Genomic DNA, 288,358 nt, shown 5'->3' on the forward strand with positions numbered 1-288,358 from the left:
CACACACACACACACACATACACACACATATTATTGGTGACCTAGAAAGAATACACAGGGTGAAGTTTTTAAAACTACATACTAAAAAAACCCAAAACTTAATTTACACTAACATTTAAAATTGTTTCTGTTTCTCCCTAATACAGAAAAATCTTGTTTATCCAACATTTGCATTATTATTCAATGCCTTGACACATCTGCAGTACTGTAAAACTGCATTTATAATAATAGTCCTAAGATACTTAAAGGTGATTTTATATCATCCCAAAAGGTCAATGGAATATAGCACTAGACACAATTACCCCTTTACCAGGTTATCCATGCAGATGATACAAAAGGGTACCTGATGAAATTAGAAATTCCACATCATATATCTTCAAGCTCACTCATAGTCAAAAGTAAGCATCAAAAATCTGCAAATGTCAAAATCAACTATACTGTTTCAGTTTCAGTGTATTTCACTGTGTTGTTATTCAGTTTGTCAAATAAGCACTCTACATTAAAGAGGCTATTTGTTTCACCAAAACTCAGTACGCTGAAGAGTTAATTGTGCTTGGAAAGAGGTGGAGAATAAGTCAGAAATCTATGACTGTTAATTACAGAATGGCTTTCACTGCCTGTAATTTTTTTTCTACTGTTCCTAACAAAGCTAAATTGCTTTATCGCCAATATCACAGTAATATCATTATAGTTAGAAATGAAATTAATAATATTCCTGAGAAATGGCTTTCTCTTGACCATAATAATAATGTTTTATATCTTTTTAAGCAAGAAAATGTCATCCTGTGACAAAAAAGTATTGTCTTGGGAGCAAATCTAGCTTCTCTCACTAGCTTCTCCATACCACCTCAGCTGTTTCTTAATTGCTTAAGTCTAATTTTCCTGTCTTTCAAATAAAAATAATGATTCTACTCATATTTATCTCATAAAGTTTCTATGAGAAAAAACGAGAAATTACTACAAAAATCTTTAACACATCAAAAGGAATTAGCCCTTAGAGATTCAATCAACCATTTCCACAATAAAAATATTATTGCTTAAAAATATTAACACGTGATTCATATGTAGCTTTGTGAAAACAGTTCTGCTGCCAATTTTCATGCAGTGGAAGACTTAGACTGATTATTAAAAGTATAATATAGGTTTGATTTTTTTTTAGCAGAAAATACATGGTCATAACATTCTAATTCCCTCTTGTCAAGAGGATTGTTGCATCTAGAAGTCTGAAAGAAAATGTACCTTAAACCCTGTCTTTACTTCTTTATTCCCTTGTTTTGGGCTTGATCACCTTGTATCATGTCTCTCCTCTGAATTCCCTTTCTTTCCGTAACTGCATTAGCATGTTTATATTAGCTGTCAGAGTAGAGTAAGGCCCAAAGCCACAAGCAGCCTGGCCAGCTCAAGGGGACCCTTGCAGGGCCCCATTACAAGGTTTTTATTGTTGGAGGGAGCAACTGCTCGCAATCACATTTTCAGATTCCCTGCAACCAAAGGGTTTGTTTGTGTTTGTATGTATTCCAGGCAGCCTCCTTATTATAGGAAGCATTACTCATCAGTGCATATGGCCCATTAACATTTGACCGCTGTCCATAGGGCAAAGCTGCATCCTCCCAAGGACCAGGCAAGAGGTTATACAAAGCCGGAGGGAGTTCTAGGGTCAATAGATCCTCCTAACTGATTTAATTATGTACTTATTAACCATTATGAATAAAAGTCTCATTCTGATCAACATTTACTCAACAATTTGGCTGGGTCAGTCTGGCTTTTGCATCAAGCCACTACAGCTATTTTTCTTGACACCAGATTATTCTCCCCCTAACCCTGCCTTTAAAAAAATAACCCTGGGATATTTCAGAGAACTACTTCCTAATTATCCTCATTCTTCCTGGCTATTCTCCCCATAGAAATCCTTCAAAATATTCAAACTGTTATCACTTAATACGTTCACTGCATGCATCTAAATGTATTTTTATACATCATATTATGCTTTGCTTACACCTTAAATCAGGTCAACAGATTTCTTAAAATGTTTGACATCTAATAACTCCTCATTCTTTTTTTTAATCTATGTTTCACTCTTTCCAATAAGTTATTAGAGATAGCAATTGCTGAAATCCACAGTATCTGAACAGAAACCTCAGAAGGTCCCTGTGCTGTGTTGTTTTAATTTTCAAAGCTTGGAAGCATCTAAAGTATTTTATCATTGCCACATCTCTGAACCTTCTATCAACTTATTTCAAGGAAATATTATTTAAAAATTTAAAAACATAATTGCTTAACAATCATTTAATCTTCTGTTAGCCTATTGTTTATAATTTATATCAGATTTTGATTAGTAATGTATCTAAATAAATTTGGAGATAAGCTTTTTTTTTTCTCATATAAGACAGGGTGGGGAGTTTCTGTTTAGTTATTATTTTGGTTTAAATACCCTTGTATTTGTGTTTATTGTGTAACAAATTACCACAAAACTGTACCTATTTATCATCTCAGAGGTCTGTAAGATGAAAGTATGACCATAGTCCAACTGTGTTCTCTGCTTGAGAGGTCTTAGAAAACTGAAATCAATGGGTGGGCTATGTTCTCACTAGGAGTCTTGACTAGGGAAGAAGTGCCTTTCCAAGCTCATTCAAGTTGTTGACAAAATTCATCTTCTTGTGGTTGTAGGACTGAGGTTCCTGTTTTCTTTCTGGCTGTTAGCCAGGGATTGCTCTCATCTCCTACAGGCCACCTTCATGTACAAAATGCACAAAAGGGAAAATTGCTTCTTCATGGCCAAGGAAAGCAGTTTCTTGGTCTGCAGCTGTTACTGAGTCTTTTTTTTTTTAAACATCTTTATTGGAGTATAATTGCTTTACAACAGTGTGTTAGTTTCTGCTTTATAACAAAGTGAATCAGCTATACATATACATATATCCCCATATCTCTTCCCTCTTGCGTCTCCCTCCCTCCCACCCTCCCTATCCCACCCCTCTAGGTGGTCACAAAGCACCGAGCTGATCAGCCATAAAAAGAAATGAAATTGAGCTATTTGTAGTGAGGTGGATGGACCAAGAGTCTGTCATACAGAGTGAAGTAAGTCAGAAAGAGAAAAACAAATACCATATGCTAACACATATATATGGAATCTAAAAAAAAAAAAAAAATGGTCATGAAGAACCTAGGGGCAGGATGGGAATAAAGACACAGAACGGCAAGAGAATGGACTTGAGGACATGGGGAGGGGGAAGGATAAGTTGGGACAAAGTGAGAGAGTGGCATGGACATATATACATTATCAAATAGTACTCTGAGTCCTTTAAAAAGAGCTTGCTTGAGACTCACCCAGAATTATCTTCCTTTTGATCATATTAACATCACCTGTTTACAGACTTAATTACATCTGCAAATCTTTTCACCTTTGCCTGCCAAGTTACATAACCTAATCACAGGGGTGATATCCATCATATTCACATACCCTGCCCACATTTAAGTGGAAGAGATTACACTGAAAGTGACTGTAGGCAGTAATTGTAGGGCCTTGGCAGCTTTCTGCCTGATACAACCCTAATCAAAAAGATCTTAATTAAGACAACAATGACATTTTTGTTGATGTTACTGTTGTTCTTTTATTGGAGTATACTTGACAATTACCTCAACTTTCTAGGGCATTGTAGAGAACTATAACCTGAAACTTTTTCTGACAAAATTTAATAGTCCTGATTGTAAACTAAGACATTCCTAAAGATTGCCTGATTGCTCTAAACATTCTAAATGTTATCCTGGGATGAAGCCAGACTTGCAGGGAGTTGAGACGCATGCAACATTTTTTGGTCCCTCAAAGACTAGAATTTACTAATCTTGGCTTTCCTATTATCTCTCAGCCTACACTTAAACTTAGAATAAACATCTCTAAGAATCTCATCATCATATTTACAATATGGTAGATGCTCACTATACAGCATGGCCTCATTTTTATGGAAGAAGTTTCCCTCAGGTTTTAATAGAAGGATTAATTATATGTCTTCAGGAAAATTAGTTTTGATTTTGTGGATGTTGATGCATATAACTGATCAAGATTACAGTTTTATCTTGGCTACTATAAAGCATGCAATCAAATGTATAACATAACCCTAGGAAATATACAAGAAATTTTGGGTACAATCTTTATCCTAATTTTAACTTAATTTTCTTGCCTGTGTTTTCTTTATCACGTTAAACTTCTTCACTTAATTTTTTTAATCTTGTGGTTCCACAAGTATATGTATAAATTGCCTTAAATCTTTTCTGAAATAAATCAGTTAATATATATTGATCATTGTCAAGGGAGCAGTTTTAAGTACTCTAGCAGGAACCTAAAACACACTCTTTTATTTTTCCTTCCTCTCAAAAAGGAGACTAGCTAATGGGTTCACAAAATAATTAAGAATGCACATAAAAAAGGATTAAACGTGTTAAAAGAAATATAGAAATGAGCATATATAGTCATTATAACATACAAAAATGTAACACTTTATTGTATAAATGTTCCTTTTTATGTAAACCAAATAATATCAGGCCTTACCTGTGGTTCAAATTAAATCATACTAATATTAAATCATGTTAATTCCCCAAACCACAAGTTTCTCATCTTGTGCCCATCTGCTCATGTAATGCTTTAATTCCATTGAAAATACATACTCCAACTATTTTGAGGAGATGCCCCAAAAATGTCTCACCCTCAATCCAGACTGTCAGCCAAGGTCACTGTGTGACATGTGTCTCTATGTCCTTCTACTTCTGATCTGGTTCCTATTCCTCAACATCTGTTGCTCCTTTTAATAGGGCCACACAGGAGGATTATACTTATCTATGATACTCCATCCTATACCCTTGCCCCCCATCTTTCCCTAAACCACCGACCCAGCAAAAATACTCATCCCTCTTCTTTAAAAAAAAAAAATCTAGTATCATCATCATCATCATCATCATCTTTATTATTGAGCGTACACAAAGTACTAGGCACAGAGTGCAGTGATTTACAGGGACTATTTCACTAAATGTCACAAATATTACTATCTTCATTATCTTTAGGGGATAATGAATGCACATGGAGATTAAGACACTTGCCCATGTTCATTCAACTAATAAGTGGAGAAGCTGAAACTCAAGCCTAGGTAGTCAAATCCTCATTCTTTAACTGATATACTATACGAATTCCCGATGTAAGTTAATAGATGCAAACAGAGGAGATGTGGTCAACTCTGAATCCCACCTCAGTATGTTGCTATGTCCAATTATATTCACATCTCTGATCAGTGATAACCCCATAAACCCTACTCTTGCCTTTTTTATAGGAAAATAAAATGAGATTCAGAAAAACAAAATGACTTTCGTAAGATTTCACAATTAATACCTGGTAAAGGTAGGACTCATAATTCTATTGGATCAGCACCTTGAAGTCAGGTACTCACCTATACAACTCTAGCACCTGGGAAAGTGCTTAGTATGCAGAATGCCTTCAACAAATGTTGGCTGGAGGAATGAATGAATGAGTGAATAATGAATAAAATCAAGAAAACTTGATTATTAATTCAATCCTTTTTTTCTTTATACCACAGGTGTCCCATTATGACAGTAGTCCTGAAGGAAAGATGCATTCCTGGTAAGTACTATTTATCCAGAAAGTGCATGATTAGTGTTTTAAAATCAAAGATCATAGTTTAAAGAGTGAAAAAGAAAGGAATTTTATATGAGTGCAATGTTATGTGATGGGGTAATAGAGAAACACATGTACCTGTACGTAAATGATGTTAAACATGTTTGCCTGGCTAAAGTCTAATCTGAGTTAACTTACTAAGAATTAACTGCTTAAGTGATGAAGGACCAGTTGATAGAAGCACAGCTTTTTTTTCTAGTTCTGTTTTTAAGCTTTAGCAAGTGTTGGGAAAATTTGAAAACAATATTACTTTTATTGAGTGCTTCTAGAAAACGTGTGCAGAAAATGTTACGAAGCCAAACAAAAAACAATGAGGTGTTAAAACTTGTAATAAACTGCAAATCTTTTATTAGGGAGTCATTGTACCTTTCTAAGCAGGGAAGACACATGATTTAAAAACTTAAAAAATAAAAGCCAGGGCTTCCCTGGTAGCGCAGTGGTTAAGAATCCTCCTGCTAATGCAGGGGACACAGGTTCGAGCCTGGTCTGGGAAGATCCCACATGCCGCGGAGCAACTAAGCCCATGCACCACAACTACTGAAGCCGGCACTCCTAGAGCCTGTGCTCCGCAACAAGAGAAGCCACCGCAATGAGAAGCCCGTGCAGTACAATGAAGAGTAGACCCGCTCTCCGCAACTAGAGAAAGCCCGTGCACAGCAACAAAGACCCAACGCAGCCAAAAATAAATAAAAATAAAATAAATTTATTAAATAAATAAATAAAAGCTAAATCTCTGCTTTACGTGTCTTGAGAAGGGGTCAGATTTTATTCAGGGGGATTAGCAATTTACTATTATTGATTTCACCTTATAAGACTAATGGTTCATAATTTTATGAGAAATCCTTAGTTTAGACTGGCTTAAACTTTATAGTTTGAAATCTATTGGCCCATTAATGTTTTCAACAGTCCCAGTTTTTCCAAAGTTCTTTTTCCACCTAATGTGCATACTAGTAGGTATTATAAGCCAAGTTTTTTTCCAGTGTATTCTCAGTAATATTTTAATAACATATTAAGTGATCAGTCAAAGTCATAAGCAAAAGAAACCAACTCTGGACATATTTGGCAGAAAATGATTTATGTTAAAAGAATTGGATAGTTCACAGAGTTTCCAAGATGACCAAAGAGAGGCCACACAGCCAGGAAAAACTCCAAGATAATGTTGCAGAACATATCGGTCCGGGAGGCGGTTGGCCGCGGATCTCCTCTGCTGTTGTTTCCAGCATAGATAGAAGTCAGCTCTACCCCAAAAAGGGACATACACGCTTGCCTCTGAAGAATGATGCTTGATTACTTTGCCTATGGAGATGGGGCAGAATTTCTATCATCATATCTACCCTCATCTTCAGAATGAATTTTGTTATATTCCTCTTTGGGGGTGTAATTAACTTTATATTCAAATCTACAGCATCTTTGGCAGAGGCTGGAGCATATCTCCATTAGGGGGTCTCCACTGAAGGTCCCTTATCAGGGTTTTCTGATGGCTCCGTATAGCATCCCACAAACATTTCATGAATCACTGGTTTCACTGGGTCTTAAGAGCCACATGGCAAGGGTCTTCTTTGGCCCCCACTTAAAGCTGTAAAACCTTTGGGTCTTACAATAAACAGATTTGTTTGTTGCCTCTAAATCCAGGAAGGCTCACCAAATACTATATCCCTACTTAGTGGGAGGGAACGCAGAGTTCAGCTATTGCTCTGCCATTTTGTAGGGAGTACATACCTCCACGTTATAATCCGTGGGTCTCTGGAAACTTCACCAAGATGTCAGGATAACATATTTTCATGAATTTATCTACTATCTTCTAGTAAAGCACCAACAAACTTCTACTCCCCTGTACTAACAGTGTGATTTTGTCAAAGTAGTGGGCCAAGATGATATTTAGAGGGATAGTCAGAAGATTAAATTCCCTGCAAATTAAATTGTGGTCTATAACTGGAGATAGCTCATGTCTTTTGCAAGACATTGAAGATGTACTTCTGTCCATGACAGGTAAAAATTACATATATATGTATAAAACTTCCAGATTATACTAGTTGCTAGGTTTGTATTGATAGGACCCAAGAAAGAAACCACATCTGGAACTGCAGTTGCAATCAGAATTACTGCTTAAACTAAAGATAATTCAACTGCTATTTTTAGTATCAGTCAAAGAGGAAAGTTCAATGTGGACACAGCAAAAATCATCACCTCTTAATCTTTTAAGTCTTTGATAGCAGGATCGATCTCTACTGTTCTCTCTGAGCTGCAGTATTGTTTTTGTTTTACTATTTTGGTATGGGATGGGGAGGTTCTGGGGTTTCCCTTTAGCATTTTCTATCACGATAATCCTTACTCTATGAGTAAAGGTGGGAATTCTGTCAGTTGTTTAGAATATTAATTCCATTTGGAAACTAGGGAATAAAATGTAGGTTAGGTTTGGGGCTTCACTGAGCCTAACATAAGATGGACTTGGGTCTTGACTCCCATAAACCCCTTTATGACAGGTACAGTGATATTCTGGCTTTATTCCAGGATCTACCTTGAACCAAGTGTCCAAGAACTCCTGAAAGTTATGGATAATTATCTTTTCCAAAGATGCAGTTATTCTAATAAATAGACACAATTCCCTTTGGGAAAACATTAAGAGGTAGAGTCAGGGTATGTACTTCTGATATAACAGATTCCAAACAAAATTATCTATCCCTCCCTTGGTTGAAGGATCATGAGATATATGTACTGACCCAGCTCTAAAAATCGGGTGAGGAAATGTTATAAATTGTGGTGGCTTAAGTAAGGCCTCTACTCATGAGGTCTAGGGTTTATGCAGTTCTGTGTTCATATCAAGGACCCTATGATCAATATGCCACCACAAAATGCCTTATGGAACACACCATTCTGTTCCCTTTGCTCATATTGCTGCTGTTTATAGTCACTATGACCTGATTAGTCTAACAGTGATGCACCATTTCTTACCTTCTGACATCCTGGGATCCAGTATCACACTGAAGTCAAGGAGCCCTTGACTGCAGTATCTTGCACAAGCATTACTTTTCTCCAGAGTGCAACCCCCTGCAGTACCTTTTAGAGATGTGGGGACTCCATTCCCTAGAATATTTCTCCAAAACTTGGAGTAGTGAATGTTTACTGGGCCCTTCAGAGAGCATAGTCAGGCAGCAGTTGAGCCGTTCAATGTGTTCAACCTTCTTTAACATTTGCTAATCCGTGAGCCTTTAGATTCTTTCGTCTACATTATGCCAAAGAATTTGAGTTCAGTGTAAAGTTAACCAAACTGAAAAAAAAAACCCCACACTCAACTGCTCAAGCTGGCACAGTGAACCAAGAATCAGCTTGGTAACTGAGTGTATATTGATTGATTTAACCCATTCTAAAATTATTCCTCTCCCTCTTAGATCTAGAATTTTCCATTCTTGCACATTTTCTCCACATCTATATCCATATAAATCATACAAATTATCAATATCTTATAAGCTTTCTATGCCAAGGGTGTGTGTGTGTGTGTGTGTGTGTGTGTGTGTGTGTGATTTCCCTACCCAAATATTCTTTTTTTTTTTAAACAATTTATTTTCTTTGCATATTTTGAACACAGTTTTTCTTTTTTTTAATTTATTTATTTATTTATTTTTGGCTGTGTTGGGTCTTCGTTTCTGTGCGAGGGCTTTCTCTAGTTGTGGCAAGCGGGGGCCACTCTTCATCGCGGTGCGCGGGCCTCTCACCATCGCGGCCCCTCCCGTTGCAGAGCACAGGCTCCAGACGCGCAGGCTCAGCAGTTGTGGCTCACGGGCCCAGTCGCTCCGTGGCATGTGGGATCCTCCCAGACCAGAGCTCGAACCCGTGTCCCCTGCATTAGCAGGCAGACTCTCAACCACTGCGCCACCAGGGAAGCCCCCCAAATATTCTTGACTCTGATTCTGGTTATAGGTCTGGGGACTACGTGAGGAGTCACGAGTACCTGGTATGATCCTTCCATCAGGGAAGTCAGTGCCCTCCAATAAGACCTAACTACAAGGAGGAGGACCCAATTCCAGTGTTTTCCTCCTATAAATTCCCATTCCAGTTTTCAGAATCCCAGTTTTCCCCCAGGTCAAAGACCTAGTGAATTCAATTAGTATGATAATCTGGCAACCTGAACAATCAAATTCTAAGTTTGGTTTTGGCAGTTGCAGCCCTGAGGACTCTAGACAAAAGATAATATTTTAGTATGCTTGTATAAAAACCCTGGTATTTGGACTGAAGTCAAGATTTTGAGACTTTTGTCCATCATTTTCTTCTCTTTAAGCCATGCATGTGATTAGAAGCAACTCCCCCCCTTCCCCACCCCCGATAGGCCTTGCACTCTTCAGGGCCATCATACTCTCTTATGTCAGCATCCACTTTGTCCCCCAAAGTCTCACCTAGTCTGAGGTCACTCCTTAGAAGTCAGGTTGTAAGAAACATACGAACTCTATATAATCAAGCAGGATGTAAGTTAATAAAAATATATTCAATAATTGTATTAGGATGTGTCATGGCAGGTTATATTGTTGTCAAAAAATATATAACCTCCAGAAGCTTAGTTGCTTATATAGAGAAAAGTATGTGTTACTTTCTCATGCTACATGTCTAACGCGGGTTGGTCAAGGACTTTCTTCGCTCACCACATCTACTCAAAGAATTGGACCACTGGAGTCATTTTTGACATGTGCTTTCAAAATCACTGAAGCAGTGGGAAGAAAATATGGCAAATTGCACATTGGCTTGAAAACTCCTGTCACATCACTTCTGGTCAAACTATTTTGGCCAAAACACATATTATGGCTGCACATACTTCAAAGCAAGTGGGACAGAGCAATTCTACTGTGTGCTCAGAAGAAAAGAGCAAAAATGTTTGTGAACATTTCTACTGTTCACTGCAGAACTCAGAGGATTTTCAGCAGGGCGGGAGATTTAGGCTTTTATTCCAACCAGCCTGAAACAGTTTAAAACCCCATTTTTTACCAAGGATGAACGTACATTGACACATCATAATCATCCAAAGTCCATAGTTTACCTTAAGGTTCATTTCTTGGTGTTGTATATTCTATGCATTTTGACAAATGTATAATAACATATGCCCGTTAATTTAATATCATAGGGAGTATTTTCACTGCCCTAAAAATCCTTCATGCTCTGCCTATTCATCTCTCTCTTTTTCCTCACCCTTGCCAACCACTGATCTTTTTATTGTCTCCATAGTTTTGCCTTTTCCAGAATGTAATATAGTTGAAATCACACAGTATGTAGCCTTTCAGATTGGCATCTTTTACTTAGTAATATGCATCTAAATTTCTTCCATATCTTTTCATGGCTTGATAGCTCATATCTTTTTTGCACTAAATAACATTCCATTGTCTGGATGTACCACCCACTGAAAGACCTCTTGGTTGCTTCCATGTTTGGGCAATTATGAATAACTTTGCTGTAAATATCTGTGTGCAGGCTTTTTGTGTAGACATGTTTTCAGCTCCTTTGGGTAAATACCAAAGAGGGTGATTGCTGGATCATATGGTAAGAGTAGGTTTAGTTCTGTAAGAAACCTCCAAACTGTGTTCCAAAGTGGCTGTATTATTTTGCATTCCTACCAGCAATGAACGAGAGTTTATGTTGCTCCAAATTTTTGCCAGCATTTGGTTTTGCCAGTGTTCTGAATTTTGGCCATTTTAATAGGTGCATAAATGCATATATATATACACATATATATTTTTCACACTCTTTTATGATCAGTTAATTATCTCACTCAGAAAATCTTATATATGAGTGTGTATACATGTATATGTATATGAAAATTCGCTGGTTTATGAGAACCCATTAAGGCATCAAAACTCTATCTCAATTCAAATAGTAGTTTTGTACAATATTACATGCCGTCTAGTTTACTACATGCTACAAAAAGAAAGTAAGGGAGATTGTAAAAGAAATATCTAATACAGGGTGCTCAGAAAAATAAATGTAAGCCCAAAAAGTTAAATGACACTTTTTAGGGACATCAAGAGTTGAGATGAGAGTTAAAGGAAGGAGTGGTAGAACTTTATTCTTTTATTAAGAACATTAAATTCACAAAATAAACTCATAAGAGAAATACAGGTATATCTAATACCATTATCCTAATAAGGATTACAAGAAAAAATTCAAGTTTATGTCAGTGCTAATGTTGAGTCTTTCAATTAACCTTCTCCAAAATACCTAATTATGACTAACTTAAGTGGTCCTAAGACTTGTGGCTAATTTTTAGCTACAGTTGAATAGAAACTGAGCCTCTGATATACATAAATAGAACAAGCCCAGGGAGAATTTGGCAACATGTTCTTTGCATCGAAAGAGTTGATTGATTAGGCTAAAATTGACAAATATTTATAAAGCAAATTTTAAGTAGAAAATGTTTAGTTTGAAAATTCTTTTAAACATTGTATCATTAGAATATGAAAGACAATTACTATCCTGTCACTGGAGAACTTTTTATTTAATTTTAAACTAAAAATGCTTAAGAAAAATAAAACATTTGATTCATTAGCTACAGGATCTAGAGTTTGATATTATATGAGGGGGTGTGTTCATACCAATTTTGATATCCCCCATTATCATGACTTACACACTTCATAGATACTTGTCAACTCATTTTAAAATGCCTTCAAAGGAAGAGAAGGAATTACAATGCCTAGCCAATCCTGCTTAGCAATCTTCAGATATGCCTTTACATACATGGACTCTAAAGGAGAAATACGTTTTAAGACTGTGACTGACAGCACAGCTGGGTTGTGCCGAACATGTTGTGGCATGACTCTGAAAGTATAAACTCTGGAACTGAGTCTCAAAGTTCTTTTTATTGTGGTTTGCATAAACAATCCACATCCGCATCATTGAAAACCTTTGCTTCAAATACACTAATTAAAGATTAACACATGGAAATGGGATGTATGAGAAATTATCTAATGCATGCCCTTACAATAAATTTTTAACTAATATAATTCCCCAGAGTAATACACTATAGTAGTACAGTCATGACTCAATGAAATACCTCACTATAACACATGTTATTCACTATAGTCTGATACTCAAGCACCGTGTTTAAAAATATTTCTCTCTGCAGAAGTTTCCGTATTCGTTTACTTAGGCAGCCATATTCTAATCTACAGTACTGAGTTTTTATTTCTACTTCAATATAAGATAAAAGAGTCAGCTGTGTCCGGAAACAGGATTTTTAAAAGTGACAATTCTCCAGCCTTCATCCCAAGAAGAAAACAAAAATAGCCCAAAATATGACAACGTGTCCTACAGGGTTATTAATGAAGTTTTGTCTGGAAGCCAATTGAGGTGATAAGGTATAGTCATGTGGACAAAAAAGTAGTAATTTTTAAACAAGGAAAACTAGTTAAGAAATAACTAGTCTTGTCTCTCTTAGTACAGTTGTAGATGAATTAGCGTAACTAAGAAAAACAGTATATCCAAGTTTTAAAAAATGTTCTCACTCTTTTAAATTAAGCCATTCTAATGAAGTAGACCAGACTATATAGTAAGGGAACCATAGCTAGGAATAGATGGAAAGATTACTCTTGTTGAGCAACTTAATAGGCATCAATATCCAAAAATATCAACTCTACTTAAGAAAATCTCATAGTTTCTTTTTTCCAGAGGTACAGTAGGATCATTTGAAATTTTGTACTTTCTTCTATGCTAAATTGAGTTTGTTTTTTTCATGTCAGGACTGACTATATGCCATAACATAAGTAATCATTTCCATAGATTCCTAGGGGATGAACATCTGGCCCATATTTGCTGATGATGATCATGTTTATATGTTGCCTCCAGACTGGACCTGGCATGCCTGTGTAGTAATTTTGGCTATTCTGATGGCTGCTACCACCAAATGGAATATATGCTGTTTCAGATCAATTGTTAAGACATCTGAAAGCATCAGATGAATGATAACCTGGTCCAATCTGTGATGCTTAGAAATATTCATTAATAACATTTCTTTGAGTCTATATTTAGAAACATTATACGTGGTATTTTCCATGAATACTAATCCTTAAATATCTAAGGTGGTTTAAAATAGAATGATTGAAAGGACTTTCTTGCACTTGCTGGTAGATGTTTATTTGGCTGTATTGAAGGGACCAATAGATTCCTCCAAATACTCTGAAACATTATTAGCCTAAAAGATAGATAATTGACCCTCAAGAGGTGGGGAGAAGAGCCACCTTATTTCCCTGACAATTTTATCCAAATGTAATGTTCTCCCTTGTTATGTAAAATGATTTCCTAGGACCCAAAACATATCAGATAACAGAACGTAATTTTTATTTATTGAATGTGTGCTATGTACCAGATGTAATATAAAGTATGAGAATTACTGGCATAAAGTAATGAAAATTACTTCCCAACTAGTGAAATATTGACTTTAAAAATTGTCTTAGAGATAAGAAGTAGGATTTTCAAAATTATTGTGCATTCATTGTATGGAAAGTAATACAATATCCTAATGCCACACATTTTTCAATCTTTAATTTCTGTAAAAATCATTTTATGAGGCATAAATTTTCAAACAGAACTAAAATAATTTTGCAGAAAATTTTAATCTGTTTAAAATGAAAATTACTATAAGCTCACTTGCAAAGGCAACAAATACTGGCAAAAAATAGTAAAGAAAAATGTCCAAAACAAAACAAAGACAAAATTGAATAAGTGACAAAAAGAGTATAAAGTATAAATTCCAATAACAAAACCTGAAGATAGTGGAAAGAAATGAAAAGGAGGCTTAAAATTAAAACTTAAAAGAAAGAAGGCTGGCAAAATAAGGTTACAATTCATGGGACGCAAAACCCACAAATAATTAAAAGAAGAAAATTGTGATGAATATAAGTAAAAATTATCCCATTTAACTAACATTTATAACATTATTACTCTTATGCATCTGGTATTGATTTTGACAAAAAGAAAATCACAGATTTGACAAAGGAGCAATGGGCATGTATTGATATATTTAAAGTCTCTAAGATTTCTTCTATTGCTTTATATGTTTGTCTTACTGCAAATTAGGAAATAATCTGCTTAGGAAAACTTTTAAAGTATTATTATATTACGCATAAATTCTCTTAAACATTTTATAGAAAAGAGTTCAAGTAGTTTCCACAAAACACATTCTCTCTGACAGCTCCAAATGGCCGCACATTACCCAGGGTTGGTTAACTCCCCTTTGTGCTTATTGAACTTGTTCCTATAAACTCTTCAATCCCTCCAACCCAATTAATGGGACGAAATGCCTAAATAAACAAGAAAGGGAAGACCTTTAAAAGTTCTACTACCCCTAATAAAAGGACTTCATTTTGAATGTTTGCAGCTTAGAGTTGACACTTTACTATGACTGACAGTATAGACATCCCCCCTGCATTTCTGTGCCCCCAGTAATGACACCCACCTCACCAAGCTTTGAGAGTTTTCATACATTGGCAGTTAAAGACATTTGGCCTTTGGCCTTGTGCCTTCAGGGGTTAGAGGCATTTATTTAAGAGGAAAGATTAAATTAACCATAGCTAGACCAAAGAATAACTAAAAGAAATAAAAAGCAAAAAAATAAAGGAATGAGGAAGCACATTAGATGGTAAAATGAGGAAGTCATTAAGCAAATGAAACCTTAGATTGAATAATTGGCAAAATTTCCTGGAACAAAAGAGCTCTTAACTCTGAAGTACTGTTGTTCTGTGACCAGAGTGACTGAGCTGCCCTTGGGTCGGGCAACACTAGATTGGCAGCCTGCGGCAAGCCTTGCTGGACTAACAATCCAAGTCAGACCAAGGAAATTCCTTTAATGTTTAACACCTAGCTGTGTTTGTGGGAACATGAAATCAGTATTATTTCTTTCTCACTCTCAAAAAGTGCAAAATACTCTGGGTAACTGTACCAACAATCAATCTTCATAGTCCGCTGGGTAGAAATTTTTGTTATACATTTCAGACTCATCTAGATCAAAGCATCTATAGGGCAGGAGTCTTCCTGTCCTTAATGCCTGTTATGGTGTCTGACACTGTGAATGTGCATGATGCATGAATATGTCTGGTAAGTTAGCCTAAAAATTATGTCAGGTCAAATTATTCTGAAGTAATCACTAGATATTTTCTAATTTCTGATTCTAGGTCCTTCTGATTTCATTGCCCATGTTTCTGAAAGAATGATTCAGAGGCAACTGTGATCATTCATAAATGTTTATTGCTCATTAGACACCAGCGTTTCACTGTATCTCACCATCCATAATTTTTTCCATGTCGTGCAAAATTTAATAAGATACAGAGATGTTCATTTTCATCTCCAAGCCCATTGAGATGCCACTTTTCAAGTTCTGTGTTGAACACTAAAGTGCCCTTAATAAATGAGTCCAGATGGCGTGTGTATGTGAGACAGGTTAGGTAAGTGCGTGAGATGTAGACCACAAATAGCTTTATACACAATCACTTCATAAGATGCCACATGGCCTGGGGTAATTTTCCGTAGCAGAATCTAAATAACATTGTTCATTTGCTAATGGTCTAAATATCATAATTAGGACATGTTGCTGCTATAGAACTCTAATTACTGATAAAAAGGAACTTTCATCATGACCCTCTCCCATTTAAAGAAAATGATCATTATACCTAACTCCAGCCTTTCAACCCCTTGATCATTCCAATAAAGCATTTTGGAAAATGCCAAACACATTGCCTGGTTTACAATTGCTGTTCTAACTGGGAACTAATGATCTATGTCTTTTTCAAATGTCATACATTTGGAATCATTACCAGGTGAGAATCAAAATAGCAAAAAGTGGATGTCTCGGAAACCATGAGACACATGCTTACTAAGGTTACAACTAGCCACTGTACCACTTCTCTCTTTCACTTCATCTCGTGCCAGAGGCATTACAAAGCAAGCCAAAAGTAAGTTTAATCTAGTCAAGTTCAATTGCAGCAGTATGGTTTCATGTACCTTAGCATTCATCAGACCCATTGGATCTCTCTGCAAACACACGTATCTGTACATCTCTACATAACACCAAGGCTGGACTAGCTTTATGATGTCAGCTGCCTACATGATGTGATATGGAGAGTCTCTCTGTTTAAAAAAATATATCCCTGATTGTCTATTACAATTACCAAAAGTCCATTACCAGAATTTTGTTATAGACTCTGATGTGTCCCCAATGAAAACTCAAATATCCTTAAAAGGAAAAGCATGGTAACCTATATTAGCTAAAATCTTGATTACCTTGAGAGCAAGGTGTGAGCAGGTCTTCTGGTTAGACAATAGAAATAGGGTCTTGGAACCATGAATGGTCATTCACTCCTTCACTTAGAAAATAAGCATTGACTGGGCACCTATTTTATTCTAAGAAATAATATAATTTAGGGCATAGAGATGCATGTGTATGATGTCTGTATTCAAAGAGCTTAGAGTTCACTGGAGGAGACAGTCAAGACATAAGGCAATCAAAGTAGGGAAAGTACCATGATAGAAAAAGGGAACTATGGAAGCACGTGGGAGGGGAATCTAAATTGGGCTGGGTTGAGAGGAGACAGTGTAGAAGCTTGCTTGAGAAGATCATATATAAGCTAAACTCTAAAGGTGTCACCCTTCAATAGGGCCTTACAGAGTTAACTATGTTTTCATATTCTATTAATGAAAAAACAGGGCAATTACCTTCTTTGACTCATAGTCAGTCAAGAATAATTTTTGTGACTTCTTGGCTGTAACAGTAGTTTTAGTATTAGAATTGCAACGTGCCCCATGAACTGAATATTAATCAGCAGAGTTGTACCATTTTCTTACTTGGTGTCTCTGGAAATTGAGCAAATACCTTGTCCTTTTTGTGTCTTAGTTGCCTCATATGTGAAATGTGCAGTTGGCATCCCCAATCCTAATTTGTTTAGGGCATCTTCCCTGCCCAGGTTGAGGCTGGGGTTGGTACTGTGTCCAAGGTTCTGAGACAACAGACAGGATCCCCTCCTTCCCACCTTCAAAAGAATAAGTAAAAGGTATGTGCGTGTTCCTGACAAATTTTGCTTATGTCACCATTTTGTACAGTAACAAACAAATCTCTGACCTTAGAAAATAGCTCTTTATATTTACCATCACATTTAAAGTTTTTCTCTAGAAACTTATTTTTCTTAGAACATTACCTAAAGGAAAAAGGAAAAAATACAGTAAACGTTATATTTGATTTTTGTAACAGAACACAATTTAGTTAAAATCATGAAATAGAATGTAGTTACCAAGCTTCTTTAATTTTTTTTCAGCAGGCTTTCATTAATTTAGGCAATTTTTTAATCTTTTGTTGAAGTATAGTTTTATTGAAGTATAGTTATTGATGTACAATATTACATAAGTTACAGGTGTACAACATAGTGAGTCACAATTTTTAAAGGTTATACTCCATTTATAGTTATTATAAAATATTGGCTATATTCCCTGTGTTGTACAATATATCCTTGTAGCTTATTTTGTACATAATAGTTTGTACCTCTTGCCCTACCCCTATGTTTCCCCTCCCCCCTTCCCTCTTCCCACTAGTTGGTAATCACTAGTTTGTTCTTTATATCTGTGAGTCTGGTTCTTTTTTTTATATTCACTAGTTGTGTTTTTTAGATTCCACATATAAGTGATGTCATATAGTATTTGTCTTTCTCTGTCTGATTTATTTCACTTAACATAATACCCTCCAAGTCTATCCATGTTGCTGCAAATGGCAAAATTCCATTCTTTTTTATTGCTGAGTAGTATTCCATTATATATATACAACATCTCCTTTATCCATTCATCTGTTGATGGACACGTAGGTTGCTTCCATATCTTGGCAATTGTAAATAATGCTGCTATGAACATTGGAGTGCATGTATCATTTCAAATTAGTGTTTTTGCTTTTTTTTGGGTATATACCCAGGAGTGGAATTGCTGCATCACAGGGTAGTTCTATATTTAGTTTTTCAAGAAACCTCCATACAGTTTTCCACAGTGGCTGCACCAATTTACATTCTCACCAACAGTGTACGAGGATTCCCTTTTCTCCACATCCTCACCAACATTTGTTATTTGTGTTCTTTTTGATGATACTTAGGTGATAGGTGTAGGCAAAGGCAGATTTTCTATAAGTTAATTAAGAAGGGCAAATTAAAATTATAACAGCCATAGTGTTCTTCATCAGTTGTTCTTTTTTAAAGCATAATATATATTTTACACCAATATAAAAATATGTTATTTAATAATTAAAATGATCACAAAATGATAAACAACACAATTTGTGAACTAATTTTCCAGATCACTGAATTTGGAAATAATATTCCTACAAAGAACTTTTTTTCATCATTAACTGTCACCTTACGATGCCTAATTCTATTCTGACTCTGGGAGAAAGGAATAAGACTTAGAATTAATGGTAGTAAGCTTGAATGAATTTTGTTATGGAGCCGTGGGGAAAAAGTCTGGGTGGTTCTCTAGGTTGCTTTCCTCCAGGTTTAGATTGCTGAAGCAATCTAAAATCTTTCAATAGAGGAAGAGCTAAGTAAATGATATATATACATACAATGAAACATTACTCAGTTCTTAAAAAGTGAGGCAGGTATATGTGTACAGCTAACGCAAAGCTATCTAAAAGTAAGAGTAAAATTATTTTTAAAAGGTCCAAAACATTGGTTAGAATATATGCATAATTATATAAATTTTTAAAGATTTAATTAGGAAATTTAATTGCGTGTGTGCATGTGTGTGTGTATGTGTGTGTATGTGTGCACTTCTGAGGGATATAACTGAATATCAGGATGGGAGGGAGGCTAACTTTATATTCTATCCATATTTTATGGTTTGACTACTAAAATTGTAAAATAATTTTGATAGTTTGATGATTTTTATCAAATACATAAATTATTTTTTAATAATTAAAATTGTATAATTGTATTACAATTAAAATTGTACAATAGTTATCTTGGAAATTAAGAAAATACTGATATATTTCATAATTTGGGGAACAAAAGTAAGGCAATTTTTTTCAAAGTATGTTTTATAGAAACAGTCTTGGAGATGCTGTTAATACAATGACAAAAACAGCCATAACGAAAACTACAACAGAAAAGTGCTGTTTAGTCAAAATAATCAGAACCACCTTGAACTCTACCTCAGACAACAATAATGAGTATTCACATATGCAAGCCTCTTAAAAATCTTGCAAACAAGAAATTTTACTGGTTTTAACCAAGCGTTTCCTTTTTTTTTTAATTTTTGTATTACCAGTCTCCTCAGATATAATCATATTTTGAAATAAAATGCAATGTTTTAATATATGGTACTAAGGAAAAAAATGTATGTGAACAGACAGAATAAACTCAAAAAACTTTGTGACTGTTTGCTTTATTTTTTTAATGTTTTTGCCAGTCTCTCTATATATATTTTTTTGAATTTTTGAATTTTATTTTATTTATATTTTTATACAGCAGGTTCTTATTAGTTATCCATTTTATATATATTGGTGTATACATGTCAATCCCAATCTCCCAATTCATCCCACCACCACCCCCCCACCACTTTCCCCCCTTGGCGTCCATACACTTGTTCTCTACATCTGTGTCTCAATTTCTGCCCTGCAAACCGGTTTAACCAAGCATTTTCCAAACACATTTATTCAGGTAATTTTTTTGTGTTTGACTTATCACCTATTAATATCTCACAAAACATACTTGTAGCATCCTTTTAGAACTGTACCAGAAACAATGTGATCATTTTAGCTGTTTGAGAATGGGACTGAAACAGTTGATCCAGACTCGCTTGGCTGCCAGCTGGAGAAATTCCAGGAGGCTGGCATCTTGGCCACACTCCTGGGTGCCATGGTCCTTCCCTCTGTCTCTGGGAAGTTACAAAATACTGAGAGGCATGCTGCCCTCATTTAGAGGGCACGCACACGGCTGGGATTTGTCTGAGATCCATGAGAAAGAGAGCAGCTCCAGAACTTTATTTTCTTTGGTACAAAGCCAAAGCCAAGAAACTCTTGGCAGAGAAGACCTTTTTCTCAGAAACTGGGCAAAATTCATATTTGAACACTTCAAGTGGCAGAATCCTGTTGATTCCTTTGCAGAGGGGCTACCCCTGGACTTGTTCTTGGTGCCATTGTTTGCTTATGCCGGTGCTATTAGAACTGGAGAGTCACCGTATTACTGGCCTGGGTTGTTCCTGCTCCAGCATTTGGGAGAGAAATGCAATTGGCATGCAGGGAGAACTTGGAGGATGGAAATGTCTTCCACATAGTTGCTAGAAGGGTAAGGGTTTGCCAATTCTTTTTGTTTGGCTGCTTCATTTTGGGGGCAAAAAACACTTGCATATTTTCTAATGATAATCTAATAAAACTAGAAATCACCAATAAAAGGTGAAGTATTAGAAATTAAGATACACTCAGGAGTAACCACTGAATCAAAGAGAAACTGAAAATAAAACTTACCTATGAGACATACAAAAGCTGCACTTATGAGAGAAGTTATAACCTAAATGCCTAAATTAATACAGAATTATGGGAAGTAAATTTGAACAGTAAATACATAAATGCCTGCATAAAAGGCAGGTGTGGTTTTTTTTATTGTTGTTCTATGAGGTTTTCCCTCTTAAGTGAATCATTGTATATTTGAGTTCTTATAAAACCTCTCAAATAATCTATCAGGCTCTCAGTAGTTTTGAAAATCAATGATCTATTTGAGGAAGACATATTAGCTTTAAATGACAGCCCTCAGTGCTATTTTGGGATGATTATAATACCTGACAGAATTTGTTAAAGAAGGTAGTAAGGAAATTGAAGGTGGATTTAGTGATTATCCCTGAGTAAATGATTTTATAGTTATATGTTTGGGATTTTATGAGAAACATGGATCTTAAAAATTATTTGGAATAAAAATATAGTGGTCACAGTTTAGAGATTATGCAAATTCATTTTGGAATAGATTGGAACGAATGAGAAAAACTGTCTTATGTCATGCAAATAAGATTGAAGTGTGTTAGGAAATTCAGCTGTGATTTCAAAAAATGCTACATCTTAAATAACTTAGACGATGTGAAGGTTATGTGCATTAGAAACAAGTACCCAATGACTCACAAAGTGGAACCAGTGGCAAAAATTACAATAATTTCGAAGATGCATTTAACAAGTTTGAATAAAATTGTTTCAAAAATGTGAGAGAAGTGTTTCCCACACCACATGTAAGAAGCTTGGAAATTGCTACTCCATCCTGATAACAAGTAAAAAGCTGAACAAACTGGAAAATCAACAACTTACTTAGATCTGTAAGGGAAGTGAGCTCACAAGGTAAACCGTGGTGCCCCAAATTGCAGAGGCAGACAGGTAAGCACAGAGATTCACAGCAGCAACCCCCATGGGTACCAGGGCTGAGGCAGGGAACCTGAACTGATGATTGATAATCACTGAACTGCTGTAACAGGATTAAGATTATTTGATGAAAAATAAATCAAGGAATTAAATATAAATTTTCATAGGTATAGGACACTGATAACACCAAGTAGGAGCAAGCAGTTATATAAAATATCCAAGTGGAAATACTGAGAATGAAAAATAAAATTGTTTAAATAAAGAGCTCATCAGAGAAGATGAATAGCCAAATAATGAATTAGTGGGTTAGAATTTCAGATTGAATAACTTTGCCAGAAAACAGCAAAATTAATAAAGATTTGAAAATGGTAAGTGCTAAAAAATTAAAGTGTCAATAACTTTAAAATAGAATTTCTGAAAAATAAGTATAAATAGAGAATATAGATTATTTAAATATAATCACCAAGAATTTCTTAAGTAAGGATATCTGAGAAATTAAAGGATGGTTCAATATTGGGTAATTTTTTTTTTTTTTTCAAACATCTTTATTGAAGTATAATTGCCCCACAATAGTGTGTTAGCTTCCGCTCTACAACAAAGTGAATCAGCTACAATATTGGGTAATTTTTAATGTTATTCATTATTTTCATGGGTCAAAAGGAAAGTAATGTTCTTTCAACTGATTTAGAGAAAGCAATAGAAATATTTTACTATTTATTTATTATTTGAAACACTTATAAAACTAGAAATAAAAACTTAGTAAAAGCCATATACACAAATCTCTATAATACTTAATGAATAAACTTAATAAAATCAAAAGCAGTATTCAGTCAAGGATGTTCAGTATCATTACTATTATTTACCACTATCCATAAGAAAATAAAAAAAGAGAGATGTAAGAATTAAAAGGTAAGAAATAAAACTATTATCGTTTGTAGATTATATAAACATCCACATAGAAAACGTCACAAAATCAACAGATACTCAAAACTTACGCAACTAATAATATAACATTTTTACAAAACAACAGAACTATATTATCTATTAAGAAGTCTTAAAATGCATAAGCCCTATATAGATAAAAAGTTTAAAAACTGTCTTGAAGAACATCATAAAAAGAGTTAAAATAAATAAATATACCCCTTTCACTGATGGACTGGCTTAACACTATCGATTCACAATCTTGTAAACTTACAAGTTATTGGTAGCTATAATATCCATAGAACTCCAGGAAATCATATAGAAAACTATTTTTAAAATAGCAAAATTAGTACAATCAAATTGATTATAAAACTAATATAATAAAAAAATACTATTACAGGAATGGACAAGTAAATAGTCAAACAGAATAGAGAAACCAGAAACCAGAATGGGATACAGATAGGTCATATAGATAGATAGATAGGTAGATAGATAGATAGATAGATAGATAGTGTTTGGTTTGGCAAAATTGGCATTCATTTAATTCTAAGACAAATGATGGTTTATGTAAAAAATGGCATTAACATAGTTCATTAACTATCTGGGGGGAAAAACTAGATTACATCATATATAAAAATAAATTCCAGGTTTTTAGTAATGGTGAAGTGTCATTTATACCAAGCCTTCCACTGAAAAAAAGAAACAAGAATAGCTAGACAAATAATAATTATAATCTGTTTACAAACATTAAAAAAATACCAAAGAAGAAAACTAGAGAATGCACCATTCCAAGAAAAAAACAAAAAAGCAATTGAAGGTACTCAATATTTTCCCTCTGTCCCCTCAATACTTCTCATTCCTGCTTCTTACTTAAGGAGAAAGACCTGCATGTACATTAATAGTTCTCTTGTGCTCTGAGAGAAGTTGACAGGTGTAAAATGCATATTGTAGAAAGGACGTTTTTAAAAGGAACCATAAATAAACCCCAGAAAAAATAAAAGAAAAATAATAAAAATTAATAGTAGAAATTCATAAAATAGCAAAAGCTATTTTAAACTAAAGAGAGTCAAGAAAACCAAGTTATTTTTCTTTGGAAAAACTTGTAAATTTCTTGCAGAATTAATCTAGAAAAAAGAGAGAAGGCACAAATAACAATACCAAGATTGAAAAAACAATTACTATATGTACATATTATTCATAGTATACATATTATGCTACAGACATTTAATAGTTCATAAGAGAATCTTATAAAAACTTTTTGCCAATAAATTTGCAAATGTAGATGATCTAGAAAGATACAACATATCAAAACTAAAATAAGAATAGAAAATGTTAATATTCTTTTATCCAATACAGAAATTGAATCTGTAAATAAAACCTCGTCTGTAGAAAACTACAGGTTCTGATGGATTCAATGGAGTATTCTAACAAGTGTTTAAGGAAGAAGAAAGCCAGTTTCACACAAACTTTTTAGAGATGAAAGTAACAGATAACACTTAAGGCATTAGGTATTGTTAAAACTTATTAAGAACACTAAAGCTATTACCAAAAAGAAAAAAAATATATATATATATATATATATATTTTTTCTCTTTCATGAAGAGAAAGGCAAAAAATCTTCACAAAAACATTAGCAAATTAAATCTAGTATTATATAAAAATGATAATTTATCTCAACACAGTTGAAAGTATCCCAGGGATAAAGGACTAAGTTAACACTTGAAAATTACTAAGTACTATTCATTACATTAATAGACTAAAGTAAATATAACATATGATCCTCTCTACCAATTTAGAAAATGCATTTGACATGATTTGACATTTCGTGTACGATTAAAAACAAAACCACTTTGTAAACTAGAAATAGAAAGGCACTTACTTAATAAAGTAATAAAAGGTATAACTTTTAAACTATTAAAAGGTATTGATAAAGTCTATAGCAAAAACCATACATGATGGCAGAACTGGAGGAATCAGACTCCCTGACTTCAGACTATACTACAAAGCTACAGTAATCAAGACAATATGGTACAGGTACAGAAACAGAAATATAGATCAATGGAACAGGATAGAAAGCCCAGAGATAAACCCATGCACCTATGGTCAACTAATCTATGACAAAGGAAGCAAGGATATACAATGGAGAAAAGACAGTCTCTTCAATAAGTGGTGCTGGGAAAACTGGACAGCTACATGCAAAAGAATGAAATTAGAACACTCCCTAACACCATACACAAAAATAAACTCAAAATGGATTAAACACCTAAATGTAAGACTGGACACTATAAAACTCTTAGAGGAAAACACAGGAAAAACACTCTTTGAAATAAATCACAGCAAGATCTTTTTTGACCCACCTCCTAGAGTAATGGAAATAAAAACATAAATGAACAAATGGGACCCAATGAAACTTAAAAGCTTTTGCACAGCAAAGGAAACTATAAACAAGATGAAAAGACAACCCTCCGAATAGGAGAAAATATTTGCAAACGAATCAATGGACAAAGGATTAATCTCCAAAATATATAAACAGCTCATGCAGCTCAATATTTAAAAAACAAACAACCCAATCCAAAAATGGGCAGAAGACCTAAATAGACATTTCTTCAAAGAAGACATACAGATGGCCAAGAGGCACATGAAAAGCTGCTCAACATCACTAATTATTAGAGAAATGCAAATCAAAACTACAATGAGGTATCACCTTACACCAGTTAGAATGGGCATCATCAGAAAATCTACAAACAACAAATGCTGGAGAGGGTGTGGAGAGAAGGGAACCCTCTTGCACTGTTGGTGGGAATGTAAATTGATACAGCCACTATGGAGAACAGTATGGAGGTTCCCTAAAAAACTAAAAATAGAATTACCATATGACCCAGCAATCCCACTACTGGGCATATACTCAGAGAGAGTCACAATTCAAAAAGACACATGCGGGCTTCCCTGGTGGCGCAGTGGCTGAGAATCTGCCTGCTAATGCAGGGGACGTGGGTTCAAGCCCTGGTCTGGGAGGATCCCACATGCTGCGGAGCAACTAGGCCCGTGAGCCACAACTACTGAGCCTGCGTGTCTGGAGCCTGTGCTCCGCAACAAGAGAGGCCACAACAGTGAGAGGCCCGCACACCACGATGAAGAGTGGCCCCCGCTTGCCGCAACTAGAGAAAGCCCTAGCACAGAAATGAAGACCCAACATAGCAATCAATCAATCAATCAATCAATCAATAAATCTTAAAAAAAAAAAAAGACACATGCACCCCAATGTTCATAGCAGCACTATTTACAATAGCCAAGACATGGGAGCAACCTAAATGCCCATGGACAGATGATTGGATTAAGAAGATGTGGTACATATATACAATGGAATATTACTCAGCCATAAAAAGGAATGAAATTGGGTCATTTGTAGAGATGTGAGTGGACCTAGAGACTGTCATACAGAGTGAAGTAAGTCAGAAAGAAAAACAAATATCACATATTAACGGATATATGTGGAATCTAGAAAAATGGTACAGATGAACTGGTTTGCAAGGCAGAAATAGAGACACAGATGTAGAGAACAAACGTATGGACACTAAAGGGGAAAGCAGGGGGGTGGGGTGGTGGTGGGATGAATTGGGAGATTGGGACTGACATATATACACTAATATGTATAAAATAGATAACTAATAAGAACCTGCTGTATAAAAAATAAATAAAATAAAATTCAAAAAAAATCATACATGATGGGATATTGAAAAGTTTCCCTTTTATATGTAGAATGGGCTTAGATAGCTCAAAAAAGCAGGAAAAAAATAAGATGCATGGCTTGGAAAGGAAGAAATAAAACTGTTATTATTAGTTGTAAAAATCCCTGTGAAGTCCAGAGATGAATTAGAAGGATTAAAACGTGAGTTCAGTTGCATTCCTGGAACAGTGTCAGTATTAAAATATCAATTATATTTCTATATGCCAGAAACAAATAACAATAAAAATTCTAAAACTATATTTTACTGTAGCAAAAAAAAAAAAAATCAATTACATAGAAATTGAGAGAATTTAAAGAAATAAATCATTGTACTGTCCTTCTGGATAGTGTCATATTTCCAAATTGATTTTTTTAAAGCAATTTTGCTAAAGTTTGAGAATTTTTTGGCATTGTGTGGAAACTGAGAAACTAATTTTATTTAAAATGTATATGGTCATGAAAAGTACTCGTAATAGCAAAGACAATATTAAGGAGCAAAAGAAGGAATATTAATTCTACCAGTTATTTAGACTAATAGGTAAAAGGCTACAGTTATTAAAACAGTGAGGTATTAGCACAGGATTGACAGATAGACCATGCAAAGAGATTCAAAATAGACCCACACCAAGGGGCTGCCCCACCATGTAGGGAGAACAAGATGGTCTTTCAGTAAATAGGCAATTTGGACAACCACATGGGGGAAAAAAACAAAGCTTTACTCTCATCTCTTACCATATGTACTATTAGCTCCAGACAGTTTGAAGATCTAAATGTGAAATGCCAGACAATAACATTTCTGGGAAATAATATAAGAGCCATCAGTGGAGTAGAGGAAGAATTCTTAAACATGACACACAAAAATACTAACCATAACTGAAAAGCATGATATAGTGGACAATATTAAAACTGAGTTATTTAATTTGCATCAAATGGCACTTTTAGAATAATAAAAAGTCAACAGAGTGGAAAAAGAGGATATTTTTGACATGTAACCAATCAAGACCTCATATCTAACATGTACCACAATGTTCACTGCAGCACTATTTACAGTAACCAGGACATGGAAACAACCTAAATGTCCATCGACAGACGAATGGATAAAGAAGATGTGGCACATATATACAATGGAATATTACTCAGACATAAAAAGGAACAAAACTGAGTTATTTGTAGTGAGGTGGATGGACCTAGAGTCTGTCATACAGAGTGAAGTAAGTCAGAAAGATAAAAACTAATACTGTATGCTAATGCATATATATGGAATCTAGAAAAATGGTACTGATGAACCTAGTGGTAGGGCAGGAATAAAGATGCAGATGTTGAGAACAGACTTGAGGACACAGCAGGGGAAGGGGAGGCTGGAACGTAGTGAGAGAGTAGCATTGACATACATACACTACCAAATATAAAATGGATGGCTGGTGGGAAGCTGCTGATAGCACAGGGAGATCAGCTCCGTGCTTTGTGACCACCTAGAGGGGTGGGATAGGAAGGGTGGGAGGGAGACTCAAGATGGAGGGGAATGGGGATATGTGTGTGCATATAGCTGATTCACTTTGTCATATGGCAGAAACTAACACGACATTGTGAAGCAAATATACTCCAATAAAGATGTATAAAAAATAAATAAAACTAAAAAAAAAAGACCTCATATGTAAATATTTAAAGAATGTTTACAACTCAATAAAAGACAACCCAATAGAACAATGTACAATTGGCTTCAAAATAAAGAAGAAAACCAATAACCGATAAACTTATGAAAAAGTGCTTGAAATCTTAAGGAATCTGAGAAATACATATTAAATTCAAAATGAGATATTACTACATGTCCTCCAGAATGTCTAAAATTGAAAGACAAACAATACCAAGTACTGGCTATCATAGATAATGACACTAATTTGTAAAAGAGATATTCCAAAAGGTCAGAAAAGCATAAAATATTTCTCAACTTTACTGATTGGAAGATGCAAATTGAATGATCCAAGTGTAAATTATAAGATCATTTTGGATATTATCACACACACATGATGGAATAACCATACTATAGATACTATGTAGCTATGAAAACAAATGTGTTAATACATCAACTATATTGATCTGAACGGTTGCTAGGGACACATAGTCCAATTAAAAAAGAAAATTGCAGAGTTATGGTTTTGGTTTAAAAAATATTCCAGTGCAACAAGAACAAAGCAATCAAAATGCATATACATATAAATATTCATAAGTATTTATGAGCAGGGGAAAATATGTGGATGAAAACACATCAGGCTGTTAGCATGTTTCCTAGGGCAACGGATGTAGAGATTTCAGAGAAGGAAGAAATAGTTAACCTGTTCTTTATATGTCTTATATTATTTCCCAAATTAATGAGTACGTAGTACTTCTGTATTTTTTTTTTTTTTAAAGGATTTTCTTATTTATTTATTTATTTATTTATTTATTTATTTTTGGCTGTGTTGGGTCTTCGGTTCGTGCGAGGGCTTTCTCCAGTTGCGGCAAGCGGGGGCCACTCTTCATCGCGGTGCGGGGACCGCTCTTCATCGCGGTGCGCGGGCCTTTCTCTATCGCGGCCCCTCCCGTCGCGGGGCACAGGCTCCAGACGCGCAGGCTCAGCAATTGTGGCTCACGGGCCCAGCCGCTCCGTGGCATGTGGGATCCTCCCAGACCAGGGCTCGAACCCGTGTCCCCCGCATTAGCAGGCAGATTCTCAACCACTGCGCCACCAGGGAAGCCCAGTACTTCTGTATTTTTAAAACAATGTAATAAAAGATAAATAAAACTAAAACATAGAATAATAAAAATTAAGATGACTAAAAAATTTAAGCTGAACAAAACAGCTACCATGTTCACGTTCTGGCAAAACATCTTATGACCAAAAAATTCACTGAGAACTAAAATTTCACTTAGAATTAAACTCTCAAGAAGCAGACTTTTTCTAGATTCCATGGCGGATGTGATAAAAAGCAAGGATGCCTTGCGATAGTTTTCTTTGTTTGTTTTCTGTGAATCACTGGGGCCTTTATACATGACTAAAGTAGACATTTGGAATTGATAGATTTTTGTTATCTAGAAAAAACATGGTATATTTTGAAGAACTCTTTTCATAGTTGTTGAGTCTTTTTGATGATGGTTTTATTCTATTTGGCATGCTCAGTGCTGTATCTCCTTCACATTTTTATAGTTACTTTTTAATAAACATCTTTAAACACTTTCTTAATCTTTCTCAATTCTTCCTGGCCTGACCAGAAAGATAGCACTATTTTTGAAAGTGTGAAATTAAGCACTTGCTTAAGGAGCTGCATTTTGATGATCATTTCTTTTTGTCACATCAAAACAGTGCTGGCCTGAGGAATCACATGAATGCTTTTGTCTTTCAATTTAAATAAAAGTAACCATTACAGATAGCATCAGTGGCATTTTCTCAGTTTTGAAAAAAGTGTATTCTGCACGTTATTTATACCTACTTAATGTAGCAAGACAATAAACCATAAATTAGATCCATATTATCGCTGGGTTTTTAAATATTTGTTTATTCTTTGGACCACTAAAAGACACACATACAGACCTAGGATGATGTTCAATTTCTTCATTTGGCCAACTATATGTAAAAGAAATTTCTAGGAAACAATATGAATTTGCATTTCTTGGATGACTTTTAATAAACTACTTTTTAACATCTGTATGTTAAGAGTTAGTACCTGTTATATGTTTCAGTGCTTTAACTCATCTAAACATGTGTTTCAGAAAGTGATCTGCATAATAACTTAATTGATATTCAGCAAATGAAGTATCCTTAGCTTTGTTTTCTTTTTGCTTGATTTTCATTATTACCGTTATTATTATTATTATTATCTCAAAGTTTGATGGCAAGAAGCAACTTTTCATTGGTTGAAATATTTATTAACAGTGGAGAAGTTACCTTAAAAATGTTATTTTACTTACGGTTTGCTCTCTTTTTTTAGAGTTAGTTAACAATCTTCAGAACTGTTAATATGTTTGACTTTTCCTTAGAGAGTTGATTTTAATAATCCATTGTCATTAATAGATTTTAAATAAATATACATATATATTTACTTGCTTCAAATTATTGACAGATTTGGACTCAACAATCAAACCCATTTGCAAAAGTGTTATTTAGGGTTAATAATTCACACTGTGGTAACAAAATAAAGCCAAAACTATATAGTAACTGTACAGTAAAAAAGCTCCTTGACATAGGTCCTGGCAGTGATTTTTCAGATTTGACACCAAAAGCAAACGCAACAGAAGCAAAAATAAAAAAGTGGCACTACATCAAACTAAAAAGCTTCTGCACAGCAAAAGAAACTATGAACAAAACGAAAAGGGGACCTACCAAATGGGAGAAAATATTTGCAAATCATGTATCTTCTGGTAAGGGATTAATAGCCAAAATATAGAAACATAATAGAAGAATGGTTCCCAGGCTGGGGCGAGTTGGGAAATAGGGAGAATTTGCTAAAACGGTACAAACTTTCAGTTACAAGACAAATAAGGTCTGAGGATCTAATGTAAAGCATGACTATAGGTGATAACACTGTATTATGTAATTGGAATTTGCTAAGAGAGTAGAACTTAACTGTTCTCACACTAAAAAGTTAAAAAAGACGAAACAAAAAAAAAAACTCACAAAGCTTCAAAAATTTTTTTAAAAAATTCACAAACCTTCCATTGACCTCATTGTCATTTTTCAATGTTTTTCTCTTATGTCTTTCTACAATTAGATCTATTTGTAACATATATTTGGTAGATGTTATTTTCCCCTATATGGACAAATTTTAGCTCTTTTTTATATTCAAATGCTGTGTTAATGGTTTTTACCTTAAATTTTATGTTCATCAAACTGTTAACTGGCATTTTTCCTCACAGGCTTTTTCAGATTGAAAATGCAGTTCTGTGTTCTGACTTTTTATTTGGTTCATTAGTGAACAGTGATGTTACATGGGTTATCATGGCTCAGGAGTTTAGGAGGGAGCGTGAAGCTTGGGAGTGTATTTAAGAAGTTTCTGCCGCGTGGATCTGTGCCTGTAGTGTCTTAGGAAAGCTTACCGTGAGAGTTCACCTCTCAGGGATTGAGCCACAGAACCCACTGGCAATTTGCATGTGCTCAAAAATTTATATTTATATATTATATATCAAGTCGAAATGCTAAAGTAAGCCTTTAGAGGGTAGCTTTTAAAAGTTTCTACAAAAAATCCATGGATTAAACATAATGCCAATAATGCAAGCACATGCGAGCAAAAAATGGCGGAGCTGACCTTATCCAACTTTGAAAAAGGCTTAACTAAGAATATTAAAATTATCTGAGGAAATCAGACAAAAAATTGAAATAATTAAGAAAACTATTTGAATGTGGATTTATAACAAAAGTCATTGACAATGAACTTTTCCTTAAGTATAAATTGTACTTTGAGATGTTAACTATTAATAGAAGTATATATAAAACCTTTATGAATAGAAATACATATATTGGGAATGCATGATTTAAAATTTTTTTGATGTGCTATATAAATGCAAACAGTTGGAAACTAGGTCATAATGAACTGTGACTCCTGGTTTACTATTCACTTTCCTTCCTGGGACCTTGAGCTCTCTAATGCCAAGAACTTCCCAGCCTGTGAACAATATCCACAACATAAGAGAAATTTATCAAAAATTTTTTGCAGATAATTTAATATTTTAGGTTATTCAAAGGATAAATAGACTTAGATCTTGCCATCAAGGAACTTATGATTTGTTGATAACTAATTATTATGACTAATGAAGATGTTTTATCCAGTGCGTATAATACTATCCCCTACAGAAAAGTTTGTCCTCAGTAAGGACTTAAAGTTGATCACTTCCCAGCATCCACTTTATGAAAATCAAGCGATAGTCCTGCTGAACCAAAACTAATTTCTCACATATACTTTTGTATTTTAATCTTATTTCTAGTTCCATGGATTCTAGTTCCATCTTTTGCTCACCTCTCTCTAATTCATTGTAGGTTGTCTGCAGTTGTGGTCTGCTCATGTTGCATGCTCTAGGCAGCCTCTCTTCAACATACCTGAACCGCCCCCTGCCCAAATATAGCATCACAATGAAGTATCAAAGCAGCAATGAAATGGATCAAAGGTGACAGGCTGTATATTCTGGAATACAGACTTTTCTGCAAAAAATTGCCATTAAAAAAAAAGAAACAAAGAAAAAACATAAAAACAAAGAAAGACCCCACCACCTTTGTTCATTGGTAGTATAAGTTCAATTAAATGTGTTATATAGCAGCATACAAAATTATTTTTTTCCCTTGTGATGAGAATTCTTAGGATCTACTCTCTTAGAAACTTTCAAATATACCATACAGCATTGTTAACTATAGTCATCATGTTGTACATTACATCCCTAGTACTTATTTATCTTATTTTAAAAATCAGGTATCTGGAAATATAAAGGGAAACTAGGTCACATCAAGGTAGGACTTTAGATTCTAAGACGTAATATTTTAAAGCATGCTGACCTCATATTCCAAAGAACATGAAAGAGACATTTAAAGAAAAAAGAAGTAAAAATGTCAAATCCCTTCACAAAGGGAAAAATGATATGTATCTAAACAGCAAGTTAAATGAAAACTCAAAAATATGCTATTTGTTTACCTCATGCCTTTTTTAATCCAAAAGGGATTTTGAAATCAGATGAATAAAGAAATTTATACTGTTCCATGGCAATATATATATTGTAGATGTTTTAACTACATGACAACAAAAGTTTAAAGGGTTAGGCAGGTCATGAACAGATAATATATTACTAGAATATTCACCTTAAAGACAAAGACATCATTGTTCATGGAGCTGATCTTCTGATTTTTGGTGACTGAAGAATTCTCTTAGTTCTCCAAATCATTTCTGTTATTCTTTTAGCTTCCAACAATAGCAGCTAACTTATTATGCTTCACTTTAATGGTGAGATAATTGCATTTTGGAATAATATTTAACTGCTATGTTTTAAGACCCATTGTGAAGTCATTTCCAGTCATTTCAAAAGCACAAACACTTGCTTACTTGTAAACGGTTTCCTTTCTTCGCCAAGGACACCAGGCATGTCAAAACTCTTGTTTCTTCCTATCTCTGACGCCAAAAAGATTAAGAAGGATAAGAATTAATACAATTTAGCATGACTAGAGGGATATTCATCCTCTGAATTTGTTTAGCTTCATTAGATTAAATTTACAATAATGCAGTAAGCATAAGAGTTTCATATCTTAACACAATAATTCTTAGTTACATCACAGTTAATAGTCTTGCTTCAGCTCTTCATACAACTATCTCATGTATAATCTTATATCTGTTTTCTAAACATATTTTCTGGCAACCCAGACCTCACTAAGGATCTTGTCTAAATAAATATATTCTCTATTTAGTGCATACCATGGGGAAATTATCTTTAATGGCAAAAGATCACAGACTGTACACAAAAACATTAATAAATACATAATAATAATAATATAACACTCATACCCCAGAAAGACAAACTCACCTGATTCAAGGACTATACATGGACTGTGGTATTACAAAATAATCATTACCACTCCGTGTAATTCTGGGGCAAGTAAATTTAGTGATTGTCTCAGTACAAAAGCTGGAAATTTAACAAGTTGAGAGATGGAATAGAGGTCACCAAAACCAGAGGAATGAACAGATCCCAGAAATGTGTGCAGAACCTAAGTCCAAGAAGCTTGGAAAGGGATGTTCACTAAAGCAAATGGGTAAGCAGCAGATGTAGAAATTGAACTGAGGCGCCAAAAATTCAGGAAATCAGAAGATGGGAGTAATTGCAAGCAAGTCCAGAGGGAAAACAGGTTTCTAGTGTAAAATGGCATATGGTTTGCAGCCCATGATCCAGCTGGTCTCAACTGTGCCCAAAAATATCCGTGAAGGCAGAGGAAAATCACAAAAGTCAGAACACTGTAAATCAGAATCGACAATAAACCCATTACCAGTATCTATAAAGAATGTTCATAAACTACAGAGCTAAGAAAATTGTCTTAAAAATTGTAATAGGTATTCCAACCTTATTTGCCCAATTAAAAGTAGATAAAATATTCCCTCTTTGCTATTTTTCCTGATTCAGAAATAAATCTTCATCGACCTGGAAACTAGGGAACTATCTATTATATGCATACCACATTTTGAGATTCCTCTTCCCTCTCCATAACCCAATGACTATTACTACCATGACTCTCTCTCTTTGTATGTCTATTTGGAGACTATAGAAAATAGAAGGAAAACAACTAGTCAGGAGTGTGTATGTGTGTGTATGTGTTTGTGTTGGGGAGAGGTTGTCTAGTGAGGTTGTACAACATCCTAGAAGGTATAATCTTTACAAACAAAGTGTTATATAGAAAAATATTAATGAGAAAGAACTCAGAGCAGTGAATACTGTTAAGTTTTGAAAGCATCATTTATTCAGAGTGCTGCAAAATTCGGCACTGAAGTACAGGCAATCCTGTCTCAGGTCAACAACACCTCACTGGCACTTAGTCAATAGATATTGGGCTAAGAATTATGTGCATCAACCTGCTTTCTGCTTGTAGCCCTGGGAGAGAATTCTGCCAGTGTGCAAGTGTATAGAGAAGCAATGGCAGTCCAATCAGTGGAATTTGGGACATCCAAGAGAAGATGGTGAAAAGTATATATTTTTTCAGCATAGCATTCACTGGGGTTACTTATATCGCATGAGTGAGGCACAGTCCCATATAAATGTTGGTAACTATTGGCAACATTCTAACTCCCTAACACTGAGAATGAAATATTCCATGCCTGGAATCCTGCACCCCTCTCACTAGGCTACTGAGAGTGACCTGAGGATGTAAATAAGTCAGGAGTTTCACATTTTTATTTTAAAATGTCTGATTGCCACAATAGGTAATAGCTAATTCATTCTTTTCATCTTTACTTGAAGTAATGGCGAATGTCAGGGTGAGATTTTGGAAACAGAGTGGCCAAGCATAAGCACAAGCATAAGGTCTGCTTGCCTTATCCATGAATAATATCAATGATCTCACTGTGTGGTTTTTAAGCGGGTTGTGAAAGCAATTTTAACATAGGAATTTCAAAACTGAGCTGTTAACAGCAGCTCAACGAATTAAGGATTAACTTTGGTGATTCATATGCATGACGACACACATCTGAATGTATATGCTTTAGTATGTTTGCTAAAACGCCAGACACACCTAAAATTCTTCTTAATATTTCATAGCCATTCCTTGAAAAAAGCTTTTGCAACACAGACACTGCTCTGCATCAGTTCACATTTTTTCTGGTCCCTCAAGGCTTTATGCCCAGATACCTTCTTGCTGCTCAGCTCTATTGATTTGGGTCTGAGCACCTAGCCTTGGTGCTCAAATCCAGTTGCCCAGTCTCCTTGTTGACCTTGCCCTACAGTATCTGCCACACTTTTTCTCTTAGTGGAACTTTTTGGATGAGACTTTGGACCCATATATTAGCCTCGTTTCCTATTTTATCAACTGTACTCCCCCCTACGCCCACCTGCCCTGTGGCTGCTCAAGCCCTGGCGTGATCCTTTTCACTCTCAATTCAAATGAGGATGTTGCTTGAATTTACAAATTTAGTTGGGATGTTATGTAGGCAAAGCCACAAAGACAAAACAAATTGATAAACATCATACCCTTTGCAGTTTTAATTTTGTGTCCATTGCTTGATTTCCACAGGGAGAAATCTGATGTCAGTGGGAACCGAGGCCAGAAAGTGAAGACAGCACTGAGCTTTCTTTTGGGACAGAGAAAAAATGTAAACAGATGTATTAAAACATTGCAAAATCTGTTAGATGTGTGAGCAGACGCTGGGTTATAAGAGTAATTATTATCAGGTTCTCCTATTGCCTGAAATATTCAAAGCTAATTTATTTGGGGGTACTTAAGATGGTTTTAAGAAAACTTTCTACTGCTGTATATTCTGGGAAATGTTGTGCATTTCTTCACTGCATATTGAGAAGATTTTCAACGGCCGTGTTGCTGCCTACGTCTGAGTTTAAATCTTTACAACTGGAGAAGTTAGGTTTAGAAAACCTGTCTTTTAACTGCTTTCCAACCAACTTCATTGCACATTGTCTATCACTCTCTTTGTGGCTTTTCTCTTTCCCCAACAATGTACGTGGCTCAGGTAAAGAATAGATGTGAAAACATATAAGTAGGCTCTGGAAGTTTCTTGATTCTTCAAATTATCTTAAAAGAAAATTACTAGGCTTAAGTTCACACTGAGTTTCAGAGCTTGTGTACCGTTAATTTACTGTTCTATCTGTCTTGCTGCTGAACTGATGTTTTTGTTTGTTTAATGTGAGTGGTCTTTCTAATCCCATTAAGTGGAAACAAAGTTTACAAATGTAAATCCATTTTACTTTGATTTAGTACTTTTGCAAGACCAGGCTTCACAAATCAAGGCATGAACTTTGACAGCAGGAGTAGTTTCAAAAGGTGTTTTTCCCCCACCTTTGAGAGAAGAGGACTAAGACCTTTTCTAAGGGATTCCTTTTTTTCTCTTCTAAAGATAAACACTGGGAGTGTGGGAGGTTGAGAGGATCAGGGACTTGGCAGACACTTTTTGTCCAGAACTAACTGGTGAGCCTAAAAGCCTGAGGTCCTGCAGGTGGAATACGATCTGTGGGATTACTCCTGTTGTTGTTCTATTGTTAAATCAATCCCCATTCTTTGAAGGGAAAAATTAGCTGAGAATCTCTGTGAGGCCCTGAGGATGAAACTTTGGACTATGAGTCAGAAGACCTGGGTGAGCCGTAATCACTTTGACCCTCACTTCTCATAGGCACCAAATAATAGCAGTGATGGCGACCATTTACTGAACAATTAGAATGTGTTAGCTCCTTCTCATTTCTATTTGTAGTTTCCACAGTAGCCCACACGAGTTTCTGAAAGAATTAATTTAGTGAAATGTACATGAAAACTCCTACCACGCTCTCTAATGTTCTTGTGAAAAATCAAATGGAGAAATTTATATAGAAACCATCTGAAAATTGAAGTTATTATTCCCACTGGAAAGGACTCTTGGCTACCCCTCTTGAAATCAATTTCATAGCTATTTCTTCATAATTCAGTTACTCTCAGAGGAAAAAGAAATTGTATAAAGATTGTAAGTCTTGATAAGCAATAAGTCAAACTAAGAACCTATAGATATCTATATTTTCCCCTGAGTAACAACTTGGAAAGAGTCAATGTAATACTTTGATGGATATTATTAACAGGAAATTATGGAATTAAGATACTTAAAGTCTAGTGAGAAAAATTTTACATTTGTTTCTGGGACTCAATAAATACATAACTATTTATAAAAATGAAAACAAAAATAACCTAATTGACATGATCATTAAAGAGTAACACTCAATGAGTGGGTGATAAATTGTTTTCTAGAGGTATGTTTATGCTCTTGTTCCAAGAAAAGTTTATGCACCAAAATTACAGTCCTTCCTTTTATATATACCTTGAAAGTAATGATAATTTGGCACATTGTTTAAACAATGTAAAAAATTATCATACACACACATACACATGAGAAAAAGAAAGAAGAAAGAGAAAGCAGAGATAAACTTTTGTCCTCAAACCTGGACATGCAGGAAATATTTTTATTTAAAAATTTTCTACAACTTCATTTCTGACCCTGAGACTCCATTTTATATCTACCTAAAAAATTCAATTGTCATCATTCTTGGGTGTCTTCCTTATTTCGACAGATTTTTTTTCCAGAGTGAAGGCCTTGGGGGACATTTATTGTCATTCTGTCATCTATTCCCTTGTTTGCAAAACTACTTCAGGTCTGTTACTTCTACGCCAGGCTTAAGAGAGGGCATGTTTTCTGACTTGCCCATGCACTTCATTTTCCTTTCATATCTGAAATCTTGTTGCTTCCCTGATGAGGTCAGAAAACAGCGTCCTTCTTTCTTTCCTCCTCCACAAGTTCAGGGGATCTCTATTCTTAAGGGAGGTTTGCCTATCCTTTATGGACCCTCTCATCCATATATTTCTCCAAAACACATTGTCTTAATCTGCAGATCTTCCTTTATATGCTTTAAATTCACTTAGGACATAGATTTTCAGAAAACAAAAGCCAGAAATATCCACAGTTTATTTCTGCTTTCTGTTCCTGCTATCATCTCTTAAGTTGTTCAAAACTTGACAATCTCCTTAAATTGAGCAAGGGAGAGAGAGAAAATGATAATGTAGTATAGTATGTATAATTTTAGTATAGTATGTATAATTTAATATCTCTGTGGTAGGATGACATAATAGTCCCCAAATATATCCCAATCCTGTTCCCCAGAATCTGTGAATGTTACCTTATACCGGAAAAAGCATTTTGCAGACGTGATTAAGTTAAGGATCTTAAGTTTGGGGACTGTTTGTTATGCAGCAGTGGATAACCAAGATAGAAGTTAATATCTAAAAAGGTAGATACTGCTATAAGAATAACCTAAATCATGGGCAGTGGCTTTGGGACTGGTCAGTAAGGACACTGTTGGTGGGGGCTTGAAGTGAAGGGAGAAGAGTGCTATTGCAAGCTGGAGGGATTTGTGTTATATATTTGGTGGAGCAATTGGTGAGACTGTCACTAGCTATAAGCTGGAAGATGTGAAAAGGACCTAATAAATCTGTGGTCTAGATAAGGTGATTTTCAGGCAGAAAAAAGTATAATGTACATTTTTAAGCTGTCTTTGATAAAGTATTTCAAAAGAGAGATGTACTAAGTAAGGAAGGAAATGTTCAACTTTTGAGCAGAATTTAGAAGAATTATTTACACAGCAGGATTTACTGGGTTGGAAAATAAAACTGTTTTTCACTCTCAGGATTTCCAGTTGGCAAAAGGTTTTCAAAGTTAGGAAAGGCCTCAGTGCAAATATCAAGTACAGAGTACTGACAATAAAATGTGACTTCAGGGTAATAAGTCAAGTCAAGCTATAAGATCCCTTTTTGAGGCTTGAGGAATATTTACGGTGGTGCTTTATAGTCCTCTCAGCTATACAAAAGACATATAAGAATCTTAATGTTATGCCTCTTACAGTCTCTATGTCAAACAAAAGGGCTCTTAAGACTTAAAGAAAAAAGAATAGACACATGAATATGTATAACTGAATCACTTTGCTGTATACCTGAAACTAACCCAGCATTGTTAATCAACTATACTCCAATATAAAATAAACATTAAAAAAAAAACGACTTAAGGGAATCATTCTATAGCACTCAGGGTAGACAGGGTCTTTTTCTAAGAGATTTATTAGCATGGCTTTTGTCTAATGGACTGGATTATAATTTGATAAACTGGAAACCCACGAAGCTTTTAAAGGAATTATATCAGCTTGGACTGAAAGAGACAGAGACATTCAAAGAAAAAAAAAATCTCTGAGCTCTTTTTCTTTTCTATAGGTCAGAAATATTGGCTGAGAAAACTATTCATGTGCTAACACTGGCCTTTCTTATGGAAAATGAAGGATGTCTCAGAAGACAGAGCCAGTACCCCAGAGGGTGAAACAAATAGCTGCAGAAAACCACTCCCAAAGAGCAGAACTTAGTCCTAATGAACATAATTCCTTTGTTTCCAGAACAATGAAAAGGGCTGGATTTCAGAATTTTTATGGATCAGTGACTGCTATGTGCCTCTCATCACCTCAGCCCTCATTTTTGAGTAAGATATTCTACCGTGGTTCATTTGTCCCTGTCCCACCCTCAGTATAGAATATGGGTGATAGGTAGCTTTAGTTCACAGGTCTTCATTAAGGGAGAGCTGCACCCGAAAAGTCTCATACATTACTGGAACCTGATTTCAGTTATGAGATTCTGGACCGTAAGCCTGAGCATAATGCCATTAAGGAATGAGGCTTTAGAGGTCTTACAGGAGAGGGAAGTTAAGTATATTTTACAATACACTTGTATTGTGTGGGAAAGACATGAAAATCACTGGAAACCAGAGGGTGAACTGTGATAGACTATTACCTTTTTTTAATTGAGACATAACTGACATATAACATTATATTAGTTTCAGGTGTACAACATAATGATTTGCTATTTGTATATATTGTGAAATGATCACCACAATAAGTGTGGTTAACATCTGTCACCACACATAGTTATAATTTTCTTCTTGTGATGAAAATTTTAAGATTTACTCTCAGCAAGTTTCAAATATACAATACAGTCTTATTAACTATAGTCACCATGCTGTACATTATACCACCCCCAAGGACTTATTTATTTTATAACTGGAAGTATGTACCTTTTGACCATCTTTACCCATTTCCCCCACCCTTCACTCCTGCCTTTGGCAACCACTGATCTGTTCTCTGTATCTATGAGTTAGTTCAGTTTTTTTGTTCATTGGTTTGTTTTAGATTTCACATATAAGTGAGATGTTATTTGTAGTTCTCTGCCTGACTTATTTAACTTAGCATAATGCCTTCAAGATCCATCCATGTTGTCACAAATGGCAGGATTTCCTTATTTTTTATGGCTGGATAATATTACACTATATATATATATATATATATATATATAGTATCTATCACATTTTCTTTTATCCCATTCATTTGTCAGTGGAACTTAGTTGTTTTCCTGTCTTGGCTATTGTGAATAATGCTGTAGTGAGCATGGGGGTGCATATATTTTTTTGAGTTGGTGTTTTTGTTTCCTTCAAATTAATATCCAGAAGTGGAGTTGCTGGATCATATAGTAGTTATTTTAAAATTTTTTTTGAGAAACCTCCATACTGTTTTCCATAAGGTCTGTACCAGTTTACATTCCCACCAACAGTGCCCAAGGGTTTTCTTTTCTCCACATTCCCTGGTATACATTCTTAAGTGTTCCTTATCAAGAACTGTGAAAAATATGAGACAAATTAGCCTGCCACAGTATCACTGATGCTGGTAGAGGCAGAAGAGTCCTGGATTAGAGCTAAAGGATAGGTTATTACTCTCAACAATAGTTTGTGGCCAGAGGATTATCATTTCTGTGCTAGTTGCACACATCTGAATTCTCACAAGATGACAGAGATCCATATTACACTTGCACATACAGCAGATTGTGTTACAAGAGAATGACTCCAAGCTAATGGAACCCAAATCTTTTATCATGGGCAGTAAACCTGCTTGCTGTTGCTCTGGAGAAAGACAGTGATTTCATTATACCGGCCTTTTGCTCAGAAGAAGACATATCTGTCTTCCAAGGCTATTCATTATACAGCTGTCTGTAAAAAGATAATTCAATACAAAGGCAGCTAGTTAGTGTCTCTGCTCAAAAGAAGTGCAGAAATGCAAGAGACCCATGGGGAATTGTCTCTCAGAAAATACTTCCAGTTATTAGCAGAGATTTCTGTTTGTTTCGGTACTGGATATATTCCTTTTCATTGTAAAGATTTAATGTCAATTCAGTTCAAGGACTGTGTCCTTCCCTGATGCACTGCAGGCTCAAATCTGGCCTCCTCCACTCTTGGAGTAAGGGGGCAGGTTCTGGCTCAAAGAAAGCTCATCTTTTTTCCTTCTATGCACTCACTCCCCACTTTTGGGGGCAAGGTGGAGAAATAGGGGACTTAGGTGTCAGTGAGAGAGAGATGCGTCTGGCTTCACTCTGGTATTGATTGGTCTCATTTTCTCCTAGTATTTTCTGTTGACATGATGTTTGAAGACATATGGGCGTATTTTTCTCAGCTTGCTCCAGACTCCTTTCCCTCTTCAAAGGATAGCCCTGACTCCCTTTGACAAGTCAAAGGTATAAAATCACCAATCTTTCTCTGGTATGAACATCTATTCACTTGACGTCTATGACCTCTTGAGCAGCAATGCAGCTCATGCCCACCACTAACCTTCAGGCACCTTTACATGTAGCATCAAGAACACTTGCTATCCTCTCCTGAACCCTTAAAGAACTGCAGAGAACTGGGTCAGGAGTAAGGGTGCCCCATCTTCTTCCCAGACATATTTCATCATGGCCCCTTGAAGACCTTAATGATATCAAGCTTTTCAACTCTCCTCAAATCCATCAACTCAAATTCAACATCGATCAAGTTGTTTCCTTCACTAATACCTTTATTCTTTGTTTTCAGTGTGAAAGAGGATCACCTATGACATTTGTTAAAATTCAGATTTCCAGCTCCCAAGCATAGAGATATTGTTTCAAGAGTTTGAATGTTTAACAAGCTTTTCACATGATTCTGATCATGATTTTGATACATTGGTTCCTCTGTTTCCCCTCCCTTATCAGAATAAGTAGCATTCTTCAAAACAGTGCAAATACTGTGGAAACAGTGTAATATATTGGAAAAAGCATTGGCTTTGCAGTCAGCCAGATGTGCATTCAGATCCTGGTTCTGTTAGTTATTAAAACTTTCTTCTTTTTGAAAGGAAATAGATCTTTGGTGACATCTAAGAGAAATTAATTGGTGCATGTGCCATAAAATATGATAAGCAGGAATGTCTAGTTTTCTGTAAAGGGTGAGGTAGTATTTTTAGCTTTTCAGTAGATATTTCAGCAGGCAATATGATCTCTGTCACAGCTACTCAACTCTGCTGCTGTAGCATAAAAACAGCCATAGAGGGGCTTCCCTGGTGGCGCAGTGGTTGAGAATCTGCCTGCCAATGTAGGGGACACGGGTTCGAGCCCTGGTCTGGGAAGATCCCACATGCCGCGGAACAGCTGGGCCCGTGAGCCACAATTACTGAGCCTACGCGTCTGGAGCCTGTGCTCCGCAACAAGAGAGGCCGCGATAGTGAGAGGCCCGCGCACCGCGATGAGGAGTGGCCCCCGCTCGCCGCAACTAGAGAAAGCCCTCGCACAGAAACGAAGACCCAACACAGCCACTAATTAATTAATTAATTAATTAATTAAAAAAAAAAAAACAACTAGCTGTTAAAAAAAAAACAGCCATAGACAAGAAGTGAGCAAATGAGAGGGGCTGTGTTCCAATGAAACTTTATTGACAAAATCAGAGGCTGGCCAGATTTGGCATGTGGGTTGTGGTTTATTGTCCCCTCTATAGAACATGAAAGTGATAAAATCAAATTTGTGAATGTGTAAATTATGAATCATAATTTGGTGATCAATTTTACAATTGTAAATAAGTTTTCCTAAAAGAAAGAAAATTTAAAAAGGACTTGATTCTGGGGTCACATTATGGAGAAATTAACCACCACTGGGCCGGATTTTGCATCTCTAATTGTTATTAATTGGAAGACCTTCTTTATGATGGAGTGTCACCTATCTTTCAGGGAAGATTTGTAGTAGAGTGGATTATTTGTCCATTCCTTACTTTATCCACATAATTAAATTATAAATCCATACTCTTTGGCATGTAACTTTCTTTGCTTTCCTATAGTTGGTAGAGCAGACTTACTCAGGGTTTTTTTTTAATGTCAGTCTTTGGTCAGTGGGGTATTAGCAACTGTGACATAAAGAGAAATTTGTAAAGTTGTAGCATAATTGGCCCTGTACTTTAGAACACACACACACGATGAGGACACACTTAGGCTAGCCTTCTGGTTCCATGAGGAGGATATCAAACATGTGAGGCAGAACCACCCTAGCTGAACCTAGCTGCCTTCAGAAGCATGAGTGAGTCCAGTTATGACCAGTAGAACCATCCAAACAAGCCCAGCTTAGACAACCTTCAACAACATGCAGCTAAGTGAGAATAAGTGATTCAGTGTTTCAAGCCAGTTTCATTTCAATAATTTGAATTTTTTTTGGTGCTTTCCTCTTTATTGATGTGCCTTCTACCTTCCCCCCACAATTTCAGTCCCTTCCATTTACCCCCCAAAAAGAAGGTAGTGAAAAGAAGGGATTGTTGGGGTTCTGAGCCCCTTGGGCAGTTAGAAAGGGAACAGAAACCAAAACAATCACTGGATGTGACAGAGATTGACAATCAAGAAGTCTAAAGCAGAATGGGAAAGGTGGTAGAGAAAGGGGAAGAAAGGAGAAAGGAAGGGTACGAGAGGACATCTCCCCCAGTAATCGTCATGTTAAGAGGGGCTGGAGGAGAGTCTCAAACATTATGAAGTGCAGGTCCTGAGGAAGAGAGTTGGTGTTTGAGCCTCAAGGAGGAGTAGGTCAAGGAAGGGGGCCCCCTTCTCTCTTTGTAGAATGGGACCCCCCACCTTAGCGGCAGCAGCTTCACAGGCTGTAGACACTTTCATCACCATAGGCAATGTACAGAAAGAAGTCTTCTTCATGGTGTTCCTGGTATAGCTGACCCATAGTGGCACTGGTGGGTGGAATGACATTGTTGACAAAGAAAAACAAGGCATCCTCAGCTCAGAGATGAACTTGCTTCCCGATCAAGAAGTAGAACTGACCAACTATAAGATCAGAAGGCATCAGGTATATCTTTTTGTCCAGGTCTCCTATCTGAACTTTGGGAGCCTTTTCTACTATCACCAGGACCCGGTCCGGGTATTTCTTTCAGATCTTCTCGCCCTCAGAACCACGCTTCTCTAACGGATACTCCTCTTTATACACGAAGTTCATCCTCCCAGGAACTGGGCTGGACCGGGCTGGGCTGAGAGAACCTGGGGTGGGGGCCGGGAAGAGGGGGCCGGTGGCAGCGACCTCAATAATTTGAATTTTTAACAAATTTTTAGATGATTCTGATATACGTTATATATTGGTTCCTCTATTTTTCCTCCCATTGAGTTTTGGGATGGTTTTTAACACAATGTTATTTTGATCAGAATTAACTGATAAAGGGTTAATGTCATATGTATTTCACAGTCAGACATAGACAGACAGTCAGACAGACACACACACACCCCCCCCCAATACAGGTCTACTGGCTTAGAACTTGCATGGAAATTTTCTTCTATTTCTTTAATATTTTTTTTCCAGTCTCCATTGCTGGTTTCAGAAAATGATGCTAGAGCCATAGGCAAGAACCAAATGAAATGGTACGTGCCAATGTATAACTTAGTAGCCATAAGAAGACACTAAAGGATTCTAAGCAAAGGTATCTCATGTTTATATTGTGCTTTAAATTTTTAATATTATCAATCATTTATACTGAAGTGCAATTTTATTTTCCATAAAATAATTATTTTTGATTTTAGCCCCAAATCTGCTAATAGAGAGAAAAATAAAAATAAAAATAAAAATAACTTACAAACTCAGCCCTGCCAAGCAACCTAGTTTCTTCTACTTTAGAACTTTGTCTCTTTCAGGTTAGCTAGGTAAATCAAAGGCTCTCCACCTACTCTATTTTTCCTATTCCCACATCACCCTTCTTTTTCACCTCTCTTTGGTGTATATCTGAGCATTTAAAAAAAACTTGTAAGAGTGGGATAAGAGGGGCCTCTGTTGCATGAGCTGCCCTCTCGATTCCTTCTGGTCTCCCTTACTGATGTACCCATTCCCTTCTGTCTGTAGCATCGGCTACTATGGCCCATGGTCATCCCACAGTCTCCAGTCAAAAGGGGACTAAATACTTTCCCAGTACGAATTACATGTGTCTTCAGATCTCCAGACCACTTATTATCACTTTAAAATGCAAACAGGAGCTTGTGAACCTATTCCATTTACATTCACACCATGGGGAACTAGAGTCAAAGGTTATCTTGGGTCCATTCTCTCTGATTAAATACACTGCGTGCTGGAGGTGCTCTTTGAGGTGATGTCTTTCCAAAGTTCAAACATAAAGGGAAATACAAACTTCTGCTTTCAGCTAAGTTTGAAAATTATTAAGAATGCAGAATCTAGGATAATGCTTCTCAAATTTCAATATGCATATGAATCACCTAGCAATCTCTTTAAACTGCAGATTCTTATATAGTAGGTCTGGATTGGAGCCCTCCAAATCTGTATATGAACAAGCTTCCAGGTAATGCCAGTGTTGCCAGCCCATGAACTGCACTGTGAGAAATGGAATCACATTAAATTCCAGAGCATTTGGAAACTGATTGGAAGGCAGAGTTAATGTCAAGGAAAAATTTTGAGATAGCTTACCATCCTTTAAACTGGCCTTGCCAACTGTTTAGAGTGTTATAACTTTCTTCCCCAGCAGTTCCAAAACCCTGCAAATTTATGTTCGATGTAACCTTCATCACCATGTATTGAAATTATTTTCTGTTCCCCTCAACTCTCTGAAACAACTCTCTGTGCCTAATTCTTTTGGCACTGCTTTTGCCCGATCCAGTGGGACACCGAATATTCTCAAGAAATGTATGATGAATGACCTGTGTTCTCAGTTTAGGTGTGCAAAATATGCCAATATCTTTACCAAACTTCTGAGTGTTATAAGTAAAAAAAAAAAATCTACATCAGTTTGTTTCCTTTCATTTGTAATGTAGAGGAACAGCCTAGCCAATTGCACTTTCTGGTTACTGGATTTTAAACCAATATAAAAGAAACGTATACATAATATGCAAAACTGAAAAGATTATTGCTATTTCACCTTCCTCCTCTCCACTCTCATCCTGTACCCCTTGCCTCAGAATATTCATTGGCTAAGTGCTGAAGAGCAAAAACTAAAATATTATCATCTATGATTGAATTTTGTTACAGCACATATTTATGAGAATGTAATTCATCTCAAAAGTCTACATAATTACTGTTCCTCTTAAATAATTTTAGAAAGTATAATATAATGGAAAATTTTGGAATCTACACTGGTCCTAGAAATACAGCCTTTTTCTAAATATAAAATTAATTATTACATTCTAAGCTTTCTGTGCAGCATTCAAACAACCAGTTGGTGAGGTACAAGTCAAATGAGAGAAGAGGAACTGGTCCGACTATCAAAAATGCATTTCTAAGGTAAAATTTGCAACAGAACATGTTTAGATCAGGGTTTTAATCTATCAATCATTATTATCATTAAACTATTATTTTCCAACTTTATATAAGCTCCCTTTGGTTCCCTGAATACTATAGTTGATTTTAAGCTCTAATCCAAAATGAAATGTAACATTCTTTTTGCTTTATGTAGAAACATCAGTGACTTTCAAATTATCCAAGAAAAGACAAATTACCAATAATCAAACTTGTTTGAATAATTTTTAAGTGATTCCAGGCAATATATATTTACTAATGTATAGAACATGGAAAGTTTTAGCTTCAAATTATGAACTTACAAAAAGTTTGTAAAGGACTGAATATAAGGGGGGATTTATGGAAAATATTTGGTCACCTTAATTATAGGTTTAAATGCCACAAATGCTATAATAATACTTTTTACTTTGTTTTAATTTATAAGCAACCAAACCACTTTATAAACATTAAGCCAAATATATCTTTAAAGTAAGACTTCTTTTTTTCTCCCTGAGTATCATTTATAGACTGATAAAAATGAAGTGAAAAGTAAATGTTTTCCTCTAGGCAGGAAAAGTACCTTCCATGCTAGAGCAGTTCTGAAAATGGTAACCACAATTCCTCCCAATTTTTTGCTTTTTCCTCTCTATAACTGTTAATTATAATAAAGCATACTGAAAAGTTTTTCTTGAATGATAGCTCTGGTCTATTATGTTTTTATTAATATTTTTACTTTATTTAATTTATTATTATGAGGATGAAACAATTTGGGGATTTCTTTTTCCACTACTCAATGTTTTTTTCAGCAACAGATTGTTTTCTCTTATTTGACAGTATTCTGAAAACCACCTACTCATTCATGTTTGATGTGGTCAGACCTCTGTGGTGAACTAAAGACCATCATTACTGTTTGTTTAGTGTTCACATTTTGTTTAGCAGGGGTTTCATATTAGTGGCTACTCTGGGAGATGTATCTCAGATAATTATGGCAGAAAAGCAGCAAAGGAAAGGCTGAATGAAGCAACCCTAGGCTGGAATTCTCAATCTTGCCTTCAAGTGAACAAATATGTTTTCATTAGACTCCCCTCTTTCTCCACAGTATCTCTTAAATAAAGAACTTTTTCTTTGTACAGTAGACCAAAAAATGTATGCATTTAGTCTTTATAGATTTTACTTTTATTGATTTTGCATGTTGTGAAAATAGTTTCACTGAATACTTAATTATTCTTAGATTCTACTTGTTTGCAGCTTCCCTTCATTTACTTATTTTAAAAAATATTTTATGTAGACAAAGGTGCTGTGGCTATGTCCTCAGATCCTCAGACAGTTCTCCCATTAAAGTTATCTATTCTGTTTGTGACATGATAGCTTAGCAGGACTCAGTAGGCCATTAGGAAAATAAGCAAATTCTTATCTGGAAGTCATTAACTAGAATCACTCATTCTCTTGCCTGGAAGTTGGTTCTTTTCACATCCTGGAAAAATATTTTGATAGAGAATTAAGTGCTGGTGAAAGGTGAGTATATGGCAGAGAGACTGGAATGGGTAGGGGACTAAAGCCACATTTGTCTGTGTGATCACTGAGGGGCATTAACAAAGGCAAGGTCAGTGACCAGCTGCTGGCATTGTCATAGTTCACTGCTTAAGTTCTGACATAGAAATAACAGATTCATAGCCAATCCATTCTACCTCACTGAAGGGTCTTCTCATCCATGTCAGTAATAGGTAGCTTTAGGTTACATAGTTTTAATCCACAGTTCTTGATGATGATCCGTGGAGATTATCTAGAACTGCAAATTAAAACTCTTAGCCATTCCGAATCCAGTGGGTCATCTAAACCCAAGACATTAGCTAGAGGTTACCTTCCCAGCTCCAACATCAATTTCAAGGAAATATCCTGATCCAAAATCATGAATAGATTCCCTCAGTCAGATTCCCCCACTGAAGTCCATAGTGAATAAATGAGCAGAGTTTGAGGGACTCTTCTTAGCAGGAGGTAAAATATGCTTTTCTTTAGAAAATCATGCCATTTTTGTAATATAGAAGCATTTGCCCATGAGAAAATTAATCTCATTTATAATTAAATTGTGATATAAATACCCATTCATACCCATATATCCAAGTGTGTGGTTCTTTTGTTTAGCTATCATACATAGAGTAAACATGAAGTAAAGCTAGATCTGTCTCTCAATTCTAAGTCAGCACATCACTCCTGGTATTTGCTGACCAACCTTAGAAACTGATTAACATCATAATATAAATTGTTTAGTGATTCATTGGGTTGCAAAGGCATTGTATTTTAGAACTATATTATTTCATTTATGTCAAGGAGGACTGATTAAGAGTCTGGGGCCATTTAGTCGATGGGTCCAGTGCTCTGTGATGGTTTCCTGGAACATGAATGATCTATGAGCACACTGTTGAGTGGTGAACTTCCGCCAGCCCCCCACAGAGATTCTGTCCCAGGGCCCAGATTGTGCTGAGCTCCAAGGGGAAGATACATAGAGTCAGAGCCAGCAATTTCGCTGGCTGATAGTTCCCCCCACATCTCCAAGATACGAAAAGACAAGTGAAAGGGGACAGTTTTAGAGGACCTTTCACTCCCCTTCCTGACAATGTCCTGGAACATGCATCATCACTGACCTTAACTATCCTCTTAGGGAAAAGGCCAGAGAGTAGGGGTTTACGGTAATTTGTGTTCAGTCTTGTGGATCAGAAAAATCAAGAATAATGTGTCGGGGCTTCCCTGGTGGCGCAGTGGTTGAGAGTCTGCCTGCCAATGCAGGGGACACGGGTTCGAGCCCTGGTCTGGGAGGATCCCACATGCCGCGGAGCAACTGGGCCCGTGAGCCACAACTACTGAGCCTGCGTGTCTGGAGCCTGTGCTCCGCAACAAGAGAGGCCGCGATGGTGAGAGGCCCGCGCACTGCGATGAAGAGTGGTCCCCACTTGCCACAATTAGAGAAAGCCCTCGCAGAGAGGCGAAGACCCAACACAGTCATAAATAAATAAATAAAAGAACGTGAATTTCTTTAAAAAAAAAAAAAAAAAAGAATAATGTGTCCTTCAGATAAAATCAATATCATTGAAATTAAATTACAGAAAACTTAATAAGATTGTGCTGGTTACTTATAAATGCACTCTAAATATTACTGCTAATGCACACATCATTAAAGGGAAAAATTAAAAGGGAAAAATTATTCTCACAGATCAGAACACAAGATTATAAATCTGAGTTCGAGATTCCCTAAGTTAAGAACATATCTTTGAGTGCACATTATCTATGCAAAAAATGTTCTGGCTTTATATATGATAAAACAAAGTTTTCTTATTGTTTTTTAAAGAGTAAGATCAAAAGAAAAGCAGAGAAAACCGTGTAGATATTGTAGATGTCTAGAGCAGGACTCTAGTCTGATGTCTGTATAAATAATCTGGCAATATACTTGTGAATATAGAACTTATTTAGTAAGCTGCCGAAAGAATCCATAAATTTTCTAAAATTGCTTAGTTTAAATTTGGTAGTGTCATAGAGCTTTTGAGTGAATATGGCTCAATCTGCTTTCCTGATAACTCAAAATATACACAATTCATAATAGTATGTCTATGTAGTAATGATGACATAGTTTAGTATCATCATTTTGACAAAGATCAGAGGGAACAAATCACTAAATTACCAATGAAGAGAAAATCATCACTGTGCTATAGCCAAATCGTGTTTGGGCAAAATATTGTAAGACCTGAGCCCAGATGATGAGTTTTGTGGAAAGACTGATAACTATGGATATTGGACTTGGGAGAAAAGTGAGCATATCTTTAGTTTATAACACAGTATTAAGAAATTTCTCATCTGACTTCTTGCCGAACTGAACTGGCTACTTAAATGCACCCATGGGATGGAATGAGGTAATGGTAAAAGCCTTTGAAATCGCCCAAACTGTCCTCACTTAAAGAAACAAATACAGAGACCCTGATTTCAACGTAACCATTTCTAAAATACTGGGGGAATAGGTGTGGTATGTTATATGGAGGTTTTTATTTTCCTGCAGCAAGTGTCAGGTTTTTGAGATCCCTAAGTTAAGAAAAAAAATCCAGAATTTAGCGTCAAGACATAGTGAGGGGTAGAAACAAAAGGTGACTTAGCCCCCCGCTCCCTCATAATCCTCTGCAGACTAAAATTTGGTGGTCAAACAAGCCAGAGCTGAACTCTATTATGGCCACACTAAAGACACAAGGAAAATCAGTTGGTTAGATTGCTGATGAAGATTTTGTTAGAAATCAATTCTCTGTGGGATAGTTCTGTTCCATCACACGAAACCAATTCTCTAAATCTTGACAGCTTTTTCATAAGCACTGACGGTGGATCACAGAAGGGGCCAGGTATTCTTGTATCACTGTAAATCCATCAATGTGTTTCTTTAAATATATGTCAATTCTATGTACACAGAAAGTACACACTTATTTGAGAACTGTTTGTTATTAATCATAATAGCTATATTTCACTGAGTGTGCCCTATGGACCAGGTGCTATGCTGAGAGCCTATATGCCTCATCTCAATTAACCCTTACACTAACACCAGGAGTAGATATCAAGCCAAATATGTGAGATGCCCAGAGTATCATAGCTAGTAAGTGGGAGACACAAGATTTGAAATCATTCCATCTGTTTCTTATTTTTACATTCTAAGCCACTTCATTATATTGTTATTCCATTGTTTTCTGTTTCTAAATAGTCATTCAAGACTAGGTGATATATTCCAAGAGTCTGTGAATTCATAGGTTAATTTAGGTTGTAAGTTTTTAATCTAGATGATAATTCAAACATTTAGGATTTCAAGTCCAGTATAGCCAGTCTGTCTTGGCTACATTATAACAAGAAATCCATTAGTAAATATGACTTTGCGTTTTCTGTGCTATTGATAATAATATGCACAGATTCCACAGGAATAAGAACTCATTGGATATATTTATATTTATATATGGTCATGTCTCAAACATACACATCTTGGCCTGTGTTATTAAAAGAAAAATGAAGTAGAAGAGGCAAACTCTTTTCTCTGCTTAATCAGCCATAGCCTAAATGTCAGAAGGATTAAGCTTCTGGATAAGCCTGGAGTGGTAGATAGGAGACACACACACACACACACACACACCTCACTCACCAGAACAGAAGGAACCTAGGTGGCAGTATTTCATTAGTAGAGGATTTACAAAGGGTTGATTAGTAAAGTGAGTAATGTCATTAAGCTACCAAAATAATTTTGGAAACCAATGGTCCCGATGTATTCTTGACTCCTCCAACTATATCTGATGGATTAACTTTTAGTTCTGGACATCATATTTTAGGAGGACTATTGTAAGTCTGTAATATCAGGAGAGAGTAGCAAGATGATGGGGACCTAAAAGTAGTACTGATATTAAAATGGTCAAAAAGTCTGGGTGAGGGCTTCCCTGGTGGCGCAGTGGTTGAGAATCTGCCTGCCAATGCAGGGCACGCGGGTTCGAGCCCTGGTCTGGGAAGATCCCACATGCCGCGGAGCAACTGGACCCATGAGCCACAACTACTGGGCCTGCGCGTCTGGAGCCTGTGCTCGGCAACAAGAGAGGCCGCGACGGTGAGAGGCCTGCGCACCGCAATGAAGAGTGGCCCCCGCTTGCCACAACTAGAGAAAGCCCTTGCACAGAAACGAAGACCCAACACAGCCAAAAATAAATAAATAAATTAATTAAAAAAAAAAAAAAGTCTGGGTGAGCTTAGGAGAATGAAAGAAAAGGTTGGAGAGTTAAATGACAGTGGTCACCCAGTATTTGAAAGGCTGTTATGTAGGAGCAGGAAAAAACTTAGCTTTACATGGTTTCCAAGGATAGAAGTAGGACCAATGGGTAAAAGCTATAAAGAAGTAGATACCTGGTTCAACTAGGAAGAACTTTCTAGTCATTATTACTATACAACAATGGAAGAGGCTGCCATAATATAAATTCACAAAGAATGGGAAAAAATTAAAGGTACTGTCAGAGGCAGAAGAAAAATGAGGGGGAAAGAAAAGGACTCTAAAGAAAGCAGAGAGTAAAACAGCAAAACCATAACAAAGTCAGAGTTACGGAGTCTGCTTTGGAAATCAAAACTGTTTTGTCCAGGAAGGTTTAATTGTAGATATGCTGGAAAATAGTGGATTAAAAATAGATTTCTTTCTACTTTACCTGCAGAATAATGTTGTAAATCACGTAGTAAAAAAGTAAGAGATACAAACTTAATACAACCATTTCTAAGCTATTTTTTGAGGCTAGAACCAATTCTAGTCACATAAAGCATCTTGCATGATGTTCTTTTTTTCATCTTCTATTAAATCTTTTCTGGAGGAAATGTTTGTTAGTTCAAATAAAGCTATTGTTATTGGTTAAAAGAATAATATAAAGTCAGAGTGTTTTTTGTGGATTTGTTTTCTATTTAAGAATAGAGCATTCAACTTCATTAGCAAACCATATTGTTTTAAATTAAATTTCCAAATAAATATACTTGGGTGTGAATTCAAGGGAAAATATTTTGCAAAACTCAAGGAAAAAAAATTAACATCCAAACTCAAAACATTCTAGTGGTTTTGTAAAACTGAAACATTTTTTGTCAAGGTTTTTAAAATAATGAATTCTAACCACATGTGCCCAGCAAAATCTATGTTCTTCAAGGCATCCTTCCTGCCCATACAAAAGTTAATAGTGACATCTTGTGGTTAGTTTTTACTCTTAAAAAAGCCTGTGTGTGTGTATGCAAAGTACAGAAATAATGCCCTTTTGTTTTACTGCAAAAATATCTAGTTTCTCCTTCCACTTCCAAATATTTTTGTGGTGCTTATCCCCTATGCAGATCTTTAATTGTTAAATTAGTTGTTTAAAATCACAAAAGCATAAGTCATGTTGATGGCATGTATTCTTGATATGATTTGATGAGAATGGCATTTTACCTCTGTGGACTTCCTTCTCAAAATCCATAACCCCAATCTAACCGTGAGGAAAATATCAAACAAACCCAACCTGAGAGGCAGTTTCCAAAAACTGACCAGTATTCCTCAAAACTGTCCAGGTCTTCAGAAACAAGGAAAATCTGGGAAGCTACTACAGACCAGGGGAGGCTAAGGAGACATGACAACTAAATGTAATGTGATATCTTGGATGGGATCTTGGAATAGAAAGAGGACATTATGGAAAAACTAGAGAAATCCAAATAAAGACTGGACCCTAATTAATAGAAATGCACCATTGCTGGTTTCTTAGTTGTGATATATGTGCCATGGTCACGTAAAATGTTAAAAATTAGGAGAAACTTGTTGAGGGGTATATGGAAATAGAATTCTATAACATCCTTGCAACTGTTCTGTAAATCTCAAACTATTCCCAAAATTTTTAAAGTTTATTTAAATTTAAAAATACTTTCACGCTATGAAAGGTCACTGGATTTACTGGGTGGGACATATTTACCTTTCCAAAAATAAGAAACCAAAAATAAAGATTTTGCAGTTTCTAAATGTTCCAGGTCTTATGTAGTGAACTTATATTGCTATGCAAATGCAATTAATAAAAACCTGATTTCTTTACAGAAAACCTTAGGGCTTAACCCCAGATACAACATTCCTGAATTCCTCTCTTTGGATCTTTCCCACACAAATAAGACAAATTTCATTATGAAATTATAAATACAGTGGAAGTAATTCCTGTTCCCTTTGATGTTATCTCCTATGTCTCATCCCCCTCCACCTCCTCTTCCTTCCTTCCCCCCTCTCCTCCTCACCTACAAACTTTTGCACTTGCTCTTCTGACTGACTGGAACTCCCTTTCCTCAGGTAACTTCATGGTTCACTCCTTGATTCCCTTCAGTTTTCTGTTCAAACATCCTTTGTCAACCAAGTCCTTCCTGATCAGCTTACACAAAAAGTCACCCTCCACCATCACTCTCTGTCCTCTTGCCCTACTTTATTATCCTCCAGAATGCTTATCCAGCATGTGAATATTACATATTTGTTTATTTTCTATCTCTCTGGGACAGCATGTAAGCTTCAGGAGACTAAGAACTTTACTTGTTTTGTTCACAGCTGAATCCCCAGTGCCCAGGGCAGCCCAGTGTCCAGTACATGATATGCACTCAACAGTATTTGTTCAATGAAGCTAAAATCTCCTCTAAAACTGGTGTCTACTGTTCCCGTTCTTCTCACTGGAGGAGAAAACTGATATCTCTCGCCCATTTCAGCCTACATTTATGATGCCCTCAGCTCCCATTTCTGTCTTCCTCTTCTCAGGCTCCACATGATATGCAATGTTTACTCTCTATCTGTAGCCAGCTCCCATATCTATTCTCTGCCATGCTTTGTGCCCTGGGAAGCTGAGCCCCGAGGACTGCCTCCCTTGGACTCCCTGACTGGCTGATTTCTATCTGGGTTCGAATAAAGGGCCTGAGAAGAGAGAAGTTGAGGTATTTCTTCTGTGTCCCCCCTGTTTTGTACCCAGATATCCCATGATGACAGGTACCATCAGGTGGTTCCTCCTTCAGGGGACAGGTCTCTCTGGGCTCAGGTAATGCGCTTTCCTCCTTTGCCTCTTCACAGCTTGAGGTAGGCATGTCTGTTTGCTGTTGCTGGTCTCTGAGTGTTTCATCATCCCTAGTGTGCTCTCTTAACCCTGCCCACACCTCTGTAAGTAGCCTGTTAATTAAAATCTCTTCATTTGTACCATGTGGGGTGCATTCTTTTTACCGCCATGACCCAGAGTGATAGCCTGGAGCAGTGGTTCTCAAAAATCAACATGCATCAGAATGACCTAGAAGATTTGCTAAAATATGGATTGCTGGGCACCACCCCCAGAGTTTCTGATTTAGTAGATCTGGGGTGAGTCCCCCAAATTTACATTTCTCACGAGTTCCCAGGCAATGCTGACACTGCTAGTCTGAGGATCACACAATGTTATCACTGCCCTACAGAGTATTCTCTTATGATCCTAAGTGATATATGTTGGGGGGTGTAGTAGTGAAAACTTCCCACAAACGTGAAATAGAGATTGTGAGTGCTGGAGGATGAGGGGTGAGAGCAGGCTCAGGAAAAATAGTGTTTTAATTTCATTAGGATGTGTGAACTACTTCATCTTCCTGGTCCCTACCACGAATATCAGAGTGCTGCATAACCATAATAACAGCTAAAATTTATTGAACATTCACGATGCTCCTGTCACTCTTCCAAGCACGTTGAAGTAGTATCATCTCATTTAAACATAACAATGGCTTTATCAGGTAGATATGTTATTATTTCCATTTTAAAGATGAATGAAGGGGACACAGAGAGGTTAAGTGGCTTGCCCAAGATGGCAAAGCTAAAATATAGTAGAACCATGACTTTTACCGAGGCAGTCTGACTCCAGTGGATATACTTATCCACTAATCTGAAAAAGAGGTGCTCCTGGGATCAGAGCACTTGGGTCATTGTCACCTTTCTAACCCACGTTATTGGATGAATAATCACCAGAGGTTTTATTCCTAATATTCTCTAATAACATAAAGGTCACAGTCATAAAAATTCTACCTCTCTCTTCACACAACAACACTGTAGTCATGATGATATTTCCTAATGAACTCAATAGCCAAATAATTCAAGTCCTTGAATGAAATATAATGGGCCTTGTAGTTCTCTAAGTGCTATGAATTCTAAAAATCTTTGTCACCCATTTTTTTGAACTAGAGATTGAAGTCTCTTCTCTTTCGTCATGATAAAAGTTCAAATTCATTGTAGAAAAGGCGATTGGGAGATATTAATATTTGCCAAATAATGCACAAAAACCAAATATGAGAAAGTTGAGGGTTACCTCTGTGTATACATACGTGTGTGTGCACATGTGTGCACATGTAAACATAGACTTTCCTCTTATCCAACCTAAACCCCATGGTGCATTATTCTAATAACTCAGTCTATAAACCTTAATGTTCCATCTTTGCTTAAATTTTTGCATAGCCTTCTGTGCAACTCCCAGCCGTCTTTTCTACTCCATTGCTGGAAAAAAAATTAGAATCATCTAGATTGCTGCCAGCAAATTTAAGTTTCTACACTTAATTAGTCTCTCAACAATATTGTAACAGTCAGAGTTCGGCCTAGATATTTAGACCAGAAAGAGTTTTGATGAAGGAAATTAGAGGCAGGAAGGTTTCTTTCAGAAAATCCAGAAATGCAACTATTACAGGAATGTCCCCACCATTGGTCTCAGCTGCTGTTGTACAGAAGGAAATGGTTTATTTGTCACAGGGAAAAACATGAATATTAACCCTTATCTCACACCGTACACAAAAATCAATTCCAGATGAATTAAAGACTAAAATGTGAAAAAATAAGTAATAAAATGTTTGGATGATAATATATCTGTAACATCAGGGTTGAGAAATGTTTCTTAAACCAGATTTAAAAATGAGCAAAACACAAATATGACCACACTGAGGTCAAGAAATGATGTTTATCAAATGATATAAAAAAGAAAGTGAAGAGTCAAGCTACAAACTGGAAAACATAATTTCAAGTCATTTAAAAAAAGATGAACAACTCCTGAAGAGGCATTTCATAGCACAGGAAATACAAATGATCAGCAAGCATATTTAAACATGGTAAAATTCATTAGTAGTCAGGGAAATGCAAATTAGAACCACAAAAATTCTATTTTACACACACCAAATGAGCAAAAATTTGTCTGACAGTATCAAGTGTTGCTGATGATAAATTAGTGGAAACAATTGCCTTGGAAAAATATTTGATGCCCTACTAAAGTTGAAGATGACCCCACCATTCCACTTTTAGCATATACTACAGAGAAGGTATGTTCGAGGAGGATTATTTGAAATAGCCAAAAATGAGAAACAATGCAAATGTTAAAAAACAGGAGGGTTACCCTACTGAAATCTATCCATAAAAAGTAATACTATGCAACACGAAAGTAAGCAAACCACAACTATAAAATTCAATATGGAGAAATCTTAGAATCTTAAAGTTGAATAATTAAGCCCATCACAGAAGAAAATACATAGCATGACTTCATTTAGTTCATTAAAGTTCAAAAACATGCAAAACTAAACAATATGTAGTCAGGACTGCCTTGAATGCTCACACAGGTTGTTCACTGCACAAATCCATGGCTGCCACTTAGAGGATAAATATTTAAGAATATCCACTTATGGTAATAATATCCATTACTGAGAACAATTATGTTCTCAGTAATGTAACTAGTAGCTTCCTTGTTATCAAATCAATACGAATTATCTGTTTCTATTTAAGTTCTCTTCAAGATTCAACACTATCTGGGATCCTCTATCATGATTTCTACAAAACTACACTCTTCTGGCCTTCTTTCTATCTCTGAGGATGTTTCTCCTCCTTTACCTTGGCAAAGATCCTTTAATCTGCCAACCTCTGAAATATTGGTGTCCACCAAAGTCCAAACTACTCTCTTCTCATTCTCAGTAATGTGTCAAGGCAATCTCACTTACGCTCATGGTTTCAACCTACCACACATTTATTGACCTCCACATCTGTATTTCCAGACTACATCTTGGTCCTGAGCTCCACTGTCATATGTCTAATAATTGGTAGAAGGATATCCAAAAATGGACTCATCATTTTCCCCGACTAAAACATACTTCCTTCCACATTTGAATAATGATGCCAACATCAGTATCATTTCCCTGAGGGTTATTCTAGGAGATTTTTCATGTTCCTTTATTTCCTATATAAGTTCAGTTAATTATACATCCAAAATTTCTCTCCTATATATCACCCTCTCCATCACCACTTCAGTTCAGACTCTCATCATTTTTCTCTTGACAATTGCAGTAGCTTTATTAATGTTTTGTACACCTCCATTCTTATCCCTCATATTTATTCTTTGCTGCCATCAGAATTATCTTTCCTATATGTAATAATTTCTCTGCCTATAGTTCTGCCATGATTGCCCATCCCCTAAAGGATCACAAGCAAAATTATTATGGCATACAAGACTCTACATAAAGATACAGTCATTACAACATAAAGGATAAACTCAGGTCCAAAATCTTCATCCTACATCAAGACTTCATGTTCCTATTACTGAGGGAACAAGCCAGCCCTAGTTGCTGGGCTCAGGGAATCATGGAGGTATAGCTATAAATGAAGAAGCTACTTTGTCAAAGATATCACTTTCTCTCTAGTTCAGAATGACACTTCTTGGGCACAAGTCTAAGATTCTGTTTATTCTCCCACCGATGTAGAGCAGACTAGCTGAACACGATGTTGTGCCTTTTATCCTGTTTCTCTTTCTGCCACCTGTCTTCCTGGGAAGGCTCTGCAACTGTGTTTTGTTGTCAGCTCAATGTGTAGGCCATGGAACCTGCACTTAAACAAGAGGTGAGCTTCTTCCAAGTTAGCTGTTGTCTGTTCTGATTCCACACTGGCTTCTTTCAGGTTATTCTCTGTTGACTTTTGACATTTCTTCAAGTGTCTGATAGTTTCTTCCAATTCCTAGCACTGAGTTTACTAGTTTATCCTCTCTAAATTTGAACTTGGGTGAGCAGACTATTAGACTTTGGCATGGAAGATCAGTACAATCTAACCCAGAATTCTACTTTGGGTTAGAATTTTACTATATGATCAAATTTATTCAACAAGGAATTGGCTATCTGATATAATAAGAAATGGTACATCTATTCAGATTCTGATTACCTGTTACTTTTTTTCCTAACTTTTAATTTCCAAGTTTTGTTCTGATTTGTAAAAGAAAGAAACAATCTGTATCCAATAAAGATAAATTAGAAATTATAGGGAGGAAAAATGCCAATAATTTCGTCACCAATTTTCAACATTTGTTAACATTTTATTGCACTTTTTTCCTGGGCTTTTCTGTGTGTCTTTGTGTACATATATTTCTTAATGAATCATGAAACTTATGCAGTTTTTTTTAGTCTTTTTAATTTGTATTTATTTCAAAAGCATTTCATACAGAGAAATAGGAAAATATATAACCCAATAATCAGTTTGGTAGGACACTAAGCCACATTAAAATCTGATCCTATATATAAAAATTATATTCAATTTCATTGGTATCTCCTTAATAAGTCTTTGTTGGGGAGGAAGGACCAGACCTATGTACAGATAGAGAATAGGATGAGGGGAAACTCACCAATCTAGTATTTAAGGAAGCATCAGATGCATGGCCTCTTAGGGGCTTCACTTCTAGACTGGGAATAGATTGTGAGTAGATCAGTGCTTCTGTTGATCCTGTCTTCATTTAAAATTTTGACATTTTGTTCACTATGAACTTTTTGGTATTAACTTTGATTTTTTAAAGATGTTTTATTAAAAATATCATTTATATAATATTTGATGTTTTTGCACCACTCAAAGTCTGCACTGGAGGTGAGTGAGACACTTGCCTTACTCCTGACTCAATGTGCCTGCCCCAACTACCCTTTTCTCCCCTTCTCTGCTCAGAAGTGTAGCATATTCATGTGGCCACCAAAAAAATCAGAAGTTTCTTCTGCATTCTCCAACCAGACCTTTCCTCCATGGGCTGTTTTTTCATGCTTCCAAAGCCTTTCATCTTTCTTACCTCACCAACCCCAAAATAAGTCTTAAATACATTCTATTCCTCAGTGTTCTTCTCTTACCTGGTTGTAGACAATAGATAATCTATATGGTACGTGAATGTTGAAGGATAATTATATTATTATTCTTAGGGTATATATATGTGTTTAAAAAGACTCTGCCCAGAGATAAAATCTCTTCTCATTAATTTAGTACAGAAATATATGTTTTTCTGCACTAGGAAGGTAGCTGTAAACAAGACAGACGAAACTCCTGCCCATGGAATTTACATTATGCCAGATATATAAAGATATGATCAAGAATGGTGACATCTCATACACCTTGGCAAATAGTAAGGAAGGAATGATAACAAAAATGCTGATAACAGAAACAGGACCTAAAAAAATCTTGAAAAGATAGAGTTGTCTGACTTGAATAAGATGACACTGAAGGGGGTAGATGTAAAATGTTGAATTTGAGATTCAGTGGTTATAACTACAGAGCAGGAGATGTAGCTTAGTCATAGCTCACGTGAGACATTAGGCTTAGCTTGACAGAAACTATGAATTGACAGAAATGTCTGCCGGGTCTCCCTTGGCCACACCATTAATTCAGGTAGTAAGTAATGTGAAGGGAGATGTTTCGGGCTTGTGTTGGGAGTCCCCAAGGCCACCCTTAAGTTTGATGATTTTCAAGAAGTACTCACAGAATGTAAATGCTTTTATGCTCATGGTTATGGCTCATTATAGTGAAAGGATAAAGATTAATATCAATAAAGGAAAAAAGGGTTATAGAGTAGAGGCCAGGAGAAAACAGGTGCAAGCTTCTAGTTGTCCTCTCTCACTGGTGTCATACAGACAATGTGTAATTCTCCCAGCAACAACATATGACATGTTGCCAACCAACAAAGCTTACCTGAACCTTGATGTCTAGGACTTTTACTGAGGGTCAGTCACATAGGCACAGAGTACTTGCTTGACTGACCTTATTTACACTCTAGCCTCTTCAGAGGTCAAATCGATACTGTATGGTCCAAGACCCCAGTTATACAAAAACACACTCATCTAGCAGGATATTCCAAGGGCTTAGAGGTTAAATCCCAGGACCCACCCCTACCCCCTCCTCTAGCCAGTCTTTGCTTTGGAACGTTCAGAGTTTGAACACTCCAAGCCTGGTCAGTTAATGCCTTACTACACAGTTGTTTAACTCAACAATATGAAAATATCATCAGGGAATTGGGACCATCTTTCCATTCTGTCATCTTTAGCATTTCTGTGATGTTTCCATTCATGGTTATAAATGGCTGAAGCAATTTCAAGCATCACATGGAGGTACTGGGTTGGCCAAAAAGTTCTTTGGGGTTTTTCCATAAGATGTTACAGGAAAACCCGAACGAACTTTTTGGCCAATACAATACAATAACTGCTGGGGAAGAAGATGGTGTCTCCTTTTATTGAAGAGAAAAACCTTTCTAGAAGCCTCACGGGGAATTCCCCTTCAGGCTTCATGGACCAGGATTGGGTCATATGCCCTTTTCTGAGCCATCATTGAAAATTGGCTAGAATTACCACAACTGGCTCAAGCTAATCATGATCCACCCCCATGGACTGAGGGAAGTGTTGGCTTTGCAGAGCGTATTGGATGATAAATGCCTGAACACGATTAAGGTTCTACCACTCAGGAAGAAGAAGAAGAGAGGGATGGTCACTGAATTCCAAAAACATGCCACAACCAGAAAACTGAATAGATGAGAAGATATAGGAATATCCATCTCAATTCAGTATAATGAAAAACACTGTTTTACACACTATTTTGTATGTGTGTAAAGTAACACCTATTATGTTGTATTCTAATTATTTCTTTATGAAAAGTAAAAATGTATGTGGGAGGAAAGACAAGTTCCTGGGGTATCTGTTCAGTTAGGAAATTAATTGATTATTGAGAAATTACACTTAGAGAAAAGGAATCTACACAAATTGAGAAAGACAGCCCTTGGGTGTTATCCCTTAAGTTTCCCTTTGTATAAGGTACTATACTAAAGAAAATGATTTATAGGAGAAAAGAAAATTGGTAGATATGCAAGTGTCATTAATACAGGTTTCCATTAAAATAGAGAAGAGTTATAAATCCGTATGCTCTCCCATAGAAAATATTCAATGTGACATCAGTGACACTATCCTGAATTGTATGTTGGTAACAGAGGACATGGCCTAGGATATAAAAGGGGAAAACATGTAGAATGGAGCTAGGAAAGTGGATATGATTCTTACACAAGTTCTAGCATCATATGTTGCTTGAGAGGCAATGTGCTCAAGGTAGCCAGAGATAAAAGGACACCTGGCAGGAGACTTTTATCAATATACCCAAGAGATATAACAAAGCAAAATCTGAGCCCAATATTTACTGAACATCTCTACATCATTGACATTGGAACATACAAAATCTAGTAAAATGATGTATGGTCATACTAGAGTCATATTGTGTCTCTGTATTTATTTAGAGTATTATGAATTGGAGTATTATGACTATGGGTACACTGAGACATCAATGTATACATAGTCACATGTAAGTGACCTCCCCTCCTCAATTCAAATCCACGTCTAAATTAATTTAGGACATGCATCAACTATACACCTCCAATTGTACAATAATGGAAATGTTTCTACGGAACTTTTTCATGCATAATCCAGTTGGGCTATTCTTTGTAACTTCCGTAACACTTTCTCTTATTTCAAGGACCACTAATCCAGATGAATTAGATTAAAATCTAAATTTTCACATAAGGTGGGAGGATTTTCTTCAGCAAAACAGAAAACTAGAAGTCATAAAAAAGAAGATACACATTTTTGAATGGGTAAAAATTTTGTGTAGCAAGACTCCAAATTAACAAGGTTAATAACACACAGTGAATATTTTATAGGCAAAGAACTTCAAAGAAAAAGACCAAAAAAGGGCAAAGCCTATTCATAAAAAAGAAATGTAAGTGGTGGACAAATATATGAAAAGATGCTCAACCTCAGTTGTGGTCTGTGTTATAGTAATTAAACAAGGAGGCAGTTGTCTGTCTCCTTAGGTGTCTCTAATGCTTTGGTAACCGAGGTAAGCAAACTGAAATCTAAGTCAGAGTCAATGCACTCGAATCTAAGAAAACAAAACTGAAGAACAGCTAATCACAAAGAGCCAACCAGCCTTCTCCAAATAAGGCAACCGCCTAAGCTGTAGCCAATCAGATAATTTCTTTGCTTTGCCTCTGATCTTCTCTGGAAAAGTCTTTCCCTTGGCTTCAGTCAGCAGAGCACTCCTAAACACTTTCAGTTTGGTGCTGCCAATTAGAACCAATGTTTGCTGAAATGAACTCCTGTAAATTTTAATGTGCCTTGGTTTACCTTTTAACATCTGATAAATAAAAGTTAAAGCAATTATATAATCTATTAAGCTTGGCCAAAATTACTTTTTAAAAAGGCAGTGTTGGTGAGAATGGGAGAAAATGTGCACTTCACTGTGGTAGAAGTGTAAATTGTTGGTAATATGTCTAAAAATCAAAAGGGCATATAACTTGTGTCACGGAAACTCCACTCTTCAGAGTCTAGCCTAGGAAAATAAAAGCAGTAGTACTTGAACATATTTATTATATAATTGCCTGTAATGTAAAAAAGAAAGGAGATTTTAAAATATTGAATTAACCTGAATGCCCATCTACAAGACTGTCTAAATAAATTATAGCAGATGCATACTAAGGATTATAAAGCAGCTATAGAAAAAAGTGTTAAATTTTTATCTATTGACCTAGAGGACTCTTCTTATGTATGAGATTAATTCTGTTTTTCTTTAAAACTTATCCTACCCAAAGTGAAAAAATAAGTGTCTTGTAAGTATTTGTCTCTCATATAAGCATCTATAGAAAATATTTATAGCTTTATGAGCATTGTGGGAGACAATAATTGGGTCTGCTGCTCTGAAGCCATGAGTGGGAGATAAATCTATCTATGGCAGAGCAATGAACCTGTATTGTTGGTTCTTTTCCTCACATAACAATAAGTCTGGAGACAAGCATCTGGACTAATGCATGGCTTCAAGAAGATAAGAAGGTCCCAGCCACACCTATCTTTCTGTTTCCTCACTCTTCAAAATGGGCTTTTGTCCCCCCTGGTTTATGGCTTCTTGCATCTGTGGTCCAGGAAGAAAAAAAAAGGGGGGTGGAGATCCTCTCCTTGTGAAGCTTGCCTTTTATTTAGGAAAGATTGCCCTCTCCAGGGACATTCTTAATATGGCAAAAATGGGTGATTTGATTAATCAAATGTTTTTATTCTTCTAAAATGACATACATTCTAGTGGGTGACCAATACTCATATTAGAATGTAGAAAAATAACTCAATTAAAAATTATAATGAGAATATTTGATTCCTTGATGATACATCTAAAATGATTTAGAAAAAGAAGGTAGACTTCTCTCTCTATTTCTGTATATAGACATACACACACACTATCTCTGTCTTGTTTTCAGCTGAAGCCCTAAAACACTAGGTGCCAAGTAGTTCCATGTTTCCAAGTAAGTGCCAGGCTAAGTATGCAGCAATTGCAAAGGAGTTTATAAAACACGGTTTTGTACTTCTTGACCCTCCCCCAATCCAAAGGTCAGGAGAGACTGAGAACATACTGAGAGTCTCTCCCACCCCAACGTCATCATTGACAGGGCAGGAGGAGCGACTTTCCTTTATCTCAAGCCTACCTAGAAAGACCATCAGACACCCTGGAGGAGCTTAGTACTGGTTTCTTGGAGTTTGGGGGTTACAGTGGTGTCTGAGTCACAACTTAAAACGTGGAGTTGCCAGGAGCAGCCTAGTGAGCGGGGGAGAAGCTGACGTAGGGAAGCAGAGGAAGCCCACCCAGGCTTCCGCCAGCCAGGCTAAGGCAGCTTGAGTTAAGGGTGGAGAGAGAGGATAGAACTTGAAACGAAGTTGACAGCATTGTTTCTGTTTCTTATTGCATTGAGCTGAACATGGAGTTACAGGGTTAAGACATTTTTGAGACTAGAAGGAACTGGAGGATTTGTCTGAGATCAACTAGAAAAATAATAGATCTTGACCTACATTTTCTCCAAGATGCAAGAAGGAAATAGCTCTTCAGAGTGGATTTGAATAAGCAGTCAGTGACAAGAACAAATAACATCTGACCCTTTGAGTGTGTATGTATATGATGAAATTCTTATGCAGGAATAGAGTTCTTTAAAAGGATATACCAGAGACTGGTAACAGTAATTGCCTCTGGAGAAGGAAAAGGAGGAACTAAGAGTGAAGAAGGAGGAGAGTTTTTCACTGCCCATCCTTTGGTCTCTGAATTATTGACCTTAGACATTTATTTTTTAAGAAAAATTTGATTTTAAAAGGGTCACTGGAATTTTGCAGTGGCTCTGATTTATCTTTGAAAACATCAATTACAAATTGTGTAAACATGCTGAAATCAACTATACTCTAATAAAAATTTTTTAAAAAGAATTAAAAAAACCATGCTGAGAAGTAGCAAGGTCTGATCAATAGAAATACCAATAAAAGGAGCTAACCAAGAAGTTCAAGAATCCTGAATTAGCAGTTTCTTTGAAATCTGAAATGCTATCTACTTTTTAATCAAACTTATCTTAGGGAGTGAAAATCATAGAAGAGTTTTCATTTTATAATTTTTTGTATGTGGTTGAAATTTCCAATCACGAATATGATCAACATATATACTTTTTCAAAACACGTATTATACCTTTGTGTACTGCTTGACCACAAACAGCAACAATGATAAATACAAACTTACAGTTTTCAAGTTCTTAGAAGTCTACTTTGCAGAGTATTTATCCACTCAATCGTTTACAGCAAATCATTATAACATGGAAGCTCAGTGCCGTGTTATAATCATGAAATATTAGTCAATAAGAAAAACACTCCACCTTATTCCTACAGACTTTGACGGTGCACCAAAGTGAACATTTTTTGTGGGTTTTTTCTATAGACGTATTAACCTTAAATTCTGTGGGAAAATTTTTGGAACATTATGCTATTGATACGGACTGTAGAAGTTGATCCTAATTACTATTTTTCATTTAATGAATTTCTTTGCCATGACCATATTTTATTGTTGCTGTTGTTATATAGGTTTTAGGACACTGATGCCTCAGAATTGTTCGCCCACAGTGGGGGACCCTATCCTGATCATGGAAGTTAAAGTGCTCTTATTTCTTGGAAGCAGAATTAGATACATGATTATTTGCTGACATGGCAGTCAACTTTCTCCATTCTCCCCACGATCTATGTCATTTTGAGTTGACTTAGGTTGTTGACTCATTATTCCTGAGAAGTCCACTGTGACCTCCTGTTCTGTAGTTTAGCAAACTTAAAGCTCTGCTATGCTGTCCTATGACTACTGTATCTCTGATAAGATTTTTGAGGCCAAGAGAAATATTTCAGTTTCCCTCACATTGCTTATTTGTGAGACAGGAAAAGTCATGGACTAGTCAAAATAATGCACAAGATTCTGAAATATTTTGTGCTAAGTAGATAGAGGTGAATTTCATATTATCCCAATTTCCTATTATTTCTGAATTGTGCATACAATCTTAGAAAGTTGACTTCCTACCTTTTAAGAATTCCTGGATCTCATCGTTCTAGTTTACAAAACCACTCTTTACAAGCATGGGCTTCATGGTCAGAGATCATGGTTTAATGCTGGTTCTGACCCTTAATGAGCTTGAGCAAATCCCTTACCTCAGGAAAATCAGTGCTCTGATTTAAAGTATGTTGCTGAGGGAATTAAAAACATTGGCACCTATAGAGTGTTTGGTACTTGGCAAATGTTGTTTTGCATCATTTTACATATGCCACCTCATTAAATCCCCATAGCAAACTTGTAAAGTGGGTTTTATTAATCTAGTCTCCTAAATAAGGAAAGTGAAAGTGGCAGAGCTGGGCCTGGATCTCAAATGATATCTTTCAAATCAGCAAAGAGTGAGACAGTGGCATGGACATATATACACTACCACATGTAAAACCAATAGCTAGTGGGAAGCAGCCGCATAGCACGGGGAGATCAGCTCGGTGCTTTGTGACCACCTAGAGGGGTGGGATAGGGAGGGTGGGAAGGAGGGAGACGCAAGAGGGAGGGGATATGGGGATATATGTATATGTATAGCTGATTAACTTTGTTATGAAGCAGAAACTAACACACCATTGTAAAGCAATTATACTCCAATAAAGATGTTAAAACAAATAAACAAACAAAAAACACATAAGTAAATTCATGAAATTCTTTATGATACCAAAACAAACAAACAAACAACAAATCAGCAAAGAGAATGGTTTAGGGAAGACAAAGAACATACTTCCATAGATGCATATAAATTGTTGTATGTTGGACCTGTAGGACAAGAACATTTATCTTCCTTTTTTTTCTTGTATCTAACTCTAAATGTAGACTATTTACATTAAAGTTTCTCAACCCCCATCTACACTACTCACAGATTGATCTGCCCCTGACACTGACAGTTTTACTCTGTCATCACTGACAGTACTTATCCGATTTTCCTGACCCAGAGCCATAACTTCTCTCTCAGTTTCCAAGATAAACATGTTACTAGAATGATGTTCTGGTAAGGGGATGTCATGAATCAGCTCTGTACACTCCCACTTAGGAGAGGAACAGGGTGACTGGTCCCAGGTGCATGTGGCACTGCCATTCTGTTGGTCAGGGAATGCTTCATCTAAACTAAGCTCCTTGCCCAAGAGAGGGCTTCCTTTAGTGTGGCCATGAGGCACATGAGAGTTCTTTCCCTTCTCCACAGCATTGCTCTCCATATCTGGAAGGTATGGTTAATGCCGGCAAGAAGGGTCGTCAGGTTCTGCAGAAGGGAATGGGCTGCAACTGCCACCCGCACCGTTCTTCCTAAGGGTCTCTTGATGGTCCCCAGTGACCTGCGCCCAGCTTTGCTGGGCTTTTTTTAGCTTGCAAACTTTGCTTTTTGTTCTGAAGTGCTGGAATCTGAGAATCCTGTACTGAAATCTAGTCATGGATAATTTCTCATACATCATATGAGGAGAAACTTTTATTCTTCTCTGTTGATTAAGTTGGAACTTTTTTGGAATCAGGGGTCCCCCATTCCTGTGGTGCTCCAGCCCTTGGTAGCAGCCATAACAAAAGCGCTTTCTCTTATGGTAGCTCAAGGTGACCACGATTGTGCCACTCTCACCTGGACTCTGGCTCTTCCCATTGAACTTCATAGGAGGATCAGAAGCCTGTGGTTCTGTCCTAGGTCTGTGACCACTGGCCTGACTTAAAACACTATTTGCTGGTACGTCCGCAGCTGCCTTCATGAGACTTTTCTCTCCAGAGTATTCATGATCAGAGTTCTTTGCTGATGATAGCAACTTCTCTGCTTGGAGTTTCAGGAAGGTACTTGAGGAGGAAATGAAGTGTTTAGTGTCCTTTCTTTTCACTTTAGAGGACAAAGTACTAAGATTCTGAACAGCCATATCGGACTTTGTCTTAGCAAAAAGGGGTTCACCCTGGATCCACATTTTCTGGATTTGAAGGGCCTTCTTTCTGCGTTGGAAATGCCTCAAATGCCTGCTCCAAGTAACTGGCCTTCCCAACTTGGCTTTCAGAATGCACAACTGTTGATGAAACTAGAACTTCTTAAAGCCTCCAAACCCAGTATTCCATTTCTAAGAAAAGGCTAAGTGGATTCCTTTCCTCCATAGAATTTTCGTCTGTTTTTTCATTTTTCTGATGCATAATGAGATCTGATGGCAGCTGTGTCCCTCGCTGCTGGAACGTGTCACGCCGCGGGTCAGGATGCTGCGGCAGCTTGGACGGCGGCTCCACCTTTGCCAGCTTTAGGGGAAAGCCCGTCAGCAGCAGGCGCCTGGCCTGCGTACAGCGGCCATGGCCGCCGAGCTTCCTCTGGAAGGGTTGGCTTTTTTCACTCAATCTAATTTTCTGGAGATTCATCCAGGTATTACATGTATCAGTAGGTCTTTCCTTTTTATTGCCGAGAGTATTCCATGGTATCGATGTATCATAGATTGATTAAACATTCACCCATTGAAGGACACCTGGGTTTTGTTTTGGTTTTTTGTTTGTTTTAATGTGGGGCTCTAATGAATAAGGTTATAATTATGTATAGGTTTTTGCTTGAAAATAAATTTTCCTTTTTCTGGGATAGAAGCCCTAAGAGTGTGGGTCATGTGATAGCTGTATGGTTAATTTTTTTGACGAAAATGACGAATTGTTTTCTAGAGTAGCTGTGCCATTTTACATTCACCCAGCAAAGCACTGGGTGATCTAATTTCTCCTAAGCCTCATCAGTGTTTGTTGTTATTTTATTTTAGCCATTCTGATAAGAGTATAATAAAATCTCATTTTGATTTTAATTTGCATTTCCATTATGGTTAATGATCTTGAACATCGTCTCATGTGCTTATTTGCCATCTGTATATTCTCTTTGATAGTCATATTTTAAAAACCTATCTTCTAATTGGATTGTTTTGTTTACTGTTGAGTTTTGAGAGTTCCTTTTTATGTGTTCTAGATACTGGTTGTCAGATATACGGTTTGCAGTTATTTTCTCTCACTGTGTAGCTTTTTCATCCTTTTAAGAGTATGTTTTGCAGAGCAAAAGGTTTATTTTGATGATGCCCAGTTTATCAATTTTTCCTTTTATGGATCATGCTTTTGGTGTCAACACTAAAAACTCTTTGCCTAGCTCTGGAACCTGAGGATTTTTTCCTCTTTTTTTTTTTTTTTTTCTAATAATTTTATGTTTACATTTAAGTCTGTGGTCCACTTTGAGTTAATTTTTCCAAAAGATCTAAGAAATAGGTCGAAGTTCTCTTTGTTTTTATTTTTGGCTTATGGATGTTCAATTGTTCTAGCACTGTTTGTTGAAGAGTCTATCTTTCCTCCACTGATTACTATAGCTAAATATTAAGTCTTGAAATCAAATAGACTGGTCCTCCCCCTTCATTCTTTTTTTTTCAAAATTGTTTTAATTGTTCTTCATCTGTTGATGAGAAAGAGTTCTGTGACTTTGCAAAAAAAACCCAGAGGGAGGATAATATTCCCTTTGGAGGGTGATTGTGAGATTATGGGCACTGACACATATAAAATACTTAATATAGTACCTGGCATATGATGCAGACACTTAGCTTTCTTCCTGTTGATTCTAAACCAACCATCAAAAATCCTACACATACACACACACACACAGACTCTCTACCCAAGTAATACTGTATACTATGTTCTCTGTTTTATGTAAATGTGTTATATATGCAACCAGATAAGAAATATGCCTTCAGTAAGAAATACATGTGAAGGAAATAACTCAAAAGGACTAGCTGTTACTCTCATCCACATCTGTAAATAGGAACTATCCAGTCTCCATTTCCTTCCCATACCTTCAGTTTGAGATATAAGCTCTGATAAGGATCTCAATCAGCGGGGAGGTTATGGTCTCATCCAAACATCAACAGAACTCATGCCCAGCCAGGAGACAGTGAGATAGGTTCCCAACAGGAAAACAAAAAGTGAGTATAAATATTGCCTAACTCATCAGAACCTGTTTCTGAACTGGATATTGACTATTGCTGGCAAAAGGGTAATGTCCTATTCCACTTTAGCCCACTGGCCTCCTTGCTGTTCCTCCCACTTTCCAGATACATTGTGACCTTTGCCCTGGTTGGAACGTTTTTCCCCCAGATATCCACCTGGCTCTATCTTTCATCTCCTTCAGATGTTATTCAAGTGTCACTTTCTCACGGAGGTCTTCTCTGCTCAGCCTATTGAAATCACTCTACACAACCCCTAAACCCAAAAAAGTCTTCTTCCTAGCTTTATTTTTCTTCTTGGCTCCTATCACCATCCAGCATAGAACACGTATATTTGACAAATTTGGTTAGATTTCACGTACTAACTTGTAAGCTCTATGAAGGCCTTTATTTCACTGTTGTATACTATGTACCTAGAAAGGTGCTTCTATGTAGTAGTCACTTGATAAATATTTGTTGAATGAATCAAGTAGAGAGGTTTCAAAAGGCCATTGGAGAATGTCATGGCTTTTAACTCTAATACTTTAAATCTAAGATCAGTGGCAACCTTAATAGGGAAGATCTTAATATCCATTTCTTCTAGGAGAATGTCAACTAAATAAACATATATAATAGATAAATACATGTTTCACAGATTCTCCTATTTCCTTTCCCAAATCTTAACCCACTCTCCTGCTGCCCTCTCCCCTTCCAAAAAAAGATGACAGATTAAAGGAAAAATGCATTTCTTGCCCATTGGCCTTCTCCTCTCATTCCACGGCTCAGGCCCAAAATCTTGGATACTTTCTCATGCCTACATTCAATTCAGGATCTATGATTACTCTCACCATCTTCACTGCTATTGTCTCTGGAAGCCACAACGAGCTTTTGCCTGAAATACAGCAAATTGTCTTCTAATTGGTTTCTCTACTTCCAAATTTGACTCTCCACAATCTATTTCCAAATCAGCCAGAGTGTTATGGACTGAACTGTGTCTCTCTAAAATTCATATGTTTAAGCTCTAACCTCCAATGTGACTGTAGACACAGCGTTTGAGACAGTCAGAGACAGAGCCTTTATAGAAGTAGTTAACGTTATGTAAATACGGTCATAAGGTTAGGGCACGAATCTGATAGGCCTCTCTCCTTATAATAAGCAACAGGGGAGAACTCAGTCTCCACCACGTGAGGACACAGCAAGTAGGGAGCCGACTTCAGGCCAGGAAGAGAGCCCTCACCAGAACCCAACCACGCTGGCACCCTCATCTTGGGCTTCCAGCCTTTAGAACTAAGAGAAAATAAATTTCTGTTGTTAAAGCCACCCAGTCTATGGTATTAGTAAGCCTAAACTGCCTAATACATAGAGTAATTCTTTTAAAAGCTAAGTTACACCATGCCATCCCTCTGTGTGGAACCCTCCATTGGCTTCTTACTCTTATGAATATTAGTTAAGAGTCCTAAAAATCCTAGAAATTTCCTTTAGGAACCTATAAATTCTGGCTTTTTTTTCCTTCCTAATCTCATTTCCTACTACTCTCCGCATCCATCCCTTCCTTCAACCACACTGGCCTCCTCGCTTGTGCTTGAACCCACCAGGCGTGTTCCCATTTCAGGACCTCTGCACCAGCTGTTCCTGCTGCCAGAATCCTCTTTTCTCAGTACTGTCATGATTCACTCCTCACTTCCTTTGAGCCTTTGCTCAAAAATTAATGACTTAATGAAAAAAATAATGCATTTGGGGCATCTATTTCTAAATGTCAGTTTAATATACTTGCAACTTTATAGTTAGATTGTATCATCCATTATAGCTTAAAGGAATACTTAAGCTATAACTTCCTTTTACCAACAAAATGTTTGGTTTTCAATACCCTCAAGAACTATTGCAATAAATCCAAATAATATTCCAGTTCCTGATTATAATAGGAATGAGAGTCAATAAATGAGATCACCTGAAATGAGCTTATATTTTTAGTGATTTAGATGAGTTTTTTCAGCAGCTATTTGGTAAGTACCCACTATGCAAGGCTGATTGGCCACTGAGGATCAAAAATAAAACAGTCCCTACCTCGAGCAGCTCACAGATTAGTAGGAACCAATTCATGTTAAAAATAATAATTGGTTTTAACACAAAGCAAAATTTAAATACAATTCTTTGGTAGTTTTTAATTTATTTCCCTTTTTAAATTAGATCCAAGTAAAAGTATAATCCTCTTTTTGTAAATTGTTATCATTAAACAAATTATGTATCAACTGGCATAGAGATATATATGTAATTATTTCCCCCAAAATTAGCACTAGTCATCTATGAGTGATGCTTGCATCATTTAAAAAATAAGCATGTATCAAAAAACATGTTAGAACAGTATTTTCAATAACAGGACTCGACCCCAAGAACTAAAATAGAAAAGTGATGTGATATCCATAAATGAAACCAGTAAATTTAGCCAAGGGCCAGAGGTTTCGGTGCAGAGTACTCCTAAAGGGTTTCTGGCAAAAAGTTTGCCCTGGTCCTAAACAGGCAGCATCTCCTATTTAAAAGTTTCACTCCTCCCCGCCACATCCGCGGAAAACCTATTGGCGCACGAGTTCTTCCTTTCAGCAACAAACTCTTCGGTTCACGATAAACTAAGTTGCAGAAGCTATCTGATTGGATAAGAAATAATGACGTAAGGCTTCTCAAGCCCACTGAGAATCGTCCTCCCCAAGCCTGGCTCAGATTCGGCTTTCCGATTGGTTCTTACTGCAAGAAGGCGGGGACAATTGCTGAAGTTGACCTCTGGGTCGGGAACCCCAGCAAACATGGCGGCGGCCAGGTGCTGGAGGCTTGTGCTCCGTGTTCCAGGGCTGTCACTGCACACCGCGGCCGGGGCCGCCGTCACGGCTCCCGAAGTGACCGGCCCAGATGTCGCGGCGGCCCCAGTCGCGCGCTACCCGCCGCTCGTAGCCTCTCTGACTGCCGACAGCAAGGCGGCACGGCAGCGGCGAGTGGAGCGATGGCAGGCCACGGTGCACGCGGCCAAGTCGGTGGACGAGAAGCTGCGGATCCTCACTAAGATGCAGTTCATGAAGTACATAGTTTACCCGCAGACCTTCGCCCTGAACGCCGACCGCTGGTACCAGAGCTTTACCAAGACCGTGTTCCTGTCGGGCCTGCCGCCGCCGCCGCCTGCCAAGCCCGATACCGAGCCCGCGCCGGCTCTGGACGTAGCGGCCCTGCGCGCCGCCGCCTGTGACTGCCTCCTGCAGGAGCACTTCTTTCTGCGGCGCAAGAAGCGTGTGCCGCTCTACCTGGAACGTGAGGCCATCGCTTCGCCTTTCTTGGACCAGCTGGTTGCCTCCCTCACGGGCCTGCTCAGCGCTCGCAATCCAGCCCTGGCTGCCGCCGCCCTCGGTGAGCCTCGGGCCCGCCATTGCGGGCGGGGGAGGTGGGGATGGTAGGGGACCTCTCTGCGCCAGATTTGCCCCCTCTTCCTTTCTTTCTGCTTGGTCAGGTTTTTTTCCTAGTTCTTTCGCTCCTGGCTGGCCACAGCGTCCGGAGACTGGGTTCTCGTGCCTGTGCTGCCACCTACTCACTGTACAACCCTAGGTTAAGTAGCCTAAGGCCTCCAGGACTCTGCTTTGTGAAGGTCCAGACAAGTGTTGGTTAAAGAGAAGGGGCTCCTGGAGAGCGGGACAGGCCTGGGGTTGCCTTTTAGCTCTTCCATCAAAAAGTTACTGACCTTATGTTAGTTTATAAACCGATTTTGGCCTAGTTTTTCTCATTTTCAAGATGAGAATACGATAATAGTGCTACTTGGTCATAGATAGAACTGTTAAGATTAAAGGCGATATTGATTAAAATACCTAACGTATATTCGGTACTCTCTATGTGCCTGGCCCTGCTCTGAATTTTATATGTGCCAAATTTAATCCTCACAGTAACTTTACAGTAGGCAGCGTTGTTTTATAAATGAAAAAAACAAACAGATCCATCCAAGGCACAGAAACGTAAAATGTATCTAGTTAAAGAGCCTACAGCTGGTAGATTTGGAGGACGGGCTTCAAACCCAGCCATTCTGGGTTCCCAGGAAACAATCAGCAACTTCTGTTTTACTGTTACATGCAGGCATGAAAAATAATGAATGGATAGGCAGTTTTAAAAATGAGTGTTTCTGACGTGTTCATCATTTTATATCTGCCACCCGGTAGGTATCTTAATAAATATCTATGGAATTAACGTTACTGTGACTATAGGTGTGTGCTCAACGGAGTCTTGTAGTGTTCTTGTTTCTTCCCTCCCATTTGGGAATGAAGTGGTCTTGAGAGAAGCGTCACAGACTTTGCTCATGATTGATGGCCTGGGAAAGTTGACAATCTCGTCAAAACCCAGGTTCCTCGTCTATATAATGGAGATAACCACTATACGTACCTTTGAGAGTTATTGTGAAGATTGAATTAGTAATTCGTAAGACAGCTGTGACTCTTAGTAAACTTTTTATTTCTGGTGAGTGATGCTGCTGTTGGTCTTATTTTATGTTTATTCTTAACTGAGAAACCTCTTTGGTTACAATGCTTAGTGTAGTGTGGCACAAGTAGACAATAAAGGTTTGAGCGTTATATTAAAGTTGTGATTGTTTAAGTTAAGTTATTACATAATCCAGACTCTATATCTTACATCAAAGAGTAATTTTTGATGTATTTTCAGTCAGCACAGTCGTTCTTGAGTTCTGTATTGCTGAGTTTGGTGTTCTTACAATAACTAAATTCATCTAAATTATCAGGTAAAATTTTTTTGAATATCTTTTGATAGATTGTAAACGCCCAGTTCACTTTTACTGGTTGCGTGGTGAAGAAATTATTCCTCGTGGTCATCGGAAAGGTCGAGTTGATGCTTTGAGATACCAAATAAATGATAAACCACACAACCAGATTCGAATATCCAAACAACTGCCCGAGGTAAGGATTTATTGCATATGTTTCTGTTGACAGTTGAGGAGGAAGTGTCATAGCAGGCTAGGTAATGGGCTACGTAGGATAAAAAGTTTTGGATAGAACCCTTTTCTTTCAAGTGTATTTGGAATATATCTCAGCTGAAATTCTTTTTCAGCTTTTTAACTTGCTATAGTATATATATTTTGCAGAGGTCAAATAATCGTTTTAAGTGGGTTAAGTCCTCAGTTTTTAGGACCATACAAATCTTTTTTTTAGTCTTTTTTTTTTTTTTAATTATTAGCACTTTTAATTATTATTTATTTATTTATTTTTTTGGCTGTGTTGGGTCTTCGTTTCTGTGCGAGGGCTTTCTCCAGTTGCGGCAAGCGGGGGCCACTCTTCATCGCGGTGCGCTGGCCCCTCACTGTCGCGGCCTCTCTTGTTGCGGAGCACAGGCTCCAGACGCGCAGGCTCAGCAGTTGTGGCTCACGGGCCCAGTTGCTCCGCAGCATGTGGGATCTTCCCAGACCAGGGCTCGAACCCGTGTCCCCTGCATTGGCAGGCGGATTCTCAACCACTGCGCCACCAGGGAAGCCCCAAATCTTTTTTTTAATATGAAAATACTGATAATAGTTTATAATTGTAATTTACGGTAAACTACCCTACCTAATTATAAATCAAGGCATTTTTACAGCTATAAGCTGGTCATCTAACGTGTATACACTTCTTTTGGAGAAAACAAGTGTGTTTTGAGTGTCATCTGTGTGTCCATGTCAGAGGTTGGCACATTTCTTCTGCAGAGGTCCGGATAATAAATATTTTAGGCTCTGGGGGCCATAAGTCTCTGTTGCATTCTCAGTTCTTATCATGTAACAGCAGCTGTGTACCATAGGTAAATGAATTTGCATGACTGTGTTCCAATAAAACTTTATTTGGAAAAACAGGTGGCTGGCTGGATTTGACCCATCACTAGATGGTAGTGTTAAATCATTTTGTAAAATCATCTCATTTTTAAGATTTTTAAATCTATTAAGAATGTGACTAAAACATATGCTAGTGTTGCTGTGAATTCACTTATGACTTTTTCTTTAAGTTTGTGCCGCTGGATTATTCTGTACCTGTAGAAGTCCCTGTTATGAATTGTAAGCCAGACAAACTTCCATTATTCAAACGGCAGTATGAAAATACCATATTTATTGGTAAGTTTCCTCTTTTAATAAATGAGTTCAAAGTGTCCTCTGCAAATTTGCATAATTAGTTCTTGATGACCAAGAGGTTCAGATAGTCTATAAGCAATGTAATTCATCTCACGTTGCAGTATGCATGAAAATTGGAAAGAAAATATTCTTTCAGCTTGCCATTTAAAATTTTACTTGTTTCTACTGAATTAACAGTATTTAACTCTAACAAATAGTTATGTTTATTAGGCTTTGTTGATTTATTATTTATATAGAAAAGTAATTTGTGTTTTTTCAAAAGTAAACAGGTAAGAACTGGATTTGAGGTAGTGATTGGCTTTTTTTTAACAAAAGCCTCCCATTTGTGCCACACACTGATAACCATCAGGAATATAAAAATTAATAAGGCCTGATCTCTGTGCTCATGCAGCTTATACTTTGGCTATTTTTTCTTTGTTTATTAATTCCTAGCTGACTGAGGAAGATTTTTAAGAAAGCAGCTTTCTGCTGGTCCTCCAGAACTGTTTTATCAGTACGTTCTCAGTTGCTGTGGTCTTAGACAGTGAATTATGGGGAACTTTTGGTTGAAAAGACTTAACCACTAAAACCAAGAATGTCAACATTATAAAGGAAGTTTTTAAAGTTATGAAGCATTTGTATCCTTTGGTGATTATGACCAGCAGAATGACAAAACTCCTAACGATGACTGAGGAGTTTGAGAAAACTGAAATAATAGGGAATTTAAAATAAATTTTACATATATTCTTTTGACTTATCCTATGTCATAGTGAGCTGATGATAGCTAGCAGATTGTACTTTCAGGTGAAATTTATTATAATCAATAAAATAAATAAGTAAACCAAGCTTTCCATTTGTGTATTTTGAATGCTGATCACATAATGAGTAGAGGAGACAGATAGCCTTGAAGCAAATACTGAGGACATGTGCTCCAGATATTCTACTTGTGTATTTCATCTGAAATGTTTTTATTTTGCTCTTCAGGGACAAAGACAGCAGATCCACACTGTTATGGACATACCCAGTTTCATCTGCTACCTGACAAATTAAAAAGGGAAAGGCTCTTGAAACAAAACTGTGCCAATCAGATAGAAGTTGTTTTTAGAGCTAATGCTATTGCAAGCCTTTTTGCTTGGACCGGAGCACAGGCTATGTATCAAGGTAAAACTAGTTTTATGGCATTATAGTTATTGGAAGACATTTTAAGAATTTAATAGATCAAATTGTTTTCCTTGGGTTAAAATGTAGGCTGAATCTTCACATTCTGAAAACTTTTGCATTGGCACAAAAATGCAGTTGTTTTAAAGTCCATAATTAAATATTTTACATTTGTAGTTGGTAAGTGGCACTTTGGTAGTTACTCTGATCTTTTACTTTGACCATTTTTGTGTGAGTGTATTTCTTTCTGATGATGTTCTCAAGCATTTCAAAGACCACCTAACTGAGTCAGCTCTGTAGATGACAGCAGCTTTCTGAAACTAGAAAATGAAATGCTTTCATGGATTAAATTTTAGATTAAGTCACAGTTATGATGTATAACTTCTTTGAAGGCCATATCTAGGGTGTGAGTTAGGAGACTGTTTATTCAGTTCCTGGCTTATGGTTTTTACATACCAGGTGTTGTTGGCCTTGGAGATATAGTGTTGAGTGAGAGAGACAGATCCTGCTCTCCTGGAGCTCATGTTATAGTAAGGAGAGTAAAAGATAATAAACATGTAGTATTTTTAGCTAGTGATGTTACTCTGGAGAAGCTATACTAGATGAGGGGTAGAATGATTCATAGGTTGCAGGTATAAATGAGGCGTGGGGCAGAATCTATTTAAACAGAGTTAATTCAGGAGAGGTCTCTAAAAAAATGACATCTGAACAGAGACCTGAATGGTGAGGAGCTGCCTTTGCACAAACCTGGGGGACGGACACTTCTAGGCAAAAGGAATGGCAAGTAACTCTGAGCTAGGAACGGGCTTGAAGTGTTGAAGGAACAACATGAAGGCTGATGAAGAAAGGGAGGGGGAGAATGGAAAGCGATAGGGAGTGAGAGAGAGGAAGCTGGAGGCATGCCATGGAGGACTTGCAGAGCCAGCCCATTGTGAAGCATTTGGATTTTGTTACAATACAATACATACCTAGATTACTCCTATATAAGCATCCGTGAGGAATTTTAATACAGATTTAATTGCTGCCAGGCTCACCTTTTTCCTTTATATATATTTTAACCTTACACTCACAATTGTTTTGTTTTTTTTTTAAATTTATTTATTTGTTTTGTTTGTTTTTTGGCTGCATTGGGTCTTCGTTGCTGCGCGCGGGCTTTCTCTAGTTGCGTCGAGCGGGGGCTACTCTTCGTTGCAGTGTGCCGGCTTCTTATTGTGGTGGCTTCTCTTGTTGTGGAGTTCTAGGAATGCGGGCTTCAGTAGTTGTGGCGCACGGACCTAGCTGTTCCGTAGCATGCGGGATCCTCCCGGACCAGGGCTCGAACCCATGTCCCCTGCATTGGCAGGCGGATTCTTAACCACTGAGCCACAGGGGAAGCCCCACAATTGTTGACTTAGGTTTTTGTAATAGAAATAAATGGATAAAGTAGGAATAGGAGTAGACAGAATCAGAAAAAGTAGAAGGAAACTTTCTTGAAGATACTAGAATGGCATTGTTTATTCATAAAAGATAAAGTACTTCTTTTCACAGTATAATTCTTTATTTTAACAATACTGTTTATTGGCTATCTTCATTAAAGCTGATATAAAATATGTGTGGCAAAATTCATAAGTTACTCCTTGGCCCTGGCAGTTGGATTTAAAAGTATTAAAGCCAGTCAGTCTGGAGCAAGAAGCAGCCAGAAAACTTGAGTAGTAAAGGTATTAAGATATCCTGGAACCTTATGATGACGTAAAATACACTAGGCAAAATGAAAGCAACTCATAAAATCAATTTTGAATTATAAATTAAGACAGAATTCATCTAATAACTACATGGTTTAAGTTCTTAGAAAGTCAAGTTTTTTTCTGAAGGGCGTTTTTTTGTTAGATTTGGTGAAGTAAATGGCAGTAATGGTTATTGGGTGTTAGATGCTGCTGGTATAAGGAAAATTTGAACATATTTGAGGTTGTGAGTAATCATGTGGTTAGTACCAGATGTAGGAGAGATCTGCATAGATAGAGCTTGCTGCTCTTCTTAGATGAAGTGAGTTAAGGTTGAAAGCTGATGAAGTCCAAAGTTGTTGAAAAGGTGTATCATGAACTTTGGGGATAGTAGAAGGAAGGAAATAGTTCTTGATGCAGAAATGGAATATAGGATTAGAATGGAGAAGATAGGGAAAACTTTGAGATCTTTAGGAATTCGGTAGGTAAAATATATAGGTTTTAGGAGGTATTTTATACCCTCTAATGTGTTTTGTTTTGGTAAAATATATTCTGTATGTAAGTTTCAGCATAGCTTTCTTCTACAGGATTCTGGAGTGAAGCAGACGTTACTCGACCTTTTGTCTCCCAGGGTGTGATCACAGATGGAAAATACTTCTCCTTTTTCTGCTACCAGTTAAACACTTTGGCGCTGACTGCACAAGCTGATCAAAATAACCCTCGTAAAAATATATGTTGGGGGACACAAAGTAAGCCTCTTTATGAAACAATCGAAGATAATGATGTGAAAGGTTTTAATGATGATGTTTTACTTCAGATAGTTCACTTCCTACTGAATGGACCAAAAGAAGGCAAATCACAGCTGTTGGTAAACTAAGAAAGAACATTTGATTCGAGACTTTGGGAATACTTAAATTTCACTGAAGGAACAATGAAAGGAATTTTGATAATGAGACTTCTGTCAAATATTAAATGTACTGATTTTGAGACAAATATTTCTTATGTTAACCTCTGATTAGACCTTTCATTTGGCTCAAAATACATCACTAAAGGATTTAATTTTAGATATAGTATGTTGATTAAAAATAATTTTACTTATATGTGACTAACTGATGAGACTCATTGAGCAGTCATCAATACCTGGTATTAATTGTGTGTGTAAGCTCATACTACTTGCTGCATACCACTCCCTGCATGACAGGCCAGTAATTTGAGAGACAAGGTGTTGGCGCAAGGAAAAACGACTGTTATTTGGAAAGCCAGTGAGCCAAGATGGCAGACTAACATCCTAAAGAATTATTTTAATTCAGGGTAGAACTCTAGCTTCTTTTACGCTAGGGAAGGGGGAAGCAGGGTGCCTGATAAGCTTGTGGACAGTCTTCTGACTTGTTGGTAATGAGATAACCAGGTGGTATTTTGGGAGTCAACATTAATCAACCTTCTGGTTCCAACCTGGCTGGGGTGTACATGCTTGTGGTCAGCATATAGTTAACTTTTTCTACGTGGTGAGAATTTTAGTATCTATAATAAACAACTGAAGGATATGGCTCAGAATATTATCTATAGCCCTCAAGGAGGAACTAAAGGTCTTTTGACTTTGTTTTATGGCCAAACTGTTATTTTGTCTTGCTTGACTATTTTCCTTTGTTTCTGCATTGTCTCATTTCTCTGACTGAATTTGCTGTTTGGAACTCAGGGAAGGCCTTGGAGGCTAAAGCTTTTCTAGAAACGAGAGGCAGGGGATATTGGGGTTCTGTACCCTGGAAGGCCCTGCAGGTCCTGCTCAGGTTTCTATGGTTTTAAAAGTAATATAAAGACAATTCAGTGCTTGAGAATATTTAGATGTTTTGTTATATTTTTTCTTTTTAGTTTTTTATAATAATATCATATAGAGTTTGAAAACCCTACACAAACCCCTTCAAAACATGAACAGTATTTTGCACATATAGGAAACTGGCACAGAGGAGTTAAAGTGACTTTAATAAGTTTTCACAGATGATTAATAATATAACTGATGAATTATATGCAACTACGTTCCTTAGAGCTTAGAAGTAACATTAGTATATTTCTGCTAGTTTCATTTGTTCTATCCCAAAGATTGGAAAACTAGGTTTGATATGTTTCAAAATCAATTGTCGGTAAAATTGTTAATCTTGTTGAGGATTAAGGTTTGTTCAAACTATTTTTAGTGAGAAAAGATAATTACCTTTGTTGTTGTTGTTGTTGTTTTTTGGCCGTGCTGTGTGGCATGAGGGATTTTAGTTCCCTGACCAGGGATTGAACCTGTGCCCCCTGCAGTGGAAGCACCGGACCACCAGGCAATTCCCCTAATTACCTTTGTATAACCATGCTAACACTTAGGATTTTATATACCCTCCTGCTGTAAATATCTAAAAATAATCCATTATTTACTGTAGTTAATGACAAATGCTGTTTTTTCTTTCTTCCTTCTTCCTTCCCTCCCTTCCTCCCGCTCTTTCAAAACAGAGTTCACAGTTACATGGAATAGATGCCTCAGCTAGAAGGGATTATTTACTACAAATGATTGCTAAACTGAAGGAATATTATTTGAAAGTTGTAATTCAGTTCAGGCAAGTGCCACCTTTGCAAGGCATTGTGCTAAGTGTTCCATCTTTTACTTTCATTTTTTGCAGAATGCCATGTAATTTCACTCCACCATTCTTTTATTTAAGCTGTTTCCAAAGCTTGGAATACTGTTTTCTACCCTTGGTCCTGTTTATTCCAACCTGTCTGTTGCATTCTCATTCATCCTTCATAGAAAAATGCAGGTATAGAGGGAACAACCATATCAAGCTCCAAATAAAATATATCTCTTAATCTTTGCTCTCACCTTCTAACTAATTGAACCTTGGGCAATTTGAGTTACCATCCTGATTTCTGCTTCCATGAAACAAAATAATTTCACAAAGTTGTCTAAGGATGAAATGAGCTAGTGTATATGAAAGTGCTTTTAAAATATTATGTAATTAAAATATCGAGGGTTCAGTTGAAATACTTTTCTTTTCCTAAACGGATTGTAATTGATTGTCCCATCCTTTGAATACTTCTTCCTCTATGGTAGCACCTGTTTCATTGTTTCACAACAATTTTTCTCATTACCAATGGTGGACAACACACACATCACACATATACACCTGTACGTACATGTCAGGACTTCATAGAGCACTTACTATATTCTAGAGCATAGTCTAGATATTTTACCGATATTAGCTCACTTAATCATCACAACCATTTTGTGAGCTAGGGACTGTTATTCTCATTTTGCTGGTGAGTTAACAGGCACAGAGAGCCCAACAGCTCATTGCAGGTCACACAGCTAGAAAGTGGCAGGATTAGAATTTGAGCCCAGGTGGTCTGACTCCAGAGCCTATGGTAGATATTCCCCAGTAATACACTATAGATGTAGTCAGTGCTACAGCAGTGTATCAGTGGTATAAATTTAGATAAAGGAAATGTTAATACTGACTGATATGAATCATAGGAATGTGCCTTGGAGCAAGTAGCATTTGAATTGGTTCTTGATAGATGACATTTTCCAAAAACAGGACAGTAAGTGGATAGATCTGTGAATGAAGGTGAGAAGTTCAAGATTTACCTGGGAAGTAGGTGGTAACTTGCTTTACCCAAGTAGGGTGTAGTCTGAAAGCATTTCAAGAAAAAAATTATTTACTAAGAAACAAAATCTAATTGGTATCCCATCTACATATAACACTGAACGTTTGGAAACAGTGTAACAGTGTTTAGACTTCTGGGGGGAACATTACATCAGAAGAAAGCTAAATTAGTCAAGATAAAGATAGGTTAGGACAATTGAAAAAAATGTTAGAACACCCAAGTCTCTTATAAATTCATCAAAAATGTATTGCAGTTGATTAGCACATGATTTACTAGAGGAACCAATGAATGGAGGAATCAAAATGAATAAATGTAATGAGTACACAAAGTCGTATCAGGCAAAAGTAAGCATAAATCAGGGTTAGTACCTATAATTTCAAACAATTCAAGGCAAGAAAAGAAATCTAGTGTTAAGAGGTCATTTTATGTTATAAACTGTAATCAGTGTACGAAATGTTAGTCTTAGTCTTGAGAAGTTAGAGTAACTAAAAATGAGGAATAATGAGTAAAGGTGACTTAATAAAATTTGGTATCTTACAAACAGAATAGATCTTTTAAAATGTGGTAGAACATGTATACAAAGTCATTTATTAGACCACAGAAAGTGTTAGGAAATTCTTAAAAGTGGGACTCATATAGGTCATGAACTCTATCCACACCACAGTATACCCAGAAATTGTTAGTATAGTTTTAAACCAGGAACACCTAATCATTTGAAAATAAAAGTATATTCCTCAATGGTTATTGCCTGGACAGAATTTTCAATATAAAAATCAAACACTCCCAGAGCTATATCACAATCTAAAAGTGAGAGCTAGTTATCTTACTTGCCTTTTCATTTTTGTCAGATGTATTTTTATATGATCTGGACAGTTCTTCCTTTCCTATGCTTTGAGCAGGAAAGCATTGTATTAGTGTAAGTAAAACTTTAGACTAAAATACAAATCCTGCCTATAAAAGCTAGTGGGATATAGCCAAAGTTTTTCTGAATACATTTACTCCTAAGGATGCATGAAGGTGCTGTAGGAGAGAATCACTGAATAAACATAATCTCTTCCTTTTGCAGTTGTCAACTAACTTTGCTTTAATACTTTTTGTTTTTGTATTAAAACACATGGAGTAGAATGGGAAAAGCCACATATATTTTAAAAGATAAAACATGAAGTTCAGAGAAATTTTCACTAATCTCAGAACTCTGGGAGAGCATCATATCTTGCTTTTTGCTGTCTTACATTTGATTTGATGCCTGTTTACTAGTATACTTAGTGGCAAATTTATAAAGTTACGTGTTTATGTAAAGTAAGAAAATAAAATCTATTTGCTAGAAGAGTTTAAAAAAACAAACTAAAGAAAATCAGAAGAAAATATAAATGTAGAAGACTGAATTGGAAGAGAAAGCAGACTTGACAAGTAGATGCACTAACTGGTTCTTTATCCTAGCCCCTCCCATATCAGTAAAAGAGTTAATATTCTAGTAAATCTAATCAAGAGGAGAAAAGAAAACATTGAGAATTGGAAAAGGGGAAGTAATATACTTGGTGGAGGCTCTAGATAGATAGGAAAATGCTATATATAACAAATTTGGACATTTTCTGCTGAGAAATATAAACAAAATGATAAAGATAGAAAGCTTAAATGGACCATGGAAGAAACTGAAAATATTTCTAAGATACCTTCCGACAAGGATCCAGAGCAGTACAGCTTATCTGTGAATTCTTTAAAATTTCCATGAAACAAAACTAAAGTTTGGAGTGCTACCCAAGTCATCTTATTAACTCATCCCAATTTTTTAAAAAATCTCTAAAAACATACAAGTTAAATGCACATTTGGATATGAATGCAGAAACTCCAAATGAAATGCCACATACCAACTTCAACAGTAATTAAAAAATCTACCCTAATAGGGTAGAGTTAATCATGGAAATTCAGTACCAGATTGATGTTCGGAAATATGCTAATAGCTAACATCAGTAGTTCAAAGGAAAAAAATAAGGCTTTTGATAAAATTCTTACTCTTGGTTAAAAAAGCAAAGAAAAATGGGTATTAATAGAAGGATATTTTAGTAAGAGTTTTATGTTAGTCAACCCCCAGTTTATGTTTAACGGTGAACAATAACTGATGTTCCCACTGAACTCAGGTAAGACTGCCAGCTTTGACCTTTACGTGTGGTTTGCTGATTCATTCCAGGTGCCTAGAATCGTACAAGCAAGCACTCCAAAGTTTGTTGAATAGATGTGAATTAATGAACTTAAGGTAGTCAGTCTTTCTAGTTTGGAATCAGGTATATCTCCTCATTTATTTGCACTTTTCATATCTCAGCAAAGTTACAGTTTTCTTTATGAAGATTTCCATGCCTAGATTTTTCTGTAACTGTGAATGAATTTTTTTCATTTCAGTTATTTTTTATAGCTTCAAAAAAGGCTTTGTAATAGCTGTTGTTGACTGCTATATATTTATTTTGTAAAAGGCCTGTTTAATTAGCTCATTAAATCAGGAATTTTTTAGTTGAGTCTCATGAGGTATATAGTTCCAGTCTGTCTTGGGTTCCTCTGAAACTGCTTATCAGCACAGATAATCATCAACGTCCATGTAGTAAAATCACTGGACAGTCTCTGACTACTTCACTCAGTACATTTGTCACATTTGGCGTGGATGACCACCCCTTCATTCTTGAAGTGGTGTCTTTTATTGCCTTCAATGAAACATACTCCATTTTCCTCCTATCTCTTTGACCATTCTTTCACATTCCCCTTTGCTGTTCTTCCTCTGATCTTTCTTTAAATATTGGTATACCTCAGGCTTCTGCTCTAGACTCCATCTTTTTTTATCCACCATCTTTCCTTAGATGACCTTACCAAGTTTCATGGATTTAAATATATTTATAAGCACATTCAAAATTGCAATTCTATTTCAATTTTGTGTTTCATATCTGAACTGTTAACATCACCATTGTAACTGAATAGGTCTGAGTGATTAAAATTAGGGTGATTTTTCAGTTTCATAAATTTCCCAGAAAATACATATTATTTTTATAATAAAAAATTCACTTAAATTAGAGAAACTAGTTCTCTTTCCTGAACGGACTCTAATATGAAACCACCGTCTTATGTCAAATTGTACTCCATCATAAACAACTTTATTGTGAAATTGTATTTGGAAAAGCATTTCTTGAGTACATTTGTTATTTAATAAAAGTTCGTTCAATAAAATTCACATAAGTTTCATCATACGTATAACTTATTCTAAATAGTTGATCCCTATAAACTGAAAACTTATTTATTAGGTACAAAGACCTTAGATTTTTTTCTTGAGATATTTTAATAGACCAGTCAAGTTAATTGCTATGCATATTGCATTTTATATTAAATTCTAGCATTTTGGATAATGCTTAAATTAAATGTGAGGTATGGTTAATTCACATAAAATATGTTAAGTACAATAATTTTTTAATTACTCATTTACTATTACAGAAATCAGAAAAAAAATCGTTGCTTTGGACAGAGGCAGGAAAAAAGAAAAACAATAAAAGGGAAAAAATTGCTACAGAGAATATTGAGAATAGAAAGCAAAGATCCACAGGTGAACAACATTGACATTGGCCAATATTTGATTGGAAAAGGTTGAATTTCTCATGAAAGGCCTTAGTATTCCAAAGTTTGGTAAAAAAAATTTTGTAAGACAAACAACAATAACAGTACAAAATAAAAAGCAGGGACTAATAAGACTCCACAAAGGGTGAGAATTATAGGTAATGATATTCCAAATGTACAGCCATGATCACTGTCTTGGTGTGTAATAAGCACACTGTAGACTAAAATTCAGCAATAGTTACTATCCAAATAAGCTTATCTCTTCATTAAATATAGCTTATAAGACTATGTAACTTTAAGAGTATTCTCATAATTAGCCTGCTTTAAATAATGTTCTGGATGTCATCCTTAGAACAAAATTAAGCTCCATTTCTCAATCACATTTCTTTGTTTCTTTCCCTCTATGTAAAAATATGGAATTCTGTCTCAGGTCTTGATTACATTTTGTGTTCTTTGTCATCCTATAGAATTCTGCATTTCACTTTGGAAATTTTTGTAATTAACTTTTGATGCTTGAAATTGGCTTTTGAAACTTTTATAGTAGTTTGGACATAAGTTTGGGGTTTAACGTGTAGGTTGTATTTTTGGCTTTTTGCATCTTTAAAAGAAAGTTATGGTTATGAGATGATTTGTTTTTAAAATTATGTAAAGGAACTGCCATTGGATTTAAAACACAAGTAGTGTTCTCTAGAAATGAATTGAATTGATGGGAAGTCCAAGTTGATACATGCAAATGGGATATCACTTTTTTTTACTTTTTTAGTTTTTGGACAAAATAGATGAAGTTTTAAATCGGTGACATATAGCAAAAACTTATATATTAACCAGTTTAGAAAAGCTGAAGACAGAAGAAAGTAGCCATCTTTTATTTTTGTTTATTCTTTTAAATTTTTATTTATTTATTTATTTATTTTTGGCTATGTTGGGTCTTTGTTGCTGCGCACGGGCTTTCTCTAGTTGCGGCAAGCGGGGGCTACTCTTTGCGGTACACAGGCTTCTCATTGCGGTGGCTTCTCTTGTTGTGGAGCATGGGTTTTAGGTGCGTGGGCTTCAATAGTTGTGGCACGTGGGCTTCAGTAGTTGTGGCACGTGGACTTAAGTAGTTGTGGCTCGCGGGCTCAGTTGCTCCGTGGCATGTGGGATCTTCCTTGACTAGGGCTCGAACCCGTGTCCCCTGCATTGGCAGGCGGATTCTTAACCACTGCGCCACCAGGGAAGCCCCCATCTTTTATTTTTGAATAGATAACTGTGTAAATGATTATAAACTTGATGCTTTAATATTTTAATTCAAACAAACACCCTCAGAATGTTTTTATAAAAGTTGTGTATTGATATAAAGATATTCACACCTTTAGCATTTTTTAGATGTGATACATATATATATAAAATGGGAATTGCCATATTCATTTTTGCTATGGCCTTATGGCCTTATTCATCTTGTAGAGGTATATACTGCAGAAATATATAACCAAATAACATTATAAATTAGCTACCTGTACTTTTTATCATTTTAATTCTAGGTTTGAATTACTAAAATCTGTCATGATCTTCGGAAAATGAAAGCTTACATGATGTTTAGCCACTTGGAAAGTATTTCTCTGGGTCTTCAGTTCATGTAAAACTTGACTTTTATTTGCAAACTAACAGTACTTTTGTTATAAGCACTTTATTAGGATCTTCTGAAGCATTCCAATAAGTTTTCTCTCTTAATCAGTAATTAATCATTAATCATTAATAAAGAAGGTGGGCAGGATTTAAAGCCAGAATGTACATCAGGGATAATTTAGTTTAGCAGCTGAGTTCTGTTTATGTCATTCATCTTTACCACAGATGGTGCAGGTTTTTTGTCTTAATTGGCAACATTAAAAGGGAGAGAGGTTTTAAAACATCCAGGTTTCAAGTTCTTTTGAAAAATAGTAAAATCTGATGACTCTAGGTTTACATTCTTTTGTGTTAACAATAGACAGGCTCTGGAACTTGTCTGCTCTGGGTCCCTTTAGAGAGGACATACTCTCTCCAGTTTGTCCCAGTCCCCCCACCACCCACTCCTCATTTTTACTCTCTTGACCAACATCATCGGTCATGCTTCACTAATTTCTGTTAAATGTTTTGTCTCTAAGGCATTGAGTTTATGACCCCTGAGGTCCAGATTACCGTTAAGAACTTGTATTACTAGTGGTAAAATTCAACCTTTATAATTACTTTTCAGGTTTTAGGATCTCAGTTTTCTATCAACGTACATTAATGATAAATTTAATCCAAATGAGGCGTTCAGTTTCGTTTGAGATAATTAAGTGAAACCTGGTCTTTGAGTGAAAGAAGATATATTAGTTACCTGGCAAAATACATGAACTTCTGTTCCCTACCTCTTTTGCTGAATGAAAAGCAAAGTGAAACCTGATTTGTTTTGTTTTGACAGTTTATTAATCATGAGGTTGGGAGAAATTTTGTCTATTTCCACAGAACCAAAGTTGGCAACCAGAGAATATTTGGACACTATATGGAGTATTTTGTTTCCCTTTATAGTCTGTGTTGGGTTGTCTACAGTATCACCCTCCCCAGTTGTGGAAGAATAGTTAGGATGCTCTTACAGAGTTGAGCCCTTATCAGACTAGAGAAGATGCCCAAATGGTGGTCAAACACAGACTGGTTAGAAAGCTGTGAAGTAACCCATTAAAAAACAAAAACAGAAACAAAAGAAACCTTTGACTTCTGTGTCCCAAAATGGTGGACTAGATTATTTGGTTCAATCTTCCTGCTATAATATCTGACTAAATATAACAAATATCCACTTGAAGGCAATTAGAGAGGTAACAAGGTAGTGAGTAATTGCCAGACTGATATCAGGAAGAAAATGGAAATCCAGAAAGGTGAACCTAGTCTTGGGTCTGCCTTTGCTCTGGAGGGGGAATTTGTTAACCAAGAAGAGGAGACTGAAAGGTTGAGTAGAATTTTAGTAGTCTTGTGAGATTAGAAGGACAGAAGTTATAGCACAGCATCTCCAAGTTTGGGACTTGGGTAGAATTCCTTGGTTTGAGACCCTGAAGGATCACATTCAAGGTATAAAGGTGAACTAGAAGTAAACCATTCACATAGAATATAGCTTAGAATTGAGTCAACTAGATAGCTTAGAAAAATCTGAAGTTTTGAAAGTAGATTAACATGATCTGAGATTTCTGGTGCCCTGGGAATCTGAAAGATGCAAGTTTGGAGAAAGAGAACATGTTCCTAGGTCTCAAATTATTTCTACAAAACTTTTTCAAATACAATATATCCATATAATAATTGGGCACAAGAGGAGAAAGACGGTCAGAGTGAAAATCAGCAGAAACAATAGACAATAGAAACAGACCCAAAGGGGCATCAAATATTTGGATTGTGAAATAGACTTTAAAATTAATGTTTACTGTGTTCAAGGAGATAGAATAAAAGATTGAAAATTTCAGTATAGAACTGGAAACTATAAAAAATGTCATTGCAGATTTGTAAAAGAGCCAAATATTCAAGAACTAGAAAAACAAAACAGTAAACAAAATTAAGAACACAAAATATTATCTATTCTGCATAACATATAACTGCAGACTTATCTTCTTAAAACAACATACATTTATTATCACAGTTTCTGTGGATCTGGAGTTCAGCCATGGCTTAATTGGGTTCTCTGATTCAGAGTCTCACAAGGCTGCAATCAAAGTATCGGTCAGGGGAAGGGTTTCATCTGAAGGCTCAGCTAGGGAAAGATCTGCTTCAGGTTTGTGTGGTTGCAAGCAGGTTGTTGGACTGAAGTCCTCAGTTCCTTACTGGCCATTGGGTAGGGACATCCTTCAGTTCCTTGCCATATGGGCCTCTCCACTAGAGCAGCTTACAATAGAAAGAGCATATAGAGAGAGTTTGCTAACAAGACTGTTGGTCAGAAGGCCAAGTCACTGTGTCCAGTCCATAACCAAGGGGAGGGGATTGCACAAGGTCATGAATAGGAGGTGTGAATCATTGGGGACCAATGATTCTTAGAGTCTGCCCACCAAAGATTATAAATACCACTGAAGAGAGAATTCCTGAATTGGAAAGTCAGAATAAAATATCCACAATGAATGTTATCTTCATAAACTTTTTTACTCTGCCATTACCAATGAAGAAGGGTTGATATTTACCTATGCCCAGAAGAATGGAAGTAGTGTGGAGAGAGGATAAATAAGGATATATGTTAATTGAATACAGGAGCTTAGAAATAAGGAGACTATTAGGGAAGGAAATGAAGGATCAAACTAGGTATTTAGGAATCCCACTTTTTCTTGTTCTGGATGCCAGTGGATACCCCATCTGTAGTACTCTTTGTAATGAGCTATACATAATTGGTGGCTTAGTTGATATTTTTGATGTTGATTAATAACATGCCAGTGGATAATCAGCAGAAACGTGTGTCTGTAAACTACTATCCATAGCACATATTTTATCTTGCTCATTTTCTTTCTGCACAGGATTTTTCAAGGTGCAAACATGGTATTTCTGAGAAGTATACAATTTTCTTAAATAAATAGGTGTTTATTTTTTAATTGGCCATTACCTCATGGGAGGTGATATTTGTAAATATATTTCAAATTAGCATGCATTTCAGTAAATAAATTCTTTAAATGTCCAGAAAAACCCAACATGACAACTGTAGGTTAAGAACCAGTTTTAGTTTATCTCATAGGTGTTCTATCTTTGTTCAGCTTAGTTATAATGGAAAAACTCTTTAATGTTGACAGAATTTCTTTAGAATAAATCATTAATATGTCTGAAAGACCAATTTCACCTGGGAAAATTGGAGAGGAAATAGTAATTTGGAAAACCAAATTACTGTAACCTTTGATAAGCAAAGGCCTCTATAATGTAAGTCATTATAGTATTTCTCCTTTTTAAGAATTCATAAATTTAATGGTCCTATCAGTTGCATGTTAGTTTGAAAATGATCTCGAGCTAGATTCATACTGAATAAAATCCAGAAACTTTCTTCATAATTTGACTTGATGCACAGGAAGCTAGGAAGAAAAAGGAAAACATGGCGAATAAACTTCTTAATTCCAGGTACTATATTAACATGAAATCAGTCAACCTTCAACACCCATATTCATTTGAAACTCGATGACATTGTTTAGTTACTTATCATGCACTACCCAAGGGACATAGAGATAAATATTTTAACATCCCGATGTAGAAGCATCCAGTAAGGTTTATGACTTTGTTTATATCAAATCATATCCTATGTATTAATTTTATCCACTTAGGTAGAGAATGGATAGGCTTTTGATTTAGTTTAGAAAATCAGATTTTCATATTGTTTTGTTTTTTAGCTTCATTTTAATCTGTAAAATATAAGATTATTTTTGTTGTCGATATGAAATATGTAATCATTATAGAAAATTTGAAAAACTCAGAGAAGTGGGAAAAATAATCTCATACTGTTAACATTTTGGACTGTTGCCTTATATCTATGCATTTTTGTTGACAATGTTTTATGTTTTTATTTCATAATCATCTTATCAAATTACTATAAGTTTCTATATTCTATGAATAGTCTTTTGGGGGTATTTTGAAAGGTGATTGAATAGTAACAGTATTATACACTGAAGGAAAGATACTTAAACATGAAATTTCCACAATATTCAGATTCATTTACAGGGGAAAAAGAATCATAATTTTTTCAATTGTAAAAAACTTGAACATGATAATTCTTCAAGATTAGCTAATGTGGGCATAAATATATTTAATGTTGGACTAGTTCACAAGTACGCAGATGATTATATCCTTTCAGTATATTTGCAAGATTTCCATATCTCACCACCTGGGTGTGATTCATAATTGGAAAAATAAAGGATCTGTGTATTTGGAAAGCCCTAAAGGAAGAAAAAATATCTATACAATTATCCTCTGGTAAAGTGTAATTTGTTGCAACCTTCAGAACTAGGATTTTAAATGTCATTTAAAAGAACAATGCCAGAGAATTCTAGTTCTCATGTTACCTGAAAATGTAAACAAGTTTTAAAATCGGTTTGACAGTTGGATCTGAAAATCTAGATTGAAGTCTTGCTTCTATCATTAACTAGCTAAGTGATTTAGGACCACTCAGTTTTTCTTGAATTCAGTTCCTTCATATAATATAATAAATTGAGGGGATTGAACAAGAAGATCTTCAAAATCCCTCCTAACTCTAATGTGCGATGAATCATTCCTTCTAAGCCTGTCACAGCAGATGTGATTTGCCATTAACATTATTTTTTTAAATTTCTTTTTTAAACCTCCTGTTTCCAAATGACAAAATGGTAATGTTCTTGAGAGCTGGAGAGTTGTGTGGGGTTCAGCTTGCCCTTTCACTAAATTTCTTCAATTGTGATATTTTTCTTTCATACATTTTCCCCCATGGCACTATCCCCTGAGGGATAGACTCATAAACTTTTAGAATAAAAGGAAATTTAATGGTCATCAAGTTCAACCCACTATTCAGTGCTCGAATATCGTCTAAAACATTTGCACCAAATACTCCCCTGTGTGCCTGAAGGTTGAAGATTTATTACCTCCCAAGGCTACCATTTTCCCAGTTTGTACTGTACACATGACTAGACAAAGTTTATTTTGTGTTGAAATCTCTTTTCTGGTAGCTTCTTCCCATTTATAATTGCCTATCTCAAGGTTATTTGGATATCTTCTCCATTTCTTTTCATCAGGTACATTTTTTAGCATCTTACTATGTTCTCTTTTTTAAAAAATATTTATTTTATTTATTGGGTTGCACCAGGTCCTAGTTGTGGCATGTGAAGTCTTAGTTGTGGCATGCGTGTAGGATCCAGGTCCCCAGCCAGGGATTGAACCCAGCCGGGCCCCCTGCATTGGGAGGGCAGAGTCTCAACCACTGCACCACCAGGGAAGTCCCTGTCTTACTATGTTCTTTTAATTGGAAACAACCTAACTGTTCAACAATAAGGGATTGGTGAAATAAATTTTTCCCAATCTGTATAAAAGGAATACTGCATTAGTTTCCTAGAGTTGCCATAACAAATAACCACATATTTGGTGGCTTAAAATGACAGAAATTTATTCTTTCACACTTCTGGAGGCCAGAAGTCCAAGATCAAGGTTTGGCAGAATCATGCTCCTTCCGAAAGCTTTAGGGGAGAATCTTTCCTTGTCTCTTCAAGCTTCTGGTGCCTCCTGACATTCCTTGGTTTATGGCAGCATAACTCCAATTTCTGCTTTGTTTTCACATGGTCTTCTTCCCAACGTCTGTGTGTGTTCTCTCCTTTTCTCACGAGGATGCCAGTGATTGGATTTAAGGTGAACACTAAATCCAGGATGATTTCATCTCAAGATCCTTAACTAATTGTATCTTCAAAGACCGTATTTCCGGGCTTCCCTGGTGGCGCAGTGGTTGAGAATCTGCCTGCCAATTCAGGGCACACGGGTTCGAGCCCTGGTCTGGGAAGATCCCACATGCCACGGAGCAACTGGGCCCGTGAGCCACGATTGCTGAGCCTGCGCGTCTGGAGCCTGTGCTCCACAACAAGAGAGGCCGCGACGGTGAGAGGCCCGCGCACCGCGATGAAGAGTGGCCCCCACTTGCCACAACTAGAGAAAGCCCTCGCACAGAAACTAAGACACAACACAGCCAAAAATAAATTAAAAAAAAAAGAAAAAAAAAAGGACCGTATTTCCAAGTAAGTTCACATTCTCAGCTTCCAGGTGGACATGAATTTGGGGGGGATACTATTCAACCCATGACAAATACTATAAAACTACTTAAAATGATGAAATGGATAAGTACTCAACTGGTCATACACTATCTTGTAGGACCAGGCACAAGTTCTCATTGATCTTTTGGGAACATCCTATTTTAATAAGTCTATCATCATCAAGCTTTTTAACAAATTATCAACATATGTAGTGTTATGTGTTGAATTGTGCCCCCCCGCCCCAAATTATACTGAAGTCCTAACTCCTAGTACCTCAGTGTGTGAGCTTATTTGGAAAGAGTCACTACAGATATAATCTGTTAAGAGGAGGTCAGACTGGGGTAGGGTGGGCTCTTTATCTGATATGACTGGTGTCCTTACAAGAAAAAGACACTCAGACACAGGAGGGAGAAACCATGTGACAACAAAGGCAGATTGAAGTGTTGGCAGCCGCAAGCCAAAGAATGCCAAAGAGTGCCAGTAAACCACCAGAAACTAGGAAGAAGCAAAGAAGGATTCCCTCCTACAGGTTTCAGAGGAACATCTGCCCTCCCCGCCAACACCCTGATTTTGGACCCCTAGCCTCCAGAACTGTGAGATAATCAACTTCTGTTGTTTTAAATCACCTAGTTTGTGGTAGTTTGTTTTGGCGGCCCTAGTAAACCAACACGGGTACAGTTGACCCTTGAACAAGATGGGGGGCTTAGGGGTGCCAGCCTTCTGCACAGTCCATAATCTGCGTATAACTCTACAGTTGGCCCTTTGTATACATGGTTCTGCATCTGTGGATTCAACCAACTGTGGATCCAGTAGTACTGTAGTATGTATTTAGTGAAAAAAATCTGCATATACGTGGATCTATGCGGTTCAAACCTGCATTGTTCCAGGGTCCACTGTAGTTTAAAAAAACAAAACAAAACAGAAACAAAAGAAACTCTGAGCTCCGGGAACAGGATTTCTGAACTCTAAACGCCTCCACCAATAATAAGTTTTTTGAAGCCTTCATTACTGCTTTCATCATATGCACTGTTTTCTTGACACATGAGATAATGTTCAGCCTAGAAATGCTATGGCTTTAAACTGAAGTTTGCCTAAAGCTAGAGTAGAATGTCTTGGAATTCCATGATCAAGATAGCAGCTTTGTGGAGGACTGAGATTTTCCTAGATTGAGCCCAGTATCAACTAGAATTTTCCCTGATCTGAAATTTCAGTAACTTAATCAAGAAAACTAAACCTTACACTAAGAGCAATCAGTGGGTTATAGTCTAATAGAATCAGTCTTAACTCTGTGCTGGGAAAGGGCTCCGAACTTCAGTACAGGTAAGATTTAAAGACCAAGCTCTCTTTCTCTGTTTCTCTCTCAGTCTCTTCCACCATCTTTTCATTTTGTTAAAATTGCTGTTCCTACATAGTTGATAGATAGTTTTCTAAAATGTCCAGGAAACCAAGGTAGAGAAATTTCAAAATGTGCTTTTCCATAGCTATCTTGGAGAGAAAAAGGGAACCAGGCAGAGCAATAATTAGAGATAATGGCTTAAAATGAAATAAAAGTAGCAGAGATTTCTAGTTCAAGCAACATGGTGGACTAGGGCATCAACTACTTTCTCCCTCTATTACAGATTCTTTATAAAGAAATGTACCATAAGAAGGTACACTAAAGTATGACTGAGCTGAAAGGAAGGAAGGAAGAGAGGAAGGGAAGGAGGGAGGAAGGATGGATCCATAAGTGGGAACCCATTAGTACACTCAAAGCCAGAACAGTGAGCTCTGAGTGGTGCTTCTGCAGCCTGGGTGATATCATGCCTGGATATGGGCTGTGGAGTTTGAGCATATTCACGTTTGCTTGGGGAAAGGAGGCATGGACATAGCTAAAGACTGTTGAGCTTAGAGATCGGAAAACAGCCCCAGTCCTCCTATGAAAGGGACTGGAAGAAAAGCAATCCACAGAAAATGAAGCTCAAATATCCTTAGCCTCAGTATCAATGTGGAGAATGCAAATGAAAATAATGAGTTACTCTATTATTCTCATTGTATTGGAAAAAGAATGTCTAAATACCACATATAATCTTGGTGTGGGGAAATGGGAGCTCTTGTACACTGCAGGCAGGCATTTAAATTGGTGGAACCACTTTGGAAGCTGCTTTGTAGTACTTTGTGCAGTGGAAGACGAACATGCCCTGAGACATACCAATTGCACTTCTAGATCAATACCCTGAATGTACTCTCGCTCAGGTGCACAAGAAGATGTTGTAAGAGATTATTCCTTGTGGCACTGTTTGTAATAGGGGCAAAATGGAGAACTTCTGAATGTCTAGCAATAAAGGAATATATATATCAATTGTTATATGTTCATATGAACATACTAGTGTTTAAATGAATGAACATGAACGAATCTGGAAAACAAAGTTGGGGGAAAAAAGCAAGTTGTCGAAAGATATGGTCAGTATCATCCCATCTATGTAAGTTTTAAAAATCCAGAGACTAGGGCTTCCCTGGTGGCGCAGTGGTTGAGAATCTGCCTGCCAATGCAGGGGACACGGGTTCGAGCCCTGGTCTGGGAAGATCCCACATGCCGCGGAGCAACTAAGCCCGTGTGCCACAACTACTGAGCTTGCGCGTCTGGAGCCTGTGCTCCGCAACAAGAGAGGCTGCGATAGTGAGAGGCCCGCGCACCGCGATGAAGAGTAGCCCCCGCTTGCCACAACTAGAGAAAGCCCTCGCACAGAAACGAAAACCCAACACAGCCAAAAAATAAATAAAGTGAAATTCTTTAAAAAAAAAAAAAAATCCAGAGACTATTACATTGGTAATGCTATACAGGTGTAGTAAAATATAAAAATATAAACTGGAAGCTCTGTAGATACTTCTGGATATTACAGTATGATGAGGGAGGAAGTGGAATAGCATTGGAGTGGGGTGGTGGTTATGTTTGGTGGTTCCCTTTGGTTATTTTAGTTATGTTTGCAACATTTTCTTTATTTTAGAAAAGAAGGAGGATCAGGAATAAGTATTGTAAAATAATAATATTTGTTAAGATTGAATGATGGATATATTGGTTTTCATTCAATATTTTCTAAGTTTTCTGAATGCTTGAAATATGTGTATGTTATAAAATTTATGTAAATGTATTGTTTTGTGCCGGTCTCAGTCTATTGATAACCGGTGTTGTGGCTGGACCAGCCCTTATGGTTCTTATTATGACTGCAAGATGCCCTCAGCAATAACCATCACCAAACTTGGGAAAAAAAAAGGTTTATTACTTAAAGGTCCTGGAAATTACATGGCAGACCTGGGGCCACACAGCAAGGTTGCCGGTAGAGAAGAGAGAGAGCACGAGGCTGGGGTTGTTTTTTTGGGGATCGAGGGTGGGGGCCTAGGGTTTCACAGGCTCACTCTTTATTGGTGAATTTAAATGTAAGTGGAAATTTTAAGCACAGAAAGAGAAAAAAAAGCAGCCCAAGTTGTCAGTTACAGAAATCAACAAAGATCTCTAAAACAAAGGAGACTAAAGCGGGGTGGCAGTGGTGTCCTGACTCTATTTCTGTGGCTGGCAATGTGTTTATTTGAGATAGCTTTCTTTGAGGGGGATGACGCTTTGTAGTGGATGACTCAGCAATCAAAGCTTAAGTCAGGCACTTGCATTACAAAAGAGAAAAAAAAAACCCGTTCAGGGCTTATACTACATTTATAAAAATAAATATAGCATGTTGTATATAACAAAAGCTGTGTGTGTGTGTGTGTGTGTGTGTGTGTGTGTGTGTGTGTGTGTGTGAAAAACATAGGCAAAGGAAAGGCAGGACAAACTTCTGAGTAGTATAAGCATGGAGAATCCTAGGGATAAGAAACTGGCTTAAATGCACAAACTTATTTGAGAATCCACATTCCCACATGACAATCTAGTACAATTTTCTGGTTTTAAAGTACAGGCATACCTCAGATATATTGCGGGTTTGGTTCCAGACCATCACAGTGAAGTGAATATCGCAATAATGTGAGTCACATGAATTTCTTGGTTTCTCAGTGCATGTAAAAGTTATGTTTATACTATACTGTAGTCTGTACAATAGCATTATGTCTAAAAGGTAATGTACACACCTTAGTTAAAAAATAGTTTAGCATTTTTTTAACAAAAAAGTATTTTTTTTCTGAGCAGTATGTCTCAACAGTGGGCTTAAAATATCCAGTAAGCAATGTTGTAAATATAATCATCCAGTCTTTGTTGTTCCATTTCTAGAGTGCAGAGTAGACTGAGCATAATTCTTAAGGGCCCTAGGGTTTTTGGAATAGTAAATGAGCATTGACTTCAACTTAAAGTCACCAGCTGCATTAGCCCCTAACCAGAGAGTCAGCCTGTCCTTTGAAGCTTTGAAGCCAGGCATTGACTTCTCCTCTCTAGCTATAGAAGTCCTAGATGGCATCTTCTTCCAGTATAAGGCTGTTTCGTCTACACTGAAAATCTCTTGTTTAGTGTAGCCACCTTCGTTAATAATCTTAGCTGGCTCTTCTGGATATCTTGCTGCAGCTTCTACATCAGCACTTGCTGCTTCACCATGCACTTTTATGTTATGGAGATGACTTCTTTCCTTCAACCTCATGAACCAACCTCTGCTAGCTTCAGACTTTTCTTCTGCAGCTTCCTCGCATCTCTCAGCCTTCACAGAATTGCAGAGAGTTAGAGCCTATCTGTGGATTAGGCTTTGGCTTAAAGAAATTTTCTGGTTGGTTTGATCTTCTATCCAGACCACTAAAGCTTTCTCCATGTCAGCAATAAGGCTGTTTTGCTTTCCTATCATTTGTGTGTTCATTGGGTAGCACTTTTCATTTCCTTCGAGAACTTTTCCTTTGCATTCACAACTTGGCTAACTGTTTTGTGCAAGACCTATCTTGGCTTTCAACATGCTTTCCTCACTAAGCTTAATCATTTCTAGCTTTTGATTTAAAGTGAAAGACATGTGGCTTTTCTTTTACTCAGACAGTTAGAGGTCATCGTATGGTTATTAATTGGCCTAATTTTAAGATTGTTGTGTCTTAGGGAATAGAGAGGCCAGAGGAGAGGGAGAGAGAACCACTGTCTTAAATGAGTGCAGTTTGTGGCACCCCAAAACAATTACAATAGTAACATCAAAGATCACTGATCACAGATCTCCATAACAAATACAATAACAATGAAAAATTTGAAATATTGCAGTAATTACCAAAATGTGATATAGAGACAGGAAGTGAACAAACGCTGTTGGAAAAATTGCACCGATAGGCTTGCTCAACACAGGGTTGTCACAAACCTTCAATGTGCAAAAAAAAAAAAAAAAAAGCACTGTGAAGTGCAAGAAAGTCAAACCTCAATAAAATGATGTATGCCTGTAAGCCAGAGAAGTTTAGAGATTTGCCCAAGGTCACATGTATATTGGTGTAAAGCTGGGTCTAGAATCCAAGTGTTCTGAGTCCTGTCCCGTGTTCTTCCTAAATTGCCACAAATAAGTCATTAGTGTACAACTCATGATTTGTACTTTGGCTTCATAAGGTAGATCATGTTGTGAGCTGTATTTCATAGATTCCCTTTATTTTATATTCTCCTAGTTCTTTCTATAGTGAAAGGCATTTTGATGTATTAATAGTAGGAAGCCCAGAGTAGCTCTGAGAGGATACAATTTACTTCCATGTGAGAATCTTCCCATTGGCATCAAGCTTGAGACTCAAGTAATAATTAGCTTTTAGGATTTTTTTGCAATACAGAATCAATGAGTTATTGACCTATCTGTGTTTGCCAAGCCAGGCTTAAAGTAGTAGTACAGGTGTGCTGCTGTCACACCAGAAGATCAGTTGTCTGAGAGTTCTGCTGGTATGTGTATTAACTAGCAATCTTTTGGATTAAAAGAAAAATATATTGTTTATTTTCAACTCTAGTTAGTAAAAAAAAGTGTTCAATGATTATATTAGAGTCCAGATTGTCTTATCTTTTCTTGACAATCTAGATAAATAGACTGTGACTAGACACCATTTTTAGTGTTGTCAAATATTTTGTAGAACTACATAGATTTTGTGGAGAAGGGGTTATATTTTTAGCAAAGGAATTGTTTCCTTGGGGAAATATACTGAACATGGGAGCATTAAAACAAGTGACAGGGAATGGAGGTCATTTATTGTACGTGTCTTCTTTGTCCTATGTTTATAGTCACTAAGCATTCCCTGGGGAGGGAGCAAAGAACTGGGTATCAGGAACTGGAGTCTTGCTATTCTGATAAGTCCACCTTTATCAGTTATTTGCCATGTGTCATTTCTCCATCTGGAAATGGATTTTAATGCTAAATAATACAGAGATACAGTGTGAGAAGGTATTAATTAATTCTTATTAAATATAGCCATTTACAGGGCTTCAGTATTAATGTTTGACTGTTTGAAAATGTTAAAACATCTGCAGCAGAGAGGCATTGGACATGGGGGAAAGTAACAAAACATTTAATTTGGACCTTCTGCAGTGAGCAGTATGACAGCTTACATGCTATGCTTTGGAGGTTACAAAGGCCTGTTGCAGGAGTGGTTTGTTTCTGCTCCACGATGCCCGGGGTTTCACCTGGGAAAACTCAAGTGCTGGGAGTGACTCAACACCTACATTCTGGGATCATCTGGAGCCACCTTTACGCACATGGCTGGCAGTTGATGGCAGCTGTTGGCTGGGATCTCAGCTGGAGCTAGCTGACTAGACTCCACGCACTTGGCCTTTCTGTGTGACCTGGGCCTCCTCACAGCATAGAGGACTTAGAGTGGTCGGACTTCTTATGTGACGGCTCAGGGCTCCATAAGGGAGTGTCTAGAACTATTGGAGGCTGCATGGCCTTTTCTGACTTAGTCTCAGAAGTCCCATAGCATCACTTCCATTGTGACCAGTTATAAACCTACCAAGAATCAAGAGAAGGAGGCAGAGACCCCTCTTCCTGATGACAGGAATGTAAAACTAATTTGGAATCATGTTTTAAAACTGACATAGGTACCTAAATGGGAAGGAAATCCAAAAAAGAGGGGAATATATGTATACGTACAGCTGATTCACTTTGTTATACAGCAGAGACTAACACAACATTGAAAAGCAGCTATACTCCAACAAAAATTTTTTAAAAAAACCAAAAAAAAACTGACATAGGCTGCATGACTTGAAGGCCTCTAAAATCAACAAAAGAGGACAACAAAAGGTGAGAAACTCTGCCCTCTTTGCCCAGATCAGGCTGCCTGTGGAAGGTTCAGCTCTAATTAAGCTGTGACTGCTGCCAGCTCTCCAAGTGTTGCTTTAGTGATTACTCTGAGGTTCTCACACGTCTTCTTTCAGGAAGCCCTCCACACTAACACTGGATTAGCATGGACAGTAAGGACCCCTAGCCTCAGCCACATTAATTGGTCTCTGTTACCCACTAGGAGGGAGTAGCAAACAACGGCCGCTTCATCATGTCAGCCTACTTAAAGTATTCAGTGTTAGATTACTCACTCACAGATGTGTGAAAAGGTTTTTCAGGTTTCAACACTATTTTTAGTACAATTTCAAGGAATCTCCTTCCTTAATGTAGAGCTCCTCAATATACTATTGTCTCTCAGGAGTACTACCTGTCCTTACACCTACCACAGAACCTTGGCGGGACTTGGTTTCACGATTCCCGACACAGACCCCATGTCCTCTCTGACTCATGAGACAAGACATTTTTGAGAAGGAGCTGATTATCCCAGTCAAAAACTGGCCGTCCAAGTCTCACTGTGGTGTGGACTCCACAGTGCTTCCAAACATTTTTTTATATCACAGAGCCCAGGGAAATTTATATTTACTCAGCATCCTCTTTTAAATAGGACGGGTCTGTGTTTAATCAGCGGCAACTGGCTTACGTATTCCTCCCATCCATTTCTCCATGTGCCTGTGTAAAAGGAATCAATATTTGTATACCTATAGCCCACTCTTGCCAGGCTGATTAGGAAACTGTGGGTAGAGAAAATCACTCTGGACTAGGGGTCTAAAAATCTAAATTCCAAGCCTGTCTTTACCATGTGAGTAGTCTTAATCTCTTGGTCAAATCAACTGCCCTTATTATTTAGCACGTCCTTTTGTCTCACTTTCCTTTCTCCATTTACTTGTTTCTTCTTCTACCATTCTTTTCCCCATAAAATAGTTCTTCATATTTTTCATTAATGATACTGACCTTACCTGTCCTTTCTGTGCCAATGAAACAGATCATCTTTGGGAGATGATCTCTTCTTGCGTAAAAGATGCCTGTATATTCTAAGTGACAATTTAGGTGACTCTGTTTTGTCTATCTGGCAATATTTACCAGAAAAAGCTTTTTCTTGGCCATTGTAGAAGGAAACATGTTAGCTATTTGGAATGGTTTTACTGGTTGAAATCCAAATCTAGATAAGGAGACTGTAGCTGCTCAACTGGCATCCCAAATCCTACAGGAAATCTGAAGACACTTATAGTTTGACAGTGCTACGGAAAGGAAGCCTAAGAGAAACTTTTCTTTTGAGCAAACGTGTGACCCAAATGTGACATGATTCCACTTTGGTTATATCTTTCCCCACGTTTCCTTAGCTGAATATAATTTTTTCCTTCGGGTGGTAGATAAAGATAAAGGAACCAAAAATCAATGTCTGAAGATGAAGTCCTCAGAGTAAAGGAATAAAAAATAAGGTATGAGAAAGAATGATGGGACTGAGCATGGAGGTGGGTGTAGGGTTGTGGTGAGTGTGGGCGTCATGGTGACTGGGTGGAGTGGTGGCAGAAATCAGAGGCCTTCTCTTAATACAACATTCAAAGCAGAGCAAAAGCTTTCATTTCGGGGGTGGGGGGGAAGAAAGTGAAAAAACTTCCCTGACCAAATATACTCAGTGTGACTTGCTGATTTATAGAAGAAAAGAGGAGTGTTTCCTAGTTTTAGAAAAGGATGTAACAGAAAGAAACCACGACACAGATAAAGGCAGGTCATGGGCTTAGATGGTACGTCTTGGCTGGCAGGGTCCTTTCATGGCCCACCCTTGCAGGATTGCCACATGCTGGGTCTCTGCTCAAGAGCTATATGTCTTGAGGCGACAGCACTGGGAAGAGTCAATCACTGGCTGCTGTGGTTGTGAGAGGAAGGAAGAGACAGAATGAATAAAGGGCCAGATAATGCTGTACAGGCAAAGGGAGCAAGACAGACCCTAGGGTGAGAGGTGCAAAGCCACAGACTAAAGAACCATTTGGTTAACTTTGCTATAACCATGATCCCCATCACTGACTTTGTCAATGTGGAATGAAGCACAAATACTATGAGAGGATTCATGACAATAACTTGCATGTTTGTTTATTCCACAAACACGTATTGCATATGATGGTGTGGGAAGCACTGAGCTGATCATGGGGGAACCAAAGATAAGAAGTCAGACTCCACTTTCAAGGAGCAATCAGAGTGGAGTCAAAAGGAAAGACTGTATTTCCATGTATGGCTCATCTACCACAAAATAATAAAGACTTGTTGTCTCATCATTTCAGGCTCAACTTTTTCTCCAGGCTGACCTAGTTGTGTCCAAAAAACAGTTTCACGAATTTTAAGAGCTGGTGGGAGTGGAGTGGTTGTAATAGTGTGTTAGTGGGGGTGGTAGGCTAGAAATAGCCCTCCAGTAGGTACCCACATTCTAATCCCTGGAGCCTGTGGATGTTCCCTTATTCGGAAAAAAGGCTCTTTGCTGACACCTTGATTTGAGTCCAGTGAAACTGATTTTGACCTCTTGGCCTCCAGAACTGTGATGGAATAGATTTCTGTTATTTTAAGCCAGAAAATTTGTCATAATTTGTTACAGTATCCACAAGAAACTAATGTAGTGAGGAATGGCCTGTAAAAATGTGGATATAGTCTTGCTGCTCTTAATTTTTTTGATGACGCCATATTCCTCCCGGTGACGTTTGGGCATATGTATTTATACTATATATCAAAACATTATTCTTCCCCTCTCCTCTCTTCCTCCCTTCCCCATCCCTTTCTTCTCCTCCCCCCTTATCTCTCTCTCTCACACGCACATACATGCATGTGCAGAAATAAAAATGAGGCAGTATCGGTGCAGAGAACCAAAATGCCTTGGTGATTCATCTAAACCAAGATAATTATTTACTTATAATGAGTTCCAAAATCCTGCTTTGAAGCATGTGCTTCTTCAAGAACTTGGGGTTGGAAACAAAGTGTTGAAAACCATAGCAAAATGTTGATTGTATTTACAATAACTTTGCCATGTTCTCTGCTTTTGAATTTTGATGTTAGTCAAAATTAGAGGCAAATCCTAACAAGTAACAAAGAGCAGTAAGTGATAAGAATAAAGGAAGGCTGATCCCTTAGCAACATCCCTGGTTTGGAGGGTTGTTTGGACAACAGCCATAAGTAACAATTGTGTTGATTCCAATGGCCAGTCTATTCAAAATCAGTTATGTTCTAAAAAGACACCATTTACATTATTGTCCACGAATCCAAAGGTAAAAATCCCCATGTTTATGTTGATTGCTGTAGCAATAACATTGGATGAGGTTAGTTGCACAATCACTGAGCACTTCCAGAAAAGTTCAGCAGCAATTTTGCGTAGATTATCAGAACAGTTGTTAGCTTCTGCATTACAAGTTAATGATGCCAACAGTTGGAATCTCTTAAGACTCTGCATGGCCACGCCAATAATCTTTTGTCAACTGAGTTGTTTAATGCCAGAAACAATGTTAGTGACCAGTTCAATTTGTGTCAGGCTAAGCTGAGTGGCGAATCAAGTATAGCATATCCACTTAGCCTCAAGGAAAAGGGAAGAAAAATATCTTAACGTCTGGTCACTTGGTCAACCAAAATAAAGCAAGGATTCAGGTTCTAAGAGGAGCAGTCTATCACTGTCGTTGTAACTCCAGAGTAAATGCTGGAATTAAGATTTTGGAGTTATTTAGCTCCAGAGAAATGTGGGATGTGGTTGAAATCACTGGAGTCAAATAATAGAAGTAAAAATGTATTCATTTCCTTCATATCTCCTGAATCACTAATGAACCTTTCCACGGGGTATTCTGCTGTTCTTAGTCTGAGGGTATTGCACCATCACTAGTGATTTTTCACATAATCCCCACATTTTATAAAATAGTTCCTTTATTAAACTATCATTAGCTGCCCAATTCAAGTGTGCATCTTTTTCTTCCTAGACCCTGATTAACTGATGGTTGGAATGCACACCAGACATAGAACATAGCCTTCTTGTTACTTTCATGCATTTATGTGAGGCTTTTCTTTAGTATGTAGTTTATATTTAAATTCCAGGATTTATTGCCCCCAAATGTAAACACTTTTCTTACATTATCACCATAAAATCTTTCCAATTAGCGATTTAACAATATGACACTATCATACAATCTATAAATCCCATTTGGATTTTACCAAACATCAAGCAAAGTCTTTTTCCTTCCTGGGTCAGGATCTAATTCTGAAACACATGTTCCATTTTGTTGTTAGGTGCTGTCATTCTCCTCCAGTCTGAAACAATCCCTCACTTCCCCTGTCTCCTATTCCCTTGACAGTCATAAAGAATACAGGTACCTTCCATCCTTGTCAACTACCACTATAACGGATGTCAAATACTGATTACCCATTTGTATCATTCCTTATTTACTTATTAAAAATGTTTAAAGTCTTATTTATTTATTTATTTTTATATCAGTATGGAATAGTAGAATCCTAGAAATGTTTCTCCTACCTACTTATCTATCTATCTGTATCAATATGGAATCATAGGTCACTGTTTTATTCAATAGGTTGTAATTCTATATACTCATTTATATTAATGCTCAAATTAGATAAGTTTTGGCCTGTGAGCATCTCCTTATTTTATTGCTTAATTTATGTCCAGGCTTATTTTCTTCTTTCCCTGTTTCTCCCTTGAGCCAGCATGTCCCCAGGAAGCCTGTGTTCCTTTTGGTGGAGAGTGGTATTTGGAAACCAAGAGATGTATTCTCAGAGTGCTTAGTGCTGCTGGAATTTTATTGCTTCTAAGCTTCTTTCATGGACAAAGCTAGGAAATATGTGTGTGTGTGTGTGTGTGTGTGTGGAGAGAGGGAGAGAAAGAGACAGAGATGTAAGTACATACCTTTATGACTATTTCTAAATCTGCCTCTGTTTATTTTTAAAAGTCCGAGTTCATACAGATACTCTTAGTTCTAATTCAACCTCTCAGGGATTTTTAAAAATAGTCTTAAAAAGATAAGTTTTAAAAGGGTAAAAGTAGTGGCCACGATGGTGAAGCAGGAAAACCCTGAGCTCAGCTCCTCCCTCAGGCACACCAAAATTACAACTAGTTACAGAGCAACTATCCATGAGAATGACTTGAAGACTAGCTGAAAAGATTTTCCACGACTATAGATATAAAGAAGGAACCACAACGAAATGGGTAGCAGGGGCAGAGATGTAGTATAGTCAAGACCCACACCCCTGGGTAGGCGACCCACAAAAGGCAGGATAATCACAATTGCAGAGGTTCTCCCCAAGGAGTGTGGGGTCTGAGCCCCGCATTGAGCTCCCCAGCCTGTGGGTCCTGCACTGTAAAGACGAGCCCTCAGAACATCTGGCTTTGAAGACCAGCAGGGCTTGCATACGGGAGAGCTGGAGGGCTGTAGGAAGCAAAGATCCCACGCTCAAAAGGCACATATAAAATCTCACATACTCTGAGGCCCAGCACAGAGGCAGTAATTTGAAAGGAACCTGGGTCAGACTCACATGCTGATATTAGAGAGCCTCCCAGGGTGGCAGGAAGCAACTGGAACATCCCCTGGGGACACAGCTATTGGCAGTAGCAATTTTGGGGAGCTTGTTCTACAATGAGGACACCAGTGCTGATAAGCACCATTTTGGAGTCCTCCCTCTGCTTATTAGTGCCGGAGACTTACCCCCCTGCAACTGGTCTGCACCAGTCCTGGGACGCCCCAGTCCAAGTAGCTAGTCACAATTGGACCCAGCCCCACCTACCAGTGGGCTGGCACCAGCCCTGGGATCCCCTGGGCCAGGCATCCAGCTGAGCCAGGACATGGCCCCTTCCACCAGTGGCTGGCAGCCTCTGCGGGAGACAGGGCCTGGCAGTCAACTGCGCCAGGGGCTAGCCCCATCTACCAGCAAGCCCACAGTTGTCAGTCCCACCATAACAGAAGGGCCAATGCAGTTGACATAGGAGGCATCGCAGGAGAATATCGTTCTGGTGATCAGAGAGGAATGCACTGCTGCGCCCCATAGGGAATCTCCTACATCAGGCCTCTTCTCCAAGATCAGGAAATGTAACCAACTCACCTAATACATAGAAATAAAAACAGAGAGTTAGGCAAAATGAGGCAACAGAGAAATATGTTCCAAATGAAGGAATAAGATAAACCCCAGAAGAAGAACAAAGCAAAGTGGTCCATAGTTTCTCAATTTCTTACATTTGAATGAAAAAAAAAATGAAACAGTACATCAGTAGGGAATCACAGAATTTTCTGTTACTAAAATATACATTTTGATAGTTATGTATACAAGGATATGCCTTACTTTTAATCAGTGATAAGCCATGGATTAAGAAGTTAGTTATCTGGAGGGCCTTTCATACCTTGTATCTCCCCAAAGTTTTGAGACTACACCATCACTGAACTTGTCAGCTAGGTTGAAAATCCTGCTGTACTAAGCTTTTGGTACCTGTTAGTGTGTTTCACATTTTCCAAATGTGAGAAGGAAACTAAAGTTTGTAAACTACTGTTTCAACAGACCTTCATATGTGAAAATCTAGATTTAGACAATAGACAGATTGGAGGTAACAGCTTTAAGATATTCCAAACACTTCTCATGTTCTTCACATGTTCAGTGGCCATGTGTACCTAAAAAACTCTCAGGTTTCTTTCTACAGCCAGGAGTTTGCTCCTGATCACCACCTGGATGTCCCAAATATGCTCAAACTCCACATGCCCCAAACTGGACTCATTAGCCTCCTGTCCTTTTCAGTGTCCCCAAATCCATGGATTGGCACAACTGTTCACACAGTCTCCCATCTGGAAAGCTGGGAGTCATTTTTTACATCCATACTTCCCTTCCCATGTCCAATCAGTTACCAAGTGTTGAGAATTCCTAAAGATGTTTCCTTCTCGCCATTCATTTCTTCCCCTACCAATTCTGTCTTATTTCAGACCCTCATCACTCCTCATCTGGACAATTCCAAGGGTCTTCTAAAGCTCTTTGCCTCCAGTCTCACTGCTCTCTACTTAGCCTTCACAATGCAATCAGAAGGATACAAAGATTTTCCCCAGAATGAATGAAATCCATGCTTCATAGCAAGACCTGCAAGACCCCTGGTCACCTTTCTGGCCTGAAGTCCTGTCATTCTTCACTTTTTCATTTTTAGCAATACTGAACAAGTTGCCTTTCACTAAATGCACTGAATTGATCCTGAGCTCCTTGTCCTTACGTGACAAAGCTCCAGATTTACCTTTATATGTGAACCGCTTCTTGGCTCCTCCACAGAGACTGAGGCTCACCGCCCCTTTACTCCACACAGACTTCCATTATATCCCCATTGTATTGCGTTTATTGTTCCTAGGTTCCTTGAGAGCATGGATTGTGTCTGTTCTTTGTTCAGGCTCTAGTACATTGCACAGTGCCTGGTACATTATAATTCTCAGTAAATATCTGGCTAATGAATGAATGCATCCCCCTGATTAGAACCCTCAACAAAAGCAATCAAAATATAATTTACTATGCAACAAAATTTGACTTACAAATTTTGGAGTTACAAATACATTGAATCTTCTACTGGCTTCACTCATAATCAATCAGAATATTTTAAGAATATAACTATCTGATTTGAATATGTTGACCTTTTGGGGAAAATATAGTTTGCAGCTACAGTGGATTCTCACATAAGTGCTGTAAATTATAGACACCAGCACATTTATTATCTCTACTGTCTACTTTGTGTCTTTTCCTCCTTATGATCAGCGGAATGCTTTGTATATCATATTTGTTCTCTTTTGCAAGACACTGTGTGTGGGTGCTCTGATGTGTAATTTGCCAATGCAAAAAGGAAAATCACTGCTGGAGAAAACTGTAGGCGGTGTCTGTTCTTACCTTTGGGGAAAAAATATTGTTTCATAACTCATCCCAAACTTTGAAGAAATTTTCTATCTTAAGACTTTTCTTCCATGTTATTGTGACTGCAGTTGGTCAAGGCTTCTGGCGTCATGTTCATTCATTCATTCATTCATTCATTCAACGAATGTTTATTGAGAACCTAGTACTTGCCAGATATTGTCCTAGAGGATAGGGTTACAAAAATGATTAAGACAGCATCCCTATCCTCATAGAGATTGTAGTATAGTAAGAAAAACAAGCCACTAAAGAGACAATTACAATAATGATAAGTATTATAGTAGGTAACCTGAATACAGCTGAACTACCATGTAGCCCATTTCAACAGCATGGTGTCCTACGGGGTATGACATGCATGAGAAACTCAATCTAAAGATTGAAAATTAAATTATTTTTGTGTGTATTCTTGAAAAATGCCAAGAGTGATTGTCCCATGAAACACAGCAAAATATCCTAAAAATCTGCGTTCCCAACCATCCCCCCTGATAAACACAGTAAGGCTGCTGCCCTCAATTTTCTCTTCACCCCTGCCGCAACTTTTAGTTTATTTGCTCTTTCCCCGCTTCCTCTTTCATTGTCTCTCCTTCAAATTCTCTCTCTAAAAATTCACACCACTCTTGGTCTTCTCTATTTCTTTCTCCTTTCCCTCCTTTGTTTCAAATCTACTCTTTTCTTTCAAGAATAGACTTTGCCTACCTTAAAGTAAGTAATCTAGGTGGGTTTGTTTGTTTGTTTTTTGGTTTTTTTGACTCTACCACTTGATACCTACACCATAATCTGGCCAACACAAGAATCAGTATAATAAATAGCTCAGAAGCCCAGCAAGGATAGGAGAGTGAAAGAAGATGTGACCATTCATGCATTAACATTTTTTCCTCATCACAATAAGAAATTATGACAACCCATCATACCTTTCTTACAGAGGTGGGAATTCTAGGAACAAATTAACACTTTCCAGTTTACACAAAACAAAATGGAACCATGATTATTAAACTCCCTAGACCTAGACACTTAAAATTATGAAAAGAAACATTTTGCTACTAAAATGGAATGGATATTAAAATCAAACAAATAAACAAAAAAGAGAATTCTAGATAACTTTTTAGAACAATTTGTCTTACGAAATCCTGAAATGAAAACTTTTGGTCCTTGCCTGAAAAGTGGTTGTCAACTTTGGAAATATACTAAATTCAAAATAGACTAGACTCTAGTTGTGTTGTGCCTTTGTATCAGTATAAAAGTCAGTTGTATGCTGACAATTTGCTCCTCCCAAGCTTGGAAACATTTTACTGAGTTATCACAAAGGACTTTTGAAATGATCTAGTTCAATTTTTAGCCCAGTGAAGAAATCTCTTCCATAAAGTGCTTGATAAACAGCCATTGACCTTCCTCAGGGTCAATCTGGAGGATGGGTTAAGGTGGGCCATCTAGGAGAGGATTCCCCATGAAGAAAGTATTTGAGAATTATGTCTTAGAAGTGGGGTAAGAAGGCAGCAGATGGAGAAGGGAAGGAAGGACATCCCTAGGTAGAGGAATTGCATGATGAAATGAGAAAGGGATTGAAATATATATTGTGTTTGCAGAAAATCCAGTGGCTTGATATTGTTGTGGCATAAGAGTTTAGAAAAATGAGAAATAAAGATTGGAAATATATTTTGGGAAAAGTGATGAATTCTCTAAATGCCACTGCAAGGAGTTTGGAATTCATCCTGGAAGCAATGAAGAATTCAATCCAACTAATTGTGGGAAGCATTCTACAATTTTTTAAGTTGGAATAAATTCTTCTTCCCACTGGAGAGATAAAAATAAATGAATGAATAACTAAATGAATCACCTCCAAAGGGTGTTTTTTTTTATGTAAAAGGAAAGTTTATTGTTTATTGTTTCCATTTAGTCCACGCCTGGGAGGGGACTCTGGAATGAGGAAGGCCACTGGGCTTGGAAGGCTCCTTGTCGGGCTTGAAGGTGAGCCTTTTGCCCAGTCTGTTCTGGGGCTGGCAGGCCTCTGGAGGTTGATCAGGTGGTTGCCCAGAGGTGGTTTACACCCCCCAGGACCACATCTTCATGGTGGAAATGGAAACACAGAGACGTAGGTGTAGGATGCCTGCATTTGCAGGTGGACCAGACAGTTGATGGTGGTTTTCACTTTGGTGGAATAATTCTGGCAGATCTGACAGCTCATGGTTGGTTGGCAAATGAGGATTTAACCACAAAAAATAACATTAGCTGATCTTGGAAGCTAAGATCCTGCAGAGAAGTGGTCCTGGAGGATGGACTGGAGAGGGGGTTGGAGGGTGGTCTGAGTCTCTGGGTCCATTTGTCCAAACACTGGTAAAGCGAGGTGGCACCAGTGGGCGCTCTGTGCCTTTGCAAATAAGGTAAGTATGCCTTTAAGATTATGGTTCAACCCAATCAAGAGAAGAAGGAATAAATAAATAAGAGTATGATGGTACTTATTCTACTGAAGACTTCTCTCCCAGTTGTCAGGGTCATTGGCTAAGCATTTAGAGGGATAAGTGTTCAAACATCTGAGACTTCTATCAACAGTATGACCAGCAACACATTTCATTTAATTAATTTGAAAAGATCTTTTATTTCTAGGACTAAAGTCAGAGACAAAATAAACTACATCAGGACCAGAGATACTCTAGTAATACCAAATTTTTTTTTTTAATTCACATATATTACATCTGGGTTTTCCAGACATTTTATGGGATAATTATGGCAAGGATAATTATTGTAATTTTAGAAAAGAGGAAACTGAATCTAAGAGGTTAAATGATTTGCTTAAGGCCACATAGTTAGGGAGGGGAACCCTAGGGTGCAAACCTAGATATTTCCAGTTCTAAGGCTACTGATTTTTCTTAAACCTTACAATGAATCTCAGATATACTTTAATAAAACATATAAAGTCAGCTTTATGAGGAGGACACAAAACGAGGTCCATTGGAATGACAAAAGAATGAAGTATACACCATGTAAATATACAAATTATTTTCTACATCTATATTGATAAATCAAGTGCATGCAGGTGACAAAGCAATCTACAATGTTAAGTACAGCCAGTGTGAGCAGAGATTAACTAATAATGCCGGGGAAATTATTATTTTACTATGAAACATTCTTCACCTTTATTTGTCTTTGGAGATGTAGCACAGGAAATTTGCCTGAGGAGCAATTTTGAGAAACAAAAGATGTAGACAAATTTTAAGGAGGTCAGATGAGTGCTAGGGAAGAAAAATGCCCAAGGAAATGTTAATAGAACAAATGTATTTAATCTGTGAATGGTTATTTAAATGGAAATTTTCTTTTACTTTGAAGCTTTAACTAAGTTTTTAAAAACCTATCTTGATTATTCATAATGATGGGTGTCTTTAATTTCCCCCACCAGGTTTTGTTTGTTCAGTCTCTCCCTAATCCTTAACATCATTCCCTGGTTCACTTCTCCCCTCCTCCCCAAACAGGGATATTCACAGTGCTATGCATGTAAGAGATACCGACGAAGTATGTGTGATTGATCTAAAGTCTGACTTAGCTTTGTTTTCCTGACAGCAACTATATACGCCATGAAATGGATGGACAAGAGAAGCAATAAAAATCCCAGGTAATAAGTAGACTTTATAATTAGGCACTGAGTAATTGATAAATGTCTGTAGTTAAATGTAGTTGCTTATAAATATTCAGCTAATTAGTTATAAATTTATAACATCCAGAATTGTTAAACACCATCCATAAACAAGTTCTCTGTTATCTAATCTTTTCATTTTAGGAAGTTTAATCTTCCTTTCTTTCTCTCCCCACCCTTCTCTTTCTCTCTTTCTTTAACGTAATATCAGCTACATATAAGATGAGGATAATAATAGCACATACTTTTTGGTGGTGTTGTGAGGATTAAATGAAACAATCCATACAAGGTGCTTAGCACGTTCCCAACAATGTCAGTTTATTTTGTGATAAGTTGTTTATACTGGACTCTTATTTTTGCCAGGCACTTGCCTAAGTGCCTTTGGTGAGTTATGTCTTTTTATCTTATCACTCTTGCTTGGAAGATGGGGTCCATGGTCGCAGAGCCAGTAAATGCTAATGGCAATATTTGACCCTAGGTAGTCTTATTCTAGTTTCCCAATTCTTAGCCGTGGTACTTCTCAGTCTGGACACCTGTAACTTGCTCTTATTTTTCCTCGATGTGCAGCAAGTGCAGCTCTGCCATATTTTTCAGCAGGATTTCCAGATGTAGCAAAAGCTTAGGTCCTTTGAGTTAACTTGAGTCAAGTCCTTCTACAATAAATCAACAAGGAGAGATGTCACATTAATATTGAAATCACTGAGAGTTCCAAATTTAAATTAGAATTATGTTTATGTTATCAATAATAAAAGCTCTGTCAGGTATCAATGAACGCAATTTGAAATAGTCTGGATATAAATGTTAAACATTTATTACTTAACAGTATAGAGGTCAATTACTCTTTTCCCTTCATGGCTGCAATAAGGACTCTTGATCTGGTGGAAAATTTCACAAAATTAGGATTGTTTTGAATGAAACAATCAGAATCCCTCTGATTTTATTAATATACAGATCTCAAAATTTAGTACTTTAGTACTTTAGAATTTAGTAAAATAGCAAGTATATATTAAAAAAACCCTGCAATTAAAATTTCAGTAAAGCTCTTATATAAATTGTAGATAATTAAAAACAAGGTGTTATACTGATAATAATTTAGAGGACAATATTGGATGTGTGTATTTTTCCCTTTAAAGGCTGTAGACTTATACTTGACTGATTCTTTGGAAAACATCCCTGGCAATGTTATTATTTTTCTTGAAGTAGTTGGTGTTCACAATTTTTAATTCTCATTACCAGTATTTAAATATACATACCAACATTTACTGTTTTGGGGTATGTGTTTAAATCAATAACTGTAAAGCACCCATAGGAAAACAGGAGAAACATGAACTCTTTCACATTTTAAGTAGTGTAGCTGTATCCCAGGAAGGTCTGTGCCTTAAAAGACAATTGTCTCGTTCAGAGGACTACCTTAATTTAAAGACAGCATGTGAATCTATTGAAATGTGTGTGGATTACATACATCTTGCCTCCTGGACCCAGCCCCTGGACCCAGTGTCGAGTACATAGGTGGATCTTAATATTTGTTGGATGGGTAAATTCTGACTGATTAATGGAAACACTAGAAATGTGATTTTGTGTGTGTGTGTTGGGGGGAGGGGTGGTTTTTAGATGGGAGAGATTAATTCATTCCTGCATAACAAGTAGAAAAAAGTTTGTAAAGCAAAGGTTTTAATGGCAAAGGCTTTGAAAGTAAAAGTTTATTAAAAATTCAGAATCCAAACTTGGGTGTGAATGGTAAGTTCATGCAGTGTAGCTATCTTTTACTGTCCTCTTTTTCTATACTTTATTTTAGAGGCATTGACTGTTATCTCAAGATATGTCTTGGATAAATATGAATTAGTGGAACAGAAAAAAAATGATAAGTAAACATTTTCAAAACAGGTTAGAATTAGAAAATATGTTATATAAGGACATATATTCTCCCTTAAGTCTTCACGTATCTAGTGATTTTGCTATTTCTGTCAGAAACATCATCTTGCATGAGGAGAGAGGGCATTTTAAACTACATAAACAATTCCATCTAGTTATAAATAGATTGTATTCTAGAAGTTCATTTGAAAGTTAATTTTTTAGAAGTTATAACCTATTTTCCTGAGGAAGCAATGTGAGAAATAGGACTTAGATTCTCAAGGTGCCAGAAGGTGTCATGACTTGTCCAAGCAATTTAATGTAAAAGCAAGTGCTCCGGGGTAAGAAAGAGCTGGATTCAAATTCCACCTCTCTAAGTGATAGTTTCCTTCTCTATAAAATGGTGCTAATTATAACATTCACTTCATTGTGTCTATGTGGATTAAATGATGTGGTAGATTATTAAGTGCAGTGCATGCTTCCAAGAAAATATTGCTCAAAAATGGAGACATTGTTTCTCCCATTACAATAAAGCCTACAAAAATCCATGCTCTCACTGTATTTATACTACCTTTATTGTATCCCATTCCTTTTGGGGCCCCAGACATTGTTAGTATTTAAAAATTATCTATGTAATTCTGCTCTGCCTCATCAGGACAGACTTCCATACCTTTCTTTATTCTCTTTTCTCAGCTGGAAATGAATCCATATACTTTTTTTTTCTTTCAAGTTCCAGCTCAAATGCTACCTTCTCTAGAAAGGCTTTTTCCTCACTGGAGCCAGAATTAATGAAGAAAAACGCAAATGGTGAAGAAGGAGCTAAATGCTAGGCAGAACTAGTTCTAGAACCAGAACAGGCCAGTAGACATGTAGGTTTGCCTGCTTTTGAGGGTGGATAAGGCAGGTGGTTTAGTGTCCTGGATTAGGATAGGGCTCTTTTATTAGAAGTAGACTAGGTGAGAGCCCTAATCAAGGGTCTGCCAAAGTAAATCAGAAGGGACTGAAGTAGCACAGAAATCCAGCTGGAGTGGTACTGTATAAACTTAACAGTGAGCCATATAAAAGCAGGAGCATTGCTAGACTCTCACAATCTAACACAGGGTTAGTTAGGTGTTCGTTAACTGACTTGGTTATTTGATTAGAAAAGACAGATGGAAGAAAGAAGGAGAGTATACAAGCTAAGTTGTACAGAGGTTCAAAAGTCTATTAAGGCACATTCACTGAAGTAAAACATCATTAAATGTGTAGTTTTCTATGCAGTAAAACAGCCTGCTGCTTTTAAGTTTTTAATTAAAAATTTTAATTTTTGTTCTCATTCACCAATTCCCTTTTTTTTTTTTATAGCTACTTTATTTATTTATTTATTTATTTTTTTTGTCTGTGTTGGGTCTTCGGTTCGTGCGAGGGCTTTCTCCAGTTGCGGCAAGTGGGGGCCACTCTTCATCGCGGTGCGGGAACCGCTCTTCATCGCGGTGCGCGGGCCTCTCACCATCGCAGCCCCTCCCGCTGCGGGGCACAGGCTCCAGACGCGCAGGCTCAGCAGCCGTGGCCCACGGGCCCAGCCGCTCCGCGGCATGTGGGATCTTCCCAGACCAGGGCTCGAACCCGTGTCCCCTGCATTAGCAGGCAGATTCTCAACCACTGCGCCACCAGGGAAGCCCCACCAATTCCCTTTTAAGAAGTAATTCCAGCTTTCATTTCAAACCATCAGTAGGAATATCCATATCCCTCATGTGATGATTTAGAACAGAGCAGGGTGGTGGGGTGAGACAAAAGCATTTAGTGGATATTAAAAACTATGATGCTTTAATTACGGGACTTTTAAATTTGCACATACTCGGTAAGCATTACCCTTATAAGTTTCATAGCTCAGGTGTACGCATTTATAGAAAGAGCGACTCCTTTGGGAGGAGGAGGATCAGATACACATTAGCAGACTGAATTAAAACTTGTATCATCTTATCTTCTGTTTTTTTGGCTCACACAAAATTACGTCAACAATTCTGACTTTTCTATGGAAAGAATTTTACATTTTTGGTAAATGTCAGGTGTTTTTTGTTTTTGTTTTTTGTTTTTCCTTAAAGGGTAACAGTTACCAAAGGCTATGATACATTGGTACCTAGTATATTAGGAAGATAGTAGTTTCTGGCTTTATTCCAACTCTTTCATTCAGCACATGGCCTTCCCAAGGGGACTGTTCTACTTTATAATTATGCTGTTATGGGCAATCGTTTTAGCCAGGTGCAGTGGAAATTTTTATCCCTTTCATGAATGCTAAGCCAGCCACCCCTTGATGCATGAGGTTGCATGGGTTTCTATGAGTGCCTATTTGCATGTACACCTTCAGGTTTTGTCCTTGACCTTCGTGTCTTTTATTTCTATTAAAGCTCTTTGGCTTATTTCCTTTCTTTCTATGGTTTTTAGTACAATCTCTGTATATACCAAAGACGCCCCATTTAAACTTCCAACCTATATCTCTGTCCGGAATATTCAGATACATATATCTAAATGCCCCCTGAACATCTCAACTTCTGGATCCAACAGACAGCTGTCATAGTGTGGTTTATAAAGAGAAATATATATTTGGTCTTTGTCCCCATTTGTGGCACAGAACTCCTGAGTCCTTGGGATTTCCTAAGTGATGAGAGCAATGGGTGTCTTCTGTTATGCTCATGAAGTGACTTTTGAAAAACCCCTAGATAACCTAAGGCTGAGGGCTGGTTGCTAGTGGAGCCAACCACGTGATTAGAGGGTTGGAACTTTCAGTACTCGCGCCTACTCCTACCCCGGCCCCAAGTCTGGGGAGGGGAGAGGGGCTGGAGATTGAGTCCAATCACTAATGGCCAATGATTTAATCAGTCATGCCTAAGAAATGAAGCCTCCAAGAAAAGCCCAAAAGGACGAGCTTCAGAGTTTCCAGACTGGTGAACACATGGAGATCTGGAGAGAGTGGTACACTGGGAGAGGATGGACGCTCCCCACCCCTTTCCCTAGACCAAACCCTATACATCTCTTCCATCTGGCTGTTCATCTGTATCCTTTATAATACCCTTTATAATGAACTGGTGATGTATTAAGTAAATGTTTCTCTGAATTCTGTGAGCTGCTGTAGTAAATTAATGCAACCCTCGGAGGCGGGTGTTGGAACCTCTGATCTATAGCCTGTGAATTAGAAGCACAGGTGACAACCTGGATTTGGGATTGGTGCTGAATTGGGAGGGGGGGGAGAGGGGCAGTCTCATGGGACTGAGCCCTTAACCTGTGGGATTTGATGGTTAACTCCAGATAGATAGTGTCAGAATTGAGCTAAATTTGTGAAATGCCTGGTCAGTGTCCACAGAGAACTGAGTTACTTGCCTGGTGGTGTGGAAAGAACACACATATTGGACAGTTCAAAGTCACTATGTTAGAATCTTAACACACAATATTTTCTCTCCTTCTTATACATTTTCACAACAACATGGTCCTTTTACTATATCCTTATTTCAGTGAAAGTCACCTTTATTTATGTAGCTACCTAAGACTGTAATCTAAGATCAAAACTCAACATCTTCCTCGTTTCTTACAGACAATTAATTCACCCTCCTTCACATCTTTAGGATCAGTTTCTTTTTCTTTCCTTATGTCACCACCTTACTTTGGAGGCTCATAATTTTTTGTTTGCTTTACTGTGATAGTCTCCAAACTACTTAGCCTACATTCAGTCCAGCTCTTTTCCAATCCATTTGCATACTTTACCCATCCACAGTGATCTTTCTAAAACACAAACCTTGGATATTAAACTTGTCTAACATTCTTCTGGCTCGGTAAGTTCCGTGAGTTTACCACGTCTGATTCAACTTTGCATCTCTACTGTTTAGGTGAATACTAGATACAGGATATTTACTAATTCATTCTCTTATTCATTCCTTCACTTTAAAGGAAGTGAAGGTATTTAAAACCTTCTGTGATCCAGGGACTGGTACATGTACTGGGTCTACAAAGGTAAACAAGACAGCTAAAGTTTCTGTTCTATGCAAAAAAAAAGTGGTGTGATATGATAGAAAGTAGACAGAAGTGGATATTTTATATAGAGTTCTCAGAGAAGGCCTCTCTAAGGGGCCTTGGAATCTTTAAGGGTGAGAAGGATTCAGCCTTGAGAAACAAAAAGGTGACTGTATATCTGGAGCATGGTAGGCTAAAGGGAAATTGCAGCGAGGTAAGATTGCCCAGCTGGGAAAGAGCCAGAAGACAGAAGTGGTCAGTACACTTTCCTTCACTGTCTGAGTGAATATAAAGAAGTAGGTGGGGAGCTTCTTTATTCTTTGACTTGGCCAGACACTAGAAGAGTTGCTTTGCAATCTTTCCATGCTATTGCCTTTACATTTCCATCAGATACTGAAATCTGCAATCTGTTTAAAAGTAGTCAGTGGGGATTAGTGAGCTCTGTTGGCCTTTAGACTGTTGATTGAGGACATGCAAGTGCCAACAACGAATGAGCCCGCAAGTCCCTGTAATATTTAAAACGGATCCATTTCGTGACATATTTTCCCCAAGTCTTTTAAAAGCCTTAAGCGGAGACTCAGAAGGATGACTCCAGAGTGAATTAGCATCAAGAAAAAGCGGAAATTATTCCTTTGTTTTGATTCATGCTAATGGGCCTGCCTTCACATCAGAGCAGGAAGTCCTCTGATTCTTTTTTAAAGCACTATCAAATTCAAATATGCTTTCTGTTGTCTGCATAAATTTCCAGAAGTGTCTAAAATTCAAATAGTTCAGTTTACTAACTGCATCTTCAACTCCTTCTTATATGCAGAGGCAAGACAGTTCTATTGAAGAAAAGTCAGGATAACAAGGACAGAATTGCAAATTGTAATTCCACATACAAGAGTGTTGATTTCACAATAATGTAAATAACCAGTACCAAGCTGCATGGTATACTGAACTGAATTTGATTAGTTGGTTATGGCACTGGATGGAATTTGGAAGTGGGTGGTAATGGGGTTCTATCTGATGTAGTAAAATATTAGGGGCTTTGGAACCAAACAAATCTCTCTTCTTGCCTCTGACCTTTGGGAAGAACATGGAATCCTCTGAGCTTTATACTTGAGAGCCAATTTCCTTTAATGCGGTACATGCCAAACTTGCCTGGCGGTAAAAATTACCTCAGGTAATCCTATCATTTTACATTCCATAGTCCCTACTGACTGCTGACTCTCTTAAGGGAGGAGCTGGGAAAGACACATATTAAACTGATAAGAACAGATACTACACCTGATCTTAGCCAAAAGGCCGAGAAGCGATGGGAAAGACATATATAATGCCTCAGATGATCAGGAAAATTTGGGACTCACAGACCTCAAGTGACTAATTAGACATTTTCTTATTAGTCCCTGAAAATTCCAAGGTTCACCAGTTTGAGAAACACTAACTTGGAAAACTAAAGGCTTATACTTTTAAAATGTCTCTCACATGGTAATTATCACTGAAAAAGAGTGGTTAACCTTTAATCTTGTCAAAATTAGTTTTAAGGCTTACCTTTAAATGAAAAAGTAAAATTTTTAAATTCTCAGAGAACTCATAAACCCCCAAGAGAATGTGGGATGACCCTTAGTTGGAGAGACTCAGTTTTACTACAGAGCCAACTATGACAGTTGTCACTTCATGAATTTATTGTCACTTCATTACTTCCTAACTTTTCCTTATGCAGTATCTCAATTTCTCATTCTAAAGGCATCTGAGTTGTCCTAATGGACACAGAATTTGCATTTTGGAATACCTAATATATGCCAGTTGGTAAGATGTTTAGGTCTAGCTCTGTATGTGTTATCACATTAGTTCAAAAAAACTATTTCAATAACTGATTTTATTTTCTGTATTCCTCTTTGAGGGTAAGAAGCAAGTCATCTGAAAATGAGGTATGTCGAGAATGTGCGTGTGTGGTAAAACAACTTCTGGATCCCATCTTGTAGTTAGAAATCCACGAGCTCAATCTCCTTCAATTTCTATACTCAAAAGGAAAAATGGTTATTTATGTTCCACATGAAGATTCCTAGATTGTGAAGCTCTTAACCATAAAAGCAAGCCTCACCATACAGAATTTAGCTGATTACTCTGATCCAGATATTGCTAAAACATTTTCAAAGATTATTGAAATATTTCCGTGCAGTCTTTAATTTTTCTGTATGTATTTTTCATATAGTTTAAATCTATCTAGATGTCTAGTTTTCTCTCCCATTTTTCTTTCTGTCCCCCTACCCTGACCCACACCCCAACATACACACACACACACACACACACACACACACACACACACACAGCAGTGTATTTTCCCTTGGAGTGCATCAGTGTTTTTCTGATTAAGTTTGTATATATTTCTGAGACTGCATTTGATCCGAAAATCTAGGACATGGAGGAGGAGAATTGAAACTTTGATTAGAAAATGCGACTTTAGGTCATTATAAGAAATTAAATTATGTACTAACTAGTATTCTCTCCAAAAATAATTATGATATATGATATTTTGCTTTGAGATGTCATCAAGAGTATCAAAAGATGAATTGTCCTAGGCTACAGACTATGTATTTTGCAGCACACTCCTTATTTTAGATCTATTACTGTAAATAAATCAAACATAGACTCAAATAAATATGAACTCTAAGTCCTCAAATAAGAATAAGATATACCTTTCCTCCTCTTTTAGCAATCTCTATCACACAATAGGCCAAGACGTGCCACATTCAGTTCATGGGAAATTTGCTTCATTCTGAAAGTGCTACTCTAGCTTTCCCGTATGAAATAACGATTTGCATTGAATTTGTCTCGTACTTTGGAATAGGCCATCAACTGAGTAAACTATTTGGAAAGTTCACTCGAATCTTTGTTATCCCAGAAAATCTTCGTATGCTATTAAGAATTGATATATGGTTCGTCAGTCCTTTTATTATTGTTATTTTTTTTTTTAGTTGCAAGTTATGGTCGTGAGTATTGGAAATGGCTAAGATAGATTAAAAATGGTAGGTAATTATACTATATTATTTCTCAGATGGTTAAATTAAGAGCTCACGTGATATTAGGTATCATATGTTCTGCATGGAAGAAGACCCTAAGACGTATTTTAAAGGGTAGTTTCTCAAATAGTGATTATTAAAGAAATAATAAATTTCAAAAAGCAATAACTGTGCTATGATAATGCTTTTATTTTTTAATACCAGTGAAATTTAACAAATACACCAAATTACAGTTCTGTAAATAACTTATTCCCTATGTGATTCATTAAATATATAAATGATCCCTTGTTTAGTCCTTGCTTAGCTAAACCTGTTATATTTCCATCTAACAATATTGGAAATTACTTTTTTCACAAACATGTCTTCTTTTTCATTTGGTAGTTTGTCACTTTGGAAAAAAAATGATTTCAAAGTAACACTTCATGCTACACACATACTATCTACCATGTTGGATTTAAATAAAAAATGACAGGACTTCCAAGTTTTACCTTTTTTGTGTGTTACCTTTAGATAATTGGTGAAGAATGAAGAATTCAAAATCATACATAATTTAAAACAAATGAACATTGATTTTTGAATTTGCTTTCCCATTTTGTGAGGTTATTTCCCAGATCAGAAAATGTCACTGTTATAAAGTAATAAAGCCATACTGGGGCGATCCAACTGAAAGAAAGGAGAAAAAAACTGTACAGTTTCTTATTTTAAAAATGTTTTCCTTTCTTATTAGAGAAAATTTAGAAAATACAAAAAGGAGAAATAAGAGAAAAAACCCACTTTAAATATTATCATTCAAAGGTTGTGTCTTTTAACCTTTAGTATATTTTCTTCTAATGTTTTATCTATGTTCACCTTTAGGGATTTTCATAGGTGTATATAAGCAATATCAACTTCTATTTAGTTTTCTTTTTACCAGTACACATCATATTTTCCTGTATTATTATAAATTTCTCAGAGATACAGTTATGAATATCTGCAGAATATTTCATTGGTTTGATATCCCATAATTCATTCCATTATTCCTCTATGGTTAGACAGTTAAAGAACCTCTAATCTTTTGTTATTTTCTGTACAGCTTTGTATTTCTATCATTGACATGTTGCATTTCTCTATGATTCTATCTATCCTTAGGAAAATAAACCCTATCAATAAACTTGTAAACAAATTTTTCTCAAATGAAGTTCAGTGGAGTTTTCCAGAGATAGCAATGGAAATTGACAAAAATTCTTATTATTGAATGTGGAGCTATATGGTCTAGAGAAATCATATTAGATATAATTGATTTAGTACTTTAAGAGTTGATATTTTTCAGGAATTCCCTTGTGGTCCAGTGGTTAGGGGGGCCTGGGTTCGATCCCTGGCTGGAGAACTAAGATCTCAATGTTTATCAATACCCAATTTCAAAATCATTATCTGGAAAGTTATATATAAAGCAATGTAACTTTAACTAATGACAAACATTACATGAAAACAGTACATTTCCTAACTTAAAAAATATATGTGATTATATTTTTGCTAGATGCCTGATGTTGAATATTGTCATGTGAGGAATAAAGTAAATTCCAGCAAAAAGAATACTGGAAACCAATTCTGTCCCTCACCCGCTCTGCAATCTCTCCACGAAAGGACCAGTCTGGGACACGATGTCGATGAAAGGTAGACTGATGAACTGCATTTCCTTTTGTGTCTGGGGCACTGAATCCAAGCAAGGTTACACTGTTATTTGTTGAAATAATAGCTGGAAACAGAGAAAGTGCTATTGATCCTTTCATCAATAAATCACGAGTAAACAATGCAATCTCCTTGAGCTGCTAAGGGAAAATTATATCTCATTTCCTGTTTGCCTCCTCAAGTAGAGCAGGATCATTCACTAAATAGGCAAAAGAGAAGTTTCAATTACGAGTTGACTTCTAACATCTTCTTCAGAGAAAATTCTCTGTCTATGAGTTCACCTCTTATGACAAGCAGCCTTTAATATAACTCTTCCTTTTCATTTCTCCTCCTCTTGTTTCTTTTCTTCCTCTTCCATCCCCTCCTCCTCCTTTTCTGCTTCATTCTCCTTCTTCTTTATTCTTCATTGAACACTGCTTTCTTTGGAGGAATACAAGGAGACATTTCTGAGAATAAAAATCAGTTTTTAAAAGGAAAAAAAAAACCCAAAAAACAAACCCAACCCTCTCCCCTGTGCTGTCTTCCCTGACAATGCAGATTGAATCAACTTCTGAATGTCAGCACTGGGTCTCAGGTGGTATTGGAGTTGCTAAGGCCTGGCGAGTAGACAGCACTACCACGGCAGATGAAGGATCCAGGACAGACTTTAACAGTAGCCAGTGAGGGGCAGGTAGACATTGCAGGTTGTCGAGGAGGATCTGCCTGTTCAGTAAATGCAGCAGGTGATTCAGGCAACAGTACCTGAGTGCTTGTCATGGTCTAAAGATTTCACATATGATAGGCCACTGGTTTTGACATGTTACAAGACACAGGTAGGAAGGGAATTTAAGAGCAAGTAGAGGAAGCCAACTCACTGGAACTGCGGTGCAGCCAAAAGACTCCTGCATACAGGGAAATAGAGCAAAGCAAGTCCAAGTCTAGAGAAAATCCTTAGAGAAATATACACTTATGGATGTGTTTAGTGCCCAATATTGTTATGCAAATTGTGCTATAATTGCATAAAGTTCTGCTACCTATTTAGAATTTTTAGCAGATTTTAAAGTGATTGGGTCCTCAATATGATTAAAATGAAAATCTAATTAGAAATAAATGTGTGCACACTGATTTGGCAAAATATTTATTTTAGTATAAATGTAATAAACAAGTCACAGTTAGTTTAAGTTATATGTGTGTCCTTCTGTACAAGAGTAATAAAAAAAGTAAGTTAAAAAGTTAGCAAGCTTTAGATAGACTCTATTATACCATTACAGTGTCAACCAATTTCAAAATGCGATTATATCTGCAAATGGCAATAAACATTAGAGGGTGATTTAATTAAGTGTCGTTACGCATCTTTTGGTTGTACAAAAATCAATTATGGAAGGTACGATAGTTGAATGGTGCACTGAAGTTTTATTTTCATACCAGTCTAATGTGTAACTGTAGATAAATTATGTCCCCAACATGAGTTATTGTTTTTGTGAAATGATCCACCAACCAACCGAACACCAACTTGCCAGAATCAAGGCAATGGTACTTTCATTGCAAGGAATCACTTCCTAAAGAATATGGGCATTGGTAATTGCTAACACAGGTCTGAGTGATAATGAAAACTCTTGGTTACTTTGACAACATATTTTCTTTTATTCAATCAAATACTGACTATGTGGAAGAATCTAAGTATGCTTGGGGAGAACTGGGGAAAGTTTGTGGATGGTTAGAAAAGGCTGGATATTTCCTACCATCAGAATTTACCTATGTCCTTTGTTTTTTAGATAGAAATGTGACTATAAATGAAATGTTACTGATACTTCGGACTACGAATTTTGTTGGAATAGTGCTTAGTTTGTAATAAGAATTTTCCTCTACAAGATAGTCTTTCTTCCCCCTCTGCACCTTTAAAATAGAAGCAGTTCCTTGTTAATGTTCAAGAGTCAGTTAATATTTTCTAGTGGAGGAAAATAAAAATTGCCAGTGTCTGCAGAAAAGAGCAGTATTATTTGTCTGAAGAGCTTTTGTTTTATTTATAGGCTGAGCAAAGAAAAGATCAAGGTAGAGTCTTTCTTTTGGTAATTTATAAGTAAATATAAGTCATCTTTTAATAGTACAGCTAAATATTGAAAATGTTTCAGGCAAGCTTGAAAAGATTATTATTTGTTGGGTGTAGGATTCTCAATTATATGTCTGTAATTGAGTTTATTGTGTTCTTTAAATCCTCTCTGTTGTCAGTAATTGACTCTATCCATGTATAAAAGAAATAGATTTAAATCTCCAATTATATTTGTGACTTTTATCAATATCTTATAATTCCATAATGTTTACTTTACATATTTTAAGGCAATGCATTTATGTGTTTACATATAAATGATTATCTTTTCCATTTTTATTATGTTATTTACTATCATTTGTTTATTGGTTATTATATTCTTGGAGACTATTTATCAATCTTCACTGTTAAATTTCCCACTTCATATTTAAGGAGTATATTGGAGCAAGCATCTAGCTAGATTTTGTTTGTGTTTACTGATTTTTTTAACTTATATATGTCATTTTACATTTTTACTTTATTCTTCATTTTCTGGAATTATGGTTATGTGTATGCTGGAGTCTCCCAAGCTATAATTTTTAACCTTGTTTTTAAAGTTTCTATTTTGTTATCTTTTTAGTCTACATTTTGGATGAAGTTTTCTACATCATCTTTGAATTTACTAATTTTCTTTTTACAATACTTCAGATTGGAGTTTACCTTATTTTAAGTTTTCAGTTTCACTGAATTTATTTGATCATTTCTTAGGATTTCCATTTTGTTCTTTAAATTCACCCATTCTTGCATAATTTCTTCATGCTGGTTGCATAATTTCTTGTTCGTTTTGATGAGTGCTATCTCTTCTTTGTGCTCGGTAAGGATGCTAAACATTCATATTTCTAAAAATATTTTCAGATTGCCTTGTTTTCATTTTATCTAGAGTAAATTTATCAGATATTTTTTAAGGTTGTAGGTTATCTCCCTATTCATTATTTAGAGGCTTATAATGAGTGGAAGATTTTATTTCTACCTCACCTGCTTTTACCCCCTTCTTATTGGCAGTTTTATAATTTTCTCCATCCAAACTCACCAGAACTCTCAGACCTGAACTAGGTCTTGTATTTGTGACTCAGGGCTCCTGTTCCTCAGAGATTCAGGAGACCTGGAAACTAGTCACTAAGCTAGATGTAAATATGGCCCATGTCCTGACCTCTAGGCTGCATTTGCTTGCTTCTACTTTCCTTGCTTAATCTAAGTTTTAACCTCTGGCTGAGTTTGGTCACAGACTGGGTCAATTGACCATACCTTGAGTAGGATGAAATTTGTTTTATTGCCTAAGCTGGAGTGGATCACTTTAAGTTTCTCATACTTGCCGAGTTGGGAATTCCCATCTGGCCCTGCCTTCTTATAGATGCTGAACTTGGCTGGTCCATGGTTGTGTTTTGACTCCATACCTATGCTACAGAGATGGTTGTCTTATTTCAGATCTCAACTGTTTCTTTTAATTTTCTTTTTTTTTTAAATTGGTATCTTCCATTGCTGTACATTAGAAGAAACAGCTCTCAAAACATAGAGCTATAACACTATATTGTCTATAGCTGCACTGTACAATATAGTGGCCATCAACCACATGTGGCATGTTAAATTAAAATTAAATAAAACAAAAAATTCAGTTCCTCCATCATATTAGCCACATTTCAAGTTCTCAATAGTCCCATGGGGGTATTGGCTACCATTTTGGATAGTGCAGATGTAGACTATTTCCATCATTGTAGACAGTTCTCTTGGGTGCTCTGTCTACAGTATGAAGCTAAATATTGAAAAGAAGACAAAAAAGGCTGCAGATATTTAACCTGTTATGAGGTTGTTGGAAGCCCTGAAGCTTACTAAATTATTGCAACAAGACATACGTAGACTCTTCAGTAATAGGATTCTGAGACCATGTGCTTTATTGTCAACAACATGTCTGTAGTTGCCCACTATGAATTTTTCTCTGAAGTATAATCTTATGATTTTGGAACCTGAAGACCTGGGTGCAAGTTCCAGTCCTGCCCCTTGCTAAGAATGTGATCTATGATTATACACCTAACTTCTCTGAACTTCCATTTTCTCATTTGAAAATTAGGATAATAGTTATTTTGCCAACTCTGTGTGATTTTTGTAGTATGTTATATTAAGGTGTATCTCAGAATTAATTAATAAGTGACCTTTTTATATTTAAAATTTTGCATTTCTTTAAATCTTGCTTTTTATTGTTTCTTCTCAAGTAACATAATGTTTATTCTGATTTTATTTTTATATTAGAAGTATCCATGTCTAATTATATTAATAGAGACGATTTTGAGTAATGAGAAAAGTATAATAACTTCCTTCCCAAACAGGTACACCTATGGATTAGAGAGTGCTAATGACGGCATTCTACTGAAGAATCTTCCACTTCAGGCCTAGTGAATGAGGTATATATATTTCTGAACCTTAATGTAATAAATTTCAATCTGTAGTGTTATAGCAATTTTAGCACCTATTACACAATGTGACTCACTTTTATTAAACATAATCAGGCAAACCATGAAGCTGAGTGCTGAAACCATAAATAAGATTTGACTCTAATACTTGTATCTATCTCCATAATCAAAGAGTAATCTTCATATGTGTGCAGTTTAGTCAGTTTTTTTTTTTTTGATAGAACATCTTAAGAGAAACATTTTTATCAAGACCCTTAAGTTTTAATATAACAGATTTTCAATTTTGAGATCTATATAATAATTGTAAAATTTCTATATTAATTCCTGAATCATTTCACTTACTTGTAGGAAAGGCAATCTCTAATTGTATAATAAAACACTAATGTTGAGGGGATATAAGTAGTTAAATAACAGCAATTTTTTAACTGTTCTATTTTTTCTACTTAAAAGAAAATATGTCTATTCTTATAATTGTTTGGTCTAAATTAAACAATATGTATTTCTCATATATGAAATTGAGACATGCATGTTCTAATATTCATCATTTGTAGCCTATTTTAACCGTCACAGAAACTCTTCAAGGTAAGTGTTTATAACAAATGAGGTGACTGAAATGCAGAAAGTTTACTTTTCTGAAACTGGGTTTTCAATTCAAGCTCTACTCTGTATCTGTTGTCTTTCTTGTAATGAGGCCAAAAACAGAGTCCTAATTATAATATTGGTTATCTGGTTCTTACCCCACAATGAAGGTTTCTAATGTTTACATTGACTGAATTTTTTATTAGCCCTTTTGGAAACCTATTTTATACTCTTTGTTAATGTGACACCAAGTAACTATTTTTTGGAAACAACCTATGGACACTGAATCCTTCCCAGAAGGCCTAAATATTCTCTGTTAAAGTAACCTGTAGCCTTTTCTGGACTATGACACATTTGCTGTAGAATCTCATTTTATAATCCAGTTTTAGCCTGTGTTCTGTAATTGTCCATTCACTAATGATGTCTGTATCATAAAATTATAATTATGAGGTTAACATCTAAGTTTTAGCTTGACAGGGAGCTAATTATTATTTATGTGTAAATAATAGTGGAATAAAGGAAAATACAAACTAAACATAGATATCTATAGTAAAATGTTGCAATATATGCAGAGATAAGAAATATGACCTATTTGTTTCATTTACTGGAAACTACTAAATCAGTAAAACCTTGGGAAATTTAGTTTCCTATAAAAATAATTTTACAAGTTTTCCGGGCCACTGACAATGTGTAAGGTGCACTTGCACATTCATTTTGAATGTATGACCCAAGTTGTTCCTTTGAACTCAGATTGTAGTAATGGGGCATCTACATGGAAGATTCATGCAACTGTAATGTGAGGCTGAAATGAATTTTAAAAGATTATCTATTCCTATTCCCTTTTCTTCTCATTTTGGCTGGATCTTTCCAGGTGCATAAAGTTTTAAGGCTATCAGAGAAGGAAGCTCACAGCCTTTTACTAACTCTAGTAAACTTTTATCTTGCTCTATGCTCTATTTTAAACTTATATCAGCCCTACTGGTGACAGCTCATAGGCAAATTATGAAAACAGTAAGAAAACTTGAAACTATATCAAACGAGGAGAGTTGGAGGAATTTTTAGCTAACTAGCAGCATAAGCAATTTCTTAAGCATTTGAACAGATGTGAAAGAGAGAATGAGAGGACTCTTGTCTTTTAAGAGTTACCTATGCTAATGGATAAAAATTGCAGAAAGACAGATTTCAGTGATATATTGAAAATGATTTTATAGCAATCATTGAGTGTTTTCCATATTTGAAGATGATATTGTAGAAGGAATTAAAGCACTAAATGGGTGTTGGAAGATGGCTCCCATATTGTAGACAATACATTGAACCTCCAGGAACTTAATTTGTATGACCTAATAATTATGTCAGAGATGGAACTTAAAACTAGGTCTATTTGAAGTCCAATGAGTATGGCATTGCGTCCAGTTTCTGATGCTCAGAATTTTAGTCAACCACCATCCCTTCATTTTTGCATAGGAGACAACTGAGTCCCAGATTGAGGTGAGAACTTGCCTAAATTTACATGTAAACAAAGTTTATATTTGGGTATGGCTCGTATAAATGGCAAGTTATTAATATGAATTTGTTTGCAAAGATGGGCTGAATTATAGATGGAAAATTCTCAAATATAGAAGCGAGAAGACCTGCAGAGGTCATGTGTCCCATGTAAAGCTCCCTTCTATAGCTTGCTTGACAAATGGTTATTCAGCTAGAGCTTAAAAACTCAACTTTGTGAATATTCCTTTTCATGTTTGACAGAGAGCATTGTTATACTGAATTGAAAAACTGTCTTCTTTTCTGGTCCAACTTCTATACTTAGAAACAATAAAGAATAAATTAGCGGGCTTCCCTGGTGGCGCAGTGGTTAAGAATCTGCCTGCCAATGCAGGGGACATGGGTTCAAGCCCCGGTCCAGAAAGATCCCACATGCCACGGAGCAACTAAGCCCGTGAGCCACAACTACTGAGCCCACGTGCCACAACTACTGAAGCCCACACACCTAGAGCCCGTGCTCCGCAACAAGAGAAGCCATGGCAATGAGAAGCCTGCGCACTGCAACGAAGAGTAACCCCTGCTCGCTGCAACTAGAGAAAGCCTGAGTGCAGCAACAAAGACCCAACACAGCCAAAAGTAAATAAATAAAATAAGTATCTTCACTATGATTAACTGTTTGGGTTTTTGTTGTTCTTGTTGGTGTTTTTGTTCACTCAATTTATAGTTGAAAAAGTTAAGACTCAAGTAATAGAACAGAAGTACATATCTTGGGAAACTTTATTAGTTTTTGTATTATTCCTGTGCAAAACAGAAATTAAATAACAGAAAGTGCACCAAGGGAAATTTAACTTCGTGAATTGTGAAGTAGGAGGTGAACAATGCTTCCTTTTTACCACCAGAGGTCTTCAAAAGATCTATAATAGCTGCATTTCCTCCGACTGAGGAAGAAAAATCTCTAATGACGAAGCTGACAGAGTCTTAGCAAATAATATACTCAAGAACTTAAGTAATGATTAGTGTTCTCTAGCCTTAAGGCTAAACATTTCCTCTAGGTAGAATTCAGTCCAAGAAAACAAAAACTAATAACCAAACCCTCAAATGCAGAACAATTAAAATGTATTATTTTATATTTTAGTTTGATTTATTGCTTAATCATCTCAGTTCCTGTTGGGGAACTTCTGATGCTAATTGCAATGATTAAAAACAATATTACATGATTATCAATATTACATGAAAGTGGAAACCCACTATTAATTACATATGTTTAAGAATGTATTATATATTACAAATGTGAAAACATCCTAACTTTGCTTTTCAATTTAAAGGTTAAGGGACAATGTGGCTTAATTCCTTTGACTTATCCTAAACCACTGGGAAGCAAAGCTAGGCAAAGATTTTTGTATCAACTTAGAAAAACAGCTCCCTGTTTGGATTTTAAAAGAAAGAAAATGACTTTAGATGAACTAATGGATCCTGTAATATGCATAATAATTTGAGTAACAGTTGTCTAATTTCATTGGTACTTTGTATTTCTTATGGTGATTACTATTTAATTCAATATTTATTGAGAGCTTATTACGTGGCTGCCAGTTTACTAGTGATGGCATATATAAAAATTGCAATCACACATGATCTTGTTCTCAAGAAATTCACAGCTTAGTGCAGGAAAATAGGCAAAGAATTACAATTCAACTTTCTAAATGCCACATTAGAAAGATGATCATAAGGGCAATGAGAACCAAAAGGTGGGCACCTAACTCAGGGAGAATCAGAAGATTTCAACAAAAAGCAGATACACGAACGAGGTATTGAAAGATGAAAGGCAGTCATGTTGTCTAAAGTGGGGGGAAGGAGAGCAGTGCTTCATGGAAGAGAAAAAATATGAGCAAAGCAAAGTGAAGGCAGAAGAGAATATAACATATTAAGGAATGATGGGAAGTGGATGAAGAAATATGCCTCGATCTGTAACCCAGGCTAAGCTTTTTGCTTCCTACACGTCAAATGAAATCGAGAAATACATCCTCAATTGTTTTATTTTGAGGGTAAAGCAAGGGCTAAGGTGAAAACATTCTTAATTCTTGTTTGCAATTTTAATCATTAACCATATAAAAATAAATAGAGGTTCCCCAATCAGTGTCCAAACAAAATTTAAAACATAAACTCACACAATGATCTGAAAAACAATTTAAAAGTTGTTTTTCTTTTTATATTCTAGCCCCCCATCTCCTGATTTTTGTTTTCTCATAAACGTTTTCATCTCCCCCTTCCCCCTTGCCACAGGTTGGCATGCTTCATTTTTTTTTTCTTTTTTTAAATCTAGTGAGACGGGGGCAGTGGAGAATGAGGCATGTCTGACTTGGAGGAGAGGGAACACTAGATAATGTGGGTGTGTGTTCAAGGAAATGTTTGTGTGTTTAATGTTTTTGTGAGGGAGGAAACAGGAAGCATAATAAAACCATTCAAAATAGAAAGAAAGCAATACATTTTAATTATAATTTATGGTCATAACAGTACTGCCCCAAAGGGACTTAATTCAACCATCATGTTCACAGACATTGGTTAGTCTTGTAGTAACACAGCTGCTGTTGTCTTTGGTTTTGATAGAGTACAACTGTTAAAGAAAAGGCTGGATTCTAGAGTTTGAGGGTTTAGATTCCTGCCCTTTGCAGGATTCAATACAAATCTCTCTATTTACATTTGAATAGGAAACAAAACAGACCGGAAACTCCTAACCAGTCTCCTTGCCTTGCATTTAATCTTCCTCTGCCCAATTCATTTGTTTTGTGGACTCCGCTTTGTTTCACTCCTGTGCAGGATCTCCACAAGACCTCTCATGATGGTTTGCCATCTATCTCCCCAGGCCCTTTCCTTTCCTGGCTCCACTCTGCTCCAGTTGTACCAAATTTCTGTCATTTTCACATGTTGACATTTTAGGGAAGCTTCTGGGCTTTTGCACAAGTTGTTCCACAGCTTGGACATCATCTTTCTTTTCTCCCGTCCTGTCTGTCTATACAATAAGACAATGATGAACTGAAGAAACTACAGTATAACAAAAAGACTCCTTTCTTTTATAGTAGTTGTCTCTTCGCACATCAAATTCTTCCTAAACTATGAAGGGCAAGGCTCTTATGTTTTCACCATGATATTACCTGCCTTGGTGAGTATATTTGTGTTGAATAAATGAATGAAGGAAGAGTTGTAGGGAGATAAATGGATACTGAAATAATAACATAAATTATGGAACTATTTGGATCAATTTTTTAAAACTTGATAACAGGTTAATTTCAAATCATGGTGTTTCAATATAAATAATCTGTGTATCATTTGGTTACTATTACCTTATGTTTTAATTTTTAAATACCACAGAAATAGATTTCTCACACTTTTCCAAGGTAGTCTGTTATGGCATTTGAATACAAATCTTCCCTACGATTTACTTAGGCCTGTTTGTTTCATCTTCGTGCACTCACTTTTTCAAAGGGAAATATATTTTGTTATTTATTACTAGATTAAGTACTTGTTGAACGGAGAGTAATGGATATCTCTGGCAAGCTCTTGAGTCTTGTTAATGCTTGAGACAGGAAACAAAGGAAAAGATCCATTTTTTTCCTAATATGCTTCAAGCAATGAAAATGCATTAATACAGGCTTTACACGTTTGATCTCAACTGTCAATGCTTCTTTCCCGGGAAGCCACCTCTACTCATTTTATTCTTGGGGAACAGCAATGGGTGAATACTTGGACTAAACATTCCACAGAGAAGTTAAAGACCTCTGTGATGCTAATTTTCACTTCTGGACTTTGTTATAGAGACATGCTTTCTTTTTTTAAAATTTATTTATTTATTTATTTTTTGCTGTGTTGGGTCTTCGTTTCTGTGCGAGGGCTTTCTCCAGTTGCCGCGAGCGGGGGCCACTCTTCATCGCGGTGCGCGGGCCTCTCACTATCGCGGCCTCTCTTGTTGCGGAGCACAGGCTCCAGACGCGCAGGCTCAGTAGTTGTGGCTCACGGGCCCAGTCGCTCCGCGGCACGTGGGATCCTCCCAGACCAGGGCCCGAACCCGTGTCCCCTGCATTGGCAGGCAGACTCTCCACCACTGCGCCACCAGGGACGCCCCAGACATGCTTTCTTTTTAGTATCACTTTACTTATTAACCAGTATTTGTGAAGAATCTCACTTGTAGACTTTATGCATTTGGAATGTTGCTTTTGAATAAGGAGGCTGAAACCTTTATATTAGCCAAACAGTAAGTTGGTGTGGTATCAGCCTCTTCTAGTTCTTCCTTTACACCTAACCTGGCATTTGATAAGGACACATTTAAACATGTTGCAGAAGCATTTAAACTTGGGAAAACATACCAGGAAGAACTGCAAGCAAATGAACCAGTACCATGTTGCGCTTCATTGTTACTAAAGCAAAACTTTAAATTTGAACTTCTTTCCTACTGTTTATACCATGATTTAATTTTTGAAAAATTTGCTACAAGCTGATTTTTAGTTATATATGTCTGGAATTTGCAAACTACTACTGGCACCACCGAATCCAGACTGTCACTTGTTTTTGTCAATACCCTTTATTAGAATACAGCCACTCTCATTTCCTGTCTATGGCTGCTTTTGTGCTATAACAGAATTGGGTAGTAGCGATAGAGTCTAAAATATTTATTGTCTTACTTTATCCAGAAAAAGTTTACTGACCCCTGATCGTAGTTTATGATACTTAGTACAATTTTCTTGGTCAGTATGATGTTAATTTTTACCACTTGTTCTTCCTGGGTAATGCTGTAGCAAGATTTATGTTATACATTAAAACTTTACAACATACATTAAAAAGTGGAGATATAAATTTGTGTGCATTGAATAAAAAATAGGTTAAAATATATATAGGAATTTTTATAAGGTAAAGGCAAAATTGATAAAAGAGATGAAATAAAGAAATTATGAGCAGAATGAATATAAATATCATTACAAATATCTATCTGTCAAATAACCTGTTTTTAAGAAGCTTTCTTACTCTGACATTGTTTACTATCCATTTCTCAGGAAATAAAGTTTCTAATTAGAACAGAGTTAATACTACCTGTGAAAATTGATATACTTCATCTATTTTAGGGCAGAGAAATTCTACCAAGGTCAATTAAGATAATTTCCCCTTCTTAAGCTCTAACATTGTTATTTGTGTCATTTGTACTGCAGTTCCCAGTAATTAAAACAGCAGGTTACAGATGGGTTATTTTGGCATGGGCACACTCATTTTCTTGCCCTCAGGTTAGATGGACATTGTCTTCTGTAGGCACTGCCCATTGTCCCTCGGCAAGACTCCCTCAGATTGTCCTTGGACAAGAAAATCAGCCTAAATAGATCTCTTTTATTTGTCTCATAAGTCTTTCAAACAAACTGTATTAGTGACTGCCAGCTGAGTTGTTCGAAACAGGAAAAACAATTTTATGCTTTTGATGTCAACCCGACAGAAAGTTAAAAAGAAAGAGATTCTGTTATTTAAGAGAAGATTTTAAAAGAGTTTCTTTGAAGTCCATATTTATCTGTAAACTTTTGTTTTTAGGTTGACAAAGAAATCACATTCCTCTGAAAAGTCTCTAGTTAATGTATTCCATAGCAATACCTGCCTAAAGAGTGGTAGTTAGGAAAAATTTAAGGAAGAAAGATGAAAGATGAGAAAGTTTCACAACAATATACTCATATGTTTTTGGGATGAGAAGGCAGAGTATCAAATGCCCATTTACTCACTTACTTAAGGTTGTGTGGAAAGATCTTAATACATACTGCTTATGTCCCTTAGATGATCTAATGTTTCTGCTCCTTTCCATAATCAGAAACCATTTCTTTTTTCTCCCCGCAAGCCATTGAGTAGAAACTCAAATAGGATTTTCCAATGCATGATGGAAAATTCTATTTTAAATCTTATGATTTCTATGTGTTAAATGTGTAGTTTAAATTACACGTCAGTATGTTTGAGTTGTCACAAATGCATGGCACTGACCCAAGTTCCTTTAGACAGGTTTCTTTGTTGAGAATTCCTGAAGTTCTAATTAATCGGCTGCCTTGGTTTTAGATGTTATATATAGAATATATAGGAATATATTCCTCCTTTGAAACAATACCCAATTGTGAGAAAAATCCTGTTTTTATCTAGAAAAGATGGGGAAGTATCCAGATCAATATATCTATGTCTCAAAATCAGAGGATTAAAATCAATGTAGTAATAAATACCTGGATGTTGAATGATATTGTTTTGAGTAATAAAAGGGAGGGCAGTAGAAAAATTTTTTTGGTTTAGCTCTAAACTTATCAGTGTTTTGAAATTTAATTTCTTGAATTATTTTTGAAGAACTCAAGTTAGGCCTCATCTGAAGAGTTACCATTAATTTAGACTGGAGCCTAATGCAGTACGTTGGAAAGCGTGGTATGCAGATACCAATTAGCACATATTGTGTCCACCCCCTTCCAGGTGTTCAGATAATTAACTCCATGAGGTGGTTCAACATTTTTATCCCATTGCTGCCTATCAAGGAACCGAGGCCTAGGAAGAGGGTGTAGTGTTTGCCCAAGGTCATGCAACTGAGAAATCATGGAGCCAGGACCGAAAGGCAGGTGCGTCTGATTTCAAAGCCAATGCCTCTTCTGTCCTGTGTTGCCTTTTACAAGAACGTGTTATCAATATCTAGAAATCTTGCTTATAAAAATCCCCCCAGAGAGTTTAGAGCAGATACATATATTCTCTACATATGCATAAGTAGGTGAAAAGGAAATTTGCAAATATACTTCAAATTACCGTCAATAAACTTTCTACATGCAGCCTTTGGAAAAAGCAGGATCTACCATTTAACAGAAATTGTTGACTTTTAAAAGAATATGGCATTTTCAACTCATATTCAGTGTGTTCTCCATCTGACCTCTGAATCCTTGCCTGTTGTATTTTCGCTTAACTTGCCTTTCTCCTTTTTAGAAAAACAATTTCCCTCTAATGGATTTTCTTTTAGGGTTGAAACTCAGTTCAATAGGAATCAGACTCTCAGAGCTGCAAGAGACCTTAAGGCAAAATTGAACCTCAACCATCATTTTACTGATGAGTAAAAAGCTGACAGTCAGTGAAGTGAAATGATTTATCTAGTCTACAAGAGGGATCCAGGTCTCCTGATTCTCAACTTAGTGGAATTCTGTGACACACTGCATCTTAATGAGATGCTCAGAAATCAAATAATTTTGAAGTTGATCGACCCTTTTTTTTTTTTTTGGTATTTATTGACCAGGTTGATTTAAAGGCATCATTACTAATTCATTGTTTGAAATGCTATTTTTAATCTAAAGGCCATGGAAAATTGAAAGATGGCATATAATGTAGGAAAGTAGATATTATTATACTTCAATATAGGCTTTAAGCTGCCTTTCCAGCCTCACCTTTCACCCATTTTCCCCTGGTTTATTCTAGAATATACTTCATGCCTCCATGATTTAGCCCCTTGTGCTCCTGCATCTGGAATTCCCTTCCATATCTTGACTGTCTGGAGAAATTCTACTTATTTTTCCTTTTGCATACCTTAACGTTAGCCACATCTTCCCTTGACCTTGGCAGAATTAATTTTTTACTTGTCTGTGCTATCATATCAGTTTGTGCCTTTATTGTAGTATTTATCCTTATTTTATTGCCATTATTTCTTCACTTATCTTTCCTCCTCCAGGCTGGAAGCTCCTTGAGGGCAAGATTTTGTTCTAATCACCTTAGTATCCCCATAACAACATAATGCTAGACACACAGTGGGAGCTGCAAATACATTTCTCTTGAATGAATTACTTGCAAATCATGGTCTTTCAAAAACAATACCCTAAAAGAAAAAGTAAAAGTCTAAAAGTTAGGGCTGTACGTGAGGTCACTTGATCTGATAATTATCACAAATTTTGCTGTCATTCTTACAAGTTGAATTCTGTCTAGTCACAAGGTTTGAAGCTATTGCTTTATTTTCAGTGGTCTGTGTTTTCGGTTCCTTTTTTTAGTAATAGAGATTTATATATCCCCAATCATAATTTCTTGCCTGGTTGTCATTATTGCTAATGACATTAATTTAGCCATCTGTTGACTCAAGAATAAGCTTCTGACCGCTCCTTCTAATTTGATATAAGAAATTAAGTCAATGACAAGCATAAGTTACAGGCCTTCACATCACTTCAATTTTGGTAGAACTGAGGTTTAATATATTACACACATACATAGAACAAATCTATTATAAATAAAATGTAACTGCTCATATTTTTTTAATTAATTTATTTATTTTTGGCTGTGTTGGGTCTTTGTTTCTGTATGAGGGCTTTCTCTAGTTGCGGCAAGCGGGGGCCACTCTTCATCGCGGTGCGCGGGCCTTTCACTATCGCGGCCTGTCTTGTTGCGGAGCACAGGCTCCAGTCGCGCAGGCTCAGTAGTTGTGGCTCACGGGCCTAGTTGCTCCGCGGCATGTGGGATCTTCCCAGACCAGGGCTCGAACCCGTGTCCCCTGCATTTCCAGGCAGATTCTCATCCACTGCGCCACCAGGGAAGCCCTAACTGCTCATATTTATAGAATAAATTCACATACAAATGATTTGCAGAAAGATATGTTTTTCTCTTCAATATCAATAAGAATGAAAGAAAGCTAAACTTCAGCTGTAAGACATTAATTCAATAGATTATATTTGTTTATTAGCACAAATGCATTCATCAATATACCCCCGCAACCCTAAGCATGATTAACAAGACACTGGGCTCCTGAAGATGGTGTCTTCTGGTTCATATATAGCGTTACATAATACACAGCTGTTGGTGATTAATCACAGTTTGTAATGGCTAGTGAGTTCATTCTGTACTCCTTAGAAAAGAAAAAATGCAATTTTTTTTGTGTGTGTGTGATCTAAGTAAACAAATTTTGAACAAATGTAATGCTGATTTATCAGTTTCCAGTTCATTAATGGGGAGCTTTTGCTTTCCCAACAATTGAAATCAGTGAAACATCTGTCAAATTATAGTTGCATAATCTATGAGTGAAACAATGCTTAGGTGGTATAAATGAGCTACTTCCTCAGAGATTCTCAAATTGTGCAAGAGGCAGGTGCTCAAGTGTCCCAGAATTCAGGATTCTTTAAATGAAATATCTAATAGACCTGCTATTTTTCTTTGCTATTTCAGTGAGTACAAATATGATCTACCATTTCAATAGCCCTAGTGGAAACCAGATTGTGGACTTTTAGGTTTAATTTAACTCTCCTTATCTTCACCCTACTTCACTGCCAGCACCCAGATTGTTATGTATTTGTGCATTACATATAGCTAAGTTAGAGGTATCCTACCTAAATGTTTTGATTAATATACTAATATTAATACTGTATTTCTTTCCTCTTTTTCTTTTTTTTTTTTTTTTTTTTAAACGCATCTTCCTCACTAGGGAAATCTTACTTTTATTTATTTATTTATTTATTTATTTATTTACATTTATTTTTGGCTGTGTTGGGTCTTCGTTTCTGTGCGAGGGCTTTCTCTAGTTACGGCGCGCGGGGGCCACTCTTCATCGCGGTGCGCTGGCCTCTCACTATTGCGGCCTCTCTTGTTGCGGAGCACAGGCTCCAGATGCGCAGGCTCAGTAGTAGTTGTGGCTCATGGGCCCAGTTGCTCCGCGGCATGTGGGATCTTCCCAGACCAGGGCTCGAACCCGTGTCCCCTGCATTGGCAGGCAGATTCTCAACCACTGTGCCACCAGGGAAGCCCTCCTCTTTTTCTTAATGATGAAGTAGTTCTCTGACAAATCATCACTTTTATTCAGGGGAAATGCATACCCTTTAGTTAATTAAATGCTACTACAAAATGCATCATCTTCCAGTTAATTCAAGGAATTGTTAGTCTTTTAGTAGAAATTTTATCCTCTGTTTTGAGAAAAGTTTCTGTGAGTGCCTGAAACAGGTTCCTGCTGATAACTGAAAATGTGTTTCTAAATGTCCCCAGCTTGCCAGATTAGGGTACCTAGGTCATTCAGTTCTTTCTTTCTAGCTACTTCTATTCACTGTGAAATTTTTTCCTGTAGAAAATGAGATGTTATGCTGCTTTCACTGAAACATCATATAAGTCAAGGGAAACTAGTGCCGTAGGGTAGGTTCCCCAAGGAACAGACCCTGAGCCTCTGAGATTTATGTGCAGGGGATTGCTCTGGGGAATAAATAGGAAAAATGATTGAAGAGATGTTGAGCAGGTTAAGAACATGAGTTATGATGCAGTTGCAACATTGGCTTCGGACCATCTTACAGAAAGCCCTCCACCTGGGATGGCCCTTCAGAGTTTTGTGTTTTGAGGCAAGGAGCCAGATTTTATGCTCCCGTATCCATCAGCCATTGAATGCAGGCCACCTTTGGGGAGGGGGTTGATTTTGAGCCAACCTGCTCTTTTTGGCTGAGGCTGATTCCTGGAGAGAGATTAATCAGAGAGCTGTTGGCCACCAACATTCCCAGCAATGGATGAAATGAGTGTTTCAGTCCCAAGGAGGAGTCTGGGCAACACACCACAGTATCCACTATAATGAGATGCCCAGCTTTGGTACCACATTTGTAATGCCAGTTGTGAGTGATGATTAACTTGCGTGTTGTATAGAACATTAAAACCATTTAAGTAAACTATGGGTTGTAAGCAGTGGATAACATCCAAATTATTCTATAGCATGGTTATCTTTAGATAACTTTAGAAATGCCAGCCTCTAATTTCCTACTGAGACCCTAGGGAAGTTATAGTCAAGATTATCATTAGCTTTAATGAGAATAATTTGTACAGAATCCCCTGTGTTAGACAAAGATAAAAACATCTCTGCATGTGAAGCTTTGAATATCCCTTTGTTTATTTTAGCCTTTAACTGAATACAGAGTTGTTTTGTTTTCAGAGGTTTTATCAAAATGACATTGAAAATTTTCACATTTTTGTTGCTTTATTTCTAATAGATTTTCAACTGTATTAGTACCAGATATGGGTGTTTTAAAATATTTCCATTAATCTGGGTTAAAAATTATAAGTAAAGAATTACTCTGACTACTAAATAAAATACTATGGTTAAATTCTGAGGGTTAAAAAGAGCAAGTTTGAAGCTATGTTTAGAGTGAAAAGGATGATAGAAGCTAAATGATGTAAATTTTGATATGTATTGACACAATTATTGCCATAGCAAAAATAAATCCAGATGTGTGGTGATTATAAAGGAGTGGCAAAGTGGCATAATTGAATCAAGTACATAAAATTTGCTAGTTGAATGAACAGGTCAATTTCCATTTAACACTAAGGGATCAACTGGTATTTGGAATGAGTGTTGGTGACAGATGGTGTAGTTACATAGTCCTATTTCAGTCAATTAACAAGTAATTGACAGATATACTCATGGTGCTGAACAATTATTTGAATAAAAATATTTAGGACTGTTTCCTAAGCTTCAAGGTTTACCAAATGTAATTATAGTTAATTCTTTACATAAATTGCACTAAATAAGTTAGGATATTCACCAACTCAGAATGCCAGTATTGTTTTAACCATATAATTAACTCATTCTCATGGTTTGTTTGCTTAATGGAATAATCCATCTGATCTTGGTCTCTATTAATACTATTTCTTTGTCCATCAAAATGATGACTCTAACAAAATGAATACTTCTATAAAGTAAACATCAATTTTATATAGTAAAAGACCCAGCTAAATAAGACATTGGATAAAGAGAAATGGCAAAATAATCATACTCAACTTAAAGTTTTGATTATCAGTGGACACTGCCCTCATAGAATTTTGTACTAACATGTTTAGGTTAACTTACTATTTAAGCTCAGGATATAAAATTTCATCTGCTTTATGTTTTCCTAGAGAAAAATGGTTCCTAGGCCATATATTATACCCCTATACTCAGAATAGGAATCAGGTAACTATAGATAGATAGATAGATAGATAGATAGATAGATAGATAGATAGATAAAGATACATTCTTATGAAAAAATATGGATGACTGATAGAGAAAGAAAAATATCTTAAAGCCTATGTGGGTAAAATTTTGTTAAATTTAGCTGACAAAGACATTGAGATATGTCCCCCTTCCTCCACCCACAAAACACATAGAAAAGTTGAATAAAATATCAGAGCATTAAAAAAGTTAAACTCAAAGTTACCAAGTGGCAGAAATGTTGAGGGTGCTTATAGCTGAAAAAATGAGTTGTAGACAAACTGTTTCAGCCCATGGGGATATTTGAAGCATGTATTCTTAAGAGATGGTTGGTGTTTAAATGTCAGTGAGCATTGATCATTCAGGGCCACAGGACTGACAACTTTGAATTCTAAAAAAGAGAAGTGTACAAAAAAGTAAAAGACAAAAATTCTAGAGACTATACATACATACACATAAGGAAATAAAAACCTCATGTGGGTTAAACAATACATACCTGCAGAAAATACTAGTCAAATACAAGCCAGATTTAATGAAATCACTCAGAAGAAAGGAATTATACTGTATTATCCATCATTCATCAAATTCAAACTCAGACAAGAGAGAATTGAAAAGAGATACTATTCTAATATTGATGAAAAATGTTCCAGGTTGAAGAGAAATGTAAATTTTCAGATTGGAAGAAAACATCTCAAGTCCCTATAACCAGACACTGTGCTCTGAAACTATAAGGTATCAAAGATTAAAAAAAAGATGTGAAGAACCTGGAGAGAAATGACAGATTATTTATAAAGAGACATAATTCAATTGCTACAATATTTCTCATTAGGAAAAATAGATGTGTGAATACAATGAAATATTTTCAAATTGCTGGGGAGACATAGACATTCATAAACATAAAAACAAAATTAAAATGGTGTCCATAGACCCTCACTGAAAGACATACTAAAGGATATACTTCAGCAAGAAAAAAATTTAATTCATAAGGAAAGTTTGTAAAGCAAGAAAAAATAGTGACCAAACCAATTGACTTAACAAATTTAAAAATACTGAAATACTAAGATGACTAACAATAACTACTTTTGGAGGGTTTAAAAACAAGATGGAACTTAAATACCAAATAGTAATTTAAATGACTAAAGAGGAGTACCTGAAAGGAATATACTTTGTTACATATATTTGAAAGAAAATAGTGGTATTGATTTACTTTAGATTTTATTAGGAAGAAATAAAGTTAAATATGTATGTAAAAGTTTTAAAGGAAATAGAATTACTGCAACAGTAGAAATAGAATGTTTAATTTCCCAACAAGGAAGGAAATTTCTATCAAGTCAATAGAAGATAAAAGAAGAAAAAAAACCACAAGATACTAACAAAAGCATAGTAAATTTAAAAATTCAGAAAAAGATGTAGAAATAAATCCAAATATATTAGTAATCAGAAGTATAATAAATTAATCATCCTATTAAAAGACCAAGACTGTCAAATTGGATTAAAAACTTTAAAAAATGTTGTTATTCTATATAAATACTAATCAAAAGAGGCAAGGAGTAGTTTTATCAGAAATATGTAGAGTTAATTCTACTTCTTCTTTTCTAACATGGATACCGATTTTTTTTTTTTTTTTTTGGCCTATTTGCTCTGGCTAGGACTTCCAGTACTGTGTTGAATAAATATGGTGAGAGTGAGCATCATTGTCTTGTTCCTTATCTTAAAGGAGAAGCTTTCAGCTTTTCACCATTGAGTATATGTTAACTGTGAGCTTGTCATATATGGCCTTTATTATGTTCAGGTACATTCCTTCTACCCCTAATTTGTTGAGATTTCTTATCATGAAAGGATATTGAATTTTTAATTGCTTCTTCTCTACTGACATGATCATATGATTTTATCCTTTATTCTGTTCATATTATATATCATATTTATTGATTTGCAAATGTTGAATCATCTTTGCATCCCAGAAGTGTCTCACTTGATCATTGTGTATGATCCTTTTAATGTGCTGTTGAGTTCAGTTTGCTAGTATTTTGTTGAGGATTTTTACATCTATGTTCATCAGGAATACTGGCCTGTATTTGCTTTCCTTGTAGCATCCTTGTCTATGTGCTGGACTTATAAAATGAGTTTGGAAGTGTTCCCTCTTCTTCTGTGTTTTGGAAGAGTTTGAAAAGAATTTGTATGAATTCTTTAAATGTTTGCTAGAATTCATCAGTGAAGCCATCTGGTTCTGGCCTTTTCTTTGTCTCTGTTTACAGGTGACACAATCTTGTATATAGAAAATCCTGAAGACTCCAGAAAAAAACTGTTAGAACTAATAAATTCAGTAAAGCTTCAGGACACAAAGTCAACATGTTGTGTTTCTACACACTGACAGTAAACTATCCCAAAAAGACAGTACAAAAACAATCTCCTCTACAATAGCATCAAAAAGAGTAAAATACTTAGGAATAAATTTAACCAAGGAGAAGAAAGATCTGTTACTGAAAACTGTAAAATATTGATGAAAGAAATTGAAGAAGGTACAGGTATATGGAAAAATATCCAATCTACGTTAATTAAAATAATTAACATTTTTAAAATCTCCATACTACTCAAAGCTCTATATAGATTCAAGGTAATCCCTGTCAAAACTCCAATGGCGTTTTTCACAGAAATAGAAAAAACAATCCTAAAATTTGTATGGAATCACAAAATGCTTCAGATAGCCTAAGCAACCTTGAGCAAGAAGAACAAAGCTGGAGGCATTACATTTTCTGATTTCAAACTATATTACTAAGCTACAGTAATCAAAACAGTATGGTACTGCATAAAAACAGCCACATAGACTAAATGGAAGAGAATAGAAAGCCCAGAGATAAGACTACACATATATGGTCAACTACTCTTTTACAAAGTTGCCAACAACAGACAATGAGGAAAGGATAATCACTTCAGTAAATCGTGTTGGGCAAACTAGATAGCCATATACAAAAGATGTGGGGTGATAATAAAATATACCTAAATAATTGTAGTTACATCTTATGTTTATTTAATATTGTTAAGTTCAGAGAGCAGTGTCCTATAAGTCATTGTGATATTTACTGAACATCTGTTACATGCCAGGTGTTCTGATAATTTCTGGAGATAACAAAAATATGTGTCAGTCCCTGTTTTAAAGAAGTCAATCTACTCAGTGGTACAGACACACAAAGAATTCCACAGGTTGGAAGAAAAAGACGACTAAGAAAGGAATTTGAAAACACAGAGAATTTCAGAGATCTTTGAAGGAACAGTTTTGAGTTATGTTGAGAAGAGGGATGAACAACATAGTGGTTTTAAGCAAGGAAACAAGTGGTTGCAGACCCAAAAAGGAAATTTCCACATCCCAGTTACATAAAGTTGGTTCAGTATTAGGAAATTTAATTTACTTCACGGAAAAAAGAAAAAAAAATTATTATATTAGTGCCTGCCAAAGTCTTAAATACCCTTAACAGTTTGTTTCAGGAAGTAACAGCAAATATATGTGGTGAAATATTAAAGACTTTCTATTAAAATTAAGAACACAGCAAGCATTCTAATGGCCACTGTGATTATTCAATACTCTTTTGGTGATTTTAGGTAATGCAAAAAGACCCGGTGTGGAATAAATGTAGTAAGAAAAAGTTTTGTTTTCAGATGATATAATTGAATACCTAAGAATATCACGAAATTCAACCACAATCTCTTTGAACAGAAAAAAAATTATTAAGATGGCTGGCTACAAAAAGTCAAAACTTTCCTTTTATACTAGAGTAACAGGATGTTAAGTTGGAGGCTTTGACTGAACTCCAAGTTACAATGTGTTATGAGTCAGACTGACAGGCTGAAATTTCAAAGAAAGTGTCTGGGAACCTGCTGGATGAGTCATCTTCAATAAGGATCTAAAATGGTCAGGTTGCTGGAAATTCAGCAGGATTTGGTGAGAACCAGTTTGAAAAAAATCTACGCTCTAGTCATATCTCCCACTCAAGGGTAGGGAAGGAAATAATTGATCCTCTTGCTCAAATCTAGGGAGAAGCCTTCTCTAAGTGGGGAGTGAGCAAAGGGGGCATGAGAGGGGCTCCTGAGTTGTTGGAAATGGTCTGTGTCTTTATCTAGGCAGTTTTCACACTAGTGTGTGCACTATGTGAAAATTCATTGAGCTTTACACTTATGACATATGCCCCCCCTTCTTTTTTAACATCTTTATTGGCATATAATTGCTTTACAAAGTTGTGTTAGTTGCTGCTGTATGCCTTTAATGTGTATTATACTTTAAAAATTTTACTTAAAAAAAAAGTCTTTCTTTGGCTTGTTGAAGTTAGACACTATAGACACTATACAGCTAACTGGGCCTTTTCATATCCCCCAGTCTTAAACTGATTGGAAATCTTTAAAATAAAAATAATATATTTTCTCAGGGATTATTGAGAGATGATCCTACATAATTGAAGCTTGCAGGACTGATATCATCATTATTTTTTACATAACCATTTTCTTTAACTTTTGTAGAACTAAAGCAGGGATCCCAAATTGAATACAAAGACTCAGACAGGTCTGGATGATTGGTGGGATGGGTGTGGAAGTCTAATAGCATCCCAAGAAGGTGATAAAATCCTTGTCTAACACTGAGACTCCATTGCACTGTGCCTGGCTCATAGAATTTTCTCAATAAATATTTGTTGAATACATAGGTTAATGGAAGGATAGATGGATGGGTGGATAAAACAGAAGGAAAGCTTATCATAAATGACAGAGTGAATACAGATGACTAAGAAATCAATTTCTGGATTATCAGAAGGTGGATCACTCTAATTAGCAGAGGATCTGTCCCTGGTATTTGTTTCCTGTCCTGATTGATTGCACTGACTTCATGTCCAAGTCCAGAGGCTATCAGGAGTGCTGTGAATGATGTCTATAAAAGTGGTTTCATTAAACCTCAGTAAGACTTGAAACACAAGTAACAATGCTCAGAAACACTGAGTGAACCCTTCGTCCCCACATTACAACAAAGCATGGTGAAATTTTGAGAGCTGTCCCTGTAGCAGTGAGTTTATCCTTGACCACTTATAGCACATCTCCTGGGATTATCAACAGTAATTGATGGACATTTGTCCTGTGGCTACAACCTGTACTGACAGGTGTTGGAGATAATAACCAATATCATTTGAATTTTTCTGCTAATGTGACTTAATTACAGAGCCAGGACCAGGGCCCTGTGCTGCAAGACCCTGAATGTAACTGCCTCCTTGACTTTTGTACTCTGGGTACTTTTCCTGCTTCACGCTAGTTCTGGCATTGCTTGATAACCATTAACTGATAATAACTAGAGAATCTCAGGTTAAAAATATGTATTTCACTGTCTCCCATATCCACTGATGAAGCTTCTTAACAAGCAAATATGCAAAATGGTAAAGCTAACAATACTGACCTTAGGTAATTGCTTTTAGTGGAAAATGACAATAAATGTGAATTCTGCATCCCAGACAAATGTCAGTTATTACAATTTCTACTCAATTAACTTCCTTACACATTGATTGAGGTCCTTCCCTAAGAGTAAGTAGACAACCAAAGATGATGACAGCACAATCATTGCACTTGGGAGCCTAACGCTGATTTATTTTACGAGAATATTTTTCCCCTTAACAATGGTAGTACGTATACAATGACCAGTCTCCAGTCTCTTATCTTATATTGTGGCTAAGCAAGACATTTTCTAAAAAAAGTTTTAAAACCATTTAAAAATTAGGAAAGCTTTCAAATTATATATGATGTATAGCATGCTGACAGGCAAACTTGTATGCTCTGAAGCACCACTCAGCAAAGCTGTAGTTTTATTTCTACAGAGAATGATGTCAAAAAGCTAGGACCAATTCTGGTGAATGTAGGCTGGTGTGGGGCCTAATTTTAAAAATAGAAGTGTCCTGACTAATCTGTTATGCTGGCAACAGATCTAAAGACTATAGACTGATATTTTTGAAGATCTGAGAAAATGAAGACAAGCAAAGACAGATTTGCCTTCACCATAGTGGTTAAGATAAATACTTCATTCAGTTAGTACCGCAAGGAAATTTCATTTAGATTTTTAACTTTTTGATATATGATTCACAAAGGGAATTTGTCTCACTTTGAAAATAACTCTTCAAGTGTCAAACAACAGAATAAATGGTTTTTTACACTGGAAAAACATTTGAGATTTTTCTGACAATGCCCTAGATTCTGGGAAAAGCAAAAGCAAAAGCAAACTTTGTTTTCTAGAGGTTTCCTAACAAAATTCTTGCATTTGTCTCTGTGGAAACAGTCAAATTTTTCTGGGTAATTTTGCCACCATATGTTGTCAGAAATTTACATTTTTTAAAGGTTAGATTGTATACTTCTATTTATTTCATTAATCTCGAATGAGGGTTAGTCATATAAAACATTTTAAATTCTTGTGAATTGACCAATCTACTATAAGAGCTTACATCCTGAATGAAAGGAAGACAATTGCCCATCGTGTTCCCAATGATCTGACCTGCAAATGTAGACCTGGATGTTGAGAAGCAAACCAAAGAACTTTGCCGTATGGTGGCCCATATGCAGCTTCCATCCAGTGCACTGAGAAAGGGCGTTCACATAGTCTGAGCAAGTTCAAGGTGACTTCTGTAGGAGGAGAAGATCCAACTATTGAGAGAGAAGGCGAAGGGAGGAGGAGGAAGAAAGGGAAAGAGAAGGAGAAAGGCGAAGGTAGGAAGGGATGAGGGAAGACAGATCTAAATGAATTTTTGCATTTAATATCTGAGCTCAGATTTGAGTGAATACAGTGGCATGCTAGAGCTGGCTGGTACCGGCCCAGAGCAGATTGTGGGCATCTCTTCCCAACTCTGTGCTCCGTAATATCATATAGGTTGCTTCAAACAGACCATAGTGGAAGTATTACACTGCAAAAATAAGCAAATGCTACAAATCAGGGCATCATCCGTTGCTCCCCTCCCCCCAACTCCAGGAGCTAAACATTTACAGGCTTACTCTGGTAGACCTGGAAACTCTCAATGGCCACTGTGATAAAGAAAAGCAATGTAAGGAAATAGAAACAACTCTTGAGCTAGGATGAACGGATCAAGGAGGAAAGAAGGAGAGAAGCTCAGGGTGGTCATGAAAATAATTTAATCACTGAGGTGATCGTGCCTACCGGAAAAGCACACCCAGTTACTGAGCTGACTGGGAAAAGAACAATGGCTGTTTCTCTGGTGGAACATTACTGTATGATCCAGGCAGACACTAGAAATAGATCAGGTAGTTTTCCTGGGGGTTTCTTGGATTAGCAGGAAGTAGTCCACTTTTAGGGTGTTAAATAAGATTTGGAGGTAAAACATAATTAAAATGTGACATACATTTGGAACAAAATGAGATAAATACAGGCACTTTTCATGAAGATTTGAGGAAGATTATGAGTAAAAAACCTTTTTAATCTCTTGATTCAAATCATGTTGGTATAATCTATTGCCGGTGCTGCTCATAATAGCTGACTTCTTCAAGGTTCCTAGAATGTGCCAGAATGTCCAGAATGTCCTAGAATGGGTTATTGACTTTATATACATTATCTGATTTGTTACTCATGGAAATCATATTAAATAAGTACTATTATTATCCTCATTTTACAAATAAACTAAACAAAATTTAGAAGTGTGGAAACACTTGCCCAAGGTCTGGTCCAGACTCTCAGCTGTTAGCTGCTGTAGCGTGTTTTGCTGTGCCATTCCACGAGTTGCAAAATCTATTTGAAATGGAAAATTCTGCATTAAACTGAGTAACTGAGGAATGATTCTCAAGTAAGAAAAAGTACCAGTGAGCTTGATTTTTCTATTATAACTGTGGTCTAAATTGGTAACTTTTACAGTACCCTTAATATAGAATATATACTTCTCATACATATCTATTATATATAAAGTATTATTTTATTAGTACAAAAAATATGAACAAGCCTGATTCACTGTGTAGTGTCTATCTGGAAACTTCAACAAGCTAAAGAAATAATTTTTCTTTTTTTAAGTAAATTTTTGAAGTATAATACACATAAAAAGGCCTATGTCATAAATGTAAATCTCAATGAATTTTCTTATAATGTATATACAAGTGTAAAAACTGCTTCAGTAAAGAAATAGACCATTTCCAATAATCCAGGAGCCCCTCTCTTACCCTCCTTGGTCACCCCTCACCCCATACACAATACAACTACTACTATCCTGACTTTTATCACCAAAGATTACTTTCACCTATTTTTGAATTTATAGAAATGGAATGATAAAGCATGAAAATTGTATTTGACTTTTTGTTTGTTCAATATTATATTTGTGAGGTCCATCCATGCTATTGTGTGTCGTTGTAGATCATTATCATTGCTGCAAGATATTTCGTTTTTTATTTACTTATTCGACTACTAATGGAAATATGGATTGAGAAATATCATTAAAGCATATTTCCTCCTTTACTCTTCCATCTTATGTTAAATCTTTTTAGCTGCAAGAGAAGGTCTTGGGAGTTGGAAGGACTTCTTAAAAGAATTTGCCAGCAAATACACTAATATAAGTTAATCTCCATCTTTGTTCAAATTTAGCTTTATATAAGTTGTCTTATTTACTAAATTCCTAAAATTTTAAACATTCCCAAAGCACTTCAGAGACAGAAGAGTTTCTTATTACCTATTCCATTCAGAGACCTCAAAGGCCTTTGTAAATTTACACGTGATCCAAAGTTTCCCACATACAACCAATATGGATGTAAAGATCTCTAGTAATCCTGCCAGCTACTTTGAGGCTAAAACTTGGACTAACAGTATAAACCCTCTCACAAAAACTCTTGTTCTAAGAAAGCTCTTTAAGACAATGTTCCACTTTCTTTACATGTACTATAGCCATTTTCACAGAGTCAATGCTCAACAAATTTTGAAGATCTAAATTGAATTTGGTTATTTCAACAAATGAAAATGGAAGCTATTATATAAAATTCATTAAGTCAATCAATGCCTAAAACATTTCCAGTCCTGTAGAAAATAAACAATTATATCCAGCATACAAATGTCCCTTTTCCTATTGTTCTAAAACCAGTACTTCTTAATTTCTTTAATATTGTGAAATCTGTGGACCTTCTCAGGATAGTTCTTTTTTTTTTTTTTTAAATTGGTTTATCTTTATATTATGTTGAGCTCTAAGTGGTCTTTTTGTATTTTGCATGTAAGTCCTTTTTCTCAAATATATGTTTCAAGTATTTTCTCTGAAGTCCCTGGATTGTCCCTTCATTTTCTTGATGGCATCTTTCAAAAAGCAAACTGAGGGCAAAACAGTTGATTTGACTTACTTAAAATTACCTGGCTTATAAATGTTATGTCTGAAATTTGAACTCAAGTCTTCATTTTCCAAATCCTAGCTCTTAGCCATTGTGCTATGTTGCTGAAGAGTATTGAAATAATTCATTTATTTAGATTGAAATATTTTAATGAATGGCTACAATTTTTTTATGAATTTTAAATTTGTTTTATTTCTGTATATATGAATTGGATCTCTAAGTATTAAAGTTTAAAATTAAAATAATTGATATACATTTGATAAAAACAATATAAATGCATTATTTGAATAACTTTTAAACAAATGTATTGGAAATGCTTTCTTTTTTTGTTTGTTTGTTTTAACTTATTTTATATTGGAGTATAGCCGATTAACAATGTTGTGATAGTTTCAGGTGCACAGCAAAGCGACTCAGCTGTACATATCCATGTATCCATTCTCCCCCAGACTCCCCTCGCATCCAGGCTGCCACATAACATTGAGCAGAGCTCCCTGTGCTATACAGTAGGTCCTTGTTGGTCATCCTTTTTATATATAGCAGTGTGTACATGTCAATCTCCAACTCCCTAACTACCCCTTCCCTCCACCCTTCTCCCCCTGGTAACCATAAGATCATTCTCTAAGTCTGTGAGTCCGTTTCTGTTTTGTAAATACGTTCATTTGTATAATTTCTTTTTATATTCCGCATGTAAGTGATATCATACGATATTTCTCTTTCTCTGTCTGACTTACTTCACTCAGTATGACAATCTCTAGGTCCATTCATGCTGCTGCAGATGGCATTATTTCTCAGAATAGTTCTTGATGAACAATTTTTTTCCATATGATTTTGGTGGACCTACCCAGGAGTCTATGAGGTTTCTGTGGACATCATATAAAGAAACTCTCTTCTAAATATTTGACATCAAACATTTGTTGTGTGGCTGCATGCCAAGCAATGTGCTATTTGTCACTCTGTAGCGTGCATTTTCCGTGGGGTAATATCACCCTCAAGGGGATAAAAATTTGTTCTTGAGAGGTGAAAATAATCTTACTATATTTTATGTGCAACATGTAGCTATAGATACAGTACTACATTAACTGATTTACAATATATCTGTGGTATTAAAATTTCTTGGGGTAGAAACAAATAGAAAAAGAAAAAGGTATAAAATATCTCCTTAAGGGGGCAATGGAATTGCATTGGAAATGGGAAGGGCTGAGGGAGAAATACTGGGTAAGAGAGGTTTGACTTTAAGCCTTTTAAGTATGCATTGTAACTCACCCTAGTTTCCATTAAACATCTCCTTTTAAATATCTCTGAATATATGTTATTTTAATCAAGCCAAAATGTGTTGGTAAGAATATTCAATTCTGGGAGGCATAACTATGGGTGTTTCCCACAGTAAGCAATAAAATAAGTCATTTGTTCTTCAAAGCTAAATTTTAGCCATTTTTTCATGTATTTAAAAAATCTCTGAAGATAGTTTTACATACTTTATTGGTTCTGACACACTATAGATGTAATTACTTCTAATTTCTTTAATGATATATCTTGGAAAGTTACAAATTATATATAATCTTTTAGTTTTGTACTTAGTGATATGATTTGGGAAGAAATGATTATTCTCTGAAATAAGAAATATCATCATTTAACATAATTTTGAGTAAATTTATACTTTTAAAGCTTATAGAAGACTGAAATCTTGGGACCCAGTTTTAAAACAATCAGTAAATTATCTTATAGAAAGAATGAACTAATTGTTTTGTTCCTACAGAACATTCCTGGTGGGTGATTATTTTCTAGGTATAAATAGTATATAATTTACTACCCAGTGGCATATTTCCTTGGGTGTTTTCTTGTCTTTTATGTTATTCACTTACTCCTTCAATACAATTACAGTGAGTTTCACCATCTACTAAGAGGTAAAAATCAAATACCTAGAAAAACACAATGACTAACCTTGGCATTTTAAAAATGAATTTTAGACATCATCCAGAAAAATATATCAGCTCTCTCTTATTAATCTGATGCAGGAAATCGCCCTATCAAACAATAATTTTAGCAAAAAAAGCAAAAACAAAGCAAAACCCACCAAAGCAACAAAAACAAAACAAAACAAAAAAATGAAAGCAAACCCTTGTTTATGTTACTATCAATAGCTTTTCATAATGTGGGTCAACTTTCTCAAAGACTTGTATAATTTTGTTATGGAAGGAGGACCTGCCCCTAAGCAAATGAGACTAAAGATCTTATTAAACTTGGTAGATTGTCTTTGGGCAACTTTGTTAAATATTATATTTGTTCTACTGGGTTTTAGTTGGAAAGCTAGAAATAACATAGAGAAATTGTAATAATAATTCTTACTTCAAATTTTTCAGGCTTTTTGTATTTGGCTGAGTGTTATGGGCTGACTTATGCCCTGCCCCTAATTCAGATTTTGAAATTCTAACCCCAGTACCTTAGAATGTGACAGCATTTGGAAACAGAGTTTTTATGGTGGTAATTAAGTTAAAGAGAGGTCAGCAGGATGGGCTCTAATCCAATAAGACAAAGTGCTTTTAGAAGAAGAGGAAATTTGGACATAGATACATACAGAGGGAAAATGATGTGGAAATACAGAGAAAAGATGGCCATCTACAGGTCAAGGAGAGAGGCCTGAGAAGGAAACAACCCTGATGACCTGTGGATCTCAGACTTGCAGCCTCCAGAAGTGGAGAAAATAAATGTCTGGTGTTTAAGCTCTCCAGTCTGTGTTACTTTGCTATGACAGCCCTAGAAAACTAATATGCCGGGTTGACATTTGTAAAAAGTTCTTTACAATTTTTTGATATAATACACAGTTGACCCTTGATCAACCTGGTTAGGGACACCGATCCTCCATGCAGTGGAAAATGCATGTATAGCTTATAGTCGACCCTCTATATGCATGGTTCCTCCACGTCCATAGATTCAACAACTGTGGATTGTGCAGTACTGTAGGACATAATTAGCAAAAAAATCTGCATATAAGTGGACCCGTGCAGTTCAAGCCCTTGTTTTTCAAGGATCAACTGTATTATTTTCTGTGTTATTTTCTATCCATTTCCATCTCTTTGTTATATAGTTGTCTCTTAGCTAGAATGGTTGGGTAGCTATAGGTAGAATTCTGTGGGATAAAGGAGGTTTCTTTTAAGAGAGAACTAAGACTACAGAGTTAGGAAGATACAGGTTTCTTTCTACCTGCATCTTAAATTCTGCCATCTACTTAGTCATTTCTTTCACTTTGAAAAGGCTAATTATACTTCCTTCTGCTTCATAATTATACTTGCTGCCACAATGAGGATAGAGTGATGGGACTAAATATTCCATAAAACTGAGATGATACATGCAATGCATCTAGCAAAGTGCCTGGATAGAAGAGTGATAATAAATACTGGTTCTCTTTCCATCTTCGTTCTCTGCTCTCTTAAAGAAATGCCATACAAAATATAAAATTATCAATAACTTAAAGTTGAATAAACATATCATCTAGCTAATTATGAAACTAGTAGTGATAAAGCATTTGTTTATTTAAAATTAATTTTGTCTAATAAATACAGGGATTCTTTTCCAGACATTTATTTTTTACATGGAATTTTTATAGAAGCCATCAAATGATATTGTAGACAACATAGAAACAAACACCATGGCTGATCTGATTAGAGGTAATAATTAATTTCAGAAAATGTACCTACTATGAGTGATCTTTGTTGAGATATAGGTTTTCATCCAGCTGCATCTTCAAATTTCTTAGTCATTACTCTTGAAATGTATAGAAATTTGTTCTAGGCAGTTCTGATTACAACTGTCTTTGATCATTGTACAGGTTTTTTTTTTTCCTGTAACAAGGAAATCTTCACTTCTATTTTTTATTTCTATGGCCAAAAGAGAGTATTTTGAGGGCTACTTTGAAGCATGTCTCTCCATTTCTACAAAACCAAAGTCTAACATTGTCAAATGTTTTAGAAGTACCAAAACTTGTTACAGAAGATTTCTTTATTTTTAACCCACGGGTACTCTTTGTTATTGCCGTTCATGGTAACATACTCACTAATGGTGGAATCTGTGTGTATCATAATTTGCAGATTTTATTATTTTGGTCAGATATCTTTCTGACACCCGAAATGCAATATGATTTAAAAAAATAAATTTCTAGGGACTTCCTTGGTGGCACAGTGGTTGAGAATCCACCTGCCAATGCAGGGGACACGGGTGCGATCCCTGGGCCGGGAAGATCCTGCATGCTGCGGAGCAACTAGGCCCGTGCACCACAACTACTGAGCCTGCGCTCTAGAGCCTGTGAGCCACAACTACTGAGCCCACACGCTGCAACTACTGAAGCCTGCGCACCTAGAGCCTGTGCTGTGCCACAAGAGAAGCCACTGCAATGAGAAGCCCACGCACCGCAACGAAGAGTAGCCCCCGCTCACCGCAACTAGAGAAAGCCCGCACGCAGCAATGAGGACCCAACACAGCCAAAAATAATAAAATAAATAAATAAATAAATTTCTAATCTTTTCATTCTACATCAGTTCACTTCACTAACCTTCCCATAAATCTGGCAGTATTATCATCCTGTCTGCTTTCCAGTTAAACACACAGAGAGGTTAAGGACTCTCATTCTTATAATCCTTTGTTCAAACCATTGCCATATCCTACTGCTGCTTTTTTGTATCATCTATTGAGTGAGTTCTTTCTGCTCTAACCACTTTAAAAGCTTTGTGCAAATAATGAATTCGAGGGTGGACAGCAGCAACATTCTTTACAGGGACTTTCAATGCTCAGTCATCCCATCTACATTAATCCAATTTTCAAGAATGGTTAGAGAGGCACATCAATGCTGATTGATGACATGAAACACAGTCACAAGCTGCAGAGATGCAAGAGAATTTCTAATGATGAAAATAATCATCTTCATAATGTGATATTCCTTTAATAAATATTTAGTGAGTACCTACTATGTGCCAGGTACTATTCTAAGTTATATGTATTTTACTAAGTTCCTCAAACTTCATAATCATGGAATCAGAAGTGAAGGTAAACATCACTTTATAGTATAAAACTGTATACTGTGCAGAGACATTTATAAGCCTTAATATGGATGGAAGTTAGTGTATTTAAATGAGATTAAGGGAAAGAATAGGAAAGGTAATTCTGGTATGGCAAAAACTTACCACTATCTGTCCAGTTAGAGGAAATCAGTTGGTGATGTGTATGTTACACGATCACAAAATTGTTATAATGGAATCTACAGAAGTGACACAGAAACTTCGGCAATCTGGAACTCTATTCCACATGAGCAGAACAACTGACGTAGTCTTGCCTGGTCTTATTGACATTTTCATGCCCTGGAGGGTAAAGGAAGTGATTATACGAACTATCATTTCTGGCCCAATTTTGATCAGCAAGGAGAATTTAGTTCATAAAAGGCCAGTGACAAAAGACTGGAAAAACTGGCCATGTCATTTTTAAGAATTTGGAGTACCTTAGGAGGAACATTCATTAGATGGGTACTCTAGACTTTAAGAAGAAAGGCTTCAAAAATTTCAGATATGAAAAACTTAGAAGAAAGCTCAGAAAGGTAGCAAAAGGTGCTAATGATATAACTCTGACAATGCAAATCTCAAATTATTTAAATGAGAAAGAAAATAAGGCTGATAGTGGAAGAAAATGACATAATTATGCAGAGAACTTATATTATGTCTACAGATCATAAAAAGACATGTACAGAAGATGAAAAGGAAGATGGATAACCAAAAGCAAGAAAAATAATTTAAAATATAGGAATGTAGCGTGGATTGGCAAGAATAGTGCAGGAAGGTCAACATCCATAATGAGTTGAGGTTTGCAAAATTTGCTACCGACCATTGTGTTTGGCCTCAAATGGAAATGAGTAGGGCTATTTTGGGTGAAAAGTCAAGACTGTTCTGGTTGATATATTTCCCCCCTTGCTCTCTTGCACTTTGCTATTTCTTTCTCTATTAAACAAAGACATTATCTAATATTAAAACAAATTTCCTTTACTTTCCAGTATTCTCCCTAAGTCTTTCTCAGTCCAATATGTAGGATTCACAGTTTAAAAACTAATTTTCTAATCTACCAACGTAGGAAATGGAAGGGCCCAAGGCAAAGATGTTAAGCTGAATGTATTGAGGCCACAGGCTCATAGGTAGAAGATATAAGGAGACCTCAGGATACACATCTTAAATGAAGGGCAAAGGTAAGTACTCACAAGAGGGTATTTTCCTGCCTTCTTGAGATATTTCTCTAGGAAATTGTGATAGGATTATTTTTTTTTAATTTAATTAATTAATTTATTTATTTTTGGCTGCATTGGGTCTTCGTTGCTGTGCGTGGGCTTTCTCTAGCTGCGGCGAGCAGGGGCTACTCTTTGTTAAGGTGTGCGGGTTTCTCATTGCAGTGGCCTCTCTTATTGCGGAGCACGGGCTCTAGGTGCGCAGGCTTCAGTAGTTGCAGCTCACAGGCTCTAGAGCACAGGCTCAGTAATTGTGGCTCACGAGCCTAGTTGCTCCGTGGCATGTGGGATCTTCCCGGGCCAGGGCTCGAACCCGTGTTCCCTGCATTTGCAGGCGATTCTTAACCACTGCACCACCAAGGAAGCCCCATTGATTTTTTTTTTTTAATTTTTTTTTTTATAGCTACTTTATTTATTTATTTCTTTATTTTTGGCTGTGTTGGGTCTTCAGTTCGTGCGAGGGCTTTCTCTAGTTACGGCAAGTGGGGGCCCCTCTTCATCGCGGTGCAGGGACCGCTCTTCATCGCGGTGCGCGGGCCTCTCACTATCGCGGCCCCTCCCGTTGCGGGCCACAGGCTCCAGACGCGCAGGCTCAGTAGTTGTGGCTCACGGGCCCAGCTGCTCCGCGGCATGTGGGATCCTCCCAGACCAGGGCTCGAACCCGTGTCCCCTGCATTAGCAGGCAGATTCTCAACCACTGCGCCACCAGGGAAGCCCCCCCATTGATTATTATTAAAATAGTCAACGAGAGAGAAAACTGGGGGCAGAAATGAGGGATGAGCTTTCTTTGGCTTGGCTCTTTTAAAGATGGTCTGGAAATCTCAAACTTTCCAGTGTACTCTCTTGGCATGCAAAACGTCAAAGCCAGCTCTGATCAGATTCCTGAGGGACCCCAGAAACACCAAAGATTAATGGAAGATAGTATGGTGTGAGAAATACAACAAAAAGGGGAATTTAAAATTTATATTGCAATTGGAAGAATAAGGAAAATATGGAATGATTTAAGAAAAGTTGAAATTGTTGACTGTTAGGTAGCTATTAGAATTTTTGTCAAGGAAAATACTTTTCAGGATCATTATAGAAGAAACTAATAATGGAGAGGAGACTAATTAAACCCAAGATCTTTCATAAAACAAATAATCGACTAGGTCAATCTCCTGCTTAAAAAACTTTATGGTTTCTCTTTGTACTTAAGGTAATAGTCCCTCTGACTGTTTCCTCCATCAAATTCTCCTTTATTCTCCCCTTTTCTCTCCTGACAACACATCATTTAGAAACATTTTTTGTTTTGAGATAATTGTAGGTTCACACACAGGTGTAAGAAATATTACAAGAGGTTTTTATATACATCACCTGTTTTCCCCCAATGGTGACATATTGCATAATTATAGTACAGTGCTACAACCAGACAGCAACAGTAAGATCTTACTGTGACTTACAAGTCTTAAGTGAACTGGCTTGCCCCTACTCTCACACCATCACATGACCACAGCAATCTGTTTTCCTCCTGTATCAGTTGTCTGTTGTTGCATAACAAATTATCACACAATTAGTAGCTTAAAACCACACATGAAATATCTTAGTTTTTGTGGGTAAGGCGTCTGAGCACAACTTAGCTGGGCCCTTTGCTCAGGGTCCCACAGGGCTGCAATCAGGGTGTCAGCCAGGTTGCATTCTCATCTGGAGGCTTGTCTGGGGAAGAATCCACTTCCAACTTCCCTTGGGTCAGTGGCAGAATTCACCTCCTTGTGCTTATAGGACTGAGTTCCCTGCTTTCTTACTGGCTGTTAGCTGAGAGCCACTCCAACTCCAAGAAGCAGCCATGGTTCCTTTCCATGTGGTCCTCTCACAGCATGATACCTTACATTTTCAAAGCCAGTGAGGGGAGTCTCTCACTCCAGTCTACTGTGATGAAGCTCATACAATGCCACTTAATCATGTGAGAGGCAGCTCAACATCTTTGCCACGTAGTGTGAACTAATCAAGGCAGTGATGTGCCTTCTCCTTTGCTATATTCTTTTATTAAATGTGATACCAAGTAGGGCCCTGTGGGGTTCCTGGACACAAAAGCCCTTCTGTGTCCCCCTTTTCTTTGATTACAGGAAATAGGCTTCATTCGGCCTCCATGACTTTCCCTGAGTTCCAATGGCAGATTCAAGCAGTTGTTAATTAGGGAAGGGAAGGGATATGAGACAAGGGAGAAACAGTCATGGGAAACAATAGTGGAGCCTTGGGGCAAGGTCCTAGTTCCCCATCAAGGGATACACACAACATCTTTGAAACCCCCATCAGGCGGGAGAAGTTAATGGTGATGACGGTATGCTGCCCAGAAGCACATAGACCCCAGATGGGTTGAAATCTGAAGGTGGATGATGCTGACTCCTACTTACCTCACCACCAACCAATCAGAAGAGTGTCCACGAGCTGGTCACGCCTTCCTTGAACTATTACTATAAAACTTCTCACTACCCTCTCCAAGCTGGGACACACAGTTTCGAGGGCATTAGCCCGCTGTGGCCCCCTTTACCTGGCAAGGCAATAAAGCTATCCTTTTCTACTTCACCCAAAACTCTGTCTCCGAGATTTAATTCAGTGTCAGGGTACAGAGGCTGGATTTGGCTTCGAAGGGAGGGAACTTTACTGGTGTAATACGAGGGTGCTGAGATTTGGGGAGCCATCTTAGAATTCTGCATACCGGACCTCCAAATGTTCCCATCACTCACTCTGCTCCAGCCCCTTGGACATACCTTCCTTCTACTTCTTTCTGTCTCTTCGTAAAGGTAACTAACTGTAGTAGAGAGGCCTTCCTTCATGACCATCTTATTTAAAATAGCATTTCCATTTATATCCCCTATATTCCTGCCTCCATCATTTTGCTTTATCTAGTTCCATAGCACTTTACACTGTCTGGCTTAGTACATACTTGTTTGTTTATTGTCTGTTTACCTTCACTAAAATGAAAATTTCATGAGGCAGGGATTTGATCTCTTTTGTTTTCTATCTCTAGCACTTAGAATGGTGCCTGGTATAAAATTGGTCCACAAATATTTGTTGAATGAACAAACAAATACTTTATTTGGTGAATATGGACAGTATGGTTACATAATAGAAATAATTCAGTGCCTGGATTTTTAAAATGAAATAATTTTGTTTGAAGGAACATAGTGATTAAGCTCTCAAGCTTGGGATAATACTGCTTGTGTTCAAATCCTGTTCTCTGACTTAATGTGTCTTTGTGCAGATAATTTTACCTCTTTATGCCTCAATTTTCTCAGCTATGTAATGGCTAAAATAATAGTATTTCTTCTTTGGGTTTATAAGGAATTCTGGAATAAGACATGGAAAATATTTATTAAACCATCTTATAAACAGGAAATTCTCTACCATATCAACAAATGTAATTGCCAGTGGTAGTTTATTCAGACACAGTGCATTAGATGATTGCCAACTCATCTCTATTTCATATTTTGTGGGCATGTCTGTTTCAATGAATTCTTCCTGCATAATAAATTACCTCAAAACTCAGTGGATAAAAATAACTATTTTTTAAAATTTATTTTATTTTATTTATTTTTGGCCACATTAGGTCTTCGTTGCTGTGCGTGGGTTTTTTCTAGTTGTGGTGAGCGGGGGCTACTCTTCATCATGATGCGCGGGCTTCTCATTGCAGGGGCTTCTCTTGTTGCAGAGCACGGGCTCTAGGTGCGTGGGCTTCAGTAGTTGTGGCACATGGGCTCAGTAGTTGTGGCTCGCGGGCTCTAGAGCGCAGTCTCATTAGTCGTGGTGCACTGGCTTAGTTGCTCCGCGGCATGTGGGATCTTCTGGGACCAGGGCTCGAACCTGTGTCCCCTGCATTGGCAGGCAGATTCTTAACCACTGCACCACCAGGGAAGCCCCTAAATATTTTATTACTTCTTATTCTGTGGATCAGAAATTCAGGCAGGGTTCAGTGGGGATGGCTCCTCTGCTTCACATGGTATTAGCTAGGGCAACTCCACTGGAGTTAATGGTTTATGATGGCCTCTATTGTTTGTCCAGAGCCTCATCCTGGGTGGCATTATCTGAGATGGCTGAACCTCTCTCTTTTCATGGAGTCTCCAGACTCAGTTACATGTATTGTCATTTTTCCTTGTGTGACCTCTCTGTCTACATGAAGTTTCATCCACCAAGGCTTATCTCTCCCATCAGGTTATCCAACTTTACCACGCAGCTGGCTTCTCAGACGGTGGAAAGGAGAAGCTGATGGCCCTCTTGATGCTGAGGCACAGAGCTGGCCCTGAATCAATTCCACTGTCCTCTGTTGGTCAAATCTACTCACAGACCAGTCAAGATTTGACAGGAAGGAAATTGACTCCAGCTCTTAATGGAACAAGTGACAGGAGTGTACAGAGACGGAAGGAATTGTTGGCAGCCATTTAGCAGACGATCTAGCACGAAAACCTAAGAAAATGTTTATTTCTGAAAACTTATAGCAGAGTTTAGAATGTGGATAAAGTAGTGAATATTATATTTTTCAAGCTACTTCCTTGTATCTATCCTAAAATGGAATGAGATCAACAAACTAACACACACACACACACACACACACACACACCCATATTAACAACAAGAAGTATTGAGAGTTTGACACATTAGATTGAAGAAAAATAAGTTAAGTCTAGACCACTCAGTGAAACAATAATTTAAGAGAAAGACAGCCAGTGCAAAATGTTAAAGGGTGCCAAGGAGACAAGCAAATTATAAGAGCTAAAACTCATGGTTGAGAGCAATTTGATGATACCTTACAAAATGAATCTGAGTGTTTAGACTATGAGGAAAATATCTACATATTGGAAATAGGAATGTTATTTTAAAAACAAATTGGCTGTCCTATATTTAATTTACATAAAAATTAGATTTCTCAGTACTTGTTTTTCTAGCCCTGATGCAGAAATAAAAATAATATATATCCACCTCTTGGTGAGGGAATTAAATTTTTTTCCAGTTATAAAAATCATAAAACTGCAAATTATCTGCAAAAATAAATATTTTTAAAGAGCTAAATCACTAGGGATGCCAAACTAATTCAACCTGGAATTATAACACCGTTGTATGTGGTCTGTAAGGGCAGATACAAATTAAAAATAAGAGGCTTAATACTCCCTGTTGAAAATAAGGAAAGAGCCCCTCCTCTCTTTTCTTAGAGCATTTCCTTTAGAAAACTTCAAAGTTCTATCTCTGTCTCTTTGAAATATACATAAACTCTTGAAAAACTAAATAAGCCTCTTGCACTTTATGACGCAGGAATGTCTTTCTCAAGGACCTAGGAGTCATTTCTTTAAAATGCAATCCAGGAAGATGGTGCCCCATCTCCTAGTGTCCGTGGAAGGGTGGGAGCCTTACTTCGGTGGGTTCCTTATCACCTGTCAAAAAGATGAGTTTATTTTTCCTTTGGCTAAAGCCAATTAGCTAACACAGGCAGTCACTCCAATTACCAGATGAGTTTAGGATGAACGTGTGACAAATGGTTCTGTCAAGTCCTCTTACTCGAGGACTATTTACTGTTTATCTTGAGAACATGTGTGTAACGAGTTGTATCTGCTTGGTTATACACGAGGGTGAGATTTCTTTCTGTCTTGCAATCTCTGAGCAGCTTGCGGGCCTAATATTTATTCAATAATGAAGTTTTCTTTTTCTTCTACCTTTGCGGACAGATTTTCTGGGTTGAGAGGAGATTTGAGTTTTAATTGTATTTCCGTAACAAGGTACAGTTCATGAAAAACACAAATTGATTATAAAAGGAAAACAATGTACTAGAATAGTTTTAAGTTAGTTTTGACGACTGAGAAATCTGATAGACTTGATCCCATGGCAACTAAAACCGTGGAGTAGAGAGGCAGCAAGGGAGAACGGAACAGCCTGGACCCAGGGAATCCACAATTCTACTCTTGGTTTCACCGTTTTGGTATTTGTATTTAATCTTATGAGGAATCATTTTTCTCATTCGTAAAAATGAGGTTAAATTGGACTGGTAGCCTGTTGGCAATATCCATCTTTACATGTGTTTTATTTATTATACATTTTGCTTAGGTTATTTTCAAAATAGACTACACATAAAAATTGAACTTCTGGATAAAAGAAGAAGGAAAAGGAGAAGGGGAGGAAGAAGAAGAAGAAGGAGAGAAAAAAGGACGGTTTTGCTATACTGGGCTCATAATAACGTTAGCTGGAGCTGAGAAGTGACTGACTCCTTGATCTGGACACATGCTCTTGAGTGGCCCACAGTCTTCATCATTCCCTGTTGCATATTAGTTGGTTTGTTCATCTACTTATATTTCCTGTATACATGTATGCAAGATATAGGTCACTGAACAAACCACTTAAAGTAGATGTGCATGATAAGACCAATAAGAAGGGAAGGACTATCTGAATGGTACTTTTCTACTCTCTTTTAGTAGAAAAGTAACACTCACATGTGTATGTACATGGGCAAGGCAAACAATGGAAGGTTTCCAAGCTGTGCTCCAGTAGGGGATCAATCCTTTGTATCTTGACAGGCAGTTATTGGTGATGTAATCCAAGCATGTCATTACCACCTGTGCCTTAACTGGCCAGAGTAGTTTCAACATAGAGCAAAACACACAGAACAAACAAAAGTTGATGACTGATTCAAAATCTTGCAGTGAATTCTAAAATGCCACCAAAGCTCTTTGGTAAAGTGTATCATTATTGATTAGATGCCAATTTTTAATCTTGGTTATATGTACATTTTAAATATAGATTTGAAACTGCTATTCCCTTTAAACGTCTATTCACTTTTTTTTTTTTAAACAGAATTGCTCTTTCTCTTTTCCGTCAAACCTAAAGGTACCTAGTTCCTAAGATAAGCAAATGATCACTACATCAAGACATGTTATTTCTTCTTCAGCCTTCTAATGGGCATTAGTTTTATATCTAGTTTACCAAACTGTGGCAGATCTGTGGGCTTTCACTTTGTAACATGAATGAACATCTGATGAGGCATGTATGGTATGGTATATAAACTATCTATGGTATATGGTATAGTATATAAACTAATGTATGGTATAGTATATAAACTATAAATATATCATGATATTTAAAAATCAGAAAATAGCCATATTTCAATGAAAAAAATCTTAGAATATCTACTTGACTTAAAGTACTATTGAACAATGCCATAATTAGTTTCCAAATGATTTACAATTAGCTTTTCTTCCAAAGAAAAATAAATAAATAATAAATGAAGCTTAAAATAAGCTTCTCTTTTTTTAAGAAAATTTCCTCATCAAAGAAATCAATATCGTTAATAACAGGAAATGTCACAAATGTCCAGGTCTGCTAAAAATAAATCTGTCTAAAGGGAAAAAAACTCAAAGAAAGGTAAAATAATCTCTTTTATTTTTAGCTTGTAAAGTGTTTTGGAGGACTAATTGCTTATATACTGAATATCCTGTCCAGGCAAATTAAAATGGAAGTGAAATTATCATGCTTGGAATTTGCCCGCGTCACACATTCAACCATCCAGATTTCAAACACAATGACCTCAGCAATTCTCTTGCTAAATCCATCACCCTCACATTCTTTATACATATTCCATTTCCAGTCTTTCACCCTGAATAGCTGGCTGAAAATCGTGTTCAGCCTTGAAGTATTGGCAGCCATCCAGCTAATCTTCAAAACCGCATAATGAAATGAAGGGGGTGCAGACCGAGCATACAGCATGCCAGCCTTAAGCGCATTCCTTGTCATTGGGCCTCATTCCATGACTATTAAATTATAATTTTAAATGATTTAATTTTTAAATTATTTTTCATAGCCTGAAGCAATTTATGTGGGTGATATTAGGACCTCAGGGAATTAGCTTCTCCTTTAAATAAATATTAAGTAGTCAAAAAGTTTAGAACACATCAACTTGTTATATGTTAGTCTCAATCCAACGAACAGTGGTATATAGGGTGATGTTTAACATTTTTAGAACAAAGAATGCGATTGATTGTTTATGGAATTCAAGTCAGACCTTTACATATGGTATGGAAATGCCTAAAATCTTCTTTCAGTTCCGGAACTATCCAATATAGGTTAAAAATAAAACCATGTGTAGGTATTTAAAATGTATTCTAATTTACAAGATTGGAAATTTCTCTTTGCTTCATTGACTTATGACTTCTTTGATTTGAAAAATAACCATAACTTAGAGAATAGGAAAATAGCAGATAAGGACACATTGCTAGAAGATAGCTACTTCACTACAATTTTTTATGACAGTTCAGACTCAGGATTTTATGGCTCACTAAAATTGAGTTCAAAGCCTACAGTATGCATTTTAGCAACACACAATTCTTCACCACCTACTGAGAAAGTTTTAGTGTTTAAAGACTTAACAGCTGGGAATATAGGATCATATTTGGTTACATAGTTCTATGGACAATAAAAATTGATTATTAATAATCATTGAATAACATCCTGATTGATTTTTTATTTTCAATTTTTAATTTACCTCTTTACTTGCAAAACTCAGAGACCCATGGCCTGGGATTTTCTGTAGAAAGATCTGACACAGGTAACAGCCTTAGCTTTATCGCTCTTGAGACTTGTGTCAACACCAGTGAAAAATTAGTTGTTTCTTGCCATGAAATAATGCTGCTACTTAAATTTGTATTTACTTGAAGAATTGAGAAAGTAGGTTGGAAATTAAAGAAACCAACAGAAATGATTAAATCTAGAGAATATTTTACATTTCAAAATCAAATAATATGCTTCCTTCAGGCAAACAGTTTCCAAATTTCGTGGAATCCTTATTATGGCCCTCCCTTTTGCTGCATCTCAGGCCACTTTTTTTTTTTTATTGGAGTAAAATTGCTTTACAATGTTGTGTTAGTTTCTGCTGTACAATGGAGTGTATCAGCTATAGGTATACCTATATCCCCTCCTTCTTGGGCCTCCCTCCCTCCCTTACCCCCCCATCTAGGTCATCACAGATCAGCAAGCTGAGCTCCCTGTGCTATATACAGCAGGTTCCCACTTTTGGAGTGGTGTACTTAATTGACCTTATTCTGTTTATGCTGTTACTTCACAATGGTGTTATTCTGGTGATTCCAGATTTTCTTAGAACTATTATTGTAGTCTTCATGGATTTCAAGGAGTATAACGCTTTAACAGGACAATAATTTTATAAGTTCCAAAGTTGTTGGATAACACCAGTTTTCAACAATTTCCCAGGCATGCACAGTGGTTTATTTTTACTGAAGAACAAACTGATGTACAGCTAACTATAAAATATTGGAAATAGCGATTCCCAAAGTACATCAGAGAAGGTTAAAAGGTCACAGGACTTCTTACAAAGTTAACATTTGAATTATTTTTCAGTTTAGCAAGCTGAATAAAGGGTACTCTAGATTCTTCAGATAAACTAAAACAACTAAAAATACAAAAACTTTTTCTTCAGTCAAATCAAGACAAGTTAACTTAGAGTGGACTGGTGTGCAGGGCCACAGAAATCACTGTATGACTGAAAAGGGAACTCAACAATCACTGAATATTTGAACAAAATTATGGCCCTATTCTTCAGAAATAACTAAAGAAAAAGAATTTTAAGGGTTGTTACTTCTTTCTAAGTGAAAGTGAAACGCACTATTAGGAAAAAGAAATCCGTAGAGTCTACATTAATGAATTTATAACCTGTTTGGCACTTAGAGGGGTGCCTGGATATAGTGCTCAATAAAGGTCAGCATCCTCATCCTCACCTTCAGTCCTTGTTGCAAGTGGTCGGTAGCTGATAACAAGCAAGACATAGATTGCTTGTTATCAAGATTCCTGCTTCAAAGGTCGTTGACCATACTTCTCTTCAGGGAGTAAGGAGTGGGTGTTGGGGTCAGAAAGCCTTCCTTAATTTGAACTATGTTTCTGCTACTTATTAGCAATGGAAACTTGGGCTTTTTTTTAAGTTTGATGAATCAATTTCTGTTCTATAAAATAAGGTCAATAATTGCTACCTCACAGGTTGGGCTAACAGTGTAGTCTCTGACACATAGTAGGTGCTTCTTTCATGTGTGCTAGTGTTCCCTCTTCTCTTTGAAACAAGTATTCAGTTGAAATGTTTTTCTGTGCACACCCTATGTAAGAGGAGAGTTCTAGTAGTACCACATATCCATTCTCCACTTTGTCCTTAGAAAAGAACCTCTGAGTATTCACTGGTCACATTGCTTTCCCGGATATGCTTCATTTCCCAGATATCTTTGCAGCTAAGTGTGGCCATTTGAGTTCTGACAGATATGAAAGTGAAAATAGAATGTTCAACTTCCTGAAAGTGTGCTAAATAGGTAGCCTGGCCCACTCCTTCCCTTTCCTAATTTTTGCTGACTGGAATGTAAAAGTAATAACTGGAGCAACAGCAGCCATTTTGAGTCATGCAGAAGAGGGTCACAGCCTAGGAATGGATCATTAGAAGCTAGGAAAAATGTGTGTGTCTCTAATGAAATATTGTTCTAATTAAGGTATGTCGTCTGACCCCAGAGCCTTAGACTGTCAAATTCCAGGATAAAAATTTTATGCATTTTAGTCACCGTTAATTTCAGTTTTCTATCACAAGTAGCAAAAGCTAATCCTAACTAACACTATCCCAAAATATATTTGGGAGTACAAGCAGAATTGACATATTATTCATGTATTCTTATGGTTTATTATTTTTGATAGCACTTTTGTTAGGGTTATCTTTTTATGCAAGTTTCTCAGAAATACTTGAATTATATTTATAACACAGAAAAAAATTCTGTATGAGCCAGAGAAGTTGGTATGGCATAGGGCTACAAATGATAACATTTAAAGACAGGGATCTACTCCCTTTGACTAAGCTTTGGGTTCCATACAATCCACACAGTGGGACTGAAAAAAGTGATTGGTGTCTGATCATCTGTTCTGGTTACTATCGCTATACTACAGAACACCCAAAACTTAGTGGCTGAAAACCACCATTTTATTATGTGCAAGAATTCTGGAGTCAAGAATTGGGACAGGATATAGAAAAGTTGCTAGTCTCTATGTTATGGTGTCTGGGCCTCAAATGAGATCAGCTGAAGGCTGGGGTGACTCAAGAGTCAAGGGCTAGAATTATCTGAAGTTCACTCCTTACAAGTATGTCTGCTGTTGTCCTATAAGGACTAGAAGACTAGCATTGCCAATTGGCATAACTTATACGTGGCTTCTCCCTGTGTTTTGTCTTCCTCATGGCATAGTGGCCTCAAGGTACTTATTCATATATCTTACAGAGTGGCACAGGGCTCCAAATACATGTGTTTTCAATCAACGTGATAGAAGCTGCATCATCCTTTACTAACTATCCCCACTTATGCTGGCCTGTAGTTGAGGAAGCAGTTCCATGCCTGCTGAGATATAAGAGGAGGGGACATAGACTCTACCTCTTGTTGGAAGGAATGTCAAAGAACTTGGAGGAAGGAATGATTTAAAATAGCCACACCTTTGTGTACTGAAGGAGAAGTAAGTAGCTCCGAGTTTTGTCATGGCTAGGCCTGGTACGGCCCAATGATACAGTAAGGAATAGAGCAAGGACTTAATGTGACTTGTATTAGTAGGCAAATTCTTGAATGTTGCTGTGGTCCTTCCAGCCCAACTAATAGATAAAACACAGGGAACCCAGAGATGTGAGTAATTCTGACCTAGTAGGATGATTCTCCTACACAGGTTGCACTGACCTCTGAAATTTGAATGAACTTTATGAGGAACTAACATCTCGGTAACTAGCAACAGTGAAACATTGGGGAGCTGCTTCCACTCACTTTTATCATTATCTGGTTGATTTCTTTGCATTGCTTAGGTCTGTGTCAAACCAAACACAGCAACCCTGTGTTTGAGTTTCTATTCTCACCAGTCTTCATACTTTGTGGTCTAGTGTCTTAACCTGGTTTGGATGAACAAGAACCTTCTATACTTGGAGATATTAAAACTTGATAGTGGTGACATTATTAATATTTCAAGTTCAATAACTTTTCTAATTATAACCAGACAGAAATAAACATCAAGGTATTCTTGCTTATTGGGTGACAAATAATTTCTCGTACCAAGAATTTGTAAACTGAGAGACTAATATCTGAAAAAAAAATTTAGTTTCACTGTTAAAATTCTGTGTCTCAATTTGCTTGTCATGCAACAAATGAAAATTCTACCTAACTTGGGGAAGTTTGGTGGGAATTAAAAATATGGGCGTGAACAGCTCCTGGCACAGAGCAGGCCCTTAGCAAATGCTGGCTTCCTCTTCCCCATGTGGCCTCCTGTAGACTCTGTCACACTCCAGGGCAGTGTCTCGTTTCCTAAAGTGAGTCTGCAACTTGGAAATTCAATTTCTGATTCACTGAAAAGGAAATTACAACAAGACTCAAAATCACCACTGTTTCAAAAGCTCTACCTTTCTAAAAATTAACAAAAGAGCTGATACTGATATTTCTAAGTCATCTTTTATGATCAGAAAATATGCTATTCCAGACTTTTATCATTTCAGTGAGAAATAAGGAGGTTATGGCTTAGAGAGTTTCAAACTTGAAAAAACCAAATTTACATTTCTTACAGTAATTTTAATAATTGTCATTCATAGCCATAATTGTAGGCTTATAAATCTAACCGTCTCTGAGCCTAAGGAGTTGGCTGCTTACAACTAGCTTTTGCCCACGATCATTGGCCTTATTTCTCTGCTCACATAAATTAGTCGCTAGTGCTTCACACATTTTATCATCATTATCATACAGCTTTATAACAGAGCACAACGGGGCTCCAGTGGAGCAGCTGTGTGTGTGGCTTGTGTATTCCCTAGTCTAGAACAGTCACAGCCTGTAATGGATGGGATAATAAAAAGCGATCCCTACCCAGTGGATTTCATTATACACTGTCTGCCTTATGCAAACCTGTGCTTTGGGAAACATCAATTTTATTTATTTATTTTTAACATCTTTATTGGAGTATAATTGCTTTACAACGGTGTGTTAGTTTCTGTTTTATAACAAAGTGAATCAGTTATACATATACATATATCACCATATCTCCTCCCTCTTGCATCTCCCTCCCACCCTCCCCATCCCACCCCTCTAGGTGGTCACAAAGCACCGAGCTGATCTCCCTGTGGTATGCGGCTGCTTCCCACTAGCTATCTATTTTACATTTGGTAGTGTATAGATCAATTTTAAACTGAGATATGAGAACATTTGGCTACAGCTGTTAAAATACATGAGTGATTTTAAAAATAAAAATATTCATGTTACTAAACAGAAAGTAAGAGGTAGAAAGTTCCAGGATTGGGCCAGCAAAGGTTTCAGAATGGGCTCTGGCTGTTTCCATCTTCTGTTCTGCCATTCTCATCAGGTTGGTGATGCCTTCTCTAGCTGCACCAGGCACTACAATCTTATAGGGCATTGTCCAAAAACAGAGAGGAAGGAGCGGATCTTCTTTTTGACTTTTGTCAGCAAGATAATTTTCCCAGAATCCCCCTATAGACTTCTTTCATTTCATTGGCCAGAACTTGGTCACATGGCCACACTGACTGCAAAGGGGGCAGGAGATGGAGTGTCTGTCACTTTCACCCTCTGTCATGGGAAGCAGACTGCTAATGAATAAGACTAGAAAAAGAGTGACTGTAGGGTACCTATTGGAAGATCTCCTGTCATCCCTGATAACTGGTAATCGCTGTAAAGTTACAACTAAGGTCATGGATATTTTAGAGGAATAGTTAAATAAAAATAAGAAAATAATGATACAAGCGGCTGGCATTTGTTGAGGGCTTACTGTGTGCCAAGTGTGGTGCTAAATGATTTACATTTACCATCTCATTTTACTTTCAAAATCAGCCTATGAGGACAGTATTATTACATCCTCTCTATAAAGGAGGAAACTAAGATTTAGAGAGATAAAATAACTTTCCCCAGGACATGCAGCTGTTGAGAGTGAGGTCAGTATTTGAAGGCGGCTGCCCTGACCCTAGAGTTTATGTTCCTTATCAAATTCAAAATATAATTCTTGAGTCCCTACTACATTTTAATCAGTGTGTCTTACTACACCAAGAGTCTTAGCAACACGCAAGGCAATTTGTTTCTCTTTTTCATCGGAATCATAGTCTTAAGGGGTGAACGCTAAGGTGATTATACATGTGCATATTCTCAAAGGGGATAAAGTATTTAGAGATTGCAATAAAGGGATTTAACCTATTTTAAAATGTGAGAGCAGGCTTCTTTGACTAAGTCATCAGTATTAGTCTGGGTTCTCCAGAGATACAGAACCAATAGTGTGTGTGTGTGTGTGTGTGTGTGTGTGTGTGTGTGTGTGTACAGAGAGAGAAAGAGATTGTAAGGAATTGCTTGCTCACCTGTGGGAGTTCGCAAGTTTGAAATCTGCAGGGCAGGCTGGGAGTTCCCACAAGAGCTGATATCACAGTCTCAAATTTGAAGGCTGTTTTGAGGCAGAATTATTTCCTTTTCAGGGGATCTCAGTCTTTTAAGGCCTTCAGCTGATTGGATGAGTCCCACTCACATTATAGAGGGTAATCTGCTTATTTAAAGTTTACTTATTTAAATGTTAGTCACATCTAAAAAATAAACACCTTCAGAGCAACATCTCCGCTGGTGTTTGCCCAAACGACTGAGCACCATAGCTGTGGTAGGCTGACAGAACTAACCGTCACATCATCTTTAGTCTCAAACTCCAAGAATGAGTAGAAATTATCCAAGAGCTGGGGAAAGAGAACTCTAAGAATAAAGAACTGAGTGAATAGAGGCATGAGTCAGGATAGAGTTTGGTACATTTAAGGAAATGGAAGAAATTTATAATGGCTGCATCAGATAAACAAGAGTAGTGATGGCTTGAAATGAGACTGGAGATAAGGAAAGGATCTCTATCATGAAAAGCCTTTGAAGTGGACACTTAAAAGTTCTTCAGCACTCACATCTTTGTGTTTTAGTGCATTTTGAGTTTTATTTTTTTTTTTTTTTTTTTTTTTCCACACACACACACTGTATTTTATTTTTACAAGAGATAGATAGACTGACACCAAGCATTGTACATGGATGACCACAACAAAAGCAACAATGATTGCAATTACCAAACATGAAACACACTTATACTATGTCATAATATTGACATTCAGTCCAGTAATCCTCCACTGTAACAGCTCCTTTACTTTGCAGTGAAAATTGATTTGTATATTCTTTTCCTCTGAGTCCTTGTGGGATTTTTTTTTTTAATTCAGACAGAAAGTCACAAAAATTATACTCATCCTCATCAGTTCACTCAGTCCCATGTAATTAATTTCTTTTTTTTCATCTTGATCTTTTGTTAGCAGTTTTATGAGTTCATCAGTTTTTCATTAGAGTTCTGAAAATGCTTATTCATTCAGTTCAGCAGTACAGTCAGTTACCAGAAACCTGTACTTGTCAGAGTCTTTTCCATGAATTTCTTGAAGATGAAACTCTTTTATAGGAACATATTTGCAAAATCATCAGAGTACACCCAGAACTGTCTGTAAATGACAAAAGACTTAAAAATGACCATGGTTAAAGATTTGATGAAAGTTCATAATAATGCAGTTGACAAGAAAATTAGTTATTTCTGAGATATACATTTTAAAGTAATAACTAGGATTATTACTTATAACATTATACCAGAACATATAAGATTTTTAGACGTTTCCTGTAATGTCTGAAACATTTATATTAACATATTTCCATACATATTTCCATACAAATACAAATATAAGATTTTTAGAAATTTCATGTAATGTCTGAAACATTTATATTAACATATTTCCATACATATTTCCATACAAATACAAGATTTTTAGAAATTTCATGTAATGTCTGAAACATTTATATTAACATATTTCCATACATATTTCCATACAAATACAAGATTTTTAGAAATTTCATGTAATGTCTGAAACATTTATATTAACATATTTCCATACATATTTCCATACAAATACAAGATTTTTAGAAATTTCATGTAATGTCTGAAACATTTATATTAACATATTTCCATACATATTTCCATACAAATACAAATATAAGATTTTTAGAAATTTCATGTAATGTCTGAAACATTTATATTAACATATTTCCATACATATTTCCATACAAATATAAGATTTTTAGAAATTTCATGTAATGTCTGAAACATTTATATTAACATATTTCCATACATATTTCCATACAAATACAAGATTTTTAGAAATTTCATGTAATGTCTGAAACATTTATATTAACATATTTCCATACATATTTCCATACAAATACAAATATAAGATTTTTAGAAATTTCATGTAATGTCTGAAACATTTATATTAACATATTTCCATACAAATAACCCAATGAAAGTTTAGTATTAGTTGTTTTGTTTGTTTTTTTATACTGCAGGTTCTTATTAGGCATCAGTTTTATACACATCAGTGTATACATGTCAATCCCAATCGCCCAATTCAGCACATCACCATCCCCACCTCATCGCAGTTTTCCCCCCTTGGTGTCCATATGTCCATTCTCTACATCTGTGTCTCAACTTCTGCCCTGCAAACTGGCTCATCTGTACCATTTTTCTACGTTCCACATACATGCATTAACATACGATATTTGTTTTTCTCTTTCTGACTTACTTCACTCTGTATGACAGTCTCTAGATCCATCCACTTCTCAACAAATGACTCAATTTCGTTCCTTTTTATGGCTGAATAATATTCCATCGTATATATGTACCACAACTTCTTTATCCATTCGTCTGTTGATGGGCATTTAGGTTGCTTCCATGACCTGGCTATTGTAAATAGTGCTGCAATGAACATTCGGGTGCACGTGTCTTTTTGAATTACGGTTTTCTCTGGGTATATGCCCAGTAGTGGGATTGCTGGGTCATATGGTAATTCTATTTTTAGTTTTTTAAGGAACCTCCATATTGTTCTCCATAGTGGCTGTATCAATTTACATTCCCACCAACAGTGCAAGAGGGTTCCCTTTTCTCCACACCCTCTCCAGCATTTGTTGTTTGTAGATTTTCTGATGATGCCCATTCTAACAGGAGTGAGGTGATACCTCATTGTAGTTTTGATTTGCATTTCTCTAATAATTAGTGATGTTGAGCATCTTTTCATGTGCTTCGTGGCCGTCTGTATGTCTTCTTTGGAGAAATGTCTATTTAGGTCTTCTGCCCATTTTTGGATTGGGGTGTTTGTTTCTTTGATATTGAGCTGAATGAGCTGTTTATATATTTTGGAGATTAATCCTTTGTCCGTTGATTCATTTGCAAATATTTTCTCCCATTCTGAGGGTTGTCTTTTCGTCTTGTTTATGGTTTCCTTTGCTGTGCAAAAGCTTTGAAGTTTCATTAGGTCCCACTTGTTTATTTTTGTTTTTATTTCCATTACTCTAGGAGGTGGATCGAAAAAGATCTTGCTGTGATTTATGTCAAAGAGTGTTCTTCCTATGTTTTCCTCTAAGAGTTTTATAGTGTCCAGTCTTATATTTAGGTCTCTAATCCATTTTGAGTTTATTTTTGTGTATGGTGTTAGGGAGTATTCTAATTTCATTCTTTTACATGTGGCTGTCCAGTTTTCCCAGCACCACTTATTGAAGAGACTGTCTTTTCTCCATTGTATATCTTTGCCTCCTTTGTCATAGATTAGTTGACCATAGGTGCGTGGGTTAATCTCTGGGCTTTCTATCTTGTTCCATTGATCTATGTTTCTGTTTTTGTGCCAGTACCATATTGTCTTGATTACTGTAGCTTTGTAGTATAGTCTGAAGTCAGGGAGTCTGATTCCTCCAGCTCCATTTTTTTGCCTCAAGACTGCTTTGGCTATTCGGGGTCTTTTGTGTCTCCATACAAATTTTAAGATGATTTGTTCTAGCTCCGTAAAAAATGCCCTTGGTAATTTGATAGGGATTGCATTGAATCTGTAGATTGCTTTGGGTAGTATACTCATTTTCACAATGTTGATTCTTCCAATCCAAGAACATGGTATATCTCTCCATCTGTTGGTATCATCTTTAATTTCTTTCATCAGTGTCTTATAGTTTTCTGCATACAGGTCTTTTGTCTCCCTAGGTAGGTTTATTCCTAGGTATTTTATTCTTTTTGTTGCAATGGTAAATGGGAGTGTTTCCATAATTTCTCTTTCAGATTTTTCATCATTAGTGTATAGGAATGCAAGAGATTTCTGTGCATTAATTTTGTAACCTGCAACTTTACCATATTCATTAATTAGCTCTAGCAGTTTTCTGGTGGCAGTTTTAGGATTCTCTATGTATAGTATCATGTCATCCGCAAACAGTGACAGTTTTACTTCTTCTTTTCCAATTTGTATTCCTTTTATTTCTTTTTCTTCTCTGATTGCCGTGGCTAGGACTTCCAGAACTATGTTGAATAATAGTGGTGAGAGTGGACATCCTTGTCTCGTTCCTGATCTTAGAGGAAATGCTTTCAGTTTTTCACCATTGAGAATGATGTTTGCTGTGGGTTTGTCATATATGTCCTTTATTATGTTGAGGTAGGTTCCCTCTATGCCCACTTTCTGGAGAGTTTTTATCATAAATGGGTGTTGAATTTTGTCAAAAGCTTTTTCTGCATCTATTGAGATGATCATATGGTTTTTATTCTTCAATTTGTTAATATGGTGTATCACATTGATTGATTTGCGTATATTGAAGAATCCTTGCATCCCTGGGATAAATCCCACTTGATCGTGGTGTATGATCCTTTTAATGTGTTGTTGGATTCTGTTTGCTAGTATTTTGTTGAGGATTTTTGCATCTATATTCATCAGTGATATTGGTCTGTAATTTTCTTTTTTTGTAGTGTCTTTGTCTGGTTTTGGTATCAGGGTGATTGTGGCCTCATAGAATGAGTTTGGGAGAGTTCCTTCCTCTGCAATTTTTTGGAAGAGTTTGAGAAGGATGGGTGTTAGCTCTTCTCTAAATGTTTGATAGAATTCACCTGTGAAGCCATCTGGTCCTGGACTTTTGTTTGTTGGAAGATTTTTAATCACAGTTTCAATTTCATTACTTGTGATTGGTCTGTTGATATTTTCTGTTTCTTCCTGATTCAGTCTTGGAAGGTTATACCTTTCTAAGAATTTGTCCATTTCTTCCAGGTTGTCCATTTTATTGGCATAAAGTTGCTTGTAGTAGTCTCTTAGGATGTTTTGTATTTCTGCGGTGTCTGTTGTAACTTCTCCTTTTTCATTTCTGATTTTATTGATTTGAGTCCTCTCCCTCTTTTTCTTGATGAGTCTGGCTAATGGCTTATCAATTTTGTTTATCTTCTCAAAGAACCAACTTTTAGTTTTATTAATCTTTGCTATTGTTTTCTTTGTTTCTATTTCATTTATTTCTGCTCTGATCTTTATGATTTCTTTCCTTCTGCTAACTTTGGGTTTTGTTTGTTCTTCTTTCTCTAGTTTCTTTAGGTGTAAAGTTAGATTGTTTACTTGAGATTTTTCTTGTTTCTTTAGGTAGGCTTGTATAGCTATAAACTTCCCTCTTAGAACCGCTTTTGCTGCATCCCATAGGTTTTGGGTCGTCGTGTTTTCATTGTCATTTGTCTCTAGGTATTTTTTTATTTCCTGTTTGATTTCTTCAGTGATCTCTTGGTTATTTAGTAACGTATTGTTTAGCCTCCATGTGTTTGTCTTTTTTACGTTTTTTTCCCTGTAATTCATTTCTAATCTCATAGCGTTGTGGTCAGAAAAGATGCTTGATATGATTTCAATTTTCTTAAATTTACTGAGGCTTGATTTGTGACCCAAGATGTGATCTATCCTGGAGAATGTTCCGTGTGCACTTGAGAAGAACGTGTAATCTGCCGTTCTTGGATGGAATGTCCTATATATATCAATTAAATCTATCTGGTCTATTGTGTCATTTAAAGCTTCTGTTTCCTTATTTATTTTCATTTTGGATGATCTGTCCATTGGTGTAAGTGAGGTGTTAAAGTCCCCCACTATTATTGTGTTACTGTCGATTTCCTCTTTTATAGCTGTTAGCAGTTGCCTTATGTATTGAGGTGCTCCTATGTTGGGTGCATATATATTTATAATTGTTATATCTTCTTCTTGGATTGATCCCTGGATCATTATGTAGTGTCCTTCCTTGTCTCTTGTAACATTCTTTATTTTAAAGTCTATTTTATCTGATATGAGTATAGCTACTCCAGCTTTCTTTTGATTTCCATTTGCATGGAATATCTTTTTCCATCCCCTCACTTTCAGTCTGTATGTGTCCCTAGGTCTGAAGTGGGTCTCTTGTAGACAGCATATATATGGGTCTTGTTTTTGTATCCATTCAGCCAGTCTATGTCTTTTGGTTGGGGCATTTAATCCATTCACGTTTAAGGTAATTATCGATATGTATGTTCCTATGACCATTTTCTTAATTGTTTTGGGTTTGTTTTTGTAGGTCCTTTTCTTCTCTTGTGTTTCCCACTTAGAGAAGTTCCTTTAGCATTTGTTGTAGAGCTGGTTTGGTGGTGCTGAATTCTCTTAGCTTTTGCTTGTCTGTAAAGCTTTTGATTTCTCCATCAAATCTAAATGAGATCCTTGCTGGGTAGAGTAATCTTGGTTGTAGGTTCTTCCCTTTCATCACTTTAAGTATTTCATGCCACTCCCTTCTGGCTTGCAGAGTTTCTGCTGAGAAATCAGCTGTTAACCTTATGGGGGTTCCCTTGTATGTTATTTGTCGTTTTTCCCTTGCTGCTTTCAATAATTTTTCTTTGTCTTTAATTTTTGCCACTTTGATTACTATGTGTCTCGGCGTGTTTCTCCTTGGGTTTATTCTGTATGGGACTCTCTGCGCTTCCTGGACTTGGGTGGCTATTTCCTTTCCCATGTTAGGGAAGTTTTCGATTATAATCTCTTCAAATATTTTCTCTGGTCCTTTCTCTCTCTCTTCTCCTTCTGGGACCCCTATAATGCGAATGTTGTTGCGTTTAATGTTGTCCCAGAGGTCTCTTAGGCTGTCTTCATTTCTTTTTAGTCTTTTTTCTTTAGTCTGTTCCGCAGCAGTGAATTCCACCATTCTGTCTTCCAGGTCACTTATCCGTTCTTCTGCCTCAGTTATTCTGCTATTGATTCCTTCTAGTGTAGTTTTCATTTCAGTTATTGTATTGGTCATCTCTGTTTGTTTGTTCTTTAATTCTTCTAGGTCTTTGTTAATCATTTCTTGCATCTTCTCAATCTTTGCCTCCATTCTTATTCCGAGGTCCTGGATCATCTTCACTATCATTATTCTGAATTCTTTTTCTGGAAGGTTGCCTATCTCCACTTCATTTAGTTGTTTTTCTGGGGTTTTTTCTTGTTCCTTCATCTGGTACATAGCCCTCTGCCTTTTCATCTTCTCTGTCTTTCTGTAACTGTGGTTTTTGGTCCACAGGCTGCAGGATTGTAGTTTTTCTTGCTTCTGTTGTCTGCCCTCTGGTGGTTGAGGCTATCTAAGAGGCTTGATGGGAGGCTCTGGTGGTGGGTAGAGCTGACTGTTGCTGTGGCGGTCAGAGCTCAGTAAAACCTTAATCCACTTGACTGTTGATGGGTGGGGCTGGGTTCCCTCCCTGTTGCTGTGGCGATCAGAGCCCAGTAAAACCTTAATCCACTTGACTGTTGATGGGTGGGGCTGGGTTCCCTCCCTGTTGGTTGTTTTGCCTGAGGCAACCCAACACTGGAGCCTACCCGTGCTTTTTGGTGGGGTTAATGGCAGACTCTGGGAGGGCTCACGCCAAGGAGAACTTCCCAGGACCTCTGCTGCCAGTGTCCTTATCCCCACGGTGAAACAGAGCCACCACTCGCCTCTGCAGGAGACCCCCCAACACCAGCAGGTACGTCTGGTTCAGTCTCCCCCAGGGTCACTGCTCCTTCCCCTGGGTCCCGATGCACACATTACTTTGTGTGTGCCCTCCAAGGGTGGGGTCTCTGTTTCCCCCAGTCCTGTCACAGTCCTGCAATCAATTCCCACTAGACTTCAAAGTCTGATTCTCTAGGAATTCCTCCTCCCTTTGCCGGACCCCCAGGTTGGGAAGCCTGAGGTGGGGCTCAGAACCTTCACTCCAGTGGGTGGACTTCTGTGGTATAAGTGTTCACCAGTCTGTGAGTCACCCACCCAGCAGTTATGGGACTTGATTTTACTCTGATTGCGCCCCTCCTACCGTCTCACTGTGGCTTCTCCTCTGTCCTTGGACGTGGGGTGTCCTCCTTGGTGAAGTCCAGGGTCTTCCTGTCAATGATTGTCCAGCAGCCAGTTGTGATTCTGTTGCTCTCGCAAGAGGGAGTGAGAGCACGTCCTTCTACTCCGCCATCTTGGTTAATCTCGAGTTTTATTTTTTTAAGGTATAACTCAAAAGCTACAATTTCTAATATCCCTTGAGTTAAGGTGCAGACATGTCACTTATGTTCAGCCAATCAAATATAAAACTTGATTTGATAAGTGAGCCACCTGGGAAAATTGGCTGGGTACTGGACATCCATCTTACTCATGTGAGTGGTTGAAATGGCAACCAGGTTTTGGGGGTGGTGGCAGGTTCCTGGTTGAATTATATGGATTTGAGGGGAATTTATAAGATGAAATCAGAAAGACTGGAAGATTAGGTGAGTGTTGGAGATGAGAATGAGGAAAGGATTAGCTTCTATCCATTTTTCAATGTTATCTATAATCTATTTTTATTAAACTTTATCTATATTCCATCCACAGAATCTCACTTATATATTTATGGTTAATACACATCAATATTCACCTCTTAAAAATAATTTGCTCTTTTATCTAAACTGCTCTCAAGATACCACCATTGTATTGTTTATTATCTTTCATAAAGCCATATGCAACGCAGTCCTTTATAACTTAATGATAGAAAAAAAGCTTACCTATTATTATGCTTTTTTAAAATAAAATGTTTAAGTGATTCACTATACTTAATATTTGGTTTTCATAGCAAGGAACTTCAAAATCAAATTTTGCACTTATTTGCAACAAATTTAGTGTAAGTTTCTTGAACAAAACTTTCCCTTAAGTTATGATATACTTCTTCTTTTGTTTTTACTTTAAAGGTCGTACTTTAGGCTTTTTTTTTTTTTTTTGGTATAATCAAGGTGGAAGCTATGATGAGAATAAGTGTGGAATGTGCCAAAATAGAAAGCAAGATTTTTCTGGCATTTTTTTTTTACCTTCAAAGTTATTCTTTAGTATAAGGGATTCACATCTTATTACTTGAGTCCTTACAAAGGGCACTCCCTCACAATTATTTTGAGTTTGAAGTACTGTTAGAGGAAGCTACCTTAGTCTGAAATAAACTCAATCAATGTTTCTTTGAGATGCTTAAAAAGTTCACCTGAAGATTTATAACACAGAAGTCAAGGAAATATAATTTTACTCCGCAGATTTTGACCTCACAATTGGAAGTATCGAAGGAAGTGGTAAACAAAGGTTTTTAAAGCTTTTGGATGAATGAAAAGCATAATCGCATAGACTCTGTTTTCCAAGAACACCAAAAAACAATAACGTTGAATTCAGGTATGTGTCTTAGCTCAGCATCTGGTCCAAAGTGCAGAGGGGATAAGACTTGGGGCTTAGATCTCTCTCTTTCCCCTAAGATGCATTTTTATAAAGAAAAATCTAGTTTTCATAAGAATCGAGGCTACAGGGCTTCCCTGGTGGCGCAGTGGTTGAGAATCTGCCTGCCAATGCAGGGGACACGGGTTCGAGCCCTGGTCTGGGAGGATCCCACATGCCGTGGAGCAACTAGGCCCGTGAGCCACAATTACTGAGCCTGCGCGTCTGGAGAGGCCGCGATAATGAGAGGCCCGCGCACCGCGATGAAGAGTGGCCTCCACTTGCCACAACTAGAGGAAGCCCTCGCACAGAAACGAAGACCCAACACAGCCATAAATAAATAAAATAGTGTTTAAATAAATAAAAATTTTAAAAAAATTTTAAAAAAAAAAGAATCGAGGCTACATTTCATGTTTACAGTTTTCTATTTTTTCCTCATGGAATTTCTCTTGAACATTTTTTTCACACTTTAGATTAGGGACTATTTTGTCATACAAATTTGTTCAACATGAGATAATTCGTATATTAAAAACTAAATTAAGTTATATTAAGTAAAGGAAATTAGTAAATTGCCACTAAATTTCTCAGGTCCCTTCATTGTATTATTAGCTTTTCATTGTTTTAAGCAAATGTGTGTAAACATGATTAGTATATTCCAGTGAAATATTTTAGTAAATAGATTTGAAATTATAGCTTTTGAGTGATATGCACAAGTGGTATAATAGAGTATAATTTAAAGCAATTTGTTCACATTTTTTTGAGTTTTTTAATTGAAATTTGTATCAAGATAATTGGAGATTCATATGCAGTTGTAAGAAATAACACAGATAGATACCCTATACCCTTTACCGCAATGGTAATATCTGACAAAACTATAATATAGTATCACAACCTGGGTTTGACATTGAATGCAATCACATATTTTCACAGATTTTCTCAGTTTTGCTTATATTCATTTGTGTGCATGTATGTGTGTGTGTGTATTTAGTTCTATCACATTTTATCACATGTATAGGTTTGCATATCCATAATCACAGTCAAAACATGTAATAATTCTCATAACTAGGATCCTTCATGTTGCCCTTTTATAACCATACTCACTACCTTCACCTTCTCCCATCCCCAACCCTGGCAACCCATTCATCTCCTTTCATTTTTAAAAATTTGTCATTTCAGGGGCTTCCCTGGTGGCGCAGCGGTTGAGGGTCTGCCTGCCAATGCAGGGGACACGGGTTCGAGCCCTGGTCTGGGAAGATCCCACCTGCCGCAGAGCGGCTGGGCCCGTGAGCCACAATTACTGAGCTTGCGCATCTGGAGCCTGTGCTCCGCAACAGGGGAGGCCGCGATGGTGAGGGGCCCGCGCACCGCGATGAAGAGTGGCCCCCGCTTGCCACAACTAGAGAAAGCTCTCGCACAGAAACGAAGACCCAACACAGCCATAAATAAATAAATAAATAAATAAAAATTTAAAAAAAAAGAAATTACCTTTAAAAAAAAAATTTGTCATTTCAAAAATATTATATAAATGGAGCCATATAGTATTTTGCCCTTTGGGACTGGCTTTTTTCATTAAGCATAATTCTCTGGTGATGCACAGGTTGTTGTGTGTAGCAATAGTTTGTTCTTTTTTATTACAGGGTAGTATCCATGGTATGGATGTTTATCCATTCACCCACTGAATAATATCTGAGTTAGTTCTAGTTTTTGGCTATTACAGCTATGTATAGGATTTTGTGTGAATGTAAGTTTTCATTTCTCTGGGATAAATACTCAGGAGTGTAATTGTTGGGATATTTGATAGCTTTATACCTAGATTTTTAAGAAAATGCCAATTTTTTTTCAAGAGTAAATGTACAGTTTTACATACCTACTAGCAAGGTATGAGTTACCTAGTTTTTCCATATCCATGCCAGCATTTGGTGTTCACACTATTTTCTTTTTGAATTTCGAGATAAGTATCTGCTGATAACTCATAGTAGTTTTAATTTGCATTACTCTGATGAATAATAATGTAGAACATCTTTTCAAGTGCTTATTTGCCATGTATATATCCTCTTTGGTGAAATGTTTTGGTGAAAATTTGCCAATTTTCTAACTGGATTTTTTTAAACTATTGAGTTTTAAGATATGTATATATAGATATATATATACACTCTGTAGTGTGTATTTTTACCCATTTAACAGCATCTTTTGCAGATAAAATTTTTAATTTAATGAGGTCAACTTTTTCTTTTATGGATCATGCTTTTGGTGTCAAGTCTAAAAATTCTGTCTTATTCTATATGTTAAAGATTTTTTCCAATGTTTTATTTCCTAGAAGTTTTATAATTTTATAATATAAGTCTCTGATTTATTTTGTATAAGGTGTGAGGTTTAGTTCAAGGTTCATAATTTTGCTGATGTAGGGTCAGTTGCTCTGGCACCATTTATTGAAAACGCTAGTCCTCCTCCATTAAATTGCTTTTATGCCTTGGTCAACAATCAGTTGAGCATATTTGTGTGGGCCTGTCTGACTTCTCTGTACTGTTTCACTGATCTATGTCTCTGTCCCTCAACCAATACCATACTACCTTGATTACTGTAACTAATAGTCAGCCTTAATATTGATTAAGTGATTGCTCCCAATTTATTCTTCTGTGTTAAGGTTGTTTTACCTATTATAGGGCCTGCATCTTTCCATATAAATTTTAGAATCAGCTTGTTGATGTCCAAAAAGCCTTGCCAGTCCAGGATGCCATTTTTTTCTCCATGGACCTAAGATGCCTCTTCACTGTATTAACTTTTAAATAATTTGGAAGTTCAAATGTAAGATTTTAGAAAAGCTAAATCAGGTGAAAAAACATTTTGCACTGACTAGATAAGTGAATAGTCTACGTACACAGAATGTGTCATAATTTCTTTTTTTGTATTATAAGACAATACATTTGAAATAAAATACTTTCTCTGAAATGAAAAACCTTGGGAAACATTAAGAAGTATACTCTTCATATTGGTGTACAGACAGTTCTATAGTTTAAAAGGAGTACTGGGCTTTAAGATCATCAAAATGAGGATGAGTTATTATTTTTGTGGTGAAACTCCAAGGTTCTGGTTAATAGAAAGTTTGAGAACTTTGAGTGTTAGATTAAGTGATTTTTATATAATTAATTAATCAGCAAAGACTATGCCTTAATAAGATATCATATCTCATTTACATTCAACAATTGAAGAGAAATAGAACAACTTGGGAAGTAAATAAGATAAAGGTTTTAAAATGAAACTTTGTGTTGGATATGATTAATTAGCACCCAATATTTATTTTTTTACCCATTTCTTGGGGACCTTCTTGTTTTGTGTGGCCTGGAAAGCTAAGTACTCCATTTCCTTGTCATTAGCTTTCTAGATATAAATCATTTTCTGCCTATTAAATGCACCATGTGAGATTTAGAAGATAGAAATGAGACAAACATCATCTTCCTTCTACTGCTGTCTGTTTCCTGCTGTAACCAATGGGATGGAGAAATAATTGTTTTGTTTTTGTTTTCTGCAGCAGAATTCCGTGTCTAGTCACCAGCTTTGGTACTGAGAAGGAATTAACAGTGGTGGTGCAGCAGCTTCTCAATCCTGGTTTCTTGATCGTCAATGTGCTACTGAGAAGTGTGGTTCTTGAACCTAAAACTTCCTTTGGCATCCTTCAGGTTCCTAACCCTTCTGGAGTGCGGTTGAGGTAGTAGCTACTCTGGTGGTCTGTTCTGTGGCCTTCTGTGGTACAGGTCTCAATGAGATCCCTTTGCTCCAGCCCTTTAAACATTCTACAGGTGCCATTTTTCCATATTAAAACTCTTTCTGTTCAAAATACCTGGAGGGTTTCTATTTACTGAATAGAATCCAAATTGATGCATAGTTCTGCAGAAACATTATAAAAGTAAGCACCAATAAACGTGGAGAAAATCGAGGAATGATTTAATAACTGACTTTTTAAAGAGGTAGTGAACAGGCTTCTCAATACACTGTTCTTACTGACACGATGGCAATTGTAATTGGACACCTCACCCACCAGCAATATTTGCTAGAAGCAGCTCTGATATGCTGCTCCTTAAGTCAGATGTTTTTGAAGTTTAAGGAAATGAAAGTAGGAAAGTTACCCTGTGTTTTTACTTCTGCCTGAGCTATCTTCAGTGAGAGACAAATAGGTGGTTTTAAGACTAGTTTTTAAAAATGCAACTCAGTAGATCCACCTTCTAAATGACAGCATAAAGAGCTCTGTGTATCTGTTCCCCAGCAAAACAACCATAGTGGTTTTTGTCCCCTCAAAATTCATATAGTGAAGCAATCCCCAATGTGACAGTATTTGAAAGTGGGGCCTCTGGGAGGTGATTAGGTCATTAGGGTGGAACACTCATGAATAGGATTAGTGCCCTTATAAAATAGACCCGGGAGAGCTCCTTTGTCCCTTCCTCCACATGAGGACACAGAGAGATGATGTCAACCTATGGATCAGGAAGTGGGCTTTGACCAGACACAGAATCTGCTGGCACCTTGATCATGGACTTCCCAGGCTCCAGAACAGTCAGAAATAAATGTTTATTGAGATGCCCAGTCTATTTTTGTTATTAGTAGCCTGAATGAATTAAGAGAAGCAGTTAATTTGTATTTCTCTTAGACTCTCTTTCAAGAGAATCAGGCTTAAGTTTCAATGAAATTAATTAATGGTAAATGAGAAGAATGACTATTACTCTGGAAATATGTTATTAGTCTCTGAAGTTTATTTTTCCCAGTACAAATTTCTGGTGCTTTTTAGCTGTAAAATGCCTAGCAAAGTATTTGTGGTTTTATTATTATTTTAAATGATTAAAGAAGACAATACAAATACACTTTAACCCTTCATAAAGTGGGCAGTTTCTATTCCCAAGGGTGCAGAGAACTGCAAAATGGAGTGAAAGGCAGGGAGCTCTTATAAGATAAGGAATAAAGAACAAGGAAGAGAGAAATAGAAAATAAATAAAGAACAGGGAAATAAGTACAAGGCCCAGAGTTGGCTTGGCTTTTGGGGATTGGCTGGTTGGGTAGACTACATTTCTGGTCAAGCAGAGCATTTACAGAGACACAAACGCTGTATAAATTTCGGTTTGCTGAGTGGCACCCCAGGAGAAGCAGTTCCATCTTGAGTCTACAAATTTATTTCAACATTATCCATAATCATCTTCCTTTCTACATTTTTTTTTTCACAGCAGTTTTATACCCTCAGTCTCCTCATCATTCATATACAAAAATTAGAATTTATCTTTGACTCACTCATGTCTGTCCTTTCATATCAAGTTAATCACTAAAATTTATTGACAATTTATTTTCAATTAATCTCTCCCTCTTTGTTGTCATTACCATGTTCTAGTTTCAGATCGTTATTATCACCTTCTTGTACTACAGAAATAAATATCTATATGTTTCTCTATTGTCTATCCTCCTTCTCCTAACAGTTATACACATTACTGCCAGAGGAATTTTTCATACGTTCATTCTCAGAGTGTCTCTTTTCTGCCCCAAAGTATTCAATGACTGCTGGTTGGCTACCGAATTTATTTCAAACTTCCTGGCCTGGTATGTGAAACCTTTCTTAGTGTGTTCAAGCCTATCATTTCAATGCAAAAGAGATGAACAGTTCTCTGACCATGAATTAATGCATTCTCTCACACATATTAATGTCTCATATGGAAAAAAAATTAAATGGAATCACTGCTTTATAAATGTGGAGCAGTGTGTTGAATCTGAGTGAACAGCTCCGTTTACCATATAACAAAACCAGGCTGTATTTTCAAAGTAAAGCAGAACATTTACATTAGCAAATTATGATGTGGGTCTCTTTTGGTCATAAAACAGGAGAGAGAGAGGGATTTTTATTTTTGTAATAAAATTGATTACTAGGACCTTGTATTAATTTCTTATTGCTGCTAAAACAAATTACTACTACAAACTTGGTGTCCTTAAACAACACAAATTTGTTATTTTACAGTTCTAGAGGTCAGAAATCTGAAATGGGTACCATTGGACTAAAATCAAGGTGTCTGCAGAGCTACATTCCTTCTGGAGTCTCTAAGGGAGAATCTGTTTCCTTGCCTTTTCCAGCTTCTAGAGGCTGCCTATATTCCTTGCCTCATGATCCCTTTCCATTTTCAAAGCCAGCAGTGGCCGGTCAACTCCCTCACATCGCATCACTCTGACACTGACTCTTCTGCTTCCCTTGTCCACATTTAATGACCCTTGTGATTGCGTTGGGTCCACCTGGATAATCCATCGGGATAACGTCTTTATCTTTAGTCCAGCTGATTAGTAAGCTTAAATTCATCTGCTTCCTTAATTTCTCTTTGTCATGGGATACAACATTTTCATAGGTCCAAGAGAGTAGGACATGGACATCTTTGGGAGGCCATTATTCTATCTACCACTGGACTATTCAAAATAGAACTGAAAACAGTAGACTCCAGAACTCTGTCCAGGGTTTATTTAAAGTATCTATATCAGCTTGGCTACTCTCAACCACTTCCTGAATCCTTCTCTCCCTTCCCAACCCTTAGAAAATTCATTGCATTCAGAAAATCCTGAGTCTTCTACCTGAGGAAGGATTTTTTTTAAATTTATTTTATTGACGTATAGCTGATTTACAATGTTGTGTTGATTTCTACTGTACAGCAAAGTAATTCAGTTATACATATATATACATTCTTTTTCATATTCTTTTCCATTATGGTTTCCATTATGGTTACAGTAGGACCTTGTTGTTTATCTACTCTAAATATGATAGTTTGCATCTGCTAACCCCAAACTCCCAATCCATCCCTCCCCCACGCCCCTTCCCCCTTGGCAACCACAAGTCTGTTTTCTATGCCTGTGAGTCTGTTTCTGTTTTGTGGATAAGTTCATTTATGTCATATTTTAGATTCCACATACAAGTGATATCATATGGTATGAGGAAGGATGTTTTGACATCCTTTCCTTCTCCTCCTGTCAAGCCAACTAGGGAATAGCTCCAAAAGAATCAATAGAATCAAGAGGAGAAGGTAAGATTGGAAACTCATTTCCTGGATGCAGCAGATTGACATTTTGCCATCTGGGAAGATCTAGCTGGGGCAAGACTAGAATTAGAGGGAGATAAGGGAGTAGAGAGATAAGCTATAGTCAAACACTGGGACATCTGCAGTGTATTAAGTCTGCAGGTCAAGTTGGCACTGCAAAAATTGGAAAGTTGTACCACCTGACTGCCCCACCCCCCCATAGGAGTGCTCCACGAGGGGGTCGCTGGCATTACTGCCCCTCAATGGCACAGTCAGTTGATGTCAGCCAGAGAAGCCACAAAGGCAGACAAGAACTACATTAGCCCAGTTAAGTAAAAAGTCTTTGCCCCTTTGCTCTAAACACTAATCGTGATCTTTAAAATTCTGGAGGAAGTGGACCCAGAAAAGGGAAGGAAGGGGGATATGGGAGAGCTGACCATGCCTCTTCCAAATCTGAGCCATAAATTGCATACGAGCTTGACGTTTTAAATTGGATTAGAGTGGATTGGAATTTAAAATCTAAAACTGGCAGAGAATTGTAGAATTTACTCAATAAATCTTTAAAGGACAGTGAAGAAAGATTTAACTGAAAATGTTTGAAGGTAATAGTGGAAGAAAAATAAAATTATTTCTTGTCTGTACCCTTTCAGTTTAATACTGGTCCATTTCAGTTTACAGATACAATTTTTCTTCTTTAATTATCTTTATCAAAGATTCAGGCATATTATAATACAATTGATAAACACTCTAGCTTCCTTGATTAAAAATGGGAGCTCTTTACAAAAAAATAATTTGGGACTAACTTGAGAGACTCCATAAGCGTATCTATTAATCACCTTCTCGTATGGGTGATGCCGAAGACACACTGTTTGCATCTGAGAAGGTGATGTTTTCTGATTTTGCTTGGTGAGATGTGATTGGACCCTCATGCATCTAGCCTATTTAACCCTATGAGATAGTTATAATCTCCTTTTACACCTGAGGAAACAGAGGCAGAGAGAGGTTGTATAACTTTGTCCAATGTCTCAGAGTTAGGAAATGCTAGATCCAGATTTTACTTTAGAATTCTGTCTCCAGAATTGGCTCCAGAGGCTAGGCTCACGGCCTAGCAAAACAAAGTAGTTGTTCATGAGTATTTGCTGAACTGAATTGACTACTAGAGTTTGTCATGATTATCACCAACTTTGTAACCTAAACTAGCTCTCAGTATTTCACGAAATAGGGCAGGATAAATTGTTCTCCAGAAGGGGTAGTTAGTGATTCATAGTGTTAAATTGCCTAATTTTCCAACTGTCAATTGTTAGATTGCCTTATACATTCTCTCAATGGTATTTTGTTTTCCTTGAAGAAATAAGCAAACAGGAAAACTCTTTCATCTCACCCATTATGGAATAAAGCTCCTCTCTCAGCAATGCTTTGCATGGTTATGGCTGACGTTAAATCATCTTTAAGCATTTAAAAGGCAAATTGGTTCATCCATGGCAATTTTATTGTGCTAGAAAACCTTAATTGTAGAATAAGGTCCTTTCTCTCTGAACTTTTATGTCTTTGGTAAGCTAGAATTCAAGCATTTGTGTTAACTAGAATCAAAGAATGGTGTTCATCCTTTAGCAGAAATGTTTGTATTATCAATACAATACAAAATGAGGTTGTTAATGTTATTATTTATGGCTAAATGTTTGCTTGCTGCAAAATCTCTATAGGGAGGTGGATTTCAGAGAAAAATTTTTATGAAGAAAAAAGTTACACACATATACACATACGCACATATAAAACATTTTCCAGTTAGAAAGTAGATCATGCTTAATACCTGAAACTTCAAAAAGCATATGGAGAAATGAAGCCAGTTAACCATAATTCTACAACCTAATAATAAACCACTATTACAATTTTGATGTGTATCTTAACAGATATTTGGTTCCATGTTTGTGTGTATATCTCTATATTTCTCTTTATAAAAATATAGACCCAATATATCAACAGCATTCAATAAATGTATGTTTTGAGGAATTTTTCACTTATAAATATTTCATTAAGGTCTTTCTACATTCATAAATATACTTTCATAATATAGATTTATTGGATGCACAGGAATCTAATGGCAGCAGCATTTTGTATTAAAGCAACAGTCTTCAAATTGAAGGTATTTTGACCCATCTAAAAATTGTTTCTTATGTCTTCAGCTTTTAAGAATTGAATACTGTGCAAAGTAGGCATTTTAACTCACATCAGTTGTGATAAATTGAAAAAAGAATGCATCCTAAATACTAAACCAGGACAAATGCATCCATTTATAAATTTTATATGTATCTGAGTCTACCAAATAAAAATATTGACAGCTCCACTCTGTCCTCTAAGATTTGGCCAATGTGCAGAATTGTTCATGATTAGTACAAAACAACTTGACTGAGGTCATCTATCAACATTCTGAAACAGAATCTGAATGGATTATCTGTTTATTTAAAACTGACACTGGTAAAAATTCTGGGTCCAAGTCAGAAGAGATCATGGACAATTGTATGTGTTAAATGAAGAAATTCTCAGAAGCCATTCAGAAAGCACTAATCTTGGATGCTTTCATGGCTGTTACATTTTCAAGATTGAATGGTATTATATGTTTCTGCACTTGTAATTGAATATATAGCTGTTTCCCCCTTTATGTTAGGAGGTGATAAATCTTTAAAAAATAAAAACGTTAATAAAAATTTGTGAAAGGATCAGCCTAAAATGATCTTGACTCCATTTTGGATTTTTTTCTAACACAAATAATGCATGCATATTTAACTTTGCTTTTTTCATTATAACTGTAAAGTTTTGAGATGCCCTTTTGTTCACATCCCTTGAAAAAAACAAAATCAAATTGACTGTGTTGAAAACTGTTTATAATTTGAAAATTATGGCAAGATCATATACTTTTGCTGAGTATATTTTCAGAGGTCAGAATTCTGGTTATATTTTTCAAAGAGAGAACTTTAAAGATAAAAATTATCTGAGGACATGGGCACTTTTATGCACTATGGTTTGGTTGTTTTGTTTGTTTTTAATATTACTCTTTGGAGTTTGGATGCTTATTAGCAACCAAAAGTACTCCTTGATTTTTCTTGCAATTTGATGGATTTTGGAAGTTAATTTTCTTTAACCTAATCAGGAAAGGGCTTTTGCAAGAGGTAGGTTTTAGGAGAGAAAAAACAATTCTTATAAATTGGAGGGTAGATTTATTCTTGCATAAAACACCACTGGCTTTCAAGAAGATGCAAAAATTATTGATACCCCTTCTCTAGTCCTTAGGGACATTGTCATGAAAATAAAGATGATAATGATGATGAGGAGGTAAAGGAAGAGGTGGAGGAGTGGGAGAAGGGGGAGGAGGGGGAGGATGGTGTCTGTGAAGCATCAAAACACATCTCCAGAGGAGTATGAAATGATCACATTTTATTTCTTGGAAGCATATTAACAGCAACAAACAAATAAACACAAAACAAGAGACAGCTGTTTTTCTTGGACATTTTGTTTGCTATCTTACCTGAAAATTAATATGAATATCATATGTAAGTACTTTGTAAACTTCAAAGTAATTTACAAGGGTAAAGTGTTCTTATTTTCATCACTGTTACTGGTATCATTATGATTATACTTATTTGAGCAATGAATATTCATATCACCATTTGTCATTATATTCCATGTTTATGCATGTGAGCTGAATATTACAATGAGAAACATCTTGCCCAAGGCCAAGATGGGGGTGAGTGATAACAGAATAAAGCTATAACTTAGTTTATGACTCAAATGTCTGGGCTTCAAGTTCATGACAAGTAGCTACCCTGTCACATGGCTCAGAAATGACTTTGAGGGCTTCCCTGGCCGCGCAGTGGTTGAGAATCTGCCTGCTAATGCAGGGGACACGGGTTCGAGCCCTGGTCTGGGAAGATCCCACATGCCGTGGAGCAACTAGGCCCGTGAGCCACAACTACTGAGCCTGCGCGTCTGGAGCCTGTGCTCCGCAACAAGAGAGGCCACGATAGTGAGAGGCCCGCGCACCTTGATGGAGAGTGGTCCCCACTTGCCACAACTAGAGAAAGCCCTCGCACAGAAACGAAGACCCAACACAGTCAAAAATAAATAAATAAAAATAAATTTTAAAAAGCAAGATGTGACTAATTCAGTCTTTAAAAAAAAAAAAAAAGAAAGAAATGACTTTGATGTTGCCATTTTCCTGTTGGAAACGCTCATAGTATAAAAGTTAATCTGAAATTGGAATCATTTTGGCAAACTAGGGTTCTGATTGCATAAGACTCGTGTTTCTATTGTGTATATGTCTTTGTGGGTATTTCACTCAGTTGAAAGAGAAAGAAAAAACAAGAACTATTTTGCCTTAAAAGCTGCTTGGTAATCTGCAACATTTCTTGATGATTCACTTTCTATTTTCCAGTCTTCAACAGGTGAATTTCAGAACACTATGGAATGAACTTTCCCAGTGAGTAGCCACCAGGATAGTAAATCTCACCCAGAGAATTCACTGAAGTGCATTGCCCCACAGCCTGGGCACCTGTGTTCTCATAAAGACTTCTTTTTTTTTTTTTTTAATTTATTTATTTATTTATTTTACATCTTTATTGGAGTGTAATTGCTTTACAATGGTGTGTTAGTTTCTGCTTTATAACAACGTGAATCAGTTATACATATACATACATCCCCATATCTCTTCCCTCTTGCATCTCCTTCCCTCCCACCCTCCCTATCCCACCCCTCTAGGTGGTCACACAGCACCGAGCTGATCTCCCTGTGCTATGCAGCTGCTTCCCACTAGCTATCGGTTTTACATTTGGTAGTGTATATATGTCCATGCCACTCTCTTTGTCCCAGCTTACCCTTCCCCCTCCCCGTGTCCTCAAGTCCATTCTCTATCATAAAGACTTCTGAGTGCAGCACATTCACAGCTGGCGTGCGTTTACACAGACCATATACAAGTAACGATTTTCTGATAAATTATATTGTGTAGAGTCCTGCACTGCCTAATAGGTCATTTATGGTTATGTAAATTAAATTAAAATTTTATAAAATAAAATTTCAATTTCCCAGTCAACAGTAGTCACATTTCAAGGGCTCGATAGTCATTTACAGATATAGAACACTTCCATCATCATAGAAGGTACCAGTGGATGAGGCTGGTATAAACACTTGCTATGCAAGATATGGTCCAAGAACATGAGGAGCCGCATGAACAGTGGCAGCAACATGTGGGAGCACCTTAGAAAGGCAGAATCTCAGTTTCCCTGTGCCTACTGAGGAAGAATCGACATTTCGATAAGACTCTTAGGTGACCCAGGCATATTAAATTTGAGGAGAACTGTAGGTGGTCAAATAAGATAATCTAGTGGGTTTCAGAAGAGAAATATCCATTTTAGTCTAAAATAAATCAATTAACTTTATAATTTTGGTAGTTCTGTGGCATATGTAAAAAAAAATTTTTTTAATTTTCCTTATACACCGAAATTTTGTCGATTTTTTCCCCACTCAAAATTTTGTTATTCAGAAAGGAATCACCCTAATACCCATGAAAGAGAGTTGATATAAAAACATAATTAAACTAAAATAATATCTGTTTAAACATACATTTAGTCCAGCTAGTTGACAATTAATTCAATTTTTATCATTTATGGTCTGCATTCCATATAAAGTGATAATAGAAAGACATAAAATTCCAGTAATTTTGCAACTTTATTGGGGTTTTTTTGATAAATGTGTGAGGTCTTCATTTTTAAAATTGCTATTTTACCTTTTCTTTTTTTTTTTTTTAATAAGTTTATTTATTTATTTTTGGTTTATTTATTTATTTATTTGTTTATTTTTGGCTGTGTTGGGTCCTGTTTCTGCGCGAGGGCTTTTCTCTAGTTGCGGCGAGCAGGGACCACTCTTCATCACGGTGCGTGGGCCTCTCACTGTCACAGCCTCTCGTTGTGAAGCACAGGCTCCAGATGCGCAGGCTCAGTAGTTGTGGCTCACGGGCCTAGTTGCTCCGCGGCATGTGAAATCTTCCTGGACCAGAGCTCGAACCCGTGTCCGCCGCACCGGCAGTCAGACTCTCAATCACTGCGCCACCAGGGAAGTCCCGATTTTCCCTTTTCTTATTTTATTTTGGCTTCATCTTTTATTCTTCAAGATTGTTATAAGTCTTATTTGCAGAGTATTTATAACTCACTTTCTCATGAAAGGATTTCCCTGACTACAAACAGGTTTATCATAATACAAAAAGAAATATCATGAGCATCTCTGCTCCTGCTGAACATTGGTCAATTTATTTTTTTATTTAGGTTCCAAAGCTCCCTTCTTTAACCTCATATTGGTAATTATTTATTTGCTCACATGTACAGTGACACATTTACCCAAAACACACACACACACACACACACACACACACATCTAAATTCAACTACTTTTGCAATGTTTTAATGTGGCTCATTGGATATTCAATAATACTTAGGCCATAAAAAAAAATATGCCTCAACTTTATAGTTCAAACCGGACAGTGCAAATAGAATCCAACAAAACTCCATATTTTGTTCATATGACAGGTGAAAAATAAACAACCAGGAAAGTGTTCACTGTTTTTCCTTTCTCCATCTCCTACACACATACAAATAGTTATTTGCAACTGAATTTCTCTCCTTTCCCACATTCTGAGGAAGGAGAGTTGATCTTCGTGATTCTCTGGTGTTTAGGAAGACAGTTGGCTAAAGAGGTAGAAGGCATTGGACTGAAGCTGGGAGTGCAACTGTCCAGAGCTTCGAAATTGAAATTGCATATTAAGAGCCTGAAATGTGGAAAGGAACTTTTGCTGTTTCAATTGCAAGAGGTTTCTGACCAACTGCTGCTGGGTATGAAGAATTAGGCAGTGAATAAAGGGACTCTTGAAAGTATTAGTGTGGGGTTTCAGTTGGGTGTGGAGGACTCTATAGGATAAATTTTTTTCAGCTTATTTATGGTACTGAACTGTGCCTCTTACATTTGACTCCATAAGGAGACTGATTCTTATGAGACTCTTGAATAGTAGCATTGTATACATGTATTTAAAATGTGAAATGATTGCATGATCTGCTATATCTTACCTTGGTATTAATTAGGCTGAGCTTAATTAAAATCCAAGATTTTAAGTTGATTTTATGAAAATTAACTATTAAGTTTTCAACGTCCTTGATGTAACAAAATTAATCACATCACCTAACCAGTCAAGACTAACTGTAGTTGCCTTTAATCTGTAAGAATCATGAATAACTTTTTTCATTCTATTTTCTGTAGCTTCAAAGTTATTTTATATTAAAGTATATATTATATTTGTAATAGGACAATACATTATCATCTCTAGGGGACTGGATTTCTATTTTCCTCTTAATGGTGTTCTCTAATTCCCAGATTTATTTTACAATTAATATATATTTCTTTATAATCCAAAAAAGTAATTAAAATGGCATACCAATTTACCATTGATACTATTTCTAGTATTTTACTGTTTTATCGTTTCTATGCTCAAATGCCATGTTCTGGAAATTTCCCATGGAAATGGTTATCTTGGATCGATCCTTAGGGAAGTTTCCTTTTCAATTAGAGGATATGTCAATTAGAGGAGATTCAAAGATTCAATTAGCAGAGATGTCTCCATGTCTCCTTTAATATTTATGTGGGGCCTTGTATTCTAGCTCTCACTTCCCTGCCTAGGGCTTGTTTAGACCCATTGAACAAAGTAACTGAGCATTTGAAGCAAAAAAAACCTTCTGATTGTTAAATTGACTGAGACTTCTGGAACTTATGAGGGTCACACTTTTCGTTTAAGTCACTCTGTATTTTACTGGGTGCCTTTCCCATTTATAGTAGGATTACTCAGCAATAGAAGACAAAGCTGTTTGATAAATCAGACCACCTGAGTGTGCTTAAGAAATGTTTTCCAAGAAATACAAAACTGCATATAATTGGGGCCCCAGTTGGTCATACTCAGTGTGAGTCATCATCTTCTTCCCCCTCCTTCTCATACACAACACACAGAGACCAATCAAAAACCTACTCAGTTACCCCGCCCCTACATGGGACAAAATCTTGGATGGCTGTGTTTGGGAGCCATTAAGAACAGAGGGGCTTGTGGGCTAAAAGCAAAGGCAGAATGAAGCCCTCGTGATGCTTTGGCTCTCTCCAGAAACTTGAAATATTCTTGATGCTCAAGGCATTTAGTTACTACCATAATGCCTAGTTTATTCTACACAACAGTAGCCTTATTATTAGATGCCTTTGAATTAATTAAGATTCCACACCACGTAAATGAGAAGGAGTAAACAAAAACAGGCAAACTCTTGAACGCACCATGTTTTTCTTAAATACCAAGCCTCAACAGAATAAAATGTGTAGGCTTACAAAAGGACTCACTAAGTGATTTTATACAAAGATATTCACTCCTCCCCAAATTGCAAAACACTGCTGGGAAGTCCTCTCTGAACTGCTTTTTTAACCCCACAGAAGCATTCACTTTTAAGACTGTTTGCTTTAAGTGTGATTGTACAGATTTCTGGGGGAAAAATTCACACACAATTTTCCCTGCAAATGATGTGGGGCAGAACACATTGATCTTTATAAATAACTTTGTGTTTATAGTTATGCTTCTTAATTGTGTTGCATGTCATAAAAAAGAACTGAATGAAAAACCGATTCATGTTCAAGCTGGAGGTACAATGACTTAAATGAATCTAAGCTTTTCAAGGCTGTTTGGTTCTAAAAGCTGTTGTGAAAGTGGCCAGAAGCATGTCATTTTGGTTCAACCAAAAATAACAGATGGAGTTTGTGTTTTTAGCATTCTTGTTGAGTATAGAAATAATCAGAAGTGTTTTACTCTCTAAGTTTAAACAGTTGCTAAGTTCTGTAAAATCTAATAATAACAGTTATAAATAATAAGTCTGACTTGGCAACATCTGTCACAGAATTCTCTTCTTCATTTCTAGTGCTGCTACCAAATCCAGGCCCTTACAAATTATGTAATCGAAGAAAGTTGGTGAGCCTCCCTAAGATTCAGTTTCTTCATCTGAAATGGGGAAATGTACTACTATATGCCAGGTAGAGCTCTATGCACTTTGCAAATACAAATCCAGGAATCCTCATAATAACCCTGCGCAGTAGATACTATTAGTACACCAGCATTTTGCAGAAGAGAAAACTGCGTCACAGAAAGTTAAGTTACTTGCCCAGTGCCACACAGTTCATGATATGGTGAAACCAGAATTAAAATCTGGTTAGTCTATCTCTGGAGTCTGCTTTAACCACTGCAACGTTTGCTGGGAACTTAAATGAGACATTATGTAAAACATTCAGCAGTATGCACTCAGTATTTAATATCTTTCTTTACTATTGTTTACAGCTATTGCCAGCCAATGAAAGAACATTTCTTCTGCTCTTGTCCTGCCCAATCAAGGTAAATGGAATTCAACACTTAGTTTGGGGATCCTTACCGTCTTGTTATTGGTACCTTCTGAAGAGGGAGTAAATCTTTGGTGCTAAAGACTCTTAAAAAATGCCATAGAAACATTTGAGATTTGAGGTACTGTTTAGATACAGGGTATGGCTAGAATTCTGAATTCCTGAAAACTGAAGGGTAATTCTATGTATTTTCATGTACTAATGATAATACAGTTGTTCAATAATAATATTAGCCAAAGAAATTTGAGGGGAGGAAATGATCTCATTGAAGTTACTTCTTAGCCCATCCACATGGTTTTCAGAATCAATCACCTTAAGAATGTGCGGGTGCGTGTGTGTGTGTGTGTGTGTGTGTGTGTGTGTGTGTGAAGACACACCCATTTCTATTTTATGGGTATAACAGATCAGACTTGTGGTTACCAGAGGCAGAGGGTGGGAGGACAGGGATTTGGAGGAAGGTGGTCAAAAGGTACAAACTTTCAGCTGTAAGATAGATAAGTACCAGGGGTGTAATGTACCACATGGTGACTATAGCTACCACTGCTGTATGATATATAGGAAAGTTTTTAAGAAAGTAAATCTTAAGAGTTCTCATCAAAAGGAGAAAATTTTTCTCTTTTTTAATTTCTCTTATTTTTATTGTATCTATATGTGGAGGTTGACGTTAGCTGAGACTATTGTGGTAATTGTCTCACAATATCTATAAATCAAACCATCATTCTGTATGCCTTAAACTTATACAGTGGTGTAAGTCAGTTATCTCTCAATAAAATTTGGGGAAAAAAATAAAATAGTTTTAAAAAATAAAAGCAAATAATGTCAAATGCCTGTCCACTCTCCTCACCCTTAGCATTCTCCCATCCATGGTCCCCAAGTAGAAAAGTCTAAGAAACTCCCTTGGGATGCATGTAGATGATGAAGAGTGTCATTTTAATAATCCACTTTGGGGCCATGACTCACTTTCATTGGCCCCCATTTGGTGCTTTTCACACAGGAAAGTCATTAGATTGAACTCCATCTCAAAGCACTAAGTAAATAGGGAAGTTATACACGGTATCTGTCCCAAACCATGGTACGGTATTCATTGTCTTTTAGTGTTTCTTCCATCTTGTTTCAATACCTAAGAGTGGAAGAAGCACCCTATTGACCCCTGTTCATTCAAACTGTTACATGGGAAGTATGAATATACTTCTCATAGGCTCATTTTCTCTTAAGACATTGAGATAAACGGAAATAATTAATATTAGCTCAATTGCTTTATTTTACAGGGGAACAAAAATTTAATAGTTAAGGATTAAAATTATGTTGCAGCCAGATCTCACAACACAAATTTATTTCTTGGCTGTAGTGCACTTTGAGTGAAAAGTCACTTCCCACACAAATCTGCATAGTATGACTTGCTTTTTTCTCATCAGGGTAACATGATCATAACAATACTTTATCACATGCGAAAATAAAGCCTGAATAGCTGGACAAGTAGCTTTGTCACTGTGGAGAATTCCACTGGAATCCACAGTGACTACAAAGTTTAATCACATGCTGCACATTTAAGTCTTCCTGTTTTCCATGAACAATTAAAACGTGGCAAGACAGAATAATACAACTAAAAAATAACTTGCCAAGGAATATCATGATTTCTATAGTTTACATGTTTCAGTTATATGATTCAGTTTGTGATGTAAAATCTCAGTCTTCCTGAAGAACAATTACAGACAGATGAAAGATATTTTTTATTTGGCATTGCATAATCTCAAACAGGATAATTAGAGGGACTGACTGAAGACAGACAAATGTAATCACAGGCAAGAGAAGGGAAAGAAGGAAAAAAGAAAGCAAAAATATGATAATAAATATAGAAGTAGTTCAGAGCAAAGGTGCTGCAGGAGGTTAGAAAAAGTAACAGGACATCCAGCAACTTTCTAACAGTAGAGAAGGATACAACTGAAGATGGATGGGCTCTGAGGTCTGTACAGAGGTGGGTGGAAAGCAGCAAATAATTTAGTCCTTAGTAATCCTAAAAGATTCATGGCAGTATTCTGTGTAGTTTTTAAGTCTTGTGTTCTGAATTTAACTTTACTGGGTTGGATCTGCTTCTACCACTTACTACCAGGCCATCTTTGTGTAAATCAAGCCATTATGTGCCCCTTTCCTTGTAATCTCAAATGAAGATAGTGATAGTACTGACTTCATTCCCTTATTGGAAGAAGTACCACCCTTAGACCTGGCAAAGAACCCCCTGCTCTGTGTCCTGCATGATAGAGGGTCCTAAATCTAACAAATGAGAATAAAGTGAATGTATTAGAGTACGCATAAGCATATGGGCACTGGCTCAGTGCCCTTCAGCGCTCCTGTGACAGCTTTCAGGCCACAGGGAAACACTTCTCAAAATTTCTTGCTCTGTGTCCTCCTAAGAAAAGAGGACCATGTCCAGCTCCAGGATTTGAGAGTTTTCCATTGCCCATTTCCCAGCTGAACACAGCTTCAAAGTATTGGGAAGACTGTGTTGGAAGCTCTCGTCAACAGGAGAGCAAAGGTTTCTCACACGAAAAGGATCACTTTCCAGTAATGCTGAGCTTCCATCTTGTTTCTTTTCCTGGATCATTTCCCATTTCTAGAAATATTCACAAATTTGTGAATTAGCAAGGTATTTGCAACAGTTGCATTTGGTGGTTGAGGGAAATTGTGAAATATTAAACAACTCAACATTTTTGAAAGAGTGGGTATGTAGACCTTTAGTTTGGCAACTGGATGGACACAACACTAGAACTGCTAATAACTACTTCAATTAAATTGAGTAATGATTTCAGTTTTATTTAAATAATTCTAACTTGAAATTTTGATATTTAATATTATATTTTTCACTCTGTCTTTATTCTTATTAGATGTGTTTGAATATTTAAAAATAATTTAAAACAAAGTTATTTTATTTTTGATTCTCCATCCTTTAATGCATATATTTTGATGCATATATATTTACATTTTGTACACTTTTAAAATAACTGTATTTTTTAATTCTTTGAGTTAGGATTTGTAGAGCACAAATTATGAAAAAATTTGATTATAACAACTTAAAGATTTTGCTGAATTGAAAGCAAGAAAACATATTTTATGAAATATATATAATAATTGATAGACTATGTATTTCTTTATTTCTCACCCAAATGTTCTTAGTCCCTCAGTAGAACATCTTCCATCATATTTGACAGTTTTGTCATTTTATAGGCATATTTGTTAAGGTAGGAAGTTAAAACATGTTTTGTAATAGTTTTATTACTTAATGTATAACTTAGTTTAGAAGATCAAATTAGATGGTATATAAGCTTAAAATAATTTAATTAATTTTAGCCATGGCATTTTTCTAGTTACTGAGAAAGAATAGTAAACAAAACAGACAAAACTCCTGCCCTCAGAAGGCTTATGTTCTAGTGCAGAGGTCCATAAACATTTTCTGTAAAAGGCCAGACAATAAATGTTTTAGGCTTGTGGGCTACGTATGATCGCTGTCATATATTCTTTTTTATTTATTTTTTCAAACCTTTAAAAATTATTCCTCATTGCAGGTCATGCAAAAGCAGGCCATCCCAAAACAAGCCTTGGGCCAGACTTGGCCCTTAGACCTTAGTTTGCAGACCCCTGTTCTAGTGCCTTTAGCCGCAGTGCATCTGGAGGGCATCTCGTGAAAGGTCAAATCAAGTCCTATACACTTCAGTATCTTCTATGTTCACCACTGAATTCAAACCGGCTTCTTCTAAAAGTCAGTGTGTGTCTGCAAGTGACGCAACTTGGGGATATGGAGGGGATGTGATGCGATTGGGGTGAGGCATTGTCAAGGCCAAGGAAACTGGACACTGTCAAGTACCACAGGAACAAATTAACTGTTCCATACAATTCACTGTCAGGGACTCAGCTGAGCTGGAGAGAGAGCTGAGCTGTCAGGTATCGAAGTAGCCAACTTCACATACTGAAATAAAGTAACAAGCCAAATGGAAGGAACAGTGAAGGCTTTAATCACTTGCTGCAGTAGCATAAGCAAGAGGCTAAATCAGGGAAAGCACTGACTCCTTCCTGTACCAACAAAAGGTTCCTGTAGTGTTACGGACCTGGCTCCAGAGTGAGGAAAAGTGACTTCAAGTTTCCCAATAAGGTGACTTCCAAATAGAGACACCTGGGCTAGGAATGGGGCTATGCACGAGAGCATGGCTGGCCAGGGGGCCTGAGTCCTTGACTGCAGCTCCCTTCAGAGACCACCATGCACTGGCCGTTGTACATCAGGTCCTGCAGAGGGCGGTTTCACCCCATGAGGTCACCAGGTAGAATCTTTTTGTCACTGCCTATGATTGGGCCTGAAAAATCACACAAAAGTTTTTGGCCAGAAGCCAGATTCCTCAGTCATTCTGCAATAGGTCATCCTTTACTCTGATGAAATGAACTTACTATTTATTTGACAAATAGTTATTGAGCAGCTGCTCTGTGCCAGATTCTGGGCTCAGCAACTGTGCACCTCTCTGGCTCAAAGAAAAATCTGAAAGGTAGATTCTGTGTATACGAGTAGTTGAATCATTTTTGAAGTATCCAAGTTAAACCTGGCTTCAGATGGCTCAAAATAATCATATTATTGCTAAACATTTACTGCTTTAAAAAATGATTTATTTTAAAATACTTTGTGGATATAGCCTCTCATGGTTTTTAAATGCTAGTAAATATTTTAGCAAATCTTGAAGTTTCCTGAAAATCATATTATCCTTAGTTTAAGAAATTAGTTCTTAAACATACTGATGGTTTAGATTCTCCCACAGTAGACTGGTTTGTTATTAAAATAATATTAATCTAGAACATTTGTATGTAAAGACTAAGGAGAACTGCACCAAGAAAACTTCTTACTGGTTTTGATCTATTTGTACTTCTGTTAAAATTATTTTGTTTTTAAACAAAAACTTAATTGAGTATAATAATATTGTCCATATGATTCTAACAGTCTTTAAAAGTGTCAATAAGTACATAGACACGTGTATGTGCACACTCGTGTGTGCATCTGTGTGTAATGATCATTTTATCCTCCAGTAATGACTCCTCATTGTTTTAAACCCGTAAAACACAGTGGCTTTGGCATAAAATTTCACAAGGAAGTTGTTCTACTCAATCCAAGACATATAGGGTTTCATTCTTCTCATCTTAACAAAGATACACCTTATAATATGGTTTAAACTTTGAATTATGTTCTATATCAAATATCAAAAGGAACTTGAAGTCAACTGTCACTTGATTTCTGTCTGCTCAGGTATCATTCTTTTCTTCTGATGATGAATATGTTTTAGTATAAAGAAGTCACAAAGGAGATGAAAACGTCAGCCAACACATCAAAAATATATTTTGCAGAAAGCCAAGTTGCAAAACTTTAGAGAGGGCACAAGCTGTGTTTCCAATATTTCAGCTTATGAAAAGGGGGAAATAATTAAAAAGCAAAAGTAACTGGTGTGACCTTTTGTAATCCTACAGAAAGTTATTCCATAGAGCTTGGAATCTATTAATTCTTTCCCATAATGTCTATGTCTATAACTCATGGTTAAAATCATTTTAATATCATTAATTGAATTTACAGAGAACTAAGTGGTTAAAAGTGGTGTTTTGCTCTCTCTCAAAAAAAAAAAAAAAAGAGAGAGGGAGGGAGAGAAAAAGAAGCATTTATTGCTTAAAGGGATACATTTCAATTATGAGAAAGTCTTTTATCTGGAATACTTCATTAAGCAACACTGCTAAAAATAAAGATATTTTCTAATGATTAGTTATTCTTAGTATTGCCTAATAAATTGTCAGTCACAAGGCATTTATTAGTCACATGCATACATATCAATATATATGTATAAACACACACATACATGTATATGTACTACATGTATATATACCTCCAAAGTGCTTTGAAGAGGAAAATATTAAGTACGAGGTAGGTCTTGGATTCAAATAGACACGGGTTCAAAGGCTACTTATGTCACTTTTTAGCTGTGTCATTTTGGGCATGTAACTTTACATAACTAAACCTAAATTTTCACAACTATAAAATAAGACTGATAATAATACCTTTTTAAGATAATTCTTCTGAAGATGAAATGAGATAACATATGTTAATGCTTATCTTAGTTTCTGGTACAAGCGCACACATACAGTACATCTGATTATTATGCTGTTTATAGTTATTAATATGTAAACAGAAGCATTAGCATTTGTTTTCCAGCAACCATCAGTTATGACCATTGATTGCGATACAATTGGCTTTAAATAACAGAGACAGGATGGGAGAACTGATGCTGTGAAAGGTACCTAAATATCACAGTCTGTGTTGAGAAGGCTGTGTGCTCTGGCAATGTACAGAAATGTGGATATCAAACGACAGGGAATGTAAAACCCACTACAGCTTGAAAACTTTACACATGGGAAGGCTTCTTTAGGTGTTACCCAGGTTGCCTGGTGGGCCCTAAATAAGAGCCTCAGAAAATTTGTTGCATCTCATCAGAACAGTGTATCTTAAGAAGGACTTGTATTCACTCTTCCTCCCAATTTGAAGATCTCAACAGAAATGCCATTCCATCCCATAAACTTTACTGTATTTATAACTTTCCTGACAGTACAACCAATTTGAAATTTAGTGCAAAGGTCGAGTTACTAAATCTTGGAAATTACCATGGGTTTTGTTAATTTCTGCAAGTGAAATTCAAAGTATTTAAAAATAGACTAAAAGAATAAGCAGCAGAAATAGTTACTAGATATTTGGTGATTTTAAACTTGGGTGAATGGAATTCAAAGCAGTCCTTTAACCTAAAATTCCAAAGTTAGATGGTGTCAGGAACTGTGAAGGACCCAGGATCTGGTTTTATATTTTAAAAGTTAAGAAGTTAGCCTGTTACTGTTTCATAAATGCTGCTGGAAGACACACGGCTTTTGGGTCAGAAACAAAGGGCTTTATTACTTTTGGCATAGCAAGCAGCATAAGCACCGGGTACCATATTAATGTCAGTTCTTCGAGCTGCCAAGTCCCCCAGGGGCTACACAGTAAGCCTGGTTGGATGCTGTACTTACACACAATGGGTCTGTGTCATAGTTGAGGAACACTGATCTTGGGAATTCCACTGCTTTTTATTGACAGCCATAGCAAGTCTGCATGTTTTCCAGGAGGCGGAAGGGTTACCACATCTCAAGGGTACCAGTGGCATAAGCCATCTTGAGAAATGGCACAGAAAAAAGAACAGTCAGGGCTTTGTAGCCTCGGCACACCCAGGAAGCCATGTAGGAGTACAGGAAGAGCAACAAGATATCTTTATAGAGTGTGGATATATATATGTATGTATCTTATATAAATAACACCTATCTATATTTGGTTGTCATGGTCTGAATAGCAATTATGTATTACTATATTTAACATACTGTGACATTTCAATTAAATTAGGTAAAAACTGCATGTAGTGGAAATACTGTAAGGTAGTCTCCGTGATTCTCACTTCTTGGTGTTCATGTCTCTGTATTATCCACTCCTACTGAGTGTGGATGGGACCTGTGACTTGCTTCTAACCAATAGAATGTGGCAAAGGTAATGGGATGGGTCAGTTAAATAAGATTGTCTTATTGTCAGCAGATTCACTCTAGAGACTCTTTGCTGGCTTGATGAAGTAAGCAGCTGTGTTGGGAAGCCCAGGTAGCCAGAGATTTGGGGCAACCTCTAGGACCTGATGGTAGGCCCTGCCCAATAGCCAGCAGGAAGCCAGATTTTCAGTCCTATAACTGTAAAGAAATGAATTCGTCTGATGACCTAAGTGAACTTCGAAGTGAACTCATCCCCAGTCCCCAAATGAGAATGTAGAGCAGCTAAAACCTTTATTGAAGTCTCTGAGACCCTAGGCTGAGGACATAGGTAAGCCATACTCAGACTCTTAATCCACAGAAACTGTGAGGTGGTAAGGGCATGTTGTTTTAGCCACTAAATATGTACTCTTTTGTTACACAGCAAAGATAACGAAAAAACTCCAGTGATTCAACACGTATCAGTGATATCTTTTAAGAATAGCAATTCCAAATACTATTTTAATCAATGCAAAATCATCAAAATAACACTTCTGAAGTCAAATACATCCTAGAATTTCCTTTTTGTATGTACTTTTCTTTTAAAATTTAGCATATTTACAGAGTTCTGCAACCATCACTACAATCAATTTTAGGACATTTGCATCACTCCATAAGGAAATGCAGTACCCATTGGCAGTCGCTCTCCATTTCCCCCCAACTTGCCCCATCCCAACCCTAGGCAACCACTAATCTACCCTCTCTCTTGATCTGCCTATTCTGGACATGTCGTATCAGTGAAATCACACAGTATGTGGTCTTTGGGGACTGGCTTTTTCACTTAGCATATGTTTTCAAGGTTCATTCATGCTGTAGCCTGTATCAGTACTTCATTTCTTTTTGTTACCAAATAATATCTCACAGTATGGATATGTCACGTTTTATTTATCCATTCATTCATCAGTTGATGGACATTTGGGTTGTTTCCACTTTTGAGCTGTTACGAACATACGTGTACATGTTTTTGTGTGTACATATATTTTCATTTCTCTAGGAGTGTGATTGATGGGTTATATGGTAACTCTGTGTTTAATCTTTCGAGGAAATGCCAGACTATTTTCTAAAATGGCTGCACTATTTTCCATCCCCACCAGCAGGTGTACAAATGTTCCAATTTCTCCACAACCGCATCAACACTTGTTACTCTCTGTCTTAATTATAGGCATCTGAGTGTGTGTGAAGCGGTATCATACTGTGGATTTGAGTCTTATACCCCACGTGGCTCGTGACGTTGAGAATCTTTCCATGTGATTTTCTTTACACTCTGACCATTTGCTCTTATTCAGAAATAGCTACATATTTTTGAGGAGTAGCGACTCAATACAGCTGATATATATTGTATGATGTCATTTGAGCATATGTTTGTGTCTGTGTGATAGTATAAAGTCCTAATAATCCATGCAAGATTATCTCCACTGATGTAGGGATTTGTATTTTGGAAAGAAAGTGGCACAGAAGAGTTAAGGGACAATAAAACAAAAGAGGCCAATTCAAAATCATAGAGAAAACTGAGGGTTAAATTGGTTAAGTTCAGGAAAGCAAGAATCCAAAAGTTAGAGAGCACATGGTAAAAATCCGAGGTGAAGCAAGATGAGTGCTCTTTGTGAAATGCGATGAAATATCTTTTACAACCCCTTATGGACCACTAGAGTCTTAGAACATTGGAGGTTTGGGCCAGTTTATGGGTACAGTGTCAATGAGAACCGTTAAGTGTTTAACGTCTCCATTCTTACCTTGCATTAGGTACTTTAGGGCTACAGAACATATCTCCACCCCTAAAAAATAGAAAAGAGAAGAAAAATAGAACCAGAAGGAGGCTTACTGATTATATTGTCTGCACCTGGTACTATCGATGTGAGCTGACAATAGGTAAGTCAGAAACATAAAGCTGAAAACCCATATGTAAACTGGAGGATGGAAAAGATGTAGGAATGGCGATGGCTAATAATAGGGCCTAGATTGTTGTCAGTATAAAGTTTGGGAGAAGAGATATCATTACTTTCCTGGGTTAAGAGAAAAATCCAAATTTAAGTGGTATCAGTGTGAAGTCCAGGGACGAAACAAAAGAAAACAAATAAAATGAGTAACAAGATGTAGAAGGCAGCAAGTCCAAACTATTCATAACATTTAAAAGTTAAAGATCCTGGGACTTCCCTGGTGGTGCAGTGGTTAAGAATCCTCCTGCCAATGCAGGGGACACGGGTTCGAGCCCTGGTCCGGGAAGATCCCACATGCCACAGAGCAACTAAGCCTGTGCGCCATAACTACTGAGCCTGAATTCTAGAGCCCGTGAGCCACAACTACTGAGCCTGCATGCCACAACTACTGAAGCCCATGCACCTCGAGCCCGTGCTCCGCAACAAGAGAAGCCACCGCAATGAGAGACCCACGCACCGCCATGAAAAGTAGCCCCCGCTCTCCACAACTAGAGAAAGCCCGCAGGCAGCAACAAAGACCCAACACAGCCAAAAATAAATAAATAAATTTTTTTTAAAAAGTTAAAGATTCTGATCACACATAAATTTTTGTCTCTTTAAAGAGCCGTCTCCCTAGGCATAGTCACACACAAAAATGCAGTTTAACCCCTTATTTCCTGGATAGGGAAATAAGGATCAAAGAAATAAGGAGATTTATCCAATTAAGCTAATACTGGCTATATTAATAGACACAAAAACTAGAAATGAGATCTAATCCCAAATACAGTGATTTTTCTTTTTCAGTATTAATTCAACTAACTTTTCAAGCCAGTTGCAAGCTAGGTCTGGTTCTTTATGATATAAAATGGTGGGAATATTTATTAAGAATATGATTAATTCAGTTTCTCTTTCTCTACTTCCCAGTTTACTCTATATCACCTCAGGAAATTCCGTTCTGAGACCTACATGCTTACCTGTTCTCTACCATTATCCAGGCATAATATAAGGTCTAGATTCCACTTATTTTACAGTGGATAAAACACTGTATGAATACTGTACAATGTACAAACATTATACTTGTACAAGAGGAATTAATGTCTCTAACAATGATTGGTACTCTAACAAAGATTGTTCTGAGTTTATTATTAATACACAAAATTACATGTAAACTTGACTGATCTAACCCACCTAAGTGGTTTTCTTTCACTGCAGAATAAAATAATATGAAGCAACATCAACCAAAACCAAATAAACAATATAAATGGTCTTGAACAGTTGAATATAAACAACATACAGGTACTGCCTAAAGCTTATTATTTAAATGAAAACTTTAGGCAACTTGCTGTCTTTTACATTTTTTTTTTTCATTTTTTAAAAAATGTGCATCACACAATGTATATGCCAGAAACAGTTGTGGCCTACTTAGAGTGCTAAGTGTTAAATTTCTGAATCAATAATAACCTTTCTGTTTCCAAGATATTTATAAATCTTTCCTCCTCTTTAGGGTCTTCAAGGACTGTATACCACCAAGAAACTAAAGAATCTTGTACAAAGCATTTGCACACCGTAGATGAGCTTAGTGAATATTTGTTGATAATGAGGTTGATGATAAATTATCACTGATTTTTTATATCTCAGAGTGGTTTCTCTGCACTGGAACGTTTCTTGTTAAAAATGATGTTTTCCTCCTAAACTTTGGTTTTTAACACCCCTTGATGACTGCCTTCACAGAAATTGATGTAAGAAAGTTGCCATCCTGTTCTCTGCATCCCAATGGCAATTACAAAGAGTTTACAGAGTTTGAATGAATTCCTTTTAAGCCCCTGTTTAGATAAATTTTCAGCATTTATCCAATTACAACAGATATTTGCACACACCAAAACTTTGCAAAAGTAGTTATAAAAAGACTTAAAAGATATTTTCACAAAACCAGACTTTTACAAATGCAGTTTTAAAATGACGTATCCAGTATTTCTAATGAGGAAATAATTGCCTTTGTGGGGGAACACACCTTGAATGACCATTTTGTGCAAAGCGTTAGGTCCCAGAGGCAGGTCAATCAGAGAGTGTACAATGGAAGATGGGCTAGATTCCTCTGTACAGGTAGATGCTCTAAATATGTCAAATATTCACATTTAACTTTTATGCATAACTGCAAGGACTCTTATCTTCCAGTACAATCTGCCATAAACACATTTCTGGTATGAGTGTTTCTTGTAAAAAAAAGAAATTGGCAGAGTACTACCATTTGAAAGGCGAGGTACACATACAGGGTGATGAGACAATACACAACCTTAACCAGTTCAGTAGAAGCATGAATTCGGAACCAGAATTAACCAAAAAAGCTGCCTATTCCCCTTTTAAGCACTGCCTCTTCATCACCATCTGCTGAATCTCTGGCGATCTTGGGAGGAACAATTCTTGTCACCATCTGCGAAATGGGACTGAAGCATATTCATTGACTGCTACTTCTGCTGACTTGAGATCAGACAATTGCTATTTTATATCTCAAAACCACATTGCTTCAGCATCCTTTAGTTTTAGAAAACAATTTATGTTAAACCTATCATAAATTAAGAATCATACTTTGACCTCACCATCTTAATAATTTGCTCCATACCTTTTATTTAGCATTTAGCAATTCTTCAGCATTGTGATAGTTGCTTAGATGGAATTTAAACGGAGAAAAAGGAGATAAGGTTTCCTCCCTAAAGAAATGTACTTTCTAATAGACAGCAATATGAACACATAAGTTACTAATTTTAGTGATTCATCTGTAAATCTGGCTATTGGATTATGGGCAGGATCAGGTTTTATTCATTTTTGTATCTTCATTGTCTAGAATGGTTCCTGGGACATAGTTGGTATTCATTAAATATTTGTTGACTGAGTGTGAAATAGTTAGGGAAATATATGTAAATATGTAATTGACCTTTGTTTTGTTGAAGCAGGATTAAGTATGTACAGAAACAGGCATGGAGGCCTGGAGGAATAATGAATAGCATCCAGAAAAGAGGATCTTTAAAAGAAGAGTAGAATGTGTACTGTTAAGGGTGAAGAAGCATTCAGAGCTCTAGTGTAGGAGAAAATATAAACCCAGGACATAGAATGAGAAAGGAGTATGGTCTCTTGACTGAACTTCAGTCTTGAAAAATTGCTGGAGCTATACAGGGCCAGGTAAAGCAGGGCCAGATTATTAATAGCCCTGGAAGTCTGGGATATAAATTTGATTGCACAAGCTGTGAGTTACCTCTATTAGTCTTTCTTCAGAAGAAACGTGATCAATGTTTTGTTTCAGGGAAATGTCTGGTAGAAGTTAGAGGATGACATAGAGTAAGATAGTTGTGTGGATAGTCATATATAGTCACATAGTTCAATTAAGAAAGTATTTGAAATAATGGTCTCCCAGGCATCGGGTAGGGATGCAGGGTTGAAATGAAGGTTGTGAGAAAGTAGAGAGTGTACTGAATCCAAGAACTGAGAGAAAAAGAGAACGACCCACATTCTAAGATAGGGAATATAAAAAATACATCCAGGGACTATCACAGAGAACAGTTTCATGGGTTTGTGTTGGGTTTTGGAGGCTGAGAGGCAGGGGCAAATGAGAAATCTTTATTTGTTAGTTTCATTATCTTGAGAATCAAACTGAAGACAGTTTAGTAAAAGAGAGGATCCAATCAAAAAAGAAGGATGCTGTAGGGAAAGATAGAAGTGTCGGGGTACGGTTTTATCATCAGCAAAAACCTATGTAACCTGTGTTTCACAGACTGCGCATAACAGACATGAAGAGGGTTTATAGGAATATCAAACGGCAGTGTTTGTCTGGCTTTAGCTCCACTAACACCCTTAATGATTCTAAATTTTTGGAGATATTTCTTGTCAACGTGGGAACTCTCTTCTTGATTTCCATTTTGTCCACTTGTGCTATACATCAGTCCAGTGACATCTCCTGTATGATGGCGGGGCCACATATTCCCACCCAAGCTGCTAGCTCACTATTGCCTTTCCCCCTCCTCTAGTCCAGATATGGGCTGGGGCAACTTGGCACCCTAGGCAACTGTGTCAATTCTCTCCTCTAACGTGCTCCCATAAATGAGGACAGTGAACTTCCCTCCAAATTGTGCCACCTGTTACACATGCTATGAAACTGAGACTTTACTGAATAAAGTTTCAACTTCAGCCCTCCCTGCCCCCCCAGAACTGAAACTGAGCTCATAGGTCCAAGACTGGGAGAAATCAGGCTTATTTCAATACTGACCAAAAATTTTTAGGTACTTTTAACATTATAGGGAGTATAGAAGATATCACTGACTCTAGGTTTAATCTCCAATTTTATTTTCAAAGTAAGGTTTTTATACATGCAGTCTACCTGGAGAGAAATACCTCCTAAATAATCAGACCTGGGGGTCAATACCTCATGGCCAACACTGCTCATCATCATGTCTATTATAATCCTTGCTGATTTCAGGTTTCTGAATTCCCATCCTCTTGCATATCGGGTCTGGTTTCAAGTTTTATGCCTCAAACTTTGTATTTTTTCTTTTTTTCTGTTTTAATTAATTAATTTATTTAATTTTGGCTGTGTTGGGTCTTCGTTTCTGTGCGAGGGCTTTCTCTAGTTGCGGCGAGCGGGGGCCACTCTTCATCGCGGTGCGCGGGCCTCTCACTATCGCGGCCTCTCTTGTTGCGGAGCACAGGCTCCAGACGCGCAGGCTCAGTAGTTGTGGCTCACAGGCCTAGTTGCTCCGCGGCACGTGGGATCTTCCCAGACCAGGGCTCGAACCCATGTCCTCTGCATTGGCAGGCAGATTCTCAACCACTGCACCACCAGGGAAGCCCCAAACTTTCTATTTTTAACCTCCAATCCTGATCCTTCGTTTAAGCAACTAAACATTATGATGTTTTAGAAATCAAATTAAAAGTAAAATGTTAATTGTATAAAAACACTACAAATAAAACACGTGTTACTTTTGTGATGCAAGGGAAGTGTTTGGGAGGCGAAGTGCACAGGAAGGGATTAGAACATCAGTGTTTCTAAACAAACTGCAGAAAATTGAAATTGTTTGCGTGAGTCAGTTTGTGCATGTGTGTGTGTGTGTGTGTGGTGTGTGTGGTGTGTGTGTGTGTGTTTGATGAAAGCAGAAGAAAAAAAAAAGAAAAAATTATTTTTAACCTGCAGGCTGCAAAGTGTTGCCAAAGAATCACACACGCCATCTCCTTTGCTGAACAGGCTGGGGCTAGCTGCAAGGGCCACAGTTAACAAGTTTGGTGTGTTGAGTTCTAAAAGCCATATCTGATTCTCTTCACTGTGACATGACAATAGCACTGATAACCCTCAGGTTCTGTGAAAAAACAAGCACATGTACACACACACACACACACCACACACTATAATCACTCTTTGTGCATCAAAATTTTTACTTTTAGAGCTATAAAAAATAGAAGGAAAAAGACACCAAATAAAAAGTGTTATTCTCTGGAGTTTGCTTCTTCGTGCATGTGAAAAAAAAAGAGCACAGAAATTAAAACACAAAGTGACAACAAGTTCTCAGGTGGTTTTGTATATTCCTTGGTACATCACTGTATTCCCTGGCTTTGCAAAGGTTTCTATTTGAAAAATGTGCTACACTGAATGTTTTCCCTTCACCTTGATGTTGGCTAGGACCCTTTGGACCATTTTTTCTTTCATTTTTTTATTCCTTTATCAATTCATTCACCACAACATCTCACTGAGCCCACATGTCCCAGGTGCTGTATTAGGCTCTGGAGGTAGATGGATAAAATCCAGTTCTGTCTTCAAGGAACCCAAACTCTAGTGAGAAAAATGCATAGCTACCTGTGCATTTCAGATAGTAAATGCAATAATATGTATATACAAAGTATATTATGAAATCATAAAGAAAAGTCATTTATTGAAAAGGTAAGAAAATTTTCCAGGAAGAGGTGATAACAGGATTGAGCTTTCAAGTGTTAATAGAAATTAGGTGGGTAACGAAGTGAGCCCTGCCTAGTAAGCAACATGGAAAATGGAATTAAGGCAATAAACATCACAATGACAAGAGGAAATTACAGAGGATGTGCTAGAGCACAGAGAAAGGAAGAACCAGGTGCTATGGACTGAATTGTGTCCCCCATATTCATATGCTGAAACCCTAACCCTAAATATGGTGAGTTTTGGAGATGGGCCTTTGGGAGGTAATCAGGTTTAGATGAGATCATATAGGTGGGGCCCTCATGATGGGATTAGTGCCTTATAAGATGAGAACTTGCTTGCTCTTTCTACCTTGTGAGGACACAGCAAGATGATAGTCTTCTGTAAGCCAGGAGGAGAGCTCTCACCAGAACTGAACCCTACTGGACCCTGATTTTGGACTTTCCAGCCTCCAGAATTGTGAAAAATAAATTTATGTTGTTTTAAGCCACCAATCAGAGGTATTTTGTTATGGCAGCCTAAGCTAAGACATCTTGGAACGTGAGGAAGTGAGTAGGGGCCACTGAGCTTAGATTGAGAGAGCCTAGGTGCCCTGTAAAGAGATAGACTTGATACTCTTGCCAAAGGAGATTGCTGATGCATTTTCCTTCTGTCTACATAGGCTGAGTTTTTTTTTCCCATGTATTTCATCAATTCTTAATGTAAATCACTCCTGGTTCATCAATCATTCACCCAAATATGCTTTAGTCCTAAACTGAAAATAACTTATATCCTCAGGTTGAAATAGATATCTTCCTTTCAACAATAAAATCTGAAAAAAGTGAGTTGAGGGATTATTGAATGCACCAGAAACTTCACTTTCTAAAACAAAAGTAAAATAAAAAGCAGAATAAATTCACAATGGCACATTAAACTGACACAATCCCACTGTTACTGGGGTGTTCCCTTTTAGGAACAAACAATTTTCTTTGATTTTTGTAGGCAATGGAAGTGAAAAGCAGCTTCAGGGGATCATTGAAATATTATTATGTTCTTACAAACCTTATATCTATAGCTGATTACTTCTAAATGTTCGGATAAACTAATTTTGACTTTTTTTTCCAATGGTTACACAAATGGGAAGACTAAAGATGATAAAATGAGCAAGTGCTATGCTTTTTAAAATAATATTGTTTTCTTTCTAATTTTACAAGCAATGCATGTTCATTGCAGACAACTAGAAATACATAAAGCATAAAGTAAAGATTAAAAGTCACCCATAATCCCCACCCTGCAGAGATAAACATCATTAGTATTTTGATGCATTTCTTCCCAGTGTCTACATATATATATATATATTTTTTTAATTTATGTATAATTAACCTACAATACTCTGTTAGTTCCAGGTGCACATTTGATATTTCTATATATTATAAAATGATCACCATGATGTCTAGTTACCACCTGTCACCAAAGATATTACAATATAATTGACTATATTCCCCCTGCTGTATTTCATCCCTGTGATTCATTTGGAAATGGAATCTCCTATACACATTCACTCACCCCCTTCCCCTCTGACAACCATGTATTTGTTCTCTATATCTATGAGTCTCTATCTCTGTTTTGTTATGTTTGTTCATTTGTTTTGTTTAGATTCCACATATAAGTGAAATCATATGGTGTTTATCTTTCTCTGTCTGACTTATTTCACTTAGCATAATACCCACTATGTTTATCCATGTTGTTGCAAATGACAAGAGTTCATTCTTTTTTTATGGCTGAGTAATATTCCATTGTATAGCTATACCACAGCATATTTATCCATTGTTTATTTATCCACCCTATATTTATTGCAGCATTATTTACATTACCCACTGATAGATATAGGGGTGCATATCTCTTTTTGATTTAGTGCTTTTGTCTTCTTTGGGTATATACCCAGAAGTAGAGTTACTGGATCATATAGTAGTTTTATTTTTAATTTTTTGAGGAACTTCCATACTGTTTCCCATAGTGGCTGTATCAGTTTACATTCCCACCAACAGCGTACTAGGGTTTCCTTTTTTCCACATCCTTGTCAACACTTGTTATTTGTTGTCTTTTTGATAATAGCCATTCTGACAGGTATGAGGTGATACCTCATTGTGGTTTTAATTTGTATTTCCCTGTTGAGCATCTTTTCGTGTGCCTGTTGGTTATTTGTATGTCTCCTTTGATAAAAATGTCTATTCAGTTCCTCTGCCTATTTTTTAATTGGGTTTTTTTTTTTTTGATGTTGAATCATATGAGTTCTTTGTATATTTTGGATATTAACCCTGTATTAAATGTATCTTTTGCAAATATCTTCTCCCATTCAGTTGGTGGCCTTTTCATTTTGTTGATAGCTTCCTTCACCGTGCAAAAGCTTTTTAGTTTAATTAGTCCTATTTGTTTATTTTTGCTTTTGTTTCCCTTGACTGAGGAGACAGATCCAAAAAATTATTGCTAAGACAGATGTTAAAGAGTATACTGCATATGTTTCCTCCTTGGAGTTTTATGGCTTCTGATCTTACATTAAATCTTTAATCCATTTTGAGTTTTTTTTTTTGTGTATATGTTGTGAAAAAGTAGTCCAGTATGATTCTTTTGCATGTGTCTGTACAGTTTTCCCAACACCATTTACTGAAGAGGCTGTCTTGTCCCCATTGTATGTTCTTGTTTCCTTTGTCATAGATTAATTGACCATATAAGCATGGGTTTATTTCTGGGATCTCTATTCTGTTCCGTAGACCTGTGTGTCTGTTCTTGTGCCAGTACCATGTTGTTTTGATTACTATAGCTTTGTAGTATAGTTTGAAATCAGTGATTGTGATACCTCCAACTTTGTTCTTCTTTCTCAAGATTGTTTTGGCTATTTGGGTTGTTTTTTGTTTCTATACACATTTTAAAATTTTCTGTTCTAGTCCTGTGAAAAATGCCGTTGGTATTTTGATAGGAATTGCACTAAATCTGTAGATTGCCTTAGGTAGTATGGCCATTTTAACAATATTAAGTCTTCGCATCCATGAGCACAGTATATCTTTCCATTTATTTGTATCATCTTCAATTTCTTTCATCAGTGTCTTATAGTTTTCCAAGCTGAGTACAAGTTTTTTTTACCTACTTGCTTAGATTTATTCCTAGGTATTTTATTATTTTTGATGTAATTTAATGTGGGATTGTTTTCTTAATTTATTTTCTGATACTTTTTTGTTAGTGTATAGAAAAGCAACATATTTTTGGATATTAATTTTATATCCTGAACCTCTACTGAATTCATTGGTGAGTTCTCATAGTTTTTGGGTGGTATCTTTAGGATTTTCTATAATCATGTCATCTGAAAACAGTAACAGTTTTACTTCTTCCTTTCCAACTTGGATTCTTTTTATTTATTTTCCTTGTTTGACTGCTGTATGACTAGGACTTCCAATATTATGTTGAATAAAAGTAGGGAGAGTGGGCATCCTTGTCTTGTTCCTGATCTTGGAGGAAATGCTTTCAGTTTTTCACAGCTGAGTATGATGTCAGCTGTGGGCTTGTCATATATATACCTTTATTATGTTGAGGTATGTTCCCTCTATATTCACTTTGTTGAGTTTTTTTTTTTATCATAAATCGATGCTGAATTTTGTCAAAGGTTTTTTTTTTTTTTTTTAAGTGTTGAAGCTCTAACATGGAATAGTAAGGAATTATTTTTTTTTATTTATTTATGGCTGTGTTGGGTCTTCGTTTCTGTGCGAGGGCTTTCTCTAGTTGTGGCAAGCGGGGGCCACTCTTCATCGCGGTGCGCGAGCCTCTCACTATCGCGGCCTCTCTTGTTGTGGAGCACAGGCTCCAGACGCGCAGGCTCAGTAATTGTGGCTCACGGGCCTAGTTGCTCCGCGGCATGTGGGATCTTCCCCGACCAGGGCTCGAACCCGTGTCCCCTGCATTGGCAGGCAGATTCTCAACCACTGCGCCACCAGGGAAGCCCCTGTCAAAGGTTTTTTCAGCATCTATTGAGACGATCATATGCTTTTTATTCTTCAGTTTGTTAATGGGGTATATCACACTGACTGATTTGCAGATACAGTATTTGACCATCCTTGCATCCCTGGGATAAATCCTATTTGATCATGGTGTACAATCCTCGAATATGTTAGTGAATTTAGTTTGCTAATATTTTGTTGAAGATTTTTTCATCTATGTTCATCAGTAATATTGGACAGTAATTTTCTATCAGGATGATGCTGACCTCAGAGAATGAGTTCGGAAGCATTCTTTCCCCTGAAAATTTTTGGAATAGTTTGAGAAAGAAAAGTGTTAACTCTTCTTTAAATGTGACACCATCTGGTGCTGGAATTTTGTCTGTCTGAATCTGCTATACCACGTTTATTCCCAATTAATAAATGGGGGTTAAGTGGGGGAGAGGAGAATCAGAAGTAAGGATTTGAGGTGTTTGATATTTGCTTCTTTTTTTCATAATTCTCTATTTTCATTTCCTAGTCTTGAAATTTCAGCTGATTTGACACATGGGAGTAGTCTAGGAATAATGTAACAGGGGCTGTCTTCAATTACTGAAGATAGTCCACAAGCCATTTGGTAACAGGATAGGGAAAAAAAATATTTTCTTGATTTATTTCAAACAGAGCTATTTAAATGAGGAGGCTAATACCTTGCTATCCTGGTCACATAATTGGGTTATCGCAAATCAAATGACTTGAGTTTTCGCCTTTTTTTTTTGGTGCTTATTGTAGCTTCTCTTGGCCATGATTTAAATTTTAAGAAGTACATTTTAGTTCTTTCAGTGATATTCATTTACAAAAGTCCTAAAGGGATTTGATTCCCTAATGAGAGGTATAAAACTTGTGACTGAAATCCCACATAAAATTTAAATTGTATTTTCACTCACCAATGGCTTAATAGTGCAAAAACTCTTACTCAGACAAATAATTAGCTTTCCAATAGGAAGGTAAACAAAACTATAAATTATGATTAGATACGTGTTCTTCCCTGCAGAGACAAATTAGTCAACACTCTTCTTCAGCTGTGATACATAGATGTTATAATATTGAGAGAGCTTTGTGAATAAATTTGGTAAAAATAAAGAGTCTGAAAACTGTACTCTTTTTTTTGTTCATGATATGGATGTACGTTGTAATTTAATGCCTTGATTTGTATATTACTCGGTCATTTTCCCTTTCTTTGTTACAGATAAAGGAAATCAAGAGGAGAATTTAAATGTTTTTAATTGCAAGGGGGAAATAAATACACTTAAGGAAGCCTTGTGTTTGATAACATTTTCCAATTGGAAGTTCCTATGACAACGCCAGATTTTCCTCAACCATTTATTTACATAAAAATCTTGCTACTTAAAGTTATACATTTAAAGCAATCAAATGTCTAATATTAAAAAGCAGGTTTTTTTTTTCTTTCTTCAGTCTTCCAAAAATGAGTGTTTTTTTTGTTTGTTTGTTTGTTTGTTTTTTATGAGTGTTTTTTTAAAGGAATTCCTTTATTTTTATTATTTATTTATTTATTTATTTATTTATTTTTGGCTGTGTTGGGTCTTCGTTTCTGTGCAAGGGCTTTCTCTAGTTGCGGCAAGCGGGGGCCACTCTTCATCGCGGTGCGCAGACCTCTCACTATCGCGGCCTCTCACTATCGCGGCCTCTCTTGTTGCGGAGCACAAGCTCCAGATGCGCAGGCTCAGTAGTTGTGGCTCACGGGCCCAGTTGCTCCTTGGCATGTGGGATCTTCCCAGACCAGGGCTCGAACCCGTGTCCCCTGCATTGGCAGGCAGATTCTCAACCACTGCGCCACCAGGGAAGCCCTTATGAGTGTTTTTTTAAGAACGGAATTTTGTATTAGCCAGCTCAGGCTGCCATAACAAAATACCACAGACTGGGTGACTTAGGTTATTCTTCTCATAAATGGTGAGGAAAAAAGAGACAAGCGATGGGCCTAAAATATATTACTGTCTTCTTGGTGCCAGTATCATGTAAGATGAATCTAGAAAGATGATTTCATTTATCTTTATAACCCTGTAGTACTTATGATCTGTATTTATAAGTTAACTAATTACGGTTCAGGATAAGTATTCACTTATCAAAAACCATACAATTAGTAAATAGTAGAGCAGGTATTTAGCCCAGGTTTATGTAACCCCCAAACTTTTATTTTTTCAATAAAATACTACTCTTGATTTCTTGCTATAGTCTTTCAATAATGGGAACAATCTTCATGTGATATGTCTATTTCACAAGTTTTCAAATTATATAAAGTGATTGAGGAATATTAGATCTAATGGAAACCATAATCATCCAATTCAAACTTTTCATTTTGCTTGAAAGGAAATAAACTCAAAGTGATAAAATGCCATATCAGGGCTTTACAACTTGTTATTGAGAAAGGTAATACAAAATCTCATATTATGAACTAGATTCCAATTTTACTTTACCCAACTGTTTTTAAAAGTATGGTATCAGTGCCTTACATATCTATGTGTTACTTACATACGCATCATCAATCTCACTTATTGGGGAATAAGGATATCCATATGATTGTCAACTGAAAAAAACAATGCACAACCTAAAAGTTGAGAATTATGTTTTATTCGGCAGACTTTCTGAGGACTTCAAGTCTGGGAAGCAGCCCCTCAGATGGCTCTGAGGGGCTGCTTTGAGGAGGTAGGGGAGGAGCCAGGTTATATAGGAGTTCTTGCAACAAAGACCAGGTAGCGGGAACATCAAAAGATTACTGTTAATTAAAGAAAACCAGACATCTGGAGTTAATGAATTTAGCACTTTTCTATGTATGGGAAGATGCCTTAGCTGTCTAGGGCAAGTATCCTGTTCTTTCCCATCCAGAGTCCCCTGAGGGTGCACCGTTGGGAGTGGCTGCAATGGCTGAGGGTGTGGCAGTGGGCAACCCATTTGTCCCCGTCCCAGGTTCCCTCAGGCCCACCTTGGGGGTGACGATAGTGACTTGATGGGTGCAACATCCTTTGTTTACTGATATGGCAGGCAACATTTTTCATTCAAGTGATCCTTAGCTTACATAGCTTACCCTATTGGGAAATGTAGGGGCACACAAGCTTGGTAGAGGAGTTCTAGTGGGCTGAGTTTTGTTATTTGGAATTCCTATCAGGCAGGTGGTCATTGTCCTGGAGAGTGTTCCTTGGCTTGGAGGTCTTTAGTCCCTGTCTGAGGGCTGAGGGACAAGCCTTATATTTTTGAAAAGAATTGCTGTTTTAGATAAAATTATTAATTAGCACTTGTAGGGAAGATCCAGAGTGATGCTTAATCTTACAGATGCGACCAACACAGGGACAGTGAAGGGGAGAAATGCATAATGCTTTGGAGTCAGTAGATTCTGGGCTTGACTATGAGCTCCAGAGTCTCAGAACAATACTGGGGGCAAGGGCAGCAAATACTGTTGCTGATTCAGGATATTCCATGTTAGGGACTGCCAGATTACATCAAGTAGGAGGCTAAATGTTCCATGTCTCAATGCAGAATTTTATGTGAAGATGGGAGATTTTTTAAAAAGTAAGGAACTTAGGAAAGAAGGAAAGAAGAAGCATGAAAATAATTAAGATTATTGACAAAGCCTCTCTTCTTAGATTGACTTGACACTTTTAAACCATAAAATATCATGAAGCCTTGAGAGATGATTTGCTCTTTGACCTGTGACCATTTTTGTTTTTCATGAATTTGTTGTTGTTATATGAAAAAGATTTGGAAAGTTATTTTTAAATGAAAGTAGTATTTTGTGAGAGTGTAGAAGTTGACAGGGCTAAGAGACATTATGGAAGAACTGTCAGGCATCAAGAAATTATCTAAAAAAGGTAAGAGTCTAGGTACAGAGTTTAAAAAATAACAACAATATATAAATACAGCTTGGTAGGGTTAGATTATTTTCATGGAGCATAAATCAAGCAATTAAATTACTTAGCAGAGTAAGTGATGTGATCAGATCAACAAGAAAATGTAATTTGGAAAATTTGCAACCCTAGTGTAAATTAATAATGTTTAAATGTAGTTACCCAGAGTAGTAACAGAATAATGCAGTTGACTGAAAGAAGAAACACTCTTAGTCAAGAAATTTGTGTACATATTCAAAGACAGTTAGGGATGAGATGTTTAGCTTAAAGTTATAGCCCTAACTAATTTATTCTCAATGTTATCTAGGCATTATTAAGATAAATACCTTAGATATTTACTTCACCTCTTACGTGTAAACAGGGAGGGAAAAAATACATTTAATGTACAGTTGAAAAGCTGTCCTGTGGACATACAAAAGAATGATTACACTTTAAAATATTGAGATTTTGTGAGACTATCAATGAAGGAGAGAAGAAAGACAGAGAAAGTAACATAGAAAAAAACTTCAAAGATTAAGGCAATTGAGTTTCCACAGTAAAAGGAAAAAATGATGAGCAAGAAGTTGGTGGGGGAGAAAAAGGCCTTTTTCTATGCTGAGGTGGAATTTGTAATCAGACTTTTACGAGGGGATAGTATATAGAAGAGTAAATTGAATATTTAGGATATTTTAAGCTTTTTCTGATAATAGTAATATGTTTCATTTATATAATTGAGAAAGGGAAAAAAGGAAAAAATTTAACTACGAAATAAATCAATAATTCTAAGCCTCAGAGGTAGTTATTGGAACATTTTGAAAGAGTTCCTTTTGGTTTTCTATGCATGTTTACAGGGATGGCATAATAAAGTTTACAATTTTATATCCTTTAAAAGTTATACCTGTTTTTTAGCTATATCTTGATTGCTCAAATCAGGTAGACGATGTAGTTGTCATGTAAAAACGTACAAAAAAGCAAAAGCAAACTGGACAAAGAATACAGGAATGAAGCAACAGATAAATAAGTATGTGATAAATAGTAATGTAAGAAACACCCAGAACATTCAACTTCTGTTCTGATATCTCTCAATTTTGCTGTTATTCAAAATGATGCTATTTATTAAACTTTATCTTGTTGATAGATGATTTCAAAAGTTATGACCGCTTAAAAGACTAATTACATTTTGGTCTTTGATCACAAATAATCCTTTTATGTAAGATATATATTTTGGCACATGGCAAGCAGCCTGCAGCAATGAATATTACCTAAAATAGGGCAGCATCTGCAGAAAATCCCTAGGCTGGCTGTACAAACATACCTATTTCCGCTTCCATTTAGGATGAAAAAATCTACAAAGACTGTTGCTTACAGTCAAAAAACTCACCAAAAGCATCAATTTTCTTGAAAGCTAAGGTTGTGAAGCGACCAAGTGAACACCACTTTGGAATAGCTGGGGCCCAAAACACAAAAGTGACTCCCCTTCTCTCCCAAGCTCTTTACCGCCCTCTGCCAGGTGCTCCTGGGAAAGATTGGGGGCAGGACAGGAGATAAGACAGAATCCCCCTTGCTGGAGCAGGTGCCGGGGAGATGACCAGTGGCTGCTGGAGAATAGGGGAGAAAATCTGCCCACGTTCATGGAATGGTCTCTCCTGCGAAGGTAAGCCTTAAGTTACCAGTCGGAAGATAAAACACTCTCTTGCTCCCATTGCACAAAGATCTATTGCTTCTTGAAAAAGAAGGTGTAAAAATCTCTTGGGCAGGAAATTCTCACCCAGGACCAACCACAGATTACAGGCAGGATTTAGCTGTCACAGGAAACAGGGGCAGTACCACTGAGAAAGCCCTGCCCTTTGCACAGAGCCTGAGGTTGAGGCTGGACCAGACAAAAAGAGAACCCCACCAGATAAATGAGGAGTATGGGATTAACAGATACACACCACTATATATAAAATAGATAACAAGGATTTATAACCTACAGTGGAAAAGAATCTGAATATATATATATGGATAGATATCTAGATAGATAGATAGATATCTCTAGGTATATATCTGAATGACTTTGTTGTACATCTGAAACTAACACAATATTGTAAATCAACTATAGAAAACAAAAGAGAACCCCATTGATCTCCATTACAAACCTAGTACCTGTTAAAGTAATTAAACAAGGAAGTTATTAGACTGAAGCGTCCCTGATGCCTTGGTAACCTAGGTAAGCAAACTGAAACCTAAGCCAGAGTCAATTCACTGGAATCTGAGAAAAGGAAACTGAAAAACAGCTAATCACAACAGAGAAGCAGCCTTCCCCAAATAAGGCAACCATCTAAGCTGTAGCCAATCTATAATTGCTTTGCTTTGCTTCTATCGTCTTCTCTATAAAAGCTTTGCTCTGAACTCTATCTACTGCTTTTGGTTTGGCGCTGCCGGATTCGAATTGGTGTTTGCTCACATAAACTCTTGAAATTGTTAACCTGCCGCAGTTTATCTTTTAACATATCTATGACAAATAACTACAGTCTACCACTGGGGGAGGCACAAGAACATGGAGAAAGAGCTCCTCTGTAGCACGGGTGTTCAGGAATTGCTGGAGGAGAAGTAGGCAAACTAATAAGAGAAACTAAACCTTCTAGCACCCTAGCTGCCCCTCTAAGCACAAGGTAAGATGTCAATCAACCATTGGCAGAAATTGAAGCCTGTAGTGTCCTGAGGGTAACAACAGTATCAATAAAAGGCAAACACGATGAAATCTTAATACATGATGCCCAGTGAGAAAAGCCAGAAGCAAAAGACTATATATTTTATTCCATTTTTGTGACAGTCTGGGAAAGATAAAGCTACTACTACCAGTCAAAACTCAGACCCATGTTTGCCAGTGGCTAGGGTTAATTGGAGAGGATTGACTGGGGTAAAAGAGGTGCAAGTAAATTTTGGGGGTGTAATGGAAATCTTCTATATCTTCACTGCAATGGTGGTTGCATGACTATATATATGAACTTAAATGTAAGTAAATTATACCTCAATACTATTGACTTTTTAAAAGTCTGCACAAAGGAAGAGCGATGTCATGTTTGTTAAAAGGAGAAAGCAACTGGGATTTAAGAAACCTGGTTATCTTTCCAAATCTGCAATTGCTGATTGACCACATATTTGAAAGATGCCTAATTCATTTATTTATTCAATCGTTTATTCATCCATTTCCCGATACTATTCAAAATAATTTGTCTACAGTGTTAAAGAAAATAATGTTTCTAGTCTTATGGTATTTATAATGGAAGAGATAGCAAACAAACAAAACAGCACAAAATAAAATTTCAGACACTTGGTAAGTCCCATGAAGAAAGTAACACAGGTTGAAAAGACAAAGAAAAGACAAAGCATCACTGCAGAAGGCAACATTATAGCAGATGGGATGAAGAGAACATTTGGCCAGCACTTTCAGAGATGGGCTTGAGATTCTCAGGCAAAATCTGGAGGATGGTGCTATGCAGAAGGAAGAGAGGTACTAAAGCCAGGCTTTTGATTGGAGCTGTTTAAAGGAGAAATATGTAACAATCTATATCCTAAGAGTTTCAGAAAATCTTCAAGTTGTATCTGAGACATTGAGACATATCATTGCTTTAAAAATAGCCTAATAATGCCATTTTCTTAAACTCATTCTTTAAGTTATTGCTCTTTGTGAATTTTTTGTCTATATCAGGAAATAATATCATTTTCCATCTTTTCTTGCAAGATGGACTGTGTCAGTCGTGTAGGAGCTATTAAGCCAAAACATTCATGTACTACTCTAATCTTGAATTATCAATCTTATGTAAGTTAGTTTTTTCACTTTTCTTTCAATAAATATCAAATCCAATTTTTGAAAATTGGCCTACAATTAATTCATTTTCCTTTGGGGAAAAAAGCCTTTGGAATCTTTCAATATATATATTTTCCTTATCATTACATTTCCAAGAAACAGTTCATATTTTATCCATATAATAAAGACCGTTATGACTTATTGGTTTTGAGGTTTTTTGGAATGTTCCTTCCAAATAACTGTAGTAGTAGAAACTGCTTTTACCTGAAATTGACTCTCAGCAGAAAAATTCTTTATTCAACATATTTTGTGTATCCTATGAGTAATCTGAAGAAATATTTGTCATTTGATGTATAAAGTTAAAGGAAGAGAAAAATCCTTTGGTGTGCTGCATCTAGAACATTGACACCAAAATGCATGTGGGATTCCAGCTTCTTATAATAAAGAGCAGTTTTTATCAAACCCTCTCACCATAAACAGCTATAAAATATGGACATAAAATAAACATCATTTAAAGATATGAGAGAAAAACCAAGGCTGCCAAGATCTTAAAGGTTCAAGATTCTATAGAGAAGGGAAATTGACCACCTATATGGAAACATGAGTTTTCATCTCTACATCAAGCTATACACACTGTAGGTCTTAAATATGTAGATCTAAGCATAAAGAGAAGATAATACAGATTATATAAGAAAACATATGATCTGTGTCAGGCAAAAATTTCTTAAACACTATAAAATAATACTAACTATAAAGGACAAGATTAATAAACTTGAGTTCATTAAAAACCAATTACGTTATAAAAAAGGCACCCTGAGAGGGTGGAAAGGTAAACCACAGAGTGGTGAGAGATGTTTGCTGTAGATATCTCTCAAGTGATTCATATCCCCAATGTATAAACAATCCTTAAAAATTACCAATAAAGAAACAGGCAGCCTGATTTTTAAAAATGGACAAAAGACTTGATCAGCCACTTCAAAGTGAGAGAAAAGACTAACTGTCCAAAAAAATTATTAGTCACATGCAAAGTGCAAAAAAATCACAAGATATCATTATACAGCCACCAGAATGGTTATAATTTTTAAAACTTATGCACAAACATAAGCCCACCAAAAAATCTGATAATACCAAGTTTTGGTGAAGATATTGAGAAACTGAAACTTAGCACATTGCTGATTAGACTGTTAGTTGGTACAATTATTTTGAAAATAGGCAATCTCTACTAATGCTGAATGTAGGCTTTCTCAGTAACCTAACCTTCCAATCCCATGCAGACCAAGTAGCGGGGGCTGAAGGTGGTTTGAAAACACGTATGGAAGTTTCCCCACAGAAAGATGAGCTGCTTTTACACTTGGCCTATTTCAGTTAAGATAAAGGTTTGCTTTACAGAACTTGTTTATCTATTCTATCATGTGATCAGTGCAGAGAGGTGAGTTTTTGGCAATGAGAAAAATGTGAATGTTGCAAGATCAGATAGAGGATTCAGACACTAAGCAAAAGTTAGTAACGTTTGCAAAGTTAGATAATTCCGATGTTTATTTCTCTTGCTTTATAAAATAATCTTCATTTGCTTTTATTGAGGGTTAAAAAGTTGTGTGTGTGTGTGTGTGTGTTTTAATGAAGGGAATGCTACTTCTGTCTTGTCAGCTCACCTTAAAAGTGGCATGCTTGAAGTTGAGAGAAATTAGGTGAATGTGTTTCTTTTAAGTATAAATTCTTTCATAGTCAAAAGCATTTAGAGAATGCTTTCTTTTTCTATTTTTGTCATTAAAATGAGAAAGAAAACATAATGCAAAAAACCTTTTTAATGAATTTGTAGTAAATGTGAGGAAGTGTTATCCTAATTTATACTTTTGCCCATCCAACCTCACTTCCATTTACACCCCACAAAGTCCTCCCCAACACGAAAGCTGATGTGACTGCAGGAAGCAAAGACCGGAAACAAAGAGGATGAAAATAAACTATGTTGCCTTTGAACCTAAGTGGGATAGAGAAAAGCTGGGATTTACCAAGGCTTTGTTATATACAAAGCTTTCAGGTATTTTTCCTGTCAGTAGCCTTGGAAGACATCAGAGAATATTTCTCCCAAGCAGAGTACCTGCCTCTGAACTGATATAAAACCCAGAAAGAATTAGAATATTAATGGATTATCAGTTCAGACTTTATAGTAATCTTCAAAATGCCCAGAAAGCTAATGGAAATATTAGATGATTCCACATTATCATTTTATGTGTTGGTGTAAATTTTAATGAAACATATTTCTGTGCTCAAGTGCTTAATCTACACTATTATAGGCATTTTAATCAAGTCTTATTGTTTACTTGACTGGGAACGGTAAAATAATGTAGGTGTATGGTGGAAAGGTCAATGGACAAGGAATGAAGACACTTGTTTCCAGTTTGGGGAGATTATGAATAAAGCTGCTATAAACACTTGTATATGAGTTTTTGTGTAAAAATTTCACTTGGTTAAACACCTAGACGATTACTACTTTTATTGCTTTATAAGAAATCGCCAAGCTATTCTCGAGTGGTTTACCAAGTTGCATTCCCACCAGCAATGAAGGAGAGTCCTTGTTTTTCCACACCATTACCAGCATTTGATATTGTTAGTTTGATTTTTGCAATTCTCATAGATTTACAGTGGTATCTCATTGTGGTTTTAATTTGCATTTCTCTAATGACAAATGATGTGGAGTATTTTTTTTTACATCCTTACTTGCCATCCATATATCTTTTTGGTGAAGTGTCTATTCAGATCTTTTGCCCATTTTCTATGGAACCATTTGTTTTATTGTTTTTAGTTTTGTTTTTATTGTTGTTGAATTTTAAGTCTTTATATATTCTGTATATAAGTCTATAGCAGATATGTAGTTTGCAAATATTTCCTCTAAGTCTGTTGCTTATCTTTTCAATCTTTTAATAGCAACTTTCAGAGGACAAAACTTTTAAATTATGATAAAGTCTAATTTATCAATTTTTTTCTCTTATGGATTATACTTTTAGTGTTTTATCACAACTCATGTCAACCCAAAAGCCATGTAATCTTCTTACATAGGAATCAGATTCATGTGTCTTCATAACTGCAAATTTTCTGCTAGCATGACTCTATTTGAGTTTTCCTGGGAACCAAGTTATTATGTGTCTATGCCACTCAGGTCAGAATTATAAACTATTCTAGAATTTTTAATGGAAAAAAAGAATTTTCCAACAGCATTTGTTTTATGGATTGCTAGACCTGACATTCCAATTGTTGATTTTAACACATTTTTCACTTTTCTGCTGCTTTTAGAGATAATTTACAACAACTTAAATGAGAGTGTTAATATTTTAGGGGATAATTGGTGCAGAATTTGACAGATTTATTTTTTAGAATGTTACTACTACTTCTTATTTCCATCACTTAGTGAATTTAGTAGAAGCATCAAAGTATTGCTTAGTAGTGTTGACATGGTAGACTCTATATTTATTAACTTCTTCAAATTATTATTATCCTCAGGGAAACTTTGTTTTTATGCCAGTGTAATGTTTAGGGACAGTTCCCTTTATATACTCCTCAGTTGAACCTTGAATATATACTTGAAATGCTTTGTGGGATGCAATTCCATAGACACAGGTTTATGATATGAGAGCCATTTGGGGATTGATGTGGAAGTTCAAGAGAATCTGCAACTGTCTATTTAATTATAACCATATATCTACCTCCTCCAGTTAAGGTCTCTAGGTTATATCTAGTCTTGTTAACATATTACTAGAACATTTCACATAGTATGAACTTTACAAACCTGTAACAATTTAATTTGAACTTCACTGAAGGTAGCCTCAGGTATGTGATATATGCTCTCAGGATTATGTTATAGACAGCTCTGATGTGGATTAGAAGGACTCTGGAGAAAACAAGCAGTAGAAACACCATTTTTCTATTCTTTTAGCCTTTTGAATCAAATATGGCTAAAAAAAGATAATTCTTATTAATCAGAGCTTGATTAGGGAATTATGTTTAAATGTTTGGGATCTAAAAATTTTACAAAGTCTTCTTTTTATAATGATACCAGTCATATTGGATTAGGTCCCATCCTAATGACCTCATTTTATCTTGATGACCTCTGCAAGGACCCCATCTCCAAGTATGGTAGCATTCTGAAGTACTAGAGGTTAGGATACAACATATCTTTTGGGGTTAGACACTGTTTAACCCATAATAGTCTGCCTCCTGGCCCCTCAAAAATCATGTTCTTCCTATTTGCAAAATATATTCACCCTATCCCAACATCCTTAAAAGTCTTAAACATTCCAGCATCAACTCTCAGTCCAAAATTTCATCTAAACATCATTAAGTCAATGTCCCAAATCTCATCATCTAAATCTTTGAAGTCAATTAGGGTACAATTTATCCTGGGGCAAATTTCTCTCCATCTGTGAACTTACAATACCAGACACGTTATCTGTTTTCAAAATGCCGTGATGGGACAGGAATAGCATATACATTCCCACTCCAAAATGGAAAAATTGAAAGGAAAAAGAGGTCATGGTTCTCAAGCAAGTCTGAGACCTAGCAGGATAAATTTCGTTAGATTTTAAGGTTTGAGAATAATCCTCTTTGGCTTGATGCTCTGTCTTCCAGGTCCGCCTGGATGGCAGCCTCACCCTCTGGAACTGATGAAGTGGTGTTGGGGTGATTCTTTCCTTTACTTAAAGGAAAACACACTCACGTCAGATAGCTCTACTAGCACATTTCCTGCCTGTGGCATCCCAGTAGTCTGGCAGCCTTCCTTTATTTCATCTGGTTTCTTTCCCTTTCAGTCTAAGCTGGCAGCATTTCTGTTAAAATGGTTGACTGGATCCACAACTCACACACCTAATCTCTTTAGCAGAGGGTTGTCTAGCTATACCCTTGGTGTTCTCTCCAGAGCACACTTTCTCATTGTTTGCAACACGGATAGGCTGAGGATTTTCCAAATCTCCAAGTTCTGGTCTCTTTTTGCTCAACAATTTCCTTCTCAATTATCTCCCTCCTCTCACATTTTACTATATGCAAAAAGGAGAAACCAGACCACACCTTCAGCACTTTGCTTAGAAATCTCTTCTAAATATCAAAGTTCATCACTTACAATTTTGCTTTCCACAGGACAGTAAAACACAATTCAGCCACGTTCTCTGCCACTTTATGACAAAGGATCACCTTTCTTTCAGTGTCCAATAACATGTTGCCCATTTCCATCTGAAACCTCACCAGAAGCATCTTTAACATTCACATTTCTAAAAACAGTCTGGGCTTCCCTGGTGGTGCAGTGGTTAAGAATCCGCCTGCCAGTGCAGGGGACACGGGTTCAATGCCTGGTCCTGGAAGATCCCACATGCCGCGGAGCAACTAAGCCCGTGCACCACAACTACTGAGTCTGCGATCTAGAGCCCGCGAGAGCCACAACTACTGAGCCTGTGTGCCACAACTACTGAAGCCTGCGCATCTACAGCCTGTGCTCCGCAACAAGAGAAGCCACTGCAATGAGGAGCCTGTGCACCTCAACAAAGAGTGGCCCCCGCTCGCCGCAACTAGAGAAAGCCCGCGCACAGCAACAAAGACCCAACGCAGCCAATAAATAAATAAATTCATATTTAAAAAAATAAAAAAATAAAAACAGTCTCTTTAAGAAAAGCTAAACTTTCCTGGGTACCAAAATCAATATTAGGATTCTCCAGAGAAAGAGAACCAATAAGAAATGCGCACACACACACACACACACACACACACACACACACAGACATAAATACACATGTGCATATCAGAGAGAGAGAGAGAGCAGAGACAGAGACAGAGACAGAGAGATTGAGAGATTGGTTTATTTTAAGAAATTAGTTCACATGATTGTGGGGGGTTGGCAAGTCCAAAATCCAGAATGCAAGCTGACAGGCAGGAAATTCAGGTAAGAGTTGATTCTGTAGTGTTGAAACTGAAATCCACAGGATAGGACAGGCAGGCTGGAAACTCAGGCAGGGTTTCTATGTTCTGTCTTAAGGCCAAATTCCTTCTTTGGGAATCCTCTTAAGGGCTTCAACTGATTGAATGTGGCTCACTCACATTATGGAGAGTAGTCTGCTTTACTTAAAAGCTACTAATTTAAATTTTTTAATTTTTATAATATATATTAATAGCAACATCTAGACTCATGTTTGACTAAACAATTGGGCACCATAGCCTAGCCAAATGGACACATAATAATAACCATCAAACACTCTGATAATATCATGGAATTGAACGGACTTTGTAATCAACAAAGGCTGAATCCCGCTATAAAATGAGTTTGGGATTAGAACAGAGACCGCTCATGGGGAATAGTTACATCTAAATTACTCACAGATAGATAAAATCCTCTTTCTCCTTTAATGGAGTAGATTAGAGCATAATATAGTAGAAATTGCATGAGCTGGGGTTCAGACAAACCTATGCACTAATTATAATTCTACCATTTACAATTGTGTGACTTCAGAAAAATTATAGGTAATTATGATGATTTGCTGTTTAGTAATTGAATGGACAAACCATTGGTTTCACATATGGGGAGGCCCAGCTGATTAGATAATGGTGTAGCTCAGAATCATCGTTCATCAGGAGGCATTTGAAATGAAGGCAGTGGAGGTAGAATTTTGTAAATCAAATCTAAAAGTACTGTCAAATATTGTACTCAGAGCTTGGTATATGTCCAAAATTTTAGAAATTTCTTATCATTGGCTTCCCAGGAATGACTTTATACGATAGAGTTCTCTCAAATATAGTATTGTTTCTGTGTTAAAACTTGAATTTCTTTTCAGATAGATATTCTAGTTAAAATGCCCAGAGGCTACTATAAAGTAGAATGCTTGTAAATAAGAGATCTTGAGATCTTTTTAAATTAGGAGAACATATCTATAGAAAAACTAGTGGGAATTTAATCAAAGCATTGACATGCTGCCAAATAAATCTGTGAAAAATAGTCATCACGTGCTGAAAATTCAAAAATAATCACTATCAATCAAACCAGCAATGCTAAACAAAGATAAACAATTGTAGAAGAGCAGAACAAGAATTTCTGAAAACAGTACTTCCAAGACCTGCAAACCAGAAATAGCATTTTCATGAACAATCTTTAGAATTTATCTGAAGTTCCTGAATAGTACCCTTGCAATGATCATTTCAGAAACTATTTTCTGTAAGATTATATTTACACTAGGTGAAAATTTTGCCTAAAGAATGGACTGAGAGCTACAGGTTAATCTCAGGGGTTCACAATCTTGGCAATTGTTTCTGCTGTTTCTTACACTCAGTTTCTGAAGCCAGAAACCTAGGAGTCATCTTAGTTCCTTTTTTTTCTTTCCGTCATACCCTGTATCCCATTCATCAGCGAATCCTGTCACTCTCGCCTTTATAATCTATTTCGAATTAAATTCTTTCTCACCTCTTCCACTCTGTCACTCTATTCCGAGCAACCAGGCCACAATCATCTGTCACATGATTTATAGCAATCGCCTCCCAACTGGTCTCTCAGATTCTATTCTTACCCTTCACCGTCTATTCTCCACACAGCAATGAAAGATCCTTTACAAGTTAAATCATATCTGTCTCGGGCACAATATCTTTTGATGGTTTCTGTTCTTTCTTTTTTTTTTAACAGATCCTTATTGGAGTATAATTGCTGCACAATATTGTGTTAGTTTCTGTTGTACAACAAAGTGAATCAGCCATATGAATACATATATCCCCATATCCCCTCCCTCTTGCGTCTCCCTCCCATCTCCCTATCCCACCCCTCTAGGTGGTCACAAAGCACAGAGCTGATCTCCCTGTGCTATGCAGCTGCTTCCCACTAGCTAACTATTTTACATTTGGTAGTGTATATATGTCGATGCTACTCACACTTTGCCCCAGCTTCCCCCTCCCTCCTCCCTTGTGTCCTCAAGTCCATTCTCTATGTCTACGTCTTTATTCCTACCCTGCCACTAGGTTCATCAGTACCTTTTTTTTTTAAGATTCCATATATATGTGTTAGCATATGGTATTTGATTTTCTCTTTCTGACTTACTTCACTCTGTATGACAGACTCTAGGTCCATCCACCTCACTACAAATAACTCAATTTCATCCCTTTTTATGGCTGAGTAATATTCCATTGTATATATGTGCCACATCTTCTTTATCCATTTGTCTGTCGATGGACATTTAGATTGCTTCCATGTCCTGGCTATTGTAAATAGAGCTGCAATGAACATTGTGGTACATGACTCTTTTTGAATTATGGTTTTCTCAGGGTATATGCCCAGTAGTGGGATTGCTGGGTTGTATGATAGTTCTATTTTTAATTTTATAAGGAAACTCCATACTGTTCTCCATAGTGGCAGTATCAATTTATATTCCCACCAACAGTGTAAGAGGGTTCCCTTTTCCCCACACCCTCGCCAGCATTTATTGTTTGTAGATTTCTTGATGATGGCCATTCTGACTGGTGTGAAGTGATACCTAATTGTCATTTTGATTTGCATTTCTCTAATGATTAGTGATGTTCATCTTCCTTTCATGTGTTTGTTGACAATCTGTATATCTTCTTTGGAGAAATGTCTATTTAGGTCTTCTGCCCATTTCTGGATTGGGTTGTTTGTGTTTTCAATATTGAGCTGCATGAGCTGCTTGTATATTTGGAAATTATTCCTTTGTCGGTTGCTTCGTTTGCAAATATTTTCTCCCATTCTGAGGGTTATCTTTTCGTCTTGTTTATGGTTTCCTTTGCTGTGCAAAAGCTTTGAAGTTTCATTAGGTTCCATTTGTTTATTTTTGTTTTTATTTCCATTTCTCTAGGAGGTGGGTCAAAAAGGATGTTGCTCTGATTTATGTCATGGAGTGTTCTGCATATGTTTTCCTCTAAGAGTTTTATAGTGTCTGGCCTTACATTTAGGTCTTTAATTCATTTTGAGTTTATTTTTGTATATGGCGTTAGGGAGTATTCTAATTTCATCCTTTTACATGTAGCTGTCCAGTTTTCCCAGCACCACTTATTGAAGAGGCTGTCTTTTCTCCATTGTATATTCTTGCCTCCTTTGTCAAAAATAAGGTGACCATATGTGCGTGGGTTTACCTCTGGGCTTTCTATCCTGTTCCATTGATCTATATTTCTGTTTTTGTGCCAGTACCATACTGTCTTGATTACTATAGCTTTGTAGTATAGTCTGAAGTCCAGGAGCCTGATTCCTCCAGCTCCATTTTTCGTTCTCAGGATTGCTTTGGCTATTCAGGGTCTTTTGTGTTTCCATACAAATTGTGAAATGTTTTATTCTAGTTCTGTGAAAAATGCCAGTGGTAGTTTGATAGGGATTGCATTGAATCTGTAGATTGCTTTGGGTAGTATAGTCATTTTCACAATGTTGACTCTTCCAATCCAAGAACATAATATATCTCTCCATCTGTTTGTATCATCTTTAATTTCTTTCATCAGTGTCTTCTAGTTTTCTGCATGCAGGTCTTTTGTCCCCTTAGGTAGGTTTATTCTTAGGTATTTTGTTTTTTTGGTTGGAATGGTAAGTGGGAGTGTTTCCTTAATTTCTCTTTCAGATATTTCATCATTAGTGTATAGGAATGCAAGAGATTTCTGTGCATTAATTTTGTATCCTGCTACTTTACCAAATTCATTGATTAGCTCCAGTAGTTTTCTGGTAGCATCTTTAGGATTCTCCATGTATAGTATCATGTCATCTGCAAACAGTGACAGCTTTACTTCTTTTCCGATTTGGATTCCTTTTATTTCTTTTTCTTCTCTGATTGCTGTGGCTAAAACTTCCAAAACTATGTTGAAAAATAGTGGTGAGAGTGGGCAACCTTGTCTTGTTCCTGATCTTAGTGGAAATGTTTTCAGTTTTCACCACTGAGAACGATGTTGGCTGTGGGTTTCTCATATATGGCCTTTATTATGCTGAGGTAAGTTCCCTCTATGCCTACTTTCTGGAGAGTTTTTATCATAAATGGGTGGTGAATTCTTTCAAAAGCTTTTTCTGCATCTATTGAGATGATCATATGGTTTTTATCCTTCAGTTTGTTAATATGGTGTGTCACATTGATTGATTTGCATATATTGAAGAATCCTTGCATTCCTGGGATATACCCCACTTGATCATGGTGTATGGTCCTTTTAATGTGCTGTTGGATTCTGTTTGCTAGTATTTTGTGGAGGATTTTTTCATCTATGGTTATCAGTGATATTGGCCTGTAGTTTTCTTTCTTTGTGACATCTTTGTCTGGTTTTGGTATCAGGGTGATGGTGGCCTTGTAGAATGAGTTTGGGGGTGTTCCTCCGTCTGCTATATTTTGGAAGAGTTTGAGAAGGGTAGGTGTTAGCTCCTCTCTCAATGTTTGATAGAATTCGCCTGTGAAGCCATCTGGTCCTGGGCGTTTGTTTGTTGGGAGATTTTTAATCACAGTTTCAATTTCAGTGCTTGTGATTGGTCTGTTTATATTTTCTATTTCTTCCTGGTTCAGTCTCAGAAGGTTGTGCTTTTCTAAGAATTTGTCCATTTCTTCCAGGTTGTCCATTTTATTGGCATATAGTTGCTTGTAGTAATCTCTCATGATCCTTTGTATTTCTGCAGTGTCAGTTGTTACTTCTTTTTCATTTCTAATTCTATTGATTTGAGTCTCCTCCCTTTTTTTCTTGATGAGTCTGGCTAATGGTTTATCAAGTTTGTTTATCTTCTCAAAGAACCAGCTTTTAGTTTTATTGATCTTTGCTATTGTTTCCTTCATTTCTTTTTCATTTATCTCTGATCTTATTTTTATGATTTCTTTCCTTAGGCTAACTTTGGGGGTTTTTATTTCTTCTTTCTCTAAGTGCTTTAGGTGTAAGTTTAGCTTGTTTATTTGAGATGTTTCCTGTTTCTTGAGGTAGGATTGTATTGCTATAAACTTCCCTCGTAGAACTGCTTTTGCTGCATCCCATAAGTTTTGGATCGGCGTGTTTACATTGTCATTTGTTTCTAGGTATTTGTTGATTTCCTCTTTGATTTCTTCAATGATCTCTTGGTTATTAAGTAGTGTATTGTTTAGCCTCCATGTGTTTGTATTTTTTACAGATTCTTTCCTATAATTGATATCTAGTCTCATAGCTTTGTGGTTGGAAAAGATACCTGATACAATTTCAATTTTCTTAAATATACCAAGGCTTGAATGTGACTCAAGATATGATCTATCTTGCAGAATGTTCCATGAGCACTTGAGAAGGAAGTCTATTCTGTTATTTTTGGATGGAATGTCCTATAAATATCAATTAAGTCCATTTAGTTTAATGTATCATTTAAAGCTTGTGTTTCCTTATTTATTTTCATTTTGGATGATCTGTCCATTACTGAAAGTGGGGTGTTAAAGTCCCCTACTATGATTGTGTTACTGTCAATTTCCCCTTTTATGGCTGTTAGCATTTGCCTTGTGTATTGAGGTGTTCCTATGTTGGGTGCATAAATATTTACAATTGTTATATCTTCTTCTTGGATTGTTCCCTTGATCATTATGCAGTGTCCTTATTTGTCTCTTGTAATATTCTTTATTTTAAAGTCTATTTTGACTGATAATGAGAATTGCTACTCCAGCTTTCTTTTGATTTCCATTTGCATGGAATATCTTTTTCCATCCCCTCACTTTCAGTCTGTAAGTTTCCCAAGGTCTGAAGTGGGTCTCTTGTAGACAGCATATATACAGGTCTTGTTTTTGTATCCATTCAGCCAGTCTATGTCTTTTGGGTGAAGCATTTTATCCATTTACATTTAAGGTAAATATTATATGTATATTCCTATTACCATTTTCTTAATTGTTTTGGGTTTGTTATTGTAGGTCTTTTCCTTCTCTTGTGTTTCCTGCCTAGAGAAGTTCCTTTAGCATTTGCTGTAAAGCTGGTTTGGTGGTGCTGAATTCTCTTAGCTTTTGTTTGTCTGTAAAGGTTTTAATTTCTCTGTTGAATCTGAATGAGATACCTTGCTGGGTAGAGTAATCTTGGTTGTAGGTTTTTCCCTTTCATCACTTTAAATATGTCCTGCCACTCCTTTCTGGCTTGCAGAGTTTCTGCTGAAAGATCAGCTGTTAACCTTGTGGGGATTCCTTTGTATGTTATTTGCTGTTTTTCCCTTGCTGCTTTTAATATTTTTTCTTTGTATTTAAGTTTTGATAGTTTGATTAATATGTGTCTTGGCGTATTTCTCCTTGGATTTATCCTATATGGGACTCTCTGTTCTTCCTGGACTTGATTAACTATTTCCTTTCCCATATTAGGGAAGTTTTCAATTATAATCTCTTCAAATATTTTCTCATTCCCTTTCTTTTTCTCTTCTTCTTCTGGGACCCCTGTAATTCAAATGTTGTTGTCTTTAATGTTGTTCCAGAGGTCTCTGAGACTGTCCTCAATTCTTTTCATTCTTTTTTCTTTATTCTGCTCTGCAGTAGTTATTTCCACTATTTTATCTTCCAGGTCAGTTATCCGTTCTTCTGCCTCAGTCATTCTGCTATTGATTCCTATGAGAGAATTTTTAATTTCACTTATTGTGTTGTTCATCACTGTTTGTTTGCTCTTTAGTTCTTCTAGGTACTTGTTAAACATTTCTTGTATTTTCTCCTTTCTATTTCCAAGATTTTGGATCATCTTTACTATCATTACTCTGAATTCTTTTTCAGGTAGACTGCCTACTTCCTCTTCATTTGTTTGGTCTGGTGGCTTTTTACCTTGCTCCTTCATCTGCTGTGTGTTTCTGTGTCTTCTCATTTTGCTTAACTTAACTGTGTTTGGGGTCTCCTTTTCGCAGGCTGCAGGTTTGTAGTTCCTGTTGTTTTTGGTGCCTTCCCCCAGTGGCTAAGTTTGGTTCAGTGGGTTGTGTAGGCTTCCTGGTGGAAGGGACTAGGGCCTGTGTTCTGGTGGATGAGGCTGGATCTTGTCTTTCTGGTGGGCAGGACTTCATCTGGCAGTGTTTTTTGGGGTGTCTGTGACCTTATGATTTTTGGCAGCCTCTCTGCTAGTGGGTGGGGTTGTGTTCCTGTCTTGCTAGTTGTTTGACATAGGGTGTCCTGCACTGTAGCTTGCTGGTCATTGAGTGGAGCTGGGTCTTGGTGTTGAGATGGAGACCTCTGGGCGAACTTTCGCCGTTTGATATTACATGGAGCCGGCAGGTCTCTGCTAGACCAGTGTCCTGATCTCGGCTCTCCCACTTCAGAGGCTCAGGCCTGACACCCAGCCAGAGCACCAAGACCCTGTCAGCCACACGCCTCAGAAGAAAAGGGAGAAAAAAGGAAAGAATTAAAGAAAAAAATAAAATAAAATAAAGTTATTAAAATAAAAAATAATTATTAAAATTTAAAACAATTAAAAAGTAATAAAGAAAGGGGGAAATAAATGAAAGAAAGAAGTGAGCAACCAAACCATAAAAGAAATCCACCAATGATAACAAGTGCTAAAAAGTATACTAAAAAAAAAGAAAGAAAAAAAGACAGACAGAACTTTAGGATAAATGGTAAAAGCAAAGCTATACAGATAAAAGCACACAAAGAAGCATACACATACACACAAAAAGAGAAAAAGGAAAAATATATATATATCGTTGCTCCCAAAACCCACCGCTTCAATTTGGGGATGATTTGTTGTCTATTCAGGTATTCCACAGATGCAGGGTACATCAAGTTGATTTTGGAGACTTAATCCGCTGCTCATGAGGCTGCTGGGAGAAATTTCCCTTTGTCTTCTTTGTTCGCACAGCTCCTGGGATTCAGCTTTGGATTTGGCCCTGCCTTTGCGTGTAGGTTGCCTGAGGGTGTCTGTTCCTGCTCAGACAGGATGGGGTTAAAGGAGCAGCTGATTAGGGGGCTCTGGCTCACTCAGGCTGGGGGGAAGGAGGGGTATGGAATGCGGGGTGAGCTTGCAGAGGCAGAGGCCGGCGTGATGTTGCACCAGCCTGAGGTGTGCCATGTGTTCTCCCGGGGATGTTGTCCCTGGATCACGGGACCCTGGCAGTGGCAGGCTGCGCAGGCTTCCGGGAGGGGAGGTGTAGATAGTGACCTGTGCTCGCACACAGGCTTCTTGGTGGCTGCAGCAGCAGCAGCCTTAGCGTCTCATGCCCATCTCTGGGGTCTGCGCTAATAGCCACGGCTCGCGCCCTTCTCTGGAGCTCATTTAGACGGTGCTATGAATCCCCTCTCCTTGCGCACCCCGAAACAATGGTCTCTTGCCTCTTAGGCAGTTCCAGACTTTTCCCCGGACTCCCTCCCAGCTAGCTGTGGTACACTAGCTCCCTTCAGGCTGTGTTCACGCAGCCAACCCCAGTCCTCTCCCTGGGATCTGGGCGAAGCCCGAGCCTCAGCTCCCAGCCCCCGCCCGCCCCGGCGGGTGAGCAGACAAGCCTCTCGGGCTGGTGAGTGCCGGTCGGCACCGATCCTCTCTGAGGGAATCTCTCCGCTTTGCCCTCTGCACCCCTGTTGCTGCGCTCTCCTCTGTGGCTCTGAAGCATTCCCCCGCCGCCACCCGCAGTCTCCGCCTGTGAAGGGGCTCCTAGTGTGTGGAAACTTTTCCTCCTTCACAGCTCCCTCCCACTGGTGCAGGTCCCATCCCTATTCTTTTGTCTCTGTTTTTTCTTTTTTTCTTTTGCCCTACCCAGGTACGTGGGGAGTTTCTTGCCTCTTGGGAAGTCTGAGGTCTTCTGCCAGCGTTCAGTAGGTGTTCTGTAGGAGTTGTTCCACATGTAGATGTATTTCTGATGTATTTGTGGGGAGGAAGGTGATCTCCACGTCTTACTCCTCAGCCATCTTGAAGTTCTCTCCCCTGCCTATTTTTTAATTGAATTGTTTGTTTTTTTGATATTGAGCTCCATGAACTGTTTGTATATTTTGGAGATTAATCCTTTGTCTGTTGTTTCATTTGCAAATATTTTCTCCCATTCTGAGGGTTGTCTTTTCATCTTTTTTATGGTTTCCTTTGCTGTGCAATTAAGTTTAATTAGGTCCCATTTCTTTATTTCTGTTTTTATTTTCATTTCTCTAGGAGGTAGGTTAAAAAAGATCTTGCTGTGGTTTATATCAAAGAATGTTTTTCCTATGTTTTCCTCTAGGAGTTTTATAGTGTCTGGTCTTACATTTAGGCCTTTAATCCATTTGTAGTTTATTTTTGTGTATGGTGTTATGTAGTGTTCTAATTTCATTCTTTTACATGTAGCTGTCCAATTTTCCCAGCACCACTTATTGAAGAGGCTGTCTTTTCTCCATTGTATGTTCTTGTTTTGATGGTTTCTTACTACACTTATAATAACATCTAGCATTTTTACTGTGACTTTAAAATGTCTGCTTGATTTGCCCCTCTTTTCATTCACTTCTGCTGTCTCAACCCAGTTCACTCTCTTTCAGACTCTTAGGCATCTGTCCTATCCCTTAAAGAAGCCAAAATTATCCTTTTAAACTTTAAACTCCTAGTCTTCCTTCTAGCTGGGTGCTCTCCCTTTAGATTTTCATGCAGATTTCTCCTGTCCTCTCCCCTTGCCCTCACTGTCTGATGTTCTACCTTTTAACCTGCTTGATTTCATTCATAGCACTCATCACTCTATGAAATTGTACTGTTTACTTGATTAGTGTGTATCTCTACAAATAGAAATAATCTCTCCCTAAAGTGTTAGAACTTTTAGGCTTTTTTTTGTAGTTGTTCATCACTGTATCCCAGCTCTAAAGTACTTGTTAATATCTATTGAATGAATGAATAAAGAATGAATAAATTTCTGTGGAAAACCTAGCTAGAAGAAAAGTATCATTGGTCTAGAGAATAATTCTAATGAAGTGAATCCAAGAATCAATGTATTCAAGAACACAGTGTTGAGATAAAAAATTAGAAATAATCTTAATTGTGCTACCAGCACATGCTAAGACTTTCTTTCCCAAAGAGTCTATTTATGCTGATAGGAATTAAATAAGAGTAGCTTTGATCACTTCATTTCTTTTCTTGCAACCAATTGTGAGATTTTTCCTTAGTATTTATGTTTCACTATAGTAGAAAGTGTGTGTGTGTGTGTGTGTGTGTGTGTGTGTGTTTAATTTGGTCGGAAATTATCAGCTACAAATGTGATGTGACCTCAACAAACGATTGAGGACTAACCCATTCGGGCTTTTCTTCTCTGGAACTTTGATGTGAGTGCAGAGAAATTGAAGCTCTCACCTTCATCTTATGGTATTCCCAACTTGGGTGATGGAAACCTTGAGCTGTCTTTGGCCAAGTTCTCCTCTGCTTGGAGAAAATTTAATTGTACCAAGAGAAATTGAAGTCAACTTACAAGGAAGTCAAGCTGAGACAGGGTTGGAGAGGGAGGCGGGTAGGGAAGCCAGATGCTGTTGTCCAAGTCCTAGAGTCTAGATCTGCTTGAGGCCATCTCTACCTCTGTGCTTCCTGAGTCAGTGAGCCACTTAAATCTATTTTTTAAAACTAATTTGGATTGGTTTTCTATCACTTGCAACAAAGAGTCCTGAGTAATTCATTTAGAGAAGAATAATGTTCTTGATTAGATGCTTCAAACACTCTCCTGATTATTAAACAATACATGCCGATGGATATTACATTAAAATCATAGGCATGTTATCTTACATAGTAGGGCTCTCTAGAGTATATCTGGTTCAGGGTAGTTAATGCTTTGTGTATATCTAATCTTATCTGAAGCCCTGTATGTAAAGCAAATAAAAACGGAGATGTGTTTTGTGGGGTTGTTTCCATATTTCTCCATACAGAGGGCTTTGAAAGAGCTGTATGGAACAACAAACCCCTTTGAGGACATGTTTTGAGAATCAACAAATTATAAATATCAAAGTAGAAGAACTTTCCCCAGGCATATAATTAGCTAATTAACTCACTGGTCATGAGAAAGAAATGGATAAAGATAATAAACTCTAATTTATGTTCATAACCCATAATTCAGAAAAATCTCATATCATTGTACTTTTTTTTAAAATTTTATTTATTTTTGGCTGTGTTGGGTCTTCATTGCTGTGCATGGGCTTTCTCTAGTTGTGGCGAGTGGGTGCTACTCTTTGTTCCAGTGCACGAGCTTCTCATTGTGGTGGCTTCTCTTGTTGCAGAGCACAGGCCCTGGAGTGCACAGGCTTCAGTAGTTGTGGCTCATGGGCTCCGTAGTTGTGGCACACAGGCTTAGTTGCTCCACAGCATGTGGGATCTTAGTTCCCTGACCAGGGATTGAACCCATGTCCCCTGCATTGGCAGGTGGATTCTTAACCACTGTTCCACCAGGGAAGTCCAGGACTTCTTAAAGTCACTATACGTCTTAGAATCTCTTTAATTTTCAAAATAAAGCTCAAAGTCTTTAACCTAGTGAACAGTTCTTTTGATGACCTAACTCTGCTTCTTTCTCCAACCTAATTCCACCACATGTCTTTGTCAACTTGTTAAAGATCCCCAAAACATTGTTCTTTGGGTTTCCTTGTATTACACATGCATTTGCCTCTGTCCACAATGCTGTATTAAACTTTGTATATTCTGTGTGTCTAACAGTGCCTGAGATGCGGTAGATATTCAGTAGAAGTCTGCATAAATTAATGAATACATTTCTTATTTTTTGAAGGCACTTACTATCGAGAGAAACCAGAGACATCAGAAAGGATATTGAGAATTAGCTTATTAAACACATAAATTGTTGCTCACTTAGAAAAAAAATGGTTAAGGGAAGTTGTATAATTTTTAGATTGGATAAAGATGAAAACATTGGGGATTCTGGAACAATATTTACTTGCACTTAATACATATTCTTATTTTTCCTATCACAGAATTCCTGAGCCCCCCAAAGTCTTAATTGTTGTTATCCATAAAAAAAGAAGTAACCTCACTTTTCAGCCTTTTATTTTTACTATCACACATCTTTATTTGTGCTCTGTGACCCTGTGGGGAAGATTACACCAGGCCAAATCGCCAACTTATAATTTTCTTTACTTTAAATGTACTTGTTATTTAAGAAAGTTTAGACTCAAACAAATTACTGTTTTTAGCTTGAGCGAATTTATTTTGTTAGTATAATTTAATTGGATAAAAATTCATTATTTTTAAATCAATTTTTGATGAAATAAATATGTTACAGCAAGGCCATGTGTTTTCTTGAGAGTCAAGTATTTGTCTGAAATGTTAAGAAGAAAATAGCTAAAATTATTTTTATGCTAGTTTGAATGAATATTTTTTATATTCTTAATAGTCTTATTCCTCTTTCTATGTGTGAGTTTTATTTACTAAGAACATTATATTTTCTGACTGGAACATGGTGGTTCTTCAACTTTGGTGTATGTGTTTGAGTCTCTCTAGGACTTTATATAAAGTATATTCTTGGGTCCAATCACTATATGGGACCTAGAAATATTGTTTTTCCAAGTCTAACAAGTGAATCATGTCAGGCTGATTTAAGGACTCCGTTTTGCAGAGGAAAAAAGCTAGACTATTCCCTGATAATATGCAGGAAAACAGTGAAATGAGAGAGGAAATGTCCTTTTCTCTTTAAAAAGAAAAGTCAGAAGTCTAAGGAGTTCAAAATTAGTAAAAAGAGTGGTAGAATTACAAGTAAAATGGAAAACATTCTACTCGGTTAATTACTGGTCATATATTGTGAAAAGAGCCTGATTGGGCATTTAAGTCAGAAAACCTTGGGTTTAAATTTTAGTTCTAACACTCAATACCTATGCCCCTGTTAAATCTCTCTGAGGCAGAATTTTTTCATGTGCAAAATTTAAATAATGATACTTAATCATAAAGTTGATTTAATTCAAGTGGTTTTACCCATCTCCAGACATTTTGAATGGTTTGATTCATTTATTTATTCAGTAAACATTAATTGGAACATTAATTGGGTATTTTCTATAAGTCAGGCATTGAAGACAGTGCGCTAAAGCCTAGAAAAGATTTAATTTTTGTAACAATGAAGCAAAGGTATACTTTATTGCCTTTTAAAAAATCTTTAATTACCAAAGCCATGGATGAATACATGCTCTTTGTGAACTTATCATTTATTTCCCATCCTCCAGCACCTCTTCCCTCTCTATAGTTAACCATTGTTTTGATCTTTCCAGATCTTTTTTCTAGTAATATCATTTTATAATTAGTCTACCAAATCCAAGTACTAGAACTTTTTTTTCAATAGGGATAATTTTGGCTTCAGCAACAAACAGGGGCCTAGAAATATCTGTTTATTATCTCATAAAACAGGTTCAAAGACTAGGCAGGAACTTCAAAGTAAACTCAACAGCTAAATGGTATCAACAAGGACATGGGTTCCCTCCATCCTACCATGCTCCCATCCTCCACTTAACAAAACCCCCTCACCTTGCCTATGGTTACAAAATGGTTGCAGCTCTTTTAGATAACAGCCCCTCAGCAATATCCAAAGGCATTTGCTGATGCTGTTCCAAAGGCTGAAACTGATGTTTTCCTAATGTATCTCCTTATAAAGCATTTTCCCAGTAGCCCCCAGAAGACTTTCCCTGATGTCTCATTGGCTGGGTTTATAATTTGTGATATGCATAAACAAATTACTTGCAAGAAGAATAGAATTACTATAATTGGGTTAGACAATTGACACTCACTCTCATATTTCCTGCAAATAGGGGATGGTAAACTGAATAAATCAGTCTCTGCAGCAAGAAAGAAGATGAGTCAAGGATGGATGCTGGTAAACTTCAGGGTCTGCCAGAAACAAAATTATGTGGAAACTGAGTTCCTTCATGACAACTAATTTCTTGCTAGAAAAAAGTAAAGATAAATGTACCTAGCCATCCTACAAATCTCAGCTTACATTTTACTTCTAACAGCAAGCTTTTCCTTGACTTCCCAAACTAGATCAGGTGTCTATTTCACATCATCAGAGGACCATTGGCAATTTCAGAGAGAGCTAGCACGATGCTGCTATGGGATTTTTTGATGCATGTATGTTTTACTGACTAGACTCTAAAATCTATGCGAGAAGAAGCTAGGGTTATTTTGCCCATCTTTTGTAGCCTTTGTGCTTAGTACCGTGCCTAGTACATAACAAGTGCATAAAATTTTATGCAGAATAAACGAATGAATGATTGAGAGGAAGGGTAGTTTTTACTGTAACTGAAATAATCCAGTACAGTGAAGGGATGGAAATCAAGCAAGTTTTAAAAGTTGACATATACAGAACTTGTCTAGACATTAAGAATTTAAACATACTATCTCTGGGCTAGGAGATAGTGTTTTGAATTTCTTCACCCTGTTAAAAGATTCATGAAGCAGACACTGATTCTCTGACATGAATATTTCAACAGTTAAAAGCCCCCCATTGCCCTTAATCTACCACTTCTCCATGTATGTGTATGTGTGTGTGTGTGTGTGTAAGTGGGACCTCTTTTCCCTCATATAGAATTCTGTTTTAAATTGGGAAAAATATTGGGGAAGTTGAAAGATAAATTAACAGAACAAATTTATAGAAAAATAGTACTCTTTTTAGTAGAGCCTAGAAATAGACAATCAGAAAGCAGGGCCTTGAGATTGGAAAAGAGAGAGAAAATGAGAAAAAGAGAGAGAGAGAGGCAGAAAGATTTTTGTGCTATTTTATTTAAAGATTCTGAAGAGGGGAGGGAATTCTTCCAAAGAATAGGCATACTCCATCTGTTTGGTCTTAGAAGGAGTCTCAACTATGTCACACTGTCACTAAGCCTGCACTTAGCTGTCTTGGTTGTGTGAGATTGATGGCAGAGAAACAGAGAGTAGGAAATCAAGAACAGAGCAGCTCTATCAATCTCTCTACACAAGCCCTTCTGAAACACAGCAGCCTTGAAAGGCTATGATGTATGAATTTATCTTCTTGGAATCTTCCTGTTACAAGAAAAATCCATGAGATTTTCTAGCTAAAGAATGATAAAATCCTAATACCTCAGTGTTCTGAAACTTTGTTATAGCCCATAAAATTGATTTCAGGTTTTTGTACTTTTTGTGGTCTGTATATCCGTGTAGCTGAGTGTGTCTATTTGTGTTCTCTTATAGATGGTAAAATATCAGTGTTTTCCCCTAGGTAGTCCTTAGAGAGATCATGCTATGTGTTCAACAGATATATGTATATATTATATTATTTAAAGACACTGTAACATGGTGAAATGAATAGTGCAAACAGCATTAGTAACAAAGCAAGCATTATTTCAACTATACATATCCTCTTCTTGTCCAAAGTCACCAGTATACTTTTAAATAAGTTGGCTGTAGGTGCCAAAATAATTTCCAGTGACTATTGACGTGTCTTGACTATTTAGCCTAGGACAATTCATCAGATACAGTTAGAATTATTTCCAAGGAAGAATAAAAATGAGACCCTTTTTAAAAAATAATCAATATTCTTCCTCAGCCTTCACCAAGTCTTGATCTCATTTTAGTTCTTCAGTAAGTTCAGAATTTGCTGGCTACTCAATTTTATATATAAAAATAGAGCCCTTTTTGACTGAGGGCAGCACTTTTGACTCTCATCTAGTTGGTAAAGTGTGTCAAAGTCAGAGGGAACTGGGGCTCTCAAACCTGAGAGGAGAAGTATGTTCAAATGTTGATGGACATATATCTTGAAATTGCTGAGTTTCTTATGGATTGTGTACAGTTACAAGACTTCATGAAAAATACTTTTGATTCCTTAAGAAACTTCTTTTTGACTTTACAAACTGGGAACTGTTGTTCTCCAGGAATCAGGATATGAACAGACTCTCTCATTACTTTTACTTATAGAAGATTTTCCCAGCTCCTAATCACTTTTTTTCCATTAGGTGTATGTGAACAAAAGTGGAAACCACTGATAATAAAACCCAGAACATTCTGGGTATGAAGCAACAAAAACCCAAACCTGCAAACATGGCTGAGACTATTGCAATGCTGATTACAATCAATGGCCTACAGCACAATCTTTCTTATTTCTTTGTTTTTTTGGTTGACAGAAAACATGAGATCAAATAGTATTACATAACAAGGGAGAACACTTAAAATTATATCAGATCCTTGGTCTTAAAATTGAGTTTAGTTTAAAATATGTATGAGGTGGTTTATTCTTACTACATTTGTTTGATATAGGACATAAAATGTGATTAAAAATTAAACATTCCATAAAATGTAAACAGTAGAGGTTATGTAAATGGTGGAACTGATGTGAATATTTATTTTATCTCTGTCTTGATCAAATTGACACACCAAGCAAAAGTTCATCCAAATTAGATTTCAATCCTTTAAAGGAAGTCATTCAATTGAAACTAATTTTCTCATCCCTTGCCTCCTCTGCGTGCTGTCTGATTAATTTATAGTCAAAGCCAAGGGGTGGAAATACATTTCTATAACATTTTTTTTCTCCTAGAGATTACTTATTTCCTTTTCGGAGGTTTTATTTCAATTGCATTGTCAATGTAAAGAAATTATGTGAAATCACTGAAGTTGGGCCTAAATCAAGCTTCCGTTAAAAACAGAACTTATAAACAGAGCCTGATGAATAACAATTTAGGAAGATGTTTCAAAAATTTAACAGACAATAATACAATGTTAAAAGCACCAACATTATCAGAAAAAGCTGCAAAGAAATTTCTTTGATCAAGACAGTTTAAATGTGTGACTTTTCTGTGTCCTGGGTAAGTAATTATTTTTTGTCTGAATTGAATTTTGTCTCTTCCATTTCTGTAATATACTGCCCTGTGAGTTCTACTCAAGTACTTAATTATTTTTTTAAGTAAGTAAAGAAATAGAGATCATAGAAGCAAATAAGAAAACAAGACAAGCCCAAACTGATATCCAAAATGGCCAAACAATGTAGGTAAACAGAAAAGTATTTTTTCTTGATGAAATCTTGAAAAACCTATCCAAAATTTATACAGCAAGCAAAGAAGACTAAAGTACATCTGAGTATAGAATAATATAAAAAATAAGTAATATTTTTAGCATGCTGAATGAAGGTGCAGTGTTATCCTGATATTATTCATCATCTTCAAATGTCTATTTAATAATTAACAGTGTATGTTAGCGATTGTCAAGCTATAGCTCTATTTGGTTACCTGTTTTTATAAATAGTGTTTAATTGGAACACTACCATACCCATATGTTTATGTGCTGTCAAGGCTATTTTTGTGATACAAGAGCAGAGTTGATTAGTTTTGATAAGAGACTCACAGATTGTAAATATACATTATATGGCTCTTTATAGAAAAAAAGTTTTCTAAACCTTGGTCTATACAAATGAAAATAATTAAATTTATGGTATTTTAAGATGACACAATTGAGGCAATTTTTACTAATGAAAAGATGAAAATGAGTTAAAGCAGTCTGAGATAAGCAATGGTGTGTTATGAATTTTATCTTTCTAAAATTGTACATTTCCTAGAAGAAGCAATTTTATTCCAAGAATACAATAACTATGCAACATTACCTTTTTGGATTTAAAAGGGAAAAGAAAGGATTCTAAAAATATATCTATTTGTTAGGGTAGGCTAACTGAATTACACAAGTCTAAAATTTAAGTGACATCACACTATTATTATTATTATTATTTATTTTTCACTCATACAACAGTCTGAAAAGACTGTTCCTCTTTGGAAGGCTCTTGAGGCATTGCCCTCTGCTTAGGACTACTTGGCTCCTTATATTTTTGTGGTGGATTTTTTTCTGGGTCCTTGGAGCTTTATTTCATTTTCTGATGAGGAAAAAGAGTGAAGTATTGTGAATGGAAGGATTTTACAAACCACATTTGAAAGTGTGGTTCATCGTTTCCACCCAGATTCCATTGTTCAGAGCTTAGTCACATGGCTTTCACACAATTGCAAGGGTGGCTGGGATATATAGTCTTGCTGTGTGCTCCAGCAGAATAGGGAATTCCTTTGATGATCCAGCTAGTTATCGTATTAAGTGCATGTGCCCACATACGCTCACGCATGCGCGCACGCGCACACACACACACACACACACACACACACACACACACTGTAATACGGAAGAAGCAGTTTGTAATCTCATTCACAACAGCAGTCAACTTTTATTGCTAGTAAGGTAACCTATTCTAAGAGTCTGTGGTAATTGTTCGAGTTCATACATTCAAATTACATCAAATTTATTTACGGAATTGATTTTTAAATTAACATTAAAGTACATATCATTTATGACAAATAGCTTATATTTATGTGATAAGAATACAGTGTAGTACTTGGATGTCACACATAAAAATTAAAAGTGAATATCCTTTAAGAATTCTAACAAATTATTAAGAAAATATGAATGTTTCAGTGTAAAGCTGAACAAAATGTCTGAAGTTATTATCAACATCTATAGTCTAGAGAGTAGCACTGTCCAAAAGAACTGTGATGCAAGCTATATAGGTAATTTTAAATATTCTTGTAGCCATATTAAAATTGTAGAAACAAAGCAGGTGAAATTCATTTCAATAATACATTTGATTTAATCCAGTGTATCCATAATATTATAATTTCAGCATGCAATCAATATAAAATTATTAAGATAGTATTTTTTAAGAGTCTTCAAAATCTGGAGTATATTTTATGCTTCAAGCATGTCAATAGCCCTATTTCAAGGACTTAATAGCCACATTTGGCTATGGCTACCATACTGGACAGTGCTTTCCTACATCATTGACTCTCAAATTTAGGGAGTCTGACAATCACCTGTGGAATCTGTTAAAAGTACAGATTCCAGGTTCTCACTTAGAGAGTCTGATTCAGTAGGTTGGCATGGGCCCACGAATCTATATTTTAAGAGATATACTCATGATTTTCAAGTAGAAGATCAGGGGTCCACAGCTGATAAAAGGCTGCTGTAGAAATCTCTAAGGTCCCTTCTACCACCAATTTTATAATTTATAGGATTTTTCAGAACCTGTTGTTCTAATGATTTCAGCTTGTAGTGTTTATTATAGCATACAATTTTGTGGAAAATTTGTTTAACAGAGCATATTGAATTTCAAATCTTTGGATATTTTTAACAAAGCAACAGGGCAAGTTAGAGTTGACCAGGGCCATTTTGTTCTAACTCACACTCCTCCACTGAGTAAATGGACAGATGGATGGGAGCCATGTTTACAGTGTCACCGAGAAAAATACTCAATTGCCAGATATGAAGAAACTTATCCATTTTGATTATCACAGTAAGCTTCAATTTCAGAAAACAAATTAAATCCATATGTAGTAGAGCTCAGCTTTAAAAAATGCTTCCCACATTCTAAATCATTAACAACATATGGTTTATTTTTACTGTTTTATTATCCTTCTCTATTGTGAATTTTCCTCAGATCCTCAAGTTCATATGCTTTCCTATAGACTCTACCAGATGTCTCATTTTATTGAATCCTGTACTTGTCTGAAATACAAATGACTGCTATTTAGAAAGTTTAATATCTCTGTATATGCAAATGACTTGTATATATATGAAAAAGTTTTCTAAAATATTTTAAAATACCAAGACTCTCAAAATGTTACATGTATATTAGCAGCAGCTTCTGCTTTAGAAATAAATGACAGTTTTTCATTATTTTCCAATTTAAAAGGGTTGATTCCACTCACTCAATCTGTGAATCATTCTCCTCTAAAATGAAGAAGACCAAGGGCGTAAAAGTTTACATCTTTCCTTAAGAGAACTAAAGAACAGAGAAAAACACATTTTTCTCCAAGGAGGCTTTCATTTGTTGGCATGAATCCAATTCAATCCTCTCCATGATCAATTGTGGTCCAACATATATCTCCAAGCTATTTTCTTTCCAAAGACATACGGTTAAGTGAGGTATGAAATTTCCTTAATCTTTATCATAATAGAAGTTGGAAAATATATACTGTTGAGTTAATCTGCTACTTGAAACTTTCTGTGAAATTTCTTAACAGCTTTGATAGAAAAAATGGTCTATTTTTCATTTATCTGCTCAAATTACTTACAGAGTGAAGCCTTTTTTTCAAATGTTAATCAAAATAATGTATTAGATCTCATTTTTCATATGTAAATTGGGCATATTCTAAATGCAAGGGAGTGCCACACATATTACTAAGAGTACAATGGACCTTAAGACAAGAGTCCTACTTCCAAGAAGAGTCAAGGTGTGCTGGTATGTATGCCATTTCATTTATTTCTTAGATAAAATCTTATAAAGTAAGTATTATTATTATTCCAACTTTGCTGATTGAGAATCTTGAACCCAATGTAACACAGCTCCTGAATGTTAAAATTGGAGTATACACCCCATATTTTAAACTCTTTCCTCTACATCTGGTGAGTATATTGGGAGAGGACAGAGCCAAAAAACAGAATGTACCCAGTTTCAATGGACATTATTTATGATACTTAATTCCTCCCATTATGAAGCAAATATAATGTACCAGATGGTTTTCATAAAATCAGAGAAATCTTGTGTTTGAACAGTGATGTGGAGAGAATGAGATTGCCTAAGATTATAAGGAATAGAACCAAACTAATCATTATTTTTCTTTTAAAAATACAAGATAAATTACTTACTCTTAGATCCCCATACAGTCATTTTCTTATAACTGAAAGATATTTCATGTTATATTGTTAGGCCATCACATCCTGAACAGTGAAAATTGGTGTAATTTAGTTCATGTAGAAAGCTATTGAGACTCTTAGAGTAAGAAATTTTACAAAGTGACAATGACAATCCTTCCTGGAGTATTAAAAATATCAGTTGTTTTATAGTCTGACAAATCAGAGTTAAACGATAGTTAATAACATGCATTTAATAGAGAAAAAACACAAAGTACTGTATGATCTTTTATATCTTTTCATGTTAGCAGGGAACAATTTTCCAGCTCCTTTCAGTCCCCAGCCACCCCCCTCAAAAAAAAAGATTAAAAATGAGATCTCAAAATCAATGTTTATTAAGCTACAATTTGGATTATAGAGAATACCATTACAGAGACAGATTTTTATGTTGCAAATATTTTCAGACATTAGTGTTGTTCAAGGTAACCAAGCTTTTTAGATAATGTATATGCCGCCATCTTACACAACTAGCCTTTCTTTAGTCTCTTTACATCAAATAATTACCCTAAGACTAAAGATGAATACATTAATAAAGATTGCTGTTTAAAGAATAATGACTGCAGAGTTGACAGTGGGAGGTAAGGTCAAGATTAAATTTTCTCTGTTTTTTGTTTGTTTGTTTTTCTCATATTCTCCAATTTTATTACAGACTTTGCTCTCTGTACTCTGGACGCAAGGTCTTTGAACTTACTTTTTTCTCTGCTAGGAAATGTCTCCTTATCCCTTTGCTTTGTCCTACAGACAGCTGATTCAGCACTTTCCCTCCAAGAGAACTGTCCTACCCTCTCTGATTGATCAATTCTCTTGGATATGTCTTTTGTAGGACCATATGCTCTCCTTAGGAGTATTAAATAAGGGTTTAATTTTTTTTAAACTGCAATTACTTAATTTGCCTCTATTTTCTCTGCTAAACATACACCATTGTGAGAGCAGGGTTGCTGTCTGTTTGGCTAACCAATGTTTCTCCAGTATCCATTGAAATGCCTGAAAAAATCTAAATTAAGGTGGTAACTCCTTATCTCCTCATCTTGCCCCTAGCACTTGCCTTCAGTTGACAATTTATTGTTTAGTTTTGTCACAGTCAAGAGCAGTCTTTGCATTGGACCCATACTTCTAGCACCATTTTTGATAATAAAAAATTTTATTAAAAGGATATAATTTTGATTCTGCTGTTTGATTAAGGAAACTACTAAGATTAAAGACACAGAGTCACACCTTGTCATGCTTAATGAATGAATTAAAATTCCAGTAGAATATTTCCTAGTATTGTTTTATAATGAAACATTATTAAATACCTAGCTTATAGAAAGATATTGAACAAAATGAAACAACCTTTTAAAAACCCAACACCCAGGGCTTCCCTGGTGGCGCAGCGGTTGAGAATCTGCCTGCCAAAGCAGGGGACACGGGTTCGAGCCCTGGTCTGGGAAGATCCCACATGCCGCGGAGCAGCTGGGTCCGTGAGCCGCAATTGCCGAGCCTGCGCGTCTGGAGCCTGTGCTCCGCAACAAGAGAGGCCGCGATGGTGAGAGGCCAGCGCACCGCGATGAAGAGTGGCCCCCGCTTGCCACAACTGGAGAGAGCCCTCTCACAGAAACGAAGACGCAACACAGCCATAAATAAATAAAAATAAATTAAAAAAAAAAAACCCAACACCCAGATTAAAATACAAAAAATACAACTCTGTCAAAACAGCTGACACCTTTATGAAATTTCCAAGATCACCGTTCCCAACAAGTCTCAGGTTGTAATTATTCTAAATTTGTTGTTTATCATACTACATATTTTTCATGTATTTGTGTATGTATGTGTATATATATCGTATGATATAGTTCTGTATCTTTTTAAACTGTATATATTTATATATTGTTTATATTTTATATACATTCTTCACCACCTGATTTTTATGCTCAGTATTTTAATTGTAGGTCCATCCATATTTTTCTATAACTTTAGTTCACTGATTTTTTTTTCCTCTGCTGAAGAGAGAAATTTAGGATATTTAGGATATTTCCAAATTTTAGTATTTTTTTTCTTTTTTTTAAAGGAATTCCTTTTTTATTTTTTTATTATTTACTTATTTATTTATTTTTGGCTGTGGTGGGTCTTCGTTTCTGTGCGAGGGCTTTCTCTAGTTGTGGCGAGCGGGGGCCACTCTTCATCGCGGTGTGCGGGCCTCTCACTATCGCGGCCTCTCTTGTTGCGGAGCACAGGCTCTAGACGCGCAGGCTCAGTAGTTGTGGCTCATGGGCCCAGTTGCTCCGCGGCATGTGGGATCTTCCCAGACCAGGGCTCGAACCCGTGTGCCCTGCATTGGCAGGCAGATTCTCAACCACTGCGCCACCAGGGAAGCCCCAACTTTTAATATTTAATAAAATGGTTTCTATTAATATTCTTGTGAATGGGTTTTAATGTATGCCAGAATTTCTCTAGACTATAAATCTAGTTGTTGAATGCCAGGTCACAAGTTTGTTAAACATTTGATTATACTGGTTATGTCAAATTGTTTTCCAAAGTGATTTTACCAATCTACATTCTAATAAACAGTTTAGTAGATTTATTGTTGCTTCACATCCTGAGCCATTATTTTCATGTTTTAAAATTTTGTTAGACTAGAGCAATAAACACAGTGTGGATAAATCTTAGTAACAGTTGAATGATAAAGGCATCTTTCAGAAAACTCTATACAGTATCACACAAATACTCTTTTTTGGAAGCAGGGGAATGATAGATTCAAAGACCAGGAAAGTGGTTCTCTCTGTGGAAGGCAGGATACAGGTGGATAGGATGGAAAAGAAAAATAGCTAGCAGAAAATTTTAGTAATGCTCTACAACTTGGATATGGATTTGGATTTATCATTGTTACATGTATTAAAGTAAGTAAATAAATATATACAATAAATAAATCAAAGAGCAAATCACATATGTATCAACATACCAATTATGTTAGTGTGTCATGAAGTGTGGAATTTAATTAATCCAATTATATGCACCCAGTGACTGAAAATAAGTAGACAGGCAGACCAAAAGAAAGATAAGTATGTAGATGGAGGTGTATGATGCGGAATTGTGTTACACTGTGATTTTAATTAGCATTTTCTTCATTTTCCAATAAAATCAACCATCCTTGAAAATGTATCGGCAATTTGTGATTTCTGATGTGTACTGATATTTCTCCCCCAGTTTTCTATTGTATTAATTGTATTTTTCTTTTTGATTTGTAAATTTAAAACTATACTTTGGCTATTAATCCTTTGCTGTTTATATGTTTGCAGATTTCTCTTCTCTTTATTTCAATAATTCAACAAATATATACTGAGGTCCAATTATGAGCCAGGAAAACACAAGTTTCTAGGTGCTTGGGATACAGGGATAAACAAAGCAGACACATTCTAAGCTTTATGTAGCATATATTTTATTTTGAAAGAAAAGATTAAAAACATATAAGTGTTTAAGAGAATGAAAAGAGAAGCCACAGACTGGGAGAAAATATTTTCAAAATGCATATCTGATAAAGGATTGGTATCCAAGATATACAAAGAACACTTAAAAGTTAACAAAAAGAAAGCAAGTAACCAAATTTCAAATTGGGTGAAAGATGTGAATAGACATCTCACCAAAGAAGATATACAGGATGGACCTAGAGTCTGTCATACAGAGTGAAGTAAGTCAGAAAGAGAAAAACAAATACCGTATGCTAACACATATATATGGAATCTAAGAAAGAAAAAAAAAAAGGTCATGAAGAACCTAGGGGTAAGACGGGAATAAAGACACAGACCTACTAGAGAATGGACTTGAGGATATGGGGAGGGGGAAGGGTAAGCTGTGACAAAGTGAGAGAGTGCCATGGACATATATACACTACCAAACGTAAAATAGATAGCTAGTAGGAAGCAGCCGCATAGCACAGGGAGATCAGCTCAGTGGTTTGTGACCACCTAGAGGAGTGGGATAGGGAGGGTGGGAGGGAGGGAGATGGAAGAGGGAAAAGATATGGGAACATATGTATATGTATAACTGATTCACTTTGTTATAAAGCAGAAACTAACACACCATTGTAAAGCAATTATACTCCAATAAAGATGTTTTAAAAAAAAAAAAAGATATACAGACAGCAAGTAAACATATAAAAAGATGATCAACCTCATACATCATTAGGGAATTGCAAATTAAAGCAACAATGAGCTACTATTACGTGCCTATAAGAATGGCTAAAATCATAAACTCTGAGAATACCAAATACTCATGAGAATGTGGAGCAACAGGAACTTTTTCGCTGCTGGTGAGAATGCAAAATGGTATCACCATGTTGGAAGTCAGTTTGGCAGGTTTTTACAAAATTAAACATACTTTTACCATAAGCTCTGGCAATCACATGCCTTGTTATTTATCCAAATGAATTGAAAACTTACGTCCACATAAAACTTGGACTGGAATGTTTATAGCAGTTTTATTCATAATTGCCAAAACTTGAAAGCAACAAAGATGCCCTTCAGTAAGTGAATGTATAGATAAACCATGATATGTCCTTACAGTGGAATATTATCCAGCACTAAAAAGAAATAAGCTAGCAAGCAACAAAAAGACGTGGAGGAAGCTTAAATGCATTTTGCTAAGTGAAAGAAGCCAATCTGAAAATTCTACATATTGTATGATTCCAACGGCATGACATTCTGGAAAAAAACAAGACTGTGGAGACCATAAAAAGATGGGCAGTCGCCAGGGTTTGGAGGGAGGGATGACTAGAAGGAGCACGGGGGATTTTTAGGTGAGTGAAACTATTCCAAACGATCCGCAATGATGGATAAATATATCATACATTTGTCAAAATCCATAGAATGTGTAACACCAAGAGCAAGCCCTAATATAAACTATGGACTTAATTAATGTATCAATATTGGCTCATCAGTTATCACAAGTTTACTATATTAATGCAAGGTGTTAACAATAGAGAAAACTGTGAGGGAGAGGTGAGGCAGTATGTGGGAACTCTGTACTTTCCACTCAATTTTTCTGTCAACCTAAAACTGCTCAAAAAATAGTCTATTAAAATTAAAAACACAAAAGTGTTTGATATGTCAGGCAGTGATAGGTATTTGTGAGAAAAATGAGACAAGGCAAGGATACAGCAGTTGCTGGGGATGAAAATGCTATGCTGCTATATTTTAATAGAACGAACAGGGAAGACCTCCCTGAAAAGAAAACATTAGAGCAGAGATTTGAAGAAATGTGAGGTCAGGCAAAGATATGTAGAGAAGAGTGACTTTGTCAAGAACAGGGAGGGCAATAACCTTGAAGTTAGGAAGAGTAAGGAAGTCAGTCCAGGAAGCAGAATGAGCAAATGAGAGAGTAATTATTTTGGTCAGAACCACAGAGGGAAGTCACGCTATGGAGGAATATATACAGCAGGGTAAGACTTTGGCTTTCACTCTGAAGTAGGAAGCCATTTGAGGGTTTTGAGCAGAGACCTGGCCTTACTTATGATTTTACAGAATCATTCGGCTGCTATGTTGAAAATAAACTGTTGGTGTCAAAGACAGAAAGAGATAGGCTCCCATTTGGTGACTTGGTTTTTATTTTCATTATGATGTGTTTTGATAGGCTCCCATTCGGTGACTTGGTTTTTATTTTCATTATGATGTGTTTTGATAAAAATATGTTTTTAATTATTTTTTTATTTTTATTTTATTAATTTATTTTTTATAATTATGTTTTCAATTATGCTTTTAATTATTATCATTTTCTACCCTACCCGCTAGCACAAATGTATTTCTTTATAACAGATTTTTTATATCTTGTAGAATATTATATTTACTATAACTTATTCTTCTTCAATATTGTATTGACCCTTATTAACCCTTTCTTTGCTCCTCCATATAAGTAAGCTTGTCAAGTACTCTGAAAATCCATGCTCAGACTTTTACCAAATTCGCATTGAACTTGTTGATTAATTTGAGAATAATTTATATTTCTGAATACTGAGTCTTTCTATCCATGGACAGGGGTCTATATCCCTAAGTTTTCTTTAATAGTTTTAGATTTTTGATGAAAGAAGGTGATGACCTGGAAACACATACTAGACTTTTGATATCACTTTTATTGGGAAAAACTCATGAAACTGGAATGTTACCAGGGTTTTAGGTCCTCCATTGCCCTCTGCTCTGCAGCAGAGCACAGGATCTAATCGTGCCGGATATCAGACTCTAAGTGGGCACGTGGCCTTTGACTGAGTTCTCAGGTTTAAGTTGCGTGACTAGGGAAGACCAAGCCCCTCTCCTCATGTAACTGGGGTTGGTCTCCAACAGTAATACGACATGCTCAAAACCTGACACCTAGCCTGTTCTGCCATATCAGTAGATTAATGGGTGGGTGGAGCATGTCTCCCCTGGTGAGATCAGGGAGATGGGGTCCATGCTTTTAAGTTTCCCCTGTGTGGTGGGTGGAAGCCTGATTTGTAAACTCAGCACTCTACCAAAGTGATTGCTTGAAGAACTTGGTGTAGCTGGTTTTCTATATAGCCTTATAGGAGGCATTACACAGCATCAGTTTTTGACAAACTAATTCTTTCTTAGTTTTCTATATAATGGCCATGTAAATATTTTGTTAGATTGACTTCTGGGTACTTTATATTTTTACGATGAAAGACATTTTAAAAAATATCCAGCAGATTTGCTAAACTTTTATTAATACTAATAATTTGTCTATATACTCTTTGGGGTTTTGTTATAGGCTGAATTGTGTCCCCCCTCAAAATTCATATATTGAAGTCCTAACCTCAGTAGCTCAGAATGTGACTGTATTTAAACATCGGGTCATTAAAGATATAAATTAAAATGAGGTCATTAGGGTGAGCCCTAATCTAATATGACTGATGTCCTTATAAGAAGAGATTAGGACAGACATGCACAGAAGGAAGACCATGCAAAGACATGGGAAGAAAACGGACAAGGAGAGAGGTCTCAAAAGAAACCAACACTATCAGGACCTTGATCTCAGACTTCTAGTCTCAGAATGTGAGAAAATAAATTTCTGTTACTTAAGCCATCCAATCTGTGGTACTTTGTGTGGCAACCCTAGTAAACTAATATAGATTTCAATATGAATTGTGCTTCTTAGATTTGGTCGGTTCATAACCTGTTTGTCTGTAGGTGGTAGTCTTTAGACAATCAAAATATCTGTGAACAATGACACTATATTCCCATAATATTATTTTAGTTTTATCTCTTTTTCTTACTGAAAAATTTAGAATGTTGAAAAGAATCAGTGAGAGTGAATATTAAAGGGAATGCTTCTATGTTTTCACCACTATGAATGATGTTTGTTATGGATTTTTGATAGATAACCTCTATTAGTTTAATGACTTCCCTTCAATCCTTATTTGAAGAGCTGCTTCTTTTAAAATTATGGATGAGTATTTAATTTTATCTAACACTTTTTCCACATCAAAACAGGATATTTCTTTTTTTTAACTCTATGTTCTTTTGGAATTTTTAACAACTGGATAGATACAGGTATTACTTATATGATATAAAAAGAAGGAAAAATGGGGTGAATATTTATAATCTTCTATTCGATTTAACAAAATCCGATGAATGTAGACCCTGGTAATAACACTCTTGCTAGTTCTCTGCAGCCACAATTTTCATTAATTTTACTGGTGACACTTCTCAAACCATACAGTCCAAAGAACATACATAGTAAATACTCACTTGAAACTGGGTGTGAAATACTCACTTGACATAAAAACTGGACAGAGAGAAGCTACTCTTCTAAGATACATGATGTTGGGTATTAAATCTCTGTTAACTGTAATAAAGAGGCAAACGAATTACAGATTCTCATTTAAAATGAGCAATTATTCTTACTTGTTAGCTTCACAAACAGTTGTGGAGACAGTCTTATTTCACTCTGTTTTAAAACAAATTTCCAAATTACAGGAAGTTGTTATTTTTATGTATATGTTATTTTACTTTTCTGTGCAGGTGATCATGTGTCCTAAGTCATTTCTCAGTAGTGTTTATTTATGGGTTTATGTTGATACTTTCACAATTCTCCCTGGGTATTCCATATAAAATATAATTGTTCTAGGTCAGGGTTGGCCTTGTCCTTGACCTCAACATCTGAACCTATTCTTCACTTTCACTTTTATAGAATCAATCACTTCCTCTCTAGCTATACACAAGAAAGCTCCCATGAGATACTTATCAGACTTTTAGTGTCTAAGGAGAGCTTTAAATTTGTGCCTCTGCTAGACATTTCAGCTGGTTTTGTTTATTTTAAAAATCTGGCATCAAATCAATCAGACAATAAAAGAGGACTCTCTGAGGGGGAAAATAAAAGAATTATAATTTCTCCTTAAATCATCCAACACACATTTTTAGTGTGCTTTGAAGAAGGCATACTATTGAGATCACTTAAGTCACAATGCCTTGTTTTACATGGATGGTAAGGAAGGAATTCTCCAAAGTTTACCCATCCTGTCATAAGCATGGGCTGAGTCACCCTCTGTGATTGAAGTTTTTCTGACTGAAAACAGACATAATGCTAAAATAAGTCTTTTCTAGTACTATCATTGCTTAATAGGCAAGCACCTATTGTATGTAAAATGTTATCACAACTAGAAATATTTTCATTTTAGCATTTTGTGATTCATCTAAAACAATTATAATTTGGAAAGTTTGAGTAAGGTAATTCCTAAGGAAAGCACAGTTGAAAATCACTATATATGTGCACATATGTATATAAATACATATATATGTGTACATATATATGTAGGGTAATTTTGATAAAAAATAAACTCATTTAAAATAGACAAGTTAGTATAGGTGTGCTATTAGAATCTTCATACCGATGACTTAGATTTCATTAACTTCTTTTTATCAATTAGGAAGGCATTTCTTTTATACAGTACATAAATGTCTATAGCAATAGAGTGTTCAAATTTGAAAAATAGAAAGATGTAGTAGATTCAATTATTGGTCCTCGTTCTTCAGCCCTTCCTGCAAGCTCACCATTGTTATGCCCCATTCATGTGCAAAGGGGACTTCCCTTGACTTTGAACTTTGACATGTGACTGGCATTAGCTGGTGGTATGTAGGCAGAAGTGACAGTGTGCCAGGTTTAAGCTTAAGCTTGAAAAGGTCTTCCATGTTTCCACTTGCTCTCATGAGCTTCTAACATTGCAAAAAGAACACACGCTCTGGTCAGCCCGCTGGTCCAAGGAGGATGAGAGACGCTAGGAGCACAACTGCCCCAGTCGCTGCAGCCTGAGCCAGAGTTGGCCAACTGAGCCTAGCTTAGATCAGCTTAGCTCAATGAATCTATGAGAATAATGAGGGCTACTGACTGCCACTGAGATTTTGTGGTTATTTGTTGTGCAGCATTATAATAATAATAGCTGACCAATCCAGGGAAATTTGTTTTTATAGAAATAAATAAATATATTATTTATAAGGTGTTCTCAGCACCACCCCCCTTTTGTTTCCTCTCTCTGTCATCACTCTTTTGGCAAAAAGGATAACCAGACTCTCTCCTAGTGATATACCTTCAAGATTCAGTGTGCCCATAAACCTGAACCACATGCCTAAGGTAACCTGCCAAAGTGTCACATTTACATGCATGAAGCAGGAGTTGAGTATAAACCTTCCCTTCCCTCCTCAGCTTCTCCTGGGGCAGAAATATCAACGAACCTAAGGTGCCAAGAGATTAGATGCCATGTCCCACTTCAGAGGCTGCCTGAGCATTCTCTTCCTTGTTCCATCAGGTTTAGTTATTGGTCTACATCTCCTGGAATCCAGGAAAATTTCTTCTAAGGTCTTCTTCCAACATGCACCAGCACATATCCCTCACGCTAGAGTGGGAGTCGCTAAGTTAATAATTTGTTTCACAGAAATTTTAATCAGGAAATATAAATTCTGCTTTTCCAAGAAATACCTGCACACAAATTATCAAGAACTCATTTATAATTAAAAACATGCTGAGTGGAAGGCTGATTTTACAGTTTAAAAAATTATTTGGTGCTGGGAAGTTTATTTTATTTTAACTACTCATTTCAAAAAAGGAGTTGCTGTAGAATGAAAACTAAGTGTAAACCCAAAGTCTTTATTTGGCTAAATGATTTTTTAAAAATTGGATGTCCTATGTATTTAACATGATTTTCCATACCATTGGAATGCATTTATTCTCATTCAAAAGGAAGAGAGACCTTGAATTAGATAGACTAGGGAATTGGGGATACAAATGATCTTTAGCAAAACTAGGTTGGACCAGCTAATGGATATCTGTTTGGGAAACAGGAACTATAACATAACGGTTTAATCTAATTAAATCTATAAATCTGTTGCTTGCTCTTTGAAATTGTAGAAAGGGAAACCAGTTTTGAGAGTGTAAGTTTACATGGTGTTTCCGTGATATTTCTTGTTATCACATTTAAGTTAGACTGCCATTCTGATATCTGAAAATCCACCTGCTTATCGTGTCAGGGAGTGGTTTAGAGAATCTGCTTTTGTGTATCTGTGAAGCATTTTACAGCTTTCCTGTCTCAGGATGTGGGACATTTTTCACTCTTCTCAGGAAACTCAATACTGTGGTAAAGGGAACAGTGAGCGCAAGTCCAATAGTGACTCTTTTAAATTTGGCGGTGTATAAATAATTAAAACTTAATCCATGAACTCTCACTTTTTTCTCATCTTCTAATTTCTTTCATATCATAAAAAATATGAGTACATAATTACCATGATCAAGTAACATGCAGCTTAAGGCAGGCAGGATTTGAACACAGATCTAATCAATTAAAAATCCAATTGCCGGAGAGAGACAAAAAAAAAGCTTACGTGTCTACTAATAACTGAAAATATGTTTGGATTTGCTTGAATTCTACTCTAGAGAGCAATACCCTGACAATATTTCCTGACCTAATACCTCGAATGTATTAACTTTCAAACACAAATTAAAAAACTAGTCTATAAAAAAATAAAAATCCAATTGCCCAATCACTCTAAAAGATTACTTTATTTTAAATCTCCTATATGTCCCCTCTTTTATCAGTTTATTTTATTCTTTTTCTTGTTTTTTTACCTTCATAAGCCTTTATTCTATATACTAAAGGGACACCTGCTCCGTAGACACACGTTACAGCACAGAAAATGGAGAGTCTGTTCACAAAAAAGGATTTGTTTATATTTTAGTAACCTTGGCTGGTACACTTAAGTTTGCTACCAAGTGTTTATTGTTCCAATATCCTTCTAGGTAGAGGCTTGATTCTCCTTAGTTAGGCCTAATCTTTTCCCCAGTTTGGAAAAAGAAGGTAAACACTGAGAATGTCAAGGCACAAGAAAGACAATTTTACTTCACTGGGTAGAACATCTTAAATGTTGATTCATTCATATATTGATTTATATAATGATTAACAAATATTTATGAAGAGATTGCCATTTTCCAGGCACTATTCTAGGGACATAGAAAAAAATAAGAAATATCTAACATACTTGGGTTAGTGACAATGGGATGAAACAGACAATAAACAAACAAACCGATTTAAAAATACTTAAAATTCCAGGTAATTAAAAGTGCTATGAAGGAAACTAAATATCCAAAGTGAATAGCAAGTGGTAAAAGCTACTTTTTTGTATATGGAGGTGACATTGCATCAGAGACCTGAATAATATACAGTAAAGGAAGAAGCCACAAGAATGTTGGTGGAAGAATGGCCCATCAGAGGGAAAATCCTGAGATGGAAGCATGCTTGGGGTGTGTTTATAGGAAACAGTAAGTAGGCCAGTGTTGCTGAAACACAGGGAGAGAGAAGGAAGAGTGGCAGGATATGGGAAGAGAGAAGTAACCAGGGATCAGATCTTGTATTTAGGTAAGTTCCTTCTACACCTATTTTGTTGAGAGTTTTTATTATGAATGGATGTTAGACTTTGTCAAATGCTTTTTCTGCATCTATTGAGTTAATTATGTGGCTTTTATCTTTCATTCTGTTAATGTGGTATATCACATTGATTGATTTACTTATGTTAAACCAACCCTACATTCCAAGGGTAAATCGCACTTGGTCATTGTGTACAATCTTTTCAATGTGTTGTTAAATCAGTTTGTTAGTATTTTAGTGAGAATTTTTGCATCTAGTTTCATCAGAAATAATGAACTATAATTTTCCTTTCTTGTGGTATTTTTGTCTGGATTTGGTATCAGAGTGATGCTGGCCTCATAAAATGAGTTTGGAAGTGTTCCCTCTATTTTTTGGAAGAGTTTAAAAAGGACTGGTATTAATTCTTCTTTAAATGTTTGTTAGAATTCAGTTGTGAAGCCATTCAGTCCTGGGCTTTTCTTCATTAGAGATTTTTAATTACTACTCCATTGTCCTTATTTGTTATTGTTCTGTTCAGGCTTTGTATTTCTTCTTGATTAAGTCTTGGGAGGTGGTATGTTTCTATGTATTTAACTTTTTCTTCCAGGTTATCCAATTTGTTGGCATATAATTGTTCATAATAGTTTCTTACAATCCTTTTACTTCTGAGGCATCCATTGTAATAGCTCCTCTTTTATTTCTGATTTTATTTATTTGAGTCTCCTTAATTTTATTTATTTGAGTCTAGATAGTAGTCTAGCTAAGGGTTTATTGATTTTTTAAATTTTTTGTCAATTTTTTCTTTGTTTTCTTTCTATTTATATATTTATTTCAACTCTGATGTTTATTATTTCCTTCCTTCTGCTAACTTTGGGTTTAGTTTGTCCTTTTATTTTTCTAGTTCCTTGAAGTATAAAGTTAGATTGCTTATCTGAGATCTCTCTTCTTCTTTAATATAGGTGTTTATCACTATAAACTTCCCTCCTTTAAGTGTGATGGAAAGTCATCCAAAGGTTTCGAGCAGATTTAAAAGGTTTATGTGGAATATAGACTGTAAGCTGGCAACAGTGCAGTCATGGCATCAAAGGTCACTGTGGATCAAAGTTATCCATGACACTCACCTAACACTGAGATCTTCCTGAAACGGAAACTTTTGTGGGTATGAGCCCTCTTTGTGTTTATCCTCTGTTCTACTTCCCAGACCTCATTTTGTGTTCCACTGTTTAGATAGGTGCAGACAACAAATTTTCCCTCCAAAAGACCCCACACGGGAACCACTTTTCTAATAACTATGAGAAAGAAAGATGTGCAGGTTAATGGAATATTTCCCTTCTTGCATTACTTTGGAGTATGTTTTTTTAATCTCAGCAATATCGACGTTTGGGGTGGGTTAATTCTTCGTTTTGAGGGACTATCCTGTGCCTTTTAGGATTTAGCAGCACCCCAGCTTTTACCGACTAGCTGCCAGCAGCACCTCTTAAACTGTGATGAAATTGTTTCAGATATTGCTAAATTTGCCCCTGGGGGACAAACCCCCTTCCCAGTTGAGGACCACTGGTTTATATATTTTACAAAGAAAACCAGTTTTATTGTAAATATATTAACCAAAATATTGGCTAACATTTTCCATTTTGATTTTAAGCGGAAAGTAAAATCTTTTTTCTTTCTTTCCAGGGGCTAAATAATTTTTGAAGTGTTCTATAACTTATACCTACGCCTTCACTCTACCAGTTAAATAAATCTCCTCAGTATGTGTTTATTCAACTGGTATTGTTAATTCTACTTATTGGGATGGAGAAAACACAGATTTCCTCAGACATAAATTCCATGTTAATAGCAGTTCCTGTTTGGATGACATAACCCTTTATTGATGAGATGGTTGTGTTTCTACAGAAAGTTTTGTAAAATAAATGAAAGAAAACTAGGGTTCTTTGTGTTTATGTACTATATACCTTTTTCTGAAGAACATTTGTGTGCTACGTGTTAATGGTATTTACTGTATTCTCATATTGCCTTTTGGAGTATAAAATGCTCACATTCGTGTTATCTGAATTTACATTGGTTTTAAAGTAGGTTCTACAAATTAAGCCAAAATTCATCAGTATACATCAACTGAGCAGTCATATCAAGAATCAACAATCATATTTTGACATACCATATCCTAGAAGCACAATGATGTTCGTTCTATACACATCATTCAAATGTGAATTGTGTCACCTGAAGTATACACCAAGACTGGAATACAGAAGAGGTAATACGATACAGATTTTGTACTTAGTAAGATGACACTGAAACTTAAAGGATTCTAGCAAAAAGTATAGAAAACAAAACCAAAACAACCTGTGCCCTAGGATTATAATTGTGAGGTAATATATGCCAAGAACCTGATACTTGTCCAGTCAGCATTGCTTTTCGTGGAGAATAAACCTAATGTGTTCTAAGTTAGCCTTAGGAATCATGGAAAAGCTAAGACTTGAACTCAACTGTGAAGGCTGCACAGAGAGTGAAGGATTACATGAGCAAATTTATGGCAGAGGTGAAGCACAAGCAAGGTTTGGTTTATGAATGGTCTAGACTCATTGGAGCCGTGGGAATCTAAAACGTATATTATTGGTAGTCCTTTTTATAGGTGGCTTAAGCAAGGATGCATTTTTTTGTAAAGTGGGATAACCATTGAAAGGTTTGGTTAAACACAACTTTACATAGAAATGTTAACATTGGAGACACTATTTTTGATAGCACTATCTCTGGCCAGCAGAAAGTAAAATACTAACACGTTTAATAGCATCATTATCACATCTGGTTGACATATTTAATCATATTTGTTTGGATTAAGCAGAAGTTAGGGGACTCTTGATGGGACGGGGTGAAGACATCTCAATGGAACATAGGGTGCACAAAGGGGACACATGTTCTTAAGGGTGAGTCCGTGGAAGCTCTGAGCAGGGAGGGTGCAGAATAAGGACACGCGGCAGCTGGAGGAAGAAAGAGTCCTGTAATTGAAGGGGGTAGACAGCCAAATATACACTTGCCAACAGCATTTCAGAACAATGTGTTTTCAGTCTACAGAGAAATTTGAGTTGGATAATAAATGCTATTATAGGAATGAAAAAGCAGAGTAATGAGTTCATAGCATAAACTATCTCAGTTTCCAAAGTGGAATTCACTTCCTGAGATGCTGAAAAATGAAAAATAATGGCAGGTGCTGAGGTGAAAAAGCAGCCTACTTAAAAATCATATTTAAATCAGTCTTAGAATTAATTCATAAAAATATGCCTGAGCTTATCAAATTGCCTTCAACTCCTTTAACACTTTTCAGTGTTTATGAAGATGATGAATTTTACGATTGTGAGTACTAGTATCAAAACCATAAAATTATTGGCCCAGTATCATGATGGTCATTTCCATTTTTAATATATTTCTAATTTTAATTTTGGTAGATTTTTAACCAGTGTATGTATGGTTGATCAATCCTATGACTCTTCAAATCATAGTAATTTTTCATTTATTTTAAATTTTAAAAATAATTAATAGAAATAAAATGTTATTATAATAAACTTTTAATATTATATTACAGTTACAATAGTTTGAACTCTAAATTGTATTAGCTAAGTAGAGAACTTCATTATAAAGGAAACAATTCATATAAATGTGGTCCAACAGGGTCCACATTTATATAATCAAATTATCTTAAGGAAGAGCTATTGATCATTTGAATCTAGGATTGATTAAGTATGTCATTGATACATATTATTTGCTTGCAGTTGTTTGTGCTTGTAGCTAATTTCACTAATTTGTTGATTCATTTTTAGTAGGATTGACTTTCAACAAAGGCGTGCAGTCACAAATTGCCCTGAATGAATTTAATATATATTGAGTCTGCCAGCCTTGTTAGAGATAAATTATTCTAATATAAAAGAGAAAGAAATCTGTTTTAAACTTTAAGACTTTTCTAATTGATGAGAGGTGTTGAGTTAATTGGTAGTAAAAAAAAAAAACCACTCTGCATCAGACACAATTTCTCAGTGGCTAATGCTAAGCACAAAATTTTCTCCTATTTTTAAAAAAATTATGGGGTTGCTACTACAAATAAGTCATATTCAATATCAAACTGCTTAAGCCACTTGCATTGTTTTAAATGTAACAAAGGATGGAGGACTTGGGCAAATGTCTTTCTTTACAAACAATGCAAATATATAAATGCTTAAAGGGCGTTGTTATCAATCCATCCCAGATTCTATAGCATAGATATTTTATTTAACTCTTCTCTTCTATATTTGACATTTTCATTGAGTAACCAAATTTATGAAGCATCTCTTTTGTTTATTTTTAAGCATTTAACTAATAATACCCAGAGGACCATGACAAAGTGGGCATCTGACTAAGTAAAATGATTTAAGGTTTCCCTCCTCACTTCCATGTTATTCTCAAATGAATAATGATTAGTGACCTAAACTCTGAATCTGTCTGTCATCAGAATTCCCTGTTAAAAATGCAAATCCACTTGATAGAGGGAATGACTGTTCTTTATTAATCACAGAAACCTGAGCATATATTAGTTTGTCACCATTAAATATACAGAGCAAATATACAAGAAATTGAACACAAAACTGGGGCATTTTTTACAGTAGAATGGACAAAGATTTCAAGGATAAATGTCAGCCAAGGGACAGCATGAAGGTCTCAAAGTGGGAAAAGATGCCGTGAAAACAAACCTCACTTGTTTCCCATTTTTTAAAAGGTAAACCTGGAGTGCTATGGCTAGAGAGAATCTATGAGATATTTATATTGACTCCTGATTAATTTCTTCTAAAAGCTAGGCATTGTAATAACACTACTTTATTGATGATTCTGGTCACAACTCCTGTCACTTGAAGTTTGTGTTTTTTTCCCTCTCTGGATATTTGGTAAAAGTGACTTTTGCCCTGAAGCTCCCTAGTGACTATTCAATTCTCTGTTTCAATTTGTTTAATAAAGATCTCACTTATACAGAAATCTCTTGTTTATTAAATATAATTTCTTCCTGCCATGTTTTTAGCTCTTAATATGGTCATGATCAGATGTTTCTTCAATTGAAAATTCATATTAGTTAATAATTGATTAACATCAGATTGTAAGATACAGAGTTTCAAGTGCTTCAGGATAAACAATAACTTTCACCCTCTAATTTTTCAATATATTAATACCTTTCAATAAGGTGATGGATGTCGTTCAGCATATATACAAAGAATAACCAAATAGTCTATAAGTAGTAATTTTCTAAGTATTCTTTTTAGAAGTATAACATCTGGCTGGTTGCAATTTCATTAAAAATTCAAGGTATAAATGTATTAGTAAAATCTCCTACAGGCTATTTTGGTATCTATTAAGATCAAATATAGTCCTACAGTATGCCAGTTCTGGCATAAACATTAGGGATAGTGGTTCTTTAATTTGGCAACATACTAGAAAAAAATAGATACTTTTTAAAAATACTAATACCTGGACCTTCCTCCAGACAAACCAAATGATAGTCTATGGAAGTGGAGGTTAGTCATCTCTGTTTTTAAAAAGCCCCCCAGGAGCTTCTTTTGTACAATGGACCTCAAAATCACTGCAATAGAGTGATGAGGCAGGGGGGATATTATAGATACTCTTAAATTGTCTGTTATTTATAACTTGCTGATTTCAAACTCTCCCAGATTAGTAGAATGGCAATTTAGCATCACATCTGCAGGGACACACAACAATTTTTGTTTGGGGAAAAGTATATTTTTTGCTTCACCTTAAATTCAGGGGATCATAAGAATATTCTTTGAATAATAATCAGAAAGTATTAAGTAGATTCTAAAATATGATCTCAACCCTATTAAATGTTCTATCAAGTATAAAATTAAGAAAAAAGTCTTGACTGTGGTTCACAACTACCAGGAACTCTAAGTCTATAATTTTTCTGGAATTCAGGTAAGTTAGAACCTTGAACTTGAAAATAACTTAGTGATTAAAATATCTCAGATTTGGGTATAGAAAATGAATACTTTAGGGAAAAATATGAATTAAATTATTATGTTTAAATTTTAAAAGTTGGACAAATATTCTAAGAAACTAATTTGCCACTTGATGAAATAGACATTTTGGAGAGGATTTTTCAATGTGGATTCAAAAGCCAACTTGTTCATATCAATTGCCATTTTAAACTGTTGGTTTTATTTCCTCTTATCACTTTCAAATGCTTCTCAATCTCTTTGGTGTGTCCATTTAGATCATAATTTTTCCTTCTCACTACCATTTTCTTATTACCTAATAGTTTATTTCATACGAAAATGGGAAAGTAATATTTTAAATTGATGTTGTAGAGGATCATAGTCTAGAAGACATTTTTCATACAAAATTCAATTAAATTAATCAAACATTTACTGAAAAAAAATATATTATAGGTTCTTTACTAGGATCCAGGAATTCCAAAGAGCTAAGGGGCTCAGAACATACCAGGGAACATAGACACAGCTAAACTTAATCAAAAAATAAACACACACAGATATGCTTTCTGAAAAATTGATAGGCAAAGTTTTGGGAAGAGGGGGAAAAGAGTAAAAGGAGTAATTGATTTTACCTTAAATTTCAAAGCATCTGACTTTTAATGTGAACATTAATAAGAATTTTACCATGTGACTAAATTAGTATATTATTTGGGGAAGTGGGTGATAAGAGAATTTCCAGAGAAAGACTGTCCAAACAACTTTTTCACTGGCAAAAAATTTATTTGGGACCAGTAATAAAGCAAGATGGAATAGTGAATACATCAGAAGAGTGGTTGGAGGGTTTTATCCCCCTCCCACCTTCCCTCCCTTCCCTCCTTCCCTACTTCTTGTTTTTTTTTTTTTTTCCTACTTCTTGTTTTACTTTCCATATGATAACTTACTTTGAAATATTTCACTATAAACATTGTAGCAGAAATATGCATTTGGAGTGTGCGGTAGAGTATCTGTTTATATTTTAAGGGCATTTATTTAGTATTTGATATAATATAATCAAAACTGCACGCTTTGGAGACATTCAAAGAAGTATCAAAATCTCTATCAAGGGGTTTATTAATTAGCAACAGATATATTAGAAAAAAATTTTCTTTGATGAAAATGAGCGCTGTTTAAGACATACGGTCGGCTAGAAATTTTGTGCAGACACCACCCTTGCATAAATAAAGCTTACAAGTCAGGCAAATCTAGTGCTCATGGAGAACTCTTGCCTGCCTCAGATAAAAGGACTTCTGTAGAATTACCATATGACCCAGCAATCCCACTACTGGGCATATACCCAGAGAAGACCATAATTCAAAAAGACACATGCACACAATGTTCATTGCAGCACTATTTACAATAGCCAAGTCACAGAAGCAACCTAAATGTCCATCGACAGAGGAATGGATAAAGAAGATGTGGTATGTATATACAATGGAATATTACTCAGCCATAAAAAAGGAACGAAATTGAGTCATTTATAGAGACATGGATAGACCTAGAGACTGTCATACAGAGTGAAGTAAGTCAGAAAGAGAAAAACAAATATCGTATATTAACGCATATATGTGGAATCTAGAAGAGTGGTATAGATGAACCAGTTTGCAAGGCAGAAATAGAGACACTGATGTTGAGAACAAACATAGGGACACCAAGAGGGGAAAGGAGAGGTGGGATGAATTGGGAGATTGGGGTTGACATATATACAAGAATATGTATAAAATAGATAACAAATGAGAACCTGCTGTATAGCACAGGGAACTCCACTTCATTTCACTGTACAGTAAAAACTGACACAACATTGTAAAACAAATATACCCCTCCCCAAAAAAGAATAAACATACAATAATTTTTTTAAAAAATAAAAATTTTTTAAATTTAAATAAAGGACTTCTACTAGAGAATATTTTTACATCTGCCTCAGAGTGAACATCTGAGGCAAGGGGCTTATTTGAAGACAAAGTAGAGTTTTCCAGATCTATTGAAGCAGATTCAATCTATTTGTGTTTTATTTCATTTTTTGCACTTGCTAATAAATATTTGTGATTCCACAGTATTTGGTCTAACCCTTGCTTGCATTGCCTCACATCCCTTGGCAGGCAGTTTGTGGATAAGGGTTGTACATGACCAGCGACCCCTACTTACCAAAAGATCTTGTTTGCTGATTGTCCAATTTGGCTTATGCCAGTTCACAGTACTCTCTTTCTTCCTTTCTACTTTCCTCATTATTTCTTTCCCTCCTTCCCTCTCTTTCTCCTCCATTGTTCATTATTTATTTATTGAGATCTTGCTATCTCCCTAGCATTGTGCAAAGCATTACGTAAAACTTTTAAATTTATAATTTATATTTTCACCCCACACACAAAGAAAAAAGATTCCTTGCAGAGTGCACCATGGTTAAGAAACTTGTACCTCTTTGACATTTTGTTTTTCAGTGATGATAAACCTGGAATCCCCATGACTACTCTTTGGAATCTCTAACCTGACACTACGTGGTTTTCTATCATTTTGGTTGTGACTTCTACATGATGAGTGCAAATTACAAATCGATAATTGGTAGATAATATATTCATCCTTTAGCTTGAGATATTTAGGTCTGCCTTGTTAATAATAATTCAGAGTAGTCATACTAGGATTATTCAGCAGTAGGGCAGTCTAGGAAGGCAGATCAGTGAGCCAGGTTAATCTGGACTGAACTGGCAAAAACAGTCAATGAGGCAAGACAGGCTGTAGGAATTAGCAACTTGATGTCCAGAAAAGTAAAAGGATCAGAGCCCAAATGACCTAGACTGGAAAATATATGAGGTGACAATGAGGTGACAAGTCTAAGTCAAAGAATCTGGTTCATAAGAGCCCTACTTCAGGGTCTGTGGGGTTATCACCAACCACTTGAGCCAACTGCTAAATGTGAGCCAAGCTCTCTGTGCAGGAAACTCCCCATGTATTGTCTGTTCACAGTGTGGATGACGGCTGACTTGGGCTATAGCTCTATAAAGGCAGAAACTATGCGTTCCTTGTTTTTTTCAATGATCTCCAAAGATATTCAAATGTGTTTATTCCATACTAGCGGATAATGGTGAAAGAGTCTCCAATTCTTAAACTGGAAATACCTTGTTTGGGGTGTTCTTATTTTTAAATTTTTATATTTTCCTATGTCTATGGACTTTCATAAGCATGTTATGCTTAGATGATTGCATGATGAGTTCACTTCAATGGCTTGAATAGGTACCTCATGGCCCAATTTGTGCTACAGTGTTTGTGAATTTCCTTGGGAGTGAAGATTGCTTGTTTAATTTAGCCCATTGTGCTCTCTAGGAAAGGAATCAGGGGAAAAAAGCAAAACAAAAAAATTGTGGAATTTTGTACCTGTAGTTAAAATTTGGACTCCTTCCTATGCTATGGGAACCTCTAATTCTTACATTGTATTGAGACTAAAGGCACTGCACCTGCTGTTTTTCTTTCCACATTATTTGCTATTTCTTTGATCTACTAAAAAGTCTCACCTTATCCATATTCATTTTTTTGCTTGAAAATGTCCTTTAAAATAAGTCCGAGTAGATCCCATTGACTGTGAGCATATTTTATGATATCTTATTTTGGAGGTTATCATCTAAAATCATGTAACACACATAGCTAATCATCATGGTACCTGTTTGATTCCTTAAGCATAAATGGTAAATATATAAACCAGCAGAGGAAAAATATAATTGGAATTTTATGAGTCTAAGCACCAGCTTTTGATAACTCTTTCTAGTATATACATCAACATTCTTACGAAGGGTGTTTTCAGCTATACCAATTACTTCAGTGTCTGTTCTTGGAAAAACTGTCACTCTTTACTAATTGATCTCATCACCAAGGAGAAGCTCATCAAATATAATCACAAACATAAATTCTTCTGCATTTCAATCAAGGGATATAGAAGGCCTAGATTAAAAAGACATTAGGGATCTCACAAGAATGAGTTTTGAAGAGGAGTCAGCATGAAGAGTAAGTACAGTTCATTAAAAGTAACTGTGCTGGGAAATTATGGGGAAGATATATAGTCTGGCTTGAGAGTATCATGAGTAATAATTCATTGCCTAATTCCCTAAATGACTACTCACCATCCCCTCTCTCACATTTTTAGGGCTGAAATGAAGAAAACTTGAGAATGATCTTTATCAGAGCAACACGAGGATACAAAAACAGACTTTAAAAACCAGTAGAAGTATTTTTCTTGGAATTTGGGAAGGTCTATATTAATCAATCAATCGTCTTAATTCAAACTTGAGGTTTGTTAAGACCAACTTTACATCAGACATGGTTTTCTTTTCAAAGAATAAAAATATTTTCTAATAAAATCACATGGACAGAAATACTGGTCAGACTGAAATCAAGCCAATTAAGTGTTTCTTTATGATGATCTATTTCAGTTTTATTTAAGTTAGTTATACATATTCTGAAGTAGTTTAAATTTCCATCTGCCACTTTTATAAAAGGTTTCCGAAGTTGAAGTTTAATCAGCCAAAAAACAGAATTTTTTTGACTAAACTACAGAAGTAATTTCCAGTTTCTATAACGTTGACTCCTTCTATACGACTGATAACTACAAAATAAAAGCAGTTATTTTATTCAGTGGTTATCTACAATCATTTAGAACATTTGACTGACATGTGAATGTCCTGACCTTGTGAAATAAAGCCCCAAACCTGAGAAGTTAACTCAGCACATTTTCGTGAGACTTGTCTGCAGGCTATATATATACTACTAGAATAGAGAAGTGTCCAGATCTCTGTATTAAGGATGTCAGCATTTCCATTAAGAATAGCCTAGGTAAGAAATTTAACTTGATTCAATCGTTATATTGCTTCAGAGTTGCTTAGGCTTAAATACTCTACTAAAAATACGTATTCTGATTATCTGGTTGCTTCAACTAATGAACATATTTAAATACAGAATTTGATTCCCTTTACTAGATATACATCTCCTCTCATTTGTACTTTGGCTTCTCTTTGGTAAAATAACCATACTGTACATCTTTAAAGTTTAAGGCTTTTCTGTCTTACAAGAATTTATGTATGTGGGTTTGGAAGCAACTCAATATGAAGGATCATTTGAACAACGCTTAGTTGCTTCAAACGTTGGAATCGCTTGGTAAAACACCATTTAAAAACAGAAACAAAAACAAAAACAGAAATAAAACAAAACAAAAACCAGAGGAGATTTAACACTAGGGGGCACTGAAAGCCTCTCCCAAACTTTTTGGCCCCTGCTTGCTCAAGCTGTAGCCTGGTTCTCATTCCCGCTTTCTTATTTATAATCTTTCGGGGATAGTATTCTCCTCTGTATTTGAGTAGTTGATTTTTCTGTCAAAAGGCCAAAGATTGAATGGGGAAATAGTGTGTCCACTTTTATTTTCAGGACTGGACATGATGTATGGCCAGAGAAGTTTCTGCATTCCCACACAGCTATTTCTCTGGCATTTCATTTTTCAGTAAAAGCCATGACCCTTAAATAAGGTACTTACAGACATGACCCATGTAATCCACCAAAGCAAGTGTAAATGACCATTTTCTGTTATTCACAGGTCTTACAAGTGATAATCTATCTTTAATGAAGATGATTTTACTCTACAACTATACAATAATGATGGGTAAATTATATTCAGTATTTTCTTTGTACCTGGCACAGTCTGATGCACTTTGGTAGGATTTTCTCTTTTACTTTTTTTTTTTTTTTTTTTTACCACAGCCCTAATGTTGAATCAGTCATTTTCTCTACTTTGTAGATTGGAAAAACAAGACGTTGGAAGATTAAGTAACTTACTCAAAGATAAAATAGTTAATAAGGGTGAGAACAGGTCCAGAAGGCAGGCCTCTGTGGTGCCAAAATTTCCTTAATTTTGGTTTATTATACATTGAGCATTTGGCTCATATCCACAGTTTGCTCCAATTTAAAATATCTCCTTCTCTTCTATGTGTCATAACATATGTCCTGCTTTTGTATCAGAAAATATACCTACTATTGTTAAAAAGAACCTATAAAACCAAGACATGCTCTACAATGTGCAAGTAATATATTTTATAATTATATCATTTGAACGAAAATGTTTGTTACTTCAAAATGACCCCCATGTACATGAAAGTATTTGTTACATACAAATCATCTCTCTGTATTTTTTGCCTCATCAATCACTGAATAGGATAAACATCTATGATGGGTCAAATACTATAAGAGATACAATGTTATAGATTACCACTTCCAATGTCCTCAAGAGACAATTGGCTAGAAATATACATGTAAAATGTATGTAAGGTTGACCAAATGGACAATAAGTAATGCAGAGTTACCTTGCTTGGAATCTTCCTTTCCTCTGTATTTCTCCCTCTCTCCATTGTTTAGGGCCTAATCCAAGCACCATTGTTTTGTGATTCTTTTTTGGCCATCTCAGACACTAGTCATTCACCTCATTGCTGAAATTCTAATATTATTGAGTTGTAAGAGTCTTACGTAGATTCTGGATACCAAACCTTTCTCAGATATATGACTTTAAAATATTTTCTCCCATTTTTTGGTTGTTTTTTCTATATTCTTGATGGTGCTCTTTGATGTACAAGTTTTTAATTTGATGAAGTCTGATTTACCTTTTAAATCAGATGAAGTCTGATTTACTTGTGCTTTTGATGTCATATCTAAAAATTCATTGCCTAATCTAAGGGCATCAGGATTTATGCCTAAGTGTTCTTCTAGCAGCTTAATAGGTTTAGCTCTTTTATATACGTCTACGATCCATTTTAAGTTACTCTTCCATTGCAAGTAGATATTCAGTTGTCCCAGCATTATTTGTTGAAAAGACTATTCTTTCCCCCTTAATTTTCTTGGCACTCTTGTGGAAAATCAATTTACCATAAATGTGAGGGTTTATTTCTAGACTCTCAATTCTATCACATTGACCTATATGTTTATACTTATGCCAATACTACTCCATCTCTATTACTGTAGTTTTATAGTAAATTTTGAAATTGGGAGGTATGAATACTCCAAATTTGTTCTTCTTTTCAATATTTTTTGGCTATTTTGGTCTCTTGCATTTCTATTTAGATTTTCAGATAAGCTTGTCAATTTCTGCAGAAAGGCAGCTGGGTTTTGACAGGGATTGTGCTATATATAGAGATCAATTTGGACAGTATTACCATCTCAACAATATTAAGTTTTCCAATCCATGAATATAAAATTTTGTTTTATTTATTTCAGTCTTCTTTAATTTCTTTCAATGATGTTTTGTAGTTTTCAGTGTTAAGTCTTGACTTACTTTGTTAAATTTAATCCTGTTTCTTTTTTTTTTGATGCAATTATAAATGGAACTGTTTCCTTAATTTCCTTTCCAGATTAGTCATTGCCAGTGTATAGAAAGACCATGGATTTTTGTATTCATTTTTGTATACTGATCTTGTATTCTGAAACCTTGATGAATTAATTTATTAGTTATGATAGGTTTTTAATAGATTCCTATATAAAGTCAAGACATCTTCAAAGAGATGGTTTTGGTTATTCCTTTCCAATCAAGATGTCTTGTATTTTCCACCTTTTTTTTTTTTTTCTGCTTAGTATCTCCAAGACAATGTTTAATATAAGTGGCAAGAGTAGACGTCTCATCTTGTTCCTGATCCTAGAAGGAAAGCATTCAACTTTTTACCATCATGATATTAGTTGCGGGTTCCCCAGAGATAATCTTATTTGGTTGAGAATGTTCTCTTCTGTTCCTGGTTTATTGGGTATTTTTATCATGAAAGTATGTTGGATTTATCAAATAATTTTTATGAATCTATTGAGATTATGTCTTTTTTTTCTCCTTTATTCGGTTAATATGGTATATTAATTTAAGTGATTTCCATGTGTTAAATTAACCTCATATTCCTAGGATAAACCCTACTTGATTATACTAATTCAGTTTCTTATTATGGGTCTACTCAATTTTTAAATTTCTTCTTGAGTCACTTTCAGTAGTTTGTGTCTTTCTAGAAGTTTGTCCCTTTCATGTAAATTATATAATTTATTGATAAAATGATTGTTCATAGTATTCACTCATAAACCTTTTATGTCTGTAATATTGATATTAATTCCCCCTCTTTTATTCTTGATTTTAGTAACTTGATTCTTCTTTCTTTTTTACTTGGTTAGTCTAGACAACAGTCTGTCATTTTTAACAATCTTAAAAACCCAACTTTTGGCTTTGTTAAATTTCTCAATTTTTAATGTTCTATTGTTCTGTAACATCCTATGGAAAAACCCAAATGAAATTTTTGGCCAACCCAATACTTCATCTATTACTGCATAAGTCTTAATTTTCTCTGCATTCTGCTTGCTTTGTTGTTAGTTTTCTCTTTCTTAAGTTTATTAAAGTGATATGTTAAGTTGCTGATTTGAGATCTTTTTTCTTTTTTAATATAGGCATCTACAGCTATAAATTTCCTTCTAAGCATTGCTTTAGCTGCATTTCATAAATTTCAGTATCTTGTGTTTTTATTTTTATTAATCTCAAAGTATTTTTTAACAAAAACTCTTACTTGAGAGGATATATGATCCCTAAATTCATTGCAGTATTATTTACAATAGCCAAGATATGGAAGCAGCCTAAGTGTTCACTGATAAATAAATGGATAGAGAAGATATATACAATGGAATATTACTCAACCATAAAAAAGAATGAAATCTTGCCATTTGCATCAACATGGATAGACCTAGAAGGTATAATGCTAAGTGAAATAAGTCAGAGAAAGATAAATATCATATGATTTCACTTGTATGTGGAATCTAATAAACAAAACAAATGAAAAAATATAACAAAACAGAAACAAACTAAGATACAGAGAATAAACAGGTGGTTGCCAGAGGGGATGGGTGGGGGATGAGTGAAATAGGTGAGGGAGATTAAGAGGTACAAGCTTCCAGTTACCAAATAAATGAGTCACAGAGATGAAATGTACAGTGTGGGGAATATAGTCAATAATAATGTAATATCTTACATGATGACAGATGGTAACTAGACTTATTGTGGTGATCACTTTGTAATGTACAGAAATATCAAATCACTATGTTGTGCACCTGGAACTAACATAGTGTTGTAGGTCAATTATACTTTAATTTAACTATACTAATTAGTTAATTAAAAAGAAAAAATAATTTTAAAAAAAGAGTGGATGAAAGTGACCCTCTCACATCATCTTTTGTAACACTGAGTTGTATTTTATGTTTTCATCTGCCAATTTTATATGGAACAATAAATTCTAGTTTTAATTTGCGTATCTCTGATAATTACTTATGATAAACTTTTCTATGTGTTATGTATACAGGCATCTTTTATCATCTGGTTCTTCTCATCATTTGCATATGTTATAAATTTTTTTAACCTTTACCTCCTTTAAAGGATCTTAACAGTTGACCTTTAAAATTTTTTTTAAAAGTGTTTTCTAGTTTCCTTTGTGAAGTATTCTTTATTTACTTGATTATGTAGAAGTTTATTGTTCAATTTCCACATATATGTGAATTTCCCAAATTTACTTCTCATATTTATTTCTAAGTTCATTTCTTTGTGGTCAGATAACATATTTTATATTATTTCAAGCCTTTTAACAAATTTTGAAGCCTCTGCTATGGCCTAACATATGGTTTATCCTGGAGAATGTTTCATATGCACTTGAAGGCAATATATATTCTACTTCAGTTAGATGGAATGTTGTATAGATGTGTGTTAGATCTAATTGGTTTACAATATTGTTGAAGTCTCCTATTTCTTCAATGAGTTTTTTTTTGCCTAGTTCTATTTATTGTTGAAAGTGAGGTACCCAAGTCTCTAGTTAATTCTTGGTATAGGACATATCAATTTCTTATACTTGTGCAGCTGTTGTTTAGTTTTTTAGTTAATATAAAAGCAAATGTTTTCCAATGTCTGTTGTGTATGCCAAATTATATATTACCCCAAGTATGTCATCTTGGTTCCTTTTACCCTTATTGAAGGTCTTCAGTAATATTTAAACTATATAAAGCTGTAACATAAAAAATGCTTTTATATCTTGTGTCACATGCAGATAATGCAAGTGAGAACCACTGAGATACTGTTCTGCTACTCTGTGTAGTAGCTGCTATCTGTTTGAAGAGCTGGTGATCTTTCATACAGGTCACTTTTTTGACCTACTGCTATTAAGCTATAGCAAGGAACACTGTGGAATGAAGTAAGCTACTGGTTTTGTTCCTCAAATCCACTGAATGTCAGAGGTATAATGTAATTTTGGGGGATTCTTGATGGGCTCTGAAGGAAATCATGCAATTTCCTTAAGAAGCTTTAAATAATTGTTTCAATCATGAGTGAGAATTTAGAGAAGAGCTTATGAAGAAGAGAAGTACACCTTGCAGGAGTGAGGGAGAGAGAGAGAGTAAGACTGCAGGGTAAGAGGAGAGACACAAGAGAGTGAGAGCAAGAGGAAGAAAGCAAAACATTAGAAACCGGAGCAAGTATAACAATAAAGAAGAGATGTGAATCTTAGGAAACTTGAAGAACTAAGGATGAAGGTAGCAGTAGGAAGTTTTGCAAGTCTTCAGGAAAAACAATTAGGGAGGGCAAAGGAACTAACATTTACCTATAGCATTGAAATCTGACAATTATTTAGAAATAACTGTTCCGGGTCCAGCTACCCTTCTAAATACTTAGCAAACATAGTTTTAGTAATTCCCTTAGGTACCCTATTGGGTATATATCATGCCCCCATCCCCACCTTTTACAGATCAAGAAACTGAAGTTCCGAGAGTTTTGTTAACTTGCCTTAGGTTACACAGTCCCAAGGTGATAGAGAAGAAATTTAGACTCATGTCTACACAATTCCAAAGCCCATGTTGTTCAGAATATATTTTGTCAATGGTTCTCTCCAGGGCACTACCACCCTTTAGATCAGCCGTCCCCAACTTTTTTGGCACCAGGGACCTGTTTCATGGAAGACAACTCTTTGCCATGGATGGGGTTGGGGGGGATGGCTCAGGCGGTAATGCGAGCAATGGGGAGCAATGGGGAGCGGCAGGTGAAGCTTCACTCGCTCGCCCGTCACTCACCTTCTAATGTGCGGCCTGGTTCCTAACAGGCCTCAGACTGGTATCGGTCCGAGGCCTGGGGTTTGGGGACCTCTGCTTTAGATAGTATTTTACAAATTTTGTATGGGCAGTTTTTATTCTCACAATGATAGGGAAGCATTATTGATGTTCAGGGCAGAAAACCACAGATGTTCCCATGGTATTGGAGTCACAAACACACTAGACTTCTAGTGGTTTGTAACTACAGTTTCTGATTCACAATGAGTCCAGTTGCAAGCAACATGATTTTTTTACCATGCTTTCTAGGGTAACATCTTAGCTTGGGCTACCATAACAAAATACCATAGACTTGATGGTTTAAACAACAGAAATTTTTTTTTCCTCACAGTTCTGGAGGCTTGACGTCCAAGATCAAGGTGCCATCATGGTCAGCGTCTGGTGAGGAATCCTTTCTGGCTTGTAGATCGGCACCTTCTCACGGTGTCATCACATGGTGAGGAGAGAGAAACAGAGAGAGGTCTATCTCATATCCTCTTCTTAGAAATCTATCAATCCTATCAGATTAGTAGCCCACCTTTGCGGGGTTCCTGGACCCAATTTCAATGTGTGTGTATGGAAGGGAGTGTTTCCCCATACCTCCAACAAGCAATTGTCAGACATTAGCTGGGTGTCCTACAATTCAACTCAGTTCTGATGCTATCAACCCAGAGATACCACCAGATCCCATAGGTTAAAGGTTTCAGTCCTATAAGACTGTCTACCCTACCACTTCAGATGTCAATTGCAAGCCCTGGTTGTTACCTATGCTTCTCATCAATCAGCTATAGATTGGGGCTTCCCATGACCCCCTCCTGGGACTTCAGACACCAGTCTCAAGTCCAGGTTGTTATCTGTACTTCTGACTAACTGGCTATAAACCAGAGTTTCCCACAAACCGCCCACCCACCTTGGGGGTAGATTAACTTGCCAGAGTGGCTCATAGAACTTGGAGAAACATTTTGTTTACTAGATCACTGGTTTGTTTTTAAAAAATGATAACTCAGGAAAAGCCAGATGGAAGAGATGCAAAGGGCAATGTATGTGAAAAGGGCTCAGGCTTCCATGCCTTCTCCCAGCCCAACACTCTCCCCAAATCTCCACATATTCACCAGCCTGGAAGCTCTCCAGACCCAGTCCTTTTGAGTCTTTATGGAAGCTTCATTACATAGGCATAATTGATTAAAGCATTGACCATTGGCAATTGATTCAACCTCCATCTCCTCTCCCCTTTACAGAGACCTGGGGGTAGGACTGAAAGTTCCAAATCACATTGTTAGTTCTCCTGGTGACCATCCTCCCATGCTGAGATGGTATTCAAAAGTCACTTTATTACATCAACAAAGTTATCTTTATGGTTTTTATTACTTAGAGAATTCCAAGGATTTTAGGAGCTCCGTGCTAGAAACGGGAACAAAGACCAAACATATATTTCTTATTACAAACCACAATATCACACTGCTCTTATGACCTCAATTAACCTCAGTTACCTCCTAAAAGCTTTATCTTCAAATACAGTTAAAAAAATATGGGGCTTTGGGCTTCAGCATACCCACACATTGGGGCAGGATAGGGTACATAATGCAGTCCATAGCAGGTAGTCTTAGTTGAGCAAATTTTTTTTTTTTTTACAAATGTTTCCTTTTTTATTGGTTGGTAATGATTAGCACAGGGTGTAAGTTTGAAATGTAGGTATATATAATTAAAAATATTTTTCATTTAGATTTGAAATTTGAGATCTTAAGTTGGTGGGTAAGTTGAGCATTTAGATATTAAAATAAATATGTTTAATATGGTTCCTTTTTTTTCTTTTGCATTATAGTTAGGGACATTGTATTTTTTTTTAACTGTGTGGGGGGGGGATGAATTTCCTATCAAGATGGTAAGAGGTGAATTTTATAGTAATTATTCTAAACAGGATGATTTGAGTCTGATTAGTCTATTATGGAGTGATGCCTAACTAATTTCTGAGCTTTCTGTATTTATTATTATCACTTACCCTCACAAAAATCTTGATAGGGAGGTGTTGTTATCTTTATTTTACAAACAAGTAATTTAGAGTCATAAGATTTGGTACTTAGGAACACGCAACTAATTTGCGATATAATTACCATGCAGCTGAGGTCTGTGTGATTCCATGGCCTGTATTTGTTCCTCACTATCTACCTCAATTCTTACTGGATGCAAAACAGACAGAGACACAGACCTAGTGATGTCAACTAGGCAATTGTTACCCTCTGTGGGAGGAGCGACTGGTCATTCAACCGAAACCTTCACGAGAATAAATTTTTACAGGTTTTGATTCTAAGTAGCAGTGCCTCTTTCCTATAAAATTTTAGTAAATTTTAGTCTTAATTGCTAAGTGTTGTATCCCTAAGTTATTATTCCAAATTAGTGTTCTTTATAAATTTGTACTGTTGACTGAACAATAGGCACCCAGTTGACTGGTAGCACACAAGTAGATTTAGGCAAATTAGACATTAATAGTACTTCTTAAAGGTTCTTAAGCTGTAATTTTGTGACTTGGAGAAGTTAAGTATGTTGTCTAAGGTACAAAAGTGAGTCTGTTTAAGAACCATAGCTACAACCCAGGAAGTTACTTAAAATAAGTATTGGACTAAATATGATCTAAACTCCTCTCACCAGTTGTAAAACTCTTTGGACCCAGATAATTAGTAGGAGGTTTTTCCCTACCTATATTGATCTTTAGTCAGTGATATTAATAAGCAATTGTTATATAATTATTTTAAAGCTACGATTCACAGTCTATCACAGAAACACAATTAAAAATTATTTATTGAATATTTTCTCTATCACAAGCAGGCCAATATTTCTCTGATAATTTTAAAATCTAATTCAGGATTTGATTCCTTTGTTTTCCTCTTTAAAAAATGTGGGTTGTCTTTCTCCCTTCTCTCAAGTACAAGTGTTTTAATTTAATGTTTCTGCCAAAACTAAAATTTTTGTCACTTGAGGCAAATAACATTATGAAAAACAACTGTGAACTGTGCTACACATTCAGCGCATCAGGAATGAGAGAGTATCATATGCAAAGAGATTTCTCTTTATGAATATTCATGGGAATAAATATTGGGGTCAGATTGGTTTTGGGTTTCAATGTGACTTTTTACTGAATGCATATAAGGGAATTTTTTTTTGAGGCAGTTTTTTTTTTCTGTTATGCATACCTACAAGATGAAAAAAATACAGTATTATTTCTACAAATGGATTTACACTGAAGGTGATTTGCATATCAGTGTGCCATTCTGTACACTATTAGATATCTTTAACACAAATCATGGATGCCTTTATTATTGAAACCCCTTGAGGATGGAAAGTGAGAGTTGTTTGAAAATGTTAAAGAGGGAGAATGTTGAAATTGTGTAAATAATGATATCTAGCCAGTACAAAAACATTACCAAAAGAATATAAGAAAGAAAGAAAGAAAAAATCAAATTCAAATATAAAATATAGATAATTATTAACAAAAACATTACAAAATATTTTATAGAGAGCAAAATGTATGGGTGCACATAAATATGAATAAATACAGCTAAAATGTTATCTCTATGCAGTAGTAAACTAATTTGTATGCATCTAGAAAGATTTAGTTAGAAATTGATTTAGATTTAGTATAAATTTAAATTTCTAACTAAATTTCTTAATTATTATCTTAAAGGTCCGCTTCTCTTTTTTCTATGGTTTATTTATTTGTGTGGCACACAGCGGGCTGGTATTCTCCAGTAGGTTATTTGAATCAAAACCTTGTAAAATGTGCTCTCTAAATAAAGTTTAATCAGTGAAATGAATGAATTTATCAATTATACACATACTTTGAAGAGATAAAGAAAACCCTCCCGTTAGGTCGAAAATAATGGCAGGCAGTTTGTTAGGACAAAAAACCTGGAATGCCTTATCTAAAATTTTCCAAGATGATAAGAAAATAGGTATTATAGTTAATGATGTCTCTTCACTGGCTTAATTATGTTCATTTTCAATATGTATTGTTAACTCTTATTTTGTAGGCTGAGAGAGACTAAATAATATCTGGACAATCAATCCTCTGGAGGCTCAGATTTCATAGTGTGAAAATGAATGTCCTGTCTGTTGCATTACACCCTCTAAATAAAATCCTGATTACCTATACAACAAGGACCACAGAGGGCACAGAATAACATTATGAAATCAGTTATGCAATACCATTTAGAACGGAAGCAACTCTGCCCATATAACCCAGGAGGGAAAAAAAGGAAGTCTCCACAAGGGCAGGGACACACAGAATCACTGCAAAACTACCAAGAACTCTTCAATGTACTGTGAATTGGCTATCATTATTTTAATGAGCTGGCTGTAATTTTTAAAAGCACTTGCTTTTGTAGGCAGATTCATAAACTCTCTTCTAATGGGGTCATTTATTAATTTGCCTAAAGATAATTTTTTATGACAAAAGCCTAACAAATTTGACAGAATGCATCTTTAAACAACAGGGTCTGAAATTGAGTTATTTTTTAATTTCCTAAACATTTCCATTGTGTATTGTGCCACATACTCTCCCGTTGATCGTCTTCTCTTATGTTCAGATTGTCAGCACTCTAAACCCAAGAACATTTTCTATCATTATTGTTTTTTTTACTGAGACTATATATATATACACATATATATTGCTTTTACTTTTACTTTCTTTACATCTATACTGTAATCTTACTCTCTATGAAAGACCTTAACCTCCTTTAAAATGCCCCCGTCTCCAAATTACTCTCTTTTTCCCTTACCTACTTTGTTTTCCTTTGACACACTGATTACCTCATTTGTATTTTAGTCTCTTTCTTCTAAGTAGAAGTTAAGCTTCTTAAGGACAGGGACTTTGTTCAGTGCTGTCACCCTGGAGCCTAGAATAGTGTCTGGCATATTGTAAGTAAGTGCTCAATAAATATTTGTTGAGGGAATAAATAAAAAGATGAAAGCTGAACACAATAGATTCATTTCAGTTTACCTTTGTCATAAATGCTGGTCATTTTTTTATGACCTAACAGTGGACTTTAGTGTTCATCCTTGTCAGAAGTTATCCCCATGGCTGTTCTCTGCAATCATTCAGCATTGTCCTAGTTCTGGCCTTTATCTTATCATGCTCAGACTCTTCAACAACTTCTTCCTGGTTCTTTTCAGTTTCAGCCTGTCTCAATTTTAGTCCATCTCCTCAATATTGCTGGTTATCTTTTAAAAATAAAAAGTGTTCCATGTCACTCCTCCAACCTCACCTCCCAGCAGCCCCACACCCTCAAAGTGGTGCATGAGACTAACTCTGGCCAATGCCTGAACACGGGGATAAGGGTGTGAATTCCTACTGTGTTTTTGAAAAGATTAAATGTTATCCATTAAAATGTAAACCATGCGTATGACTTAGCAATACTTTTTTAAAGATCGTTTTTATTAAAGTAAAAGTAACAGAGCTGTACTGATAAAGATACACAAGAATCACAGCTTTGTTTTGTAACTGCAATAAACTGGAAAAAAATCTGAACCTGAATGGCCATCAAAGGCAATGTTAAATCTGTATTATGGATCATTACTTGGCTATCAGAAAGAATGAGGTAGATATTTATGTACTAAAGAGAAAGGATCTCCATGCATACATGGTTAACTGGGAGGAAAAATTAAGTTGCAGAATATTTTCTAAGATAATCTCACTTTGTTAAGGAAAGGTAGAGAGAAATAATGAGAAAAAAGAAGGACAGAGAGAGAGACGGGGGTGACGGGTGGGTGGAGAGAACATGCCGTAAAGATAACCTTGAGCTTTAAACATGACTTCCTAATTAAAATATTAAAAATATTAAAATATTTGTATTTGGCCAATATCTCTTAAGGTAAACCTATAACTTTTCTTGCTCTATTGTAACATATGTGCTTTTAAAACATAGGAAATATAGAATCTTAGATGTAGAAAGGCCTTCAAAGTATAACATTTGTTTCTTTGTATTGGTAAGAAAACTGAGGTTATAGAGAAATTAAGTTACTTAACTAAGTCACATAACACGTTAAAACTGGAATTAGGGATAAACTTATACTTTTGACACTTAGACTGGTAATCTTTCCAGTGAGCTTTTCTCCTTGCCTCTCAAGGAGAATATTTACTTCTTTTTGGGGCTTGATTTTGCTTAATTATTATCGATTATCTTGTCGATTACATGCAGAACCGGAGAATACTTTGTCAAGAATAAAAATAATACAAAAAAGCCAAAATAAAAAGATTTGTATTGATTTAATTGGAAGAAAAAAACTATAGTTTTTCAGAGGTGTGATTAAAAATTACAAATAAATAGATAAGATAATAAATTTTAATAAACTTTAACACATTAATCACATAGAAATAATTTGAAAGTTCTACAAGTTCACGATGTAAAAGAAAAAAAAAATGTGCCTAAGCTGATATTTTAAATTAAACTGGATATTGTTATGAAGGTCATGACAGGTAATTCAATATGCCCACTGATTTGTCTGATCAATTATCACATGTTAATATAGCTAAGATTTCAGATTCACCTATATTGCATGCTGTCTAGACACGGGCTCAAATTATAGTGTCATAAATAACTTCTGTTTTGTTTTTGTACTTGGGATATATATGGATCTGAACAAAACACAAACCAGATGGAATGCTTAAGTAGTTATATTTTACACTGGACTACTTTCTGCCATGCATTAATGGCTGTATTTAGAATCATTTCTGATTTATTTAGAACTTTGCAACTGCATTTTTTATCAGGTAAAATATATGGCTTCTCACATAGCAGGAAGTCTTGATAATAGAATGTTGAAAAATAAAGCCATCGCTGTTGCTGTGGTAAAAAAAGAGAAGGATAAATGACAAGCCAAACTTTTTCACTGAACCCTGATGTAGACCACTGTTACTCAACAGGTCTTCTCTCAAGCACTAGCTGT

General features: G+C 36.3%; 1 protein-coding gene and 3 pseudogenes across 10 annotated transcripts; 1 reads left to right on the top strand and 3 right to left on the bottom strand.

The window, feature by feature from the left end:
- Positions 1-44,839: 44,839 nt before the first annotated feature.
- Positions 44,840-45,193, bottom strand: LOC103012484 (gamma-aminobutyric acid receptor-associated protein-like; annotated as a pseudogene).
- A 23,310-nt stretch (positions 45,194-68,503) lies between these two features.
- Positions 68,504-69,787, bottom strand: LOC103012768 (sentrin-specific protease 5-like; annotated as a pseudogene).
- A 4,556-nt stretch (positions 69,788-74,343) lies between these two features.
- Positions 74,344-209,941, top strand: MRPS30 (mitochondrial ribosomal protein S30). Of its 10 annotated transcripts, XR_452280.3 has the most exons (13): positions 74,345-74,980; positions 76,379-76,524; positions 77,594-77,699; positions 78,681-78,857; positions 81,142-81,303; positions 114,165-114,216; positions 121,958-121,985; positions 124,594-124,730; positions 129,132-129,206; positions 185,891-186,067; positions 198,784-198,837; positions 208,194-208,319; positions 209,871-209,941. XR_452280.3 is itself a non-coding variant. In XM_007195559.3 (10 exons), exons 1-9 carry the CDS (start codon positions 74,389-74,391, stop codon positions 129,196-129,198), a joined length of 1,467 nt encoding a protein of 488 aa, XP_007195621.2. In that variant the 5' UTR covers positions 74,345-74,388; the 3' UTR covers positions 129,199-129,206; positions 185,891-186,198. The 10 variants fall into 10 exon arrangements, 8 of the variants coding, with proteins under 8 accessions (XP_007195626.2, XP_007195621.2, XP_007195622.2 ...); XM_007195559.3 differs by lacking the exons at positions 198,784-198,837; positions 208,194-208,319; positions 209,871-209,941 and having other exon boundaries at positions 185,891-186,198; XM_007195560.3 differs by lacking the exons at positions 198,784-198,837; positions 208,194-208,319; positions 209,871-209,941 and having other exon boundaries at positions 185,894-186,198.
- On the bottom strand, positions 121,194-121,371 carry LOC114235693 (U2 spliceosomal RNA; annotated as a pseudogene).
- Positions 209,942-288,358: the final 78,417 nt, after the last annotated feature.

Source organism: Balaenoptera acutorostrata, chromosome 2, assembly GCF_949987535.1.
Source record: "Balaenoptera acutorostrata chromosome 2, mBalAcu1.1, whole genome shotgun sequence".
Taxonomy (NCBI): Eukaryota; Metazoa; Chordata; class Mammalia; order Artiodactyla; family Balaenopteridae; genus Balaenoptera; species Balaenoptera acutorostrata.

Coding starts and splice junctions, on each gene's coding strand:
- MRPS30 (XM_007195559.3), top strand. CDS start 74,389: ATGGCGGCGGCCAGGTGCTGGAGGCTTGTGCTCCGTGTTCCAGGGCTG. Junction 76,525..77,593: donor TATCCAAACAACTGCCCGAG/GTAAGGATTTAT, acceptor TTTTTCTTTAAG/TTTGTGCCGCTGGATTATTC. Junction 124,731..129,131: donor GGACACGATGTCGATGAAAG/GTAGACTGATGA, acceptor CTTCCCAAACAG/GTACACCTATGGATTAGAGA.